Below are 288,358 nucleotides of genomic sequence, written 5' to 3' on the forward strand. Positions count from 1 at the left end.
TTCATGTATCACCTCTGTGGTATAACTGAAAATGTGAAACGTCAGGGGGATGTGTTTGGAGAATATTGTTGTATGTGGGGGAGTATGGTGTGAAGTCTCAGAAGTGTTTCAGGAAATCAGCTGAAAAACATCTGAGGAGGCTCCTCAGGGAGACAACTCACAGAAAAGCAGAGTTACTTCTTCGGATATAAATCTGTTTAAGCATGCTGTTGCTAACAGGTACAATGCAGCTGTAGTGTGCATATAACATAATCAGTAAACAGCCTTTCACAGAGAACTACATAATGATCCATTTTTTTAGCCAATTTTTCCGATACACTCTCTGCCTTATTTCTGCACCAGATTCACAAAGCAGATTGCGCCTAATACATGCAGATACAACAAGTCCCTTCATGTCCAGCATGAAGGGACTTGAGTTGCACCTGGGTTTACACAGTGAACATGATGGTCCTCTCCTCGGCTACAAACACAACAGATGCAAAAAATTTCAGAGATGGAGAAAAATATTGAACATTCTCCAGAAAACTCCAGGTCCTTACCTGACAAGGCCCCACTAATAATGAACTGTTTGCTAAACAGAAGTGTGTGCTTTCTACAGTAATAAAGTTTATACTCTAATAAAAGCAAGAACAGGATATAAAAAGTATTTAAAACATTTGCTTTACATGAAACAATCCTTTCAAAAATATTCACACACCACTCAAGGACTGGATAAATTCTACCTTCTGTGAAATCCTCCCTGTCATCCAGAGAACAGCAGTATTTTCACGCCACTTTCAGCAGGGATTTTTTTTTTCCCTTTCATACAATCTAAAAGACACAAGCGCCACTGGCCTTTAAGAATTGAATGCAATTTTCTCTGGCTGTAGTCTACATAAATCTGGACAAATTTCCCCTTAATTTGCATTCATAATGTCTCGTTTAAGGAGCAGATCTTGATTTAATTGTAGTTGAAAATCTGAAGGAGCATCAAGCATTTTGCATAAAATATTTAGCATGCAAATATCTTGGTGAATTTGCTCCTCCTGGCTATTGTGACATTATATATTGAGATTGTATTCAAATTTCCATTACAATAAAAGATATAGTAAAGAAGTATTTAACAAAAAAACATAGATACTTATTCTGTTAGAAACATGCCAGCACAGACTGAGACAGTTAATAAGGAATCTTCCCACATACGCAACCAATGTAGTGTTGCGGCATCTAAACTGATTCAATTACTTTTGCTTTGAACTGATTATTGCAGTTCGGGATTTATTGCTTTATTTTTTTGGAAATAGTCGAGCTGAAAATGTTTGTATGTTGTGCATAGTTAAAATATTAGTGAAGACAACATAACCACATCTCAAGGTCCACTCTTCCCTCTTAATTATAGAAAAAAATAAAGAATAATGACAATGACATTTTTAAAAGCTTAAACTATTGTGAAGTAAGGACTCCATCCATCCCTTCATCCATCTGCTATACCTGTGGAGTTGCAGCCTCTCTCCAGCAGTCAATGGGGATGTACAGGACCGACCAACGGCAGACAAATGACTGATATCACATTGGCTGATAGCTATTATATTGATTGCTTTCTATCTAATTGATTATTTGGATGACACTGAAAATTTTGCCTCCAGCTACAGTCACACTGAATCAACCTTGCTTTTATCACCCTCTCCGACTGCTTGCAACATTCTCAATCATCATTTCCGTTGAGCATAAATTAGTACTTCAGGAAGATTGCTGCAAATCACTGTTCTTCGTAGGGGAGCTGGACTTGAATTAACGAGACGTCTCTGAAATGTCAAGGGAGTTAGGGGGAAATCTCCAATGCATATTGGGGGTAATTTGTCTTGGTCCCACGCGTCCTACATGGTGACACCAGGATCTTGAGCATCCTTACAAGCCTCAAGCGCGTAGCAAGAGGCTCTCTCGTTCATCACCAGCCGGCCTGACAGCTTGACACACTGTGCCCTGGTGATTTCCATGACTGTTAGCCCCTGGCCCCGCTTGTATGTCCAGCGGAGCTTTCCAGAGGACATGCATGTTTCTTTGCTTTGCATTTGTCAAGCTGCGATGTATCAATGACATTTTTATGTCAGGTAACATTTCATGTTGACAACCCCTCGACTCTGCGGTCTTTATTAGCAAAGTTCCTCTAAAGCCTGAACTGTGACCATGCTTTCATTAAAAAAATTGCACTTGTATATTTATGCTAAAATGCAGAAATTAAAAATTAAGCTCACCCCATGACTTAGCTAGAAGTTCACCCATGAAGTAAATAGAATCACTTTCAAGAACCTGAAGTAGTTGTTCTCTGTATGACTTTATGAGTCTCTCTCACTATTGTGAAGGAATTCAGGGCAACTCGTTGTCATATGATTACATAATTTCTTCTTTCTTTAAAGCTGCAGCATTTCAAACAGGTTGATAGCTGGACTTTCATCATTGCAACACTTTGATTCATCACTTCTTCAACCATTATGTTGTAAACCTGCTGCAGTGTGGCTCATTATACTGCTGATGAACCTACTTTGGCCAAGCTTCCACTATTGAACAGATGGGTTCACATTTCTGTCCAGAATACTTAGATTGAAAGAGGAGTTTATGACTGATGCAATAACTGGAAGGTGTCATGGTCCTGTTGCTGCAAAACTAGCCAACAGCATCACCCTTCCATCACTGTGCTTCACAGCTGCTGTGAGGTATTTTGTGGTATAGCCTCAGTTATAACAGGTATATCCTTTGTACTTTTTTTTTTTACATGATATTATTACAAGGAACAGTTTTATTTCCCCTAGAACTGTGGCTGTGCACATTATTTGATATCAGAAGGAATTTAAGTGTTTAACCAGCCTGTGTCCCACTTACAATTATTATTCTGTACTCACTGTGTTATTAGTCTCTCAGCTCCTCGTGAAACAGAAGATCCATCAGCTGTTCTGTGTTCAGGCACACTATTTGTTCAATTGTTGTAGAAACCAGCATCCAGGAACACAGTTTCAGTTCATGTCAAGAAATGATCCCAAAACAGTTGTTTCCATGTTGAAAAAGGCGGAAAAGTCTCTTTTCAGGGTGCTGGGTTGTGTGACAGGAAAGTTACCCAAATATCTCGCTGCCCGAAGACCCAAATTCTTTCAGTTTGACCAGCAGGATTTCAGAAAGAACCAGCAAAATAACAAGGATGTTGTGTGTCATCCACTGCCTTTTCTGTTTTTTTTTCCCTTCTTACCTCTCTACAGCCTGGTGTCAAGAGACAGTGCGGCAATGCAATGCCAGATATATGTCATATAAAAAGAACATTGCTATGCAAGTACCCATTCTGTTTTTTTTCTCTCTATGCTACATAGTTTCAGTATGACATACTGTTTCTGAGGCATTGTGTGAAATATGTAGCAAATATGTGGCTAAAGTCATGTGATATTTGCATAAACTCCTAGCAGATCATACTGAGTGGCATCTATATCTTTCAATATCTTTAGTCACTATTTAGTTCTATTTTGCTTCTATTTTTGATTTGTTTTGCTTCTCAGTGTACAGGGCTATATATATATATATATATATATATATATATATATATATATATATTCACATCGATATAAGGATGTTCTTATGTCTTTCACTGTCAGATACCGATATCAAACAGGTTGGTTTATATCCTGGTTCCTGCCTACAGGTTTTGTAGTCCTTACTTTGATATGTCATTTCCTAACTTGCTTTTTTGTATTTTTGAACATTTAATTTCATTGAATTTTAATTTGTATGTTATCTTTCCTGTGTCGAGAATGCCCTTTGAGTGTTAAAGAAAAGACAAGATGATTTCATGAAATACAATGATTATGTCATGGTTGTCGGAGACTCATAAGCAGCGACTGTCACAGACACAATACAAAGTTCAACAGATTTATTTGGAAAGTGTGGCAGAGGGTGATGGTTCGGCTGAGACTCTGGGTACAACACTGGTGAGGCTTTCCATGGGAAGATCCGGTAGTCCGGTAAGGAGGAGGTAAGTGTGTCTCAAAGCAGCGGTTGGCGGCAGTAGTGTAGTTGGAAATGTTCTTCCTTGCAGCTGAACGTTGGAGGGTGGACAAGATGAAACATGACCAGACAACAAGTTTTCATCTGTGGGAGAAGACAAAATATGGTATGAGCAGAAGAATATTAAATTAAGCACAAGGTTGGGTCATCAAGGTCTGATAAAGTTAATTTTAAAACTTCTCCAATTTTCCATCCTACGATTCCTGGGGTTCTAGTTCTACTTAATGAGATGCTAAAGAAGGTTCCTGAGGTAAACACACATCACGGAGCATGTTGTCACGCACCGCCCCTCCCCTACATGCTGCTGCACCCTGAAGCTGAGCGGGCTGAATGAAGACTCTTACACTATTTCTACTGTTAATTTTAACAGCAAATAAAAATAACTTTACCGCAGTAATTTTATCAATGATAAATTTACTACAAAACCATGCTGTTTTCACTAAAGGTTATCATGTCATTGGAATCTTACACCAGTCATGCAAAACTAAAATGTATTACTTTGAATGTCTTATGGGTTTTATAATAAAGGCTAAAACTAGTACTGTAAAATAAATGCATCGTTTGTTGGTTTTGTGTCTATTTTATCTTTCGCTACATTCCTTCTGGTGGGAATATGTGCTGGTATTGAAAAAAATTACAACAGTAAACTGTTAATCAATTAAATCCCTAATAATTTTTTTCTTTCCTAATTTGTGAAAACAATACACCAATAAAACACATTTTAGATCAAAGATTGAATGTGGTTCACTGTTTGATGAGGTAGTTACTGGACATTAAAGTGTTAAAAACTTATTAGACGGTTGTTTTTTTTAATTAGAATAAATGAATATGATTCAGTCTGTCCGTCAGAGGAAATAATAATGTTTCTGTCAAATTGTTCTATCAAGGCTAGGCAGAAAAAGACTTAGTGAAAGTTGGATTCTTTTTTGCAGGCAATTTATAAACTGAATGTTTAAACTTTTGAACTGCTTCAGACCAGATTATAAACTCAGCCCGAGTTCAACCTCCCTCTGGTATTTTGCTAAATTCAAGTAAATCCAGCTTTACAATACCTCAAGTTCAGACTCTCAGCACAGCATTGCTAGTTAAGACATACAAGTAAAAAAAAACAACTTTATTTTTTAAGTACAGCCCTCTGGTCAAGCTAAGGAACCAGTGCTGATTTAAAGGGAAAGGATTATGGATTTGTTTTAAAAATCCCACTATGCCTAAAATTTCAGCTTTATAGCTTTCAGCTTGCTGAATTGGTATATAATTGTCGGCAAGAAACTGAGGATGCTGAGTAAGCACACAACAAACGTCCTACTCAAAGTGTTCCAGGTCCTTTCACATCTCTAAGTGCCTGGTTTCTCCCCCTGCTCCCACTTTACTCATCTCACTTATTCCATCTCACTGGAATATGTTTTTTTTAAATATACATTTTACTCTGCTCAACAATAGACTTAAATGAGTCTGGGCAGTTATGGATGCAATTATTATTATTATATCATTATAGGGTGTGACTGAAATATTCAACCCCACATTGTGCAACCAGTATGCATCCAAAGAATGTTGAGCCAGAGTGACAACAACTTAACAAAGGCAGGCTGACTTTTATGTTCTGACACTTTCATTGACATTGAGTTATCAGGGTTTAAAATAAATATTTTCCTAATATCACATTTAGCAACACAGTTGCTTAAAGATGCAAAATATTCTGGTAGCTTTCAAACACTGAAAGGGGTGGAAGTTCTGCAATAATCAGAGATGGTGATTTGAAAAGACTTGTGAGTTATTTTGATATAACAGTTTAACCACCAGGAATCCCTAATAGCTAATAATAACTAGCAATCAATCTTTTACATCACTGGGGATGAATTTGTGTTCACATCTCTTGGCAGAATTATTAGAATTGAGCAGCACCACAGGGCTTATACTCATGAATGACCTGCTTACAAACATGCTGCAGCATCTCAATCATACTAGGGGATTCCAAAACCAAAGCCAATCAGAGGTGGATTTACCCGTGTACATCGGACTGGGGACCTGCTGCTTAATCACAGTGAGTTTGAGCTGAAAGGCATGAACTGATGGTCAGACATTCTTATCTAGGATTCACCACAATACATGTTTCCATCATTTACAGCAAGTCAATCAGGTTTTGGGGCACCAAAGCAGCGGTGAGCTTCACGCCCACAGTTTAAAAACTCTGCTACTGTGTGTGTGCTTCTTAAATGCAGAACAGGGCAGCAGCAAGCTGATCATGGTACTCTGTGCCTTGTGCCCAGGTTGAAAATATTGGAACTCTGAAACAGCACTCTGAAAAGCCATCTGGGTGGCTTCAATAAGAGACAATGTTATACATGTCCACAAAGAGCAAGGGGGAAAAAAAGCTAGAGATGTCTATTTATAGAGATATCAAGAATCTTTTATTGTCACCATGTGTTACCATGGTGACATTTCATTTGAGGCAGATACCAGCCTAGGATGTACACAGATAATGTGACACAGACACAACAGACTAAGTATTTACAGGAGTATTTTTATTTATTTTTTTACATTAAAGCATGAAAGTTTATATCAGAGTCAAATAAGTCTGATGTCAATCCCTCATACATTTGAAGTAATGAGGCAATTTTTGTGCAGTGGTCTTAAGGGTTCATTTACAGAAATGTGCAATTTGATATTCCTTGAAAATAAGAGTGTGCAAAGAGGCATTTGCACTTGTGTGATTGTAACATATGAAACTCATAAACATAAGAGTTTATTAGTTCTGGATTTGATTCTTCTGAAATGTTTACCTTATGGAAGTGGGTCAAACAGTGCATTGCCTGGGTGGGCTCAGTGGATGCGTCAGGCCCTTCTCTGGATTTGTGCTGCACAGACTAAGTCCAAATCCTGTAGACAGCATCCCACAATCCCCTGTGCTGTCCTCACCACCAGTGCTAAACCCGTCCTCTCCTGCTCTGTGCAGCTCCCACCACACTGTTATGCTGAGACAGAAAAGCTCTATAAAAGTTTTATTTAGCAGGTTAGTGGAAAGTCCAGTCCATTTCAGTTTCCTGAGTAAGAAGAGCCATTGTTGAGCCTACTCCACCAGGTAGGAGGTGATCTCAGTCCAGGAGAGGTCAGAGGAGATATGAATGCCCAGGAACCTAATGCTGTGTCCACACGCTCCACCACCTCCCCCTGTATGGAGAGAGGGGCGTGTTCAGTCCTCCTGGACCTCCTGTAGTCCACTATGACCTCCTTGGTCTTACTGGTGTTCAGGATGAGGTTGCTCCTGGAGCACCACTGTGTCAGATTCTAGACCTCCTCTCTGTAGTGGGTCTCACTATTACTGGAGATGAGACCCACCACAGCGGTGTCGTCCATAACGTTTCACCACCAGTGTTTGTGGGGTGAATAGCAGAACAGTTCTGGTTGAAAAGTGTGAAGAGAGCAGGGCTGAGGACCACCCTCCACCCCCCCCACCCCCCCTCCGCCGGTGGCATTCCAGTATTGAGGATCAGTCGGACATATATGTGTTTCCCAAACCTCACCTCCTGGGGTCTGTTGGTGAGGAAGTCAAGAATCCAGGAGTAGAACAGTGGAGATAATCCCAGGTTGTGGAGCTTCAGAGCCAGCATGTCTGAGAGCATGATGTTGAAGGCTGAGCTAAAGTCCATAAATAGCATCCTAACATAGGTCCTGCAGCCCTGTTGATCCTTTTTTAGGGAGGAGGTCACTTGGTGCAGCTGCAGGGTGAGGGGCTGATGTTGCACCTCTGGCTAAGGAAAATATTCAGGCTCCATGCTGCTTAGTGAGTCAAAGAAGCTGTTAAAGGTATCGGGGAAAGCTGGGTTGTTGCTGAGCTGCTGGTCACTGTGCTTGTAGTCCGTGATAGTCCTGATGCCTCTCCACATTCCCAGTTATTTCAATTCACATCTGGTCGTGCTGTAGGCCGGTCTGTTTCCAGATCTGAAGACTGCATCCTGGGCCTTCAGCAGGGACCAGACTTTGCTGTCTACCAATGGTTTCTGGTTAGGAAACACTCTGATTGTCTTTGTGGGTAGGACAGCATCAGTGCAGAAGAGAGCATAGGACTGCACAGACGATGTATAATTCTCCAGATCAGCGGCATCTTTAAATACGTCCCAGACTGTGTGTTCAAAGCAGGCCTGTAAAGCTGAGCAGGCCTCCTCGGTCCAAACCTGAATGGTTTTGATCACAGGTCTGGTTCTGCAGATCAGTGGTTTGTAGGCAGGGTTTAGGTCCACAGAGATGTGATCTGATAATCCAAAGTGAGGAGCTATCTGTACAGACAAGTTTCATGGGCATTTCCAGTTTACCTCCACAATTAAGCTAAATCTGCTAGTCATTTCCGGTTGAGTAAGATCAGCGTTTATTTATATTGGATGGCGAAGGCTGTAAAACGGGTGTATTCTTATTTAGTTCTCATAAAAGGTGGTTTATCAATTCCTCACCCTGTTACGATATTGAACCGGAAGGATAATATGACAAAAATGGCCTAATGTTACAACAAGCAAAAGCATTTTTGTTCTTTGCTAAGGTAAATTCACTCACATCACAAAAAATACCTTTTATCATTCATAGCACTAGTTCTCCCGCTCATTCTAGTTCACACAGAAATATATGCTCACACGATCAGACAGAGAAGTGGTCATACATGCCCATGGTGTGCAAGTCCACTAGCACCGCAGGCCCCGTAGCCTTTATTACATGACTCGGAGACGTGAGCCAACAAGGCCATGGCTTACCTGTAAAATGAGTGGTGAGGAGGTGGATGTGGTGCATTTTTCTCCTTCTGTAATAACCTGCTGTTGCAGGGAAGCCTCGGGAGTGGCACATGCGTAATAGCTGGCACCCCTATTTTCTGAGAGTTTTGTGTAGGGTTAGGGGTAGCTAATGCAGGTGGAGATGACGTGACATTTAGGACTTTATTGAACACGATACAGAGTTGCTGTCTTCAGTCACAACGCAGACCAAAAACTATCCAGTGACCGCGCAAACCAGAAGTTGTTAGCAGAAACCAACAAAAATGGTGGCCCCCGTAGTTCTGGCTGTGAAACTTGTCTTTAGAGAAGTTTATTCATATAGCACCAATCATACACAAGGTAAACTGAAGAGCTTTCGAAGACAGAGAGAAATTATAATGATGAGATGATAATAACAAAGAACTTTAAAAATTATTTAAATTAGATGTTAATATTAAAAGTATTGCACATTAAAGACATATTATGAAATAAACAAAAAGCTGCAATTTTAAATGACATTTTATAGGGATAAATAATGAGTTCAAAAAGCAACACGGAGGTGATGTGTGTTATGATGCCTTTATCAAAATATTTGTAACTTTAGTGCAGCCTGCTCAGCTCTATTCCCTCATGTTTTTGGCTTTCACTATGTAAGAAGAAATTCCACAGTCCGTAGAATATTTTCAACAAAAGTCTTGGGCATCGTTAAGATTTTGGCAATGTGACTGTGGGCTTTGTGTTGTTTTTAGTCAGCAGGGCATCCTATGGAGGCCATTTTGCACAGTCTCTTTCTTATTGATTAACCATGAACTCTGACCTTAACCAAAGCAAGTGAGTCCTGCAGGGCATTGGATGTTGTTTTAGGTCTTGTGACCTCTTGGATGAGTTGTTAGTGCACTCTTGGATTAGGAAGGTTCATAAAATGTTTTCTCTATTTGTAATGGCTCACAGTGTGGTTTAGTGGTCTTTAGAGATGGCTTTGTAGCCTGAAAGATTGACTCTTAGGTCGTTTTCAAACCTGATAGTCCGATAGACCAAATAGCAAATTTTGTTCTCACGTTATTCTTAGTCAAACGAAACAAACCTTTTGACCAACCTGTTTAACCCCTCACCTGTGGTGCCACGATTCAAAAGTGCGCTCAGCTTGAGCACAGAATGAGGCAGAAGACTACAAAGATTTAAAATTTTACTCAAGGCGCACGAGCAGGGATGCATACACTTTAATTGAACTGATGTCACACTCACACAGATTTTGTGCAAGGTATTTACGATATATGAGTTTCTTCATTAGTATTATTGCTCAGTTACAAATGTTTTAACCCAGATTGCCCTGCACTGTAGTCCACTTCCTGCTTTTGGAGTGGCCTCCGGTCCGCTTGGCATTCCCATATGTATTCAAACTGCTCCAGAGTTCACGTAACTGAGCTGAGACCTAGGTTTTGAGGCGGACCTGAGTCCGTTTTTTTGGTCCGCATGATAGTTCAATTGCACAGACCTCACACCTCCCCAAAACGGGTGTTGATTTTTTGATGTATTATCCTAATTCATGTTGTCAGACAAGTTCTATTAATTAAATGATTTCTTGATTCTACAGCTGAGGCTGTAATCAGACAGAGGTGCGCTTAGTGATACTGGAGTCCCCTTTCTTAAAGACATACTTAATCATAGTTAATATTTCACAATTAAACCGGGGGGTTTGTATAACATTTCCTTCTTTAGAATGAAAACTGCTTTTTATGTTAACATTGTACATATTTCTTAAGATGTGAAACATTTAAGTGTTACAAAAATGCAGAAACAGAAGAAATCTGTGAGGGGCAACCTACATTTTCAGTACGCTGTACATTAGATTCAATATTGAGCTGTCTAGAAGGAGAAAAAGAAGGTTACCAAAGAGAATTTCCATGGATACAGGGACAGATGATGTGCCTATGTTGGGCTGTCAAAGACAGCGTTATTTGGGAAAGGGTGAGACAGAGGCAGATAATCAGCTGTGGTGAGCCATAAGCTGAGTTTTCAAATGAAGGCTTGTTTTTTTTTGCCTTCTTTGTCAGTTTGTGTATGGAAATAATTCAGTGACTAAAGCGGATAGTTAAAATGAATGTGTCATGCTTCGCTCTTGTAAAGTTTTTATTACGCACTGTTTCATCTGCTCAAATGGATGAACTGATGTGAATAAATTTATGTTGTGTTAAACCACATCCTACTACAAACTACATCCACCGTCTGGTCTACAGAAACATAATTTCTAACAGTGTCAACAATGAATTCATAATCAAACATGTAATAAGGCGATGTGTTCCCCAGTTGGGGCAACAATAAACATAATTTAGGCAAGCTAATATTCTCCTTCGTGCCAGTAGAGGAAAGAGAGCGTCTGACTCCAGGCAGCAGCAACTCCTCAAAGGAAGTCATTTTCATTGCCCAGCTTTTTTTCCAGTGTCAACAGCCTGAGGGCTTGTTTTCTGCACTTCCCAAATCCACTTCATTTCATCGCTTGATTGAAGTGATACAAGTACAGCAAAGCAGACACTCCAATCATTGGCAATGTATTTCTAACATGGTGTTTTGGTGACAATACACTTTTACCCATAACATTAATTTACAGAAAAGCTGTGAGCATCCCATCAAGGAGAAACGGTTGTCTAAAAATACTTTAAACAGAGAAGCTTTGAACACAGATGGCAGACTGTACTGGTGAGTCATTCAGGAACAATGTCTCTTGGATCTCTGCCTTTCTCACAAATAACTTCCACAGATATAGCCGAGGTGACACTTGGGTACATAGAGTGTGTACTTAGCTTAGCCACTCTGTGTACTCATTGTGTTGCCTTTCTGTCTCCAGCCTCCTCTGTTTTCTTCTCTTCTTTATTGTTTGTCTGTTTCTTGGACACAGACAGCCTCGTTATGTTGCTCAAAATCCACCAAGGTGTTATCTCTTCAGTCTAAAGATGACCAAGGGAGGATGTGCGTGTATGTGTGTGTGTTTGTGCGTGCATGTGTGTGTGTATGTGTGTTTGTGCGTGTCCAGCTTGACCTGCTTTTCACCGCTACATTTTACAGCATCACTCACTGTCAACATCTTGTCATTCCTGGTCATGGTAAAGCAACCACTGTGTTGCTTGTAAAAGCTACTTGCTTAACTAAAACCTCCCAGGACAATTCAATTAGAAAAATCCGGTGGTTGCCAAAATGTCCACACCCTTAGATTTCCTACGTTGTCACACTGAAATTGATGCACCTCAATATGTAACTGTAGCAAATACACGGTTGTTGTGTGTACAATCATCCTTATTGCATTTTTTCTTACTGAAGTTCCTCTGTTTAACTTTTTAATATTGCATTTTCATCTGAATATCATTAGTCACTCAGATGCTAATGTCTATTTGCATACATTTTAGGTATGCAAATAGAAATTATTTCTTGTACAATCATGAATATTTCTGCTCACATCAATGTGTATATCGGGAGCTGTATTTCCTATTTAAGATGAATATTGCATGTTTTATCGGAATATTCCGTATTATCAATAATTGTGCAATACTTATTCTTTACTCAGGTCCTCTGTTGCTTTAGATCTTAACTTTAGTTTTTTGGGGTTTTTTCTGATATATTGAGTAGCTATGTATTATGCCCACAATTCCCCATTGTGGGACAATAAGGCTATTTTTTTGTCTTATTTCTATTGAATTTTAAGTAAAAAAGTACACTAAAGTAGAACATAATTTTTGAATGTAAGGGAAGGGATTAACATTCAAAATTTTCATAAAATCACTTTTCTCTGCAATTACCACCGCAAATATTTTGGGCAGTCTCTGCACGAGGTTTGCACACTCCTCCTCTGAAAACAGCTCAACCTCAATCTGAATGAATGGACTATCCTTGTTGGAAAAAAACACTTAAAAATTCTGTTTTCACTTGGGACCAGCCATGTAGGGGACAGGTGGAAGAAGGTGCTCTGTGCTCATATTCAAGACTATAGCACTGAGAGATGTCATTATAGAAAAATCATGGCATTCGAGAATTTCTAAGATCTTTCTTAGAATTTTACCTTGGGAAGATAAAAACTATTCATGAAGCACCTACTGTGCCTAAATGCACTAGTTAGCCCAGTTTATAAGCAAGATAAATTACAAAAACAGCATAAAGTACAGAAGAAAGATGGAAAGTCCTGCAGTAATAGCATGTGTAGACCAGGCCATGGTGTACAATTCTGAAAATATGTTTTTCCTGTCTTTCTTTTTTGCTGAGTTGCTTGTGATTGCTTTTTCCATCCAGGCATGACAGCTGCCCACTGAGTCATACTCTTGGTGTTGACAGGGGGAATTTGGGGAAAAGAAGGCTTTCTGTAATGGAAAACTTTCTGAACACAAGGCAGAATAATAGTAAGGATTGTCTCAGGAAGGCTTCCCGGCAGACTCAAACACATGGAGCCAAATGGATAAAACGGTGCTTAGATTCATGAGTAAGACTGTGTGTGCTTACAAAGGCAGATATTTGCATTTGTTTTGTTTTTGTTTTTCTGGCAAATTTTAAAAAGACTGTGTGTGCATGATTTTCTTTTATTAATCTCTTTCGCTGTGAAAGAGCGCACACATGGATCCAGAGGCATATTTAGCTATGAACGGTGGTACAAAATCCAATACTTAGTCATTTACATAAGCATGCACTGTCTGGCCCAGAAGTTATAGGATATGGCCATGAAACCTGCAGCAAAGAAAGGAGGTAAAACACCGCTGAAGTTTTTTTTTGCAGATATTATTGTATCTTTTTTCAAAGATGAACTTGCTCACAAAATTTCTTCCACTCAGAATGGAGAAATGTACTTTATTAGGAGTACCAACACAGCAATGTTTTTTCTGCTTGACATTATTTTAACCACCAAACCTGAATTTTGAGGCCAAATAAGAAACAGCATTATTAATTTGAGGAATTTTAATGACCACAAACAACATGTATCCTTTAAAATTCCAAGCAGTAAATCAATAAATGTCCACCTAAGTTTTTCAAAAACACCTTCTCAGCCTTTTGGCTTAAATTCTGTTCATGAAATATTTGCTGACATGGTGTTACAAGTTATGTTGTTGTTGATCTGTATTACTTGCTATTATATTACTTTGGGAGGTACAGTGTTTTTAATTAAATAAGGATTATAATTAGGATGGAAAAGGGAAGCTATGTGCAACAACAGTAACTCAATAAAGACTCCTTTTTTTGACTACAGGCACGTCAGACTAAAAATTTTTGTGATACTGTTGTTAACTATATAGTTTATAAAAGGAGGCAATGATGAAAAATGTCAGTTGTTGGAACATGTTATTAATAAAAAATGTTTTAAGCGTTATAAAATGTGAAAGGTATTCTGGGTAATCCTGAGTGCAAGAGCTTTACACTATTATGAGAGACAACAATTCAAGTTACATTTGTGACTCATTTTGTTTAAGTTTTGTTTGGAGGGGTATCTGTATCTGTGTTTTTGATTTTTTAAAAAGCTTCCACATCATTGCTTTATTAGAGTTTTTCGAGAGACAACCCTGAGCGAGCTGTTTTCTTACAGCATTTAAATATCTAAAGATAAAAATAGCCATAGCAGTATGTTTAGAAGTCAAGATTCACATCCTAAGGAAGTATCCCTAATCCTGCACAAATTCGAACCGTGAGTGAGGAGAACAGTTTACTTTGGACTGTTTTTTTCCAGAAGAGAAACTCGACATGCACAAGACCAAACATACACCATAAGCTTGTGCCCAATCCTCTGGGGGAAACGAGGCTTCATCGAGGGCCTTTTCTTCATTTTCTTTGACATAAATGACTACGTCATGGGTAAATGATATTTTCTTATGCGAATGGTCAACACTTATATGCATGCCATACTGTTTTGTTTAAATCCCTGTCATGCACACGATGGAGGAGCTGCTGCTTAGCAAAGGCTCTGCACCTTATTGTGCCACTGGCAGAGAAAACTCATCCCGGGTGATCCCCATTTCGCTGCTTATTCCTACAAAAAAAAGCCTGGACTTACTTGATCACACAATCAATTGTCAATTAGTCAATTGCTATCATCAAATACGTCTTTTGATCCATAATATATTGTGTAAAACGCAATTTTCTTAACCAGACAAAAATTAATTCAGGTATAGCTTCTGTAATTTATTTAAAGAGTTTATGTCAAACCTTTTCTTCACACAACTTTTTGTAGCTTTGGTTTTAAGGCAACATCTCGGTTCAAGGACAACAGTTGTATTGTCTTTCTGCAGTGAAACCAATGAAATACAGAAGTGTTCTGTATTTGTCTGAACAATTCACAATGTTTTTCCAGATGGGTCCAATGGATTTACTTGAAAAAGAAGACATAGATGGGTCAGGATCAGTCAATATTTGATTCAGTAGATGATGTCTAGGATTCAAGACTGAGGTAGTGAATGATCAGCTTGTATGTCTGCCCTTGAACGAAAGTTGAAGAAAGTTAGAGTTAGTGTGCAGTCATGAACCTGTCATCTTAAGTCCAGCATATAATTTATTCTGCCTCAGTCATAAATAAGTAAAGAGCGTCAAGAATAACTTAGTCATCTGGGACCATGTTACAAAAAAAGAAGAAAAAAATAACTTTGCAAGCATTCTGTATACATACGGTACCTACAGATGAGACCCTCTTAGTAAATTAGTAGCATTTATAAAATGTAGATTTAACCATACTCAGGTTCCAGAAATAAAGCCTTTCTCCTTCATCCACTGACATTTACACAGCTGTATTATACATCCCTGAATGTTCTTCATGTTTTCTTTCAGTCAAACCTGTGTGTGTAAGTAAACATGCCCGTATGGCAGACGAGATCAGATCTTCCATCCACTCACTGTCTTTTACTTATCTGACATCAGTTAGCAGTGGTGAGGGGCGAAAAAGGAAACTCTCTGAACTCTCTCCCTGACAACCCTCTCCAGGTTTTTCCTGGGGTATCTAAAGGTGTTCTTAGGCCAGAAGGGATATTTAACCCCTCCAGTGAGTTCCAGGTCTGCTTGCAGGATTCCCACTAGTGGGACGTGTCTGGAAAATATCCAAAGGATCCCATTCAAAGGCCTGAGCAACTCCATCTGACTATTTTCAAAGTGGTGCTCTGCTCTGAGCTCTACTCTTTCCCTGAATAACCCTTTCTCAGAGTGCATCCCTGTGATTCTGGGGACTATGTTGTCCATTAGAGCCTCAGATGTCAAACTGGCCTGAGAAGAAGGGTCAGACTAAATGTGATTTGATGATCTTAATGATGAAGACCGCAATGACTGGTTACCTTCACTGGGATTTAGAGAGCAGGGCGCCCTCCTGGAACAAAGCCTGGGAAGGCACATCTCTGGGGAGCATGTGGAGGTCAAGCTTTTGCTGCTTGGTTGAGCTCAGAGTGAAAAAGCTTCAGGAAAGCCCCCTCCATTAGGGCCCACCACATGCAGGAAAACAAAAACGGTCAGATGGGTTATCTTAGGATTTGAGTGACAGACCAGTTCAGGGACCTGGGTATAATTTTTCCTAGTGTCATGATCTCGCTCTACGATGAGGATACAGTAGGATCTAAATATGCAAAACTGCAAATGTGCAAAACTGCAAAACTGTTCTGCATTGGAACATTACAAAGACTAGCTGTAAAGAAGATCAACATGACTACTTGGACTTTTGGCTGGCCACTACCTACAGTCATGGGATTTTCCCCTCAGTTTCTTAAAAAATATATTTTAAAAAAATGAAAAATTGTCTAGTTTCACAAGGAGTTTTTTGTTGTTTCTTTCATGTTGATCTTTTATTTATGAGAATAATCCCTTTGGAAAAGCACTGAGCCAGTTCAGTCTGAATGAAACAACTGACTAAGAAAGCTGAAAAGCAGGGAGTAGAGTCCTTCCACTGACTCAGGCCTCTGAGGTGTAAATCCCTAGTGGAGCACTATAGGTAGTGTAAGTTTTGAGGATGCTGTCGCGTGCGTGTGTATGTGTGTGTGTGTGAGTGTGTTTTTGTTGCTCCCAGCTCCAAAGTGTGCAAGAAACAATTGTTTTCCAGCGTACTTCTGTTACTGCAGTCCTTTTTTTTTTTCTTTTTGCAAAAGACTAACTGTTTGCAGCAATATCTTTTCAAGGCTTGGGTTTAACCTTTATTTTGACCGTTAAATTAAGCCTATAACAGCACACCTTGGGGACCAAAAGTATAATGATTGCTGTTAATGTAGATTTCAATTCACACAGTTTTACTAGACATTCATGTTGCTCCTAAAAGAGGTTAAATAGTTTTCCTTAATATTTCTGTGCAAAAAACATCAAACTCTTCATTCTTCTGACGGTTCAGTGTTTTAGATATAGTACTCATGTGGCCAGATTTCTGTCTCAGACACATACAGTGCCTTGTAAAATGCTGATAACACATAAACCTTTTTGAATAAAGCCTAAGAGGTCCTATTTGCAGTTTAACTCAACGCATGTTGGGGAGACAGCAAACCTGGGGATTTCCTTAGACAGGAAACATTTCAACCAATTTGAATAATAAACCGAACTCAACTCCATTGTGCCTAAATCAAATTGAATTGAATATAATTAAAAGAAGGCTCTTTGATCTGATAAAATCTAACTTTATGTTTTTTTACCTACATGCAATAAACAATGCGTAACAGACAACTGCAAACGACCCTGAACACACCACCCCTACAAAGATAATGGTGGCAGCATCATGCTGTGGAGATGCTTCTCCTCTGGAGGGTCAGAGAAGCTTTGCAGGATTGATAGTACCATTGGTTTAAGATTAAGACTCTTTATTGTCATTGGAGTTGTACAACGTACCCAAGCACAATGAAAGTGAGGCCCTTTGGTGCAGGTTTCTGGTTGGAATACACCCAGAGAAGTTTGTCAGCAGGGATGTTTTCAATTCAGCTGTTGATGTAGGAGAGCACAGGTCCTGTTTTTCAAATACACTCCAAGCTGTGCTCTCAAAACATTGCTGCAGCTGTTGTAGTGTAGCTTACAGTCTTTGTGGTTGGGGGAAGCACTCCTCCTGGGGGGGATGTAAACAGTGTTGGATCTAGGCACAAGGAAACATTTGTGACTCCATGTCCCAGCAGGCTTTGCAGCTGCCTTCCTATCCTGTGTACACACTCCAGCCGACTTAGGTTCTCTCACAAGGCGTGTACTTCAAAATGGGCTCTTCTTCCCTCTCAAACGTCCCTGGGAGTTGCTCCTGAGAGCATATTCTAAATGGATTTTGAGAAACTTTCTGGCTAGACCTCCTTCCACTCACCTCATTCATTCGGAGAAAAAAGCTCTGTGCAGCTTTAAAATCCATTTGTGTGAAGCCAACTGATTTACAACTTGATTCCCGATCGGAAACCAGACCCGAAGTGGACCCTGGTGTTAGAAAGTCCAAAGGCAGTTTTCTGAGGAGACAAAAGCATCCTCATTTTTTTGTTTTTATTATTTCCAGTCGACTAACTGAGGTCTTCATAGTTTTTGCTTCCTGAAGTGAAGTAAAACTGTGCCTCCCTGAGACCCAACAAACGTGTTATGTCTCCATATCCAACCTCAGAAACCTTTTTCCTAGCTGGCAGAAGACAGCAACAAGTAAATTTTGTTTTATGTTGTTATTTTTCTTTCTAGCTTGGGCAGGATAAAATAAGTTTTAGGAGTTGGATGCTCCTATACTATCACTGTGTATTTGAAGTATTGAACTGTTGCCTCAGACTATGTGCTGAGATTTCATGCAAGGATTGTGTATATGGTTTTGTTTCAGTATTTCCATTCATCCATCCATTTTCTGACTCGCTTAATCCCTCATGGGGTCGCAGGGGTGTTTCAGTATTTGTGTATTTGAAATAGTCCCAAAACAGTCCAGCGCCTTTGGGGTTACAAATCCTTTGTCGTCCTTAACCCCCGGCATGTGAGCATGGTGTCCTATTTTATTGAGTTTGGTTCTGGGAAGCTAGTTAGCAGCTGGAGGCTAGACCTTGCGTGTCTCCCCAAGAATGGGGCTTAGGTTTCTCCCTCCCTACGGTGAGGGACACGCTAGGCCGGATTAATCTTATGGGCAACGGAGCAGTTGCCCAGGGGCCCACTGTCTCTAAAATATCTGGTTATCTCCTGCTTCATGTTAAACTGTCTGTCGAGGCTGTTGCACTGCACAGAGAGACGCTGAGAGATGCTGCCAGTGAATGTGAACGTATGTTGAGAGACCCTCTCCTCATTGGTCAGTCTGTCCACATAAGGCGGCTCAAAGGTGACGGTGTTATGTCAGATCAGCATACAACGTCAGACCAACATACCCATAGTCAATACGCATGCGCTACCTTTAGTAGAAATTAGACGAAGTTTACTAGATTACTTTATTTATGCGTGATATGATAAACAAACAGTTGTGGTTACTCGACACCCTGACGTAGCAGCTACCCTGTCAGACTGTCATACAACGGTTAAGCTTATGCTGATCTGAAAAGAGATGCATCTGTGCAACTAAAGTTTATTGTCATATGGTTTAAAATAAATACCCAAATGCCAATGAAACTTATCTGGTTTATTAGAAATAACTCACAGTACAAAACCAACTCTACTGTATAACTATATAAAATTAATTTAGCTGACACTTTTTACATTTAAATATCTCAGAAAAGTGGGGTCTGCGATCTGACGGCTTCTCCAAGTGTTCGCAACTTTGTGCAGTCTTACGCATGCGCAATGGGTAAGCTGGTCTGACAAGGTATGCTGATCTGACAGAACAACGGCAATCAATGTGCACTGAGCGTGTCGTGTGACGGCAAGCGCCACAATACAGTTCAATAATTCAGACACGGGGAAACTGATGGTGCGCTCCTTTTGCCTCGGAGGTCGGAACTCACGAGCCGCAGATTACGTCATCTCCGCCTTTTTGCGTTCCAGTTTCCCTTGTCAGTTAGTAGGAAAAAACATGGACACTTGCAATGTTGTTAAAATAATAACAATATCGCTGTTCTAGGCGGTATTCTGTGCAAATAAAAAGAGCTGAATCATACCTTCTGATTAACACTGAAAGGCAGCACCTGTACGACTGGATAAATGTTACATAAATAATAGAGAGATGCTACAAACAGACAAAGTATGAGATTTTACTTAATGATTGCAAGTAGCAGTCATCGTGAATGCCGATGTCGGGTACCATCCTGTTGCACCGACTTTCCGACTGATAATACCAACTTTAGGGGCCGTTCTAGTTACACTTTACGACTCAGTAGTCGTGAATCCCGACTATAAAGGATAAATGGAACGCACCATGAGTAGGGGCATGAAGTGGAAATGAAAAAAAGAGGACGTCAGAAATGCAGAAAATTTAAAGTATGTAGAGAAAATAGGAAGAAAATAATTTCTTCACTCCCCTCAAAGTTGCTAACTGTTTTCAGCTTCTGTGGTTTTAAAGTGGTTGTTTATTTATTTTTGTGAAAATGGAGGACATATCCTCTCAATACAGTAGGTCAAATTTACCAGGTTACACTGATCCCGCTGTGTTTTGTGTTCATAGCATCATATGTGAGGGAGTGTCCTTGACAAGAGGACATGTAATGTATTTGTAGTTCTATGAGCATTTAGACATTTGTAGATGGAAATACACTTGATGACAGAATTTGAAGCATTGAGTATGTTTACCGTTCTGTTTTATGAACATTTGTTCTGGGAAGCTAGCTAGCAGCTAGCACCGAAGCTATACTTGCATTCCTATAATAATAATAATAGTAATTGAACTTTATTGATCTCACAATGGAGGAATTCACTACTGCATCTTAACCCATTCCCTTGGGGAGTAGTGGGCTGCCACTGTGCGGCGCCTGGGGAGCAATTGGGGGTTAAGGGTCTTGCTCAGGGACCCAGAATGGCAGCTTGTGGGAGTTGAACTCAGAACCTCTGGGATCAAAACTCTGTGCTCTAACCACTAGGTCTTTATACTCCTCCTATGAACACAGCCCAGCTCTCCCTCTTCCCCTACCTCGCCCCCTTAACAGTGATCAAAAACATTAATTACCCTACGAATGTTCTATTTCTGCTTCCACTCTCCAAGTTGATCCAAAGATTTGCTTATCTCACATAACTTCCTGGTGCTGGTTGAAAATTAATCACATGCAGGAATCAAAGTGAAGCTTTATGATTGCCTGTTCAATTATCTAGAAAGTGCTGGTCCAAATTTATAATTTTCACTTGCTTACTTGTTCACATTTTTGCCGTTTTGCATTTTACCTTCATTTATTAGTAACTAGATGTGTGATTCTATTTAGTTAAGTAGTTTGCGACTCAAATAGTTTGAATTTATCCGGGTGATTTGGTTCATAAACTCACATAGATGAAGAGATACTTGTTTATGTTTATTTTTATATAAAAGAGATTCTCTGTTCGAAGATTTGCGCTCAAATGATCCCTTTTGAGTTAACAGTTGATAAGACATTGTATTGTTATTCGGTAAATAATTATTAACTGCAGAATGCGATTATAACTCACAATTATTAACAGTTACTAGGCCCAAACAACGGCACAATTCCACCACGAGTTACAACATCCATATGCTTCTGGTAATTTTGGTTATTGATAGTTAATTATTATGCCAGTCATTAATTGATGATTAAGTGCTAGTAACCCAGTGATCACAAACCGCTAGTGTACTTAAATATGTATGATTTTTGGTTGGGTTTCCAATTGATTAATTATGACTTTTAATTAGAATTTCTATATTCATAATTAAAACCATAATTGCACAACATCAGGAATCAACAGTATGGATTAGTAATTTGGCCAACCCAGATGTGGTAGTGGTCTTTTCAATTTAGGGAATACTGATTTCACTTCAATATGGTTAAAGTGTCCTGCTCTGATATGTGCTGCATCAGGATGAGAACTGCTTCGTTTAGCTCCTCCAGAGCTGTATTGGCATTACCACTGCGTGGTATGTACACAGCTGTTACCATCAGAACGATAAACTCACGATATGGTGTTTCCGTACAACCACACACCAAAACAGCCTGCACAGACAGATTAAACAAAACACAGAGAGTGGTGAGGCGTGAGCTGCTGCGTCTAAGTGCACAGCCTTCTCAGAAGAATTATAATGGAAACAAAAACAGGGCTGCAGAGTCTACTAAAGGCTTGAGATTGAGTCAGAGGTTAACAATGAAGCAGGACAACTACCCACAATGTTTAGCCAGAGCTATAAAGAAAAAATTACATCAACGCATCAAATAATATCCTAACACATACGGAATTCACAAACTGACTTTTAGTTTCGGACATCTCAAGAAGTAAATACCATGAACAATCCCTACGTTCCTTGTTAATTATGGTCAAATGAGAGCAGGGATGCAGATAAATCCCAAATATTTTCATCTGAAATGTGAAAATAATGATTTCAACCCTGCGTTGGGAAAAGGCACTGCCTTTTTGATTCCTCATTTCATTTACCTGTTATTATAAGTCTTTCATAATGCATGTGACTTGTCCAGTTTAAAGAGCACCCCCTTTGATAGCTTTAATTAAATGGGGAATACTAAAGTGCATCTTGAGTGACTAATCCTGCTCCCCTGATGTTCGGGTTATCACCTTCAGTCTAGTGGATGTCGGAAGCTCCTCAATGCCTTAAAAAAATTTTAATAGATAAGAGCCGTGTTTTTACACCTTTGAGACACAAAAACATCAAAATGTTTACGTAATAGGTCAGTGCAACAGTTTCCAATGATGTCTGGCTTTTGCTGATCAGTCTATTTTTAGTCAGGCTGATGGAAATGTGATGCATTTAATTCAGAGTGCTGCCTAACCAAAGCCCGGGGTCTTTATACTCCTCCTAATTCATTTGATGAGTCTTGGGCACTCATGCTGTCAGGCTCTTATCCAGTAGCAATTTTAATTTAATGGAAGTAGTTTTAACAGTGTTCACATTAAAGGGACATCTGAGTGTTTTTATTCCTATAAGGTGCCAAATTATTGCTAAAAAGTTTATGGCTTATTATTTTGTGTTTAAGCCCAAAAAGGATTATCTTAAAACTGAAGTTTAGACAATATTGTGAGGACTAAAAAAACTAATGTAAGAAAACAAAAAGTAAGCATCAGAAATTCTGTCCAAAAGTCACAATTGAGAGTTGAGGACAGAAACATGAACTTTTTTATAACTACAGATTAAAGTGCACCTGAGGGGCCAGATAAACATCCTATCTTATCAGAGCGCTTATATTTGGCAAACTACCAACAGACAATTTGACCCACGGAGCGTGGAGAGTTGTGTCCTTGTTGCTGCATTAGCAACCAGAGCCTTCCCATAAACGGGATTTATGAGCCTTCATCAAAGCTTTGGAAGCCAAGATGTTACTATTTTACTGTTGGATTTATAGATCTTCTTTGCAATTGATTTGTTGAGTGAGGCTTACACTGCAACACCAGATAGTTGTATGGGTGAGATGAATATCAGTAACTATACGAGTAGGGTCAGGACAGCACCCTGCTGGAGCCTGTGAAATATCAAGTAGGATATTATATTTAGTTCCTAACCGCATTTTCACCAAATTGGTTGTGAAAGATTAAATAGATGACAAAAGTATAAAACAGCATGCTAAGAAAATCTATAAGCTTTTGTATGCCATGCTTGTAAGTTTCAAAATGTAAAAAAAGGAAAGGAAAAGAAAAAAAACTATAGGCTCGTTTGCTGTATTCATACTCACGCTGGCTGTTCAGCAGCCAGTCATAAGTTCAGAAATCCTTGAAAAGTCCAAATGTGGCTTTCAAGTAATTTTTTGTCAGGCATTCACCCTGCCATGGCCACTGATGGTGAAGGAGAAAAGCCTTTTTGTCTTTGAAGATAACAGGGTTGTTGAGCTGCATAAGCCTCTCACAGTGCTCCAACGCTGCAGAGGCTGGATACAGTAAGACAGTCATTAAAATTTCCTAAGAGGTCCTGAGGGAGTTGGGGTGAGGTGTGTGTGTGTGTGAGGGGGGTGGGGGGGGGAGCCAAGCGTTGGATTCAAAAAACATCACCTGGGCTGAGCTAGTGCTCCAGATCAATTGGATTTCAGATCATCTGCTTAAAATGTTCCCAAGAGCTATGCTTTGCTGGTGTGGCTTTCTGGGATGTCTAAACCAACCAGTACACACTGCAAATATTCATTATTATTTTAAAGTATAAAAAAAATACAGCCAATGCAATTTTTACAAAATTGACTAGAATAGCCCAGGGAAAAGGCGTACGACACAAAACAGATGCGGGGAGGTAATAAAGACAGAGTGTACGTATCTCAGAGTAAAGCGGTGTTTGCTGTGCTTGCCATGAGGGTACAGATCCCAGGGGAAAAGGTGCGCACAGAGAGGGGAGACGGACAGGCACAGAGCATTTCAGAATCGGAATCAGCTTTAATTGGCCACTACTATGCACACAATCAAGGAATTTGACTTCAATTACAAACCTCACAGAGTACAGAGATAACATATAAATTTATGATTTTTTTAATCTTTTGTTTTTTTTATAATCTGTAAAGAAAGAGTAAGATGGAGGTTGTGAGTACTGAGTGCGAAAATACTTATGTTGTTTGAGAGCAGTGTAGCTTGTGGGGGTTTCATTGTATTCCATCAGATTAGCAGCCTAGGGGGAAAAACTGTCTCTGTGACGGCTGGTGTTAACAAATAGTGCACTGTAATGCCGACATGAAGGTAAAAGTCTAAACAGTTTGAGTGCAGGATGTGTGAGGTCTGCAGATATTAGCTTAGATGTTAGCTGCCCTTTTTCTGACCCAAGACCTATACAAGTCCTGGATGGTGGGAAAGCCAGCCCTGATGATCTTCTCTGCAGAACTAAGTGTTCATTGTATTCTGGACCAGTTTTGTGGATGAGCAAAACCACAGAGAAGGATGAACACAGCGCTTAAATATTCTAGTCATTCTGTTCAGAATTATTTCATTTTACAGTTCCTGAGGACTGAGGATTAATCATTAGCAATAATAGTAGCCACACTACCATTCAAAAGTTTGGACTCACCTTCTCAGTCAATGATTTGTCTTTTTATTACTACCAGCTGTAAAACCATTTGAGGTGACTAACCTCATGAAGCTCATCAAGAGAAGGCCAAGATATGCAAGATGTTTTGGCTTATTTCACAATGTTGTGTTTGAAACATAAATCTTTATACTTTGGAGTTATAGTTTTGATGCCTTCATTATGTATCTGCAATGTAGAAAGTCATAAAAATAATGGCTTCTTGGCTTACAGGAATGGCACTAGGTTTGGTCTTCTGCTGCTGAAGGATTGCATCAAGGTTCAACATTTTGTGTATTCAGTGATGGGATTTTGCTGTCATATTGAGCCCATTTGTCCACTTTGTTCTGACATCAGCTACTCAATATTGTCCATTTCTTGGACGATTCTAAGTGTGTGAAAATCCCAGTGGATCAGCTGAAATATACCTGTTTTACAGAAACAACCAAGCCATGTTCAAAATCAGGTAAGGCTTGTTCCCCGCCCCATTCTGATCCTTGGTTTGAACCTCAAAGAGCGGTCTTCTCCATGTCTAAAGGCCTAAATGCAATGAGTTGTTTCCCTGTGATTGGCTGATTTGCTATTTGTGTTTAGAAATAACTGAAACAGATGTACTTAATGAAGTGGTCTTTCAATGTATATTACCATTTGGATTATGTAGAACTGCGGGGATCATTTCAGTCTGAAAGCAAGCTGTCATAGCCCCACTGATTTTATTTCTTCTCAATTTAAAAAAACAACTACATCAGACCAAAAAAAAAAAACCCTGAGAAATTACAATTTGAAGTTTATTAAGCAGTTGGGATCAAGGAACCAAAAGAAGAGCCTGCCAAACCTCTAAAACCATCCAAATTATAATTAAAACCTTGAAAGTTGGATGGACCATTACCTTCAAGAAAAAAAGTTAATTAAAAAAAATCTTAAATCTTTAATGAAATGTATTTTTAAAAATTCAACAGCAGTGCTCAGGAAAATAATTAAAGGTGAAAAGACAGCTCTTCCAAATGTGATAACAACTTAAAGGATAATATGCAATGGAATAATGAAGTTACTGAAATATTAGAATATTGTCAATTATATTGTCAGTTATCAGTTTTTTCCCTAAATAGATTGTTTTTCCTCCCTGTAGGCAAAGCCATATTGCTAAATGACAATGGCAGGACAAATTACGATGGAGCGGTTCACAGAGCATGATAGATAGTTTTAGCACATGTACTGTCCACAGCAGAGACAGACCCCAACACCACGGAGAATCTCTGGACTGGAGAGACATGTTGTGACGCTGTATTTTAAATGATACCACTATTAATGCATCCCACAACCAAAGCCAGAAGTGTTTCTTTTAAACTCTTACAGTCCAAAAAACTTTACCACTGAGTCAGATCTGACTTGAAGATGCATTCATTCCCCCACAGGGTGCAGCAAACAATTAAAACAGTAAATATTTTTTTTTCTTTGCATTTTTTGTCCACATCAATCATTTTTGAAGGGCACAGGATCTGATTTCTCGAATGTAGACGCCAGCTGTGATAATGATTGCAAAGGTGAATACCTCTCTGTTGGTGGAGAGTCAGAAAATGGATGAGATATTAAAGATAGATGAGCGATAATTGTGCTGCAGAGCTTGACAAGACTCCCTTAGAATCCCCACAGTGCTCTTCCCCCAACACCCACTGTGGTTTGAGCAGCACGCTCCAGCATGGCTCGATTTTACTGAGAAAATATAGTTCATGAATTTATTTGTTGTGTTTTACATTTCATAGATATGTTTGTTAGGAACAAAATGTATACACATTATTGACCTCCCTATAATCTACCAGATAAAGTTATAATAAAGTTATAATAAGGATAATTTTTAATGTTTAAGTACATCTGAGCTAACTCCAAGATGTTCCTAAAGGTCAGCTGTTATCATATTTAGAACCAGAAAACTTTGCAGTATAAATAAATCACAATCAGCACTTCTTTGTTGTTTTTTTAAGCATATGCGTAAGTAATTTCAAAACTTATTCTGAAGGACAGCCATTGGAGCCACGCCCTTCTGAAAAGGAAAGGCTTTACCAAATGTGGATGACGAAGCACCATCTGAAACTGGAGCATTTTGTAGTCAATGGGAAATGTTTTTTTTCTCTAGATGTTGACCTTTCTAATTGAAATGTGTGGAATAGCAAAGTGGCCTTTTATTGGTAACACAAAAGAAGGTGGAGAGAGCACTTTTACTTACCCGTGACATCTTCTATGGGGTTAGATTAGATTTCTTAAATTGAAAATTGACTTCTTCTCCTCTTCTGTTCGAAACTCTTTTTTTGGCAAGATTAAGAAACAACTGGAGTCTCACTTTCATGGGAAGAAACAATGCTTTGCTGAGGAGGGAGGACATAACACGTTCATGCCACGCCTGTAATAGACAGCTTTGGGGGAGTCATTAGCCAGACCATTGAGATAACTGCAGGTGTTGTTTGTGAGCATAAAGCTTTCCCAGTTAACTTTAACCATTGTTTTTACTTTTAATGTCCTCTGTCAATACAAAACACCTGCTGCTGCTCATTTATTTTACCATCAATATGTGTGACTAATATTTTCCTTTTCTCTGAACCAAATGATAAGAGTAGTGTATGGGATTATGAGTATTTTGACTTCTCTTCCATCCAGTACCTGTAGTATTAGCTAGATGTGTGGTAAATAGCCAAGAAGCATCTTAAAACTGTGGTGCAGAGAAACCCTCAAAATTTAAATGCAATCTTATGTGCAGAAAAGTGAGACTTTCAACCACTTTCATAAACTCTATTCAACACTGGACAGTCCACAAGTACAAATTAATTAAATTCAATTCAATTCAATTTTATTTATATAGCGCCAATTCATGAAACATGTCATCTCAAGGCATTTTACAAAGTCAAATTCAATCAGATTATACAGATTGGTCAAAAATGTCCTATATAAGGAAACCAGTTGATTGCATCAAAGTCCCGACAAGCAGCATTCACTCCTGGAGAAGCGTAGAGCTACAGGGAGAGTCGTCTGCATTGTCCATGGCTTTGCAGCAATCCCTCATACTGAGCAAGCATGAAGCGACAGTGGAAAGAAAAACTCCCCATTAACAAGAAGGAAAAACCTCCAGCAGAACCAGAACCAGGCTCAGTATGAACGGTCATCTGCCTCGACTGACTGGGGGTTACAGAAGACAGAGCAGAGACACAACAAGAGAGACAAAAAAGCACAGAAGCACACATTGATCCAGTAATCAGTTCTACATTAGATGGTAATAGCGGGTGAGCCGTCTTCTCTGGATGATGTCACAGCTAACAGAACACCAGAGCAGGTGTACCTACTATGAAGAAAAAGAAGAGAAAGAACAAAAAGTTAAAAGCTGAAATGACAACAGTCATTTCAATGCAATGCAAAACTAGAGAACAGTAGAAATCAGTAGAGTGAGAAAAATAGACCCTGATGTCCTCCAGTAGCCTAAGCCTATAGCAGCATAACTATAGAGGTAGCTCAGGGTAACATCAGCCACTCTGACTATAAGCTTTGTCAAAAAGGAAAGTTTTAAGCTTAGTCCTAAAAGTAGACAGGGTGTCTGCCTCATGGACTAAAACTGGGAGTTGGTTCCACAGGAGAGGAGCCTGATAGCTAAAGGATCTGCCTCCCATTCTACTTTTAGAGACTCTAGGAAACACCAGCAGACCTGCAGTCTGAGAGCAAAGTGCTCTGTTAGGAACATACGGGGTAATCAGAGCTCTGATATATGATGGAGCTTGATTATTAAGGGCTTTAAACGTGAGAAGAAGAATTTTAAATTCTATTCTTGATTTAACAGGAAGCCAATGAAGTGAAGCTAAAATTGGAGAAATGTGATCCCTCTTGTTGATTTTCATCAAAACTCTTGCTGCAGCATTTTGGATCAGCTGAAGACTTTGAACTGCATTTTGTGGACCTCACCAGTGCAGTGCAGATTTTAAGACAAAACAGACTGAATGCTTAAGGGTACCGTTGTTGGTCAGAACTAGAGCAGAAATTGCATCCAACTGAGTACTTCCAGAATTTTTCTTTTTCTTTTGTTTGTTGCAATTTTTATTTGGTTAAATTTTATTTATTTATTTATTTTGTTTCCAAAGGTGGGGTGCTGGTTTGTTAGATCTCCGTGTGATGTTACTGCCACTCGTAAAAAACTTCTTCTGACTCCCTTCTGCTCATTGGAAAATTATCATATAAATAATGCCGTATGAGCTCCAATGTAAGATTGAGACTTGCAGGAGATTATGCATTGATACATAATTTTGTTACTCTTTATCAGGTATCAGCTGCATTCTCTGCACTATTTTTGCTGTATTTCCTCTCACATTTCTCTCATTTGTTTTTGATGGGTTTTTTTTTTTTTTTTTTTTTTTACTTTGGTCATGGAAATGACAATAATTACTGTTTGCTATAAACTCAAATGAAACTGAAAAAGTGCAAAATCATGACAAAGGTTATTTGAATAAATGCTATGCTTTTTCTGATTGTTTTTTCTACTTAACTAAAATGGCAGAAACGTGTTTATTAATAGATTGTAGGATTTCACATTCATTTTAAAGTCTCCCGTTTCACTGTAATTCATCAATCAATCAATTAACCTTTATTTGCTTTGTACACGCAAGGCGACCAAAGTGTTGTACAGGTCCCCAACTTGAAAGAAAACAATACATAAAAAATGATCAAAAGACACAAGCCCCAACAATAAAAAGCAACATGAAAGAAAAGCTAAAAACAATAAAACATTAAGTAAAAGGAAACAAAAGATTAATAGAAGACGGTCACAAGATGAGTCCTGGGAACATCTATATGACCTCAGATTTCACTTGGGAATGTGTTTGTGTAAAAAGGTCTGATAGCTAAGGAGGTTCCAAACCATTTAAACACTTAAAAGCCAAAATTAAAATATAAAAATTGATCATAAAACAGATGGGGGTAATGTGCTCACATAATTTATCACCATACACACCAAATGATAATGGATGAACTAAGTTTAGTTGGACTCAGGGACTGACGGTTGACCAAGACAAAGGTTTTTCAATGTTCAGTGTAAGTGAAAGGCAAATTTGTTTTCTGCATTTAATCTATCCCCTAGGAGCCAGTGGGCTGCCACTCTGCGGCGCCCGGGGAGCATTCTGAGCAGCAGTCGGTGGATGCCGAACAAGAAATCTTGCAGTGTCTAACCACTAGTCTACCACTCCCAAAAAAGTTCAGCATGAATTTGAACCCAGGTGTCATGAATGGAAGACAAGCTATCAACATTTGCAGCTATCAAATAACAAAGATGTTTATCCAACATGAGGTTAAGAGGCTCGTGCTCTACCAACTGAGCTGGCCAGGCTTGGAACCAGATTTGTCTCCTGAGCATGGGAATGGTCAGCAGGCCAGAGAGGGTTTTGTGGTTGGTGAGAACTGTGAGGGAATGGAAGAGAGATGAAAAAGCTGCATCAATACGTATAACAGGGACACCCCTCAGAAGAGTAACTGCCTGGGTGGTGAGAGCATTCTGCTGGGATTAAACTGTGGTGGGGACAGGATAAAAGTTGGCAGAAAACATGATAATCCACTTGGTTTTTAAGAAAATAAAATTAAATCCAAACAGGATGAGTGGCTGAGGGGAAAAGCAAAAAAAAAAAAAAAAAAAAAAAAAACTCTGGAAACAAGGCTTCTTTAAGCATAAACAAGACAAGGCTGGAACCCAAGGCTAGAAACAATCTGGCAGGGAGCAGAGGAAACACGGCTGATGTAAAGGAGAGCCAGCAGGTGTGGGCAGTGAGCTTATCAGCTAAAAGAGCTGCAGTGCTGCAACAGGCAGCCTGCAGGACGTGGTATAAAAAAAAGCACAAACACAGAAAATCATGATTGAACTGTGACAGATATATTACTTTTATACTACTTACTAAACCTTTTCTAACAGAGTGCCTTTAATCATTTTTGACAAAAGATATCATCCATGCTAAAAACGATCCGAGTGAATGAATGTCTAACAGTCGTTGGTGCTTCACATGTGATCCATGATACGCAGAAGTCTGTCTTCAACTTTATGCACTTTTAACCTAACCCTTCATTACCATTTCTTCTTATTTATAAGGTGTTTTGTTTATTCTGTAGCTTGATTGTGAGCCAAGTGCTTGGAACTGCTCCACTATAATCAGTGCAGACCTTGAAAAGTTGGGGGACACTACTTTGATTATTCTCCCTGAAAAACAAGCGTAGTGCAGTTCGGTTTATTCTGGTGTTAAATGATGCTGAATGATTAATTCCCCTTGTTTAGACAGCGTGTACGATAGATTAGCATATAATCTATGTACATCCATTACTGTAGAGTTGGAAACGGGACAAGCTCTTCATAAAATAAACAAGTGACAAGACCTCTAAAATGGCAGAATAATTAACATCCAACACAGTCTATAGCAGCAGTTAGCATCATAACAAAATGTCCTTGAATAGATTCTGCTCCAGGACATAACTTTCTAAGCAGATTTGTTTTCCTCTGCTAAGATACATTTGTTGTTTTAAACCCAGTTGTATTAAATGTCCTGCTTGTTTCACAGCCATTGCGTTCCGCTTATCTGAGATCGGGTCAGAGGGTTAAAGGGCACTATAGGGAAACCAAGATATCTATCTTTGCAAAAAGATAGATATCTTGGCAAAATTTGTAAAATCTGTGCCTGTATTCACATTTTTGGAATCCTAAGAGGCTCTAGGTCTGTCCCAGGGTCTTCTCCGACTTGATGCACCTGGATAAACCTCCAAAGGGAGGTGTGCAGGAAGCATCCTGATTGGATGCCTGAACCACCTCAACTGACTCCTGCGTAGTCCTGCCAAGAAGCAGGACTACACGCCCCCCACAGATAATTTATTTTGCACCACATCTCTGGCTGAGTCCACCCTGAGCAACCCTGCAGATGAGGCTCTAAATTGTTTATTCATCTCCCCCTTAAGGCTTCAAAGTTTGCAGTGAATTATAATAGTGCATATATACAAAGGATGAAGCTACAAAATTATGTTTTTAATTAATACAAATAATCACAGGTGGGATTTAAAAGTGTAATATCATTAAATAAAATGTACATGGCAGAACTGAACTGAGTAAAGTGCTCTGTTGCATTACTGGCTTTTACCTTATCAAGTCCGACAACCCCAAAGCGCTTTACACTACAGACATTCATTCACACACACATTCACACCCTGACAGCGGTCAGGCATGTTAGTAGCCACAGCTGCCCTGGGGCAGACTGACAGACTGACACTGGCGTACATCGGCACTACCGGCCCTCTGACCACCGCCAGCAAAGAATTCGGGTGAAGTGCCTTGCCCAAGGACACACCGACTCAGACGGTCGGGATCGAAACCGGCAACCCACCAGTTACGGTACAAACTCCTGCACCACTGTCGCCTCAAAATGTTTCTCCAAATAAAATAGGACACCCTACGACGGAATGAAAGTTTTCCTAATGTAATAGGGCTTATGGATATTTAGTATCAGTAGTTATCAGTGCTTAAAATGTGAACAGAGGTAAACAACAACAACAAAAAGAAATAAATAGCCTTTCAGTTTTATTGGTAAAATGTAAATGTAGTAAATTAGCTTTTGTTTTATTGCATCTTGTGTATTTTTTTTCACCTTTTGTTTGAGAAGCACTTTCAATGTCTTTTTTTTAGCATGAAAGGTGCTATATAAATAAAGATTTACTAACTAATTTCCAAAAAATTGTTTTCTGGTGAAAAATAAATCAGGCACTCCCACCCTTATCCCCATTTAAATTGTCATGTGGTGTGAATTTAAAGCAGGAGCAAATGGTAGGCAGGGGTTTTGAACCCACAGCGGGTCAGGGAATAAGGGTGGCATAACGAAAGAATCCAGTAAGCAACAATGAAAACCAGGGAGCTGAAAACAGAAGAGGTGTGACTAGTGACTGGGAAGCCAGGTGAGTCTAATCAGGGCAATGATGAACAGCAGAGTGAGAGTATTGAGTAAGGAACTGAGGATAGAGATTAATAAACACAGATAACACAAAGGAAGCCAAAAGAAAACTTCAAAGGATCTGAATATTAAATAATGCACAGAGGAAAGAACACAAGAAACAAGAAACTAAACACAAAGAAATAAACGTATGCTGAGACTCCAACAACAAACAGAAATTACCTAAATATGGCAAGACTTATTGACAACAATAAATCCAGAAATGATCAGAAAAGCAAAACAAACTCCAACTAAAGCCCCCAAAACTTGTGGATGATGGCAAAAATAGATAAAAACACACACTGACATATGTGCATACATGATAAGAACATTGTTACTCGGTAGTGTAAAGGAGGTTTGCCCTTTTTAAACCTCTGGATTTAGTTGGACCAGGCCTAGCCATCCAAGCAACTTCATCCTTCATCAGAAATAATTATTAGTATTCACACAGTAGCAGTGTCACTGGTACGGCTTCAAGCAGCGTAATAATGTATAGGACTTAATGTGTTTGTGTGGAAGTTGAGCCGTGGTCTGGTTGGAAAAGAAACTCAGAATGAGCTGCAGTTCTGTTTTCCTCTGCCTTCTAGTTGAGTTTTATGTATTTTTATTCAGCAGGACACAACTTTCCCTAGAAGCCTCTGTGGAAAAACCAGGAGTTTATTAATGAGAAAAGTTCTTAATGATCCAGATTTTGTTTCAGCTGCAACATTATTATCAGTAACTTCCTTCATTTGAGGTTATTTTGTTGCAAAGTTATGATGAATGTACATTTTTCTTTGTAGGTAACCAATGTTGTCAAACCTCCAATCTTTTTAGACATCAGTTGCTAATCAAAGTGAAGTCTGATATTCATATGGATTGTATAAAAAGACTCATAAGCTTGTTATCCCACTGTGTGGTACTCACTTTTAGTTTCTTAGGGAGTGTTTGTCTGGTACATTCGGTACATTGCACAGTATTTTACATCATTCTGTAATTTGACTGCTATCTTTCTTTTTTGACTTGAACATTTAAATTTTTCCCAGACGTTAAGGGCTAGTTACACTCATTTTTAGCTTCTCAGGAAGTGTTGTTTGGTACATTCAACTTGAATATTTTATTTTTATTTTAATATTGTCCATTAACACCAACACTGTATTTTCCCCCCTTCTGACAAGTCTTTCTCTTCGATCGTACAGCTTAACTGTAAATGTAGCTTTTTTTCCTATTGTGTTTTAGCATTTTTAAGGGTCTGTTCTGTGAATGTCATTCCTAATTTTTCCATGGATGTCTTTGATATGTGTCTGTCTCACCAAAAAACTTCATTATGGTTACATATTAACAATAAAGACTCTTAATTCCTGTTTCTTGATTAAAACAGACTAAACATTTCCCGCCTCAGGTCAGCTACAAAGATCTATTTCTTTTTTGGTAAATGCCAGAATAACAGGAGATTTTATTTTTTTACTTTCTTCAGAAACTTTCTTCAGCATTTGTTATGATTGCCTTTGAAACTGCGTGGCTTGGATTTGATGTTTCTGGTACCTTTCCACAATTTTTTTTTTTTTTTTTTTTTTACAATACTTTGCAGGAATTCCTCCAGACAGAGCTGGTGTACTGGTTGCTGGTATAACTGAGTCAGGTTTGTATGACACCTTTCTCAATTTTCTTTTTATCTCTGTCCACATGTTTTCTGTAGGACTGTGATGGCCAATTTAATAAATTGACTTTTCTGTCCTTGAGGCACCTTGTAACTAACGAGCTGTATGATTAGGGTTGACGTCCATTTAGAAAAAAAAACAAAACATTTGTGTTTAAGCTTTAACTACTTGCCTGGTATTTTGAGATGTTTCTTCAATACTTACACATGATGTTCTTTCTTCATGAAGCCATCTCTTCCAAAGTGCACCAGTAAAACACCCACCCAACATGATGCTGCCACCCACATACTTCACAGTTGTGATGGTGTTTTCAGGTTTGCACGTTTGCCACTTTTTCCTCCAAATGTATCAATGTTCATTATGGCCAAACCGTTCCTACAGTGTGCTAACCCGTGTTAGCACACTGGGGCTAACACGGGTTCCCAAACTTTTCAGCCTGTGACTCCCAAAATAACAGTGCCAGAGACTGGTGACCCCCTTTTAATAGGAGGGATTTTTTTTTTCTTTTTATGAGAAAAAGTCATAGAACTTCAAGAACAAGGTAGTATTTTTGTAAGAACTTCCTCCATTTGAGCATCTTGTAATGTAGGGTGACCAGACGTCCCCGATTTCCGGGGACAGTCCCCGTTTTGCTTGACCTGTTCCCGGCAAAAGCTGTCCCCGAAAATGTCTCCGATTTCAGTGTATCATGATGGAGTAAAAAAGTGTAGCGCAACGAGAGCCATTTAACCGGTCTTGTCGCTGTCCCCGACGCAGTAGAAGAGCTGGGCCAAACGCGCCTTCCCCGCACCGTACGGGATTTTCGTAGATGTGATGTATCAGAGAAGCGACTGTCTGGATTCAGACAACAATGGCGGCACGCAGCGAGGAAGCAAGCGGTAACATTGATGCTGCTGTTTCATCAGTGTTGTCCAGTCCACCGAATATTAATTATTTAAAAGAACACCAGAGAACGGCTTTGGAGGCTTTTATTAGTGGAAACAATGTTTTCGCCCTTTTCCAGACCGGGTTTGACAAGAGCGTCACTGGTTGGTTTCGATGTGAGTTGTTGAAGTAGCGTGTCAGTGAAGCTAACAGATTTAAGAAGTATACATCCAATTATATGCAAGGATTTTTGATGAGGCCCCTCCTTCCGAAATACATCTCCAATGGAGCGATCCCAGATGTATGTGTGGAGCTCTGCGGAACAAAATCCATCTGGCGAGAGTCAGGTCTGTGGGCAGTGGCCCTTTTGTCAGATGCATGTCAGTGCATTCTCATAGCTTGTTTAAATGCTCCCGATTTTTCCCAGCTTTGTTATTTGGGATTTTTTATTATTATTTCTTGCTTTCCTTGGTTGGACCTTGTGTTTTTTAAGTAACAATAAAGTTTGTTCAATGGATTTCCGGCACCCTTTTTTACATCCTCTTCTAGCTGATGAAATCCATAAGACATAATGTAGAATAGTAGCTATCGTTTTTATGGGACCCACTCAGGCTCTTTCCTGCAGATATTTAACTATTTTTACAACAGCTGCCACTCAACTACATCACATCATCTCTATCTCTTAAGAAGCTTCTTAAGCAAAAGCAGGGAATTTGACCTATGTGTAACCTCAAAATGCAATCTTAGTCATGCTCGTCATACAGATGGACGTGTTTCAGGGCTTCAATTTGTCAGTTTTAATGTGTTCACAGTTTTTTGCCTCGAGCTTCATCTCTAATGCCCTGAATGGTACCCCTTTAGAGCTTCCTTTACTCTCTTTGTCTCATTTTTTTTTCTAGGAAATTGCTGACTCGTTCTGTGACCTTCAACATCCCACTTTTACATGTGAAAGAGGAAATAAAACCACCTTTGCCTTCCCCAGAATGCCATTATTTTTCCTGTTAGAACACGATGTCTGAAGTTACAAACGAATCTAAAGCACATATATTATTTCAAAAAGAAAGCCCTGCAGCTTGTGTTAACTTTTGTGAAACTAGATTAACTTAACATATGCTAATGATGCTTTTTTTTTCCACCATCCTTTCCTTATCACAAAATCTAGCCAGGTCACCGTAGACCCTTTGATTTCAGCCAAGCTATTAACGTAAGCTGGCAAACTGCTGAGGCAATAATTAGGGGATCAATAGATTGTCCTATTTCCCACCCGAAGTGCAAAAAGGGATTAAACTATGAGTCACAGTCACAATTTAATATTTAAGGATGGCTTTTTATGCATAGGTTTTTACGTAAATGATGCCCTTCTTGCACCCCTCTTCCCCTGTCAAATAATAATTAACCGCTAAGGACAATGAACAGAAAAGCCTGTTTTCAGATATGCACATTTAGAGGCTGGCCTCTTCGCTCATCCTTCCTCATAAAGTAACTCAAGATCAGTCAGATTTGGAAGGAAAACACCTGAGCACATCAGTTTTCAGGTTTGGCACATATTAACTAATATATTTAGGTCAAGCATTTGGTAGGGTGATTCTGATACCAAAATGTGTTTTGATCTAAACCCTTTTATAGTGACTGTGGTTGTATCTTTAGGGATGTTCTGCTGCTGGCAGCTGGACGATCCCACTGCCACAAATATTTCCAGCCACAGGTTTTCTTTCAGTAATGCCCCGTTTTTAGCTCCATCCACCATCTCAACAACTTTGACCATTTCACAGTAGACCTGCTGTGTTGGGGGTAATGTGCATTGTTGGTCTTCTGTCACACTATTTGTTTTACACGTCAGCCAAAAGCTTCAGTGCTGGTTTCATCAGACCAGAGCCCCTTGTTCCACAGATTTGTTATATATCCCACATAGCTTGTGGGAAACTACGCATGGGAGTTGTTGTGGCTTTCTTTTAATAAGTTGTCTACCCACTCTTTCATCAATGTCAGATTTTTGGAATGGACAACTGATACTTGTCCTGTCAGAGATTCTTCCTCCTGAGCTGTGGACCTCTGTGGCTCCTCCAAACTTACCATTGTCCTTTTGGCTTCTTCAAGGATTAATGTCTCCAGCCCAGGCCTGTCAATTTAAGTGGACCGCCATTCTCTTTCAATTTAAAAGATCGTTAGAGTTGTGCGCAATGACATGTCCAAAGCTTGGGATATTTTTTTTTTCAACTTAATTCTGTTTTAAGTCAGAATCAACAGCTCCATAAAAGGGCGACATCATATGTGAATATTTAGGGGCAATTCAGAATAACAATTTACCCTATAGTCATGTCTTTGAACTGTGGGAGGAAGCTGGAGTAGCCGAGGAGAACCCACACATGCACAGGGAGAATATGGAGAAAGACCTCTGGCCAGGATTCAAACCCAGAACCTTCTTGCTGCAGAGCTACAGTGCTACCAACTGGGCCAATGTGCAGCCCCTCTTGGAATGTGCTATTTACGTAAAAAGAGACATCTTTAGATGGGGGGGAAAACCTGATGATTTGGCATATTTACATGGTAAGCTGAGCTCATGGAGCCTAGACCAGACCGACTAAAATAGATTAATATGACTGTCCTCCACAGGGCAGAGCAGTCCAGATCATGTTCTGGGGATGCTCTTCTTTATACACAACTCCTCTCAGCCTAAACTGAGTTAAAGATGTGTTTCAAGTGATCCTCAATTCAGTCTTTTTACTTCATCCATGCCAATTTTGACGACCAAAGTCTGAATGACCTTGGTTGTCTTTAAGTTGTACAGGTAAACTGCTCTTTCATTTGTAACACTGACATTTATTCTACTGTTCAAGGTACTAAATGTTTAAGGGAAATCTACTTCTTTCTCTTTTTTCACATATTTTTTTGTGTGCCATGAATTCCACTTACATGAAACTAACATACATATAATGTGTTGTTTCTCATTCTTGTTTAAGGACTGCAAAGCATCAGTCAGGGTTACATACCTTGTTGCCCCTGGAAACAGTGTTTGCTCCTGAACGTTGTGGATATTACCTTGAAGCTCTTTGTTAAATTGGAGGAGAGGCTGAGGTAAAACTGTCTGAACTGTGTATCAAATTTACTCACAAGATTTAGCAGAAAACATTTGTATGCATAAACATGTGCGTATAAGTATACAAATGTTTAGGTCAGAGTACTCAAAAAGTATTTGTCCCTTAAAGATTTCTTCATTTTTTTTGGGGGGGGGGGGGGTTGTCACACTTAGGGTCTGTTCACTAGATCAAGCAAGTTTTAATATTGGACAAAGATAACCTGAGTAAATACTAAATGCAGTTTTCAAATGATTATTTAAGGGAGAAAACCTATGCAAACTAACCTGGTCTCGTGTGAAAACATGAATACATCCCAGCTTAAATCACGTACTGTTTTGTGTTTTTTCACTCTCACAAGCCGCAGCTAGACCGGATAAATGCCAGAGCTGTAGAATTGAGAAACCTCTTAAATAAAACTTCTGCCAGAATAAAGTAGGTAGGCTAAAAGATCTCAAAAGCATTATTTCAGCCTCCAATCAAAGATAATCAAGAACAGATGACAGACAAACATGTTATCAGTTAAATAATATATTAGATCAAATGTTCTTGTAAACATTTGATGGAATGGGGCTCTGAAAAATAAGTTGCTATCATGATCACATGGTCTGTGAGGAGGTGAGCAAAGGGGAAGATCGCTGAATACCTGTTTGAGGCATTTGCTGTTTCTTGAGGCATTTGCTGTTTCTTGAGAACATTGGAGAGTTCTGCTGAATCTGCATCCTTATCTTTTGGTAGTGCAAAGTGGAGAAGCAGCTGACTGTAGATAGGAGAGCAAACAACGAGCACTTCAGGATTTGATTCTGGAATCAGATCAGTTTAGAATAGGGTGATGTTGTTTTAATCATGGGTAGCACAAAACCAGCGGACTATGTGAGGTGGCAAAGACTAAAAATGAAAGCGATTCCCAGAGACATCTCTGTGGGAACGCTCTGGTGAGTTATCCATGGGACAGATTTGCCGTCTAAGGTCGGAAATTCCGATCGAAAATGATAATGGCTGAGTCTGCATGTGGCATTGCTGAAACAGGGATAAACTAATGAGATTGTTTCACTGCCAGGATTGGTTAAAGCACTGATCTTGAGTGAATTGGGATTGCAAAAGATGGAGGCTGGTAGTAAGCAGGGAGCGTTGTCCCATTTGAGAAGCTTAAAAGGAGCCACATAGGGCGGGAGGATAAAAAAAACTCAGGAGTCATAAAGTAGAAGAATGGCTTCACTTCAAAGTGATGTTACTGATCCTCAGACATACCTTTTTTTTTTTTTTTGCTCCACCTGGCCATAACATTGGGAGGTGGTTGCACTGAGATCAGAATAGAGGAGACCTCCCGGAAAGACTGCAGCTGTTCAGGTGGTGCGTTCTCTAGATTTCTGTTTGATTTTAGTTTGATTGTTAAAGTAAGTTGCCTGTAAGATTTTGGTTTGAATTTTAAACTGAAATTAAATCAGGTAATTTTAGGTTCATCCCAACTATTACCACTATTAATTTGCAACCTTTGCATGCTGCTGAGAATCAGGGATTTTGTGCTATGGAGCAATCTTTAGATATCACATCCCACCTCAAAGATACTACACAGATCCACAAGAAGAACAGTGAGGCCAAAACAAAGTGGCGGGATCTTTTGCAGGTACAGTTGCTCTAACGATGCATGGAAAGCCACCCCCATAGACCATATCATATAACATGGTGTGTGCTCCAAACGAGAGCACTATCTAGAATATGGTTACTCTTAAAACAACAACAAATTGACATCTTTCTACTTCTCCAATGTTTGTATCTGTTTGCTCTGAGTTTAATTATGTAGTGTTCCTTTTGCAATTAAGCGTTTTTTGTTTTTTTTTTGTTATATATGTGTGAGCTGAGGGACCCTAATGGACCCTAGCAGCTCTCATCATTCTTTAAATGAATTCCTGTGTTACTTCATTAATGTAAAAGCTCTTCTTGCAAACACATGCCATCCCGTATAGATTATATCAGTCAAGAGATTTACCATACAGTCCAAACTGCAGCATGTGCACAATGAAATGTGATGGTTCTGGAGTATGACCCAGTAGTCTTTATTGGCTTTGCAACAAAATATGCCGTCTTCAGCTTGTATATCATGTTAAGACCTGAAAGCCACTCGAAATGTGTCGAACATCTCATCTGCATGGCCCTGACCAATGGCTAATTAATAGAGAGGGTTCTAGAAGTGTCAGAGTAATCATGATTGGCATGAGCTATTACCAACCTTAAACTATGAAATGAAGAGCTGTCAGCTTTAATTTGTTACTTTCGGTCCTGAGGGCACCACCTAATTACTGTTTTGGTCACCTGTTTCATTTAGACTTCTTTAAAATGGAGGCCTAGAGAAATGTTCGCATTTGTATCATGTTAGAGTAAATATCCAATATAAAGAGGATAACAAAATGGTTGTTATTACTGGACAGATTAGGACTTATTCAGGCAATCATATGAAATGAGTATCCGTTTGAAAAAATGCTAAACAAATTCCTAAAAAGGATTTCTGGATATTTATTTTATTTTATTATTGCAGTTTAAAATGTGCAAGTTTCAATAAACCACCTTCCATTTTCTCTGCTTTGACAGTGAAGAGATGGGTAAAGAAGCAGCTAACTTAGGTTTTTTTATCCCGTATTACCAGGGACATACAAATCTCTACATAAATGATGAAACGCCACAGCAAATCAAAAACACAAATATTTTCTGGCTTCCTGAGTACCATGCCACATCTCCTTTCTGTTAAAAAGTTTGTTTCATTAAACTTCCATCCAAAGAAATCCAACATAAACAAGTAGGGGTGGTTTTTTTTTATTTCATTTAATCAATTAATTTATTTATTTTGCTCTGTATTAATAAATTCTAACTGATGGGTTGTATTTTTGTCCCTGAAGTATGACCTATGTCCATGAACTTGTGCTTTATGAACATTACAGGCACATAAAGCTGGTAAATACCACCACAACTCTGTTTTGGCTTCCTTACACAGCTTTGATTTATAAAATATAAGCTAGTATTGACAAATGTGATGGATTTGCTCAATGAACTGCCCCTAAAGATTCAGGCCTCACTCACTTGAGGGTTCTTATCTGTGTGCAGATCTCATGTACAAGTTTAGATAAAAGGTCATTGGTGGTTTTCAACATGACATCAGCTATCACATACAAAGCGGCAACAGAAACAACAATGTTCAATCACACCAATCTTTAAAACAATGTGAGGTGGACTGCAGTGCTAGTGGCTACTTATTAACCTCTAAACTCTGAAGGTGGATTTGGGAATGACAGCAAATGCAAATAACCAATTCAACAATATATATGTGGATGTGTCCGCATGAAGTGGTGTTCCAAGTTCAGGTTGAATCTGGTTTGGTTAACAGCGAATGGAAAAAAGCAAAGAGGGAAACCCCCTATTTATGTGACAATAAATATTATTATAAACTGCATTTATTCTTTTTCTCTCTCTCTGGCCGCTCCGGCTTATAACAGATTAAAAAGAAAATGCAAATATCGAGTCCTGCTGTATTAGCACTGTAAATATTCATCAGTATGGTGCCCTTCATAAATCTTAGTATTGACAGAGGAGGTACTCGTAAAAGTTTTAAGATCCTTCTCTATGCTGTAGATGTGGATGGTGTTTAACCATCTTATGGCGGGCAGATGTCTGGTAAAGCCGTATACTCAAAACACAGTGGTCTTTCAAACTTTGCTATATTCAGTTATTTGACAACCACTATGCTGTAATAAATTAGAAAGTTTAGGATACAGAGGTTTGGCTTGGTTTGTCATGGTGGGTTGTTCTGACTGTTCATACAGAAAATATAAAAAGTGATTCATTGAATTCATTTGTCTGTAGGAAAGTCAGATAACAGAAGAAAAAAATGACCACACTGGACCTTCTAGAGGAACTAAAATGTCTAAAAAGATTTCTTTTGTTGAATCTGTGGAAAGATCATTAACGGTTCGGCTGGCCCTCCTGTCAGACCCCTGCATGGAAGCTGTGCTTGGCTTCTTGGCTTTAGATTCTCTTGAAGCTAAAAACTTTAAGCAGATAAATAGCCAGAGGTTCTGGCTTGTTAACGAAATTTAAAAATACATATCAAGCTGACACATACACAGCCAAAATGTGCATTAACTCTAAATATGCAGAACGGTATTATTACCTGTCATTCTGCAGGTAACATGAAAAAGATCCAACAGACAGACACTGGGTGGCAGATTCAAAGAAAAGACATTCAAGAAAAAGGGAAACATGTCCAAGGAGACAAAATAAATCCCAAAGGGCAAGGTAGATTTCCGTTAACAGGAAGCCTTGGCAGCCTTTTATGCTGTGGAGCTAATTCGAGTAACAAGGGACAGGTGTGCTGAGGGGAGCTGGGTCAGCTCACTGGCAAAGGGCAGATCCTTAATGAAGGTTCATACTAAAGAAAAGAGAGAAGATTGTGAAGAAGGAGATGCAACAGGTTCTTTTGTTGAAGACTGAGCCATTTAGCAAGCAGGGAAAGGAAAGCTGAATACAAAGTGTAAAGTTTTATCACACTAAAAGAGAAAATTAATAAAAAACAGCTAAGATCCAAGACTGAAATACAAGTTTTAAAAGGTTTGATCTGCGTTTGGTGTAGAGTCAGTGTCCTCAAGTCAGCAGTCTAGGGTACGATTCTCGACCTTGATGACTTTTCTTCATGTCTTCACCTCTTCTTTCTGGGCCCATTAACTGTCTGATTACTGCCCGAGAAGTAACGAAACCCACAAAATGATTTTAAAACAACCAAAGATTGATCTGCTACATTGCAAGTAAGTAAAAACCTGCAGGTATTATTATTATTATTATTATTATTATTATTATATGTTTTATGGAACTAGTGACATTTATTGTCGCTTCTTGCTTGCTCAGTATGAGGGATTGTTGCAAAGCCATGTACAATGCAGACGACTCTCCCTGTGGCTCTATGCTTCTCCAGAAGTGAATGCTGCTTGTCGGGACTTTGATGCAATCAACTGGTTCCCTTATATAGGAAATTTTTGACCAATCTGAATAATATGATTGAATTTGAATTTGTAAAGTGCCTCGAGATGACATGTTTCATGAATTGGCGCTATATAAATAAAATTGAATTGAATTGAATTTATTTGATGGTTAACTGACAGGAAATGGAGTTGAGAGAGAGGGAGAAGGTATGTGTCAAAGGTCCATGGAGCAGGATTCGAACGTTGAGGACTGTGGCTTCCCAAAAATGCCCAAAAGAGTTCCCACTCTTAAGAGCTTCCAGTCTTGGGGATGTCGCAGGCCAATCAGAAGAAAACATGGTCTAGCATGATGAGTAGGACGCTCACATTAACCACTGAGTTACAAACCCTCAACTAACGTTTAAAAAAGAGATGTTTCTCATACAAATATCCTCAAAAATTCTTGAGCCACAAAAAACAGCAGTTTAATTTACCTTTAAACATGAAAATGATTGTCTTTGACTGTTGTAGTTAAACTGTGAACATCATTAGTTCAAGTCTGTCGTCCAACTGTTTTTAATATTTGCTTTAGTTTCCATTTTCCTATGTTTTATTTTGTTTCATTTTTTCTACATTTTATTCCAACTGCTTTTATTTTCCTATATTTTATTCATGTAAAGCACTTTGCATTGTCTTTGTACTGAACTGTGCTGTAGAAATAAATTTGCCTTGCCTTTTCTGTGAAAGCTATCCTTGTAATCAGATGTGGGTGGTAACTAGTTACATTTACTCAGTTGCATTTACATGAGTAACTTTTTGATCAACATGTACTTTTAGGAGTAGTTTTACTGCACTTTACTTTTACTTGAATCATAATATAATATGCACCTGAGAGACAACACCCTCAAGTATATGTTAATATGTGAGACTTTTTATTTGTACACAAACTTTGTTATTTTAATGTTATTTTCTATCTGCTGAGCTCATTGAGGTTTTTGGAGGTTGAATGAATGTACGGTAGACATTGGATGTTGTCACTGGAAGTACTTTGCACTGTTCTAACTATACTGTATCTATATTAACTGCTGCAAGCATTGCTTTCAAGTTTAATGTTGAAAAAGATTATCCTGAAAATTGTTTCTTCTGCCTGAATTTGTTATTTTGCAATCAGGTTATACTTTGTACATTTTTTTCATTTTTGTCTTTAAAATACCAGAATTTGCACATACCCTTATATTTTTGTTTGTACGGTTATATCATTTTTAAATATTGAATCATCAGCTGTTATCATCAGTTTTACTTGAGTAAAAATATGTTGAAGTAGTGCTACTCTTACGTGAGTGCAATTTTTGGCTACTCTACCCAACAGTTCTTGTAATAATAGTCAAGTAAAAGTAATTTCAAATGATTCATGGAGCAGATTCCCATTATAAATTAAAGAAAACACATTTATCAGTGTGACACAATCATCATGAATCGTTAAAGCTACAACAAGGAGATTTCTCAGCTGGAAACTCTGTACCTTCTCATTCTGGTTAAAGGCTTAGTAAACTCTCCCAAGGTTTCCAGACTGTTACTCTGTGCAGATACAAAATATTCTGTCTCAAACTTAAATACTGAAGATGACATGCCTCTGCATGACCTGACAAGAAAATAGAAATTGGTCAAACATCACATCTTGAGGGCCACACATGCTACAGACTTTAGATCTATTCAAAACAACTTCTCATCCCACACAGATGGTGTCCTTGGATCCTCTCCATGCAATAATGTTCTTATGACCCTGAGCTGTTATGCAGTTATGATCAAAAGATTGAATGGGAGTGCAGCTTGCAGCCAGAAAGATAGTGATTATATTCTACTCCACTCTCTTCTCCATCTGGTGTTTTTAAAATCTGGTGGAAAAAAGAACACAATTTTCTTACTGGCTGTTTAATGCGACTTGGTCACACTTTTCCAAAAACTGCATTGGTGAGTAGGCTAAAGAGGTTTTCTGCTTGCCTGAAGTTGCTGCCTTTAGCTCAGACTGGGGAGTCACCAGAAACTCACAGACGCAGCAAGTTCTGCCTTATCAAGCCAAGATAACACGATCACTGGATCCAATTCCATTTTAAGGTCTTGTGCCCCACTGGATTTTCTTAACGTGGAAAAATATTTGCCCAAAATTCCGGCAAAGTTTTTTTCTTGTTTGCCATCACTCCTCCAACATGCTTCTGGAGCTTTACCTTTACTTCAGTATGGTTCTGGAGGGATTCAATTCAGTTTCAGTTCAGTGGGAACGTTTTAAAACAAAATTAGAGGAAAGACAAAGGATGTGATAGCTGGGAAGAAACATTTTTTAGGTGGGACATTTGCCTCTTCCTCTAAGAGTGAGAGTTCAGGAGATAACAGGGAGGTCAAACAGATTAAAACAAAGTCATCCTGTTTCATTTTGAGCTTTCAACCTTTGTTTAAAACAAAACAAGGTGGAGCTTAAAATGTCAGCAGCCCTTTGGAAATTTCAGAGTGAAGGCAAAGATCTCCATTCTTTAGTAAATAAATACAAATAATGTTATTTGGAGTTAGTAATGCTAAACATGCTAACTGCTAATGTAAGATGCTAAAAACATGCTAATGTGTCAAGACTGTGATTCCTTTTCTCTGAAGCATACAGTGGGACATCAATGCTGCTCCTAATATAAATAATAAATCAACTTTGTTGGCACAAAGGTTAGAAAAAAATAGGAAAATAAGAACCCTGTCAATTCTGAAATGGAATATGCTAAATTTGGTATTGGCAGATCAAAGCTTTACAAAATTAGGGATCAGAAATTGGCCTCTAAATTCTGATCGGGCTTTTCTAGTCATACTGGCCACACAAGTGCTTTACAGAAGAGCCACATTCACACAATCACTAGCGCGCATATATTCATACTTGTTAGCCTACCCCTGAGCTGTTATGCAGTTATGATCAAAAGATTGAATGGGAGTGCAGCTTGCAGCCAGAAAGATAGTGATTATATTCTACTCCACTCTCCTCTCCATCTGGTGTTTTTAAAATCTGGTGGAAAAAAGAACAAGTTTTTCTTACTGGCGGTTTAATGCGACTTGGTCACACTTTTCCAAAAACTGCATTGGTGAGTAGGCCAAAGAGGTTTTCTGCTTGCCTGAGGTTGCTGCCTATAGCTCAGACTGATGAGTCACCAGAAACTCACAGACACAGAAAGTTCTGCCTTATCATCCAATTTAATTTTGAGGTCTTGTGCCCCACTGGATTTTCTTGACATGGAAAAATATTTGCCCAGAATTCCAGCAAAGTTTTTTTCTTGTTTGCCATCACTCCTCCAACATGTTTCTGGAGCTTTACCTTTACTTCAGTTTGGTTCTGGAGGGATTCAAAGTGGGAGACCATGCAGTGACCTGGCCTCTTCTGTAGGAACACATTTGAGTGAAAACAGTACCTGTATCAGTATCTTGATGTATTCCTTGTCAGCTGTGCAGAGAGTGGAAACAAAAGTGGAAGAGCTTAATTCCTCGAGCTCCATAGTTGGTCTCGGGGGAGAAATGACGCAACAATCAATTTCGGACCAATGAAAATGGTCCTCTTATTAGTTTAATCTTTGGAGATTTAATGATGATGAAGCTAACACACAAAAAGTTTCTCACTTTAAGTTTGTCCTTCCGTTTCTTTTTAGGCCCCCTATTTCACATAAGGTCAACTTAAAATTAGACCAGGAGTGCTTTCTTTTCACTTCAGTTAGAAAGCAGACACCTTAATGCAGTTAAATCTTTGCATAACCTGTTTAATAATGTCCACACTGTTCAATTCCAGTCCGAAACACATCTCTTTAAACAGTTAGTTTTCATGCTTAAAAGTAGAGTTGGCGGTGTTTCTGTCACGTCTTCCGCTCCTCAGGAGGGATCGCCTGAAATAAATCTCCCAAATCCACTCTGGTCTTATTTCTTTTCACTAAGGCCTGCCTCTTCTACTTTTAAATTTTTACGCAGTTTGCTTCTTATGACTCTCAGCCATGTTCAAAGTTTACAGTGAGAGCAGCAGAGCTACAATAAACGGCTAAGACCAAAGCTAACCGCTAAGCTAACTGGATAGATAAACATGCGCAGCTCGAGGAAACTAACATGGAATAAGCACACACACACAGGCGTTACATGAACGTCTCAGAATGATTGACGTGTGGGACAACCAATAGATAAGATGATATCCTTGGAACTTGAGGGACAGAGGAGTGTGAGGGCAGGACGAGACAGGAAGGCATCTGATTGGTTCTTCCCATTCAGACTGAACGGAAAGATACTTATTAAAATTGTTATTTTTTTACAGACCTACAAATCTCACAGAGATCTAATCTTCTAATCTCCTTTTTCTGAATACATAATGTATTGACCACTGTCAGGATGTAAGGTCCATTTAACCCAGTATAATAAAAAGTGTTTCTGAACAGGATCACCAACTATAGCTTTAATATTTAGCTTTTTTGTTGTTGTTGTTGTTGTTGTTGTTGTTTTGTTAGATCATTAGAAAATAGATCCTTGTGTGGAAAAAAATAAGATTCTATATTAGATATAAATGATTGCAGATGAAATGTTTTGGATAAACATACACAATCACTTGAGTTCTTTTGATTAAATTAGGCAATAAGATTAAGGAAAGTATTTCATCTTTCACAATGATTTTTCAATAGCCAATGAGAACGATTTTAATTTAAACGAGACACAGTAGTATGACGTAAAGTCTCAATCAAAAACAAAAGGCAAGCTGGAAAACCTTTGGTCCTGCCCTACCATTCATGAAGGTGTTTCATTGACGTGCACTGCCTGCCTAGACATTGTTGCAGATCCGGTATACCATTTCACAGAAACAATATCCCTTAATGACAATGGCATTTTTCATCAAGACGCTGCGCCGTGTCCCAAAACAAAAATGGTTCATGAACGTATGTAATATGGACATGTGTTACATTTAAAGGGCTAAAATTGTAGAATAAGAAAGGGTAGCTCTCAGTCAAATAATTTGAATTGTAATATGATGCCATTTTATTGCTAAAAAGGAGCCAAAAAACTAATTATCATAAATCACCATAATAACATGTAAACAGGTAGCCAACACAGCTCTTCAGTAATCTTTCCGTCCTCACTCACAAACACAGGTGCAGTCTCAGACAATGACTCTGCAGTCCAAACTAATGAATGAAGCTAATCCTTCCAGTCTGTTTATACATCTATGAAATGGTCACTGTCTCTCTCCGATCTGATAAATGGCTGAACCGTGTTGCTTCTGGTAAAAGCTTTGAAGCTTAGCTCACATTCCAACCTTGTTCATGTAGGGTTGGGATATGTTTATTCCCTTAGAGTCTGTCCCACAGCTACAGTCACTTTTAATATAAACCTCCACACCTGAGGAGAGGAATTCATTGCAAACATAATCAATGTCTTACCTCATGTGTGCTTCGCTATAAATCACCTCTTAAAACCTGTGTTTTCTATATGTCAAAGTGTTATTTTATGTGAGTGCGTTCATGTTTATTATTTACAACTTCATATAGGAACCGTATTCCTTTGTGGCAGGTAACAGCCTATTGCAGTCACAAATCAGTAAAGCATTACAGATTGCCTCTTGTCGACTTCCACAGGCTTTGTCTGAAATGCAGCCACTGTGTAATGACTGTAATTGAGATGTATGTTGGCCAGTATTATTTCGACCACTAACGACCCCCGGCCCATGTTGTAAAGGGAGGAAGGAAGGTCACCTGTCTGTGTGTGCCCTTGGTAGAACCAGAAGACTTATTGCTGATGTTACCCAACACCTTACAGACATAAAAGTGTTTACATGGAAACCACCAGAGCTGTGCACAAACACGACTGGAATCAAGGCCACCCAGCTATTTCTTCCACTCATCTGTAAAAGCAGGCAATGATTTTTGCAATATTAAAGCTCTCGGTTTGAGCCGCGCTAATTTGGTTATGCGTACTTCTTTGTCTCTGAAGTGAAAGAGTAAAGGGTGGAAGTGGTAGTACAAATTGGCTTCTTTTTTGTTTTGTTTTTGTAAAAAGCATTATCTGTTGGTAAAACTGTTTTGTATCAAAATGCATCCTGTCAATCTGTTTCCGCGGGTTATTTGTCAGGGCGTCAGTAAGTCAGGTCTGTAATGGTTTTATTGATTGTTTATCCTTCATATCCATCACAAAGGCATCCGTCTTCTGTTGCTGTGTAATGACGCTGCTTAAACACACCTCTCATCTTTAAAATTAACGTTGCACACAGAAGTATTCAGGTGATTGAAGTTTTATCTAAGCATGAGTCAAATAAAAATTTTCTTAGAATAATAACCTTCAGTGAAAATACCATGTTTTCACTGTTTCCTGGTATTTATACTGATATATGATCTTGTATTTATCATGATCTGTGTTTAATTAAAACAGAGTACCACAATTATAACAATCTGACATTGGCTGGTTCTTTTGTCGAACTGTCTGCTATTTAACATGTGTGCCACTTGTAATTTAGGCTTTAGTTTAAAGGTACATAGCCATGTTATATGATTATTAAAAAAATACCAAAAACCGTTTGATCATGATAAAATAAGGTTATATACACCAACCATCTATCCTGATAGTGTTTTGATAGCCCTTTTTGAGCCTAAATATAATACTGCAACGGGCGCGATGAGCAGATATAAACCGATGTGGCGCCATCTACAGGTAATACTGCAGAACTATCAGAAAGCCAGATGGCGACTACTAAGTCTCTAATAAATAATGCCGGACCTAGTCTGACCCCTCTGCAATCCCTTGTGGTAAAGCGGCAGCTCGGCGTGATCAATGGCCAACCGTTATTATTAAATAAACCCACCTACGGCAACTCTAAGAGCCTTATATCAGAACATCACGGAAAAAGAAAATTCTCGTTCTTAAACGGAAACAGGGAGACAGCATCAAGGTAAGAACCAATCAATCGATCAATCTATTTATAATGTTGTTTGTACTTAAGACCGTAGAGGCTAAAAAGAGCATTGCTATTAATATTTTCACAGTGTTAGCTTTAGCGTCTGCTTCAGTGAACACCAACGTTGATAATGTATTCCCAGCGCCATTCCAGTCTTCCCTCTTCGAATCATATTTTTTTTGTGTTTTTTTTTTTTTTTTTTTTTACACTGGATCTTAGGCTTTTCTTCATTGTTTCCACACTTCACTGGGAGATGCTAATAGCCGTTAGCTGCCTCCATTTTATCCCCTGCAGCACATGCACAGTGTCGTAGTTCCATTGTTATTATAAATAAACACGAAGGGCTTTATTTACAAACAATTGAGCAAAAACAAAACACAAAACACCAAAATAACAACTAATACGCCAACAGGACATAATAATCTTTCCCTCACTTTTAGACATTTAATCAGACCAAATTAACCTTTTTAAGGACGGCTAAATGCCAGAATAATTCACACATCACATCATGGTGCTGACATCGCCGTGCTTCGCAGTTATGGGAATTGTGTTCTATCTTCTGCCAGCTTCCCTGGTCTTTCTTTCAGATGTAAAAAGATGATCACTATGAGCAAACATTCTAATTTCTGTTTCACAGACCACAGCACATGCCCCTAGAATAAAACGTCTCTGGTAATGAGTATGTTTTCAAACTGTAATCTGGCTTTTTATGTCACTATTGGAGTGATGTTCTTTCTGCCCATGTAAGTACAGCCACAGAACACTCTGGTCACTTTAACCCTATGTTGCATCTCATGAAGAGCCTTTTGAACAGGAGGAACAGTATGACAGAGACATTTTGAAATTTTTAATTTACAGTTTTGAAAACCCTGATGTTGACACCAGAAATTATTCCATGCCTGCTTTGTTCAAAAGTAAAGCCAGACTCCATCTCCTTGATGTTGTTTGGTTTTCTAATCCAGTTATTAATATTAATGCTTATGCGCACAGTTTGTCCTTTAGTGGATGGTGTGGTTGGTCAACCCGTCTGCAAAGCCCCAGGTGATAGAATAGACTGCTTATGTCCTGTGACTTCTAGAAATGAGCAGATCAGTTGCTATTAGCAGAGCCCTCTCTACAACGGACCGCATGGCCTCACAATGCTTAGCAGATTGGTTGACCTGAGGTTGTGCTTCAGGCATGACAATGTCTCACACCACTTTACTGATGATACCCAGAGGTTTTGTGGACATCTGTCCGGTGACAGCAGTAAATAAATCATGTTTTATTGATGAAAGCCTAAAACGCTGTGTCTCTGTGTAAAAGTCCCTGATTTATTCCTCACTTCTTTAAATGTATCCTCTAAGCAGCCAGACTCTGATGTTTTAAAGGGATCTGATCAGAGGTTATTCAGGCCCTTTGTTGATGTCAGCTTTTCCTGGAGATTATTATTGTTGTTGTTTTGATCTTATTTTCAATTCTATCTGATCAATTTAACTGTGTGTCTTTTCTTTGTTAAGCTGCTTAATTAAAGTGCCTCACAAAAGCAATCCCACCGCTTAAACTGTTTCCCATTTTTACCTTATACAGCTGCCACTTAGACAGTCCAGCCACAGGCTTCGCTCTCAGGATTTTCTCTCCTTCAACGTTCCATCGGCCCGATCTGAACTTGGGAAAAAAGCCTTTTCTTGCTCTACTTGAAGCCCTCTACAGCAGGATCTGAAACTATCCACATTGATTCCTCTTGATCTATTTATATTTATCTTAAGAAAAATCGAGAAATCTTCTTGTAAAACTTGCTCCTTGTTTTTATGTCGGAATTTATTAAAGCTTATTTAATTGGATTCAACTGTTTTCATTATTTATATTTTTACTGTGTTTGTAACCTTTTTGTTGTTTTTGTTTTTTTTCAAAATAGGTCTCTCATAAATGAGATCTTAGATCTCATCTCAATGGGACAACATGTATAGATAAATATTAAATCAAAACCAAATGACTAACATCTATGAACATAAATTCATTTTATGGTCTTTTATGTGACAGATAAAAAGCAGTGCCCAGTTCTGACACAGAAGGAAAATGATGAATTGTTTTCCAATCTTTTACACATAGATATCTGTAAATGATGGGTATGTCTGTCAGACTGGCACATTTAGATACTGGCTCTACTTTGTCATTTAATTCAAATTGGATGGAGAGAATTTGTGATCAATTTATAAGACATAGTTGCGATTGCTTTTAGGTCTTTACTTTAACTGGGCCATACTGACGCAATGCATCAACCTAAAAGATTCCAGCGTAGCTCTGGTTTAGGGCTGTTGTCCTGCTAAGTTGTGAACCTACGTCCAAGTCTTTTCCGGCCTCTAACAAATTTCCATCAAGAATTACCCTGTACCGTTTTTTATGATGGGAAATGTGGTCTGGCTAGCATGCTTTGCTAATATTTTTATTTAATTTGCATGCAGACCAAATGGTTTGTCCCAAACTGACTAAAACTTCTTGTAGATTTGTTTCTGACACTTTTTCATAAAGCCATGATTTGTGGAGTCCACAGCTTTTAGTTGTCTTGGCGATAGATTGTCACAACTGAGCTGTGGATATCTGCAGCTCTTCCTGAGCAACCATAGGACTAATGGCTATTTCTCTGATTAATGCTGTCCTTACCTGGCCTGTCAGTCTAGTTTGACGTCCGTGTCTTGGTGAGGTTGCAGTTGAGCCAAACTTGTTCATTTTTTGGATGATGTAGTGAACAGTGAGAGATTTTCAGAGTCTGGGATTTTTTCATGTGCATTATTTTCCTTCTTCTTGATAATTATGCTTCGGTGTGTCATGCTATTATGCTATCACTACAATATAATAAAGTTTGTAACTGTAATGTGACAAAATGTGAACTGTTTTAAGGGGTAACTGTGTTTGCTAGGAGTTGTAATTCTAACCAATGAACAAGTCAGACAAAGAATAAAAAGCTCCTAAACTCAAGGGATGAGACAAGAAATTATAAATTTAGCTCCAGAAAGGTGATTCCAATAGAGTTGAATATCATTGATAATCAACTGGAGACTGTGTCAGGCCTGTATTATTTAAAATTTTCACATTATCTGCTATCGGTAGTTTTTCATAAAAGTCTGGAGACTGACTAAACAAGAACACTTTTGAGCAACATTGCAAGAAGGTCTGGCTCCCTGGAAGCAAAGTATAATAGAAATTAGTGGTCAAACCTTTTCACTACATTGTACTATTTGCTCCAGCTAAATCTAAGTTCTTTGTTGCCATCTAGTGATACATTGCCACTGTTACATGATCATCACGCACACATTCTTTAAAACAGAGATTTCTCATTTGAAAATAAAATACAACAGAAGTAATCAAACTCAAAAGGTTCAGTGATGTACAAAGTTTTATTCTTGAAGAGGATGAAGGTGCCGTTACATCATGTGTTGAAGTTGGTCTGGTTTATTAAAATAAAAACATGCCTGCCGCTTCTTGTGTCTTTTTTCTTTTCTTTTTCTACAATATGGGTTTTGTAGGAACAGTCTCCACTAGATTATTTTTCTTTTCATGAGTTCTGCGGTTGACAAGTAATGTTTAAATGTTGGAAGTTGGTTAGTAACAAATAGGAACTGCTCATGCCAAAAATCCGTAAATGCTGTATGTTCAAACTGAATCAAATTGTCAAATATTTCACCTGTGTTTTTAATCCACAGAATCTCATATGACCACTGACTGGAGATCGACTCACCTCTTTTATGAAATATTGAAAAGGAAATAATTGATTCATGGACTTATAAAATGGATTCTGGTGTGAAAATAAGGCTATGTGTGTTCAAAGAGGTTTTCAGTTGCCCTATTAGCTTCCTTATTGCATTTCCTCTTCTGTTGCAGAGCTGACGTAGCGTCAGATAATCTACATGAAAGATCAAAGCAGTGCAGGATAAACATCATCATGTCTGAGTAAGAAACTGACGCCTCCAAGGTCACTCAATCCAACTTCAACAATGCATTTGGTGTGAAACCCATAAAAATATACAAGCTGCATCAAATTGCTTTTCTTTTTTCTTCTTTTTTTTGCTTATATTTAACATTGCACAGAAATTGTGTGCAAGTCTGCCTAAAAAAGTTGTGTTGGTAAAATTTTGCAAGCCCAGGTGGCATTTGCATGATTGGAAGTCAAGCAAAGCCTTTCAGGAGCATTAAGAATACTCGCTTGAAACCCCTCATGCATGCATATTGTGTTTTACTTCATGTTTTATGCACCACTTTGTCTGTCTCTACAGAACAGTAAAGCAAAGTACTTGAGCTGACCGTTTGTTGCTATTTTGGCTTATAGCCTGCCTAACACAGTCCTAAAATCAACCATTTAACATGCCATGCAAGAGGTTCTCAGTAGTTACCTTTTTTTTACCGAAATATTTGTATTACTGTAAGGGGAAGTTAATTTTTTTTTTTTTGCATTGCTTTTCTTGTTTTTATTTTTATTGTATGTGTGTGTGGGGGGGGGGGGGGGGTCTGTAAACTGAATTATTGACATTGTAAGCAAGCAAATTTGTTTTTACTTTGCAAGAATCTACTCAATTACCATAGCAAAAGGTTGGGCGTCGAAATACCTCAAGTCATTCAAAGATATAGAGGTTTACAAGACATTATGCTAACCAGATTTTCACAACTTTGCATTACACAAACTGTATTTTTTATGCAAAAATGTTTTTGACATAAAACGTGGTGTTAAACTCTGTGGCGATCTAAATCATGGTAAATACTAGCAGAATGCAGAAGGTTGATATTTCACTCCAAACCATTCTTGACTAAAACGTTTGACAAACTTAAGCGCCGTCTCCACTTCTCCACATAGGCTTTTGAACTGATGAAAAAAGAAAAGAAAATTAGCGTTTTTGTTGTCTGGGATTCCTATCAAAAAGACTGTAGTTCCTTAGCTGTGCCAGTAGGGGGCTATAATAGCAACTTTAATAACACCCACGTTCAAAAGAGACTTTGCTTTGACACTGTGTCATTTCCTCTCCGTCTTACACCTTTGTTGAGTTACATTTGCAGTTATTGGGAAGCACAGACGGTGTTAGTGGGGAGGTAGTGTGAGGGCTTCTGGGTCTTTGCAGACTTCAGAATAACCTCTAGCTATCTAGTCCACTAAGCCAGACCACTGATGGTGTTTTGAAAAATCTCAACTTTTTTCATCAGGAATATTTTTTTGTGGATGAGAACTGCCAGCACAGCAGAAATTTTTCTTTTCACTAAACATCCATGTCAGTATTGACAGGGCCTCCAGATTTTTCCCAATCTCTCAAGATCTATAAAGTATACAAAGCAATTGTCAATAATAAATGCTTGTGAAATGTTTCATTATAAACATAAAATATGAGGAGAAATGAGGTTATTGGACTACCGCTAGTAATATAACCTCTGCCATAACGCACAACCTCTTATTTGAGTCCACTCAGAATTGACTAAAACATCATCATTGCGGACAGCAGGTTAGTGGGATTGGAGCTCTGAAGATCTCGTCTTGGCACTGATCTGTCACCACCAGCCTGGGCAGAGCAGTCCTCCGACCTACTTCACTCCCGGCCAGCCCCTCTCCCCACAGGAGGCCTCTCCGGTGAAGGACAGCGGTGAGGGAGCATACAGGTCAGAGTCTGTATCTGACTCCCCTTCAGCTATAAAAGGTCGGACCCTGGCGCAGACTGAATGTCCGCCTCCAGCTTCAACCGCTGCTCCGCCTCCTCCTGGGCCTGTGAAGAAAGAAGGCCCGAAGAAGTCCTCTTTGGCCTGAGAGATGCTGAAGCCACTGAAGGAGCGCTCCAGCTCCTCGTGGTCAACAGATGGGATGGAGAGGGAGGTGTCGCTCTCCACAGCGGTGGCGTCATGCTGACACCTGTGCCTCCTTTGGCGCCTTCTGCTCCGCGAGCTGCTCTCCCTGCCGCTCCCGCACGGGCCGGAGGACGACCTGTCATGCATCGGAGCAGGGGGAGGAGGAAGGCGGAAGACGGTGGGCGACTGGTCGCCGCCACCTCCAACTGGTGAAGGGGTGTTGGCCAAGCTGCTGCCCCAGGCGGGCTGGCTGAGGGGGTGCTGCAGCTGGTGCTGCCAAGAAGTAGAAGGGCGGCTGTTGCTGCCAGATGGAGTGCCTTCTGACCTCGCCACGGACTGACCAAGTAGAGGATCTTTCTTTTCCAGAGACCCATTAGAGCGTGAGACATCTGATGCTGCTGCTGAACATGTCTTGGCTTTCTTCACTTCTTCTTCTTCCTTCTCTTCCTTGGTCTCCTCTGGGCTGTGATAAGGCGGCGCGGGACACGTGTCTTTGGAGTTGAAAAAGGCCTCAGTTTCTGAATGGCTGATGCCCATTCGCTGCACGTACACATTGACGAGGAAATCAAGTTTCCTGTCCATGCAGCCCACCTGCAGGAAGAAAAGAAAAAAAAAAACACGATACAAAGTTTAAACTCAGAACTGGAATTATTGAATCAGCAGAAAAAGAGAACCTATAGATATGCATATAATACTTCACAAACATAAATCCATTTGAACATTTTGACATCTTGTTGTGTTGGTGTTAGTAGACCAACACTGAGGAGCGCATGGCAGGAAACACAGTAGTGGAACAGAAATTAAATGCATTAGTATCCAGTTCCCCTTAGTAGAACCCCCATCTACTGCAGTGACAGCTCCAGGTCTTTGGGGGCTTTGTCTCTACCAGCTTTGCACAATAGACAATAAGATGTAAAACTGTACAATTAAACGGCTAATTAAAATTATTTATTGTGATAATGTTTTTGCCCATGCATCTTTGCAAAAAGAAAAAAAGCTCATGCTCAGTCAGATTGAATACAGAGGGACTGTGAGCCTCAATTTTCAAGCCATGTGACAAAATTCTTTATTGCACACGTAGATATGGACTTTGACTGGGCCATTAGCGAGAGTAGTTGTTCTGCTGGAAGGTCAGCCTCTCCAGGCCAGTCTCAAGTGTTTTGCAGACTCGACAGGTTTCCTTCAACGACTGACTGTTATTTATTTGCATCCAGCTTGTAATCAACTCTGCCAAGCTTCTCTGTCCACGCAGAGGAAAAGCATCCTCACTGCATGTTGCCGCCACCACAGTGTTACATGCTGTGTTCAGGGTGACGTGCAACTCTTGATTTAAACCCCATATAACTTTTTGCAAATAGGCGAAACTAATTTTGCTCTCTGACCAGAGCACCTGATTCCACACAGTTGCTGCCAAATATACTTCTTATGGCTTTCTTGCAAAAATAACGTTCTTCTTTCCATTCCTCAGTCGAGCCGAGAGTTGTATCTCTGAAACTCCTCCAGAGTTACAAGGGGCCTCTGGGTTGCTTCTATGATCAATGGTATCCTTGGCCAGCATGGTGGTCTATTAATTAAGATATGCTCATGGATGACCATGTCTTAATAGGTGTACCCTATAACATTCTCCTTCCCTCTCTGGATGTACAGTTCCAGTAAAGATAAAGTTTGTCATCAAATGACAGGATGTGAGAAGGTTTTCGAGGGTATGAATGCTTTTACAAGGCACTGTTTATATGCCGTTTGAACTGGTGGACAGTTTCGCTGGAACATTCCTACCTGTTTCTCCACTTTGACTAGTCGCCCCATCATGCTCTGATCCTCAGCTGCATCCCCGTCGACTTTGGGACCTTTACCAACTATCTGATCAACTCTAGGATAAAAAAAAAAACAAGAATAAGTCATAGACGGCAAAAAAATGTTTCTGTGTTAGCCAGAAAACTTCAGAAGATTATTATTAAAAATGTTAGAGATGCAAATATGTGGATGGGTCTGAGATGAAACATGAGAAAATAACTTTGTCTTCAAGCTCCACAAAAATGATGCCGTTTTAAAAAGTAGTGGCTCACAGTGAAATGTGTGGATCCATGCATTATGAAACTAGCACCAAAGCCTGCTATAAGACATATTTAGTCTGCGGCCAAAATGCATCACTTGGCATGCCTTTGCTATGCTGATCATGCTTCATTTCCATTGCATCCTATGGGGGAATTTCCTCATCTGTCTCTCCACTGGGAGAACAAGCATCTAGCACTTAAAACCCCTGTTGAGTGAGGCCATAGGATGTGGCTCACTGCCATAGGCAAGCACTTTTTTTTTACTTAATTGTTTATTTTTTCTCCTCTTCTTGGTGACTGATGATACAAATATTATATTTTAACAAAGAAAACACCCTAAAAATTGTATCTTAAAATCACTTAATTAATATGTTCTCTAAGGTTTTTCAGGAGACAAATCAAGAGGCCTAAGCTCAAAAGGGGTCTATCAGTCAAAATGACAAAGGCAGCATGTAACTGCTTCAATATTTGAACTATGGTACACAGAGAATAAATGCTGATAAAATGCTCTAAAGGTGCAGTCTATTAACCTAACCTAGGACCTTCAGTGGACTTCTTATGGCGAGGTGTTGTTGGGGGAGGGGGCCCCACAATCATATCTATCCTGGCAAGGCACACAGAGACGATATGAGTGCAATGCAAAATGAAGCAAAGTGAGAATCACATCAGCTTTGGAGAACACGTTTCAATATATTCCACACACACAGGGACACATGATGAGTCTGACTTGCTGCATGGATGAAAAGTGTATGCATTTTACTGATGGAATATATTTTCCTGTGCATGTTAGACCTTCGGGGCATCAGGATTTAAAGAGGCTGATAAAACTAATACAAAAAAACAAAAAACAAAGACACGACAATGTTATACTGAATACATTTGTGAAGGAGTGAATTGTACTGTGATACTTGACAAAAGCTGCCGGTATAATACAGATCTGAATACAGCACATGTAGCTGGACGGATGAGACAGGCAAATCAATGGTGTGTGTGTGTGTGTGTGTGTCACAGCATGTGTGTATCCACATATTTCAACTCTATCATAGTGCATAAAGTAAACGCATAAAGTGGCTAAGACAGTAAAGGTGCACTTGCCTGGATTGCAGGTTCTTAATGCGACACAGCATGTCCAGGTGACCCGCCGAGTACTGCTCGATCACGTCCATGACATCATAAGGCCGCAGACTCTCTTTGAACCTCCTCTTTGACACCAGAAACTTCATGACGCTGCGAGGGGTGACACCTCGTTTTCACATACCATGTGACACAGTGAACCTTTCAGACACTTCACAGCAGTTATTTTGGATCTGCGGAGCAGGTCTGCTGTAACACCTCCCACTAACAACTAACAGTCTGACAGTGACACAGCTTGCAAAAGATCTGGACCCTGCATTTCAGCCTTTCCTCCAGCGACAATTCAGTGCTAGCATATTGTGAAAAGCTAGCATAATATATGGTTTTGAAACAGCTTTCTGAAGCTGTAATGGCCTTATCCTATAAGATAAGATGACTTTGATAAATACCACCCCTGCAATGTCTTATGGCATAGCTACACGGTTTGATCCCCATCTAAGCCATGATGGCAAGAATTTTCCGGGACTTGGGTAAAAATGCTGTGTCATCACGCTGCTAATACAAGGCGGCCTTTTTACCCCATCATTTTAACCACTGCAACAAAAATGACGCAAGTATAACTCAAATACTTCAGAAATGGCCCAACAATAACTTAAAGGAGCAGTAAGTAATACTGGCACCTGGTGCCTCAAATAGGCAAAACAGCTTGCTAGTCACAACAATCTAATTTGCCGTTTCTAAACGGTGTGTTGCTGTTGTGAATTTTTGCTTACACAGGACAGGTCTATAATGTTGTATTCTGTTTTATTTCTGGTCTGCTTCCCTTACAGGCTTCCATGTTTGCAGGCTGTTGCTCTTTTGCCAAGATACAATACCAAATGCTGTGCTTTCTTTTGGGAACCCAGGCTGAGGAACCAGGAAGTAAAGATGAACTACACATTGCACAGAAAGAGTTCCTCACCATACCACTAATTTTGAAAGGAGAAAAACTTGTCTAAGACATTATTGATGGAGAGAACCGATTGTTTATAGGGAATGCTAGTTCCATCCTGGTTGACAAATGAGAATGATTTAGTTAATTTTGCGGTAAATGTCTTAATTATTGCTACTTTAATATCATGTTATGCTATGCAGATGCTTGACCTACTTTCTGATTAATTCAGCTAATAATTAATGTGACCACAAAGATGCTATAGGGGGACTCACACACCAATAAACTTTCATCTAGTGACATCATGGTGAACGTAAGGTAACCCATCCTGATCCGGCAAGTATAATTTCTACTTCCTTCATCTCAATATACACACAGTATTCAAAATACAGGTGGATCTACAGAGGACCCGGGCTTGACTCCCGGTTGTGTCAGGAAGAAACTTCGGCGTAAAAAATGTGGCAAGTATGTGTGCAAGTTGTAATGATTATATGTGGCGACCCTTGCATTACAGAGCAGCCGAATGGAGCCACATTCAAAATATGGCTGGATCAAAAGTGACACACACACTTTGAAAGTGATTAAACTTAATGTTCCAGAGGAGTGAAAGGAGGCATCTTTTTTACACATCAAACAGAGCAGGAAGCCTGCAGCCCCAAATCCTCTCCCTAGATGCTTTCCCTTAATACCCTGAAACATGTGGCCATAACACCACACTTATTGTCCTCTTAAGAAGAGTTAAGATGACCTAGACAACTCACAGGATTGACAAATTAGCCAGTGACTCGTGGAACCTATTAGTGAAATATTTTTATCAACAATGTATAGGCCTGGGAATCCCAAACTAGCATCAGAATAGATGAGAGGTGCAAAACCCCAAAAACAGAAGTCCAGATGCCTTGGATTAAAGCAATGAGGATTGTCTCATCACGACATTTTTAACCAATAAAACGGCTGGTAACACAGTGGCAAAGCAGGTTATTTAAAAACCCTTACAGATAGTCTGTTCAGAACATCTGGGTCTTATTTCTTTAATATTAATCAAAGGATGATGCATTCTGCTGTGATAGTAGAAAACCTCAGCATAAATTTTTCTTGTAAACACAGTTATCAAAATGAACAATATGTATGATATATAAATGGGCAAGTGGCATGTGGTAGACATGTACAGTGTTGTGAAAAAGCTAAATTTCCTCCCTTACAGGTTTCCTCTCTCCCATTTTTGTCCCACTTAAATGTTTCAGATCAAACATATTTCAATATGAGACCAACATAACTCGACTAAAGATAAAAAGCAGTTTTCAAATTATCATTTATTTATCAGGGTGAAAAATGAGCAATCTAAGCCAACTAATCTGAGGTGAAAACGTAATTGCCCTTAAACTTAATAATTGGTTGTACCAAACTTAAAGGCAGAAACGGTCATCAAGAATTTGCAACAGTAACGAGGCTTTTACACTGCCGTGGAGAGGTTTTGGCCTTTACTGAGGGCAGTGAAGCATGCAGTGCTGTACACGTTGTTCTAGGTTCTTTTGTGACCGACACAATGAGTCATCGATGTGCCACTTCTGGGACGGTTCTCCACTGTTCTGTGTTGGTGGATCATGGCTTACACTGTGGTTGGGTGGAGTCCAAAAGCATCAGAAATGACTTTGTAAAAACTACAAGACTTAGACTTTGTTTGTTATCCCTTCTTGAATGTTTTTAGAGCAGACATATTGGTTTGCTCTATATGAGAAAAATCATATAGGTGCAGTTAGTGAAATTGAACCAGAAATGTAACGAATCAAAAGACGTTCATGATTTAACTAGGGGGTAACTTGGCTAGAGCAGCGTGTGACAGTAGAGCAAACAATACATTAATCTAATAGCCCTCTGGGTTCTGATTCTTGACATGAGACCTTTGCTTGCATGTCGCTCCATTTCCTGTCTGATTACTGTCAATAAAGGCCACAAAACCTTAATAAAACCAAGGGTGCAATTATGCGTACCGATACTGCCAGGTGGGTTTAAACATCAAATCATCATTTAAAAACTTTTTTTTTTACATTAATTCAGGTTATCTTTGTCTTATGTTGAAATTTGTTTGATGATCTGAAACATTTAGTTTCGACAACAAGGCAAAAGCAGAATAAATCTATAAAGGGTCAAATAAACTTTTACAGCACTGTCACAAATTTAAACACAAACTGGGGACATTGTGTTAAAGCTGTAAGAGTCTGAGTACAGCAACTAAAGTCTAGCCTATTTTATGTTAAAAAAATGGAACTTGCTTAAACAACAATAAAGCTAGTAAATAAGGCCAGACCTACACATGATCACAGCAATAAGTCCTGAGTACAAGAGTCTAAAAGTCTAAACGGGGTTGTTTTCTAAATTATGTTTGTGTTTACAATTTATAAATAGCTTTTTTTGTGCCTTAATAAACTGCGGGGACATCAGACTAGCTTTTAGATGTGCAGATGTGAACTGGGAGGAACCTCACATGGGCCTGTTTTGTTATCATTACCAAAAAATCCTCAGTGAAGTGCATCCTTACCAAATAGCCCTAATTGTAACCTTCAATCCTGGAGGTAATTCCTGGGTGAAAAACTCACAGTGGCAGCTCTTATCATCACCAATCTCCTCTCCGGGGAGACTTGCCTCTGGAAAGCAAAGACAAACAGACTCATAGGGAACAGTCTTGCCCTTTTTCACACAAGGAAGACAAACAACGGAAGCAAAGCGTGGCTCTTGCGTTTATTCTTACAGGTTACATATTGGTTATAAGGCAGTTAGCCTGTTGTAAATGCAATGAGCGAGCTTTGAGGAAACAGAATAAAGGACTTGTGTGGAGCAGAATTGAAGGATAGTGCTGATGTGATTAAGAAAGCTACTGAGACCTTTAATGACAAGTAGGCCTACTCTCGTCCCGCCACCAATTATTGATTAGCATTGTCAGCCTCAGATTCTGCATGTTTAGCTTAGCTTGAGCTAAGCTTAACGTGCTTAAAGGTGTCATAAAGGTGTCAAGACCGGATTAAAGAAACAGTAAGTTGAAACTTTTGTGGTGAAAGTGAGGTCTTTTCATGCAAAAATAAAGCAGGGCTTTTGACTATGACATATCTGGGTCAGTTTGTTGCTGTCTTAATGCTTGACTTGAACCCGCTATTCACTTAGCCTCTTTTTACCGGGGGGGGAACAAGCTGTATTATTATTTGGGTATATTTCAACAAATCTTTTGAGGAGAGACATTAAAATCATACCATGCTCTCAGCTATCATCATGCTTTACAGCCTCCAGTCAAAACAAGGAGAACATAAACATAATAGAAAATAATAGAGGGGTTCATGTCAAGTCAACAGATTTTAGCATGCAGTTTTCTCAGACCGCGTAAAGCCAACTTTTTTTTGTTGATAATTTCCCTGTAGAAGCCAAATAATAAAAAAATACTCCCAATATCTTACTTATTAAACCTTCAATTGCTGCAAAGAGAAAAAGAGGAGAGACATGAAGGGAAAAAGATTTGTTATGGATTCTATAGCTGGATGACAATGGTAGACAAATCCGTTGTAAACATGGAAGCATGTGGAATCCACTCAGTAGTTTCTGATTTGTGTTTAGATTCCCCTTTCCATCCTATGGTGATCAACTGGTTGCTACAGCTTTGCATAACATTGTACAGTAATACAAAAAAAATTACAGATCAAATCAGAGGTAAAGACATGTCATGGTGACTTGTCTAACCTGGAGAACTCTTCAGTCCAAAGTCTTCGTCCTGCATTTCAATCAGCACTTTAACATGTCATGAGGTGGAAGAAGAAAACAAACAGCTGATGAGAGTTGGTTCAAACTGTTTAACAGAAAACGTAAAGAGATGATGAAGAAAAGATCTATATTTGTTGACAGCGATACAGTGCCCTGGAGGATGCATGGATATATATATATGAAAATAACCTTTGTCTATGGCAGTAAATCCTGCACAAGCCTTTGAAAAGGTATAGACCATCATGCTTAATATATAACTAACTAATATAACTGATAGGTTATGGTTAAATGAAAGAAGTACACATTTTTATTCTATTTGTGGGTTTTAGAACAAAAGGAGAAAAGGATTTGCTTTTAGAACAAGAAAGTTCAGCAGATTTCTACACAGCTTTAGCTGTTAAAAGTTGATATGGCAGAATGCCCAAGGGTAGGAATGCCATTTGGCCGGAATGAGTACTTAATGAAAAAAGTGTATAGGTACATTAAACTAGAGCTGTCAGGTGTGTCCTGAAGTATTTCTCTGTTGTTTTTTGCAAGTCCATTTAATTGTGGAGTGGGTGTACTGTGTAACACACACTATAGGTGGCGATTAGGGGTATACAAAAATCATGGATCCCAAGTATAAAGGCAAGGTTTAGTATTTCTTCTATATGCTTAAATTAAGAGAAATAAATTTTATTAAATTGTATTTATTTCAGTCAGCAGTAAACAAATGAAATTTTTCAATTTCTGAAATTTATTTGGTTGTGTTAAGTTCTAGAACTTAAAACAATAGAAAGTTAAGATTGTGTAGGATTTCTTTCAATGAATACAGCCGGCTAGTATAAGCAGGCATAGCTAACGCCTGGATAGATTTTATAGGAACCACTTGAAAAGGGTTCATGTTAATGTTTAGAAATTTGGAACTACTTAGGAGTTGTTTTGATATTTAGGCTGCCTTCTGTCCCACCTGAATGCAATATGTGCAGTTGTTGGGAAAATCACCTCTCATCAGCAGCAGATATTCCTCTGACTTGTATGACTTGTAGATGTACGAAGTTTGGCTGATAGAATGCTACAGGTAGCCATTTGGACATCAGCTGCTGTTTCTCCAGGATCAGTGAAGTTTCCATCCTGCTTGACATCGCTTCAGGCGACGTACTCAGTTCAGAGCCCATTTTTTTTTCACCAGCGTCACTGTAGCTGAATAAGGAATCTTAAAAGGGGACATATCATGCAAAATCCACTCTTAAATGCATTTTGTTGTGTACTTGGAGTCCTCGGGAATGCGGAAAATTTTAATTTAGTCTGTCCCGGTGCTGCATTGACATCTATATATTCTTTTTGGGTCATATTATTCAAGCCATTCCTTTTTCAATGTTTTCTATTAGGTTTTTTAAACAATTACGCCACAGTATTTGCTGTGGAGCTGCTAACCAAAGCCATGGACTTCCTGCAATCCAATTTCACAAATCCACCGTTTTAATTTTTTTCTCATCTCGATTTAGTGATCCAAGCTAAAGAATGTCAGTCTACAAGTGAGTCAAAAAGTTTGGTTGTTTATTACACTGTCCCAAAGTTGCTCCTTTAGATTTAAAGAGACCACATCAAAAGACGTTGATCTCATATGCAACTTAGAACGGGGGTAAAAAGGGGGAATGTGAGGGTAAATTATCCAGGAATTCAGACCAAGGTGTTCTAGTTCCACATAATATAGACCATGACTGAAGGATTTCAATGTAAAAAGTAAGAACTGAAAAGCATGATATGACCACTTTAATGTTCCTAAATAGAGCTTAGTGATAGCTGGGAGTCCTTTCTGTTTTGTTTTGGTGTCACCGTTTAAAGTTGGGCAACAGAAGATCTTTCATTTAATAATAATCTTTCACATTAAACTGGTATTGTTGTATGCCATTAGTTATACAAGGAAATGACAAAAAAAAACTAGTTTGGTTGATTTGATAGGAAAAGAAATGCATTTCATTGAATGGAACATTCAATATTTATTGAAAATGAAAACAATGATGTAGTTTGCATCCTGACAAAACATTTTTTTCATTAGAGTCATTAACTTTATAGTCAGAAAATACTTTAAGTTTTATATAATATCTGACCAAAGTTATCAGGCGCCGCTGTGGAGGCGCAAAAGTGGCACATATGGTCGTGAGCCCAGGTTACATACTTCTGGTCTAGCTGAGACTGACAATTGGAGCTCAAAACAAACAGCCAGTCCCCTGTAACAGCTCTCTGTTTCCTTTAGTTTGTTCACAACATTTTCTTTGTTTGAAGACCAGCACAAGAAACAACCCAACAATATTCTCATTCGTCTCTGTTACCTCACTTTCTTGAAAAGGATTAGCAGTGAAGAGTTTTATGTAATTTGGTGATGAATTGCTGTGATGGCAGCAATTAAGTTTTGTTGCCGTTTTTTTATTTGACATCCAAACTTAAGATGTTCTAGAAGAAGTTTTGCCTGCTTGTATGCTTGACTGGAACTGGATTCTTATGAGACTGAAGTGGATGCAATTGGATTTATATTCATTAAGGAAAATTAGGAAAAAGCACAATGGGCTTTTCTTAAATTATTGTATATGATGTTATAAACATTGACCAATGCACTTGCGTCTAATTTATTCAGAGACCTCTCATTTGTAATTTCTTTGACTTGGTTTGCCATTTTGCTGTGCAGACACTTTGACTCCGCTGCTCTTTGGCCAGACATTGCAGCTTGCCAATGGATTTTGTTCTTTCTCTCTCTTTGTGTGCTAAGTAACACAATATTTGTAAAAGTATTAAGAAACTGCTTCCAATAACTAAATTCAGCTGTTCCATCACTTTCAAGGGCATGTGTATAAAATAAAGCACCCAGTCATAGATTTGTTAAAGAATGGAGCCTCCAGGAGCTCTGTGGATTAAATTGTGGGTACCGTAACAGGATTAAGCATCCAGACCTTACGTCACCTAGTGCAATGCAAAGTGCAGTGATGTAAAGCAACTCTCGCTCCACTATAAAACAAGGAAAACATGTTTTGTGATCTGACAAATCACACTTCTCTTTCTAGTCATCGAAATGGTGACTCTGGGTGTACCAGTTGTCAGATAAACAGGACTTTCCTGACCGCATTATATCAAGTGAAACGCTTGTGGCACAGGGGATTATAGTGTGGGGCTGTTTTTCCGTAGTGGGTTCAGTCGCTTAGTTCCATTAAAGGAAACTAAAAGGATATACTGTAGATGAGTGCGTGTGGTGTGAAGAACTTGACTGGCCTGCACGTGTTCCTGAGCTCGGCTACCCCTTCAAAATCAGTGCATAACCGTACAATTGCCCTCCTGGGAGAATGGTGAAATATTCCTATAAACCCTCAACTAAACCTTGTGTAACAGCGTCTTCTAAAGAGCTGAAGCTGTTTTAGGTACAACGGGTGGACAATCACCATATTAAAGGTCGTCTGAGTTTTAGGAATGATATGCCAATAATGTACAGGTGTGTGTCAAGGCAAGTTTCTTACTGATTTTGCATTAGAGTGTAACTTTCAAAGACAGCTGATTCAGTGTTGTCAAAATGTTCAAACAGAAATTAGTTTTTTGTTTTTTTTTGTCTTTTTAACTCACTAAAATGTAGCTAATTTCTGTCACATTTAACAATCTTTTTTTTTTTTGTTTCTTTTCTTTTAGTAAACCCCTGCTGTTGTAAACTGAGAGGCTTTAGACCAGACCCTGGCAACTTTATGCACAAGATGGTGCACAAGAACGTATTTTCCCTCCAGTGCATAATCTAGTTGTCTGCAGCGTGTGCACCAAGTTGTCAGGGCGACACACCTAAGTCGGTGCGTATATTTGTTCATAAAAAAGTTCCTCTTTAATCTAAACTTAATTATAACTTGAAGGCTTGTCCCATGTTTAGCTCACACACTAGGTTCTGCTGGCACCTTACAGGAGTGAACTCTGGCCACAGAGTGCTGAATCTTCTCATGCTAGAACAACTTACAAAAGGAGAGGCCAGGAGAACAATTTCAAAATACTCTTTTGCGTTTAATGTTCTTTTTTTGAGCTGAGCTTTATTTAAGTCCTTCAGGAAGATGATCCTGCAGATAACTGCTCTGCATGTTCTTGACTATTCTTGCAAATTGTTCCGAAAAAGTATGTCTCCTCACAGATTTCCCTTGTATTCGACTTTTTGTCACTCCTAAAGCAGCACCGTGTAACGTTTAGGTACTGGGGGGGCTAGACCTGTAACTGCCAGGTTTAGCGCCCCTGAAGTCTCCCCCCGTGTTTTGGAATATGATAGCAGACCACTTTGGACCAGCAGATTGAGAAGTCATGGAGTTACTTGTAAAGACAAGGCCACATTCACCATCTAGATTACGTCCGATATCAGAGAACCAAAATATCTCTAATCAGGTAAGTCTCATATCTGTTTTGTTTTGTTGTTATGCTGCTGTGACCTAGAGCGAAGCTCTTGGTCACATGACCCATTCAGCGATGGATCTGACCCTCTCAAGTTACTGATGACTTTTTGAAAATAGCAACCCGCATGTAGCATCAATATGCGCCAAGTGCCGCATATTGACCTGAACAATCATTTGATATATCTCAATTTAAGCTAATACTTGGGTCAAAACTTACATGGTGCTGCTTTAAATGTTTTTGGTCATCAAGGTAATGTTAATGTCAGACAAAGATAACCAGAGTAAATAGAAAAAGTCCATTTCAAATCATGATTTCAATTATTAAGAGTAAAAAGCTATTCAAACCAATCTGATGGTATTTGCAAATATAATAGTCCTTTTGCTAAATCATGAATTAACTGTGATGAACTACAATTTTGGCAAAATGGTCCTGCCAGACCTTCAAAGTAAAGAAATCACAAAAGATTTGTAAATCGTCATGTAACGACCTAAAGAACTTTAGGAACACGCTAGAGACAAAGGCATTGACATTTAATAGTCTAGAAGGGTTTTTAAAGCAATTTCTAAGGTCTTAAGATTGTGAACCACTGTGAGAGTCATTATCGAAAAAGGGAGAACACACTGAACAGTACTGAATCCTCCCAGGAGGGGCCGACCAACCAAAATTAGTCCAAGAGCACGCTGACGGCTCATCTAAGAGGTCACAAAACAATCTAGAACAACATCTAAAGCACTGCAGTCCTCACTTACTTATTCATTTAAGGCCAGTGTTATCTAACAATAAAATTATTTAACATTAAAAAAGAGACTGGGCAAAAATGGCCACCATGTGAGAGGTCTAAGGTGACAACCAATGCAGATCAAAAAGGGGGGAAAAAAGCCTGTCTCACATGTACACGTGTACAACAAACAAAGAAAAAAACGTCTTGAAGACTTTTGGGGAAATATTCTGTGAAACAATGAGACAAAAATGTAACTTTACATCCAGTGTTAAAGCTAACAAAGCATTTGAGAAAAGGAACATAGTGCTGGTAAGTCAAATATGGTGGTAGTGTGATGGTCTAGGGCTGCTTTGCTGCTCCTGGATGACGTGTTATTATTAACGGAACCATGAAGTCTACCCTCTTATCCAGCAGAACAATGATCCAAACTACACCAGCAACTCCACCTCTGAATGGCAAAAAAGAAGATTTGGGAGCAGTCTATTCAAAGCTCTTACCTAAACAGAATGGCTATACAGTGATGTGACCTTAAACAAGCTATTCATATTCAGGAATACTTCAATATGGCTGAATTCAAACATTTCTAACATCCACACTGGACCAAAATTCCTCCACACCCATGTGAAAGACTCATTGTGAGTGATCAGAAAATGACACAACCTGTAATTAGGTTTAGTGGCGTTTACTTTTTCACACAGCAATCTAGTTATAATAGCTTTTTCCCTTAATAAATAACATTTTTACCTTTTGTATTTACTCATGTTTACTGTGTTTTTTATACAAAAGTCTATTAGATGATCTGCCAGATTGAAGTGTGACAGAAAAGCAAACACTAAAAGAAATCTGTAAGCAGGTAAACACTTTGTCACAGAACTGTTTAGTATTCATTGAAGCCATATTACCATTTTAACCAAACAGATGACAGATTTTGTGAATACACAGTTTATTGCTTCATAATAAGATGGGATAGGTCACTCCTATCATATATAGAGTTAAAATGTTGCTTTTTGTTTACTAATCTAGAATCACTGAAAAATAATGCATACTAACTTCATCTCACCAGCACTGTGATGTAATTCTGTTAGATGGCGTGTTTTACGACGCTTTCTTACCATCTGAGTTTTGCCGTGAGGTGCTGCCCCGGACTCTGCTCCAACTCTTGGTGATCTTGCTGGGGCTCGCTTCGGCCCCGTCTTCTGCCCCCGGAGACAGGGCTTTACCCTTAATCACAGGGGCTTTGGAAGGACTGGGAAACACCTTGTCTTTCAGACTGGCTTTCCGGCTATGCGGAGCAAGTAACAAGAGGACAGCTTTAATGAACGTGACCGATTCGTTGTGCTACATCATGTTGAAATGAAATCACCATCGAAAATGTATTTATCATGTCTTTTCTTGCAAAACCTTGGAGAATTTAGCACTTGTGTCAAATTTTCTTACCTCGGAAGGAACACAAAAAGGCCAGTGTCCTACAGCAGAAGGAGCCATGTCCACATACGAGCATAGTGGAGCATTCAGTGGGTCAGGCAAGCAGCAGGAAGCTACAAGCGGGCATGCATGTGAAGCAAAGTGGCACTGTGCGCCTCAAAAGGAAGAGCTGTGGTCTCGCTCTATGTAAAACATAAAAAAAGTGAACACAAATCATGCAAAAAATAAAAAGAAATCACCCTGGTGCTGTATGCTCTGTCAGATACTGTGGAACTGTTAGATACTCAGCAGTATGCAGCTTGCCTGCTGAACAGAATGGCTGATCTGGCAAAACAAGGCGGCAAGCAAATTAACTGCATAAAGACATCACTAAACAAAAACCATAAATCAACAGTGGCAGGGACCTAAACGGGTGTGTATATCTGCATCTTCTGAAAAGGGGGGAAAAAAACATGTAAAAGGTTGAGGGAGAGTAGCTTTTCTTCTTATGTACAGATCGCTGACAGAACTTCAACATACTTTATAAAAATCATCTAGTCCAATCTTGACCTAAAATATGTGTACTTGTCTTAGACCCTTTGTGGTTTAGTTTTTGTTTTAAAAAAAAGAAGGAAACAAGGTGGGGAATGAAAGAAACACAAGAACTTGCAGTGCAGTTTGTCAGTATCTGTGCAGCAACTATACCTAAGAGTTCTTGGGCAGCACCCACAAAGTCTGTCTTTGTGTGCATTTTCTCTACTGGAGTGGTGGGCAGTAGAGGAGACACAAAAGATACAATAGCAGTGGAAACAGTCACAAAAACAGGAGTGTGTGCCATAATATGATGCTAGTAACACTTTATTGTAACAGCTCTGCAAACTTTATACTTGTTGGTCATATTGATTTGATATTCTACCCTTTTGCCCAATGTCTGCTTGAATAATTTTTTTTTACATTCAGGTATAGAACATTTTTATCATCTAACAAAGTGGTTGGCTATGATAAAGTGTTACAACATCGTCAGTTATTTCACATGTTTTCTTTATTAAAACAGTGAGGTAAAACTCAAGCACAGCTTTTAAAGTGTTCCAAAGAAATTCTGTAGAGGCGACGCTGGAAGCAAGGGGTCAAAGAACAGCTTCTTTGCAAATATTTCGGGTGGCCAGGTGTCCCTCTTTAGGTGAGACTGTAGAACAGTTAAATACCTTGTCACAGAATTTCAGAAATGTTCAACATCTCCCCCCTTTCAAAAAGTAAACACTGCAGGGTAATCATTCAGGAAAAAAAAAATATTATTTAGAATGTGTTAGATTGAAAGGGTCTATAAATACATTTGCACACCACACAGTGCTGATTTTCTAATTATTTTCAAATCTCTTCTGTGTTTTAAACACTGAGTGAAGATTTCACAAAGCAAAAACAGTATTCTGAATCATTCGTAACCAGTGCCGAATAATTCTCTCAAGGTTTGTCAAGCCCTCAAATCCTGTGTGTAAAAAATCATATATCAGCCCTTTGGCTAAATGGTTTAGCTTGGATAGGAAGCTAAAAAGCAAATGCTGTCTGGGTCCGAAGAGGTCCAATTGGTAAGGACTCTTTGGACATAGAGGAAGTGTGACAGCGTTCGCCATGATAAGTGCTGTCTGAATCGTGGAGTGAGTAAGGAAGGAGGTAGGAAAAGGAGCCTGGATGCTTCCTATCGTGGTTACAAGGAAGCTTGTGGTGTCCCTTGTTGGCACTAAGGACCCAAAAGGAATCCCACAGTCCTTTATTTGAAATGATGTATAAACACAGCCCACTTCGCAAAATTGACAAAAATGTCCAGAGAGAAGAGAGCATTATGGGTGGAGTGAAGCGATGCTCGGTCAATCGCTAACACTAGTACTATTTACAGTGACATTATTGCTTCATGTGTAGTGTGTGTGACACATGCATGTGCTTCATATGTTTTGCTTTGTATAATGGAGAGCTTCAGTCATTCGCTACATTTCACCAACTTGAGTTTTTGTAGTCCTTTTTTGGAAGGCCGTAGGCTCGGATTTGACTCGCATCAATAACGTGCGTTTCTGTCTCGTAATGACGTCAAAGTTAAAGGCTGTCTGGATTGGCACAGCAGTCCAAAGCTCTTTTCCTACCCACTTTAGAGCTCTTACTACTGAACCCATTAGAGGTCAAGGAACCGGAGTTAGGAACAGGTAAAACATAGTTTTTGTAATTTCAGAAATACCCTGTATCAGAGACATTGTGACTCTCAAGCCAAGAATTTCTGCCGAGTGTAACACTACCCAGTTCTGATTTGGTGGGTCCAAGTGTGTTGGATTTTCCAAGCTAATCAGAGATTATAGATCTATACCAAACAGTGAAATGCCTCTAGTAAATAAAAAAAGGAATCTATTTAAGATAACAACTACACTGTTGTTAACAAGCTGTTTGTGGCCATATTTTCTTACAGTGCAAATACTGCACAGCACAAAGCGGCTTTCAATTCCCATTGACTTGATATGATTATTTACTTCATATTTTTGGCCAAACTTTTTTTTTTTCTCCAAGCATCATTGTTTTCCCCTAAAGGAAAGCCACTCTGGGTGCAGAGCCATGTTGGCTATAGACAAACCTGCCCCAGGCAACAGTGTTTTCTTTTCAAATTTTCTTCTACACCTGAGACCCGGTGGGCTTCGGCTGACCAGGTAGCGTATTACAAGCTTGCTAAGCTTTTTTGAACGATACCTTGTCATTAAAAAAAATCATAAAATACAAAGAGAAGAGGGTTGACATGATGATGACCCGTACTGTGTTCATGCTATAATAAAACAGCAGGAAAGACTGTCTCTCCACATTATTCCTGAAACTGAACACACAATGATCAGGTGCAAGTTAACCAATCATGATCTTTGCCAGTTAACTGTGCCCAACAGTAAAGATAGTCAAAATCATAAAAATCAATACAGGATCAGCACATGTTGGGTGATTTAACATAGGGGAAGCTACAATCAAAGCATTTTTGAAGAATTTTCTTACGATACAGATTAAAAAATAGATTAAGTACTAGATAAGGTACTATGTGCTGTCACTTATCTTTATAAGTGGCAGCACATATAAAGCAGTAGCACACACTGTGATGCTATTAGGATAATAGTTCTGTCGGGTAAAATAATGCATCAAACTTTTAGCCTTGCTTACTCATCCCATACAATCACAGTCTCACGGATAGTTAGGTGGGATCTGGTCACCCTAGGAATATCTCGTAAAGCTGGGAGAGAAGCCAGAGTGAGCTGATCTTTGAGCGAGAGAGGAAATGGAGCAAGACCATTCTTGAAGGAGGCACTTATCGTTCAGCCACGATCATGTCCGACACAGCATACACACAAACCCACGCAGATGAACTTTGCACACACTCCCCCAAGAAGAGTGCCTTAGCAGCTTCTAATGGCAAAATTGAAGTGAAGCCAAAGGAAGGTGAGAGGGGAGAATGAAAAGGAATCATTTCACAGACCTGGGCGAGGTTTCAGCCTGAGAGTCTTTCCTGTAAGGAGAAAAGGCACAAACTTCTAGATGCAGTTGGTTTGTAAATGATTAATCAACATCACTCCATGCTGTAAGGGTAGAGAGTCTGCAGAACTGCAAGTGAAAAAAAAAACTAATGAAGAGTGCAAAATGATCTGCATTTACAGCACAACATGTGGATATGTAGGAAAATGAATGTCTTCTTATGCCTCCTATAAAGAACATACCAGCAGGGGGCAGCGGTAACTGCATGAGTTTTTCCAATGGGGATCCATACACTTAAATGTTCTATATACACTGCTCAAATAATTAAAGGCACTCTTTGAAAACACATTACATTCTAATTAGAAAGATGTCATGCTGGGTATCCATACTGATATGGAATGGGTAATGTGTTAGGAACTAAAGGATGGCACATCATTAAATGGAAATTATCAACTCACAGAGGGCTAAATCCAAGGTCACAGAGAAAGTTTAACTCAAACAATGATGCAATTTGCTGAAATGTCATTGCTGTAACTTAAAATGGTGCTGCGTAGTTTGCATGGCTCCCATATTCTTGTATCTATGTCTGACAACATTATGGCACGCTCCTTATGAGATGAAGGAAGGTCATGGTGTTATAACTATACCATAATTCTCCTCCCAGATCCTGACCAAGGCATCACTGAGCTCCTGGACAGTCTGAGGAGCAGCCTGGTGATATCGCTTAGACCTAAATATGACGTCCCAGAGAGGTTCTGTTGGATTTTGGTCAGGGGAGCATGGAGGCCAGTCAACGGTATCAATTCCTTCATCCTCCAGGAACTGCCTGTATACTCTTGCCACATGAGGCCGGGTATTATCAAGCACCAGGAGGAGGCAGGGACCACTGCACCAGTGAAGGGTCTAACAACGGGTCTGCGGATTTCATTCCGATACCTAATGGCAGTCAGGGTGCCATGGTTTAGTCTGTACAGGTCTGTGTGTCCCTCCATAGATGTGCCTTCCTGAGAGCAACACTAAACCGATCATGCTGAACAATGTTGCAGGCAATATAACGTTCAGCACAGCTTCTCCAGACCCGTCCTCGTCTTATCACATGAGCCCAGAGTGGACCTGCTCTCATCTGTGAAAAAGAACGGGGCGTCAGTGCTGAACCTGCCAATTCTGGTGTTCTCTGACAAATGCTAGTCGAGCCCCACTGTGCCAGGTAGTGAGCAGAGAGCCTACTAGAGGAGGTCGGGGCCTCAGGCCAACCTCGTGAAGTCCATTTCTAATAGATTGGTCAGAGACATTCATACCAGCTAATGGAGGTCACTTTGTAGGGCTCTGGCAGTACTCATCTCGTTCCTTCTTGCACAATGTGGCAGATACCGGTCCTGCTGATGGGTTAAGGATGTCCGACGGTCCTGTCCAGCTCCCCTAGAGTAACTGTCTCCAGGAATCTCCTTCATACTCTTGAGTATGTCCTGGGAGACACAACGAGCCTTCTGGCCATGGCAGGTTTTGTTGTGCCATCCTGGTGGAGATGGGCTGCCTGTGCAACCTCTGTAGGGTCCAGGTATCAGCTCATGCTACCAGTAGTGACACTGACCCTGGAGCAAAGCAGGCAGAAAATGTAGGGGGAAAATGCCTATGGTATCCACCTGCAGAGCTATTCCTGTTTTAGGAATGGTGTGGCAGGTGGTTTTCTTTTAGCTGTTCACCTGTTGTGAGTTTCATTTACTCCAAAGAAGCACTGATCAACAACCCCCTCTATTACTGAACTGACCAGATTAATATTTAAGAAGTATAACAGATTTGATATCACACTCTGATTTAAAAGTGATCCTTTAATCTTTTTGAGCAGTATATACATACATTTAATAAAGTTGTGCTGAAGACCCAAAAGTATTTCTATTTTAGTAACTCAGTGCACTAAGTGAAACACATTATATGGAATAATTATACAGAGTAATGCTTTCATGTCTGATAATGACATTGGGATTCAATTATTGCATCAGATTATTAAAAAACTAATACAGGAATGTTGGCTTGCTTGGAAGTATTTTCAATACCTGCCTGGTTATTATTTTCTAAACGTACTTTCAATCTGACAGCCAAGCTTCATCGGAACTCATATCCTACTTTATTGAATGTGGCAGTATAATCTTCAGGTTAAAGATCATGGTGGACTGCAGCTGCTAGTTTTGGTTTGAAAGTATAACAATGATTTGTTTGAGAGCACCTATTGTATTAAGGTATAATCATAACAATAGAGAAGTTTGAGAAATTCTGAAGATCCATCAAGGGAAATGATAGATTTACCCAGGCTGGGAATGTCTTTTGGGGCCATTTCTAGATAAGAGAATCCAAGATCATAATTTCTAAAAAAGCGGCACGTATAATCTATTTGAATGTGTCACTACTTTGCCAAAATCTGGATTAAAGTCCAAATTGGGACTTTCACTTGAAACACAATTAGTAATTCTGTTCACTAGGCACCCAGGAACCACCAAGGTTCAGTCCCGCCATGCTTTTGATACTATTCAGACTGAAGTGAGTTTTACTTCACTACTGGGTGACAGGGGGCTTACCGAATAAAAAGCTCCTGCTCCAAAATCAACACATTAAGGCTCAACCGAAGTTTGTCCACATAGTCAAAAGAGTCCACATAGTCAAGCAACCTCCCTTTTAGAGAAAAGTTTTATAGTCAGAGGAGACAGCATTTGAGCTATTTGGCCCCAAGGTGTATGCTCAGCTCTAGGATCGCTGTTCCAACTATCAAGCATAGTGGTGGTAACGTCATGCTGTGGGTCTGCTTCAAAACAGCACAAATGGATGGAGTAAAATGGGGTAGTACCTCCAAACTCTTTATTGAAGTTGTTGTATAATCATCCCACCATTAAAAGGGACATATGACTGCGTAATGGCCCCAAAATTAAATGATATTCAAACCCATAACACGTTTATACAATTCTGACATGAACACTGTTAATGACAATATTCATTCAACATTGAATTGTGTATCTAATAGTTTACTCTTGTGTCAGCATATGATCAGTCTCTGTCATATCAAGACCTTCAAGAGATAAAAGGGACATTGTTTGAAAGAAGGCATCTAAACTCTGACTTTTATTTAAGCTCTTCATTCGGCCACAGCGAACAAAATGCTCTGAATAACTAAACCATGCTTTTGTGACAAAAAAGATTCACTCGCAGACTTCCAGAACTGTTTTCATTTTGCTCATCGCAATTATTGTTATTATCTGCAGTTTAATCATCCTAAGTCTTGGGATGAACACTAAAAATTCATCCGTCAATGTTCAACAAGTTTCCTTAGTGCCAGCAGCGGCTCCTGCATTGTTGGTACCTTAGGCGAAGCAAACCTCCCAGACCTGATTGCCATTTGTTTGATTTTTACTAATAACATTAAAGCGTCACAGTTTAAACTGTGATTTGAAGCATCTGTGATCAGTGTAGACTAGTCCAGGGTTAACTGGTCCACATATTGCGATTTTCATCCTTGTCTCAATGTTTAAATAAAAAAAAAAAAAAAAACCTTGAAATGTGCTTGTTTTGTGTTTTCACAAATAGAATAAATGTTTCCTAAATTTCAAACAAGGTTTCAAATAATCTTTGCTCAACATGGATTCATCCAGTTCAGGTCTTATCAGTCTATGTATATATTACTTTTTAAACTAGACATTGTAAAATATGGTCCAGGTTTATTGATAAAGTGAAAGTGTCCTATAACTTAGCTCTGAATAGCAATTTACTTAATATCAATCAGTTTTAGTGCCTTTAGCCTCCAGCGGTATGCAGACATATTTTTATAAGGCGCTTATACAGTAAGGGAGTCCTATTTCCTATTGATTGGACATTTAAGCAAGCAACTAATTTATTTATTTTTATACTTGTGCCACCCTCTGATAGAATGGGCACACTAGGTGGTGAGCTACATCTACCATAACAAAAACTTCCATTGATCTATGTTACTGGTCAATTAGAGGATGCAGAGGAAGGTTATTGTTAAGTGATAAGAGGTGATTTTGGTCATTATTGTTGTCACCAACTTTTACACATTTCTTGCAATGATCATAAAGAAACAAAAAGATACTACTGGTGAAATAAGTATTGATTGTAACAACATTTTCTCAATAAATGTATTTCTAATCAGCCAGTATGCACACCACAGAACAGTGATAACCCTGTCAAAGAAATCAGAATTATTTACACCATAAATTAAGTTATTTGAAATAAAGAGGAATAGCAGCAGGCATCAGTTTTGGAATACACAAACACAATGTGGTGCAATAAGGCATACAATGCCAATCATTTTTTAGAAAACAATGCCAGTTAGTATTGGCTGTTTTGTTCCCAACTGATGGCAAATAAAAAAGGCTGCCAGCATGCCTCTTTTTCAAGAGGCATGCTGCTATGGGTTGAAGTTAAAAGCTGTTTTGCAAACCTGATATTTCCAAAACATACATAGCCATCAACCAGCCACACGGACCAGCCAGCAGGTGTTCCGTGCAACACTTAACTAATTTAAATGAAGAGTGAAAAGAATGAGCAGAAGAGATGTCTGAGAGCAGAGAACCACTTGTACAAAGCTTCAGAAACACCTGGAATCAACAAGTACAGTTTTTCTATTAAGTAATGCACTCAACTAAAATGGCAGCTGTGCAGACAAAACACACTGCGCAAAACTCCACTCCTGAAGAAGACCCTGTTGAAGCTGAATAGGTTTGCAACCAGATATGTGAACACACTAACTGAATAGTGGGAGAATATAGCCCTGTCAGTTGAGACCAAAGTACAATGCCAAAAGTATTGATGAATGGAGGAATGTGCTGTGCTGTGTCTTTCTTCATACGATAATAAAGATGAACTGAGGGTGGATTTTTAACCAAGATAATGATTCCAAACTACCAAGAAAAATTCCAAACTGGTTTCAGAGAAAAACACATAAAGCTGCAAGAATGACCCACTTAATGACCTAACTTAAATCCATGGGAATAGCAGAGGATGGGAGTGTGTAGAAAAAGCCTCCCAGAGCATTCAAGATTCAAGAGAGTTTGTATGAAGAATTCACACCTGAGAAAAGGCTACAACAGATGCATTTGTTTTCAGTTCATTACTTATTTGCCGTGCCATTTGTTACACATATCTCAAATTAAGGACCTATTTGTTTCCATATGTGGATTACTTAAGTTATTACCAGTACTTCATATCAGTAGACCCTTGATAAATATATTTATTAGGAAAAATGTTCAACAGCTATTTTCCCAACTATAACTTACTGTTTGGACCAAACAGCATTATTTAATAGTAGTTCTTACGACTGATCTCCATTCAACTTTTACAGTAGTTTGAGCCAGATAATATAATTTCTTTGGTTGAATATGGATGCCGATATTAGTACACCCAACATCTATGACCGCCTAACATCATCTCCTCATGGTCCACAGTGTTGCTGATTTGATCATATTCCTACCTGAATGTTTTTCCCTTCAGATTCCTCAGCAGGTCCAGTTGATTCAGAGGCGGGATGATTCTGGGAAAGATAAATCTATATGATTCTTTCTGACAGGTGGGTTATGCCACTTAAAAAGAGTAAAGCGAGCCTTTTGGTCCGTTCAAGCTTATTACATCAAATTTGGCACTTAACCATTACCTTTTAACCTCAAATTACAACTGGAGTGAAAAAGAACACAAGCAATTTCCAACAAGCCAGAAATGAAGCCTAGAATGTCATAAATCTGCTGTGTGAAAGTTAAGCTAAAATGCTTATTTGCTGAGTCACAGGGCTGGACATCAAAGTAATTTCTCAAAGTGGCTGGAAGGAGAATTGTCTTTTGAAATGTCTTTCAAACTGATTTTACTGCCAAGGCGAAGTGAAAGGTCACTCCACTGAGAGATTGTTCAAAATCGACAGCTGCATCTGATCTGACAAAAGATTTTGGATAATGAAAGGATACGTTGTGGGTCTGTATTCCACTTAGCTTACAGTTATAACAATGGTAGCAGAATGTGATACAGTAAACTAGATGTTTCTTTTCCCCAGAAAATGCTGATTAAACAAGCTGCATTTGTAAGCCATCACTTACCTATACATTGGAACAGCTACAGTCTGCTCATAAAAATCCCAAGTGCACAGCAGATCTGTGCGGGACAGGTTAGTGGCATAAAACCTCCAGGCGGCCTGTTGGGAAAGTTTTTTTTTTTAGGCTTTAATCAAGAAATTTATATGCATACATAGTGATGCATCATTAATTTTTTATCTGACAAATACCTGGATTAGGCCCGCTGCAGGGTTGCGTCTCTTCTCAAAATGTTTCTGCCTGTGCTGCTCCTGAACTTTGAGGGCGAATCCCGAACCAAGAATGCCCTAATCAAAAATACATAAAATAAGGTCAATCAGTTACATCCCTCAAAACTGTCAGAGCTCCACTGCCTAGTCTGCCTCAGTGAAGTTTAATCTAAATAAATTGGTTCTATGGAGCCCCCATTACTTTATTAAAGATCATTAGTAAAAGGAAAAACAGGGTACAGGAATACCGCAGATGGAAACATATCATACAGCACTGTTCAGTGCATCATCTCAAAATGGAGCGTTGCACAACACAACAAAGAAGAAGGGCCAGTCAAGTCAAGTTTATTTATAAAGCCCATTTCATATGACAATCAATGAGCTAAGAAGAACAAAATAAAAACAATGCACATAATAAAACAGCAAAGAAAACTAATTAAAGAGCCAATATATGGAGAAAGAGACAACATGGAAAGGAAAAAACATATAATCAACAATAGAAATAAATAAATAAAGTAGCAAAATAGATAGATAGTTCCACAGGAAAGGACCATAATGACTAAAGAAGCCAAAAGCTGATTGAGAACTGATTCTGGGTATGATCAGAAGATGCTTACCGGGAGATCTTAAAGGCATATCTGGAATGATTCTAATCAACGAGCATCTCAAAAATATAAAAAGGTCCAGACCAGTCAAGGCTTTAAAGACATTCAAATAAAAAAAATACTTTATTAATCTTAAAGGGAAATGAAAGCAATTATCTGGTTAACTGGTAACCACTGAAGAGATTTAAAGACAGGATCTATATGCTTAAGATGTTGGTTTTCGTTAAGAGCCTAGCTGCAGCATTTTGGATCAGCTGAAGTTTGTTGTGGGGGTGTTTGGATGTCCCTGCAAGAAGTGCATTACAGTTATCTAATCTACTTGAAATAAAGGCATCAATCAGTCAGGTTGTGACAGGAGGGATCGGACTTTGGATATAATCCTGAGGTTAAAGAATGCAGACTGTGATATATTATGGATGCGGTTTTGAAACCTGACATTGCAATATAAGGTCACATCTAGGCTCCTAGCCTGCCCATGTGGTTTAATCAACAAAGAGTTCAAAGGAGGATGTGTGACGTTTCTCATATTATCAGGGTCCACCAGAGGGATCTTCCTCAATTAACTTTAGAAAGTTCCTGGACAACCAGTATTTGATATTAGTGAGGCGTTCAAGAAGCTTGTTATTACCAAGGCTCATATTATCAGCAGAAACAAATGTGTCCAGATGTGCATCAACGGCATAGAAATGATAGCAGATATCATAACGTCTGCAGATTCAACCAAGAGGAATCATATATAAACTGAACAGAAGAGAACCAAGAATGGATCCTTGTGAAACACCGTAATCAGCGTTTACACTATGAGATTCAAAGTTACACATTAAAACAGAAAATGTTTTACCAATGAGATATGAAGACAACAAATCAAGAACATGATTACTTAGACCTATGTGACATTAAGGAGGACGGTATGGTTAACCCTGTCAAATTCAGGAGAATCAAAGCAGAGATTTTATGCTGGTCAAGACTAATTTTGACATCAACCATGACCTGGGCTTTTTCTGTACTATGACTGGATCTAAACCCAGACTGTGATGTGCCAAATAAGTGCCAAATGTGCCAAATAAGCTATTTTGGATTTAATACAGTCATACTGAATAAATTAGAACATTACTGAAAAGTTAATTCATTTTAGTAACTCAGTTCGAGTCCCCTTTTTTGCAGGTTGCATAGTCCAATGATAAGTAGGGTCTTCAGCCAACCCCTTTCAGCTTGGCAAACAAAATGTGTAAACTGTGGTGATGGCAGCATAATGCTGTGGGAAAGATTTTCCTCTGCAGAGACAGGAAAGTTGGATGGAGCTGATAGGAAGATGGATGCAGCTAAATGCAGCAGAGAAGACCTATGAAAGGCTGCAAAAGACTTGAGACTAGGGCAGAAGGTTCAACTACCATATTTTGGCAAGAAACTGTATTTCTGAAATTGAACTGGTAAACTACTTAAAGCAAAATGGGTCACTGAATTGTGTCTTTGGAATAAGCTGCTATCAACACTGTGTCTAAAAGCCCCTTTTTAAATGTGGTATTTGCTAAGTTGTCTGTTATGTGATTCACATCTTTAGCCCTTAAGTTTAGGAGCTTTCTTATGTCGCCACATGCTTGATCAGAGGGAGGAAAGTAAATCGTAAAAAGATTTTTAAAGAGGACAGAGAGTAGTAACATCACATTAACAGGCACTCAACAATCATCTCAATCGGTGCTTTAAATGCACTCTTTAGCAAACAGAACTGGGGTTAAAGCATTCCCAAGAAACCAACATACTTACAGCAGGAAGTGCAAAGAAAGCCACACCTATCATGCTGAACGCAGCTCCCAGCAAACGTCCATTCCAGGTTTTGGGAACTTTATCACCATAACCAATGGTGGTGAGAGTGATCTGAGGAAAAAAGGGCAAATCAAAAACAACCATGCCAATATCAAGAGGTTTCTTTTTCAGCAGTAAAAGTTTAAACAATGACAGACGTTAAAAAGGCAGAAAAATATCACAACAGCACCGTTTTTTTCCAAAGCCTTACCAATCCCCACCAAAGAGCATCAGCATAGGTGTCAAACTCTTGGTTCACCTCCTTTTCCACAGAATAGACCAGGAAAGAAGCCAGGATGAGGCACAGAAAACCAATATACCAGGCTGTGATGAGCTCCTGCAGGGGGAAGCAATAGAGTAAGCATCAGGGAATTTAAAGTAATAAAGTGGCATCAAGGTCGACTCGACTCTATTGACTGGTAAAAATCCCAACCCATAATAATATTGGACACGTTGATGTGAGTCCAATGCACTGAGTGGTGTTTCATAAGTGTCTTTATTTCCCTCGACTTTACACATGCTGCAGACTTTCTGGCTCAACTCATCACATTCCGTACAGACCAAATGTCGCTGCACACAGCAGCAACATTTGCACAGTATATTAGTGCAGGCAAATGATCCTCTGTCAAAGCACATTAAAAGGAGAGGTTTCCTCTCAGCGGCAGAACATTGTGTCTCATAACGGACACAAATAAATGTGGTGGTTTTACCATAGACACTGGCGGTTCAAACTGCACCAAAGATGGCAATGACCGTGTTTTTGTCACTTAATTAAATCAGGGAATGGCAGCTAGTTCATAGCGCATCAATTTGTTGGGCTTGAGTAAGGCTTTTCTGTTAGAATATACCTTCAGTGCAGAGTTAATGGTTAACCGAGTATTCATAGTGATTCAAGCATGGAGACGGAATGCTGCAATCCATCAAGCTCAAGGAGGAAGACTGCATCCTGGTTGGTGTGATGAATGCAACACAAACTGAGCCAAAATAATACAAGTTGGGAATGACAATGAGTGCAGTTATTAATTCTGGCCGAGGTTTGCCAAAGATCACACAACAGTTGGCTTGTGCCCTCATAGACAATACCAACACGTAATAAAAAGTAATTATATTTACCAATCATTAAACTTTAATCTTTGCAAAATTAGCTCTGTAGTCTCAACAGGATGTTTTGTTTTTGCTCAATTTGTTAGTAAACAAAGCTAAAAAAAAAAAAAAATCAAACATCAGACACATTTTAGAAGACAACTGATGTGATAATTACTTTGTTTTTATTTTGTTCTTCTTAGCTCATTGATTGTCGTATGAAATGGGCTTTATAAATAAACTTGACTGGCCCTTGTTCTTTGTTGTGTTGTGCAACGCTCCATTTGCAGGATATAATGCAAAAAAGCTTGCCTATTTCTATTCTAGCACATCTTGTGTTTCATCAATTTCATTCTTTGAAATGTCACAGGGGTCTGATAACTTCTGTGTATAATTTTGTATTGAATTCTGTCAATTTTAGCAACACAAGCAAATAAAAATTTATTTATCTCCATTTTATGGGGTCAAAAACTGGAGAAAAAAAAAGTTAAGAACTAAAGGGGACTTCAATGCAAAGCCAAATCTGTTATCTTGGAATAATGACAGAATTAAACTGTTATGTTAAAATTATTGGGATAGTTAACCCACGGTAATTCACTGTCTCAACAAAACAAGGCGTTCTCACAACATGTTGAGTTAATTAAACCAGTGTCATTCTAAAATAAGACCCACATCCTAACATAATTGGATTTTTAAACTACTATAGGAAAAAAAACTACATTATGTTGTGGTCAAAGCGAGCTGCAGTATCTCCACATAATTAGATACCTGAACCTTTATACCCCCCAATGTCCACCATCTTGAGATAACGTGTTCATGCAACAAACTTCTTAAGATAGTAAGAAACATCTGGACAAAAGAATACAACTTATCTTCAAAAACCCAAAACTTAATTTCAGGCACAAACCGCTTTCCACTTATGTGCAAAATGCATAAAAACAAATCAAGATGCCTTCAGTAAAAGGGAAACGTCTAGATCACCTTGCTGTGGGCGTAAACGACAGATCCGAGCAGCTTCCAGGTGCCTCCGCGGCGGTCCATTCGAAGCATACGCAGAATCTGTAGGAATCTCAGACTCCTGATGGCCGAGGTGGCAAAAACATTCCCCTGAGATCCAGCCGCCAGAACAGACACTGAAGCAATCAGCACCATTATGTCTGCAGAGGCAAGCAGGGGGTCACATTTAAACACAGCGTTGGCTAAGTTTCATATCATAACTATCAGTTATTGATAAAAGGGATATTAATAGCAAGAGTTCTAGCATGTAATCATGAGCAAAATGGAAATACACATCAGTATATCTGTTTTATGTTCACCTGCTAGTACAAAGTAACAGAATTGACAACCCACAAACCAAAATGATGCAAACTTGTTTCCTCACCTATGACACAGAAAGGCTTTCTGGCAAATTTTAGCCTCCCTCTCCATCCTCTGTACCGACAGCAACATCCAGCAGCCCATATCCTTACGATGTACTCTACTCCGAACACCACGATGGTCACAATTTCCTGCAGAAAAAAGGAAAAGCAGCGCGTAACAGGAAGAGCCCGACGTGAATTTGTTTGTAATAGACAAAAGGGTTTCAAAAAGAGATGGGCGGGCTTCTCAAATGGACTGTTGAAGAGTTTGAGGAAGATGTTAGGGTAGTTATTAAATAATTTTCATCTAAAGATTGGGAAGAGTCTGAAATCGTTTAACTAAACAACTGTTTTAAAATAGTTTTAGAGGATCATTTCCAAGACTCAGACTAATGCAAAAAATACTTGTACAGCCGTTTTAATGCGTTTTTATTTTTGTTTTGTTTGTTTTTTTTTTGGTCAGAGTTTAAATCAAGTGTTGATACAGGCCTAATTTAGCTTGCTGGGTGAGTGTCTATGGGATCAGATAACATGTGTTATCATCCTATAATAGAGAATGAACTGAGTGGGGGAGCAGATTTTTATGCTATTTGCAGCACTCAGACTTTGAAAAGTTCTCCTGTCAAGGGGTTAAAACACACATAATGATACATACCAAGATGTACAAGGCGTTTTCTGAGCTGTCTTTATATTCTTTGATGGTGGCAAAGACTGAGAGGATAAGGCAGGAGAAGACCAAGAAGAAGCTGCAACAGATAAGACAGCGGGTTAAAAGAGGAGTTTTAGTCAAGTGAGCCACAGTTACATTCAGTTTCCAAAGGTTCCTAGAGGTTTTATGGTTAATTCCCATGTTAGTTAGTTAAGCCACAGAAACCTGAGCTTGGTTCTAAGCAGGTAGCTTTTCTTCAAAACTCATCAATGTATCATACAAAAGAAAACATTCACTCCTTTTTATTTCTTCCAGCAGATATAACACACATTTCTATCGTGAAACACTAACATTAAAACATTTACTTTACTATTTTCATGTAGTAAAAAGTAGATTTAATTCTATAAAGTAAACCCAGGGAGAGGTTGTGTTGAACGTGTTTACACAGTTGTAATAAAAACCCAATGAGTCAAAGCTTTTTGAGTTTCTGAAATGTAGCGTTGCTTCCAAAAGTTGAGCTTGGGTCCTTACTGAAGGCCTTGATACCACTGTCCAGGGTCCTGAAGTGATGCCTGTTAAGGAAACCATATCTGAAGTGTCTTTACCACATTCTCTTAAACGGCCAAAAAACAAACAAATAAAGGAAATAATGAACAGGTTTCCTTTCTCCATAAAGGTCTCTTACCAAAATGTTGCACCATACATTTGGTGAGTTTGACAGTGGTCACAGGTTACCACAGTCTAAGCAAATGGCATTTTGTTCTCTCACTCATTTCTTAGCAATTAACTTGAAAGATCAAATCAAATGCACAATGTCACCTGACAGTATGTTTATGACATGGTTTTAATATTGTGTCTATTTAATTTATTTGTTTACAATGTTAGAACAGTCCAAATAGCAAAAATGTGGGTAGGCATATTCTGTCACTGTTAGTTTGACGGTAAAGACTTTGGAAACCTCTAAGCGTTTGATGTCTCAGGCAATAATGCTATTTCTTATTTAAGCTCATGTCAGGAAAACAAAACGTTAAGAATGAATTAGGTATTATGTCATTCTTTGTAATATTCAAGGTAAAAAAAAAAAAGTTCCTTTAATCATAGTTTTTTTTATATACTTAAGATCCAGATTTTTTTGTAGTTTTTGAGGTGGTCTTGATCAAAATGTATTCAGGCTTTATGAAGTTTTACTTACAACTTTGCCTCCTTAATTCTTTTATTGGTTACATTCCTTCATCCGGACCATGCCAGCATATTAACGTATGTGTAAGTTTAAGCAATAAAAAAGCTGGACAAATAAAAATGCATCCGTATTGGATGAACAGGGCCTGAAAGTCATGTATCAAAGAAAGTGGGGAAATGATTGACCAAGAAAGGACCTTAAAGGTGCATCCTCTTTTATACAATTATCTACTGCGTGCAAAGCTTCTGTAAAATAGTATTTATTGTCTGTCAAACTGTGTTATTATTGCTAAGAAAGGTTTGTGTTATTGTTGGTATTCTTGAGATTCAGCTAAATTATTATACACAGAAAGTTTGCTCTTGTAAGTAAAAAAGAACAACACATTTTTTCTGTTGTTGGATTCCTTGAATTTGCTGCTGCGTACTCTCTGAATCCCTTAAGTTGTCCACGGTTTCTGACTTTTTGTATTGCACTCTCAGTTTCCAGTATGCAGACTTGTTGCTTTGACTTTTGCTACTGATACCTAAACACAAACACTGCTTTGGTAGAGCCATATCACTGCTCTGAGAGTGCAGTCTTGCACTTTGTGATACTGTAAATAAACAAGATACTCATCATTTGAGTATCTGTGATATCACCAGGGAGAGATTTCACAAAGTCAGCATAATTATCAACATTCAGCTCTTAAAATACATAAGTTGCAACAGTTGCAGGAAGGAATTGTGAAATGCAACAAAGGAGCAGGCTGGCTGCAGGTCTGATTGAAAATCATTCCTGCCTCGACCTTGCCAAGCTCATCAGTACCTACTAATGAGGAAGCTAAAAAAGAAAAAAGGAGAGGCACTGAACCTGCCTCCAAAAGCAGTCCAGCAATCAGCTCCTCCAGACGCCACATTATCCATCACTTTACCATCAGCTGAGCACAGCTCGAAAGGATTTGAGTCACTCCATCAGTAATTGGGAGATGTAGTCAAATTACAGTCCTAAAAAAAAAATTGTCCGAAATGGACAACTAAGATCTTTTTGCTGCAACAATTGCAGAAAGCATTTCAAATCGTCGTACTTTTATGTTGATAAATAAAACAGCCTGCAGTCACTCTACCTAGCACTAGAATCTGTGAAAAAGTTTGCTTAGTTTTTGCCTGTCTCACATTTAACGTCTCGTAAAGTCATCCATTCCTGTTTATACATTTTGTGTTTTTGCACATATTATTTAGTTAACTTAGATTTGCACCTCTTCATATTTAAGTCTTGGTATTAGGACAGGGAGCTAGGCACTAGCTCCCTTGTACCATAGGAGGTGGTAGAGCACCGCCACTATCACGAAAAAGTAAATTACAAAATGAAAAGTAATTATCACATCAGTTGTCTTCTAAAATGTGTCTGATGTTTGATTTTTTTATTTGATTTTATTTTGCAAAAATTTTTTTTTAGCTTTATTTACTAACAAATTGAGCAAAAACAAAGCATAAAACACCACAATAACAACTAACACAACAGCAGGACATGATAATCTTATGGGAAAAAAAAGCATAGTGAGCTACTGACGATCAAATAAAAAAGTCAAATAACGTGGCTTTGCACCTTTAAAAATCCAACAGCATACCTATACCAGATTTATCTCTAAAGCACTTAAAATACATCATAGCAGCTGACCAAAGTGCTGTACAAATATAAAAACAAAAAACTACAATAAAACAGCAAAACACATATGCAAAGGAAATCAAAAACACAACAAATATAAGGAAAGGGTGCGATGTTAAGACAGCTATTAACTCACTCTGGGTTGAAAGTCAATGAGAAATAATGTGTTTTTAAACAAGTTTTAAAAACAGAAAGAGAAACAGCAGGAAAGTGATCGACGCTAATTTAGATTTATGTAGAGTTTGTTGTTGTGTCGTTAGCTCCAAACTCTAGTTGGCCCACCCCAAAAAGAAGTATAACCAGCTGCCACTGGATGTAAGATACACTTTTTGGAAATGTGTCATCAAACTCTAAGTAATCTCATTATAAAGGATTCTGCATCAGCATAGATATATCCTACTTATGATCCAACCTCAACTAAGGCCTTTCTGCGTGGAGCTTCTCTGTTCTCCACAAGAATCTGTGGGATTTCTCTGAGTACTCTGGTCTCCTCATACAGAAACACATACATGTTTGGTTAGTAAACTTTCTAAATTGCCATTAGGGGTGAGGCACACTGAACAGGATGAAGGTGGTATAGATAATGGATAAATGAAAGTAAAACTCAATCCCATTAAATGCATTAACGGACAGGTTCACTTAAGAAACACTAGCTATCCTATACTCCGTTATAATGCAACGTCAATAATTACCTAATTATGTGCTAGTCCTCCATGTTTGCTACGTATCAATCCTTAGGATCCTCCTCCTAAACAAAAAGGAACTAAAATATAAAACACCCTTTTTTTATGCAGTAAAAAGATGCTGCAACATATGAACATCCACTTGTTGCCCCAGAGGTTCAGAAAGGCTTGCATTTCCTTCTGTGCTGCACATAGAGAAACATTGATTTGTCCCGCTCAGCACTACGCTACCTGCAGAAACATACTCATCGCGCTAAATTTAGAGTGCAATAAACCAAGCAGGAATAAACCGAGCAGGCTTTTCCTAACCAAAGAGAGGCCACAGAAAGCATCCACCAGCAGCATGTGGTCAAATTCTGTAAATGTTAAAGGTGACTTACTGAAGTATTAATGTTGCATAAATGATACAGCAGCTGCACTGCACACAGCTTTTAAGAAACGACACAACACCAACCATTATTCAGCAACAATAACTCCTTTTATCTGTTAATAAATTATTAAATTAAATTAAATAAATGAATTTGTCTTTCATCGAAGAGGTAGTACTATTGTATCATCAGTCCAAGGTAAATAAGTTATTTGGTGTATTATAATACTGGAAAGATATTAAGTAAAGTCTCTTTAGTTTAAAGAATCTTGCAAAACTATTCATGCAACCATTTCCACACTGTGCTAAATTATTGTCATAAACGTCAGTGTATTCTTTGGGATTTAACCAACACAAAGTAATGCATGGATATCAAAGGGCAGAAAAATTAACAATGGTTTCAAACAGACATTTCAGACATGACATTCTGAAAAGTCTGACAAAAGTATGAAACCACCTTTTAACGCAACCTTTGCAATACGTTCAGTGTTGTCAGACTGGATGTGGGACCGTCTGTTCATAGATATTTCTAAGCCTCGCCACAGATTCTCAACTGACCCCGGGTGCAGGCTTTGACTGGGCTAACTGTGAATCTCTGAAGCTCCTCCATAGTTACATTGGACCTTTTGACTGCAGCTCTGATTGACGCTCTGCTTGCCCAGCCGTCAGTCTGTTTAGGAGGTGGCAATTTCAGTCCTCAGAGGCCAATGTGCAGTTTCTTTCTTTGCCTCCTGGATGGACAGCCGTGTCTTCATGAGTTGTTTGTTCTCTAATGTTCTTCAACAAATCTCTGAAGCCTCCAAAGAACAGATTTACATATACAAAGATTAAATTATACAATGGTAGCCTCAGTTTAAAGATCACATGGCTTATGTTATTTCAGGCTATCCTGGTAAAAGGAATGGATTACATATACTACCCACTATTTTGAGATTTTCATGTGCAAACATATTCGAAACCATAAATAATTTTGTTTCCACCTTGCAATTTCTTTGTGCTACTATGAACTGATTTTTAATTTAAGTAAAGCACATTTAAGTTTGTGGTTGTAATGTGAGAAAATGCGTAAAAGTGTGGCATTGTAGATGTACGTTCTAATTTACGTTATGCTTTGTGCTAGAACCGGACCCAGCGGCAGACTGGAGGGGATAATTTACTAAAGAAAATAAGAGGAACGGGAAGAGCTGGAGATCACTGGTGAGGATCAAAAGTATAAAACAGTGTGAGAAATGGAAGATTGACAACAGAAAGACAAGAAACCAGGAGGACCAGTAACCAGGAGGCTCTGGCTAGGAGGGAAGGAAACTGACTGGCCTATAATGGAGGGAAAGGTGGTCAGTGACACCAAAACCAGGTTAGTCTGAAAAACAAAACGCTGAGTGAGGACCTGACCTAAGTAATGCTGGAGCATGTAGTTCAGAGGTTGCCGGTTCAAAACCCCGCTCCATCCATCTCAGTCAATGTGACCTTGGGCAAGACGCTTCACCTGCTTCGCCTGCTGTCGGTCTGCTCCAGGACAGCTGAGGCTACAATGTCGCTCCCCACCGTCAGCATGTGAATTTGGGTTGATAAAGAACTATGCAAGTACAGGTCATCTACCATTTTACAGAGGAGCTGAGGGAAAACGGCTAAGGAACAATGAAATTAACACGCATGGATCTGGAGAAAATAAACAGAGAAAATCTGAAAGACTAATAGGGACCACATCCCAGATGAGAATCTGAAGGCATGATATTACTTACACAACGGAACAGAAGTTCAGGAATCTAAAAGCTAAAAGAGAAACTCCAAATCAAGCAATCTGGCAAAACAGCCAAAACACAATGGAATCAAACTACAAACCCATAGTCCCTGTTCTGTTTTATGAAAGAGTTTTGAATGATTTCTGCCCCTCCCTTATGCACTCAGTCGAGCTCAACAAGTCCTTCCTGTAACGCTGTTAAAAAAAGCACTTTTTCAACAGAGTATATCTAAGCAGTTTATGTTTAAATGTTGCTTTGTCACTGCTGCAGTTAAAACACGGACAGTTGGCCACGATGGGAACAAACAGACGATTCAGCAAATCCATGCAGCTTTCAGTCTACTTCTAATCTCAGAGCAGCAATTATCTAAAGTATGTTAACCTTTAGATTACTGTGTGTAGCTAGAAGTCCCAACCAACTACATAAAGACGTGGAGGTTACAAACTTCCCCTTTTGAATGGAAAACTGGAGGAAACTTTCATTCATTACACAAGTGCTATATTGTGTTATTAGATTATGTAGCCATAGTTGTTTTGTTAGAACTGAGAAGTCTCCCCATTCTTGCACAGCAGTTTCTGGGTCTCTGCATTGTAGGACACATTTAATCCCCAACCACCATGTAGCTCTGAGGTGTAAACCTCCTAACAGAGGACTCCTCTCCCCATTAAACGGGACACAAAGTCAAATCCTTGGAGTTTGGCAGCCAACATCTGTCTGATGTATTGCCCTTGCCTTATTTCTTCCCCAGTTCTTCTTCAGCTCGCCGGCTCAGCATAATAGTGTATAACTGGATCACGTCCTCAATCTGTCTCCCAGATTCACTTTGAGCTAAATTACTTTGTGGCCACTGATTGATTACAAACTTCAGCCTCGGTTCGCCCCACCCTCTTTATGGTCTTTCTTCATCATATTCTTCCCGTTGAGCTTTAATGAACAACTGATATAATCTGGTTTGGTTAAAGCTTCTCCCTTCTGACTCCCACACATGGATCAGGAGGGACATCAGAGCTCTGCATCAGAGCAGGAATACACTGTTGAATCTGGGAGGTTGGAGATAAAAACGATAAGGCTTTGTTTGTCCATCCTACAGTCTTCGTCTGAAAGTCAACGTGTTTCTGAGTCTTTTTCAGGGCAGAACAGAGTAAAGCTCAACATTTAGATTCAAAGGAAGGTTTCTGACAGTGGATCCCTGTTTGTCTTCCCTTAAACAGATCCCAAACCAGGAAATGTCACGGATAAACCAGAAGACATTTCCTAAGGAGAATATATGCGGAGCTGGAATCCACAGTTTATGTTGCAAACACTAGCATGACTTTATGAGAGTTAATTGCAATTCAAATGCATCAGCTTTAACAGCTATGACCGCTGAGAGCCTTTAGACCACAGCGAAGGAATCTTTTTCTCATGGTGGCTATTCTTTTGTTTTGTTTTTTTGTTTTTTTACACACTCCCCGGAGCTTACTTGAGAAATAAACTCAGAAGTTAACAGTAAATAAGTCGCAACAAAGCAAGCAGGCGTGGGCAGAAAACATACAGAGAGCTGAATAAGTGGGGGAACAAAATGAACCAGCCAAGATAGGAATTGGAGAATTTGCGGAAAAATGCGTAAAAACACATCGGCAGATTTATTTCTGACAACACAGATGATCTCTATACCCAGTGGGGTGTTTGACAGCTTTGGCGTCAGCTGCAACACAGAGAAGCTGAACGTGTTCCAAGGAGATAAAAGAGCTGAAAGAGATTATGGTATTTCCCACTTTTGACCGACGACTTAATGAATTCTCTGAACCAGTGTGAAAACATGTTCTATACAACTGGGCTTCTGACCTATTAGAAAAAAATGTTTATCTAAATTAATTCACCAACAAAAAAGAAAACAACCACATATAGTCACTGACAAAAACTGCTGAACACCAAATTAAACACTCGGATCCTGATCACACCTGATCTTCAAAGATTCCAAATAAGGAGCAGTGAATTGTGTGGGGAAAACAAAAACTGTGTCAGTGATAAGCGGCCGTGCTGCGCCTGATCTTCAACGATTGTGTCCGCATCGGATAAGACCTGCAACACTGATTTGGTCCGCCCCATTTAAGCTGCTGGCAGTTTGGGAGCTGCTGTTACACAAAGATGAAGATCAGATGCTTCACATTATGTCTCCAGACAACAAGGAGGCGCAAATCCATTTTTAATGAATGGAGAATGTCTGCTTTTAAACTTTTTCTTCGAGACAATATTAATTATTGTTAAAAATAATTAAGAAAAGAAGGTTGTTTTGTCAGCAGAAGTTCTGCAAAAATTAAATAAATAAAGAAAAGAAAATGTTTATGTTATCTCTGAGATTAATAAGAAAATATTACAGCTTGACTGCTGGATAAGCCGGTGGAGAAAATGGATGGATGGAAAAACATTCTAACAATTATGATCGTTATGTATAAGTGCTCTTTAAGTGTCTCAGAGTGCTACAAATGAAAGTTAAAAAGATAAAAAGTAACAAAAGTTAATTTTAAAAGATTATATATCAATCATAAAACCTGTAAAAGCTGACTCTGTCAGCTCCTCCTCAACCCCCCTCTGTGTCCGGCGAGGAGCCGTACGGTCAGACTCACAGCGAAATTCACCTCTAAACAGCTGGATTGACCTCCACCAACTGCTCAACAGCTGCTTGAGCAAAAATATTACAAACCAAGGAAGCCCCAAAATAAATTTATACAAAAAAACTGCTTTGATCGCTGGAGATCCCTGCAAACCTGGGAAGGTGGGAATTGTGGATAAATTGCAAACCCGCTGTTCCAGCATGACCGCACGTCCCTGAATAACAGGGGCAGTTCCCCTATTGGTCATTCTCTCCCAGTTCAAAATGCGCCCAGATTTGTCCGCAGCTTCACCGCTTTATGAATGAGAACAAGGCCTGAAGTTGCACAGCAGCTGTAATGGGAGCTTTTTGTTCCCCTTAGTTTAATTGCATGAAGATTATTACCAACTTACCCTGTAACAAATGATTGTGTAATATATGTTCCTGAAGGCACAGATGCAAAAAAGTTTGCACTCGCTGTTCTGCTTATTTTATACTTGCAAAATGTTTTGCTCCTGGTATGAAGCGTTATAAACTCTGACTAGTTTGCACATGTTTTAATGTGTCCAAACTTTTTAAAGACCAGCCCATAGGTGTTCAGCAAGGGTTCAAACCCTTGCTCCACAGGAATGGTCGAATTTAGATGTAATTTGGTTCATATGAAGAATAGCAATGGATTATAAAAGATTTAGTTTACATGAAGTTGCAATAAATATCTGCCGAAATAAATCCCACATGATAACAATGCGAATAGCAGACCGTGAGCAATCTCATAACTCTCGAAACAATAACGATTTAAAAGGGTTTTTCCAAATACAACACTGGTCCAGACCCACGTTTCTAGATTGTTTTCCAACATTATTTAAACCAGTCTGTAGATTTGATGTTTTAATCCGTTTATGTTCAACTTGTCAAATGAGACAACACCAAGGTCGGTTTCTGGGTTGGCATTGTGGTAAAGAGCTGTTTCAATGCATTTTTTTTAGTATCTGATCTAACATGCATCAGTTTTGTTCAGAATATATGATGCTTAGAGTTCTTAAACCATTCTTTAAAACACAGTTTGTGAACTTGTTCGCAAAAATAAATATAAGTTGCATTTTAAAAAGTGTTGTTTAAATGCTATGTTTAGCACTGGAACCAGACGGTAATAATTTCAGGAAGGTATTTTCCCACATCTAGAAAAGCTAAATTTCGTAATTTTCCCAGACTCTGTAGGAACCCTTTAAAAATCTTACTTTCTAACTTGCTGCGCCAGCCAGTTGTGCTGCAGCATGTACATAAACTGAAAAGATTTAACCTTGCCTGCAAGATGAATACTCGCGGTATTTGTGCGTTTACAAACACACGCAAAACGTAGAGCACTACACATTATCAATCTGGCTTGCCAGGTTAGAAAACATTAGTAGAGGCCTGGTTTCAGCAGCACCCTTATACATGTTATCCTGCTCTCTAACAGTGCTCCAAACACTGTTACACTCTAAACAGCATCTATGCTTGTGGGAAAAAACATGGTGTTTTCTGCTGGTTGTTATGAAATTACATTTTAGCCCTGGAAGCCCTTAAACTCCCACACTAATGGGGAAAAAGAGCCTGACTCTCAAAGAAGAAGACAAAACTGAACAAAAATAACGCCTCATGTTCTACATAATCCGCTGTTATAGACTTTACAAATGAGAAGCCACATCAAAAAACAAACAGCTGCTATCAAATCCTTTGGATAACAGCTCCACTGCATGGTGCCATTTTGTTTGCCAAAACCTTTTTTTTTCTTTTAGATCGTGGATGAGGAACAGAACGAAGGAGGCGGGGGAAAGATGTGACTCACGTCACCACATGATCGCTTTATTAATCATCGGAGCGGAAGCTAAGAGTAGGAAGATTAAATGAAGTGTGACTGCAATGCATAATTCATCGAACGCACAAAGTTGAGGTTTACTGTGCAGAATTCCTTTGCAATAGAAATTAGATTGAGTGCTTTTTGTGTGTGCTTGGCTTTTGACATGCTTTGCGATAGCACTTTTGCATGCATTCTTTTACATTTAACGATTAGATCCCATTAGAAACATATCCATGCAAAAAGAAAAAAAAAACACCACTGGCCGATGAAGATCTTCCAGAGAGCAAAATGACAGTTTAAAGAGCGGGTTTCTGCTGCTATAGTAGCAGTATTCAGTTAATATTTCAGAAGTCCCCGTAGTGTGCACGCGCGTGCGTGTGTGTTTTCACATTACAGCAAAGCCCTGCTTCTGGGTCTCCAGGCATCCCAGGGGAGTCCGATTGCTGTTCACAGTGAATTCCTCGATGCAGTGGCCATTTTCTCTGCTTGTTACCAATCATGTGTTCAGTATCACTGAATTGGAAGGAGTCAGGCAAAAACCGAAGGGCACTTTGAAAGAACTCCAACCACATATTCCTTTGAAGAATATATAGGATTTCGATGTGTGGCCCGACAGAACTGCTAATTTATCATGTTTGGAAGCTGTACTACAATACAGAAGGTTAGAAGTAGCTGTTTTTACATCACAAACTAATTTGAATGTATTCTAAAGGAATACTAGTTGACAGGGGAGCAAAAAGTAGTGCACAACTATGAAGTGGAAGTAAATGATCCGAGGTATAAAACAATTGCTTAGAAAACAAAGAAAAATTGTGGCTTGAATTTTTAAACTTATAACTGTGATACCCTTAAATAAAATCAAGTGCAAGCGACTGACTCACGTAATTAGTAAATAAACTCCACCAGTGTGATGCTTTCTTAATAATATAAATTCAGCTGGACTATGAAATCCTCAAAAGATTGTTAGAGAGACAACACACAGCCTCATGAAGACAAATTATCATGCAAATGGGTTTTGTAGACATTTCTGGAGAAGTTTAACGCAATGTGAGCTTACAAAACAATATCCCTAGCAGATTTCACAGAGCACTGTTCAACCCATCACCAGAAAACAAACAATGTTTTTTTTTATTTTCTTTGTTTCTCTTTCCTTTTTTCCCCAGACCAAAAAAATAGAAGGAAAAGAGCCAGGCTTTGGCTAAACTGTAAACCTACCAAGACACGGCCATAAAACAATAATTCAATTTTGGGACATCTCACAAAGCGCTGTTGAATCCACCAGCTGAAAATGGAAAGATATAGGCACTACTGCAAAGCTGTCAAAGCTCAGCCATCCAGAATAACTGAAGGGCAACAAAAGCGTTAATCAGAGATGCTGCCAAGAGGCTCATGGTAACTCTGTAGGAGCTGCAGAGATCCACAGCTCAGGTGGGAGAATCTTTCAACAGGACAAATAGTTGTTGAGCACTCCAGAAACCTGGAAGAGCGGCCTATAGAACAATCATAGTTGCAAGGAACAGAAGTTCTGTTGGCAGTTTGTTACATGCCATGTAGAGAACAGGCTACTTGTGCAGATGAAGATGCTCTGAATAGATAAGATACCTGAACTTTTTTCCCTACATGCAAAATATGTTAATCGATCAACTTCTTAAACTGACAATGTGTGTATGTGTGTGTAATCCAACAATAACACACAAACATACCTAAGAACAATCTAGGGAGACTCATTAACTTAACATGTATACTTTTGGACCATAGAAGGAACCCGGGGTACCCAGATGGAACCCAAGAATGTATCAGGAAAACATTCATTCAGTCCCAGCGACATCTTGCAGCAAGGCAACCGTGGTAACAACTGGACCCATGTGCAGGAGTGCTTTAAAATGTGTTAGGGTTAGGGATTCTGAGGTACCATGACAAATAAGTTCAAATCTCACTCAGCACACCATGACTACTTTGTTTCATTTGGTATTTAGAGATCTAGGAATGACACATCAAAGATCTAACGTGGGGTTCCTCATGGCTCTATTCTCAAGGCTTTCATTTTGCTCAGACTAATATTACAACATCACTTACTCTGTATGCTGGGGACACAACCTCCTATTTGTTTTTTTAATCACCTGACCACATTCACTTCCATCCATTGAGTTAATGTATCCAAAATGAGTTGATAAGCCAGGACTTCCTTCAGCTTGGTGCAGAAATGAGAGAACTCATTTATCTTTGGTCAAACAAACACAAATTAAACGCTCAGATCTCAACCTGGCTTAGTGATGAAAAACTAAAATGTCAAAAACCTAGGTGTGCAGTCTGATCTAAACCTTAACCTTAAACCTTAACAGCCACATACAGTCTATTACTATGTATGCTAACTACAATCTTAAAAGCATTGCTACAATTTATGGTTACCTGTCAAAACAGGACGCAGAAAAAAACAGATGTACAGTATGTTTTTACCTTCTGTAGGTTAGATTATTGTAATGGGTCAATAAAAACCTATCAGCATTGCCAGTCCTTAAAATCCCTGGCCTATCTGCTGTCCCAACCTAAACATGGAAAACGGACAGCATCATATCATCCCTTGACCCACTGCTCTAGAACGCTGTATGTAAAAGCACACATTTCATCATTTTGTCTTTGGTTTATAACATGGACCTGAACACGTCAAGTAAGAACAGTTTAGACTCCTCAGACCACCAGGGACCTGGTAACTAAATGTCCCCAGCACCAGAGCTAAACAAAGGGAGAAGGATTTAGTTTATTTGGTCCTCAGCCCTGGAACCAACTTCCTGAAAGCCTAAGATTTGCAGAATCATGTAGTTTCTACAAGTCAAGGCTGACCAGTTTATTTATTTGTTTTAACAGTGTTTTACAACTTCTTTCTTAATCTGTTAAGCCAAACATATATCTTTTTTTTAATCATTTTTACTGTATCCCTTTGCTTCTGTTAGGCACTTTGAAGCCACCAAGACTGAATGGTGGTAACAATTAGCCTTTTGTCCTCATCATGCTCAAAATACACCACAAACCAGAAACGAAGAACCCAGAAAACATCCTCCTGACACACAAAATGAACAAAGACTGAGGTCTGAGAGACATGGAGCGCAGACGTTCGTGCATGCGGCTGTAAAAAGCAGAAAGCTTCCGTTTGATTGCACTGACAGGCTGCTGTATTATATATGTGGAGTCATCGCTGAGCAGAGCCAGACTGCAATGTTAGGCCAATTAGTGGAAGCAGCAGGCTGCCCAGCGCTGTCCACGGAGCGCGGTGCTGAAACCTGCCGCATCACACGGTTAGAACGACGTCCACACGCCAACACGTGCTCGGCAAGCATGTCGTCTGCTATGTGACTTCCACCGGAGGTTTCAAAACGCCACTGGATGAGTGCTGACAGGGGGGGGGACTGCAGGTGATCAGACCACAGCAGCCGGCGGGCTTTAACCCTTTGTTACGCCGCTTGAATACTCTCCAAACACGCAAGCTGGAGAACTCCTCAGAAGCTCCCCCGCCCCGAATCGGCCAGAAAGGCCACGACGAACGACCCAAAACGCCAAGTAAGGCTGGGGAATAAATTCACTTACACATAAGCGTGGTAGACGAACGCCCATCCCCGCGGTCTCTCCAGCGCGTTGTAGAGGAAATGCTGTAGTTTCCGATAGCTGGCATTTTTCTTCGACGGTCTGGGTCTCCCGCAGGAGATGCTGGACCTGGGTCTGCTGAGGATGCTGCTCCGCTTGGTGCTCTCTGAGCCCGCAATGAGGAGCGCCCCGTCCCTCGTGGATTCCGGAGCGCCGGGGTCCAAGCCGACGAAGCCGACTTTGTGCTTCTTCTCTCCGGCTTCAGCTGGGTAGACCCCGCCGTTGAGAGATTTCTGCACCATCCTAAAGTCGGGACGACTCTGAGGAGGAGTTGCCGGTGTCCTTGCCGCGGGGATGCATCACCGGCGCTGAGGGGTGTGTGCTGCTGCTGCTGCTGCTGCTGCTGCTGGATGCAGTCCGTGTCGGTCCCAGTAGAAACCCCTACCGCTACAACGAGGAGAGAATGCGATGTGTACCCTGTCTCCTTCCCTTCTGGTATTCTGACGGGCACATCAGGAGGGATGCGCATGAATTGTACTTCAATTACTCTGATCCTCAGCGAACTAGAAGTGAAATGGATGTAATTACTGAAATATGCATTAGGGTGTAAACCCAAGGTGCAAATCCAGCTTTCTATTTTGGTTGGTAACCATGCAGAATGTTGTCAAAATCAAAACAAGTTGCTGACTTGAAAAAAGAAAACGGATCATTGATATAACTCGGTGAAAAGTGGCTTCTTTAGTGTTACAAACACACCCAGATATAAACCTTCATTCTCTCCACTCAACTTCAGCCCAGGAGGGAAGCTACGGTGAAAGCTTTTATTGGATGATGCACGTCTATGCAATATTCATAGGTGCAGTTTTCTACACTACGATAAATGGATACCAAAGGCTGTGTCAAGATAAATTATGATGGGACTTCACTAGAAACAATATGGAAACAAACGCTCTTGCAAATGCCTAAAATGTATGAGCTTCAATCAGAAATACAGCAGTCCACCAACATATTCCTGCTATGCTTTTCACATTTTGTCACCACAAATTTTCTTTTATCCATCTTTTATCTATTTGGATTTTGTGAAACTGACCAGTTCAATGTATAACACATTGTGAAGTGAAATAAAAATGTTAAATCTTATTACCAAAAGTCTGAATCCCCCCCCCCCCTCCCCATATTATTAATTAACCCCCTTTAATCTTTTGTCTTGATTTAACCCCCTTTAATCTGATACTCTAAAATAAAACCAATTGCAATGACCTGCTTTCATAAGTCGTCCAGTTGTTACATAGCTCACTGGTGCGTAATCTAAGATCTCATTTACAAGAGAGACCCGTTCTGTGAAGAAATTAGAGTCAGCCCAAAACGGTGCAATCTGATATATGGGTTTCACTATTTTAATAAACTAAGAATCTGAGAATTGAGGTTTGCTGCACGTGTTTTGGGGTTTGTTCTTTCACTATAAAACATGAAGATGCTTTGATCTAAAGCGTTACAATGTAGCTCTGGCTGTATGTTTACGTCTGTTATGATGTTGTGAGCAATCCCATCCCGGCTCAGGTCAGTTCCAGTCTCCCTTTCAGGATTGACCACTATTTACTGCCATCCATCTTTCCGTCAAATCTGACCAAACAACTTCCCTACCACTGCTGAATTAAAGCATCTCCACAGAATCAGAATCAGCTTTATTTGGCCATGACTGTGAACACAATCAAGGAGTAGGACTTTGGTTCCAGCGCTGACATTGCACAGATATTAAGTATAAACATGTGCCTGGTACGGCCACCTCCATTTTCATGTTTATGGCTTTCTTCGGCCACTCTTATATCCATCTTATATAGACCAGATTATAAATAATTTGTAAACAATACATTTCTTCTTCACAGACTCTCCCACAGCAAGGTTTGAATCTCTGCAGCTCCTCCAGAGGTACCCTGGGCTCTTAGCAGCTTGGAGATAAGGTAAATGACACTTTACCTAAAGAAACAGCGTTAAAAAACACATCTCAGGTTTTAGGACACTGATGAACAATATGATATAACTGATTTTAAAAACATTGTAAAACGCCAAGAGTGAGTTTACTTTTCTTATTAGACAATGGCATCAGCAAGGAGTGAAAGAAGAAACCGTGTCAGATGCCCAGCAGCACTTACTCACTATCTGATGATATAGTAAGTGCAGGGAATTACGTGTAATGATCTTCAGTCCATTCCCTTTAGAGCTACAGTAATGTGTATTAGTTTAAAGACAACACATTAAAAGGATGGGACAAACTAGTGAAGAAAAAAAACAGAGCAAAAACACACGCACAAAAAAAAAAAAACACAGTGATGACGAGAACATTTTATTTACTAACTTGTTAAGATGTCATTTACAATAATTTTAGAAAGATTCAACAAAAAGAATATCTTTGTACAGTTATTTTCAAGCAACAAAACAGCAGATAAAGTATATATACAAAAGAAAACATTTGAATTAGACAACGTGTTTGTCCAGTTGCACCAACATGCTGCGTTCATTACCTGATCTGGACTGGTAACGCGCACAAAGTTCCAGTTTATGATGCGACAACAGAAATTTACATTTACCTTGCTCCAGTACAGAGTCGGGATTATACAGCTGATACAATTACCTCCATTGTCTGCTGTGTAAACTGATGGATGAGTCGAGCTACGGGTGAAAGGCGAGATCAAAGCAACATGCCAATAAGGAATCGGGCCGCTTTCAAGTAAACAGAAATCTGCGTAATGAATGCAGCATGTAATAAGAGGTTATGGATGTGCGAGCAGAGCATTTTTAACAGTCAAAAAAACAAGCTGCAGTTGAGGTTATGCTGGAATCAGACAGGCAGTGTCTCTTCAAATGCACCGTCACCAATACAAAATATGTTTTCATGTACTACATTATTTCCATAAAAAATAATCCAATATAATTTATAGCATTATTCTGCCGTTGTAACAGATGCACGGTCTTCTGCTCTGACAATGTTACATGTCTATTTACAAGAAAATAAAATCTCCAGTAAGCTAATGTTACTGTGTTTCAATCCTCAAAACCATCCCTTTGTTTACATTAACCGAAAACGGATCACAGTTCTTTGTGCTAACACTGAATGGACCAATCACTGTGCTTCTTTCAGAACACCTACAGTAAACGGGAAACCATAAAAGCCAATTTAAAAGTCAGATTTCAGAAAACACAAGGCAAACTTTCAACAAGTGAATTTAGATTAATAAATTAATATTTTAAGAGATTCAGTAAAGTAGCCTTTTGACTTGGTTTCTTTGTTTTACCTCTTTGTCTGATTTGCAATAGCAAGCTTTAGTAACTACATCCCTTACATGCCCTGATTATTAATCAAACAAATACTGACAAGATCAAATTCCACACAATTAAATAAAAGGAAACACACAAGCAGGTACATCTAAAAAAAAAATGGCATGCCATTGGTCCTTTAAATACTGATCAATATGTAGGCTGGAATGATTTTAGACTCTTTAATACCTGATAGAGAGTAAGTAAGCGATAAAAACGCTCCTTCTGGACATAATAAATAGCTATCCTTCATTTTGTGCAGTAATACAGTACTTACACTAAACCTACAGTAATTGCACAGTCACCACATGCAACGGGCTAAGATAAGCAAATCCAGCCACCCCCAACCCCCCCACCCCACCCCACCCCCCTTTAATCAAGCCCTTCGGTCCCTACTTCCATGTCTCTGTCTTTTTGACTTTCTGCATCTACCAGCATAGTAAAATGTTCTTCTTCACTTGTGGTCCGAACTCTGAGCCCTGGGGAACACCGGAGCATACAGACAGAGCGAGGCAGCTCTCTAGAGTTTGCAGTCCAAGGCAAAGTGGGTAAGATCGTTATACAAGACGTTGGTCAAATGCAGGTAGTTTGGTTAATGCAGTTAACACGAGCTCCTTTATGAGCATAATCACTGAGAACATTGCCGTCTTACCATCTGTTAATTAGGGTGAGCTTTATGTCAGGAGACAGCCAACATAATAATACTTTCTGGGAGCATTTCAAAATGTACATGACCAGTCCTGGGTCTCTGGCTGTAAAAGTCTTATATGTAGACTTATATCTCTATAGTTGGTCCTTAGTCCCTTGATTTGTTTGCTTGAACAGTCTTTCTTAGCTTGTACTGAGTACACTGGTGTTACACACACACACTGGGATGGCCCTTGTTTTTACTGGCAGTGTCAGACTGAGAGGAAGAGATGAGAATAAAAGCCATCCTCTCTGAATATCCTCCACTTCTGCATCCACCCTCCCTGTGATATGATTCCCTGAAGCATTCTCAGAGTTCTCCATCTGATGGTGGCAAACACAACTTGAAGAGCCTGTAAAAAGAGAAAGAAGCTTTCAGATTTATGTTTATGACCAGATATGGGCTGATGTGTTGATTTCACTAAGGACAAGCTGTGTGGCATCAGTGTCGTACCTTGGAGCCGATGGCGGCATCTGGTCCATTACTTTGAGATTTTTAGCAGAGAGTTCCACCCTCGCCCCCTGGTAAAACGAAAGAAATACAGCATGATTTCCACAAGAAACAACCTAAATAGTTGAGTCGAACCCAAAACTTTCAGAATGTGAGATGACTAGTCTACCTACTAGGCCAAACTGCACCTTAGATTTCAGGAAAGTATATTTGCCAAGTTCCAGAACATTAACCAGGAAGTTCAATAAAGGTTCTAGTAAAGACAAGTTCTGCAAAGTAACCACTGAGCATCAGCAAAGTACCTTGTTAGTTTGGGAAAGGAACCCATATGCCTATTCTAAGTTCCAGAAGAAAGTTTTATAAAAGTTTGAGATAAACTCTGGAACTCACTTTTAAGTACTGGGAAAGTACCTTGTAATTGTGAAGAAAAAGAAACCTCTATTGTCCAGCAAAGTATCTAGTGAGTTTGGGAAAATACTGTTTAGGTTCTGGAAAGTGATCTCTAAATTTCAGTAAAGTATGAGCTGTAAAATGTAGGGCTATCTGGGGAGGAAATCAAACTAAACATTTTCTAAAGCTTGCATAACTTAACCCCTAACATTATTTGTACATGGTATTACAGAAGGTGCATAACAACTGCCCAATCCCTTGTGTTTGAGTTCTACCTGTTTCCTCATTATGTCCATGGTCTGCATGATGCAGCGCGGCAGGAGGCCATGGTTCCTGGCCAGGATCATCGCCTGCTCCAGGGTCACGTTCAGCGTACATCTGAAAGCAACATGAGGTCAGATTTTAACCCTCTGTCGTCCCTCTGCAGGATACGTTGAAGCTAAAATGGATTCAGACGGTGTAGTGCGGCTGGTGTTTGGGAATTCACTGGTGCATGTCACTGACTGTGTGCTGTTGTAATCTGGACTAAATGTGACAGCACAGAGCTGGTCCAGTAGAAATGGTAGTGGTGCGGTGGCAGACTGACCTCTGCATGCCTGTGCCACACATAGTGATGTGGCAGGCTCCCAGGCGGTTGCACAGTTCGGATGACACACACAGCACGCTGACGCCTGACTGGTGGCCCTGGGCACTCGGACGCACGTTGACATACGACTGCATTAGTCGACAGAGGTCGTCCAGTGTGTTGAGGGGTCTCAGCAGCTGTGAAAGGACACAACGAGGGGTTGAAGAGGGTCAAACAAGGATTCAATAACCAGGAAGTCATTAAAACTACTACTGAATGTTGGAGTTACTTTCTTTGAAGACGCTTACTACTGAGATACAGTACTGTGCAGAAGTTTTAAGTCAAGCAAAACTTCTTTTGGGACTCATTTTCTTGTAATCACTTAAAGTGGTCTTGTTCAATAAACATATCGTCTTTGGACTTTGGCTCTTTTTTGGTCATTTAATGTCGAGATTTTTTCGGTCGGCCAAATTCATAATAATTTTTTAATTATCTACTTATTTTAAGCCACTAACAGTCATAGAAGACATGCTCTGTCAATTTCTGAGTTTTAACACTAATGATCTGGTCTTTACCAGGTCCCACGAATATTTTAATCATTTCATCAAGAGGATTTTAAATAGGAGGAAATGTATTTAACACATTTTTTTAAACCTTTTGATACCTTCGTCCTGGCAATTAGTCCATACCTACACATCACCTGGTTCAAAGAGAAATAAAACCTAAATTTACGAAGAAAAACTAAGTTCGATCAAAAACGCAAGATGTAAAAAAAGTCAATTCTCCAAAATTCCAAGAACAAGTTCTTTCAAATACGAATGAATTTCCGGCTACCTGAGAACAATTTTTCCTCTGCACTCAGATGTGCAGGATGGCCGTGCCTAGAACACAAATAACCCAGCTGTGCGCCACTTAGGACCCTGGCTTTGTTTCGCTAGGAGGCTTCAGGTGCTGCTGCCACATCTACAACCTTTCTCCCCTTGAGGGTTTTCTGAGCTTTTCCTACAGCTGACACGATGACAGCAAAGCTTCTCTCTGTAGGTCAGGGGTGGAGGATAGCACGTCCAATTGCACATTTTTGTGACATTCTGAAGTAGAGGCAGACACAAAAACCTGGGGACCAATTTCATACTAAGTGTAACCAAGAGACAAGACAGTGGCCCTGGTAGTGCTGGGGCTGTGAAATAAATGACACGAGCACCTTTAAATCATTAATATTTCACCAAACAATGCTTCTAACAATGTTTTGACATGGGAATAATGCCTCTGTTAGGTTTAATGACCATTATTGTGCGTATTGTACACATTTTAAGAAGAGTTTAAACACTTTTTTTTTTACTTTTCACATTTGCCTTAGGACACAAATTGCTTGTTTTACTGAATTAAACTGTTAATGCGAGGGTTATCTGTATGTATACCCTAGAGTTGAAATAAGGTGTACTTTTGTTCTTTACAATTTTACAATAATCAATCTATGTAGAGCAGAAAAATTAACTAAACAGTATTTGAATGTTTTAAACGTAACCAAAAAGTAGCCAAGGTCCAGATACAAACTTTCCAAGATCTTCGGAAAGTTTAATAAAATATTGATCATGATTCCTTTCTAAGATTACATTATTACCTTTCTTAAAAGAAAAAAACACCACTCTTGCTCCTTCACTTATTAGTTTCATAAGACAAAAAATATATAACTAAAAAAAACAGTGTAACACAAAAACAAACTCTCATAGTTAAAATATTTCCATACAGACTGCTATGCAAAGCAGAGTCACTGACTTGTAAGATGGAGCACCAATACAAATGGGGATTGTTAACAAAATCATCAAATTTAACACAAAACGGTTCATTTCTGAGGTCTATTTTTTTTAAAAACAAGAACTTGTAAATGCAAATGGTCTAGATTAAGTTGACACTATGTTCTACAGATTTTATTTCAGCTACAGTCGGTGAGGGACACTAGAGGTCAGGTTGAAATTAAAACGGTGCAGAATGTTGATGTGTTGAGGTTAGTCGGAGTTAATTAGGAGGTCTTGACAAGCTAGTGGGGATTTCCACAGGGACAGGAAAACAAACCAGTTCCTCTTACTTTGGAAATGCTTGGCTGCAGGTCTCTAACTTCAAGGCCCAGTATCTGTGCTTGCATTTATATTCAGTCAAAACATCATATAAAAAATGGACTTGTATTGCAAGAGCAAAGCTGTGTGATAGCAGATTTTATCGAAAAGAGTGAAGGCAGTAAATGTGACATCCATGAGTGCATATTTACCTGGTCTATTTTCATTGCTGTGGAGTTGGAGTCTGTAGGCAGGTTAGACTTCTCCAAATAGAAAGCCCTGTGCACACAAAAGCATTTGTGTTTACACTCTTTAGGCTTTATGTAGATGAAAAACTCATGTGGTCTGACAGCTGAGTCAGGTAGCATTTGTAGCACAATGCCGTTGCAGATTGATCTGCTACAGTACATATGCGTCATATATTCCTGATGCTGCCTTTATGAGTCATGTTCTGGGAAGTAATGTTCATTTAATATATCAGAGATGAGGACAGTAAGCATGTTTTAAAGAAAACATATGCTGCATTAAAAAAACACAACCCCACACTCATTAGCACCCCCCAGTAAGATGAGTAAAAGGCTTAAAATATATTCATCTTTTATAGCACTATTCTGATTTTATACAAAAATCTTATTTGGGTACAGTTCAGTAGGGATAAAGTCTTACGTTAAGACAAAATTGCCCATATAATCACAGAACCTCCACCTTGTTGTACAGTGAGAATGAGGTCCTTTTCCACACCCACCTGGAATGTCTGTCCTCCTGAAAGCTCAATCTTAGACCCATCTGGCATCTCCAGTTAAAGTTGATTTGCAGTGCCTTGCTAAAATGTTCACACTTTCACGGAAGTAGTCATATCACTGGTAGATAATGATCCAAAATTATTCTGATTCCACCAGGAAATTTGTATTTTCTCTCTGTATTTGTGCATTAACCATAAACGGTTCGGGCCAATCACGTTCCAGTATTGTGGTTTAAGGCGGGAAAGCAAGAGCAGCTAAGCCCACAGCCGAACCAACACAAACATGGCAGCACAGGAGGGTGCAATCGTAGCTGCTGCTATCACATCTGTTTTTAAGAATCCACAATTTCTTCTTTGATAGAAGACCAGCAAGCAGTGCCTAGACTAGCTTACCTTTTTGTGGTTTCTCATGATGTGTCCTGCTTAAGATTTCATTTGATACCGTGATTGGCTAACACCAACCTTTGGTAGGCGGGCACTAGGTGTCACTTCACCCAATCAGCTCCGAGAGTTCTGCTGAAATTCCCTCCAAACCCCACAAGGATTCAAATGGAGCAGCCCTGAATTTATAATGTGCAGAACTAGAGTGCTAAATGTTATCCATCTGGCTGGCCAAGTTAGGAAAATTGTTTCAAATTAAAAACTGGTTAGGCAGCTCTTAAATAAAACAATATACAAGAAATTTCAATTTTGAAGAAACTGAAATTAAATTCCTCAAATCTGCTTCCTTACATTTTAAAAAGTAAAAGGCATGACGAGAATTGTTGTCTGCTCAATAATCAGAGATAAAATCTTTATTGGCAATAACCAAAGCCTTCTTATATTTGCTGACCAGTATTTTGCACGTCTCCACTGGTATTTTGTTGATCTATCTTTGGTGATGAGCTCCAAGTCTTTGAGTTTGGAAGGCGTCCTTACCACCATCCTAATCTTTAGCTCACTTCACAGATACCCAATCGGATTCAGGCTTTGGGCAAGGCCATTCCAAAAGGTTGACATCACTTCCAGTCAGAAGAAACATTTACGTAAAATTAAAAGATTACTTCAAACATGCCTGTACCAATTCTCACTTATCCGGGTAATCGCAAAAGCAAACAGGCTTAAATCGGGGGCAACCGTACTTTCGTTCAGCTCTTTCTGAAAACGTTTCAACACTTATGCTGGAGTCTTTGTCAGTTCTGGTGTCTCTCGCTTACTTTACAGCTGAATCTGCCAGGGGCATGAATAATTTTGGGCTCAACTGTAGTTCACATGGCAGGTGTTAAGGGGGCACTTTCCAAAACAAGTGAGATAGGGCCGTCTTTAGCCATTTTTCATAACTGGTGAGCACTCGAGTTATTTCCTAAGATGAGAACTTATCGTCTGTGTTTTCACGAGTTGGTCCAACTTAATAGGGTGTACAGAGCTGCCACGTCAAACCAACTTTAAACGGCCATCTAAGATTAGATGGTTTTATTTCCTAAGAATCTGTCAACCTTAGAAAGTTAATTTTTACAAATGAAAAGAATATAACGGCAGGTTAACATGACTATTAAAGATCTTGCCTCGAAGTATTCAAGGCTTTCCAAAAATATTTTAAAAAGAAATCAGCTCAGTTTTATATGTGCTTCTGCAACAAAAGAATGTGAATGCCTTCCCCCAGAGTGAGATACACCCCGAGTGCTGGGGATCCCACTGAGACGCTGTGATGCAGTGTAGAGCAGCATACCTGAGTCTGCGGTAATAGGCCTTGACCTTCTCCAGCGATACAGCATTGATGCGCTGTTGGAACTCCTCCATGTCCACGTAGTCCTGCGGGGATACTCCTTCTGGGCGCTCCAGGGCTGGAAAACAAAGCGCAAGGCATTTTGCTTCAAGCAGAAGATGATTAGATTAACGCAGAATGCTATAAAAAAATTAATTCAGACAACACCATTTCAGGTCATAATAAACGTCAAATAAAGGGAGCAAATAAGCCTGCGTGTTCCAACTTTAGAAGTGTTACAATTAAAAACAGAAACTTAAGCATCTGCAGTAAACACAACATGCTCCATGCGTCCCCCAGCCTGCAGTCAGGTCTGTTTTCCAGCAGGTGGCGGTGTGTGCCCACCGTGGTGTTGAGCTCAAAATCCCGTGACTGTGTTGCACTTTGAAGTGCATGAAACAATCAGAGCTGATTCATTGGATTAGTGTTTCAGATAGCACTTATGTATGGAAAATGAATGGCTATCTGGCAGACTGGCGAGATGCATAATGCCTCCTGAATGACACTGATGGAGATCTAAAAGGAGTGAAGGAGAGTGCATGGGTGGAAACGTCCAATAAAGAGCTTCAATCCACCCAATAAAAGGACCTAAAGCTATCAGCAAATGTACATGTGTGAGAGGCAGAGGCATTAAGTGTTTTTAAATGATATGTTCTATGTGTAATGTATATGACTGATTTCAATTTCAGATGGGTTAGTGATGCATGGTTCATCTCAGCAAAGTAAGATGATGTTAAAATTTAAGTAAAAACAAAAATGTCTTCCAACAGGGCTGAAAGTGAATAAACACAGACTATTTTGTTTGTAAAAAGATTTCCACTAAATAAATCCTTTGTTGCACAAAAAAGATTTTTTTTTCCTTTCCAGTCTTTGCTAATTTGGGTATATCTAGGGGGTGTAGGTCAGACCACACAAAAAAAAAAAAGAAACAAAAGGAAAATAAATGCATGTAAAGATACTCTATGCCACAGGTTTTGTGTGGGATTTATTTAGCAAAGGTGTGTTCACCAACAGTGACCTTTGCTGGGTTTTCACCACCTTACTACCCTGGTGGCAAGATGACACATGCTGACTAATGGTGTGTTCACACTGAATGGCAATTCAGCAACATTTTCACCCCTGTTGCATGCTGGCGCACACCTGACATTATCGCAGGCAACAGCAATCGCACAGCGGGCGAAAAGCCAGAAATACAGCAGTACAATGGCGCTTTCACTTCCCTGCCACTCCACTCTCCTCACTCAGTCTTCTCCAGGCTTGCTCCTTCCTGGACTTGTCTCGGTAGTAACAATTGGTTGAGTCATACAACTCAGGCCGACCGCTGACTGCCAAGCGTCGCAACAAGTCACAAAAGTTCAGATTTCTCAACTTCAACCAATGTCTCTTCGCATCCATCGCAGGTGTCGTATCGCTCTTGCTTCGCTTTAAATCGCCAAAAATCGCGCCTTTTGCGTTACTAGAACAACGTCTGTTGCCTCGTCAAGACTGCGACTAACTTAAAAAGGTCAAGTAAAAATTGAAGAAACGGCTTCAGTTACATTTATTTTAAACTGGATTGCTGATATTTTCTCCTAGATTGAGTCAATCAAAATAAAAGGCTGGATTGTTTAACACTTTTTCAGACTATGCCAGTGTGATATATAAGAAATATAATACAATTATTTTAAAGCTTTTCCACTGATGAAAACAAATGTGTCTGCCTCTTTGCGATAGCAAATAGAACAGAAATCATCCTGAGCATTTGACGCTGATATGACTCCAAATCTGCAGTTTCCCTTTAAACAGTCCCATCCAGCCCATTGTTACCTCTGGAAAACAGGACTGTGTGGAGCTTGAGGCTGCCTCCGTTTTGTAGCCGACTGGGAAGCTCGCTAAAGTGACAACTGTCCAGGTACATGGTGACCCTCAGGGCCTGCCTGCTGCCCTCCACCTGGTAGCACACGGGAGTATCTGCAACACAGAGACAGCAAGAGCAAGGTTAACAAGGCAATGCAATAAACTCAAAGTATAACTCAAGACAAAAAAATCCTTTAGAAATCTGAAGGAGGCTTGTGTTGAATCTAACATTTTAACGTGAATGACTCCTGACGTCTCTTCTGGGAATAGAAAGATGGCCTTTACCTTTTACCTTTAGGCCAGGACTCCTAGAAACCCCAGCAGGTTATATTTTTTGCAATTGGTTGCTTCAGGCAGATCGCAGAAACCTCGTGTTGTGTGGGGCTAACATGTCAGTACAAATAGCTCTCAGCTAGCTGTTGAAGCTATTAAGAAATCAATACAGTTCAGCGTGCTTTGATGCCACAAAGCCTCTACCTGCAGTGCAGCATTCTGGGCTCGTGTGCAACATCAGCAAAGAAGCTTGTGCAAAAACACATCTTTACGTCAAAGTATGCAGTATGATGGATAACTGGATGCCAACGATTACTAGAGTTTAAGCCCAGCAGTCTTATGTTGGCGTGTTTACCATTTTCCACAATTGTCCAGAATGTTCGCCCTGCAGCTAAACATAAATCAAGAGGACGGGTTTTTGCTTAATCCGCAACTGTGCCTGTTAAATGGGAAGTGCCTGAAGGGCTTTTCCTTTGAGCTGCAATCTTTGCTGACCAAACTGGGGCTGGTTAAAAGAGGACTGATGCAAGATGAAGACATCTTTTGTGTCTGACGGCCGTAGGATTTCCGGTAACCCGGGCACCTTCAGTAAATGCCGACACCGGGGTTGTTAAAACGCACAAACGAACAACCAAACACAGTTTTTCATCTTCACACAGACGGCTCTGTAAACGTTGCTCACAATGGCGACGTTAAACAACCAGGGAGCATCCTCAGTTCCGACAGCTGCCCTGAACGATCGAAGTACAAAAATAAATGTTTTGACCCAGAACTGTTTACCAACACACGATCTGATTCGAATGCAGCAAAATGAAAAGTCCTCTAACTTGGTACATTTAGCATCGGGATGCAAGAACTGGACCTGTTTATGAGCATTGAAATTTACTTTTTCAGTATAAAAGTCTGAATATTTTAAATGCACGGTTATGGTGCATGTGAATCTAATTTTTAGCTTTGATCCATTGGAAAAGCTGGACTTTATGTAAAGCTGGTCAAACTTTACAGCTGCTCATTACATACAGTTTGCTTTAAAAAGCCAGAGTCGGTCCTTGTTAATAGTCTCTTACTTGCGACCAGACACTCATCTTCCAGTGGCCTGAAGAACACCGTGACTTTGTCCAAGTCCAGCAGGGCTGCCTTGGTGTCTTCCAGCATGGTGCGCTCCGCTTTCTGCCAAAGAGGAGAAAGAAAGCTCTGAGGAGAACCAGGAAGAGAGCTCAAGCCCAACTGCTCCAGATCATCCAAACCAAGACGTAAACAGAAGGCATTGCAAAGGTAGTAGACGTTTTGGTTTGATAAAATAATCTGAGACCAGCCATCATTTAAATTCCACTGCACAACAGCACATTACTCTGTTTGTCTATCACATACAATCACTGAAATATACATTAAGTTCCTTGTTGTAACGTAAAGAAAATGGGGAAAGGTTCTTTCTTCAAAATCAAAACACAACACATGGACTCACCAGGTGCGGAGCAAGTGTGGACTGGAAGTGCAGCAAAACCCCAATGACTGATATTTGCTCTAGCCACTTGCGGCTGGTCTCCTTGCTGTCTTCCTGGTACTCGCCGGCATTGTTGTACCGCAGCCGCATGGCCGTCAGCAGCTGCTCAGCCAGCGTGCACAGGGCGCTGGTCGCCGCCTGGCAGAAGATCACGTCCCGTCGGAGCTGAAGAGACGTGTCTGTTGTTGATGGTGGAGGTAGGGAGAGCAAAAGACGAGTTGGAGGAAATGTAAGCAACGGCATGCAAATTAGGGTGTTCAAGTGAAGATGTGCACCGTAGGAAACAATGAGCTGGAATCTGTGAATCTGCTGGGATGAATGATCCTCTTTGCAAACCTCATGTGCAACTTTCCTGTAATTGTAGGAGCAGAGCCCCTCTATTCTACCAATTTCATTCTAAATTATAGCTAGACCATATCCAAGTTTCATTATCTGCTGCTGCCTAATTCTAAACATGAACCGCTGCCGACTGCACTGACCTGTGCATTTGAGCAGAGCCAGAAGAAGCTGGTTCTTCCCATCTGTAGGTGAGAAAGAAAAGCAAGACAAAATGGCTGATAGGCTCTTAGTAGGAAAACGAGTGCACAGCAGGTAGATGCATCTTCTGCTCACCATCCACAAATCTCTGCAGGCTCTCCACCAGGCTTTTTATGGAGTGGGGCAAGTTCCAGGGGTCCTCCTGGATGTTCTTGTGGATGACATAACGACTACGGGCAGTCCAGTCTTCTGTCTGACGAAACTCTGTTAGAATGAAGAAATAAGTAAATCAAAAATGGGTGTGAGTTTCTCTGCCGGCTGTCAGACAAAGAAAGCCCCCTGCTACCTTGCAGAAGAAGACAGACGGTAGCATTTAGGTACCTGGCTGGCTGTGGTCCGAGTAAAAGTGCTTGGTCTCCTCACAGGCCTTAGTCATAACAGATCCTTTGAGGAGGCAGTTGATCGATTCAACCTGTAATAAGACAAAACTGGTTAGGAACACCTGTGTGAAAACTGTTTTTCATCCTTTATACTTTCCTTATTCTACCTGTTTTTTCTCAATCATCCTGGCACATATGCCAAAACACCATACCTCAAACTCGCATTTTCTGGGTTGTCCTTTTTCTAAAGTGTAGATATAAAAGTTCAATATAACTTTTTTAGTGGATGGATTAGAGAGTTGGAGTAGAATTAGGAACGCAGCATTCCTACAGATTTTCCATTACGATACTTTTCAAGAATCACATTTCTACATTTTTAAACCATTCCAATCACTGAATTCACAAGTGCGGCACAGGAACATTTCGTGTTTTTTAGATCAGGTGTATTTAAAAATCTATAACACATAAACTTGTAAAATCTGGACACTACATCCAGAACAGTTTGTGATCTGTGAAATCATTATCTTGTTAAAAGGTAAGAAGTAGTTTTCAATGTTTTGAAGCACCGCTTCAGAATAATTTTGTCCTCTGACAGGATGTAGTGAGCAAAAAGGGGTAAACATTTAATTTTTTCAGTAAGCATGCGTTCGTACTTGCAGCTGAGTGAGAGAGATTAGTAAAGCGAGGACTTTGATGTAAAGTGAAGACCTTTTTTTTGGTCCTCACTTTTTGTCTGGGGTCAGGTTTAGGACTAAGGTGTCAAATATGTTTAGGGTTGCATTGTCTGCATGTGGGGGAACAGAAAAACAAAAAAAACAGGGTTCAAAGGAGAGATGAGAACAAAAAGCAGGAAGGTCGACAGAGGACGGCTAGCTGACATAACTCAGTCCAGATGTTAACAGAGTAATATAGCAACAATCAGTCTTAAACAATAAATGATGAAACGTGTGTTTCTTATTTCCCATCGTTCTGTTTCATCTGTCTTTGAGGCTTTTCAGTATAACATCAGGGCATTGTATAGGGGTTCTGGAAGACAACAGCTATAGAGGACTGAAACCGAGAAAAAAAAGTTGTTGACTTCTTTATTGATTCTGTATGTCATATTTTAAATGTTTTTTTTTTTTTGCATTTCCCCTTTGTTAGTTTTCCTAAACTTATTTATGCATTTTTTTAAATTTTAGTATTTATCACATCATTGTGTATATATATATATATATATATATATATATATATATATATATATATATATATATATATATATATATATATATATATATATATATGATTTCTTTATTTCATGTCAGGCATTTTCCCTTTTTCACGTTATGAAGTGAATGCATTTCCTTTTGGCACTTCTCTGCTTTCATTGAAAGTACCATCCGCATCACAGCTGCAATATCAAAATTAGGAAGTCCGTCATTAGTGGAATGGGAGAAGAACACAAAATAAAGACAGAAGCAGTGGGAGCCATCCCTCCAGCACTGTTAACACAGTTAGCACCATTAGTGCCATTTGCACATTCAGCCATGGTAAGCAGCTGCTGAATATTCACGCCGCTCTGAGGCCTCACTGCTCAGATTAACCAGTCCAACATGCATGTTGGTTCAAGAAAGCACAAAGGAAAGACAAACACTTCATAACTTTGCATCCTCTAAGTGTGTTTAGCTTAGCTTTTGATTGTTGGTCTATGCATGTCATAAAACTGGCCCATAATCGCTTTATAACATTTTGGAGTGATAGAGGCTTTTTACTTTTAAAATCTGGAACATTCTGGCTGTTTAAATCCTTCTAAATAATATAGTAGTATATTGGTGAAACCTGAAGAACAATACTGTATTAGTAAACAGGTTGTTTTGTCTCCAAAAGCCCAAATTCAAAGATGCTGTGACTTTTTTATTTAGATTGTTATGAAGTTCCATCTTTGTTTTATTGTTGGGCGAGTCTCCTGCCAGCATTATCATTCGTATTTAGCACAAGCAGCTAGCTTAACTTGCAGTAGGAATAACTGCCTATGAGCAAAAAGCCATTTTGTCTGAACTTTTTTTAAAACTCCATTAAACACAACGACTCACCTGGTTGAAAAGGTGCTCAAGGCAGCCATGCAGCTTGTCCTGTTTGTCAAAAGGAATCCTCATGTCACAAGGCAGTTCGTCCCCTTTAGGCCCAAAAGAAGTGCATAAAAAATGTTTTTAGTTGTTTTTTTTTTTTTTTTTTTACCAAAAAAGGGAAGAGATAAAGTAATGAAACACTTTTTATACGGAATATGAATGCTTTCATTAGAGAAAGCATTCATTTAGAAAGAAGGATACATGACTGGATATGATCACTTCCTAATAATATCTTCAGTGTACATCCCTTTCTTTTTTTATTAACATGAAAAAACAAATAACTATGATGAATTTCCACAAAATATGGACTTTCTTTGGTACCAACAAGCATTCATTTGGCATTTCTGGTTATCTCATTCTTCCACTGTGTGTCAAAATGGATAGTTGTCCAAGTCGAAATCATAAAAAATAAAAAAAGAATATGTGTGAATGAATAACTTTCATCTTCAAATAGAAGAAAAATACTGTGGAAAATCACAGGGGAGGAACACCAACAGTGACGGTTTCTGTTACCTGATCCCATCTCATCACTCCCCAGGTAAGAACTGTTGCTTCGTACGCTGGTGTAGGACAGCACCGAATCTCTGTTGCTGTTGCATTCGCTGCAAATATGCAAAAACAAATATGCAAAAAAGTATGTGTTATAAAGCAGACGCTTCATTCAGCTCGTAAATCACACAGAGAATTTAAAAGGCAGTGTCTCGTCCCGCGGATTGCATTTGACTTTTTTGATTTACAGTGTATGAGACTGAACATAGTTAAATGATAAACTGTTTACATTCACACAGAGAGAAGCATCCAGTAAACTGGATCCATAAAACGATTCCTGTTGAAGAATGCATTCCTTTGCTACCGCTCCTGGTGTCACCCTCAAAGTGCTTTGCTCCCTCAAGTTCTGCCTTTCTAAGACAATTGTGTAAAAGAACTTATCCTGCCGTTTATAGTCATACATCACACGATTCGACATGATGTCTGGGAGCGTCTGTAGGATTTACGTGGCTCAAATTATACACAGACTTAAGCGAGCGCTCCTGAAATCCCCCCAGAGAAGCTCGGAATGACTCACGGCCTGTATTACCATGACAAACGGCCGACTGGCGTTTACGAGCACCAAAAATGACAACTGCGGCTTTGTCTTCCTTCTCTAGCATCAGGCTTGGTTGGATGAAAAAGTGGGGAATGTCAGGGCTGGAATTCACCTGCCTCGTTATGCTGTGGTTTCCAGTGCGTGTTTGAGAGTGTGTATTTTTCGCTGGTTGGGCGGTGGGACCGCAGAGGCAATAAAACGCAGGAGAGAGAGTTAATATAACTTGGTTGATTCCCCCATCTGGATATGTGGATATACTAGGAGTACATGGAGCAGCATACACACACACACACACACACTCCCTGCCTGTGTCTGTCTGACACACACAAAAAGAGCTTGTACTAAGAACTGCAGCCAAAAGTGTGAACGCCGCTGAGATAATTATGCTGTTTGTAGTAACGGGGTTTCCTGGGACATAAAATCAACCATACTCAGCATTGCTCACAATTTAGTTAAATTGCACGTAGACTCATAAAGTTACAGTTCCAAAAACGTTGGGAGTGCAACGCATTTATACCTCTGCAGCAGCTTTCTTTGGCATTGCTCAAATACCGCATACTTTGCAGCACTATATATGGTTTTCTCCCAGGACAAAAAAGGCACCTAAAGCAGCGAGTAATCACGGCTGCCGATACAATTTTCAAGCCCAGAAAACACATTTCAGCAAATTTTAGCTGAAGCGGGACTTACAGTAAATTCAATTTGAATTACTTCCTGTTCGAGGAAACTGAGAGGAGGATCAGCGCTGTCTGGCATTTAGAGCATGTGAGGAGAATCGATCACCTCAGACAGGCTCTGACACAGAGGTTGAAATGTAATCTGTCACGACTGGATCCAGAGACACAAGAAAGGAGGGTTCAGATTCAACACGTCTTTGTCCTGCTCTCCTGGATCAGGGTTTCTGCAGGTTTCAGCAAGACTTTATTAAACCTTTCTAATAACCTAATGATTGTAATTCAAAATCCAAATACCACATGAATAAAAACAGAATATCATTACTTTATTATTTATAACTTATATTTCACTTTAACAACCTAAACTATTTAAACACAACTGTCAAATCATGAGAATGTGTTCCAGCTCTGAAATGAGACTAATGAGTTTTTAACTTCGATTTCATGACTTAAACAGTCCTCCATGGGAGACTTTGAGCTAACCCTAAAGCATCATTCGGTGTGTGTCAAATGCCACTAATAGCACACAGAGGAAGCACCCTGCTAAAGTGCGCCCAGACTACACAGATCCCAGGACTTCAGATAGGTTTTGCTCTTCAAGGAAATCGGTGAAGGTTACCAGCTAAACCTTGTTAAATATACAGTTTCTCTTGATAAAATAGCCGGTAGTAGATATCGGGACAGAAACGTTTTAATATTAATTCCACCAAACAAACCACAATACGTCAATTTCAGGAGGACTATATCATGCTTTATCATAGCACAATTATTTACAGAAACCAAAATGTTGAGTATCGTCCAGAATCTGACAATTTTCATCTTGATCTGCCCTGATATTTGACTGAATGGTATTTCCCAGTATTTTCTTTGACATTTCAAATCCTGTCTGCAGGTAATTCAGGCTGGGAGAGAGTGAGAGAGGAGACTTTAATCTACTTCCTTAGCATGTCAGCTAACTATGCAGAGGCATGCTAACCCTAAACCCTGCTGAATACTTTGTTTGATTCAGGATAGCTGCAGAAAACCAGCCCTGAAGGACTAACTAACACCACAGGTCTGCATTCTGGGACTATTGTTTTTTTATGCTAGCTGTGCTAACAGTGCTATTCTAAAATGTTTTAAAATAATTGTAAACCTGTTTGACAGGGATCACTCTCTCACACACACATCATGACATCATCTCTGCTGCTAATTGAAGATCGCTCATGGCAAGCGGGATAGAAAAAATGCTTTTTAGTTCTGTTCTTATGGGTCTGAAAGAGTAAATGAACTGACCTAAAATTGTAATCTTAAAGTTTTCAAAAACTGAAGAATGAAAATCGGACAAATAATTTTTGTTTGGTCATAAATCTCAGCGAAGTATTATTATTCCAGCAATTAGAACTGTTTTTGTAGAGTTTGTTGTAGAAAACAGAATTAATGAATAAATGCTATCAGTACCACAGGGAATTAAACAAAACTACATAGAAAAAGCAATGTATGAACAAATATAACCAATACATAAAAATCCTAACCTTGTTTACCAAATCTCAGTTTCTGGCCCTGAAAGGAAGATTAAAATCTTTTTATGTTTTTTAAGGCCCTGCAGAAACATTTTCATAAATATCTGCAAAACTGTTTGACTAAATTACTGCAACCTGAAAAAGGCACACGGTCCTACGATTAAAAGTAATAATTTTGGTGACGGACGGCATCATTAAAACTCAGTCTCTATTTTTGGCACTTAAATATTGATGTGGTCTGTCAACTCCCCCAATCACCTCTTTGAAATAAAAGAGCACATTTTATACGCATTTCAGATAATTGACTCACTTTTACTAAACCTTAATTTACCGCCACCAAATAGACCCTTTCTGTCTCCACTGGTCTCTAAAGCGTTTAGTAAACACCTAGTGAGTGGGCGCTCCTGGATATTACACTCAACCAGAGCAGCTTACATTTTCCTTTACATTTTATTACGATGAGGTCGCTGCATTTCACGTGGCAGGGCCTGGCTTTAATGACAGAGCTGGCGCGGAGGCCGCGCCCTAAACATTTGGCTGTATTACACAGGGGCCACCACACCAACAACCAATAACTGCATCTTAGTGGGTGGTGGAAGGTGGGGCGGAGCGCAGCTTGGCCCAGTGAACTATGCACGCACAGAAAGCTCTGAATTAACTCACAACAAGCAAAATGACATAACCAGGCCTGGTTTTGAAGTCATTTTTAGCTCTCAGTCAGAATGCCAACATCTGGGACTAATTGTAGTCTGCAAGGGGGGAAACGAGGAACATTAAAACTCAGTAAAAAGGGAGTTTGAACGCCGCTTGTGTTTTATGGATGCAGTAGTTGAAAAACATGGGTGTTAAAAACAATCTAAAGGCATTTTTTCCATTAACCACTTATCGTTTTAATGATTGACGGCGAACATGTGGAAAAGTTTGTTTTTTTCATTTGATGGGTTGTACGTGGTAATATAGCACTTGAAGCTTACCTGTAGGAGTCCCTGTAGCTCATCGTGTCGTGCCCAGAGTCCTCCTGGTCTTCTTCGTTCACTTTAAAGCAAACCTTTTTAATGCCGCCTTGCTCCGCTTTGTCCTGGTCACAGCCGTCTTCGCAGGGGGCCAGAGAAGGTGGCGGTCCAGCCTCGTCAGCGGGAGGCTCGCCACTCTCCCCTTCCAGTTGCGTAGGTTCAGTGATTGATGACAGCAGGCTAGAGAACGACGGGAAACGTTTTGTAAACAGTCCATACAGCTCGAAAGGTTTAATCTTTGTTAAAAAGTTACTCTTAGCACCAAATCAAAATGTAATGTGCCAATATAAATATAGTCAAATAAACACTCCAAAGTTAAACATACACTTCTATTCATTTGTGCTTTCACACCCCTTCCTCAGCGTAAACACACAATATGTGTCTCTTTTTCTCTTGACGTTATCCTGGTCTCAGTCCCTGTTCCTGTTCTGGGCCTGGCCCATAAATATTTTGGGCCTGAAGAATGTCTCTTTTGTAAACCCACAGCTTTAAACAAGCCAAAGAGCAGAGAGACAAAGGGAAGCTGACAAACGGCCTTGGGTGGGCGTGGTCTGGGATAACGGCACATGGCTTTAATGCAGACAGATCACAAACTTTCACCCCAGAGGCGACGATGACGCAAAGTTTACACAGACACACGGATCAGAGGAATGACAATATCTGATAAGAGCACCAGGATGTTCGAGCGCAGAATATTATAGAAAGAAATACAGCCAAGATATGTTAAACTTTTGCTACAACAAAAAATTAAGTGCGGCATTTTAGTAATGCCTTTGAACTATTGTTTTTTCAGGGTGAAATAATGATACAGCAAACAACTTAGATGATTTTGTTTAAAACAAGGAATTGTTAAATTTTAACTTCATTATGGATTTTCTCTAATCCACACATGTTGCGTGTTGTTATAACACATAATTAAGTTCCTGGCATAATTCTCTCCAGACATAAAGAGAAATAGTAGAGCTCACTTTAACTGATCGGCTTTCTGCCACAGCCCCAGCATTTTAGCTCGCAAATTTTCAATATGGTTGAAATTGGGGTTATTCCAGAAGCTTAATCTTAGCCTGTTTCATCTATGTATTATGTGTTTGTGATTATTGTAGTGTTAAAACCCCCAGTTGTCTAGCCACCAAGGTCCCCCGGTCTAGCAGTTGACTGAGATAAGCTGGAGGAAGTGCCCCATCTTCATTATTGCACTCAATATGTGCAATGTAAAACATAAACACAAGCTCAAAGCTAGATAAACGTCCGTGAGCAAGCTTCACCAGAGCCTCACTACGATGCTGCTGCCACCACCATGCTTAACAGCTGGTACAGTGCTCCTAAGTTTGAGAGCCTCGTCTTGACTTCTCTAAACCTCTTTCCATTGCAGCCAAGAAGAAACTATTTGTCCTGTCTGACCACAACACCTTTCTACAAAAAAAAAAAAAAAATGTGGCTAGTCCATTTGTGCAGCTGAAAATCTCAGCTGTGCTTAAAGGTGCTGTTTATGAGCAGCACTCCTTTCATGGTCTGCATCCTCTCGGTCTGTGTTGATGTTAAACTCCCCTAACTGTGGACAGTGACCCTGGAGATCCAGCAGCTTCCAGTTAATGACAAGCCTGCGCCTTGGTGGGGTTTTGGCTGTTTTAGCCATTTCTAAACAGCTTAACCAATTTCCTTTTATCTGAGGACGACACTTCGGGTTAGATGGTTGGAACTTGTATACCTCTGGACTGTGATCCCAAAACTGGTTTTGGAAAGTTTACATTACACTTTTTGAATGGCTTTCCCACATCTCCAACTTCAACCATGCTGAAATTTTATGGATGAAGTTTAACAGTCAGGTGTGTTCCAGGGAATCAACTAATATGATATATATATAGTTCTTCCAGATCTACCAAGAAGTGTGTTCTTAACATCTGGAACAAAATATGCATACAACAAAGCAAAGAAGGGATAAAACAACTAAACAAGGGGATAAAAAGGATAAGAAAAGAAGGAAATAGTGGAAAGAAGGAGACAATGAAGGCAGAAAAATTAGAAATCAACAGATACACAAAGTGTACAAGGAAGGCAGGAAGGAGGTAGGAAATGAAGGAAACTAGAAAAAAGCATAGAAGAAAAAAAAAACTTTTTAGACAATGTGAGAAAGAATAAAGTCTGCAAATATTTTTCTAAAATCTCATTCTTTTTCCATACTTTTCCCAGACTCCAACCCTAGTGGATATGAACAACTGGCCAACACAGTAGTGATACAATTTTTAGGTGCAACAGGCAAAACAATCACTTCAAAAGGCAGATCAAGGAGAGCTGTAATACTTACACATCTATTTGAGCAACATACTGCTTCATCTCCCTCAATGCAACATCCAAGCGGCTGTACAAGTAAATGTAGGCGTCCTGCGTCTCTGTGTCTTCCTGTTTGAGCAGGAAACTCAGCCCACCTTCTCCGTGGATGCCCTGCTGACCGTCCGTCAGACTCTCGCCTCCGTCCAGGGTCTCCTCCCTCCTGCCATCTGCCTCATCCCCTTCCAGGCCGGAGCAGCTCCAGGAAGGAGCGCCCATGCTGGTCACACAATGTTGGGTGTGTGACATGGGGCTCAGTTGTGCTATGGGACAGGTGAGGAGAAGAGAGGATCTGTATGAACACCAGCATGTGGACAGCGGGGATGGAGTGAAAAACAGCTTCCATCTCTGGCAATTATATCGAAGCCAGATGTTGGAATGACATTGTATGAAGTGACACTGCTGTCTGGTCTCCATTTCCTCTAAATGGAAAACAACTTACAAAGCACAACTGTTGTGCGGGAAAAATAACAGGATGCAAAAGTGTTTACTTGTGCTAAATGCCACACTCAGCAGTGAGTTGACACATGCTAGAGCTGCAGACAGAATAAAGTCGTATAACAAACCAAGAGCGTAAACTAACGATAAATATGTCCTCAAGCTTGAAGATTATAAACAATTGTTTAAAACTTGAAGGATGCTACATAAAGGATGTTTTTTTTTCTTATTTTCAAGGCTAATTTTAAAGACAAATAATAGACTTGACTTAGAGTGCTTTGCAAAATTATTGTTGGTCTTAGCGTTAGGTTTTAAAATCTTCTCACTGTGCAGATAGAAACCTCAACGTATTTATGGTGATTTTATGACTGACACAAAGAAATGCATAATTTATATTTAAAAATCCTCTGTTTACCAAATCTGAAAAGTATGAGTAGATACTTTATTTTACTACCTTTTGCTATAACTACAGCATTAAGTCAACACTTTCAGTCACAGACATTTTTATCCATTCTTCTAGCCAAAATAGCTAGAGCTCTGTCCGACTATGAAAAACATCTCTGAACATTCATTTTTAAGTCTTGCCACATACTCTCTATTGGAGAGAGTCTACACTTTCAAACAAATGAATGTCTTTTGACCAGAACCAAAAGAAAGAATGTCCATTGCAGCCCTGCCTGTACCGTCAGGACCATTGACCTGCTGGAGGGTAAACCTCCGCCCAAGTCCCAAGTGTTTTGCACCCTCTAATAAGTTTTCCTCCAGAATGGCCCTGTGTTTTTCTCCATCAATCTCCGTATCCCCTATGACCAGATTCTCTGTCCCTACCTAAAAAAAGTATCCACCACAGCATAATACTACCACCACAACATGGCGTGCTTCTTCCAGATGTTCGCTGTGACCCTAATAGGGCTTTTGACAAACTGCAAACGGGACTTCTTATGGATCAATGGCTTTCATCTTGACATTCTTCCATAAAGAGCCGATTTTGTGGAGTCAAAACTAAAATTTGTCCTGTTGATAGATTCTCCCACCTGAGCTCCTCTAGAGTCACCTGGGCCTCTTGCCTGCTTGTCCAGTCAAAACGCTCCTTGCCTAGCTCATCAGTTTAAGCGGATGGTCATGTATGGGTAGCTTTGCATTTATAGCATGCTTTTTCCATCAGCAGATACTGACTGATGAGTGCTCTGTTAAATGTTCAAAGGTTGGAAAAGTGTGTTAGAACTTAAACCTGCTTTAAACTCCTCTACAACTTTCCCCCTGACCTTTCTACTGTGTTCTTGTGTCCAGAGGAAGCAGTTTGTTCACTAACGCTCTCTAACAAAGCTCTGAGGGCTTTTACGGAACAACTGGGTTTATACTGAGATCGTATTGGACCCAGATGGACTCTAGTTATTGATTAAATGTAATTTATGTCAGGGCATCAGGGTAACGGGGGACATATACTAATGTGTATTAACAAAAACGTTTGAAAACCGTCCTTCATTTTCTTTCCATTCTACAGTTATGACATACCTCGGTTTTGGAAGTCTAACAACATACATTAAAGTTTGTGGTTTTGATGTGACAGGCTCAAAGTGTGTGCAAAAGTATCTGCAACTTCAAAACTAAGGACTATCCTTCGGCATCGCTGCAGTCAGAAGCAAATCGTCAGAAAGCAGACCCTCTGAAGGTGACGACAGTGAGGCAGATATCTGTCTCGCAGCTGGTGCTTGAAAAAAGAAACGAAGACAAGCCATCCTCTGAAAAAAAGCTAACGTTGCTGCGCAGTCTGCCGTCTAGACAGCTGTGTTGCATTTCATCTTTGCTGAGAACAGACATAGCTCAGCAGTTAAACCTAAAAACTCCTAATTAATACCAAGTGCCGTTGTGACAAAGCTGGTCTATTGTAGAGAGCTGAAGACAGATGTTTTGCTTCCAAACATACAGGATTTCTAAGATCCTTGTAACTCTTTGGTATGGTTACATTTCAGCCAAGTTTTCCCCTTTCCACTCATTTCTACCATTTCCAGCACTGACATAACTTCAAACTTCCTACACCCACTTCCCTTGCTGACATCATTCATTCATTTCTAACTTACAGGCTTATAGTGGGAGGCTAATGGAGTCCTAATGGCAAACCACTCATCTAACCTGCTGTAAGAAACCCATTGGAGGTCTTATTGTTACAGTAAGAAGCTCCACTTGGTGTTTGCTTCTCAATTAGCCAGACATAAAACCGACACAGACGGTAAGTAGTAAAAAATAATCACTGAACTGAGTGTTATCATCATAGATCTTCAGTGAGGATGTGAAGATGTGACTAATGTGACTTTACGATGGTGACATTTATTTTATTTTTTTTATTGGGATGCGTTTGTGTATTTGCACTACCGTGGTCTGTGTCGATGCCATAAATGGAGTTTTTGCGACCGAAGCGGATGCTGAAGGTCCTGCCGGCAGAGGTGGTGCTTTTAGGGTAGGAGACTTGCATCAGGTTCACATGGCAGTTTGTGGGAACAAAGTCCATGCAGCCCAGTGGGTGGGGACGAACGCCAGCCTGTCTGAAGGAGGGCCACGCCTTGTTCCTTAGCTCCTTAGCAAACTGGGAGAAATGATACGAGAAAACATGACTAGAGAAGCTGGAGGTGTGTCAAACTGGCCATTCAGCAAGCATTAATCTATTCGGTCCTGAGGCACTGTTTAAGTAACCGGAAGAACCTAAAGTCATCTCCGCTCTTAAAAGGTTAGGCAAATGTGCTGGATGGTGATGGTGAAATGCAAATATAAAACATACTGAAATGCATTTGGAGTTTGGCAGATCGTTTGGATTTCTCAGTAAAAACACAACAAGTATTTGTTAGCGGATTTTGTTTATTCCTAAGAAGCTCAGGGACTTTCCAGTTTTCCTTTACGTCTTTACAATCAAACAAAAGTGCGTCTCTGTACCTGCTGGTAGTTGCTGATACGACGTCTGATGCTCTCCAGCTTGGTGTCGCAGATTTGTCTGAACTCGTACTGCGGCATGGTAACAACTCGATCGCTCTGGGAGATGAGCTGGCTGCAGTTACGGACAAAGAGGCTGTCGTCACCAGAAAAAGCCTGCAGGATCTGTAGAGACAAGCAGCACAGGATGAGGATGGATAACCCTAACAAAGAGAAGTTTAGAAAATGTGATGTGGCCAGTCTGATTTGGCATCACCCATCCCCAAACCTGACCGGAGATGTTTGTGACAGAAAACAGCTTTTTCACTACTTATGATTCCAGTCAATAAAATGTTTAGTTTTGCCGCACTAATAATGGACAACCAACTGCAAACTCTTTGTGCTTCATTTACATCTCTGATGATAGGAAGAACTGCAAACATGACAGGCATACAGCATCTGGCGAAAGTATTCATTCCTCCTCGTTGTTTCACATTGTGGTACGTTACGACCAGAACCTTCAATGTATAACAATGTGGTTTTATGTGGCTGTTCAAGACAAGGGAGCACCTAATTGTGAAGTTGTAGAATATAGAGTTTTCAAAATTTCTTTAAGATAAAAAGTGCTGTTTGCAAATTATTGAAAGACGGAGCAAATGCAGAGCAATCCAATAAGAAAATCTGTTAAAGAGGCTGTAAAAGGTGGGATGGACAACAACCCTAAACATGCAGCCAAGGATCCCATAGGATGGTTTAGACCAAAACCTTTTCAGCTCAAGTTGATGGAAAACGTGGCTCTACAAAATATTAAATATCAAAATGCACCTTATACTTTTCCAATTTCCCCCCACTTCACAATTATGCGCTACTTTGTGTTAGTCTATCATAAGGTTGTGGTTATAAAGTGATAAAACATAAAAAAAACACATATTAGTGTTTCTAAATACCAGTCGGTGGACACAGTTGTGCTAAAAGAGTGACAGAGAAAGTGAAACGTAACTGAGGGCAGCACTGTGTTTAGGAGCTGCCCTCGGTCAGTTAACCCCGAAACAAACTTTATACACCTGAAATAATCTGATAATGATACCTTAGCAGTCAGGCCGAAGCAGCCTTTGGGCTCCACCATCTTCTCCAGGACGTGGCTCTTGACACCAGCAGTGCTCACGTATTCGTAGACCACTCCGTGCTCCAAGTGGACGTTATCAACCGTCAGGCTGACCAGAGGCAGATCGTTGGAGAGCGAAAGTCTGCAGAGCCGGTGGTCTGTACATCAATTTTACATCGGTTAACTTTGCACATTCAAAGGGATCGTGTTTATCAAGAACTACACTTGAATATTTAAAGATGATAAACTTATTTGTATATATTACAAATAAGTTAAGTCTAGTTAAGTACAACATCAGCCATGTAGCATAGTCTTAGTCACCTATAAAAGTACACTATAAGAGTGCTGTGTACGTGTTGAGCATGCTTAATCTGCCAATAATACGATTCAAAAGAGACAAACTACCACATAGTGAAGCTACTTATTACTGCAATCAAGATCAAAGACCAAATCTGGGGTCAAAACAAAAGAGTTAACTATTAAAATAACACAAGGCTTTTCAACACAACAGACTTGCGTGCATTATCGAGAGTGCAATCAGTACTTGTAATTAAACTGAGAGGAGAATAACTGTATATTTTAAAATAAACAGTTGTGCAACAAAACAATTATAAAGGCTGCAGGATCATGTTTGACCTGTTCCATAGGCGGTGTTCCCCTCCTCGTGGTTGGAGCCGTTCTCCACCGGGTAAGGCCTGAAAGGGCTCTCCTCCTTCTCACCTGCACTGCTTGGTCTTTGCAGCTCCTCCACATCCTCAAACGTGCGGTACACCCAGTGACACTAGGATGAAAATTAGATTTAAAAAAAAGATTAAAGCAGTCTGGGAGAATCTGTGTCTAGACCTTAAAATCCATCTCCACCATGGAAACTGTGGAAAATTACCAATTTAAGCAACTGCAAAAATAAGGTGATGTACTCAGATGCAATAAGAATAATATGTCAAGGACTGCAATAAAATTAGTAAGTAGTCATCTATGTAGACCAAGTACATGTAACACACAACGTTTGAGGGAGAGAACTATATTATTTTTTTGCGCCCTGGGGAAGCATCTTTAACCTTGCAGGATAGTCTAAACTGACTGAAAGCACTTGAAGTTGACGATCAAGGCAACGATGAATGATCTGATTATTTATCCTGCTGTTGAATGATGCAGCAAACATTCACTACAAGGAGACCATAATCAGGCTGGTCAGCTGATCCTGTTAAGCACAGTGCAGCAGCGCTGAAAGGAGTGAGAAACCCTTTTCCTCCATACGGACGACACCCTCCTCTGTCTGCAGCCTTGTGAAATACTGCCTGGAGACACAAAGTGCTGCAACCGGAATGTCAAAACAAGCAGAGAAGAGCTTGCGTGTTTGACACCGGCCATGCGGCATAGAGTATAAGAAAGAGTTTAATCATGAGTCAGTGCACAGGAATCCAAATCAACCAAAGGAACGGATGGAAGGTCCATGGAAAAAGACAGGTTATTACACTGTCTTTACAATCCAGGCAACAACAAAAAAAAAGAATCCCCACTACCAAAAATGTATATATCTTTTTTACATAAGACCATTAGACAGATTAGGTTAAAAAACAGACTTTCTGCTCTCAGTATAATACTGTGTCCATTAACATACCAGAAATGCCTGTGTCACGAAGGACCGCATTTACTGTGATATCCAAAATAACAAGATGCTTTACCTTACTAACCTACACACTGCTAGAAACACCAAACCCTAACAAGATTTTCTTTTATTGCCTCTAGGAATGATAACATAACCAGGGATGGTAAAAGCTTTCAGGAATCCACAGGTTGAGTCAGAATAAAGCCGCTTGGTGGCAAAAAGATTGACGAGTTTTGGAAATCTTCTCAATGAAATATATTAATCGTGCAAAATAATGCAAAAGTCATGTATAGAACAGTCACTTCTTGTGTGTATAATTCTCACTGCTTGAGGGGACTCCTGATGGGTGTGATGGGCGCTGAAGTGCTCCAGGACCTCCTGGTAATCGGTGCGGTTCACATTGTTGCCGTTGACTTTCAGGACAACCTGGCCAGGCTGAAGACCTGCAGCGGCCGCCTCCCAGCCTGTAGGGGGCCAGAGCAAAATCAGAATGGAAAACGCACGGTGGCAAAGCCAGTTACACTGTGCTTTGTGACAAAATTAAAGGGGTATGAATACATTTCCTACAGAGTATAGATTTATTTCTTCATATTTTAGAGCCCCTTGGAATCAACCCAAATATTGGAACAAAGTCTGTGACGTCGCACTAAGAGGAAAACAGCAAATTAATGTGTTTTGTGGTATTACGTGAAGTGTCATTGTAAAAATGGCTTCGCAGCCTGGAAATCCAATCAACACCTCCATCTTTGTTCCTCTCTGATCTAAAAATACTACCGAAGCCATCACTTCCACCCCAGGCGTCAGCAATTACCCGACTCTGGGGCTACTCGACCAGTGCACCAACAGCAAATTGTAAAACCAGTTTAAAAGGAGAAAAAAAAACTGGACTCCGCAGGATAGATTTATTGGAAAACTGCAGCTCAATCACCAGCAGAGAGCCAGAAGTAATATAGTACAGTAGGAAAGGAGAAGGGGGAGGGGAGCAGAGAGAGGTGAAAGCAGAGAAGTCATAATAAAGGAAAACCAAGGTACCACATTCCTTAGCTGCGCAGCTCAGTGAATCCTCTTTTAGCTCAGTGAATCCTCTTTTCAACATGTTTATCATCCTGCGTCTGTCTGCTTTACACAGATCCATCTCTCGTTTATTACGTCATACAGTAAATCCCTCTTTATTCTACTTTCGGGCAGTCTAAGAAGTGCAAACATCTAGTTAGGAGGCTGTAAGGAAAAAATAGGAGGGTTGAGATGAAAGGTATACGCATTTTTCTGAAGTTTCTCCCAATGCTTTTGGCTCTGATCAGAAAGCACACACGCATGCAGGGGGATCTATATACAAGACGTACAACGGAGGGTGATGTTCTGTGAGGGGTTAAATCACTGGAGGAGGGTCATATGGTCAACAGGTGAACATAAAGCTAAAAGCAGAGAGTAACAGGTGGTTAGAGGTTACAGTAGCCTCACTTATCATTTAGGTTCACTCAGAATTATTTGTCATTTTGCCATCATGAACACATTAAACAAAGTTCCTGCATAGATCTTGATCAAAGGCTTAGCATACAAATCTCCCTCACTAGATACCCGTTTGTTACAAATAAAAGGTTAAATTATAACCTCTGAAATAACTTTCAGTCACCCATACGCACACCCAGAGGATTCGGCCCAAATCATTCTCATGAAGTGACTAATCCAGCCTATAGAGGCAACTGCGGTAAATAGAGGACAAATCATTTTACACGTTGGGCAATTGTATAGGCATATATGGGAAAGAAAATAAATGATATTTAACCTTCAAACTTGAGCAGTGTTCCTTTAAGTGCTACTTGACTATCAAATAAATTCCCAGTACATTAAATTTCTGGTTGTAATGTGAACAAATGATAGAGAGGTTAATTATCTTTCCAAGGCACTGCACAACGGCCACTGATTTGTTAAAGTTTCTGTTTTAGTCCTTTATTTATCAAATTGTTATTTCTTAATAGCTTTATATCACAAAAGGCAGATCTGAACCCTATTTGGCCCAAAGCTGCAGCCTCACCTTTTCTCACAGCGTGGACGTGTGGAGGTTCACATCCAGACAGTCTGAAGGAGAGACTTTCTGGGTTGTCAGGGATCTTCACGATCCTAGAGGACAAAAAGCAAAGTGAGAACAGCTTGGGCCTTGTGTCTGCTGTACCCGTATGCTTGATCGATTTATCATACTCACTCCTTGGCTTTGGTGGCGACCAGCAGCCGCAGAGAGCGTCGTATGCAGAAGGCCTGGTTGATCATGGCTTCCACCTCTGAAAAGGGCCTGAGGAACAGCAGGTCCTCGTTGATGGTGTAGATCTTCCTGCCCGCCTGCAGGCCGGCCATCTGGGAGGACAGACGGACAGACAGGAGACAGAAGGCTCTTATTTATAGGTTGCAGCTTGCCTCTCCGTCTTCCAAAGCGCTTTTCAGAAGGTAAGAGACTATAACCGCATTTAGTTCACAAATTGCCTGCCACTGCCAGACCTCAGCTGTTTTTTTTTTTTCCTCCGTATGATTCAACTTCTTGCCTGACTAGTGTGAATTACCCAGAACGAATGTGTTCAGCATATGGTGCCTCCAAAGAGAAGAGCAGAACCAAAAGAAAGATAACAAACAGACAAAAATCAAAGTGTACACTTGCGGAAATCTTCAGTCTGCTCAGTTTTGTTGTATTTTCCAGCAGGAGCAAGACGGAGCAGGTACAGAACTTGGATAGATGGATAGATTATTGTGTTTCTTTATATAACCAGTGCTTATCAAGATTACTAGATGTGATTGTGCAGCACACCACTAACACCTGGCTACTGCTGGCAGATTTTGCACACATTTCCACACTGAACTCCCTGCTAAGATGGTGCTGCAAAAACAGAATAAAGACGTTCACCCTACATGTTTTTTTTTTTTTTTTTCCCCTCCTGCTACGTGATCACTTGCTTGTGTCTATGACCTGTGGCGGGTCAAGTTAACCTTTGCATTCCAAACCCCGCCGGCAGATCGAATGTAAATGACAATGCAGTAACAGTTGCACAAACATATACTTGCTCCCAAGCCGTCAAGCAGTCATATATCCTCCTCTATGACCTATTCATACGGCACCGCGGCCTGCTGTATGTCATTTAATGCGGTCATCTTTCACATCTTCAGTCACGTTGTCAGAATAATGCAGCCTCTGTCTGTGCGCTGTGTGAGCCCAGTGTCCTGGGCACGGATCCGGTCGGGGGGTCGCCTCGGCCGAGCCAGACACCCCGACTCTGGATTACAGCCCGGCAAGGATGTAGGGATGACGGGGAGGAGCCAGAGGCGCATGAAAGAGGAAAGGATGTATGTGACTACGCAGCAAGGGGTGCCTGTCTACACGTGACTTTCTATAACACCACGGTATAGTGAAAGAGCTTAGTGTGTGTGTGTGTGTGTGTGTGTGTGTGTGTGTGTGTGTGTGTGTGTGTGTGTGTGTGTGTGTGTCTCTCGGCCCCTTTCAGAGCCCCATGGGAATCAGCTGAGCTTCATTCATGGTGCTGGCACACACAGACCGAGTCACAACCAGCAATCCTGTTACTGCGGGGGATGGAGGGGCGAAAAAAAAAAACAGACTTACAAGAAGAGGAAGAAATTAAGAAAAAGAAGCATCGAGGAGCCTTGGAAGAAGGGCTTAATTGTGTCGAATAAGAGAGAGGATAGCTGGAAAGATTATGAAGGAAATTCCTGTGCAATAAAAATAATAAAAAAAAGTTTGTAGGGAGTAAAGGAAGCGATTATATGAAAAAAATCTGAAACCTCAATTATGTGAGATAAACTAGGATGAAGTTATTGGTTCTGGAGCAAGATAATTAAACTAAAAATGTTGGGGAAATGGCTTTATATTGTGCAGTGCGTTGCAAGAGTATTCATCAGAGCGCTTGACGTTTTTCACATCTTGTCCCAGACACGAGCTTCACTGTACTTGGAACCCTCTGTGCCAGACCAACACAGGGGAGGACGTAATTGTTATGTGGAAGGTAAAGAATGTATGTTGTTATACTTTTTTTGTAAACAGAAATCTGAAATCTCTGGCAGGCGTCTGAGCTCAACCCCCTTTACTCTGATACCCCTCAATAAAATGTTTAAGCCTAGTTTTATACCATCTAGAACATTTTGGATGTAAGTCGCAAAGGTTGAGCCGTGGTCCTGTCTGACCGTGTTCCACCGGTTTGCTGTGTCCCCTACATCACGGACGCCCGTCCTGCCTGTTTTAGGTGTCTCGATGCTGCCACACATGTGATTTGAATGAACACCTGATGGCTGCAGAGGAGGCCATGCACCTGGGATAGAGACGCATCTAAAACATGCAGGACATGGGGTCCCTGGGGACCAGGGTTGGGAACCATTGCCCTGACTCTTGGGAAACTGCAAAGGAGGCTTGTTTTCCGCTCTCTCCAAAAATGGCTTACCTTAATCCCACTATTCCACAAAGGCTACATTTGTGCGACTAATGTGTGTCCGGTCGACAGATTCTCCCATCTGGGATGTGGATCTCTGCCAGTGAACCATAATTTTTGCAAACTAAAAGGTGGTACCAGAGTCAAAGAGGTTGGATACACATGCATACCACACTTTTTGGATTCAAGTGTTAAAACATTTTGAAAACTATCTTTCTTTCCCTTATAGCTTAACAAAGATGCATTATTCTACACTGCCGTATGTGGGAGTACCGTGACAACATGTAAACAAAACTTTAGTCCATGAACACTTTTGCAAACAATACTTTTTGACAGAAACAACTGGAGAATAACCTACTGTTTATAAGTAAAACGTTTCAGGAACAGCGAACAAAGTCTGCTTTATAGTCCGATTATTCAACCCAGACTGCTTACCCCTCCCAAAAAAACAAAAAACAAAACACAAACAGCCAACCAATTTAAATAGAAAAGTGACAGCTTTATCCTAATTGTTCTAAATGAGTGAACACGTGTGTGTTAAGTGTTTCAGGTAATGTGAATAAGCTGAGCAATCATCCTGCAGCCAATGAGAGAAAGGTTCCTAAAAAAAAAAGAGAACAGGGGGGAGACTGACAGGAGCCGTCAAAATAGTGGACAGCCATTGCAAACGGGAACTAAAGCCTGTGGCGGGAGGAACGTGTGCCTTCTGTGTGTCTACCTCTGCGTGTGAGCCCCTGGTGACAGATTTCACCACAATCGCTTTGTTCTTCTCCTCGATCTCAAAGCCGTAGTCTTCCTCCTCGGGGTGGATCTAGCACAGAGAAGAAACACATTTACCCTGGTTATTCCATGACAAATAGTTTCACACTCTCGCTAGTTGCCCTTTCCTGAAAGCAACATGTCTGTATAAATCCACACGTTAACACGAATCCCTAAGAGGTTTCCGGTTTTCGCTGCGTGTGTCAGGCGTCTTTTGAACGATGATGCTCGTTGCTCCCCTTGTCGTATCCCCCTGTGGATCAAGGCTCAGCGAAACGTCATCGCCAAAACCCATTAGGAGCTTCCATTAGTTAAGCTGCTGCTGCTGGGGCCATCTTCCTGCTGCACAGCCCTGATAAGATGGTGATCTCCTTTGTTATATCAGAGGAGATGACTGCGGTAAATAAAGAGTTCCTGCACTTCGCTTCAATAATGGGGCGAGAGCAGAGGGGATTAGTTCCGCTAATCAAGTAAAAGCCATTTCCACTTCTTGTGGAAGGCCAGATAGCGCGCCTACTTCCCACTCAGACGAGAAAAGGGATGCTGGTGATGCCTGTTAGCTTCCGTTAGATAAACAAGTCCCTTTCTCTTGCACTGTTTAGAGAAGAAGCAGTCTGCTGGAGCTGCTACAATGACCTCATTTGATTTGGCAAATTAATACATATTATCTATCATATGTATGCGACAAATACAATCATTCTTAGAATAATATAATCATGGCTGATATCAATTATAAGTTTGTAGAAGCAATAATGATGTTATGTGTGATTAAATACATTTTTATTGCTGAAAGCTCTGTTTCTCACCATGCAAAGATGTTAAATCAGATGTGTAGCTATTTCAGTGCCATGAAGAAGGATTTACTCCCTACAACATTTTCTGATTTGTCACTTTGCAACCACACAATTAAATGTGTGTGAAATGGAAGAAAAGGGATCTGAAAAAGTGTAACATATATCTGTGTTCACCCTCCTTAGGCCATACATTATAGAACTAACCATTTTCTATAAGTGCAGCTGCAAATCTATTGGGGTACGTCTCCAACTTCACAGGATAAAAATGTTCGCCCTGCCTTAAATGATAAACAGTGCCTGATACAGTACTTAAATCAACAATTTGCAATTAGATTTTTGACTTGCTGGAAGGTGAACCTCCACCCCGGCCTCAAGTCTTTGGAGCCTCTAACAGGTTTTATCCCAGGGTTGCCCTCCTTACATATTCCAATGAACCCTGACCAGCATCCCTCGTGCCCGCAGCATGACACTGCCACCACTTTATGTACCGAAAGGAGGATGAAGGGTTCAGGCTAAAAATGTAGCTTTTGCTTCCCGTTATGGCTTTTTGTCTGACCACGCTTCCATTATGACCAGATTTTAAGTATATGACTAGTTGGCCTATCAGCAGTCTCTCCCACCTGATTTGTTCACCAACGTTCTCCAACAAAACCTCTGAGGCCTTCACTTGATTTAAGTTTGTTGGTGCAGCTTAAGAAAATCTGAAAGGTTTCAGGGGCGTGAATACTTTAGTGAGGTACTGTGCATGAATTAGCAGCATAGTAAAACTTTAGTGTTAAAATAAAAGTGTAAACCTGCATTATCTACTTTTCACAAGTCTGCTGTTATCTAGCTGGATGAAAATCACTCATTTCTGTAAGCCTCAGATTTGTCGTATCTCAGCGTTAGAAGAACAGAGGTGTCATCCTGGCTAATACAGCTGATGATAATGTGATTACATTCACAACAAAAGTGTTATCAACATACACGCTGATCTGAGCAAATTCGTACGAGGAGGCGAAGGGAATCAGTGCACTGAACACACACACACACACACACACACACACACACACACTTCAGTCTGAAGAGTGAAGCTAAAAGTGTATTTATCTGGAGACAGGAGCTTATCGTCTGTTTTTACCTCAGCGCATAAATCCTCATTGTTTTCAACTAAAACAATATTTTTAGATGTGTGTATGCAGGTGGAGATATAAAGCTGTCTGATGCAGTGAAGTGGAACATCTGTGTGCCAAGTTCATTGTACTTGAGACGTGTCCACAGCATGCATGCATGCATATTATATATATATATATATATATATATATATATATATATATATATATATATATATATATATATATATATATATATATATATATACTAGATGATACATACATCACAGTGTGGAGCTGCTCTTCTCAGCCAATTGTGAGAATTTCTCTGACCATGTGTGAATTTTATATGAGGCTCACCACAAGTGACTTGGCAAGGATGTTTTCTATGAGTTTGAAGTCATTTCGCTGAAGCTGCTTGCTCTTGGTGCCGGTTCCCTCTGTTTCTTCGTCAGCATAGAAACGGAAGAACTGTGAGTCGTCTTTAAACTCGCTCTTCTCCAAAACTATAGGGATGAAAACAAAGATGAGTGCACATTAGGCCAAAGCACCAGGAGATACACAAACTATGTACGTCCCAGTCTTTCCGCTGGCTGAGGGACTGGTGGAATAAACAGAAAGGCCAAAATATTAGCAACTCAAAGCTGGAAATGATGTGTTGTAGAAACAATGGCAACCTTAACACAGGGTATTGGTCAATTAGGTCATAAAGTGATTATGCCTATTTGGAACATCTGGTGTTAACACACATCTGGGTAACAGCCTCTAAAACTCTCAAGAGAACACAAATAAGTATCTGCTGTGTGTGTCAGAGTGGAGTGGGAAATCCTGCCTTACAGAAATGATGCTTTAACACATGGGGCACCTCAGACAGGTGCTTAGAGCCTGAACCTGAACACAGAAGAGACATTCACCCCTTCTGAAAAATATCCCAATGAAATCCTAACATTCTTTTTTATGTCTGAAATTATTTACCCAAAAAACTAAATTCACCTGGTGAACCTAGACTAGTTCAACTGGTTTCCAATAACATGTTTTATTAAATCATGAAGAACACTGCAACACCTACTCACTTACAGCCGATCTGAATATGTTTTATTGGGGCTGTAATATCGATTTTTAAAACTTCCTATTTTTTCTTCTTTTTTTTGTCTAAATGAAGCCCGTCTCGTGAAGAGCTTCCTATTTCATGTAAGCATGGGACTTTGTGTCCAGCAACCATAATATGCAAACGCTGCAGTGGGAGGGACCTAAAAGGACTTCCCAAGAGTTCTGCAGCAAAGCCTTTGAGAAATAAAAAAAACTTCTTCTTGATATATGTAGTGAAATAAAAAATGACCTTGCAGAGCATGTATTGGCCTTTAATGGCCGTTATTGGGAAGTCAGAAGGGAAGTTGTTCTTTAGTTGTCCTATAGTGTTAACAGGCAATGACAGACTGCTCTTTCTGGCTGTTACTAAAGTAAAGAAGAAGCCTTCACCACTTTTAAACAGTCTATGTTGCAGAATTGTGGGTTCCCGGTAGAAAAAGAAGAAATGAGAGTGACGGACAAGACAGGCAGGATTTGTAAAGCACTGACTGCGACTGGCTTAAGGTTAGCTCCTAAAGTTGCCATCTGTAATGAATTAAAGGGATATTTCACAGTTTAAGAAATCTGGATTACATTTGATCATCTTTAGTCCCAAATATGAAACACTTGGACCACTTCACATAGTTTTAAACACATATTTTATGCTCTTTTTTTTTTTATCTGCCTCTGCACTCTTAGTGTAGAGGAAAGATGTTAACGCCTTTCACACCCAGCTAACGGGTGGCGATGATGTGAACAATCTAAAACAATATCTTGATCATTGTTAAAGCGGCGCTGAGCATAAGATGCATGTTTACTTGAAAAGTTAAACGGGTCTTGTGCAGCCAAAGCTGAGCACTTAGGTACCCAGCTGCTCAGAGATTTGGAGAACATCTGCCACCCAAAGATGAACAAAATCCTTCACACCCTCACACCACGCCCTGTCATGCTGGCCTCACTTCAACACAAACGATTTGTGAATGTGAGTTATTTCCTCTGACTCATAAAGACCTTTGATACCTTCACACCACCTACTTAACTGAATGGAGTGCTAGTCCGGAAACTGTTAGAAACCAGTGCAACACAGCATGGTAGGCATAGTGCATATTTGTACAAACTGGTAGATCATGTGGATTTGCAAGTGTGAAAACAACCCTGCTTAAGCTTATTTTTTTATGATGAGCTGTGCTTTATTTTGAAATGCGCAATATTAAATATAAAAGTACTTTTGGCATTCAGGAAAGGACTAATTTGATAAACCTTTTAGCTTTATGTATCAAAGCACAAAAGCTGTTTCAAATGTCGGACAGACACTAATCTCACCTGGTTGGAAATCTGTCCAATAGCAAGTAGTGTTTTGAATTGATTTACATTTCTGTTTAATGATGTGTATCAGATTGTGTTCATAAAAGTTATCATTCACATTTGCAAATGACATTTGCATTCAGGCTCTATTCAACCATGTAACACAATAGTGCTAATAGTGCCAATGTAGTCCTGTATTTGCATGCTGAGTTGTCTGAAAGGACAACATGCTCCAGAACAGAGGGCAAAAAAAAAAGAGTTTTAAAGAAACAGCAAAAAAAAAAAAAAAGCACCAGATGTGCTGACTTAGGTATTGAGAAAGTGAACGAATTGGAAGTAAGAGGTAGCGACAGGTTGGAAGCAGATGGGTCACGGCCTTGAATAAGAGCAGAGAAAAGTCAGAGCAGGTGGGCACCTTCAAACAGATGGCAATGGGAAGTAATGTAAATGAGTGTCTGAGACAAAGTGAGACAAGTTGAATGAAGAGGAAACCTTTCAACAACTTTGTCTTGCTTATAAACTACTTTTAGAGAAGATGTGTAAGTTTCTAATGATCACAAACGTGTAGAGGATGACATCCTGCTTATTACTACAGACAGCTCTGAAGCATTTGAATCAGACATCGGTAAGGAAATAGTCAGACTGGACAACAAAAATCCAAGAAACATAACATTTTCAAGGCTTGTCACAAATTGTCAATTGGATTTAGGTCTGAACTTTGACTAGACCAGGAGGTTGCAACCTGGGGCTTCAGGGCCGCATATGGCTCTTTAGACCTTCCACTGTGGCTCTTAATAACTTTGAATTTTTTAAAGTGTAAAGATGATTTTTATTTTTTTTTTTTAATGCTAGCTTTAGTAATTTTAGGCATAAGAGCAACGTTGCTCTTACCTTATTTTGTTTTGCAGGACCAAAGTCAAAAATTGCTTTTTGGGTTGCAAGCATTGCTGATCCCTGGTCTAGATCATGCCAAGGCCTCAGCATGTTTCGGTCTAAAACTGTCCACTGTAGCTCTGCCTGTGTGCATGGGGTCACTGTGGCGCTCCAGTGTGCCACTCTTCCATAAAAACAAGATTTATGCAGTGCAAAACTAATGTTTGACCTTTTTAAAGATTCATCAACCACAGCTGGGGAATTCTGCAGCTCCTCCAGAGTTACCATGGCTCTTTTAGCTCATTCTCTGATTAATACTGTCCTTGACAAGTTTGTCGGTTTTGGTAGGCTTGTAATTCTTGCCGATATTTCCATTTTTATTTATCAAGTGAACAGGGCTCTATGATATGTTTAAGGTGTTACTTAATGTTTTATAACCTAAACCTGATTTAAAATGTTTTCCAAATTGTTCTCCCTGATCCGTCTGCTCTGTTTCTCCTCCTTCATGATGGGGTTTGTTGTCTAATATTCTCTAACCATCCTCTGAGGCCTTCATTGGTCACCTATATGTATACTGATTTGAGAGTCAATCAACCCAGGATAGTCTGAGGACTTGATTGGATGGGGAATGCTGAAAAGTTTTACACCTTCTGGTTTTAAGGTTGTACTTTTAAAAGCGCACCAAACTACAAAGGTTTTCATGTCACATATATGTCTGTAAATCACACATTTTGTCCTCCTTTTGGTTTGCTGAATCAGTTTGCTTTTCCACTGCGAGCGAACTGCACAAGGGTTCGCTTGAAGGTGAACCGAGACCTACGTTTTCAGGCAGACTAACAGATTGCTTGTTTGAACGGCACCAGCGTTCGGATGAGCCTTGGCGCCTACCCAAACAAAGCGGACCGTCCGAGAAAGCAAACAGATCGGGTGTGAAAGCAGCTTACTGCTTAATTATGTTACTGCTGAAAGGATTTGGTTACACAACATTATACTTCGAGGTATCAGAGTAAAGGGGGCTAAAAACAAATGTGTGCAACACTTTTCACATCTTTATTTGTAAAACATGTGACCTGGATTACACTGTACTACAAAAAATCCCAATAAAATGTATTGAAGTCTGTGGTTTTAACGTGCAAAAAATGTGAAAAGGATCAAGGAGAATGGGTTATTATGTGTTTATGTGTGCAGTGCCTACAAAACCAGGAGGACTGTATATTCATAGTTATAAAAAAGGCTTCCAAACAATTGCAGTCACTGATATGTCTTAAACCTTAGTTCCATGAAAGTTAAGTATGACGAGATAGAAATGGGGTAAATACTTTTTTTGCCAAGATAACATTAACCTTCTACTTAAATTGTGCAGCTTGAGTTAGCAAATCAGGAAGTGCTATCATCATATCTCTTCTTTAGCATTCTGGCTAAATATATTTAGAGCGTCTGACTTTACACTTCTTATACCAGGCCAAGAATAAGGCAGCATTCAATTATAGGTCCCAACCAGTGGTCACGGTTGACGGGACTGCCCCAGACGGCTGTGTAGCAAATCCAAACAGCTCTTGTTGGGGTACACTGCTAATGCTGTTTATGTTCAACATTCTGGGCTGGAACCAAATCCGCTTCAGTAGATTGTGCTCAGTGAGGTTAGAGAAATCAGACAGGATATGCCAAATCACTGCGCCTCTTTCTTCAAACAAATAGATCATATAAAGACGCGGTCAACATGAAGCTCTCGTAGGTTGACAGCAGAACAGACTGAGGGCAAACACGGGACAAGATGACGCAACAAAGGAGGAACGGAATGAAATCATTGGGCAATATGTGAAACACAAACAATTATGAATGAAATTCAAGTGTTTGTGTTAGACAAGGAAGCACAGCTGAGAAGAGATAACATCAAAATGATTCGCTGTATTAAAAAAAAAGTGCCTTAAAGCTGAAAAGAGCATTAGTCGTCGCTGCATGTGTGTTCATGTTTGCCCCTCCTTCATGCATGTCTGCAAGGGAGCGCTGAACTGACCGTGGTGCATGTAGCCGCTGTTGCAAAGCCCAACTCCCAGGGTCACAGCATCCTCTCTGTTAGAGCAGTCTCCCTGGGAAACCAAATCAATGACGCACACAGTCAGTGGGACAGTCACAATGCCTGTTCACACCTTCTCAGACACAACACGCTTTCTGCACAACCTTTGAAAGGTACAGGCATAAATACCTAATCAGGACCTCAACTGTGAGAAGAATATTTGCTTACATTAAACATTTGGCTGCTTTACAGAAAAAACAAAAACAGCTTTTCATTTATGCATTTATACCCAAGAGCAATTGAGACAACAAATACATTTGTTCATTACAAATACAACATGTCACCATTTCTGCTGCAAAGAAATATCAAAGTAGAAAACCCCACCTTTCCAGAAAAAAAAAGTAATTTTTCATCCAAGTATCTTGACTGAATATTCAAATTACTTTTGAACCACAACATAAAAATACACCATTTCCTTTATTTAACCAAATTAAAACCCCATTGAGGTCTAGATCTCATTTCTACCCAGGTTGAACTTGGAAACTGGGTAGAAAGTCTGCAGCACACATCACAAGAGTTACATAAGTAAAATACTATTTAGACAACTGCATTTAAACAAAATCATGAATTAACTGAAATAAAAATACAAAGTGGCATTTGTAAAATAAAACAAACACATTAGGCTAAAGATAAACAGCGATTGCATTGACCGAAGTTTAGAATTGATGCCTCCTCATTGATAAATGCTTACCTGTGAGATTAACCAGTCCACCAGTTTGCTAGCAGGCAAAACAGATTTAAAGGTTTTCAGATGGTGGTCTCTGTCCCTAAAGGGGCAAAAAAAGAAAGAAAATAAGATTTACGCTGATTGTTTAATGCATGTTGGTTAGAAACTCAGATCGCATGTGACACATTGATTTTTATCTTTACTACTGTGAATAATTTTGCTAACCGACGTATAACAGACATCAACCTCAGTCGATGGGTAACTTCCTTTACATTGCTGTACTCCAGATTGCTATGCACAGCTCTATTGGCAGAACAATTGACTCTTTCAGTTGAGGAGACCAACAAGTCATTAAAGCAACTCATGCATTGATGTTTCTGCTTCATCGCTGAGACTGAGCTAGCAACCAAACACCACAACAATATCCTTCTCTGAATAAGAGATGCACAATTTTAGCAAAACATGCAACAAACCACATTTTGAAACTCTTATCTTTCTTTTTTTGCCATCACAATGACGCCATCCTTCTTTGTCAGTCTAATCATCTCAGTCACTAAAATCTATACCAAGAGAATGCATCAAAGCTGGGAAAGCCATATAATATTTGCATGACACTTGAAATATACCACTCTCCAAAATGTTCTTTGCAACTGCATAATCCCCAGCGCAGGTATTGTGCAATATATAATGCAGATGCATTGTAACCTTTGTAACTCAGAAAGTAAATTATCGAGCTTGTTTCAACAGATAAAACTCGAAGACATAGAACAATTGCAAGTAAATCAGCTGTTTACAAAAAGTGGAAATTATTCGACTTGATTGGCTGGTCAGAAACTCAAAAATACAATCCTTTTCAGGCCAAAGAACATACTAGATATAAACAGTGCCAGGTTGCGTTGACAGGTGCACTGAAATTGAAACTACTTGCAGTAGAAGGTGCTAAAAACATTACATCACTGGAAGAATTGATGTAAGAAACTATTTAAAAGGTATTTTCTACTACATTTTAACACATCTGTGTGTTATTCAGGTTCAGACTTTCACCAGATAACAGGAAGGCTCAAGAGCATGCCATGGTTGCTCTGTTTTGTCCTTTAAAGCTTTAAATTTATTCCTGTCAGTAAACACGATAGACTTAAAAAATATTAGCAAGCCATTTTGAAATACCACAGCTTAGCTAGCCGTGCTAACCATGCTAATCGCTAGAACCGGCTGAATTCTGCAATAATGCATTAGCTGGCTCTGTCTCACCTCGATATAAACTGCTAAAATGAAACTTAACATCAAATGAAATATCTGCTAAGTGTAGATTTGGACAAAGGAGCCCCTTTCTTAATGATTTAAAAAATAAAAAAGAAAGAAACATAAGTAATTATCTTTATAACCAAAGACTTCATCCTTAAACAAATTAAATCAGCAGCAGCTTTATCACTCTGGACACTTAATAAAGCAGAGGGATGGTTTATAATTATTAATATTCATTAATCAATACCTCACTTAAACCTTTTAATTAATTGCTGCTATGGTACCAATATAGCCACCGATTAAAAAAAGAAAGACCATGTTACATAATAGCTGGCTGGCAGACAGAGGAATTGCCTTTGTGTGTTAATAGGATTTGTCCTCAGACCAAAAGCTCTTTGTTTGCTCCGATGCCAACCCTGGGCTCTTCAATCAGCGGGTGAGCGATGGAGGGAGCGATAAGAGAGAAGATGGTGGTGGGGTAGGAAGGGCAGGTTAGTGTGGAAAGCTTTTTTTTTTTTAGCTTTCTTTATCAAGTTACAGGAATATTCTACGTGTGTAGAATTATCACTAGTCCTGCCAAGGTGAAGATACCATTTGATTTATACTTAAAAAATGTAATAATTAACAATATGTGATTCTGATCAGAATCACATATTGTTAAAGACTAAAGGAGAGGTGAATTTATGCAGTACATTTAGGTGCTGGTATAAAGCAGAAGAAAGCAAACAAGTGCATATGTCTGAAGAGGGACAGGGCAAAAAGAAGGATATATACAAGCATTTGGTCTAAGGGTGTGTTTTGTACTGAAGTGATTCATTCATCTCTATCCTAAAATAAAAGACTTAATCTTACAATATTTACTCTCTTTAAAAGCTTCCTCATATTAACGATCACATTAATCTGGCATATACATTGGGTTCAACGAAACAACCAACAGGAGGTTACATTAGAGGAGAAATGTGTCCAGCCTGTCATTCCTGGCAGGGAGGCTGTTTTTTTTTTCCAGCCATTACAGGAAAGGATTGAAACATGGTGAATGTGAACCGCGAACCATGAATATGCATATGTGCACCTGGAGGGCAGAAACATTAGCATATGGTGGGGAGAGGAAGGAGAGAGAGAGAGAGAGAGGAGATGGGCAGGTACTTACTTGATGACGGGTGTGTGGAGGCTGTGAAGGCGGCAGTAAAGCCTGACGCCCTACGAGAGAGGAACACAGCGCTGCTGAGTCACAGATCGTACACGCCTTGGATAAACATGTACCATCATGAACAAAAGCAAGATCTGTGGAGCTTGAAAAGACTTACCCTGAGGCTATCATTTTTGGATAGAAATGTAAAAGCCAGAGTCTGCCCCTAAATCTGGGCAAACACATTTATTTCTAATGTTTAAATTCTCTCGTCATAAGGGAGGAGCTTTTTTTTTTTTTTTTTTTTTTTTTAAGAGGATTCCTGGTTGTGTGCAAAAATCCTACTTTACAAAAAGTATTTAGGCGCCTTGAAATTTTCCAAATAGTTTTTCGTATTGCAACCATAAACTTCAATGTATTTATTTAGTTTTTCAAGGTGATGCTTAGCAGTCAAAGGGAACAAAAAGGATAGATGGTTTGCTGTGAGTGCGATGTATAATGCTTTCAGCCTCCTTTACTCTGATAGGCCTAAATAAAATCCAGTGCAAACAACTGCCTTTAGGAGACATCATGTGAAAATGAGAAGAACGCGGTACGACTGCAAACCTGGTCCTCCACCTGATCGTAGCATTAATCAGAGGCTGATAACGCTGGTGGAGCTGCAGAAATCCCCTGCTCAGGCAGAAATAGTCATTGAACGGGAAACTATTGGTTGTATTAGTTGTACAAATCTGTTTTTTTTTCTGAAATAGTAGCACAAACCACTGTTGAAAGAGTCATTGGAGGTCCTAACTGCAGTTTGCCACAAATCATATCATGGACACGGTTTACAGCCAATGAAACTACGACATTCAATTTAGATTACATCAGACAAATAAAAAACCTTTTCATACAGAAATGTGAGTCTAATAAACCATTTATTACCAGCTAAAAGATTTTTTTTTTTTTTTTTTTTTTTACAAAATGTAAGTTTCGATCTGACAAATGAGCCTCATCAGAAGGAAAATTAGGATCATACCCCAATTTACTGATATGTTCCTGTAGAAAAAGACTCTGTTCAGATGAAAATTGACCGTTTTTGCTGTATATGCAAAGCGCTATTACACATGTTAATTTCTTAGAAGATTACATAGACAAACAAAAAAACCTTTTTCATTACAGAAATGTTGAGCCTCATTAACGTTTATTCCCAGCTAAAAAGATTTTTTTGCTTTTTTTTTTTTACAAAATGTAAGTTTCAATCTGACAAATGAGCCTCATCAGAAGGAAAATTAGGATCATACCTAAATCTTTAGTCGTGCCTCACATATTTGGATTCTGCATCCAAGTAGCCAGCACCTTGTATTCTTCTTCTATGCCTTTTATGACTTTTATTTACCAGACTTTCTTTTTTAATCGACGGCATGAATATTTTCAGAGGACTTTTTTTACTGTTTGATTGGTAAACAATTTAAGTGAAATCTTTTAAAGATACTAAAGAAGGACAGTCGGGCAGTTATACGGTAATATTCTAGCACCAAATAGCTATAAGCTAAACATCTTTGCTTGATATTTACCTTTTTTATTAGACCTGCCTTTCTGATATCTGCTCTGCCACGTTTCCTTTTGTTCTTCAGCTTCATTTTAGTTCAACACAAACAGCACGATATGCTGCCAAGGTCAAGTATGAGGACTGAACAGAACCTGCAGCTAAAGAATAATGAACCCTGGATACTGATAATTTACACTTTAAAAGATTGCAAGTATACTCAACAGAAGTAGTGAGTGTTAATTGGAATAGTGAGTGTAAGGAAATAAAGGGTGAAAACGTGCTGCAGGTATTTAAAAATAGCACTACTGTGATGAGTGGTGGTTAGAGCAGAGCACTTGCATCCTGGGAAGACTTCCAGTTAAACTCCTGCCTTTTAGTTTTAGCTTTTGTTCATGAGTCGTAGATGAGAAAGTTCAGCAGCAGACGTAACGCTTACCTTTGACATGATGTCTTCCATCTCACTGCGGGCCTTGTAGGTGCCATCATCATAGCGGAAGCGGTACAACACCTGCTCATTCTTGAACTGGTGTTTGTCTGACACTGAAGGATTGCCAAAAGAAGAAAAAGTCACCACTGGATTGTAGTTAGTGCTCCGCCTGATCAAAGCTTTATAATACACGCTGTGCTCATCAGACTGTTTCAGCCAGAGGCAAATACAGATGTTACTTCAGCATTTGTTTCAGTTATGTATGACTTATGTGTGATGTGTTTGTACTGGGTTGTAAATAAAGGGTGGATATGTTGAATGATGACTTGCAGTGGTTACAGTTTTGTGTATTTTAAATACAAAGCTATTAAAATCTACAGTGTGAGTTTGGCTGAAAGTGAGTTTTGTTTTCACACCAGATAAACTAAGGATGCAATAGAAAGCTCAGTGCTGCATTCAGAATGCGGACTTTTACATGTTCCACTTTAAAACAGTTTACATCTTTAACTTCCTCGGGGTACAGACTAGGACAAAGTTTAGAGGAAAATCTACGGCTGGAAACCTGCATCTGAAGACTTAAATATTTCACAAAGCAAACAGCTGCCAGTTCTCATAAAGCCTCACAATGAACCCATCACGTCCAAAAGGAGTTCCTGTTCATGACGTCTCCACCACAGTGAAATGGCAGAATGATCCACAAGACAAGACTGAGAGCAGAATCAGTCAAACAGAGGCGGGTTGGTTCCACCACAACAAGCTGGCACCGACTCAAACAAGCTGCTGCTTTTTCTCAGTCTAGACTTGAAATGCCCCAATAAAACCAAAGGAATGCGCCGGCAGATCAGCGTTTGGAAAGTGTAAAATATGAGAGTTATTAGGGACGTCAACAGATAGTGGAATTATCCTTTGATCAAAGGAGACGTCAGAAGTGCAAACATTCATGTTCAAACAAGTGTTTAAGTGAGTCGAACGCATAATTGAATGAAGTGTACCGGAAAGATCAATGAGGCTGATTGTCTTTTATTGATATTACAACACAGCACAAATGACTCCTTTTCAATGACTAGCTTATGATGCTTGTACTCCGCCTGTAAGGCATGAACCTCTCCGGTTTGCCTGTAGATTCCTCCAAATAATTACTGGGTGACTCTGTGGTTGTAAGGAACCTTCAGGGAGGATCTCTGGGGATTTTCCCCAGCTTTTAGGAAACGTCAATGTTGGGTTTCAGCAAATTTCCCCCATAGTGCGGGGTGTGTAAAATGGGACAGTGGTTTGGACTTACAACGCGCCCCTTCAGCAAGATCCTGGACAACAGCATTCATACAGTATTTATACAAGTTTGGGAATGAAGACAGAGAGAGGGTGTGTGCGTGTTTGGTTTTATCTCTTAATGCATAATTAACTTAGTGGACCTGCGAGTGTCATCCCGAGGATAAAAATCAGGAACGTCCAAATAAAGACACATTTATAATAAAAATAAGAAGAAATGTGGAGTGTTAGAAAGTAATTGAAAATCCAAGTCAACGAGACAATAAACTGAGGCCAAAACAGTTTTTACAAACATTTGTCAACAAGAACCAAAAATGGCTCATAAAACACTATCTCAAGAAAAACATTTTTAAAATAAAGAGTAGAACAAGAAATAAATATTTGTATTCTTATCTTACCATGGTGAATGATGCCATTCTCCAGCAAGGCTTGTCCCAGGTTTACACCCTCATCAGCGTTACTGATCTCACCGCTTTCAATCAGCCACGACACAAACTCACTGAGGAAAACAAGATGAAGAGGCACAGGTGTCTTTAAACAGACCTTCCTTTCAAATCTAAAGCTAACCATTTCAACAATATAAAAGGAAAATATATTTAAAAAAAAACTTTTGCTTTGGATGGTTTTGGCTCACCAACTGAGCAGATAGAAAGGTAAACTGGCAAATTCGATTTTGTTTTTAAATGACAACATCAATCATTAGGGGAAGAAATCTATCCCAACCAACCTGGATAACATTATCATGCCTGTAACAATCAATATGTTCTACTGATTCAGCATCAGCAGCAACCTGAGACGCTTTTCCTTTAATTATTAAAAAGGTATTATTTCTGCTTGTTGTTCTTCCTTTCGTCTTGGACACCAGCATGCCAGCATGACCAGGCGATGGAAATCAGCCACTTGCCTGTAAGCTCACATATTCACATGCTAATGTTCATAAAATAATAAACTGAACTGAACTAAGTAATTCGATTTTTTTATGTAACTACCCATGAAGACATGTCATACCGTAAAGAATTTTTTTTTCCATGTCTATACAGGACGATCACTAAATTACAGAGAATAAATTTGAATTGTTGTGTTTCGAAGTTAAAAAGAAACGCTTCCAAGGTGCGTGAGCAGTATGAAACGTACCATGGCAGTCAGGCTCTATTAGTACCAGAATAAGTTTATTACCAGATGACCAAAAACAGAAAGGTTTCCAAACAGTAAAGGGGGTCAAATGACTGGGATCTAATTCAATGTCTGTGATCTGGAATACACGCTGGAGATATTTTGTCACATCTTTATTGCCAAGAGTTTCTCTACCATCTGTCTGCTATCAAAAGTTGCTTTTTAATTTATAGTTGGTCGATATTACGCTTCAGAGAAGGTGTATAGCTCTGTGATAATTCTCAGCGTGACAAAACCGATTATGTGTATGTACCATTGCTGGAGTTCACAACGAAGGACTTTGACAGCAAACACATTTTGTCTACTGAAAACGTCCCTACATTAAAACATAAGCCAGTGTGATCGCCTTCAGCATCCTGATGTGTCATTTAAAACGTTAAACCAAGCTGCCTGTGGCATTACGGCTAATATGAGGCCAAACGATCCGGGCTACCTGGGAAGTAGGCTGTTTACTTGTAGGTCTCTGCTGTTTTCGGCTCACCCACAGGCTCCGACCAGTAAAACATATCCTTTTCTGAATCTAAGCTGGGCTGAGTATCCTGTGGGAACTCTGAGCGATGCTGCGTGTTGACACAGTGGGGAAGGTTATTTATACACGGGCCGTTTACTCTTCCAAAAATGGAAGATTTTACACTATTTTAATGGCTTACTGAGACCACAGTTACAGGTGGATCACACTCTGCAAATGATCTCCTCCACAAATATCCCTCATATCTGCTTGGACTTCCGCTGCAACTATCCATATTTAACTACTTTCAGCTCTGCTGTCTTGTCTCCGAGCTCCGTCTCCGCTAAGCAAATGTTTGAGGGGGAAAATGGGTTTCTCCCCTCCTTCGCCTCTCATCCGTCTGAAATCACTGCCCCAGATAATCAATCACAATAAATCCGCGAGAGGCGATTTGTATTTGTGCCTGTGATTATTAATCCTGACAATGTACATGATGAAACAATATTAACCATAAGGTGTGAGTGAGAGGTTGTAATGCGTGGCTCTGCCTTTCAGAACTTGCAAACGTGTTTCATATGCTTTCATGAGTGTGTTTTTGACTTTTTAAAATGGTAATTATTTTAGCCTGAAATATTTGTTTGCATATTTTATCTCTTAATCTCTTTTTATGCTAACTTCTAACTCAGGGGTTGTTAATTGATGTTGACAGGAGGAGCAACCTAACACCAGGGGGGCTTTCTAGTGTGTGTGTGTGTGTGTGTGTGTGTGTGTGTGTGTGTGTGTGTGTGTGTGTGTGTGTGTGTGTGTGTGTGTGTGTGTGTGTGTGTGTGTGTGTTATGTAAGAAGCAGGTTAATTTTGGACCCAGATGTAATGGGAGCAGATTTGATGAGCATGAATGGTGAACAGAGTAAAGGGGATGAGAGGGAGACAGAGAGAGCTGAAAGACGGGGATAATGGGTTTGTAGGACTATCAGCGGATGATAAATCAATCTTGTCTCTACTGAAAATGCAGTAAAGTGTGCAAGTTCAGGAAGCCAAAGTTCCTTATAGGTTTTGTTGAAGTTGTCTTGGTCATTAGTTCTCCCGGCTCTCCTAAAGTGTCTCAAAGTTATTCTATGGATGTTTGCTGCTTTTTTGCACATTTTCTATTCAGTAGTTAGAACTAAACACAACAGCAGATTTTTAATTTACAATATCCACGAAGAGACAAATTGAGGACAAAAGAGTTGTTATGCCTAAAACTAAATTGTTTACAGTGGTATAAGGCCTCATTAATAAAAAGAAAAAAAACAGCTTTGTCAATCATCTTGTTGGTTCTAATATCCAGTGTCTTGGGTTATCAATGGTATTTTTAATAGAGCCAACAAGGGATGGAATAATATTAAGTATGTGTTATAGTCCATGCAAATAAATAAATAAATAATAATAATAATAAAACAATAATAAAATAATAATAATAATAATAATAATAATAATAATAATAATAATAATAATAATAAAAATTTAAAAACAAAACGGTAAATTGGCCCTGGCCTCATTGGTGCTCTAGGTTTGGCTTCAGAAATAACAAGAAAATGATGTCTTTGTGACAGGTTGCAAGTAAATTGCCTGAAAATTAAATTTAAACTGTTTGCCAAGTTTTCTGTTATGTGTCGAGACAACACAAGTGTTTATGCTGGGAATTTATTTCTATATTTTATGTTTCATTGAGTTATAAGCCAAAGTTAAATTCTTTATCAACTCTAAAAACTGAAGCAAAACATTGTCAGCAATGAGGGCAATAAATGTTGCTGAAAAGCATTCAAAATAAACTTAGAAAAAACAAAACTTTATAGGTCAAGACCCCTTTAACAGATTACAAGAAAGCCACCCTGAGGTATGAAGAAACTAGGAGTGTCTTAAGACTTTTGCACATCTGTGTAATAGAGCAAATTAGTAAACGTATCAGCGTTTTCATAGAAGGTATTTGAAACAGTATCTTAGTTGTGCATGTTTGTTGAAAAAGCAGAAAAGTAAAAATAAAAAATGTAATCTCCTTTAAATTGAGTCCAGGGTTCAATCAACTTGTACCAAACATCACTTAAATTTTGCACTATGTAGAAAATAACTAAAGTCTGTTGAGTTTTAAATTACATTCAAAGTAGATAGGATTTAACAACAAGTTATAACAATTATGGGTTTCTGTAACAGAAAATTATACATCATACATGGTATTGCAAAAGAGAAAACATGTTTTTGAGTTTCTGAGCCATTTGTCTGCCTTCCATCAGTGTTTCAAGCTCAAGTTGCTCTGTACAGCCAACCAGGACTGGAAAATTTTGTCTTTTGACTTTTTAAATCGCTATTTGCCAAAACGCACAGGCGTAGAACGAACATTTCTAAATGAAAAAGTGCAGATAACATTTCTCCTCACTGAGAGCAAAAAAATATTAGAAGCCAAAAGCTGAGGGAACAGACGCTAACCCCTAAATGAACCTGAATAGCTCAGACTTGGATGTATCTGCTCTTAGCTTAAGGACGTCACGTGGCGTGAAAAAGCACAGGCAAAAGAAAAGAAAAAGGAAGCGTGACAATAGGATAAAGCATTACTTTAAATCCCAAGCACTACAATGTAAAGGGTTTTAGCATTGGCCATCTTCTGGTGTGGACAGGAGATAATTGATGGGATTAGGTTCCAAAGACAACCGGTGGCTATCAAACCGGCAGTCGGCCTCTGTTAATGAAATAAGGACTCCAGCTACGCTTGCTGCTAATTTCATCACAGACAAATGCAGACGTAATGAAGAGAGCTCTCATCCACAGGAAATGACTGATGGCGAGAAAAGTGGGAGTTGGTCGATTGTTAAGAAAGAGAGCGGGGCATATCAGACTCATGCCATCAGGATGAGGAGGGAAACAGGAACAAATTGTCCACTAAAAAAAAAAAAAAACGTTCACAGGGTCAAAATAAACTCAAATTTAACTCTGTCCCCACCTGCTCTGAGAATGAGAACTCTACAGTGCCGTCCAAATCACATTTTGACACGCCAAATCCTCAGACTTCAGGGTAGTCTATTGAGATATTTTAGTATGAATTTTTATTGTTGTTCAGGATCTCAAACTGTCACATGTTCAAACAGGGTCAGAGAAACCTAAGTAAATCTCTCACCGTCTAACCACTGAATAGCCTCTTGAAAAAAAAAAACTCAGCTAAAGATCCCTTTTCAATAAAAGTCCTGGTGTGTCACTGTTTGCCAGATAATATGGGGATGCAGGGACCAAGTTGGCTCTTTCTATAACCCAGGAGAGGAGACTGTGAGGGGGGCCTCATTACAGAGAAGAGGATGTAGGGATAAAGCATTTCAGGCATTCTGCCAGGGCTCTGGGGGAGACTGGATTCCAGCTCTTTTGAAAGCCTGCTGATCTTACGTAACGTTTTGTAAAGATCCCCATGTGAACAGCATCTCGTTCCAGTCACATTCTTGGAACCTGAAGAAACCAGACACTGAGGAGGCAGGAACACCGAGGAACCAAAGACACTCACTTTCCCATGAAGCACTTGGGCACAATGCTGAGCTTCTTGCGCCGATCCTTAATCAGGTGCCTGTTCTTGGTCATCATCATGTGGTAGAGCTTCTCTCCCTTCTCCGCTATCATCACATAGGCGTCCCGCTCCATCCCCAACTTGAGACCTGAAAAAAAAAAAAAAAAGTGTGAGGACTAAGGCCAATCCAACAGGTTTCGTCACATTTACAATCAGCCGAGTGGGACTCTGCTGGGGGATAGAGTCGGTGTAAAATCTGGGAAAGGAAATGAACGAGCAAACACATTTCCAGCCAAGAATAATTCAGCAGATCCAGATAGTCAAATTGATTTCCATGCTATAGAAATGTATTAAAGCAAAGAGGCAAAACACACATCACTGTGCTGTTGGAGGACACAACCAGGCCTTTGGCTGAGCCATCTGGTTGTGTTCGGCCCTTGACAGAAACAAAGCAGTTGCAACTTGGAAACACCACAAGCTCCAGTCTCTTGAGATGGGTGAAGTTCAGGAGGACATGATGATTTTGATCTGGTTTCAGTCTTGATTAGTTAGCCATTATTCCTGCACTGTGTAGCGGAGCCCGAGAGGGCCCTTTGTAATTCTGGCTGCACCCGTTACACCACTGTAGTGTTTGAGCTGCTTAACTACGGTGGGATTTGATGAACTTCTGAACTAGACTCAGAGACTTTATGATTCAAGCAACTGAACTCCATTTCACTATGAGTCTCTAATCTGCTTAAGTCCTCTGAGCGGCATATCAAGCTTTTAAACCAGAGATCAAAGTACTCCTTTTTACAACTCGTAATAGGCTTGATAAAGTTCATGATATAGTACCTTTCGTTTGAAAAGTTGGTTAAAAAAAACAAAACATTCTTGTCATGTAGTCAATATCTTTGTACACAATGAGACACCCACTGAATCTTTGGGCTGTGAAAACAAAGAGTTGATTTTATGGAAAAGGAAATTATGAATACTTTTATCCCAATTACAGCTATTTCTCAGTTACTCAATAAAACTAATGTTTTTGTGCTAAAGAAACTAGTATTTTAAGAAAAATTCTAATTTTTTTGTGATTGCACAACATGTAAAAAATGTACAGTTGTGACAATGATGATGCACCATATGTAAGAAATTGAAAAAATATGTAAAAAATGTACAGTAGTGACAATGATGATAAAACTGCAATGATGACATCACCATTAAGTTTCCTGACTTTTCTCTTTGACCATTGCATAGCGTTGTAGCACCTCATTCACTAAAAAAACATACATCACGTGTAGTAATAGATGCAAAAGGCAGTTCAAGTCTATTAAACTGGCCAAATATATAATTAATATCCATTCGGAGCATGAAGCTTATTCAACTTTAGCATATCCATACAAAGTTTAAAAATTAGCTCAGAAAGAAAGCCATTTAGGAAAACGTATTTCCTAAGATGAACTTTGCTTTTATTTATACAAGCTTCCACTTAAACAGGTGGCAATAACAGAACAGTCATGGATTTAAAAAAAAAAAAAAACTTACACCGTTTTATCATTTCAAGGTTTTACCCACTGTCTAAAGACTAAATGTGGTACCAATGCTTATCGCTATAAAAGATATTAAGGAGAGTTTGAAAATGTAAGCTAAGAAAGGTTAATAAAATGGTAAAAACCTGCTTTAATGTAGAGTTGCTTCCCAATGACGCTTCTCTATCGCATATTCACACCTCTGCACCTTAATATGTATAATTAATGTTTACAAGAGAAAGCCTGGTTAAGTTACGGTTACAAGAAAATGAATTAATGAGTGCACGACTCAACAGTAATTCAGGTCTTTCACGTTTTCTCTCTTAAAGATTAATACATTTATTTTATATTAAATGGAAGTCCTGAAGGCAAAAAAAATAATTTCTTAGACCAGTATTGAGTTGTGGAGAACACGCTAATATGTTGAACTAAAATCTTTGTTATAAAAAAGACATTTCTTTTTCAATAGGGTCTAATTTCTGCTAATACTTTGTCCAACAACCTGGAGGAAATTATATACAGATATCCAGTCACACAAACGGGGAAAGAGCAGCAACTTGGTGCTACTGAAGAGAAAATATCAAAGATATGTTTACAAATTTTTTGCTGAGACGTTTCAATATAAGCAGAAAGGCAAAGTTTCAACCCAGGCGAAAGTTAGAAAATAATTTTTAACACTGTTACTTATAGCTCTCAGAAAGAAAATGACAATTTGCAAAAACCTGTATTGTCAAGTGAAAGTTTCACACACACCTCTAATAAATGTCGGTGGAAATTAATAAGTTAACTACGTACCTAAAACAATTTGAGAGCTGAAAGTTGAGTGATGGGGGGGAAGGTTTGAACAATTCAAAGGAAGGAGGATGAAACATTAAATGCAATATGTTACGCAGCCTTTTATCGACACCAATTTTCCCTTTGAGTTTTTAGGGATCTCCAGTGCCCCACTGATGGAGGTGGGGTTATATTACATTTGGCAGCAGCTGGAGTAGACTTAAACAATAAGTGTCATTGAACAACAGACGGGGCCTCTCCTGCTGCTCCAGCTGTCAGAGCTCGTCTTAAGGTGCCCCTCATCTTCCTGTGCTGTCTGGCACAACATAAAGACCATAACACTTTAACTGAGCCATGTGTTGTTCCAAAACTTCCATACAAACTCTGATAAGACATAACACCCCCAAGCCGGCTACGCCTGAGCAATGAGAGACTTTGGCGAGCGCCATGAGATGAGCCCCATATGTCAAAAGACAGGAGACTAAGTGCTGCAATGTGTGGATAAAAAAGGTTCCCTGCAATCAGTCTTGATCTAAGAGGCAATAACGCATGCAGGGTAAAAGGTGGATAAACTCAACGCTTGGATTTACTGCAGAAAAACCTCATGTTGTTGATGTCTAGACTGGAGTACAGAGATAGGCAAGTACACTGAGCGTAATGTATATGGTAGAAAGTGTAACAGAGGAGGAGCAAGTGGAGAAACTTGGCTCTGTGACTGATCTGGCATCTGTTAGCCTCAGGTCAATTTCCGCCGGGGTGAAACTTAACACCACAAGCTGCAGAAAACTCCTTCCCTTTATCCTACTATGACCCCCTTTCTGCAGGATCAAAGGCTATTAACATCAAGCTCAGTGGAAAACTTTTATTGCACAAGATAGAAAAAAATAATGTCACCAATGCCAGCTTCAGCCCTAATGGTTCATTCTCAGCTAAACTGGGGGCAGAGCAGAGCAGAACCTTTTGCATTCATTGGTTCTGATGATCCGGTCTGGATTTTAGCATCAATGCTATCGGGTGGTCACAAATGTGGCCAAAGGCTTTCACACTGGCCAATGGACAGGACATAATAAAGACAGATGGCAAGTGCTGAACAGGTGGGAACTTAATTTAAGGTAAAAGATGGAAGTGTAAAGTTAAAAGAAAAAAAACAACCAAAGGAGAAACGAGGATATTGATTTTCATCACTAATCTCAAAACTGTAAAAACAGCTTACATTCAGCGTTAATGAGAGAAATGTATATTATGGTGGATTTTCTTCTTTCTTCTTTTGAAAAACTAATATGTGAACATCTGGGTGGACAGGTTTGGATTTAATTCAAAGTTTCTCTAATCCACACAGGGGGGAAAACTATACAGGTTCAAATGTAGACATACACAACCACCTATATTTAGGGTTATGTTATCCAGTTGTTATCAAAATCCATACAAACTAGACACTTTTTGTAGACATGAAGAAAGCCACTGGTAAAAAAAAAAAGGCAGAGTGATCGTCTTTCAAGGATAGCCCATACGTTTTCAATTGGACTAAAGTTAGGCCTTTGATAAGGCTATACCAGTTCTTGTGTATGTTTGAGATCATTGTTGTGTAGGAACATCCAACTATGTACAAGGATCAGCTGTCTGACCCAAACTGCGACCTCCGAGTCACAGAAATTGGTCATAATGGTCAGAAGCAAGCCAGGAACCACCACAGCTTAAGCTCATCATAAACTGGAAACTGTCTAAACCCCAGTTTCCTTGAAGTAAGACAAGAAGTACTGTTCAAAATTCAAAACCTTGAAAACCTTTTAGGTTCCTTTAAGTTCTGGAAAGAGACTAAACCAAAAATCTGTGAAGTAAAAAGCTGGGTCAAACACCAGAAATACACCAGGACTTTACTCGTGGCTACAAGAAGGCTTTGAACTTTTATGTTGGATTATCATTCTATCCGGGAAAAGAACAGTTCAAATGCATCATTAGCAGGCCTAGTGAATGATGTTGATGCCCATAATGAGTGTAGATGATGCTATTTCAAGCATTTGAGAAGGGTTTAGCGTCTCTGTTTGTAAAGAAGACGTGTCCGCTAAAAAGAAGAACAAAGATTAACCAAACTTCTTGACTCCTGTTTTAGACTTTTTGACTGATAAAACATATTTTTGTAGGAGACAAACAAAACTGAAGAAAGAAAATTTCTATTTTGTAAGCAATGGTAGGCTATTTGTTTAAGGGGGGCCATGGCTGTAGGACTCATGTAGGACTGTGTGAAAGTGTTTTAATTATAAAGATACAGGAAAGATTCAGGAAAAATAATAGCTTTACTATTTGCATTGATAAGTGTCCATTTAAGAGAGAAACAGAGAATCAATAGATGGACGTTGCATGCTTTTAAAAAGGTGAAGATCATGCATATGGAAATTAAAACACAAAAAAAACTTCCAATTCAGAAATAAGAGTATAAATAAAATCAGTTGGTGGAAAAGAGCAGGCGGCACCTCTACAATAAAACTGAATGATATAAATATTTAATCATACCTACAGGGTTCCTTTTAAAACCCCTTTGATGTCAAATTCTCTTTCCTGAGCCAAAGAACAAAAAAAAAAAGAGGAAATAAAAACCGAAGGTACCGTTAAAAACGGCCTTAAAAAAGCATTACTCACTCTCTCTCTGCTCCCGTTCTCTCAAGATGGCATCCAGCCACTTCTGCTTGTCCTCTGCATTTTTGGCCATGCAGACAAACCACTTGTTCTTAGCCGTGTTGTGAATCTTCCAGCCATTAGTTACTGTGTAATTGTTGCTGTGATAGTCCGCTAAAAAGTAAAAGAAGGAATGAATTTAAAACAAGTAGACGTGAACACGAAAAAGACTATGACTCAAGAGTTTTACAATAATTGTTGCGCGCAGGAAACGTACATTTTTTTAACTTTTGTACATTTTCTCATAGTCCAACCACAAACCTCAATGTACTTCATTGTGATCTTATAGATTAGACTAAGAAAATTAGGAGGAGCTACAAAGATCCACAGCTCAGGGGGAAGAATCAGCCAACATGACAACCATTAGTGGTGCCATGCAGAAATGTTGCCTTTATTAAAAAGAAGCAAGAAGAACATAATTGTTGAGAGAAAGCTATAAGAATCTATTTTTGCATCCTGACACGTTAAAACATGTAAATGAAGACGCTCTGGTCAGGGGAGACCAGAAGTGAACCATTGGTCTACAGGCAAAATGATGTTGTCTATGTGCGGCAGAAGACCGGCTCTGCACGTTGCTGAGAACACACCACCCTGGTGTGAAACACGGAGGTGGCAGCATCTTGCTGTGGGGATGCTTGTCTCCATCATGGGGCGACGGTGGCGCAGAGGTTAGGGAGTTCATCCTGCAATTGGTGGGTTCGATCCCCCGCTGTGACTGTCTCTGTCGTTGTGTCCTTGGGCAAGACACTTTACCCGCATTGCCTCTGTCAGTCTGCCCCAGGGCAGCTGTAGCTACTAACATAGCTCACCACCGTCAGGGTGTGAATGTGTGAATGACTGAACTGTAGTGTGAAGCGCTTTGGAGGTCGTCACACTAGTTAAAGCGCTATACAAGTACAAGCCAGTTACCATTCAAAGCAAAGTTGCTCAGAGCTGATGTAAAAAAAATGGATCCTGGCAGAAAACCTGCAAGAGGCTGCAGAAAACGTGAGAGTTAGGCGGATGATCAACTTCCAGCGTCAGTTTTAGAATGAAGCATGTTCATATGTTTGAGCGGCCCAATGAAGGGCCAAAACTAATCGCAAATATGTGTCAAGACCTGCCGATTGAAGTTCTCCCTCCAATGTGACTGAGCCGCAGCTATTTATCAAAGATCGACTGGCAAACATTTCAATTTTAGGTGTGTAACGGGGGTCCAGTCATGCTTTTAAATTAACGTGCAATTAAATTGCCGTGGACACCAAAGCAGATTTTATTTGTCAAAAAAAAAAACATTTTCCTTCCACTTCACCATTAAGTACTACTTGGTGTTGGTCCATAATATAAAATCCCAATCAAATACATTAAAGTCTGTGGTTATAACGTCACAGAAAGTGAATACATTTAAGTGGTTTTAATATTTTTGCAAGGCACTACAGAGGGATTATTTTTTTCTAGGGTGATAGTGAGCTGCAAAGCTAGGACAACAGATCTGTGCAATATCTAAAAAGAATCATATTTATAGGAAAAATAGCACCACATTAAACAATTATCTTTTTATTCTAAAACATGAGACGTAGTGAATGGCAGCTGGCTTTAGGGATTACCGTAGCAAACACCGCCTTCAGCTGTAAGTAAAGGAAATAATGTGACTAATCAAACTACGCTTCTTAAGAGCTTATTGGCATTAAACATAGCTCTGAAGAAGCATAAAGCCTCAGAGATGAACATGAATGACAATTAAAAAGATAAACAGACAGCAATAATAAGCAGTAAAGGACCATTCTTCCACTGACTCATCAGAATCTCGCCTCGTGCCGCTTTCTAATTCCATCATCCATTTAGCTGCAGGTGAGCGGCCTCTGAATAATGAATGGCCCCTGGTAATGGGCTGCATTAGTCTCGTGCTCAAAGGTCGTATAAATAGATTTCATACTTTGGGCCCTGCTGGGAGGACAAGAAACTGTGTCGAGACACACGCAGTAGGACTGTTTGATGTGCAAGAGAGAAAAAAAAAAATGGCTTTCCCTAAAAATCCTGGAAAAGTGCAGAAATCAGTACAGAGATCTGGCCAAGTCTAAATCTTGTTGTCCAAGTTCTTTTTCTCACCTTTCTGTTCTTTTCTCTTCATTTTCTAAGGCAATAGTTGCCCTTATTTAAACGTAGATTGACAGGAAATAGAGTTGAGAGAGAGGAGGAAGGTCCACGGGTCAGGATTCGGACAAAGGGCGGCCACGTTGAGGACCGAGGCCTCCGTATGTGGGTCGCGCCCACTACCCCTGTGCCCCAACCGTGCCTATCATTCATGTTTCACAATTTTCACACTCCGTGATCAGATAATCTGCAAGTAGGACCCCTGGACCCTGCAAGTAAGGCTTGTTTTTCTTTGTGGTTTCCCTTTCAGTAACCAAAATGTGACAGCCAGCAGCCAACATGAAGACAAAAAAAAAAAAAAAAAAAAAAAACAGTCACGTGAACTTGCAGAAATGTACTGCCTGCGACAGAGAAAGAGATAGATTTAAAAAAAAAAAAGAGGAAACATGTGAGAGGAAGATAAAGTGTTTCTACACCAGAGGACAAAACTGCACCAACCCCTGCAAACCACAATAACAAAACAGCTAGAGAAGAGCGCACAACGTCTAGCCCACCGACGAGCTGCAGACCTTTGACATATTATTTCGAACTGAGCCAGAGCACATGAAGTTTATCACCTGGTAATAGGGTTTGCATTTCAGATATGCAACAATTCATCGACCCCCTTCGCTCAGTAGCTGACATCAAAAGGTGCACAAGGCTGCAAGCTACATCCTGTTCAAGAGTAGGTGCAAGTATGGTACTCCACCCAAACTGTCAACAAGTCCCTGATTCAAATCAAACCAGTGGGCTAAAAACTGAATGGTTGCATGAAGCAAGACGGAAAATAAGAAGGGGAGAGCACTGTGTGGAACTGCAGGGTTTTCTTTCTACCTACAAACGTAGAAATTCATTGATTAATGTGTATTCCAGTGGAAATGAGCATAAACTCTAGACAGATGGTTGAACACATCTTTATAACATGCACAGATACGCAAACATTCTCCAAGGCTAATACTCTGCTGAGCAAACACGAACCTGTTCCATCTTCCACATTTTCCACCTCCATCACCTCTGTGTTGATCCGACCTCTGAACACATAGAGAGGCCCGTTGATGGACTTGGTCCTCTTTGTGGACTTCTTCCCAGATACCCTTGGAAAGGGGACAACACCGCGGTTACACTCAGGAGGAATAAACATCTGCCCATGCCAGTGCCGTGCGGTACGAAAACAACTCACTACGCTACCCCATCAAATACAAACATTCATGCAGCTGCAGGGATAGGGAGCTTCATGTGCAAGGAGGTGTGCTTACGTTGATTGCATAGTAAATAGCGAATCTGCATTACCGGGAACTTGGACATCTGCAATGGCTTTTTTTTTTTCCCCCACATCTGGTCAGGTCTGAATACTTTCTTGTTTTCTTTCATTAGCGCACGTGAACTGTTTCTGAATGCCTCACCTGGACTTCCTTTTGCAGTAAACCAAAAGGTTGTCAAAGAGAAAGAAGACGCGCTCCTGGATGTTGCCCGCCGAGATTTTGAGAAGATTTCCGTGGAGGAGCAGCTCCGTGCAGATATCCGTGAGGTTGGTTCCCTGCGGGAATAAAACAAACAAAAGGGCAGTTTTGAAATGGAAAGCTGGATCCACACAATAAACTTCCCTGTCAGCGGCCACGGCTTATTTTTCCCAGCACGCACAACATCGCCGTGTGTATCCAAACCTGGAGAGTTCACGGCCTCGACAGAACAATATGAAAATTGAACTTTGACACGGAGAGCAACTTGTTTTCATTCGGTTGTCAATGATAGGAAAGGCTGAACACAGCTGTCATCGCACAACCCCATCTTTTGGGTTTGCAGATAAAACCAAAATATTAACCGTTCTATTTTAGGACGTGCATTCTTGGTAGTATAAAAAAAATAAATCAGAGTTGAAATCAAATTCTAACGAGCAGGGTGATTGCAGCAGAGGAGCAAAGCTCTACCAAAACGGTCCATTTTGAGCTCAGAGCCTTGCAAAAGTAGTCATAGCCCTTGAACTTTATGATTTTTTATCACATTAGAAAAACAAACTTAATGTTGCTGTCAACTTTGACCAGCTTCCCTGTCCTTGCTGGAGAAAAACAGCTCACAACGTAATGCAACCAGCACCATGTCTCAAAGTAGTGAGGGTGTTAGGGTTGATTTTTTTTTTTTGTCCCCCAACACGGCCTCATGGTGCAGCACACCAGGTTTATGTCCGTCTCATCTGACTAGAGAAGCTTTTTCAAAGTTTGCCATGTTTCCTATTTGGATTCTGGCAAATTATAGATCGCTGGCTGCATCTTTGCTCCCTGTGCCAGACCTGTCAGATTAGGTAGTTGACTATTTGTTGGTAGGTTTGCAGCTGTGCCATACTCACTCTATTTTCACAAGATGGAATAAAGAGGGCTCTATGGCCTTTCCAAAGCTGTTTTATATTTGAACAGCCCTTTAAACCTCTCCACAACTTTATTCCTGACCTCCCTGCTTGGTTCATGGTCTTGATGATGCTGTTGCTGTCACCAATGTTCACTAACAAACCTCATAAATGTCATAAAGGCCTTCATAGAACAGCTGTATTAAGACTCAATTACACATTATTTATCAATTAGGCGACCGCTGTAGGTAACTGGTTGCACTCGATGTTATATAGGGGTATCAGAGTAAAAGGAGCTGAGTGCAAATCCACGGCACACTCTTTAGGTTGATGTGTGTAAAAATATCCACTTCACGAAAACTACAGGTGAATTCTAGGTCGGTCCCTCTGACGGCAAAGTGGGCTAAGTCAGGACTGACTTGCTTAAAAGGTGAATTTTGGGTTAAATGCTTTGTACTTCTGTCTTGCCAAAGGAAATGCAAGAAGTGTTGCCAAAGCCTCTCAGTCAGCAGGAACCTACGTTTCTATCTAAATACGCTGCAGCCTTGCAATTTCACAGAATATGATTGAATCTCAGATAGAAGCCTTTTCTCATAACCTATCGAACAAACCACAACCTGTTAAGACAGTCTGTTGAAGGGAGCCCAGCAGCATGTTACAATTATCACACCCAGATTAGATGACTGGTGAGAGATCGCCGTTAAGCAGATTTCAACATGAAATCATTTGCATAAAGTTTATGAAAGGGTAACTTAGAAAAACATAACCTTGATGAAAGGCCTAAACTGACTCCCTCAATTAGGATTCCTGAGGTTGTTGACTTCTAGCTTGCCGTCTGACCATAGCCTGCTGTCTAATCAGCTGTTTAATAAAGCGGTTGAACGGTAAAAAAAAACAAAAAACATTTACTGTAATTGAAGGGACAATTATTTTTAGAAAGCCATTTTCAGCGTTTTCACATTTTCAGCTTGGGACTGGAAATGGATTTCACACATGAAAACACGAGCAGCCGTTCATTAACATGTTCCCTCCAAAGTTGTGAATAACAAAACTTCTTAAGCAGTCAATGAAAACCAGAGCACACATAAAGGGGCACGCACACGAACCCAAACTGCCAACTAAACGTGTCAGCACAAGGCTACAAATAAATTAAACAATAAAGCTAAAAGAAAAGACACTACTCATTGTTAAATGGTTCATCCCCACCCCCCCTCCAAATCATCTGGAACTAAATGCCTGCATGTGTGGACTCTGGAGCACACCATCATCCCACCACCACACCCAGTTCTGGACTCCTTTCTGACACGGGGTCCCACCAAGGACTGCTGCCAGGATTCAACCCCCTAGCCTTGTCACCCAAGTCCAGCAAGATCTACTCTGAAGCCTCCATTATCATAATTGTATTAGATTGGTATCTAACATAGATTTTGATACAGATTTTAGCTTTCTAAGCATTTATTTAAAGAAAAAATATCTCCCTTATTTTCTTTCATGTTAAGGTCAGCACCAAGCTGGCTGGAGAAGGGGCTCCCATGTCAGAAAATCTATTCAAATTCAGGTCAGCACCACAAAGCTAATGTCAAGACAGCAATGTGGTGGTATGCATGTGTCTTGCTCAGAAGAATCTATGTCTTGCATTCTGCAGACACACCTTTGGTTAGGACTATTGAAATGTATGTGGTCGGGTCTAAAGCTGCAAAATGTGCCTGTGGAGGTTGCATGTGTGTTCATGCACAGTGTACACAAGGGCCAGTAATGCATCTGGGTCTGATTCGGCACTACTGGCGGCCTCCTCCATTAGGACTGGAGGTCATCAGCCTCTGAGAGCGGCTGCAGAGGGGAAAGAAGAGCGAGACTAATGCAGTTAGGTTAGAGACTTGATGTGGGGGGGTAGCAGGGTTGGAATAAAGTGCCTGTCCAAGGTTTTCCTTTGTTGTTGAACAGAAAACAAAGTCTGAACATTTGGAGTTTATTTCAGGCTCTTTGCTGCACAAACCCGACACAAGTTCAAGGCAGCTCGCTGCTTCAGAAGCGTTTAGGGTTCATATACAGCACTAGCTCTTCAAAAAAAAAAAAAAAAATGGACTGAACTTATATAGCGCTTTTCCAGTCATGTTGACCACCCAAAGCGCTGTACACTATAGCCACATTCACCCAGTCGCTCTCACTAACGCACACACATTTATACACCGAGACGCAGCTCGGTAGGCAACTTGGGGTTAAGTGCCTTGCCCAGGGGCACATCGACATGTGGCAGGGGGAAGCTGGAATCGAACTCACAACCCTCAGATTGCCAGACGACTACTCAACCCACCAAGCCACAGTCGCCCAATAAAACTGATATCTCTGAATTAAAAGGCTAGTTTAGCAGAAAGGAGTAGCTATAAATTATATAAATTGAGATGCGCACAGAAACCGGTTGGTGACCAAACTTGACCTATTATCAACTTAACTATTCTTATTCACATAGACACATGTCTGCACCTCCTTTAGGCTGCAGGAGAACGCAATCCTTAAAGCAGATAACAGGAAGGCTGAACTATATAATATCTATACATTATCCTTTAGAGCTTTTGACGTCTGTCTGTCATAGATTGTGAAATTGTTGGAGCCTTTTAAAGTCAGCATCTACATTCTTAAAGAAACAAACATGGAGGATGCTGTTTTAGTGTTGCTGGCTGTGGTAACCAAACTAATCACCAATGAGTTTCTAAAGGCGTTAAAATGTCCACTCTGCCTCTTCTTCGTATATTCAATGAGTAAAACCCTGTTTTACAGCAACTGCTTTATTACAAACTGTGGGATGGTGCCTCTGCCCCTAAATAAATAATTTCTGAATGCTCAGAGCAGGAATCCTGGAAAACATCTTCTCGACTTTGCTCTTGTATCTTCTTCTAGTACAGTTCCCAAAGATAAATCTGAATTGGGTAAAACTGCAAGGACCACTTATGCCAAGCATGGCCTTTAACTTTCAGTTTATGAAAATTAAATAGACGCTTAGTGATTATTTTTTCTGTTTGAGCTTTATTATCAGAGTCAGAGGAAGGGGGGCAGGGGTTCAGTCTGGTGAGCGAAGGGATGATCAAATGAGGCCCTTCCGTGCAAAGGTGGCACATATAAATCTCCTCAGACACGTGAGACTTGGGTTCTGCTTCTTAGGTCTCTTTTGATTGGGCAGCGAGTCTGTTGGAATCTCCCCTCAGCACCCTGTGTAGGTGGATTGTCCCCACTGGTGCCCACTAAGACAAGGGCTCTGTTGTGGTGGGTGAGGGAGGCGTGAAAAATGCACCGGACCCATCACTCGTTTCTTTGGCCCCGTCTGTGGCCCCAGCTCTAAAAGCAGTGGTTTGGCTGCATAACTATACAGCTGTAGAGGAGAGTTGTGGTAGTTTAGGTCTTTCTAAACAAATTTTAGCCTCCGTGGTGGTTTCATTAAAAGGGATCTCTCCTTTCAGTTTCCAGGGACTAATACATGCCTTGCATTTATGACCCGCTAATACTGTAAATCTGCAATTTGGAAGATCCCTTTTCAGATTCCCTTCTAGTCAGCACGTTACATTCTCGTCGTCACAGCTCATCAGGGTGACTATCGCCGCACTTGTTCTCACCTCCCAGCCTTCAATGTGGGACTGCAGCTGTTCGAGAGCCTCCAGTTTCTCCATCTGCCTCTTGGTCTCGTTGATGTTGGAGCAGACGGCCTTCATGCCCTGCAGAGCCTCCTCCACGGCAGGATAATCCGAGTGCTTCTTAGGTGTCCTTTTAAGTAGTTCCTATATTATGGAAAGAGGAAGTTCATAGAATGAAACTGCAGCATTTCCAAACGTGGGCAAGCCAAAAACAACGCTCTTAATGGAGAGGGTGTTTGGGTGCATGACCTTTACCAGCTTGAGGTCTGAAACTACCACCTACACTGTCGATAGATGTGTGCCTGTCTAACAGAGTTTATGAATGAGTCACGGGCAGAACTCAAACATACTCGTTCGGTTTTCAGACCGTCTGGACTGGCCGCAACATAACAAACACAGCTAGTGTTCACACTGTCCCTGTAACATGACTGCGGCGGCAGAGACGGTACCTTCAGCAGCAGAGGGTACTTGCAGATCCTCTGAATGGGACTAAGAAGGTAACCCTCCAGGGGGACGTCTGTGCTCTTCTTTCCTCCAAGCAGCATGCAGTGCTTCACAGCAAAACACAAGCAGAATGCATTACAAACGACGTTTGTGAATTTGCATTGACGCTCTAACATAATCGTACGATGTAAATGGACCAAAGAAGGGAGAGAAGAAGAGTGACAGTGAAGCCAGCTCTATACAAAGGATGTTAACTTCTTGGTTGGTTCCTTCCTGTATCCCTCTGTGCCATGGACGGGGAAGTTAATGGTGGAGGAAAATGTAAGATTATTGGTAAAGAGTCAATCGCCTTGCAAACATCCTCATAAAGACCAGCTGTACTCGATGTCTGTGTGTGTGTGTGTGTGTGTGTGGAGGGAGGAGTGGAGGCTGCAAGTCAATGACTCAATGGGCTCTGCTGGGTTTCCTTACATCTGTAACCTTTTAACCAAATCAGTCTGTATAATTTGATAGAACTGACATTGTAATGTGCCTTGAGATGACATGTTGTGAATTTTAATAAACTGAATTGAAATGTATTGATCCTGAGAATAAAGTTTGACTTCATTTCTATTAGCTACTTTGGTAACTGGTTACACTTTATTTAGGGGTATCAGAGTAAAGGCGAGTGTGAATTAAAAACATATGATCCTCTTCCTTCCACTTGACAATTATGTGCTACTTTGTTTTGGTCGGTCGCATAAGATCCCGACATGCATTGCATTGAGCTTCGTGATTAGAATATGACCAAAAGGGACAACCTTTAAGATGTATGCATACTGTCGTTTAATCACGACAAAGGCGCACAGATTTTTGGAAATTTCCATCTCTTTCCGATGAAATGAGATACAGAACTCTGCAAAAGTTTTAAACCATCCTTATTCTCTGTATACTATCCTTTAGAAAGGCTTTCATAGTCGACTCTCAGAACTTCAGAAAACCTGATATACAGAAAATAGGGATAACGCAAGACTCAAAACACCCTTATCCGAAACAGTTTCAGTGTGTTAAAAGATTCTGTCTTTGCTGCTGGATGCACTTTGAAGTTCTCATCAGTCAGCAAGTTTTAATTAGCTGTAGTTGTCAAATGTAATTAGCTGCCGTTATGATTTAATTGGCCGTAGACGTCATTTTCATCAATCTGTTGTGCAGCCTGTCTTTTAAAAGGTCAATGTCTTTGAGCAGAGACTGGGTTTTAAATATGTTTATAAGGACATTGTCTTATGAGACATGATCTTCACACTTAGAAGGTGAAATGTGATTTTAGAACAATTGTTTTCCTCCTTTAAAAGCCAGAAAAGGGGGACCTCTCTGTCATCCCACCAAAACTATGGAACAAATTGCCTTTACATATCAGGTTGACTTACTCTTTGTTTTTAAATCTTCTTTAAATAAACTTTTTTCTCCCTCTAGCTTTTGGCCTAGTTGGAATGTTGGCTTTAGCAGTTTTCTTGCTAGTTTTAATGCTCTCTATTGTACTTGTTTTATTGAGGGTTTACTTCTTTTCTTTCTGCTAACATTAATTAGCTAGTGTTAGCATGGTTAGCAGAAGCAAGACATGAAGATTGTAGCTCCATGGGCTGCCAAAATATCTGCAGCCCTCCAGAAAACTGGACACTGCAGCATCTGGAACGTCACATATGAGTGAGGCAAATGGAAGTCTGGTCTGGGATTTTACAGCATTTTAATGCAACAGAATTTTAAGGCATATACGCACATGGCATTGATCTTCATTGAGTAATTGGACTAGGACCCAGTTTCAGTAAAATCATTTTCTTAAGCCAGAAACTAAGCTTCGACGATTAAAACAAACACTATTGGTTTGATTGGACAATTGACCCTACTATTGGCCCCACCACTATTGTCACATCAACATTGACAAAAGCTGTACAGATCATTATGTCCATCTTAAAACTCCCGAAAACCTCGACTTTCGTCAAAAATTATTAAACACCTTTTAACAAAACTGCGACTGAGTAACCTCTGAAATGTAGCCACATCCCCAGAATCAACAGAAATTTCTGCTTCCAGAGAAGATGATGAACAGCAGCATGGTTATGGCACTGGTTTCACTTTGGTTTGTATTTAGATGGAACGCAGCCTGTTAGTACATGCATAACATGATGCTTGTGGAATGAGAAGGGAGATTAAAAAGCCACCATGCAGATAAACCAGAGAAGTGCCCTTCAGTAGCAAGAAAGGCTGGAGATCATTTGAGGCATTATGATCACAAGCCAATACCTTTCAAGTCTTAGCAGAGCTGTGCGTGCGTGTGTGCGTATGTGTGTGTGCTGGTGGGGGAAGGGAAAAACTAATTGAAAGAAGAAAAAAAAAAACATTATAGTTTGTTTTACTTGCATAGTATTTTTTCTTTGTACCACTTTTGCTCCTAGCTCATTTTACCCACTTCTTTTTCCTTCTCATCTTCTTTGTATTTGTAATCCACCAGCCTAAAGCCAGAAGTTGCTCCACTCATCCCTCTGACCTAATTTTGTTTCAGCTTTACTTCTATCACAGCTCACAATGGAATTAGTTCGTTATTTTGATGTACAATTTCAGAGACTCACATCAGAGTGAAAACGATTGGCAAGAAATGTCAGAGAAAAATCCAAGTCTGGACAAAAACGACTAATGAAAAAGAGCCACGGATGAAAAATTTTTTGGTGGCTGGTAAAAGTTCAAATGTTTAACTTATTACTAGTTATACTACTCAGATCCCGGACCATTCATCATACAGTTTGTCCTATTTCTTGGATTCAGTTTCATTACTATATGGCAGGATTCTGCAACAAAAAGCACAGGATTATATCCAGTGTTAACACTGTGTAGATCTGATAAGTGTTTTGATACACAGCCAGATGTTGAGTAGTCATTTTATTTTGGAAGCATCTGTATCACAATGAACCCGACCAGTTCACAGCTGCAAATCTGGGCCCAAGAGGAGCTAAAAGCTAACGGATGCAACAACAGTGTTTCCAGTCCCCAGGATGGGGATAATGTCATGGACACAACCCAGACTGTGACAAACAGGGGGGCCTCAGATCTCATCGCCTATCCAGAAAAGGCTGCCAACAGTCCACAGCTGGCTGAGCCGAGGATGATTTCACTACTTGGGACCCCCTGCTCAAGGGCCCCGGCACCATTTTGAGTTCATTGTCGGATACCCAAAGGTTTGGGTGTCAAAACATGGAAGCAGCTGGCAGCGGAAACACTACAAGTGTAACAATACACAAAAGTAACCTTGATGGCAGTTGCATCCTGTCCAGGCAGGAAGAACCTCCTGACCTTGTTATGGTTTCTGGCCTTTATTCAAGTGTTAACATGGAAATGGAGGTGACATGAATGGGGAAAACGGAGCAGAACCATTGAAAGAAGCCAGAATATAAAGCAAATGTAGGTCAAAGAAAAACAGCAGTAAAATATACAGTAATGAAAGAAAAAAAACATTTGAGTATACCAATTTATATACCTATAATGAAATGACCAGAAGAGTTAATAAGTAATTCAGTGATTACAAAAGTATTCACATCCTTTAAATATTGTTTTATATTCTCTGGAGTTGCAACCACAAATCTCAATGTATCCTAATAGTATTCATATGTGATAGACTTCCAAAAAGTAGTGTGAGTAATGATGGTAGGTTTTCTCATTTCTTTTTTTTTTTTACTTTTTTAAGACCTGAAAAGTGTGACATAAACCTATCCTCACCCTAGTTGGGACATACTCTTTAAATTTTAGGATGAACAGTGATCTATGAGATGCTTGGAGGTTGCAGTAATGTTTTACAACCTAGCCCTACTTTAAACATCGACACAACTGTGTTCCTTGGTCTTCATGATGGTATTTGTTAGCTAATGGTGTCAGAGTTCCTAACAGACCAGCTGCACAACGGGAACCTTTACTCATGTGCTTCTCAACTTCATTGCTTGCACTGGACAAAAAAGGAAGAAAAAAAAAACACATATGCAACAAAGGGCCATCAGTCTATCTTAGAATGAAAAAGAGATGAAGTGGTACTGTCTTACCAGTAGAAAGGTCCTTATGTTGGGAATCTTGTTTAGCTCCATTAGAAGCCGCAGAGCCTTCTCGTGGTTGCTGCAGTACTCGCCGTACACTGAGAAACTCTGCCTCTGAAAAAGCAGAAAAAAAAACATTTTAGACCTGCATCCCAGGGACTTTATTTATATATATTTTTTTTTAATAAGAGCAGATTAGTGTGCAGGTTTGCAACTCAAAAGAATCTGCTGTAACACGTCTGCAAGAGCCATTTTAAAACTCTAAATATGAAAAGTGTACATTTATACTCAGCCCCCTCCGTCAGCCATGTTTTTCAACAATTACAGCTGCAAGTCTTTCAAGGGATGTGTCTATCTCTTCTGTCAGATTGGCTGGATAGCATGTCTTGACAGTAATTTTCAAGTTTTCTCCCAAAGTTTCTTACTTACATTTATGCCTGCACTATGACTAGGCCATTCTAACAATTAAAAGTGGTTTGATCTAAAGCCTTTCAGTCTAGCTCTAGCTGTATGTTTAGGGTTTTTGCCTTGTTGGAAAGGTAAAATTACTGAGCTGTAACAGTTTAGAGATTTTAAAACACTGAAGTTCTCATCTTTGTTTTATTGAATCTAACTCCTGGAAGTGTACAACCAAGCATCTGAGTATGTTTCAGGACAAAATGTTGCTGAGAAACTTACACTTACATACTTACACAGTCTTAGTGCAAGTCATGCATTCATGCATGTGTACAAGATGTGGCTTGATAGACGCAACCCAAAATGTACTGTTGTGGTTTTTTTGATTAACTTATTAACAGGGAACTTTCTTTTGAGAAAAACATGGTCAGATTTGACTTAGACTGGAATTGATATTAAATTTATCAAATTCAACATCAGGTAAAGTGGAACTTCAGTTCAGCTTGTGTCCACTGTGGTGCTGCCTTGTTGCTGTTACATATATTTATGCATAGAGGCCAAAATGAATTGTCTAAGCTTGTATAATATCATCTTGACACTATCTGTGCTTTCACAAGATACGTGTGCCAAACCCAGCTGAGGCTCTCAGTGCTGTTTTGGACTGGAATCTCCTGCCAGACATGGACATACCTGTGTCATAAACACTGTTCGCATTTAAGCGTACAAAAGTAATTTGTCTCATGTTGTGAATACGATTGCCTGGAAAATGAGCAGTCTAGTTTGTTTGACTTTCCATCTGCATTAAGCTTTAATGAGATACATTTGACAATGTGAATGAAAAGTCCAGGGAATTTGCATTTCCTGCATATGCAAAAAGTCCACAAACAGAAGCCCTTTACCGTGACAATATACCAATCTTTGCACTGGAGACAGTTTGACTCTGACTTTTGGCCGTCAAGTTGAACCCCTCTGGCCACAGTACTGCAGTTGGAGCTGAAAGTGGCAGCCGAGCATCTGCAGTTTTGGATTTCACTTACAAGGCTGTTTCAGATGACAGTTTCAGTTTCTAGATGTCAAGATTAAGACCCACTCTGCACATGGTTTCACATCCTAGTAGTTACCTATAGTTAAGACTGGATAATGGGCTTTAACAAGCAACAGGCTGTATGTTCAGCTTCAGCTGGAAGACTGTGTTTATGCTGTTTCCTATACGGTGCAGCGTGAATAATACATTTGAAGCTACACCATGTTTTCACAAGCTCAGGTGTTGCATTTCGCCTTGTAACCAAATCTAAATGCCAGCCCGACAAAAGGTTCTGCATCAGTTGCTATTTTGTTGCTTTTTTGCACAGCATGATGCATCACCCAACATAAGAATGAGGAAGTCTTGGGATGCTGTTTATTCATTTCCACTATGACGTACACTAAACAGAAAAGGAGAAGTGGAAGAACGGACGTCTATGAATGTTGGTGCAAAAAGTTTCAAGTTTCAGGGGAGCCTGTATTTCTACACCTTGCATGATCAAGAAAGCGTTGCCAAAGCCTGTGCTGGTACGAAACCAGTAAATTCCTGAATGCAAAGGCACCAAAATAGTAGTTTCAAGCTTTCAAAAGGTAGCTATTAGTGGCAAAAATGTTATCCCCTGTTTAGATTATCCACTGCCCTCACAACACATGTGATCACAAAACCCATAATTGAATATTGCATTAGTTACTTACGTCTGAAGTGAGTATTCCACCTCTCAAGATGTTTGTAATATACACAGTGCCTTGCAAAACTATTCAAATTCCTTTAAGTATGTCACATTTTGGTGACATGTCACAACATGGTGATGGCATGTTTAGGGTGATTTCCAGTGTTTGCACATACAGTGTTTTGCATGCAAGCCAAAAAGTTCTATTTCAGTCTCGTCTGACCACATCTTCCACGTGTTTTCTGTGTCCCCTACATGGCTTGTGGCACAGCAGAGGGGACTGCTCATGGCTTTCTTCTTGCCACTCTTCCGCAAAGCCCAGACTTAAGGAGCACACAATTAATAGCTGTCCTGTCAACGGATTCCTCCACCTGAGCTGCAGATCTCTGCCGATCCTCCAGAGTTACTAAAGGCCTCTTGGCTACTTCTATGATTAATGCTCTCCTCACCTGGCGTGACCTGTGCATTGGGAAACCTAACACTACTCTAAACTTCTACAAAGCTTCCTTCCTGACTTGTCTGCTTTGATCCTTGGTCTTCATGAGGCTGTTTGTTCCCTTATGTTCCCTAATGAATCTCTGAGGCCTTCACAGTTGGATTTATGCAGAGATTAAATTACACACAGGTGGACAGATAAGGTGACTTCTACACATGGTTGGTTGAACTTTTAGATTTTTTTAAATGTTAAAAACATAAAAACAATGTATAATTTTCTGTCCACTTTACAATTATGCAGGACTTTGTTTTGGTCCAACAACCTTCACCATTTCTGCCTTGGGTCAAGCCAGATACTTGTCCAGAGCCACAAAGTTACACTACCCATAGAAAAAGCACAGTGTATCACAATGTATCAGTTAGCTTTATATTCAAAACAATAACTCAGTTTCTTATTAGTTTGTCCAAAGTTATTAGGAGCCGCTATGGAGGCCATTAACAGCCACACATGGCTCCAGTTGCCCTGGTATATCACAAAAATTCTCAGGGAAAAAAATAATTCATAAAAGTTGGTGGTTGTTACGTGAAAAAAATAACATTTTATTGCACGGGACTGTAATTTATTTGCTGAACCAGCAGTAACCATTTCAACGCTTAATCATCATTTACAACTGGGCCTTTGCACTTACAAAAACAGCAGCACCTCAGTTTGTGTAGCCATGAAAAGGTATTTCCTTACCATGGGTTGCCACAACTACACAGTCAATTCAGGCCCCCTTAAAGGAGCTTATTTGTAAGACGGGTCGATAAACTGGATGTTTTATTTCCGCAGTTATTCCTGCACTTCAAGACCTCTGTGAGAGACGTCATTTGTTCCAAGAATAGCTCAAAGGCTGTGGTTGTTCCTTTGATAAACAAATGTGTATTTAAATTCTTAGTCACTGGAATGTTATTCTGGAGTCAGATGGGAGCGCAGGATCACACACAGGGAAACACGTCAAGTCAGAGGATATTAGGGTTTATTTACTTCAGAGAATTTGGAAAATGCATAATGACATGACTACTGCCTTGAGCAAATTTACCATATATAGCTGTCCCAAAAGAGAGCAAATACCGATAAACCCCAAAATCTCTTTAACATGAGTCACCTTTTTCATCATTGCGGTATTCTATAATGCATCAAATATTGTAAGCTTTAAAAGGTGGCTTACTAAGAATTGTGTTTCCATTGCTTCTGGACAAAACTCAAGCGCTAAAAAAAAAAAAAATCCTGCTGTTTTTTTGGTAGTAAGTAAATGTTATGTTGATGTCTGGAAAATTAATCCTTCATTTTACCTCACAATTATTACGTCACAATCGGTGGGCACTGCCCCTCACCTAGCAAATAACAACAATTTAACACAACTTGTTTAATCTTAAATTGAAGTTAGAATTATTATTGGAATAAATCACATAACTTGACACTGGCATTAATGCATGCCAAAAAAATTGCGTATAATTCCCTTACACTTAATTACAGCCAACAAGACACCGACAACTAGCGGTTAGCATGATTCTAATCTGCCCTGAAAATCCTATAGGGACAATAGCGCTAGCAGCGTCTTATTTTTTTCTCAGATTCTTCTGATGTAAAACAACCAAAATGCCACCTGGAAGTATCTTCAACACACTTTATAAAAACAACACAGATGAAAGTGGGAGTGTAAACATTGAGTTGGGGGGAGGGGGGGGGGGTAGTGGCCAACTAAAGCTTAGTTGCATAACAATGACCTAAAAACAGCTCCTTCAGAAAAGCGCTCAAAATAGGTCAAACTGAAGAGGTGAAATCTCGATATCCAAGAATGAGTTTGTGCAGAAAAATGTTATGAATGAATATAGCCCATTTACTAAGTGTTTAAAAAGAAACCATGTCACCTTTAAAGGGACAGTGTGCAACTCATTTGGCTTTTACTTAGCAAAAGTATTCTTTTTATAAATACATATTAAATTAAAAATAAAATTTATTACATTAAAAATAAAAGCGTTCTCATAACTTAAAATTTGTAGTTTATAAATACATGGGGAGGCACCATGTTGCATCGCTATTTCTGATTTCTGAAGCCAAAAGGGGCCATACATGTTAGCGAGACGCGTTTTCCCCATCTGTCTCCTTTATGAAGACGCACTGTCGGTGGAGTAAGAGTATAAACAAGAGAGGACAACATAGCACATTCTATCCATACTCTTAGCCCAGCGAGAGGGAAGAGAAAGTAACCAAGAAAAGAAAAAGTAGTAACCGGGAAATTAAGGAGCCTATATCGCCGTAGCTATTATTACCAGGTAGAATGGAGATAATTCTGAGGGAGCCTGGACTCAGAACTGATACAGAGGACATCAGCTAAGTTGATGTAATATAACCGTGAAGTTTATTTTTGCCGTTATGTTAGAAACAGAGCAGTGTAGTCCAGCAACTACTCCGTCCTTCTGGCAGAGACGGGTCGTTTTATTCACCACTCTGTGCATACATACCACTCAAAAGGTATGTATGCACAATACACGGTGGGGTATGAGCCCATTCACTGTCTGTAGTACAGCAGCAAGACCGGCCGGTTGTCTTTACTCATGTTTATGGTCACTTATTTTAGAAAAAAACAAGGGGTCTTGATAATAGTGCCAATGACCACAGCTGTTAGCTATTAGAAGTAGCTAATACATAGAGGATATGTTCACATTATCACACTTCTTATACTCTGAGGCTTCTGTAGATGCTTTTACCAATAAATTGTTTGTAATTCATGTAGTGCACCACTCTCTAAGTGTATGTAAATACAGTCAAAGAAAAAGTATGATTCCTCCTAAATTGTGTTAAAATGGAAACTGGTCTTTTGTCATATTGACGACTGCCTTGTAAGTAAAATCAAATAAAAAAATGTTTCCTCCTCCTAAGCCACCTCAGCAGCATCTGACTTTAAACAGCAATGATTCTGCCCAGTTTTCTTCCCTCACTGAGGCGCTGTGGAACAATGCGAGAGGTTAATCAAATCCCAGTCACGGTGTTGACCTCTGGTGGAGGTCAAGGGCCACGGTTGGAGGGCAGCAGACGGGGCCGAGCGATTGGCCGAGAGGTGTCGGTGTTGAAGGAGACAAGGGTCATGGAAGTGTAATGGATATGCATGGACAAAGGTGCTGTGGGGAAAGCTCAAACTCTTAATGGAAAATCTCAAAATCTTGATGACGCTGTAAGTTGCAAAGCTACAAAAGTTGAAAATATTTCTTTAGCTGCAACAAGGAGAACATGCTAAAAGCAAAAAGATTTATATATCTCATCTGAAACCAGAAAAAAGACGAAAAAGTGAAAAAAAAAAATCTACTTCTGTCTTCTATGTAAATAATGTGACGGAGACGGATGATAAATACTGCATTTCGGGCTGGATTTCGGGCTTGAAAACCAACCATCATCTTAAAATCCTTTTTCTGGCAACACAAGTATGAAACAGGGACAAAGAAAACTTTAACTATCTGTTAAACTACGCACACTAGCTAATCGTTAGCTGATCATGATGCTAAAATTGGCATGTATTTCACAGCATCCCATCAATAAAAAATACATGGCTATATGAGGAACCTCTATTTTAAAAAGTTATAATAGAGTTTCCTGATAATGGTTTAACTGATAATTCTGGACCGAGCTGAGATTCTGTAAAGCACGGCTTAAGATATGTTAAGGCTTTATTATGCTTTCTGGGATTAGGACCACCCTCAAATTAGACAAACAAATGACAAGCCTGAATCCAATTATTTTACAATTCTTTCTATTCTTTGCAAATTCTTTCTAAACAGCTTATAGTCCATGAAAAATTAAATACATTTGCGAAAACAAAACATGGATTTGTTTGCTTCCCCCCCCCCCCCCCAAGTAGTAATAAAATCTCATTTTATGAACCCAACATAATTTAATAGTAATAATAATAATAATAGTTTTATCTTGTGACAGGGGTGTACCACTAAACATCTTCTTATGATCCTTTAACACTACCTCGCTTCAAACTCCTGAAATATTTATTTAGAATTGATGTGTTTAATAATGGCACAAAGGTAAAGATCCACTCTATTTCAGATAAAGTAAAATAATTTGACCTCCAGCTTTACCTTTCAGTCCCCCCCCCCCCCCCATTTCTATTTCCAATCTGAACGCATGTTGGGCTCCGTTAATCAATTCTGCTCCCTGACACTTGGCCTTGCACCGTGACAGCTAGCGCACGTGTGCAGGTACATCTCAATGAGCTGATTCTGTGACAGAGACTAAATGCCATCCGTGCCACAAGCAGGTAACCGATAGATTGTTTCCGACTGTGAAACGACTTCACAACAAGAGCTGGAGAGTTTCACAAAACGGGCATTTAGGCTTAAGTTTCAAAAGCCAAACCCAACCTGCGATTCAGTTTGCTGCACCTAAGAAACTGAAACTTCCCTGCGTGTATGCCTGTGCTCCTGCAGCCGGGCAGGGAATACTGATACTGCCGTATTTTGTCCCTTAGTGAAAGTGAACTGAAGACAGATTATCAGAGAGGGACAGAAACGGAGGGAGAGAGGGAGGGAGGGAGAGAAAGAAGGAGCTTGAGATTGAGTGCTACCAGCAGAAACATTGTCCCCCTCGCTGAGTGACACACCATGTCTTCCTCCCCGGACACAGACCCTTCTTTGTTTGTTCCCGGGGGCCATGCGAGTTCATACAGAGGGGAGCCGCGAGGGTGGGGTAGCGTGTGTTAAAGTCGCAGAGCAGATAGGGATGGAGCGACAAAAGGAGAAGATGGAAGGGCAAAATGGTGAAGAATCTGGACCACGCCGTGTGAGGAATGTAAAGGTGGTGGTTTGTGGCACAGTGAGATTAAAAGTGTTCATAAAAGGACAAAGAGAAATAAACAGGTATTTTCACAGTAGGCCTTTTCCTTCATACGTGGTTACGGGTAGCCTAAGAAAATACTTTGTGTTTTGGTCTGTGTTTTTTGGAGGTGGTGATCATGTATGCAAGCTGTGTGCTTCTCAGTCCATGTGGCGCTCTTCTCTTATCTGTGCTTTTTCGGGTGCACTTACAAACTGGAGGAACACGTGGCCCAGCGAGTGGTTAGGATGGGGTTCGGGCTGCAGGCTGGCCTCCACGGCAGACAACACCTCTTTGTGCAGCTCCAGGATGTCCTCAATGTTTGAAAACAGGATCTATATGTAAAAAAAAAAAGGATGATGTGAAGGGAGAGGTTTCAAAGGAAGGAAGATGCAAGATGGAAAGGTGGGAAGAAGAGAGGGAAATGGGGTAAAACAAGAAAGAAAATGACCACAGTAAATGTGTCATCTAAGTATTTGTGTAGGAATTTCAATATATATTTTTAAGAGATGCAGCAATCAAGCTTTATCGAGCCAATACCAATGTACTTATTCTTGTTAGTTTCTGTGTGCTACGTGTGAATCTGAACGAATTGTGAGCCGGTGTCTCACCAAAATGTCATTATGGTGACAAAATGACAATAAAGACTCTTGATTCTTGAACCTACCAAATAATATTTAAACAGATTGAAATTTTCTTAAAGAACTATTACATATTGAAAATGTATTGCATGTTAGAAGTCAGAGTTTTGAAGCGGATAAGAAAATTCAGGAATTACAGTATGATCACAGTTTTTTTTCCTGTTCTTCTTTTCTTTTTTGAAACAAAATTTATAAAACGTGTGTGCAGCTGATTGATGCGTTTATTGCTGAAAAATAGTGACTTGTACTAGTTTGGATGTATATATTGAGTAGGGAAAAAATGATCTAATTTATCTGCATTAGACTTGCTGACCAACAATCACAGGCAATCAATGAAAGAAAAAGGTTGATTCGGATTTCTGGCCAATTGATTGATGCATCTCAAGTGTGTTTTTGTTCGTTTTGTGTGTTTTTAGCTGCATAGCAAGTCTTACCTTGACATGTTCAGGGGAAAGACACTGCTGGTCATCTGGAATTTGTTTGAATCTTTGCAAAAACGCCTGCGGAGGAAACACAAACAAGGAATTCAAAACTTGCTTTAATGTTTGGACATTTGCTTCAATGTTAATGAAGCAACTTGAGCGGCCTAGGAGGTGCCTGGTTCACTAAAAGCAAAACGAGCGACTTTGCGGTCAGGAAGTTGATGTATGTCAGCTATTTATTTCAGATGAAGGACGCACATCTTCTTTTTTGAGGAAATGGATACTGTACAAACAGATTCGCTCGAATGCCTTGCAGCAAGACACATGCATCCTCATTCATTAAATGGAAAGTTACGTTTTAAGGAAAATCGTATCACTGTTGTTTCACTGTCCCTTTGGAGCCAAGGGAATCTATTTAGCACCTATTTTACCCTAACAACTAAAGCTAGATCACCCATAGAGAAGCTGTTGCACCTGAGCATTCAGTCTTAAGACGTCAAACCAAATAACCGCTTAATTTTTTTGCAGTGGCTGTACACAGAGATTGGATTAAGCTTTGCCTGTGCAGGCTCATGTGTTGACGCCTGCCAATCAGATCCTTGAAACAGACAAAAAAAAAAAAAAAAAAAAAAGAGAGAATGGTAAAGAGATAGGAAGTGAATCTGCCAACTGTTTCTTTTTTTTTATTTCCTTTTTTCTGTCTCTATCACATAGTTTGACAGACTAAACCTCCCCTCAGACTGAAACAGCTCCACTGGTCTTAAAATAAAGAGGGACAGAGGAAAAAAGATCTCATGACCAACCCATGGACGCCTTTATCCCTGAACCCCCCCTTCATCTGGGAGGCTCCCTGCATTTTAGTGCCTCAAGGCTGAAAATCAATAGCCTGCCATGTATTTAAAGGGTGATGAAGAACCAAGAAGTGATGGTTTCAACGGTGAATCTACAAGGATATATATATATATATATATATATATATATATATATATATATATATATATATATATATATATATATATATATATATATATAGTCAAATTTCCTGTTTACACTGTAATCGTTTCACCCAAAAGAGCAAAGAAACATGGGGAAAGCAACATGTATCAACGCTTCAGTCAGCAGAACAAGGGGGAAAATAGCATATAGATAAAAAATAGAAATCATATTAATCATATTAATAATTATCAAAAGATTCAAAACTATATTTTAAGTGCAGCCCTGGCCATTTTATGCTATTTTTAGATAAAGAACAAATACTGAATTCCAACACAACCCTTTATTTATTTATTAGATATATTTGTTAGGGACAGACACACAATAACATAGACTGAAAACCGGCAGTCTCATGCCTGTATCATGATGCTTACAGCGTGGCTTAGAGACGGAGCGCTGCTGGATCTGCGGTTGGGAGGATGTAATGACTGTGGTAAAAACCTGCATGATAGGCTAGAATGCAAAAGGAAGGAAAACTAATCTTCCATTGAACTTTTTATCGATCCTATTTTTTCTATCGCACCACATGTCTATTGAGGATATATATTGTTATTAACTCATTGTCCGGCCCTACCTAAAGGCACTTTTTGCTTATTGCATATTATCCCTAATCAATACAATCTGTAGACATGAGACCAGTATGAGATTTTCTTGCTATGGTTAGTTGGAGCTACTGCTGTTAAAGTAATAAAAGATATTGATTATTACAGCTGACGTTATCAATAACATTGATTTTGATTCACAGAATTAGGTAAGTAGATTGAATAAACAAACACTGTCCAACTATAGAAGTAGTTTTCAGTTGCTGTTTGAACAGACTATTGTTCCTTATTTATTATTCTGTTCTAGTAACAATTGATGTGACGCCAACTGTAAGGTCGCTCCACCCATGTGGAAGTGTACCCTGCTGCTCTAACCCCTAACAACGAAGACATTGTAATGGCGCTGATAGTGAAGCTCACAGCGTTGACAGAGAGACATTATTGCCTTATCTACTAACATTAGGGCTAAGCAAACAGGGCGAAAAAATGTTCAATTGAGTTGTAAATCTGGTCAGTGAAGTTAGTTCAAGGTAGCCAGGGAGATAAAGCCCAAGTTCAAATACCCAACTTACACCCAACTTAAAATATATATATTAGTAACCTATAACGGTTACTGCAGTAGGTGTTTTCATGCTGCCATCGAGCTATCCATGGCAAGACTTTACAGTGAAGTTCTGTACTAGGAGTGCAAAGTTTACTTTACACTACCTAATTAAACACTGCGCAACATCGGAGTCCTGTTAACTGGTCATCACAAACAAAGACAACGACTGCAAGCAGAAATTGCAACACACATATACGCAAAGTATATAAAACACGGCAGAACCAGGGTCAAGCATTGCCCTTTAAATTAACCACTAAGCATAAAAAGGTAATTTGAGCAAAAATTTTATATTTGCTGGCAGTCATCTTTATTTCAGACGAACATGTGGTAGTTCCCCATCGATCACTGTTGTGTTCAGCTGCACGCCGTACATTTTTTCTAGACTCATTTTAGGTATTGGGAAATGGAAATAAACTGTATTCCACCCTCTAAACATTCGGGACAACCCGTATCTGAATTGCATCTTTCCTCACTGTCAACGTTTACTCCTTATTTCTGATGTCTTTTTAACACAATCCTCCTGACCATTCGTAATGCAAAATCCCATCAACTTAGTGGGAGGTAAAGGGCTTGCAGCTCTGGGACAAACTGTGACCTCTGATAGGTCAGCTGGTGACGAACCCTTGGTATGGACTGACAGGTGGCGTCATTTCAATTGCAGGCTGATATAAGCTGAGTGATTAGTCAGGCTATCTGCTCTGGTACCCAGCCTGCAGCTGGCATGTTGATCAGAGCTGTAGTAGTAATACTGTAGTTTAAAAATACTCGTCCTTTAGTGGATCTTATTCATGCACTAAAATATTTCTAAACAAACAAGTTGCTGTTTCTTATAAGTGAGGGAAGAGTATAAGTGCTGCCAGGTGACACGTTTTCTGTTTTATTTAAAACACATTAAATTATAGGAACACATGTTGGAAAACCTGTGGTTTTACAACTGTAATCTTTTTTTAAATCATGATCCATTTTGATACTATTGACCCATCCATGCTAGGCTGCACAAGTTTAGAGAAACATACAAATACAATACTATTGCTGAAAAGTGCGTTGACTAGATCAGTGATTAACGTACATTTTCCTAACTCATGTCTTTCTTTACCATTGCACCACAGGTCCGCCACTTTCTGTGAGCTTTAGCATCTCAGCCTCTAAACATAGATCAGGTGTGGCTATTTCAGCAGTGAAAGACCATCCGACTGGTCAGATAAATGAATATAATTGAAATATTGCATCCTTCTAAATATTGCAGTCATTTGTGATTGCAGTATTGAACACACTGACATTGTGATGATGATGATTCTGATTTATCATGCAGCTAGTATGTACTATTTGTCCGTGTGTTTTTATTTATTAATAATGTGAAACATTGTTGCTGAATGCGACAGTTGTTGTTTTGCGCTTTATTTACATTTGCCACAGCATCCAAACTGTTTCTGGAAGCACCTTTGTGTGTTACAGCCTTTTCCTCCCTGCATATTAATTCATTTATAAATAAATACAGACCTGACACCTGATACCACAGAGAGGAATATAATGCTTTCTTTTCAATGTTAGGTGTAAACAGCTATCCTTGCACAAATGAGCACATTTGAATGCAATCACAAAGCAATCCTTTACTTTTCCAGACTGCATAGGAACCCTTCAAATTACACAGAGGTGGACCCCATCTGCTGAGCAGTTCAATTCTGAATGCAAATGCTTGACTGGATTTTGTTTAGGGCTATCAGAGTAAAGGGAGCTGAATACCAACACATTCCACACAATTCATGTTTTCTGTTGGAAGTCAAGATGGAAAAATAGTCAGCATTTTACTTCCTCTTCACAATTATGCAGGACTTTGTATCGGTCTATCACATATAACCCCCCCCCCCCCCCCCAAAAAAAAAGACACTGATGTTTGTGGTGGTAAACAAGCGTGAAAAGGTTTAAGCAGTATCGCTTCTTTTTGCAAGATACCCTCTAAAGAGCCTGCTAACTTAACTTCCAGTAAGTCACAATTCATAATGAAAGACCAACTCTTGTAATCACACATTTGCTCTAAAGATAGAATCCTGCAAGCTAGACTTTCAGACATCAACTGTATAATTTCCTCTAAGTCTGAGCAGTCTAAGGACGGTTTGTTTCCAGTTTTCTTTACTAGCTTTTGCATGGGTCTTTCAGATATAAAAAGCAAAGGTCTTTAGCTGTGACCACTAATTAAGAGTGGTATTAAAGGGAAGCGGAGGTTGACATGTTCTTGACTGGGTTTGAGAGGGAGGTGATTGTGCTTGTGGCGTGCACTAATTAAATCTCCCATATGGCAACTTCCATCCACACTGGTGGAGTCGGTGGTGTGAGACACTCCTCTCTGAAAGACGAGAAGAGAAGAGGCAGGAATCAGGCTTTTCCTTGGTCGCCTTCAGTCAAAAGAGAACAGACAGAGAGTGGGGTGGGAGGAGAGGAGCGCAAGAGAGCCACAGGATGAGTAGAAAAAGGGTCAGACCGGATCGCGCAGTGAGGTTCAAGGTGAAGCATCTCTTGAGCCACAGCTACCGTTGAGGCACAATTCAAGCAAATGTGCCATGCAGATGTGGCGATCAGCGGGGAGGATGGTTGGAAAAAGTAACAAAAGCTTCCTTTATGTCCAGGTCTCACCGCGGCATGGCCAGGCTCACCCAGGGATGTGTTGTCTGTCTTCATTGTTCCGTCACAAAAGCACACAGGTTTGTTTGGAGAGAAAACTGGAGGCGTTTATTGCTCACCCCGGCACACTAAACTCAGAGAAGATGAAATTCACTGAGGGTTAAAATAAAAAAAACCAGCAGCGCACATCCAAGTTTACTGAAAAGTAGAAGTTCTGCTGTCTGAACTTCTTGATTTTGAAAATTGCCATGATAAACAACATTAAGCTGGCCTAAAATAAGCTATTTTGGGCATAATTGGAAAAGGCGTTGATGTCTGATGGACACCGCTTCGCCGTACCTAGAAAGCGAAGCATCACGATCTGTCAAACAGCAGTCAGGGCTCATTTTCATACTCATCTATTTTTGGGCATAATAACCGGCAGAGGGTCTAACTTCCTGCCAAGATAACAGCACAGTCGGTTATGTTTGCAGAAAAGAGGCAGGAACCTGATTTGTTTTGACTTGCTCTGCCGCCTAAATCCGCAGCTGGACATATGACAGGTTGTCAAAAATGGCTGACCACCGCGTAAATTTGACGCGATGTTTGTTAAGCCGACGTGATTGGCTTGGCAAATTGGCTCCGTGAGCGAAGAAATAGAGCTAAAACAAAGCCGATTTTTTTTTCTCCCGCTCCCACTAAAAGCAGATGACTTGAATTATGCATCACTTGAATGGAAACAAGGACTCCATGTTGCACACACACAGCGATATAAATCAAAATGCAATTATTAAACACTCATCTTTTCCAAAGCAGCTAAGCCAGTTGTTTTAGGAATAAGGACGATCATGAATAAGAACGACGCACCCACTGGGTGCTCTTTTACAGCTAATGATTTTTTAATCAACATGCTGAGAGGCAGCAGGATGCAGTTAGTGACCCGTGCTTACTTTCATATCTGCATCTCAAGTGACCTTTTCTAGCTCCTTCCTAACATCAGCAGCATGCCGTCATCAGTAAAGAAAGTGTGCCCTATCATTTGCCAGTAGAGAATCAGATAATCCTGAGTGGCTTTTCAATGAGCTCTATCTGTATGGCTCACATAAGTAAATGTGACTTTTCCCGGACTAAAATCTCAATCAGATGCAGGACAGGTGCTGTAATTAATTGAGATTGTAAGGATCAATGTGTGGAGATGTCACTAAATAAGCCAAAACAAACAGGCTGTGGCAAAAGTCAGACCTGATAATCATTAGTGGTAGAAAATTAGCTAAAATAAACTCCTGTTAACTGGGACTGGCCGATTTTCAGACTGATCGACCCTGACGGGGGTCTCAAAAACCCAAATCTCTTTCCAGTCAATGATCGCAGCATAACTAAATGCCAACAGGTCAGGCTCACAACGACACTCTTTGGTGTGAAAATCACTACTGAGTGAAGATCAATAAAAAAAAATAAAAAAAAAGTGTTTTCTGCTGTTCCTACAGGATCCCCCTGCAGAGTGTAAAAATTCAGCAGAGAACAGGAAGGTTCAAAGTTTTACAGCAAAATTGTTTTCTTTTTTCCCTTTTGAGTCTCCAATCACTCTCTATTACGGAGCATTCGGAATTGGGAAATGCTCACTTAATTTAAGGTCTTCATTCTCCAGGAAATACACAGATACTGGTGTTTGCTGTTTAAACTGCTAACCATGCTAATCACTAATATAAGATAGTATAGGACCAGTAGGGATATTGTCTTTATTTTAAAATAATACAATACAATTTTAAGACAAATGCTTTCTCTCACACACAGTGTGACATCGTCTCTGCTGGGAACGTGCAAAGTACATGAACGACATTGGTAGGCAGGCAAAACCAATGTAAATGCCGTTACGTCTTAGAACTAAACAATTGGAATCAGCTAGCCCTGGTACTGGGAGGTCAAAGCTTTACAAAGCCAGACTGGAAACCAGCTACAACATTCTGAGTCTAGATGTTCATAAAAAAAGAGTTGGTTAGCTTATCTTTTCTCCAGCCAATAAAACCCGATAACTCCAACCTTTAAAGACATTATCTAAATTTAATTCACACCACAAATCAGTTCATCTAAATACAACCAAACTACTACTTATTCCAGAGTAGTAATGTGGTTGAAATCTCTCAAAAGGACAAATTGCAGTTCTCCAAAACATTTCTGAGCTCAGAGAGGGAAAATAATTAGAATCCATTTTTATAGCAACAAAGGCTGAAGCTGACAAAGTTCACTTTCATTTAGTGACGTTTTCACCCTATTCCCTTGTGCAGAAAACATTCCACAATGTCTAAACCTGTGAATGAAACTGAGCATTATGATATCCAAAAAGTTTTGTAATTCGACAGTGTGACTGAAATGCTGTACCGTCTACGCAGTCTTTAACAGTGGCAGACTCTTCACTTACACACCTCTGAAAGCCTCAGTCTCAGCCTCAGGTTTTGTTTTTTATAATACCTAATCTTGTTACTACTTGCCTGCTTATTTATACAATTATTTTTCATAATGGGTCTGTTTTTAAGCTTTACACACCAGTTTTTTTATTTGTTATCCTGTCCCAAATCTGACTTTAAACTTAAAAGATCTGTAAAAACATCATTTTAATTAGGTTTAATGTGAAACATTATTGCTGAATGCGACAGTTGTTGCTTTGCGCTTTATTTACATTTGCCACAGCATCCAAACGGTTTTGTAGAGGCACCTTTGTGCGTTACAGCCTTTCCCTGCCTGCAGCTCATGTTGCATGTCTAAGGTGCCTTGTTACCGAAAGCTAAAAATAGCTAAGACATCAATCAGTGCGATAATAATAGTTGGTCAGATGGGACACAAATTCATTTTTTGATACCCTAGGATTCACACTAATGAGTCAGGCAGGCTTAGACGGGGCTCAGCTGCAGCATGGAGCAAAACAAAGATATTGCCCATGATGGTCTCTCTTGCCAGGAAGGGTGACGGGGGTGCTCATGATGCAATCCCACCGGAGACGAGTAACACAGCCATGACGCTCCTTATTAGACCACAAAGCAGCTGCCATGCACAATACAAATTCACAAAATACACCAAGGACTGTCATTGTGGTGTACCCAGGGAAGTACAGCATCCTCTGCAGCGGAAGCAAGCACTTGAAACTTTCAGCGAACACATTGCCCGTTCAGATTTACATGCTCGAAAACCCCTCAGCGATCTTTCCATTAGTATATGACACGAACCATGTGTAAACACAGCCAGTTCACTTCATTCTGCCAATAATGGGCTAAACAGACACTTGCTGTCAGATGCACCGACCATCCACCAGGTTCTTCCTGGTGCTCAGTAACCATTCACCATTACAGTCTTCTTAACAGCACTAATAAAGCCATACACTTAAAAGCCAATTATGACAAAGATATCCATGGTGAGGTCATTAAATGCTCCCAGCAATAAGCAGATATCAGCAGAATGTATACCCTGAGAGAAACACAGCAATAAAAACAGCAGCACTTCCTTCACAGTGCCCTGCTTAGGTATTCACACACCTCAAACCTTTTAAAATGAAAAACTTCCATATGTTTTTCAGAGGTTTTCTTAAAAAAGCTCAGAAATGCATAAGATTTACATTTTTATTAAAAAAAATGAACAAAGACAGGTTCGGGCTTAAATGCCAAACACCAACTGTGTGCAGAAAACTAACACTACATAATCCTAAGCGCACCATCCACAGGGTTAACATGACAGTGGCTGCATGATGCTATGGGGAAGCTTTTCCCTATAGCATGAGCTGAATACAGGAAAGTCCTGGAAGAAAAACCTGTGATAGACATTCCAGCAGGATTATATCTGGAAGCGTACGGCCTGAGCTACAATGTTCACAACAAAAGGAGCTCCATCAGTAAGAATGGCCTGAAGTCCAGACCCAACTCCAATTAAGAACCTGTAGCAACATTTGCCGTTCCCAAATGCTCTACATTTAATCTGACAGCCTGAGCTACTTGAAAAAGAGGAGCGGGGAAAGTTTTCAACCTCTAGACGGTTGAGGGTAAAGACCCCCCAAGAGACTTCCTGTTGTTATAGCACCAAAACATGGTTCAACAGACTGTTGACTGAAGGGTGATGAACACAAATGCATGCCACACTTTTCAGATTTTATTAAACAATACATCCTTATTCCATGGTTGTAAAATAGGGGAAAACTTTAAAAACACATGAATACTTTTGTAAAGTAGTGCATATTTTTCCTGAAACAAAAACATGCAGCTTAAATGATCTTACATCATAGCAAGGGGGCAGTTCCAATCAACACCAAGTTCCCAGAAGCAACCCTGTAGGCTTTGTATAGCACATACAGTTTTTGTGACAATTTTTACTACCCCACACCCCTTCCTCTGGCCTTTAAAAAAAGAAACCTATTGTACCAGGGTGTTTTCACACTTTACTGACAAATAGGTTGTTCCTGAACCCAAGTCGAGCAGTAAGTTAACAGAGAAGAAGACATTCAGCCAACAGGTCAGGTGCAGCTCAGAAAAGGCTGGAATAAAAGTCACCCTCAGGTCCACAGGAAACGGGAACGGCAGTGATGGGCCAGCTCACGGCAGATGAACTCTGCAGCACGAGGACCCGACAAATACCAAAGTGCAGCACATTTGTGTGGTTCACTTTTGCAGAATTGAGGTAATCTGCATCTGCTTCTGCATTTTATGGTCTGCCATTAATGACCTCTTTAAACGCAGCAGACTGAAATGCTTTATCTGCGCTGGCGAGGGATGCGTTTCCAACAGTTGCACAATACACTGACACGCTCGCCATAATGATGTGAAATCTGAGAGTGGATCCACTTGCTGCAAACTCACGTGAGCTGAATGGGCTAAGGTTGGGGAATCTTAGGATTCTGTAATGATTGCACCAATTTATGAGCAAGAATAGCTGAAAACATTTTTTTTTAAGTAAAAAAAAAAGAATTATGCAAGAGAGAAAGTCTGTGCGCTTGCCTCCGTTCGTGTGCCATTCAAACAGGAAGTGGAAACGGTGCAATCACAGAAAGAAAAAAAAAAAAAAAAAGCTGCCAAAAAAATGAACACAAGCTAAATCAAAGACATGAACGTCGGTTCTTTTTTTTTTTTTTTTTTTTTCTTTTTTTCTCTTCAGGTGACAGGCAGCGGTTTGACTTGGCAGTGGAAAAGACAGAAACAGAAGGCAGAACGAAGCACTGCCTCTCAACACAAAAGAACCAGATACCATTTGTGGACAGGATGTGTGGCTTTCTTTCTGAAAAGGAAGTACATGACACACTTGGCTGGCCTCTAACACACCGCCTTTAAAGTCGAGTCTGAACGCGGCGATGCAGTGTTACAACAAAGTGCTGCTTGAGGAATAAACCACACTGTACCACTGCATTTAACTCTGTGGGCGAGTGAGGACAAATTGACCGGCTAGTTGCAAACTTCAATAATCAATTGTGTTGTTTTTTTTAATCAGTGAAGGCACCGTGCCTAGGTGCTACCAGGTCGGCCTGGCCACGGCACCCTTTGGAGTGAAAGCTCCTACTGAGGGAAGACTCAAAGTTAGCTCATGTTTTAAGAAATAAGGTCAGAGGAAGCGTGAGGGTTGTGCGTTCAGCTGCTACAACAGAGGGCTAGACCTCAGGACATTTTGTACAATGGCAGCTTGGGTTGTTTCATACTCTACTTCTTCCTGGTACAAATAGAAGTGGTCTCCCGCAGGACGTCAATCCGTACCCCCCCCCCCCCCATGGGGACATGTTGTCAAACAGGCAAAGAAGACAAACGAGCCAGCGGCAGCTCCGGCAGACACCAGAAAGGCTGAACGGTGTTTTGTTTTTGTTTTTTCTTTTGAGCTTCCAACTCCTGCTACATCCTCATGGAACATGCTGGATTTGGAAATGTTGCCAGCCTTTTAGAAATATCAGAGTGAAGGTACGGTTGTGCATGGAGACGCACAGTTACAAATGCTTACCAAGCTAATCGCTCATCTAAGATGCCGAGGACCTTCTAAACTGTTAACTCCATAGTCATGATGTCTTTGTTTTGTTGCAAGTAAAACTGTTTGTATAATGAATACGCTCAATCACACACCCAGTGTGACATCACCTCTGCCCCTGAAATAATCCATTACTGACGGCTAACAGCGAGAAGGTGAGAAAAACTGATCATTTTAGTTCTTAAAAAGGTAAGTAAAACTGGTCTAAGCAGGTAGCGCCACAACTCTCTGATTCGGTGCATCTTAGGGCTGAACAATTAATCGCATTTTCAATATAATCGCAATTTTAAAAAAAGACAATTTCCAAATCGCAGAGGTCTGCAATTTTTGGTTATGTAACAATTAGTGAATTAGACACATCTATTAGGTGTTGGTGAAATGTTTGAAGTGGGTTTGCCTCCACATGAAGGAAAGACAGTTGCAGCAGTGAGATAATCTAATTTCATTACTTGTTTTAGAGTTTATATAATCATACATAGCATTAAGTTCTGGTCAATCAGTTTAATACATTGACTGGTTACACTCTATGTCCAACAAGGATTGATGTCCAAATCAATTAAAAGCTGTTCTCTTGAATAATATTCTGATTAATAGAAACATTAAAAGTTCTTGTTTTAAATAGTCCTTCTTTACAAATATCATTTTTTAGAGAACATTTTTGTTTCTTGTGGTTAATGCAGAGAAAAGTCAAAATTGTAATTTTGGTTGAAATATATTGTAGGCAGAACGCAATCATTACTGCTCCGAGTTTAGATGCTGTGGGTCTTTTAGCAACTAATCCACATGGCGAGGAAACAAATTTATTTGTTGTTTGTATATATTTTAAAACACATGATAAATTAAACTGGGGGAAAAAAAAACACATTAAATCGCAATATTAAGAAGAAAAAGAAAAAAATCGCAATTAGATTATTTTGCAAAATCGTTCAGCCCTTGTGCATCTCTAGCATTTATACTTCGTTTGACAACGGCACTCAAGTCATATGTGACCTCAGGCTTTATTTCATTAGAGCAACAGTCAAAAGTGTTAATGTGGGTGGGGGGGATTTGCTAAATGCTGAGTTTTATCAATACAAACGGAAGCTAGACAATGAAGTGTGAAGATGCAGATGGGCCATATGTTGGTGTGGGCTTACTGTTCGCTTCACCGGACAGAGGAAAAGGGAAGGCCTGCTGGCTTCCTGTCTGCTTTGTCTGCCTCTTCACTGAGAGTCTACCTGCAGCCAGACCAGAGCCTTTACTTCGGTTTACAAGCCCAGACACAAAGAGATAGATGTCATCCTAAAGGGGTAATTCGTTTCTCAAAAAAAGCTGTCAAAGTCTAAAACTTAACCACTGCATGGATTTCATAATTCAAGAAAACACCACACTGTTTTAATTATGAAAAAAAACCTGAAACCAACAGGGAAATAACTAGAGAGAAGTGAGGGAAAAGTCAGAGTTGTCAAACTGGGTCAAGCTGCAACATGGGAGCATCCCTCTGACATGTATGGAGTTCATGTTGTGGACATTTTATTTTTACAGAACCTGCAGAGGCTTTTCATTAAGGGTCAGGTCTGAGTCATTCATTTGAAGACGAACAACCAGTGAACGTCTGAAACTAACTCCACTGTGGTGCTGATCACACGAGACCCCAGTTGTCTTTGGGGATATTTACCTGTGATGCAATGGGCACTCTGCCACTGAAAGGTGTGCTACACACACACACACACACACAGAGGAAAAGAGGGGGTCACAACTATTCTCACAGTTTTAAACATTACTGAGGCACAGTATAAGTATTTTTTAGAAGAAAACCGTGTCCACAACGCCAAAGGTCACAGAGAGGGCTGGAAGCACAGGTAAGACAGGAATCTGTGGATTTATAGCAACTGACTGTCATTACAATATTCCTCAATAATACTGCCATCACAGGAGTGTCTGAAATCATAACCTCCTAATTTGAGACCCTTCAAAACAATCAGCCAATGATTCTTTTCTCTGTTTTTTTTTTTTTTAAACCAACTCCTCTTTTGCTTGGAAGCCTCAACGCAAAAACATCCATTTATATCTGAAGGACCAATGAATCCCGGGAAACTTACGAGGAGGGTTTCGCTCATAATTGGACATATGATGCCGCATTACCCGCCGCACATTAATGCTTTACGATCCGAACAACAAAGCCGATCGTTTTCTCCTGCCCCATTTATCCGGTTCTGGCAGGTTTCGCTGCGATGAGAGTAAAGACAGCGGCAAGAGGAGCAAACCTTGCCCATGTTTCCACTCCTTTTACCCCAGGCCACATCAGCATTCAGCAACAAAGCTCGGCCATCTCACTCGATTCCCATACCTCACAAGAGACCCTGTATATCAAGAGCAAGCTCTAACACTTGTCAGGGGGGTTTTTCCAGCGGGCCCTGGGAGCCCCTTTTCAATTTGTTGCGGTTCCCACACCTTCTGTAACAACCCTCCGACCGAATCCCGGATCCACGGATCCAGGACCTTTCTATGCAAGTTCTCAGGTCACCAGCCTCAAACCCCTCTACCCTTCCCTCAAGCAAAGAAAACAACAACAAGCTAAGAACAATGACCCATTAAGCATCTCTCTTTTTAAAGGAGGAGGATTGGGGTAACCGGCCACAGAGGGAGAGACGGGGCAGTTCTGGAGAGGCAGTGGGGCCATTTTGGGGCCGACATGGCATGAAATTGAATAAATAAATGAAGAAATCCCCTCTTTGTAGCCAGAGACTGGCGGAGCTAGAGAAAGGCCCGTGGCGTTGCCACAATGAGGGACCCCAGCGCACCATAGCAGACTTCTCTTTCTCCCAGAAGCTGTAATTCACATCGCTCCTCAATCCTCCCAAAAAAAAAAAAAAAAGCACTCCCACCACTCCTCCTTCACCCACCAGCCAGTCTCTAGCTGTCTTCCAAGAGAAACTCTTTTTGGCAGACCCAATCACCAAAACACAAAGTCGCCTTTGAGCCCGGTCCAGTTTTTTTTCTTTTTTTCCCTCCCTTCTTTCTTTTTTTGCTCCTCATCTCACTCACTTCCGCTTTGAAGGACTTTAAACTTCAAGGCTCTTTGAGCAGCTCACATGGGCGGAAGCTAAACACTACGGGGGTACGACACCTCAGAAGGACCGACAGGCAGCGCCGAAGGAGGGCTTTCCTGTCTGAGACCGCCTCCTCGCCATGCCCACATCAGCACCATGTGACGCGCGCATTCTCAATTGTGCCAAATCTTCACTGAAACCTTACTGTCACAATTGTCCAGGGGTTATCTGCGGCGGTTTCACTACAAACCGAGAGGCAATTGAAGTTTCTACAACTGTCGGCTTTGCTTTCCAACTTGGCACTGATGCATGCAAGAGTGGAGAGGCTCTTACAAATATGCTGATGACTTTATTTAAATCTATACTGCCTCAAGTTGCTCATCTTTTTTGTTAGATTTTTTTTTTTTTTTTTTTTTGCAAAATGACCCAATCAGATGTATATTCTGGAAAAATAATCATAATAATAAAGTCATTAGGACTTCTATTTGCCTTCAACCGTAATTGACATATTGTTTCAGTGGGGGAGGTTTGGCGCACGGTCTGCCTTAGTCTCTTTTTAAACGTGGCTTCCTGTTGACAGGTGACATGTGTTGATCTGCAGATAACATCATGGGCCAGATTGCAGAGGCCATCTGGAGGTTTTGGACGCTCGTTTTCTGTTGCAGACGAGACCTAAGAATGACAGACTGAATCGCAGCGTGGGGAATATGGGGCTGTGGGAGCCGTCGGAAACCCCCCCCCCCGTGCCTACAAAACACACCCAGAGGGACAAATAGATGTAGAATTGATCGTGCTTTTAAAAAGGTTAGCGTCAATACGCGGCGGCAGAAAACAAGCCACACCTGGCATTCAGACGGGCCAGACGTAAACAGTCTGCACCTCGGTGGAGATGAGGCTGTGGCAAAGACGCAAATTACTGCCCAAGACTACATGATGATGGTCATTTGGGGAAACATGTAGGAAGATATTACAGATCATACACTGATCAGTTGGGGACAGAAGGCCGCAGGTTAAAACAGTTTTGGTCGGGGGGTGGGGGTGGGGGGGGGGCGAAGGGTTTTTATAGCCCTGAAACAGTGAGGCAGCTGACCCAAATACTATGTGAGCTTCTCATTTTGGCAGCCATTGCTGAAAACAAGACTGCTTTTAGTTTCCACTGAAATGTTTCTGGTATTGTTTTATATTCCGCCTCCTCTGGTGCAGAACACAACGCGCAAGGGACAGAGGAGCTTCAGGACCGTAATGAATCGCATGCAGCTATTTGACAGAAGGCACCAAAGTGCTGCTTAGGGGAAAAAAAGAAATAAACATAGGAATATTCGTTATTTATCCAGTCCTTGTGAGACCAGTAACAAACATTAAATTGTATCACGTGAAAACGTCAAATGTGTTCCTGTTGTTATGGTGCCAAAAGCAAGCTCCAGAAAACAGCAGCTATCAGGAACAACGGCATCATTAATGTTAAAACTTACACTAATCAAACTGTGATTAACTGTTTTTAACTCCACACACCAGTATCTAATGTTTAGAGTTGCTTTAAAGAGATTTCTTTTTTACTGTGTTTTCAGTTCTGAAATTAAAAATGTACATTTTAAAATAATTAAAAAAAACGTTATTCCAGCCTCATAATGACTTAACGAGATAACGCTGCTACTCCTTCAAACGACGTGGTCAAACTAAAAGAAGTGAGGGTGACTGACTGGGCCAGTAACATGAATATGCTTTGACTGTAGCTCTGGCCGCATGTTGAAAGTTTTCACCCCGTTGAAAGGTGAAGCTCAGCCCCAGGTTTAAGTCTTTTTCACCTCCCTCCATCATCCCATGCACTCTGATCAGCTTTCATGTTGCAGCTTGATGAGAACCACTCTCAGACCGTGATGCTGGCTGCACCATGTTTCACAGTGAAAAAAGCAGTGTCCATGTACGTCAAAAGGCACAGCTAGGTCTCGTCTGAGCAGTGCTTCACGTCGTTGCTTTGTCTCCAACGTGACTTGTGGCAAACTGCAAGCAGGACGTCCTGTGGCTTCCTCCCTCACCACCTCTCTACAAAAGGGCAATGTTTGTGGAGGTTCCAGACGAACGCAACAGATCTTTTAGGGGCGTCAGGAGAAAGGAGAATGCTGTCAATTTCTGATTTTTTATTTCTGCTCCGCAGTTATGCCCGGCTTTCTGATAGTCTATCACATAAAATCCTATCGAAAGCCATGGAAATGTGAGGCTGTACGGCTCACTGACCAAGTAGATTTTTCAATTTAGACCAGGCTGATCGTCAAGACTGCTGAAAAACACTTTTCTACACATCTTCACTGTCTGTGTCCCAAACATTGCTTCTGAGAAGGTTTTTTCAGTCTTGATATTATATAATCCAATATGTTATATAGAGAGATAGTGATTTTCCTGCTTCTTGTAGCACCGGCGGTTTCATTATGAGCAAAGGACCGACACTTTCACCAAGGGCAGCTTATCTGAAAGTGAGTTTCTATTGTACCAACTTACAACTGAGGAGTGATGGGGGGGGGTTGACTGTGTTTCCCCTCTTTTTCTGTTTTGACATCATGCCTTTGGACCCAACAGTGGCTCAGACTTGTTAACTTGAATTCTTTAAATTCCTACTGCAGTCTCGTGCCTTAAAGAAATGGCTTACCAACACACATGACTATAAAAAGCACGGCGAGATTAAGCTGGAAACCGGCACAGAAGAAGCAGAGAGTTGGAAGCCCTACTAAAATGAAGACCTCCACAAAGCCCCCCCCCCCGTAGATAGGCACAGTAGCTGGTAACGCTGCTGTTCTAACTCCACAGGTCACCCTTCCTGCGTGGCTCAGTGTTTATTTGACTGCCGCCCAGCTGCAGCGAGCTGAAACCACCAGCGTCGCAGCAAAGATGGGAGTTAAAATCTTAAGCTATTTATACTCTCTGGCCAAGAGAAGTTTGATGTTGGTCTTTCCCACAGAGCGGGGAGGGCAGGAGTGGGGAAACAGTAAGGGGATTTAAAAAAAAAAAAAAAAAAAAAAAAAAGAGGAAATAGGAAAGAGGTAGACACATGCTTCAGCTTTAGGAGGAAGCTCGGAGCTGGGCTTCCTGTGAAGTGCCTTCCTCTGCATGGGCTGGGTGTCTGGTGTTGGGTGTGCAGAACCTGCGCACGCGTCATCCTGTTTGCCTGGCCGCCGCTGTCTAAACAACAGCAACGGGTGCGTGGAGACGACGTCAATAGGCAAACACGGCGAAGACATTTCAGCACATCCGCAGCCGCTGGACAAGAACGGGGATGAGATGCCACGGCGTGACAACCCACATGACAGCTTAACACTTCCGTGATTTTGCTAATTGCATTTAAAAAAAAAAAAAAAAGGTATGTAATAATCTGTGTTTGCAATCAAACAGCTGCTAAAGTCATTTTAACGTGGATGTTTATAGAACGTTATCAATAAAGTTCCTTATAGGTCGAGCAAAATTACAGGACGTTTGCATCATGGTGGTTCTCAAGCAAATACACCTTCTGGCCATTCTGTGACGGGCGGGGCTCACGCAGAATTTTTCATGCTTGAAAATAAAAATAAACATTGATGTCTTTCAGACAGCTGACCTGCAGTGTGCAGGAACAGATTGGGAAGGGGCAGCGCTGTACTACTCTATGCTCTTTGTAGCCAGAGTGGGAAATTAAAAATCTAGCCACTCAGCCAAGCCCTCTCATTAAAAAGCACCTTAAGTTGTAGGAATGGTTTCAGGGTAAAAATTCAAACTGCACCTCTCTATACCTCGATACCAGCAACCGGCCCATGGCTAGCGCTCACGCAATCCTGTTCCATTCACACTGATGTGTGAACTCGACAGTGCCGCGCACTAATCTCTGCTGTGTGTGGCCCCAAAGCAGAGGTCACAGTTGGCAGGATTTCCAGATGTTTCCCATTATCCTGCAGCACCTTCCTGGCCACTCAAATCCTTTTCCGTCTCTCAAACCGCAGCGTTAACACGGAGAGACTGATTTATTGGCCGGACGGTTCCCCGCCGCTGTTTTTACAGGACGAGATTCGACGAAACAGGGGTCACTGTGGTCAAAAAAAAAAAAAAAAGAGAGCGAGAGAGTCATAGCGCCCAGCCATCATATTTTCTTTATGGTTTTAAAGGAAAACCCCTGAAGTCCAGCAGGTATGACGCTAGCGACCGTATTCGTGTCGGGCGGCCTAAATTCTGGTGGATCCTGACAGGGGAAAATCCAGTCGGCTGGACGGCATCAACAAAGCCAAACAGAGAAAATCCCCACAAATCTGTGGCACTAAGAAGTGATCCGTTCAGCCACCAACAGGGCGGGGGGAGGGAGGGGGGGGGTGGGATGTGTCACAGAGAGCAGTTATCAGCAGAAAGTTGGTGATGATGAAAAGAGATCCGCTTGTTTACATTAGACATCCTCCACCCCGCTCAGAAAGTTAGTGGATTTTGAGATGTGCAACACAGTCCCTGTTCACGCCATCCTTCCATGCCTTCCTCTCTCCTCTCTCCTCTCTCCTCTCTCTTCTCTCCATCCCCGCATGCTCCCATTAGAGTGGCGGATGAGCTTGTTGGAGCTGGTAATTGCCAGGGGATGAGAGACGTGCAGAACAGCTGAGAGACCAAAGCTGGATAACCATCCCTTCCGTGCCTCGGCGCTACTCACCAACGTACACTCAGGTTTTAAACAGCTTTGGTTTAACAAAAAAAACAAAAAAAAAAGTTTCCCCCCCTCCTGTGGTTACTAAGGTTTAAAGTTGTGCTAATACGGTGCCAGAGAAACCTCCTGAGTTTCCCGTCCTTACAGACCATAAAGTACAGACACACAGCCCCTTCCATACCCATTGCTGTGCACTGCCAGTCAGTTTGCTGAAAGACAGCATTGGTTGTTTTTTTCTCATACTTTGGGGGGAAAAAAAGTGTGTAGTTGTTGTTTTTTTTTTGTTTGTTTCTTTATTATTATTCATGTTAAACATGGATATTTATGGTATAGAAACTAAAAGAGTCCCACCTTGCAACCTTATTGAGCTAATTATGGCCTAAAGCTGTTGCAAGCTGTTTTAATTAAAAGCAATTAAGTCATTGTTGTTCTAAATTTTTGTTACGATATAATGAGACTGTGAAACCACGGCATTTACTTATGGTTTACTTAAGGTTATGGTACTGCGAGAATCCCGTGCTGGCCTGTTAATAATCTGTCGTTCTAACAAAACAGTAGCGATGTGCAGGAGGTTGAGGTCTACAAGACTGGCAAAGAGCTCAAATACAGAGGAAAACAAAGAGTCTGTGTTTAACTACTGTTTAATCTGCAACAGGGACATGCTCAAAATCCCTCAACAATAAAGAAATAAAAGCTAAATGTCATTAGAGAAAAATCTGCTTGCCGTGTAGTTTTCTAAGGGGTTGCACCTGGGATTTCCAGTAAAAAGGTTCTAAGCTAAAAGGCAATGCCTTTATCAGATTTCTCCAACGTGGAGGCGGGTAGCTAAAAGCCGTCAGTCACACCATCGCAGCCTTGGTTCCACATGATCAGATTTTACAGACTTCACCCACATTCAGCATGAAGGACGGGGCTGTGGCCTCAGCCGCCTTGGAAGCCCGGAGCAAAAAAGCTCACACTTGCAGGCGTCATTTCCACTCCTGCTTCCTTGTGCGATTAAAACAAACAAAACAAAACAAAAAAACGAGGCATTCTCTAACTTGACGATCAAGAAGAATCAGCAAAACACGACTAACGGTCACAGACGACGTGTGCTTCTTTGACCGACTTGTCTTCATCCCCCATCGCTGCTTCAGCCTCCTGAATCCTGGGTGACTCCTGGTCCGTGCTTTATCTTTACTGGAACCATATGCCGCGAGCTCTCACAGCTAGAATCCCCCTTATCAACACCCCAGCGAGCTGAATGGTGACAAAGCCTTGGCTCCTACTGAGGGGAAAGGAGCAGGATTGGCCCGACCATGGACAGAAACATGAAAGCTGGTGGAGCAGGAGGCTGGAGGTGGTGGTGGTGGTGGTGGGGGGGGGGGGGGTCTATGTAAAGGATTGACAGAGGTGCTGGGAGGGAATGATGGCTGTTTTTCTTACAACTTATCCTGTAGTACACACAAGGGAGCGGCGGGAAACCAGTTTGAGGTGACTCTGGCTTTCTGAGGCGGTGCACTGTGGTCACGAGGCGGTGGACGCGGCGAGCAAGTCAGGTAGGCTCCGCGTCGTTTTAAAAAGAAAAATCCTGCGTTGGATTAAGGGGTCCTGAAGTGTGGCAGGAGCAGATGCCCCGCACCATTACGTCACCACCACCACCAGCAGCAGCGGCCTGAAGCACCGATAGGATGGAGCGCAGCAGTTTTTCACGCCAAATTCTGAGCCTAGCATCTGAACGCTAGTCAGAGCAATACTACTAGTAAATAAAGAGTCGTTTAGTCGAAACCTTTGCTGTAGAGTCTCTGTCAAAATAACATGTTATGAATTAGGGCGGGACCATATATATATAAAAAAAAAAGCATATCGATAAAATAGAAATCATCGATATCGATAATTATCAACTAATTCAAAACATATATTTTAAAGTGCAGCCCTGGCCATTTTTATGCTGTTCCTTAGCGACCTATGTTTAGATAAAGAACACACCAAATCCAAACGCAGCCCTTTATTCGAGCAACTTTTTACCCAAATTACAAGTTTTTAAAAAGAAAAAAGAACGCCTGCTCTCTGAACATTATGAAGGGGGCGGAGCTTGGTGCGGGAGCGTTCCAGGGTCTTATTGTGATTGGTTGGGAGGACTTAATGACTGTAGTATTAACCTAAATGATGGGCTAGAATGCATATAGAAGGAGAACTGTTCTATTTAACTTTTTATTGACCCTTCTTTCTATCAAATTGATATATATTGTTATTGAATTATCGTCCAGCCCTATTATGAATTATATTATAAATGATCACAATATTACAGTAATTTAGCAGCAATTTGAATAGCAGTGGCTTTTCGGCTCTGGACTTGTGTTTTCCTTTTTTTGTGTAAGCGCTGTGATACGGTGAACCTGTGGTATTTTTGCTTGAGAATCCCATCCTCGCCGATGCCGCCGGCGGGTAATAAAACATCCTTTCCATGGGGCACTGTCCCCTGGTTACGGATTACTAACTGGATATTTGAAATCGAAACACGACAGTTCACAAGGCGGCACAGAAAAGACTCAACCGGTAGCTCTGCCAGCTTTCAGGTGTCTAGGGGCTAAGAGGTGGGATCTAGGTCACAGCCCCGGCTCTTCGCTGCCCGGTCCGTCTCCCAACTGCTGCGAAGTCATCGCGTCCTGTTTTGTTTCGCCAAGAAAACATGCGACTGATTGCCCAAAGTGCATCCATGCAATAAATTTCATCTCATGGTTAGGCTCCCCCCCCCCCCCCAATCACGCATCTCCTGATTGACGAAACTCTCAAACAAAACTTTAAGGAAGTCCTTAACATGCGACGGCACAGAGGGAAGAGGGAACCGACGCCGAGCTTGACAGACATCTGCCAGCTGTTGAGAACAGCAAAAAGAAAGGAATCACAGGAATCATCAGAATGCTAATAAATAAGTCTCTTATCCCGGTTAAAAACGATAACAACTAGCCTCTGCCTTCCAGGCAGCCCGGTGCCAAAGAAGAGGGACTGAATAGCCTTTTTCTGCTTCAGGCTGAGGCTCTGCATGTGAGCCTGACCTCTGACTTCTTTGTGCAGGGGGGTGGGCTAATAAAAGAGGGGAATTTCCCCTCAGCAATTAGCATTGTATTATAATAACGATGTTTTATGCAGACCACACATACTTAATCTGTTCACAGCTGGAGGCAGGAGCCCCCTACACTGAACTAGTACCTGAGGTGACATGCCAAAGATAAATGAGAGACGACAGCGAGAAGTGATGAACTGAATAGTCACCTGCAGGTGGGAAGCAATCGAATGCTGAAGGCTGAAAAGGAGCATGCAATAAGAAAGAAAAAAAAAAATCACTGGTTCGTTAATTCGGTTAGCAGCTCCTGCACAATGACTAAATGAGAAACTGTTGAAAACGGATTCTTATCTCAGTCCTGGGGAAGGCGTGGAGCTGCAGCTGAATGGCTGTGATTACCTATTTATTTTTGCAAAGCTCCTGTGAATTCGTGGCAGCTTTCAGCACGCCAGCTTTAACACACAATGGAGAGGTGTGGAATGGGTCCCCCTCAGCTTTCTTCACCGCAAAAACGGAACTAAAAGTACGGGAAAATGTTCTTGAAATGAGTGCATTTGTCCTTGATTTGAGCAGGGGAAATAAGAGGTTTCTGCCAATGGAATATGATTTTTGATTCGTCTCAGTCATGTTATTTCAAGTGCAGTATATCTAATTATCTTAGTTTAGGGGTCAAAATACCAATTCCATTAGCGGATCATCTTATTTCCCTGCTCAAATCTAGGACAAACGCACTCATTCCAAGGAAAAATTTTTTTAGTTCCTTCTTTGCAGTCTTGTTCATCTGATGCACCGATCAGTGGGCTAAACATCCAGATCGGACAATTTCCGCTTCAAATCCTAAAAAAAAAAACAGATCTGATATCCCACCAATTCATATCATGCATACGAAACTACAAACTCCCACAATCTAGAGATCCTAAACACACCTTAACCCCTGACCTACTACCACCAGCAACTAACCTTTCATGCACTTGGTAGTTTCTTTAGCATCTAATCAAAAGGTTGGGGTCAAACGCATCTATGCATAAAGTGTGACAACCTTATACTTAAAACTAGTACAACTACAACGTTTTTGTGCTCATGTCCCCTTTTTATGTGACAGTGCTTAGAAAAAAAAAAGCACAAAAGTTGGAATCGGCAGTAAAGGTCCGATCGGTGCATGTGTAGTTAAAGCGCACAGAGCTCAAAGGGGAAACGTGCCAACCTACAAACGCGTTCATGTATCTGACAGACAGTCTGGAGGGAAGGCGCGTTGAGTCGGAGCCAGCCGACGGACGCTGTCAGCGCGGCAGGAGAGCCGACGTGTCCCCCGTCTGACCAAACAAAACGCTCCCTGTTGCTCCGCACCACGGACGGCTCCAGCAATTAAAGCAGCGCGTGGGTAGTAGGTGCTGCTCCCCGCGAGTGGGGAGTGAGCCCCCTCAAAAAAATAAATAAAAATAAATAAAAAGTCAAACTTACCGACTGGAGGAAGAGCAGCGTCCGCACGTAGTCCCGCTCCGTGTTCAGGATCTCGTTCAGGACGCAGAGCCTGAGCCGCTGCTGTCGGTCCGAGTCCTTAGCGACGTGGATCCCGTTCTCCGGGTGCGCTTCGTCCTCTTCCATGGTGGTGAAGGCAGGTCGTGCTCCCCGCAAACAAAAACAAACAACAAGAAGAAGGAGCGAGAGAAGGGGAAAAACACGCGTCTTCTCTTGGAGTTATCCGCGCTCTTTAACAGGGTGGGCGCCCGTTTTAGTCCATCTCGCCGGAGCAAGTTCTCCGAAACCTCCCGTCCGCAGACCCGTGATGCTCCACGCAGCGGCAGCAGCAGCAGCACGCGCTCCGCGAGTAAAGTTCAGGGGCAAAGTAAGCAAAGCGGAGCGAGCAGCGCCGGCTGAGCGCGAGAGGAGGAGGAGGAGGAGAAGGAGGAGGAGGAGGAGGAGGAGGAGGAGGAGAGTCTCTGCTCGCTATGAGCTCACAAACAAGCAAACAGCTGTGTGTCGCACCTTCGCCTCCATCCCCGAGCAGCCGTAGAGGAGCATGATAACAGGAGGCTGATGATAGGCTGTTATCATGCGACATTAAACTACAAATTCACCCACAATTCCCCTGGTTATCTTCCCCCCCACACACACCCAGCAAATTATCAGCTACTTTTACGTTAATGAAAACCGAGACCACGATTGTTTATCTGGAATTTGTGGTTAAAAAGAGAGAAATGTGAGAAAAAAAAAACAACTTGATTTAGAAATGTTTGTTTTTGTCAAAGCAGCCCACAATAAAAACGTCACTTTGGTCACATGTGGACGATAGCGAGATTTGCATCCGCTTACTGAAGATACATTAGTTGTTAATGTGTTGACAAACATGGATTCATTAGAGACTTTATAACCATACCTAATGACTATATTTATATGTAAAATTTATGACGGAACCGATAAAATACACTGCGTGTAAATCGTGAGCCTCGACCAGCCGCCTGTCCCGACAAATTTAAGAGAAAAGCGCCCTCTGGTGGATCTAATCATAGGTGCACCTTTTTTGGGAACTATGGGCCCGATACATTGAAATATGTTGCAAACTCCAAGAAACAACAAAGGTTTTTTTTGGGCCATTTTTCTACTTCACAAGGACCCCAGTGTAGAACTCTTGGGAGGTCATCATAGGTCACCTCCTATTTGCTTATATTATAATCGTTGAAGACCACACGAGTTCAGAAATGTATCCTGCATCAGAACTCAAGGAGTTATTTTTCTTTTAGGCATCATGTAACCTTTGCTATGAACAGTTTAATCTCTGAAACTGATTTGATTTCAGTCCAAGGTTCCAAGCCGACTGAGCAAATATAGTTCTGTGGTTCTTGATAGTTGCCGTTCAGTCATCATGCGCCGGTAACTCTGTTATTGTCCTATCTTTGGATGATCCTGGAACAAAGTTCTGAGGCGGGACTATCTGAATTAATTAGAGGAGGAATTTTCAGAAAACAAAGACTAAGAAAATAAGCTAAATGGACTAAATAACAAAAACTTTGTAAGATTTAAAAGTGATGCCACTGAATAACCTTTCTATTCATTACTTTAAGGCCTTGCTCATCGTTAGCCAAGTGAATAAAATGTTTTAAAAGAATGACATCAGGTTTTTAAACACTGCTATGATTATATAGCTCAAGAAATCCTGAAAATCCTGAGTTACAAAAACAAAGTTTTAAGTACAGTGGTGTAAAATGGTTTGTTGACAACCATGTATTGAAAGTAAGAAGAAAAAACATAGTAAGGAGGAAGCAAACTGACCTGGAGTCACCTCACACCTTAGCTTCCACTGACCTGCCCCGGTTCACGCAGGAGTTATAGAGGAGCTTGATAAAGTAAACATGTTTTAGGTGGTTTTCCCGTAGTCAATAAAGTCACCTTACTTACCCAGGAGAGTCCCAAAACACAAGCATCTAGCCTACATGATGGAACTTTCATCATGTAAGCTAGATGCTTGACCATGAAGCAAAACAAGTTTATATTAGACCAACATGAATCCAGGTTACACAAGGACACTTGACACATTTGTGAAATAGCCTACTTAAGAGAAAACAACTACTCTTTTCCATGTAATAAGATAAATAGCAGCAGTCTCACAAAGAAATGTAAAAAAAAAAAAAAAAAAACTATATATACACTCCAGTCTTCCTCTTTTCTTCATCCTCCATGTCTCTCCATCCATATCTTGCTGTAGAGCTGATCTTACTTTGCACAATCTTTTTTCATTCTTGTAGTCTATTGGTTGTTTTTATGCCTAAATATATGGGTAAACCATAATGGTTTGTACATTTCTTGGTTACCTTGATCAGGTGCACACTTTTATCATGCTTTTTTTCCCCATCTAGTAATTGTAGTTGTTTTTTCTTAAGTTGCAGATTTGCCCTTACTGCTGTCTCTTTATTTTATTTTTTATATATATATTTCTTACCCTTGTGTGTCTCTGCATGCTTTCCATTTCACTTTGCTGCTGGTACACATTGGCATTTCCCCACCGAGGGACAATAAAGGATATTTCTATTCTACTGTTTTTAGTCGCCTTTGAACATTTATCGCAGAAGCAAAATCCCCTTCAGTGCCTCAACAGAAAGTTCCTCCTGTTGGTCCACTGGCTCTGTGTCAATAAGAAAACCCTCAACATTCCCACCGTTTGAGGGAAAATGCAAAGACAATCTGCAATGAGTAACATGTTGTGCTTTTATAGTGGTCTCAGAATATTGGGTGACGTCAAACAAAAGAAACGCAGTCATGTTTCACGCCTACAGAACCTGGGGGGGAAATTGACATTTTCATTAAGCTATCAATAAGCCCCAGATCCCCCTGACAGAATGTGAAAAGCAGACATGTTCGGGCAAAACTGCATGTTTGCTCATCCTACATTAGCAAGAACTTTCCCTTATGGGTAAAATTTACTTTGTGCCAACAAGTTAAGGCAAGCATTAATCACTAATTTTGAACTGTGTGTGCAAAAATCTAACTTTTCCAACTTCTAATTTGGAAGTGTCAAACTGGTGAAAAGGGGAAACCAACAGCTTCTTTCAACCTATATGAAGCGCAGTGGAAATGGACAGTCGAGTTTCTCTTTTGCCTCCATTTGTCATCTGACACATCAGAAAAAGGTCTGTGGTAACGCTGTTTCACAACGTCCATCAGAACGGTTTTACTTGTCAAGCTGAAGTTCAGCGTGTTCTAAAATGTCTGAGAGCTACCATGATTGCACATTTCATTTCTATACGGTCAACGCCGGGCCATGTGACGCAACCATTTTATGTTGCATTGTGCCAACATCTTTTATTAAATTGCTTACCTTAAAACACACTTTTACCGCTTGCTGCAGTTTCAAAAACCTGGCCGTCCTTCCTCTGGCTTCATGTCATATACCCTAGGTTCAGAGTATTTAAATATATCTAAATCAACAACTGGTACGATCCACAAGCATTTATTAGCGCTTCAAAAATATCGACTGCATTTCTAACATTTACCTTGTTTAGATTTTGATAACTAGGATAAACCAGCACCTAACTGGCTGCTTGTTGATATCGGCCGCTCTGCTCGGTTTAGAATAGCCGTCAAAACTCTGGTGGGGGGGATTTCTTTTTAATGGCCAAAAAATTTTTTTTAGCCTAATTTGTCTCTTGCACCTACAGAAAAAAAGTGTCAGAGCCTTCTTTCAGCCAGCTGCCTGGCAATGTGCAGCAACAGGTGGAGAAGGGACATTGCTGGTTACTCTATGTGGCTAAAAGATGGAGAGAACCTTGGTTACTCTGACACTTTCTCTGGCATCTTCATAAAAAGGATCGTTAACAGTAGGAGCACCATGACGGGAAACGGCAACTTTTTAAATCCACCGACCCCCGGTTATTGGCCAATACCCATTTACAACGGGATAACGCAGTTTTATTCCCTTGTTTGGCTCTTGTCTTATCACCCTCTCCAAATGTTGCATCAAATTCTTTCAAAAACGTAAAAAATGACATTTCTTTAGTCAGGTGAGAGAACAGAGTCCAATATTAGGGATGGGAGAAATTAAAAGGTCAATAATAGTTTTAATTGATGCATGTTACATTCAAAACCCCACTGCATTCCTCCCACACGTAACTGCATACATACATTTTTTTTTTTTTTTTCCCTGTCGCCTCCGCCGAGGAACACAACAGACAACATGTGAATGCCTTAGGCTATCATATATTTACAAATCTTCCACTTCTGTACATAGCAAGTCCTTAAATACAGTCCAATAGCAGGAGTAACAGGATGCAACGTGTGACTGATTGTATGCGGTTTTCGTTGAAGCGTATTTAATGAACTCTCCTTCCAGAAAAGGCGTGTGCATACAAGCACTGTCATAAAAAGTGAGTCACAATTAGACATGATAGGTTAAAAACTCCACAAAGCCGCCTCTTCGTTCATATTTCACAAGATAAAACTCTTCCTTCAGCAGGGGTTTTCTCTCAAAATGCAAAAAAGTACAAAAAGACATGTAAGGTAACAAAAAGAAAAGAAAAAAAACAACAACTTTAAAATGTGCTCAGTGCATTAAGACTTTCCAATATATACCAAAGAAACTAAGAGGTGTTTGCCCTGTTCCAACTCTGTGATAAATAAATTCACATTATTACAGGCAGTCAGAGGGCGTCCATCAAATCCAAGCTACAGTGAATAAACACGAGTGAAACTATTCGTTAAGCAAAACTAAAGTCAGACGCACGTTTGTTAAGGCCAAAACTGCTAACCTAACAGAACTGAGAAGTCAAACGTGCATTTTTTTTGTTACGCTTGGAGGATTTTAAAGGAAATGCAGCTTAAATCAGCAAATCTGACCGAGCTGACCGAGCGTTGTGCAGAAACCTTCAGCCTTTTCCTGTTACACGTGGAGGCGGGCTTAAGGTGTGCGCACTGTACTTTATGTTGCTAGCCACAACGGGCGCGTTGGCCGGAGAAAAAAAAAAAAAAAAAAACTGTGGCGCAGATGCCGTTCAGGAGAAACTGTGCAATGGTTCAGTTTGGTTTCAGCAGAGGCTTCACGCCTAAAACCGAGCTGCGGTTAATCTAAGGGCAGCCCTGCAAACATCAAGTGCGCGCCATCGGTAAACTCAAAGCACTAGTGATAAACTAACCTGGTCTTGGTTAACAAATGCTGGAAAGAAACAAACAAAAACAACAAAAAAAAAGACAAAGAAAAAAAAAAAGTGTAAAATATTGAGATTCTCATTGATTTAAAGTGACAGATTTCAATTTTTCAAATGCCACGTGCAGAGCTCTTAGAGCTCCCTGACCTCATGTAGTGTCGACTGACTGGCAGAACAAGCAAACAAATCGTCATGTACACACACACACACGTGCAAACACACACACACACACACATATATATATATAGGGTAGTGGCGGTTGTGTGACAGGAGAGCCATGCACAAAGCACAGGGGTGTCAAAAATGACATCCATAGTAAAACACAAGAAATCCTACAAATCTGAGAGAATCCATCAACAGAGTCTGTGTTCAGCCCGGCCAAATGTGTGTTTGCAGGAGGAAGACTAGAGCTGGCGTTAGTAAGAATCTGGCTGTCGATAGTTTGTGGCAAAATAAGATTATGGGTCAACTTTGCTTAAGTTCTTTTTATATTGCAAAACATGGTAATATTGATTAAACGTTTGTTTCCTTGGCAAACAAAAAAAAAAAAGATGCATTGGGACAAAAAAAAAAAAAAAAAAAAAAAAAAAAACAGATTTGGGCACAATTTAGTGTTACTAAACCTCATGAAATCATCTAGCATCACACATGTGTAGGGAGCAAAGTTTTAACAAGGCCAACAGTGTTACTGATGTATTGCATTAAAGACCAAGCAAACCTTTTTTTTTCTTTTTTTTTTTGCTGCAAAGCACGAACCTAAAGAACAAAGACAGGGGTTGTTAAACGTTCCCTATTCAGATCTCGAGTGAGTGGCCGGGATGCAGAAACGGTGACGTTTCCCCTCACCTTGGCATGGTTTTTGACACTTTGATCCTAGAGTCAAAGGCAGACAGTGTTGATATATGTATTCATATAAATAACAAAATAGTACAGTATAAATATAAAGATTTTGTGTGTGTGTGTGTGTGTGTGTGCACGCAGCTGTGTGTTGTGTACAGGTTCAGTATAAGAGTGTGTGCGGTGTGTGTGTGTGTGTGTGTGTGCGCTTGTGAGCCAGTGTTAGGACAGGACAGGACGGAGGGGGCGGGGTTAGAGGTGAGGCTTTCCCTCGCCGACCTCGTGGAAGAGGGAGGTGTAGAACTCCGGCTCCAGCTGTTTGTTGCGGTAACGCTGCACGATTTCTGTGATTTTCTGTTTTCGCCTCACAGGCGGAGGGTTGTACAAGTCACTTTCCAGGCGCTTCCGTCTACAGACGTTGATCACCGTTTGACGCACAAGGAACCCTACAGGGGAGACCAAACAGAAATAAAACTCATCAAAAGGGTTACGACAAGGTTTCCAGACCAAAATGACAGGTTTGCTCACTCATAAATTTTCACAGTTCATCCGTTTTAGACTTTTGAGCACAAACAATTTACCGCTGCTCGGGTGGGACAAATGCCTGATCCCCTTTACAACAATCCAGGGAGGGGGACACAAAAACGTGGATTGAGACGGACTGGTCAAATGAAACAGAAAGTAAATCTTGTGCTAAATCACACAAGATTAAATCACATGCTAATTCTAACCAGCACTGCACATTGCCCTGAACATACCATGCCAATTATTCCAAAAACAGGTTAAAAAACAAAACAACTGGACTTTGTTCCGGAAAAAAAGTCTGGTTGTTTTGTTTTTTCACATTTTTTGGAATGGTCATGACCTGGATGACTGAGAATCTTCACCAGCACATGCCAATGATGAAGCACGGTGATAGCGGCATCATGGTGAGGGGAGCTGGTCAGACCTTATGTGAAGGCGAATAGAGCTAAAAACAGGGCAGCCCTAAAAGAAAACCCTGTCGAAAGCCGAAAGACCTTCCAGTGGGACAATAACCCCGAATGTACGGAACGGTTTAGATGTCTAAAGTCAAACCGTATTCCTCTGTTAAAATGGTCTAGTCAAAGTCTCGCTCTTAATCAGATTGAAAATCCGTGTCATGAGTTGAAAGCTGATATTCACAGGCAATCACCATCCAACCTGACTGATCTTTGCATTTGTCAAAGAAGAATGAGCAAAACTGTTTGCCTCTGAATGTGGAGTGATGCCAACTATAGGCCCGAAATGCCACTAAAACATTTACAATATCCAACATCACCATTACATTTATGTTACAAAAGTTAAAACCATGCTTCATTTTCCCCTCCTCTTCATAATTATGTCACACTTTTGTCAATAGCATCTAATTCCGATTGAATACCTTGAAGTTTGGCTTTGTACCGTGGCACAATGTGAACATAAACATTGGGTATGAGAAATAAAGCGGTAGGATGTCTTACCCAGAGCCCGGCGGCTGACCACCATGCCGTCCACCAGGGGAATCACCATGCCAAACTTGCCCACGGCTCCGTGCAGCCGAATCCGGAACAGTCCCGTCTTCAAGGGGTGGATGAAGATCAGAGGAACGTCCTTTTCCAACAACCCTGACCTGTGGCGGCGGTAAAGAAGGGAAATGTTAAAATGGGTTAAAAACTAAACGTTTCATTCTACAAGCAAGGGTGGAACAGTTTAACTCGGGGCATAGATGTGGATCACTCCTGTTCAAATCAGTGAACGATGGCAGTGAAGATGCGTCACGATGGACTCTTGTACAATCTAGAAATGAACGGCAAGAATGACTCGTGTGACTATCTGGATATATATGGTACCTCCAGGTATTTCACTACCAATTCAAAAAAAGACCAACATGCAAAACTATTTAAGTATTGCACTACTTAGCAGAAGCTATCAACATACTGCAATCCACCCAGATAATGAATTACAAGCATCTCTACTGAGAATGAAGACTAAACAAAGCATCCTTGAAACAAGAAGAGGACAAAACGCCTGTGAACAGACAAAAACACGGCTGATTGCGCCCTTTCCTCTTATCGCCCATCCACTTTGCCTTCTGTTGCCCCTTTATTTTGCACCAGCATGCCCCAGGTTCATAAAGCAGAGTCGGGCAGACATGTCTGTGTGACGCTGCTCCATCTCTGGACGAAGCGCCCCACGCTGCGCTGTGCGACGCAAAGACTTAGCCTGACGCCGATTTGCTCAAAGGTCTTCACGCGCACCACAGCGCTTCAGCTGCCGACTCATTTCTGAGTCTTTCACCTCCAGGCAACGTCTTTCCAGAACGACGTTCTCGTCTACGGCAAATGTGGCCGTCTCTGCAGTAGCTCAGCACTGAAAAAACAGATCTAAAAATAAGCAAAATCTTCTTAAACAGTGTATTTATCCTTGATTTGAGCAGGTAAATAAGATCATCTGCCAATTGAATGAGTATTTTGACCCCTAAATTAAGATAATTAAACATCCTGCACTTGAAATAACATGATGAAGATGAGTTGTTCCTATTTTAAGTGCAAAAATCTTACTCTACTGGCAGATCATCTTATTTACCTGCTCAAATCAAGGACAGATACATTAATTTTAAGAAGATTTTACTTATTTTTAGTTCCGTTTTTCCAGTGAGTGAGCCAGCCGTTGTCTTTTAAAAACCCTGTTTCTTCTTTTCTGAGCTTTGCATAAACGCTCAAAGCGGCGGAAGCGTTTTGGATTTCTGCACATGCGTGTCACCAGATGACAATAACCAAAACGGTTTAAATGCTCTGCGGCGGCGTGCCTCTTCTGACGTCGTTCTTCAACAACAGAACAAGCCCTGTGAGCGTGAAGCCCGCTCGGGTTATTTGAACCAGAACGAAAAGGCGAGGCCAGACCTGAAGGTAGTTCACTAAAACAACACACAGCATTGTTCACCCACGGAAACAAACAGCTCCGCCGCGCTTCTTTTTAGCTTTTCTTCCTCTGCCAACCCTTTGCACACATCACATGAACACTTCCTGTTGTTTTGCACGGCGAGGTTAGGCCCAGTTCTGCACGGCAGCCTTTCCTTCTTTCCTTCCTTCCTTCTTTCCTCCCTTCCTTCCTTTCTGCACCTGAGCTGAACCGATCCCCGAGCGAGGAGCTGTGCGCGGTGCCGGCAAAGCGCTTTCGGCGGTGACCTCTGCATACCTGCAGGAAGTGCTGTTGCTCATGCTGGCCTCCAAGCCTGTGCTGGTTTCCGCCAACAGATCAGATAAGGGGAAGTTCTCTGCAGACACAGAACCAAAACACGCATCAGCACCTAGCTAAAGCTTGTGTGCAACACCTTCAGACTGTGGAGGGTGAAATCCACCGACTTGAAACTGAAGTAGAAAAAGATGTAAATAAAGATGAGCTGTGTAAACACAAACAGCACGCGCGTACCGATGTCGTCGAAGCGTTCCACCCAGACCACAAACACCTTGGTCTCGGGGCCTAGCTGGGGGTAAGACTTTCCGGTAGACGACCTCTTTGTCTTCACCAAGGGACTCAGCTGCAACAACAACAACACGACTTAGTGAGCGCCAACCAGCAGCACATAGAGGAGCTGCATCCTCGCCAGTGACGCTGTCACAAAGATTGTTTTTAGTGAGGCCGAGCTACCTTCTTAGCAGACTCTAGGCTCTCAGAGTGGTTGGGGAAGAGCTCCAGCGTCAGACTGGACTGCTTTCCGGGTACGAGGTCCATGTTGGTGTCTGCCTCCACCGTGGAGTCGCTGTGAACAGACGACTCCTCTGGAAAACAACAATGCAAGCGGGTTGCATTTAAATACCTCATTTGGCTTCCGGCATAAGAGGGGGAAAAAAGAAAATCATGGTTCCTGATCATTTTGTGCTTTCCCAGACTCAGTTTTATAAAAATGTCCATCCGTTTTTATGACATTATTAACTTTTGAGTCTTCCATTTGGTTGGATTTCATCACCTCCTACAGATCATAGAGCAGCGTGCTTTAACACCCCCCCCCCCCCCCCCCACACGCTTCAACTACATACTTCAACATTCAACTAAAATCTAATCGTGCAGAACTGGGGCTGGGCCATACGGGCCTAAAATAATAATATCTCCATATTTTTAGGCTGAATGCTGGTAAACGATGTTTTTCTTTTCATAAAGTAATTACAAAAAGGCGTCTCTGAATCAAAGTTTTATCTCAAATGTCTCTCGGGCACATTTCTTAACAAAAAGCTGTAGATGAATATGAGAAAGGGTAGAAATGAACCTACCTATACATAAATGTATAACCTACACAACACAGACCATTGATATAAATCATATAGTCTCATTTTATATGCCCTAAAAATCTCTAAAAAAAAATTTTTAACTCTCTTTGCTCAGCCCTACGCAGAATTATCCCAGACTGAATAATGATCGTTTTTACAGTCAGTGGTCACAAATATTTTTAACTTATAAAATATCACAAAATAGGAAGTTCTGTGGTTTGTTCGCCATTTAAACCAAACCCAGTTCAAGAACTGGGCATCCGGCTTAAAACCCTGAACTGAAGAACATTTAGAGACCAAATGGGCCTTTTTTAGTCTTTGAATGGGAGGGGGTTAAAGTGACCAATGGGTTGGACAAAAACTCAAGAATTGATGTGAGAAACTGTAACCTCTAAATATTAACCAATGCACAAACCCCTGGATTTTTCAGGAATTTAAAAGTATATCTGTCAGCCAACAGAATAAAAAACAAAGTTTGGAAACAAACTGCTTCATACCTGTACAAACTTTGAAAGAGTTCAAATCAAATTCCAGACACTTGATGTGAAAGGGGGGGATGTTAATATTTAACCTAGTGGATACAGACCTGAGTTTTCTGTTAGAGAGGGAACGACAAAGGCGATCTCTGTGAGCGCATCGGCGTAGTACAAAACCTTCTTCTCTCCGTTGAACACCGACCCTCCAGTGTCCTCAGGAGTAGCTGCTTCCTCTGATGAGACACGAACATCGACTTGGTACAGTGCACAGTAAAGGTGCACAAAAACGGGTTGCTTTGTTCACGGACGTCTTCATGGAAAATGTCCTCTCAGTGGTTTACCTGCTTGGAGGTCGGTGCCGTCAAAGCAGGAGTTCAGGGACCAGCTGGTGTCCAGGTGGCCCGTCCACCCGGGATGATGCCTCACGTCCACGGGCCAGCCCAGAGACAACAGGAACTCCAGGAAGTGGGCCTGGACTGTGGCTGATGACTCCACATTCCTCAAAATCTGATCACCATGGAGGGGAACCATTAATAAAATTGTGTTAATTTGGGTAGAAATGTTGCTGACTAAGCATAACATTAAGCCCAAACTACAGCGTTAAACCCCCTTTCAAACTAAAGTCTTAGAGCTTTCTATAGATACAATTTAAGACTGCACCTACCACTGCAAAAAGGGAACTAAAAGAAGGTAAAATCCTCTTGAAATTAGTGTATTTTTCATTGATTTGAGCTGGTAAATCAAACTATTTGCCAATGGAATAAGATTTTTGCACTTGAAATCAGATTATGGAGATGAATTGTTCTCATTTTAAGTGCAAGATGTCCAATTATCTTATCTTAGGGGTAGAAATTCTCATACCATTGGCAAATAGTCTTATTTAGCTGCTCAAATCAAGAAAAAAATATACATATTTTAAGAAAATTTTACTTGCTTTTAGTTCCCTTTTTGCAGGGCCCGGTAAAACACACTGCAAAAACAGATCTAAAAATAAGTGAAATGTTCTTAAAGTTAGTGTTTTAATCCTTGATTTGAGCCGGTAAATAATATTATCTGCCAACGGAATGAGTATTTTGAGCACTAAAATAAGACAATAATTAGACATCCTGCACTTAAAATAAGACGATGGAGATGAATTGTTCCTATTTTAAGTGCAAAAATCTTATTCCATTGGCAAATCTTATTTACCTGCTTACATCAAGGACAAATACACTAATTTTAAAGAATATTTTACCTATTTCTAGTTCCGTTTTTGCAGTGCACCGACGACGTCTGAGATCAGGCTCCATTTTCTTACCTCAGAGCTGCTTTTCTGTCCTGCCCTGACGTAGAAAACGAAGACGGTGTCGAACGGCCGGCAGGGCAGCAGATCCAGGTAGCTGACGTCGTCGAAAAACCCCGGCAGGGACGAGTCCAGGCCGATCAGATGAGGAGGTAGGCGGCTGTTGTTTGGTTCCTGACAAATGCACATATGGTTGAGTTTCAGTGCCTCAAATAACATTCTCTGAACTTCATCCGCATCATTCGTCACGTCAGCAGGGGAATGACACGCGCGGTACCAGAAAGAAAGGGAGACGCGTTTGTACGAACTTTCAGTGCTTCCAGAGACAGAAACCCAAAGTGAGAGAGGAAGAGGCGCGCTGTCTGGAACTCCTGGGAGGGAGGGGGGGGTTTGCAGTCCGTGTGCGGGTCGGGGAAAGACTTGGACTTTAAGAGCTCCTCGCCGCGGCGCTCCAGAGTGCTCTCAAAGTCTATCTGCTTGGCCATCAGGTTGCGCAGCTTCTCGTGCTGAATTTCCAGCTGAAAAGGAAGAAGACACGGTTCTGAGAAGACGGGCGGAGCGAGCTGGACGGCAGCGGACTGGACAGATCCATGGTTACACCCCACAACCAGACAGAAATCCCCTCCAGAGGTTAATACGATGAAAATGGCTGAGAATCTCATTCATTTTGGACTTTTAAATCATTGCCAACAGCTCTTTTACAGGGAGAGACAAACGTGTTCAATGCATTTTTTGTGCCTTTTCTCTGATTCACACCAGGTCAGATATAAACATGCAGACTCATAGAAACACGCGCTCCATTAATAAATAACTGGTAACATGGAGCTGAGTGAACCTTGACCACATGCTTTCTAATCAAGCTTCCTGTAGAAATCCCCTCCTCAGTTGGTGGAGCTAATTTAACCTCAGCTTTAAAACATTGTCCATTTGCTCCACAGGGTTGACGTTGGGCCTTTTTAATAATAATAATAATAATAATAATAATAATAATAATAATAATAATAATAATAATAATAATAATAATAATAATAATAATTATTATTATTATTATTATTATTATTATTATTATTATAATCTTTATAGTTTGAAACATACATTCCAATGAAATCTGTTCTCTGCATTTAAACCATCCCCTTGGGGAGCAGTGGGCTGCCACTGTGTTGCGCCTGGGGAGCAATCTGGGGGTTAAGGGTCTTGCTCAGGGACCCAGAGAGGCAGTTTGTGGGAGTTGAACCCAGAACCTCCGGAACACAAGCGCAATGCTCTGCGCCTGCATTATCGATTTCCAAACCAGTTTAATGTGTGTTTGGGAACATGGTCCTGTTGCACTGCAAAAACGGAACTAGAAATAAGTAAAATGTTCTTAAAATTAGCGTATTTGTCCTTGATTTAAGCAGGTAAATAAGATGATTTGCCAATGTAATAAGATTTTTGCACTTAAAACAGGAACAAATCATCCCCATCATCTCATTTAAAGTGCAGGATGTCTAATTATCTTATTTTAGGGGTAAAAATACTCATCCAATTGGCAGATCATCTTATTTACCTGCTCAAATAAAGAATAAATACACTAACTTTAACAACATTTTACTTATTTTTAGATCTGTTTTTGCAGTGTGGAACATCCAGTTGGGTCCATTACTTCCATCATCTATCTGGCTAGTTGAGGTGAAGTGTAAGAATTTGAAGGAAGTCTTTGAATATTTCCCCCACTCTGTGTGAGGCACCAGTCCAGAGCAGGATGGTTTATATGGGGATCTTAGCCTCACCCTGGCTGCTCTGAACTTAACACTCATCATTCTTGCATGAAGCTTAGTTACTGCTAAAAACAGAGGATGGCTGCGGTGCAGCTGCCATTCATCCAGCTGTTAGTGGCGGTGTCTGTTTATCTGAGCCTGTGTGCATCGCTTTGGCACGCGGTGAATGGGCAAATCTTTCAGCAGCACTGTAACAGTTCTATCATTGGTGGTCTGAAAGTATTAGAAGAAAACAGATAGAAAATAGATAATATAATGAATATAAGGGCAATGAAATCTAATAAATCAATCTTTATCCTTGTGAGGCCTTGGCCATTTGCACCGCTAACACTGTCCCCGAAGGAAAAGAATTCAACCCAATGCGGGCTGAAATAAAACCAAATCCCTTCCAGAAAGCCAAAGAAGAACTGGATTAGAAAAGACAGAAAATGAGTTACATCGACCCAGCTATGTTCACCCCTTTTGTGAAAGACACCCAAGGGAATTTTGCTTCTCGCCAACAACTTACGCATTTACTCATCAATGCACTGGTGGCTGCTGGATCCTCCTCCCAGCCCAAACAACTCACCTGAGTTTTCACAGTGACAAACAAAATCAAAACACTTTCAGGACGCGGAGCAATACGACTCATTTTCAGGAGTTATCCGCCTTTACAAAGCAGAACTCTATTCTTTGAAGGCTGGCCAAAGGAAGATAGAGATTTGTTTACCAATCTGGTGGCGGCAGGCAAGAAACCCATTATTTTAAAAAAACAACAACAACAAAAAAAAAAAAACAGGGTAACACTTTACAATAAGGTGAACAAAATGTGTTTAAACTAGAGAACGCCTTAGGAACTAATCAGGAACTAATGGGTAGTCAACCAGCACTTACTGGGGAACACACAGCCCAGCTTATTAGGGTGCTACTGGGTCATTGCCACAAAAACATGTGGGTTCTGAATAAATTGTAATTGTAAAAAAACATTTGCTAACGATTACTGATTTTATTGGATTCTCTTTTTTATAAATCTATTGATGAAAGACATTAGCAATTTTTCTTGTACTGCTGTCATTTTAACTTTGTCCGATGATCACTGAGTAACAAATCGTTGTCTGGCTATTATTCTGTTAACTCCATGCAGTAAAGCATCATATCAAGTACTTACTGATGGACCAATCGTTACTTGACCATTATCAAAATGGTTAACTACCCATAAATTACTAATTTCTCTTTGTTTCACTAATAAATAGCCAGTAGTTCCCTAATAAGCTGAGTTGTGTGTTCCCCAGTGAGTACTGGTTAACTACCAATTAGTTCCTGATTAGTTCCCATGGCGTTTCTCATATACGGTAGTTATTAAAATTTTGTTAACTTATTGTAAAGTGTTAACAAAAATGGCTTCTGAACATGTTATTGGACATCACATTAACTATTTACAGGATGGAGGTCACCCATAACACGAAGCTGTTCACTTCACGCTGGAAGAGATGGATGGGCTTTTTAATGCTACAAAGACCAGACTTTGGCTTTTGATGTTATTCATTTAATTTATGGTTAAACCATCTATGATCCGCCCTCCACAAATCAATGATTCTGATCTCAATTTTTATTCTTTATTTTTATTATAAAAAAAAGACAGTTGAAGCCGATACTCTATACAATCTAAAAAGATGTGTAAGATGTAAATTACCAAATGTCAATAAAAAAAAAAGAAAGTACAAAATGTTACAGACTTTTATCCTGGATTTCAGTCTTAGATCTGTAGAAAGTCTAAACAGCAGGGATAGAGTTAAATAACCACCTACCTCCTTACTGACAATATCATCCAGGTCTGGGATGCTGACATCGGCTTTAACGAGGGGGATCTTATCCACCTCCTCTGGGAAGGGCCTTTGTTTGACATTGTATCTGACGCCCACGTCGTTGTTTGGCGTCGGCCGGCTCTCGGGGACGAACGTCTGCCACGGGAGGAGAAACGAGGCCAGATTTAGAGCGTTGTGACGTCATACAGACCGATACGGACGCCGACGGAGCCGTTTCCGAGACCCTCTATATGTTGTCTAGAAAGTGACCTAACCCTCTGGTTGGCACGAGCTCCTCTTGGTTGATGAAAGAGCTGCATGGTCCAGGCGTGTCTGCCGGCCGTTCCCCGGATCAGGACGGTCACCGACGGACTGGGGTCTGCAGGAACAGAGACGCTTCAGTCAGTCAGCGGAATAACTCTGCTGACAGGTTGATCGTTTGGGACGCGCCTATTGGATTTCTGCCCCCAAAATATCTATGGCTTATAGAAAGCTTTAAACTGCCGATGCAGATTTTATTTCATGCCGATTTCTCTTTACAAACTACAGCATTCAAAATATCTTTTTTTCCTAGCCATCCTGCAATCAGCAGGCGTTAATTATCCATATTAGAAGCAGAGGCCTCGTCACGGCGCGCGTGAGAATGGAGGTGCTGTCAATCAAGGTTTTGCTGATTTAAAATAATTACAAAGTTGATGTTTTTAGCATCCTAGCACAATTATAAGGCACCACAAACATCGGTCTCCTCGTTTCGTCCCTACAGAATGCAGACCCTCACCTTTACTCTGGCATTTCTGAAATCCAGCATGTTTCATGACGGACAGAGGCTCAACACAAAACACTGAGTTTCCGGCACGCTAGAAACCGAACAGGGTGGATCAAGCTAATATTCTGGCCTATCTCTCAGTGCATCTCTGGTATTTAAAAAAATCTGAGAGGCTGCAGCAAAACGTAAAAGTAAAAAACAGACCGAATCATTCTGACGACAACACTGCTACAAAGGCTAGACGTTGCACTGACTCTGCTCGTTGCCAAGAGGCTGCTCCAGCATCGCAAGAATCACGGAGTTGTCCAGGACGAAGTAGCGGAAGTTGCTGGCTCCCGTCGCGCTTAGTCTGGCGTAGCGAATCAGCGTGTCTTCGTTCAGCAGGCTGCAGGTGGACGCGGGTCCGCTGGGAGAAGGGAAGGCTCCCAACACCTGCATGATGCTGGGGAACACCACAGGCACACATAGGGGAAAAACATGGAGGTCAGGTAAAGCAGCACACAACCACCTCATAGGAATGATAAAAATCCTTCTGAAAAACGTCCAAGTTTGCTTTTAATGCTCTCATCAGCTGATCTATGGTCTACGTTCTTTATAAATGAATAAAATCTATAGGTGTCCATTTACCCTAGAAAGAGACGTCACTAATGGATTAACTGATCTCCTTTAATGTGAAAAAGAGTCTCTGTTCTGCAGTTTATCTACACCAATCACCTTTTTCTATTAGTTTATTTCTAGGGCAAGATTGAAGGCAAATTAAGGAGACAATGATAGTTTTGAATCACTTCACAGAGCACTGAAAACACAGGACACAAAGACTGAGAAGGCTCACCAAGACAGAGTGGCCTCGGCGGCATCCTTCACCCTCATCGAAGCTGGATTGTGCTCCTTCTCTGCCTTGTGACGAACTTCCTGCTCATGGCGAGACTTGCTCCCGGAGATTCCCAGCTCCACTATCTCCAAAACCTCCATCAAACAGTCCTGGCAAACAAAACGCGGCTCATTCCAGTCCAGCCAAAGCCCTTAACTATCAAGGTCTGACGAAGCGCCGGAGCTGCTCTCTGAACGCACCTTCTCGTCCAGCATGTCTGGGTGCTCGGTGAGCCACACGCAGAGAAACTGGAAGGCGGCCACGATCATGGAGTGAAGGTCTCTGGACTGGAGAGGAGCCGGCCGGCTACACTGGTACACGATGTAGCTACAGATGGAGCTGACGGCCCGCTTACGGTCCGCGGAGTCGACTCCCACCTTCACCTGATGAAGACACGAAGAGGAATGAAGCCACCTGCTCAATCAGACACACTCTAAATGACTCTCTCATCATTTTAAAGCAATAAAGCCGATGAGGACAACGACAGAGATTTAGCATGTCCTGCACTGTTTAGTAAGAGCTCTTATAAAAACATGACTTTATTCTCAGAATTTCACGACTCAATTCTCATAATATTATGACATTATTCTCAGTGATAAAAACCTCTGACATGTCACCAGGTTGGAGCATACAGAGAGAGGGAGCTTTGGCTATTCCCTTTCCCACAACCTCTACAGACTGACCACGGTCCTGAGTCCTCAGTATTTCTGGTTCTTCTTCAGGTAGTCGATAGGATTTAGGTGTGAGGACAGCAGTGAAGATGGAAGCAGTTTGATTTTGTGCCATTTTCAGATATCAATGCCCCAATATTTCTGAATTCATGAAGCCACTTACGCCAACAGGGTACCCATGGTCCTTTGGAAGGGAAACAAGTCTGGGGGAGGATCTGTGATGCTGTGGGCCTAACATTTGCATTAGTTACCTTCTCACATCCTCCTCCTTTGTTTCTGACCAGACCCATCATTGTGTTTTTGCTTAACTCTTAGTATCCTCTGACCAAAGCACTGAATGAATGTTTAGCGTACTCCATATGTTTTTGATGCTAGGATAAAGAACTTCTTCAATTTGTGAGCCTTCCTAACAACAGGTTGGCAGGTTAAATACTGTCCAATGGTGGCCATTTCATTTATTTTTTTACCATAATGCTAACTGAGCACGGTTGCTGGATACACATCTAACCTATCTGTGTCATGCCATTTTTAACTCAGATCAGAAAAATGTGCATCACTTTCTAAAAGTTCTTAGCTCTGCATACAACATAAGAAAAATCAGTTTTAGGTTTTTACACATCGTTACCAGAGGTGACTTTAGATAAGTGTGGCATGGCAAAACTTTAAAGTTCTCACTGAAAAGGCTGAGAAATGAACAGAAGCAGCTATTCAGCTAGAAGTGAAAACTTCTGCTCATCTGTGGTGCGTACCTTGGCGAGCCCCGCCAGCAGCTCCAGGGCAGCAAGCGAAATGCTCATATCTTGACTCCACTGAGAATTCAGCCTCTGTGTGACCAGGTGGATGCTGCGCACCAGCAGGCCTGCCGCCGTATCTGTAAGAGCTAGACCATATAACACCCCGAAATACCAAACACCGCGAAAAAGGACAATGCAGGGTTAAAGCCACACAGCTGGAGTGTTAGAAAGCACAAACAGTCTGGGTGCTCATTTAGTACCATCATGCACCCGCAACAACTGAAAACTGCACGGCATTCAGTACAGGCGTACACCGGTGAAGGGATGAAACAACGCACAGAGACACAGGACTGAGCAATGCGAGCAAATTTGTCATCAGTCCCTGTTAAATAAAACAGCTAATTTCTAAAACACCGTTTGTAATTACTTCACGTTCATTTATCAGGTCAAATTTACCACTCAGCCCTGTGAGGGAAAAGAATACATCTCCAGAATCCTTTTAATCAGAGCAAATTACTGCAGGCCATCATTTAGTGAAAAAAAGAAACACTCAGAAGTCAGCACCACAGCAAACAAAGGAATCACCTACAAAGACATTTTACCCAGCGCTTCTTAACTCTGCACACCACTTTAACCACGTTGGCTACAAACAACAGACGAGTTAGTTTGCGGCTGCGGGCCAGACGAGCATCGGCTGATGAAACGGGCGTGTTAGTTCGCCCATCGGCGGGGGGGGGCGGCTGGCTGCGTGTCTCACCATAGTCTCGGAGCAGCGCCTGCGCGGGGCGCTCGCAGTCTGGACTGGTGGCCTCCGTGCTGCCGCCGCTGTTGAAGCTGATGCCGCTGTTGGTGCGACTGTGACTCTGACTTCTCAGCGTGGCGTGGCTTCCATCTACGCTGCCCTGAAAACGGGACGACAAGCCGGCGTGACGAATGCTCTAGACCAGGGGTGTCAAACTCATTTTGGTTTAGGGGCCGCATACAGCTTAATGTGATTGCAATGAGTTTACACAAGTAAAATCATTGCACTTCATTAAATAGAACTAATAAAAGTGGACTTGTTCTTGATTTTTATATTAAATGAATTTCACTTTTACACAATATATTATGAATAACCTCAGCTTTTTAAAGAAAAGTATGTGGAATTTCAACAATACTTTTACTCAGTTAAACATTTACTTGTGCATTATGCATAAGAACTGATCACAGTGATTTTACAATGTTGAAAAACATTTATTCACATTTTTTGGTACTTAAAAACACTGTCCTGCATGACAAAATACATCAAACAGATAAAAATTAAGAAATGATTTAAAATCAATTTTCCACATCTGAAGCTCAGTGCTATCATCTGCTGATTAAAACACAGCGCCCCTCGTGGACAATATAGGAACTGCAAATTTTCAATTAAACCAAGTACATGTTTTTTTTCAATAATTCTATCATTCTCTTCCTTTTATCTCCTCTTTCTTTCACCTTTTATTTTTTCTTGTTCTTCCTTTCCTCTCCTACTTTCCCATTGTAGTGTCCATATCATTTGAGATATTTCCAGCATGAATTATAATAAAACTATTCACATTCATAAATCAAGCGGAGCACTGTGGCAAAAGCAGTACTGCTCCACTTGTGAAAGTCAAATCTGATGAGCTCTTTTTGGCATTAAGACAACAATTGTTATTGGCACATTGCCAGACAGGACACTGCAAAAGATTATTTTTTTTGAATAATGATAATGCATTTAGCCACCGGGCCGAACTAAATTGTTCGGCGGGCCGTATGTTTGACACCCCTGCTATAGACCGACTGCACAGGAGAAAACAGCGGTGGGGGATCTGAGCCTTACGGTTTCGGTCTGCGCTCCTATGGCCTCCAACAGCGCCGAGTCTTGAACGATATTTAGCATTGCACCTGGGGGGAGGACGAAAAGAATGAGGAGAACAGAAATACCCGCCGAGGCTGATTGTTTTACGTTAGCCAGGCACAAAGGGCCGGCAGAGGGAGCGGGTACCGAGGATTAGCTGGGTGTTGGTGGGATCCGTCTCGGTCTGCAGAGCTCCGATGAGGACGTTAACGAGACGTAGCCTCAGAGACAAGAAGGACACGGGCTGGTCATGGGGCCAGCCGTCTTCCTCGTTGAACTTGCCCTCCAACAGAACCTGGAGAACAGGAAACCATTAAGACGGAGATTATTTAACACTTTCTGTGAGCTTGAGTCGACGGAAAGATGAAATGAAAACAAGTACTGCATGTTCATCACTAAATCCAACATGCATACGTTTTCTAGATGGAGATTGCTTGTGCTTATATTTAGAGTTGATTTGTTATCTATTTAAATGGCAGGATTAGACCATGAGTTCTAACTACTGTAGATAAAATATTCATTAATTGCAAAGAGGGCTTTCCAGATCGGATCCCAAGCGTTGATCCTGATCGACTTATTTCCAAACGATCAGTATCGCGGTCTGAGGGATCTCAACTCCCACCAGCAGGATTTTGTCAGCAACATCCCTGCTGAGTGCTGCAGCGTCACGCTCTGCATCCAGTTTTTAAAATCAGGCCATTTTCACATCAACGCTGATGAGAGAATTCAGCCAGGGGACTCAGAAACGCTTTAATCAGTCAATAAATGACAACTAGTGCCACTGCCTTGCAGCAAGCTGGGTTAAAATCCTGGCCTGGGCTCTTTCTTAATGAAGTTTGCACATTCTCCCTGTGCGCGCATGTCAAACGAGACAAGAAGGTAGAATCTTAAGGCTCTTTACCTCAGATTTAATGTTGCCAAAGTGGTGCGGCAGAGGCAGCATGGCAAGAAGGATATTAATGGAAGCTCTCCTCAAGTCTGTAGAGTTCACGTACATCTTGTATTTGGACAGCTCCCTAACAAACAAAAAAAAAAGGGATCAGGAAAAAACAACCCATAACAGCACGGTGAATAACTGAAGGGAGGCATAAGCAGCGGATAATTACTGACATCAAATTTGATTTAGACGTAAACAGTCTCACCTGTCTGGCAAAATAGTCTCCAGAGCAGCAATGAAATAGGGCACAACGACATTGATGCCCTTCAGGTCGGTGCAGAAAAGAGACGAGGAGTTGAGAATGATAGAAGCCAAGACGGGTCTGCAGATGAAATCAGAGATCTGGAGACCCTGAATCAGAACCATGTAGAACCTGCAAAGAGACGAGGAACGGTGCAGAGTGAGCTATTCCTCAGGTTACAGGGCACATCATGTTTCTGCCATCTGGACTTAAATGGATTAGTTTTATATCAAAATCTACAACTTATGGAGCTGTATGGACTTTTAAACAAGGGCTGGACTACCTTAAACTAAATACAGATTTAAGATGTTTGTGATCAAGAGATCTGATGCACCGATACGATACCCGGATCGCCTATCAGCTCCGATATCAGCTGGATCGGATATCGGATGAATGATGCCGATCCAGCGTTCCTATCATACACAGCATTAAAGGTACAGCGAGCTGGTCACTTCAATCCTATGTTTGCAACGCCGGTTACGTCATCATGCAGAGCACCCTCAGCAGCTAGCGATGAGGAAACACAGAGCGACTGGAGCCAGCGGCGGGCCGAGCCTAGTCTGCTATCTGGAAACATTTCAAACTTGATACGCCAACATGTCTACCTAAAACATGCAGCACCTGCAATGTTAAGATTGGGATTATAAAATATGTTGAAATATGCTCAGCCCAGGCATCGGATTGGAAATAAGTGGATCGGTGCATCTCTAAAAAGGAGTGAAGCAGACTTTTTGATTCAATAACCGTCACACTGATGGGTAAAAGGTTAAATTAAAGTGCGATGAGGCTACTTTTGTTAAGCATTAATAGATTTTTGTCCTTTAGGTATGAAAGATGGAAAGAAAAAACACTGGAAAACTAAAACTCTTTCCATGAAAATGACTTTTTTTCATGGAAATGGGATGGGGGGGGATGGGGGGGGGGGGTCCTAGCCTCGTGAGACCATCCTGATCTCACGAGCTTTCAAGGTTTCACTCGCAGATCAGTCTGGATACTCTCCGTTAAAGAAAATTTGGAGCCGTTCACCAAACGATCGTCCAATCAGCGTTGGCTTTGAGGCGGGTTGAGGTGTGACGCAACGAGAAGCGCAACAGTTCAGTCTAAAGAACATGGCGGCTTCAGCCGATAAAACTAGCGTTAGCGTGGCTATCGAGCAAGTTTTATCGGAATTACAGAGTATTTCTTTGCTGAGCTAACGAGTCTTTACCTGCAGCAGCAAGAGTAGCTTGGCTTGTGGTTGTGTTTTCGTCGTCGCTCGTAACAGAGCGACGAGGAATCTGATTGGTTTATTTGGCCCGTCTATCACCAACATAGGCCAATCAGCTAACCAGTATTTTCGCCCCTTCCCAAAATTACTTCAACGGAAGGTTTCCAGATGGATATGTGCAGCAAATCTATCTGGCGGCGTCAGGTTAGGGGGGTCCTACCTGGACAGGTAAACAGGAAGAATATCCTCTCCGGTTTTTTTGCTACAAAAGATGCGACAGAGTGTGCCGCACGCCTCGGCCCGTCCTGCCTCGTAGCTCTCGGGGAACTCGTTGATGTCGAAGAGAGGGTTGGGCACCATGGAGTCTGTGGACATCTGGGAGCCCTTCCTTCTGAGCTCCAAACCCATCTGGGTGGCTATCGCTGCAGAGGGCAGGGAGAGAGGGATTGAGAGGACCAGCGGGGGCGGGGGGGGAGACCGGTCATTCTTACGCATGCAGCTACCGGAGACAAGCGAAACTTAAAAACACGTCTATGACAGGTGAATATAAAAAGCCATCTACAGAAATCTAGAACGTCAAAAGCAACAAAAAGCAGATATCTATCAAGAGAAGAGAAGAAGAACAGACTATACTGACTCCAACCAAACACTCGCATCCTTTAAAAAGCATTCAGAAAAGGAAAATCTGACACAAAGAGTTTGCCTTACAAGCCCCCAGCCATGGATGTTACAAAACGGGGAGCGTGGCAGCGCTAAAGTGTCATTCGCTTGCATGACGGCGAAGCAAAGTCCCTGTGTCAGCTTCCGTAATGTTGCAGTTACATGGCCGTCGCCTCAAGTACAGATCATTCGCTTCATGCACCGAGGCATCAAACCATCAAAACAAAGAGAGAAATTAAAACTCAAGTAAACTGAGAACAACAACAACAACAAAATAAAAATCACACAAACCAAAAGATTAATGCAGAAGTTGAGGGGGAGGGTCTGAAACGTAATAATACAGATTAGCATGACTCAAACAGAGAGGAAAACAAACTGAAATGGGGAGGGGGGGGGTGGCATTGTCAAAAAACTGGCGACATTATGGTTGAGACAAATGGTCAGTTGGTGAAATCCATTTCATCACCTTTGCAGGGGGGGGGGGGACCCGCTGAACGAACGCCGGTGGTCTTTTTTTATATATGACAAGGTGTGGGGACATGAAACCATGGTGGTAATGGCAATGATCATGAGAAATTCAAACTGAAAAGCAGGAAGATTGGTCAAGAAACGCAAATCAAGTGAGGAAAAGAAGCTGCCGTTCCTACTTACAAGATTTATAAGAAAGGAGAATTTGGATAAAAGAGGCTGCAAGATAACAGAAATAGTGAAGAGAGACACAAATCAAAGCAGATCCGAGATTTGGGGATCAATTCATATCAGGCAGGAAGTGTATTTTTGACTTTTGACCCACTGAACGTATTCGACAGTAAATCAAGACATGGTAGACACGTGCAGGACATTACACCAAAAAGAAGATATACGGAGAACCAATGATCAGCCAGATTCTTTAGCCAAACTAGGTACTAGGTGCTGCCACTGAATCCTTCAGAGAGGATTTTACAGATATCGGCTCTATCCCAAACGCTCAGAGTCATGATGTGGCTTTGGCCGGGTTTAGACAGCTGTCAGAGGCAAATAGATTAGGATCAAATGGAAATCTCATCCATGGCCGCTTCTAACCAAGCCCTCCACACACAGAAAGGTAAAGTTTTAGAAAGACGGTGAAAAAAAAAAAAAAAGGGTAAAATAAAACATATCCCAACAACTTACAATAAAAACAGAACAGCACCACACATAAAAAACACACACATACTAATGAACAGTGACATAACACCGACTGGTACCATGCATAGACTGAGCCGCCGGCGTCCAGCGGCGCGCCTCTTACCCGTCATGCTGGGGTCTCGGCTCAGGCCGCTGTGGAGCTTGCAGTGCACCAGAGCGGCGTCGAAGAGCCACTGGCCGAACAGGTTGAGGATGCTGTTGACCTTGGGCCGCGCCGGCGCCGGCAGGGGCCGCGCCTCCCAGCTGCTCTGGTTGGGGCTGGAAAGCAGCGTCGGGGAAGAGGACGGCTGCTGCTGCTGCTGCTGGGAAGCTTTGGCTGGTTGACTGCTGCCGCTCTGCAAGGCGAGGAGAGAGGAGAGGAGATATCTAAATAGTCAGAGAACAAACCCCAAACTGACTTTATTTTGCTAATAACCTGGATACACGCATGTCTTGCAGTGCCGTTTATTATTTTGACAACTAACTGCACATTTCTTGAGATCCTGCTGGGTGTAAAACCGTCTGTGTGGCGCCCTCCTCATGCTGAGCGGGGGTACTGCATCTGAGTTTTGAATCAGCATTACTATGGGCCACACGCTCATATCTGGATCCTTAAAGTGAACATGTTATGAGCCGAATCACCGATGAGGCATTTCGAAACAGAGAAAACAACAACAACTAATCCTTGACCTCTCTGCGGATCAGCACAATCAGACGCGGTTTACTGCCACGTCGGGTAGTCGTTGGCGGAGAAATGATAAAACTGCAGCGTTTTAGGAGAACTGTTGCGCCAACATTAGAGCAGCTTTGTAAAAGCCTCTGAACCTCATGTTGCAGCGATAAAAAACGATTCCTAGCTTCAGCGTACACACACACACAAGAAAACACTCTGGTGGACTGTGTGAGATTTCGCTTCATGTCACTTTTACTCCTAAAGGCTCACATTAAAAAAAAAAAAAAAAAAAAAAAAAGTGAGCTTCTCTTTTTTTTTTTTTTTTTTTACTTTAATACTTACAGATAACTAGCATTTCTCAGCGCTATTCGACATTTTTACATTTAAAATGAGACAAGACTTTTTTTTAGGGTTCAACGATTTTGTAAAATGTGGAATTTGAAGAAAAAAAAAAAAAAAAAAAAAAAAAAAGGAGGTCCGAGCGGCTCGTTGAAAGCAGACGCAGCAGTTGCTGTTTTATGCATCTGTTCTGGTTAATCTGTAAGTTTTACCTCCAGCTGCTTTAACGGTTTAGTATCCTGCTGCCGTTCCACTTCAGTTTACTGCTGTGTGTAAAAAAAAGGCACTTCATCTGTTAAGCATAATTAAAGTCACCGAGCATAAAACACAATCTCTTAAAAAAAAAAAAAAAAAAATGAAGGTTGCTCATTATGCTTTACTGTCAATGTACAGCAACTTAGTGTTCCAGGTTGCTCCCGCTCTGTTGTTTCAAACCTTTGAGCTTTTCTAGAAATCTGAATTGGATCTTTGAACAATAAGTTCCAGTAGCCTCATTATAAACCTATCAAGTGTAACTCTGGCTGTAGTTTTAGGGTTTTATCCCGCTCAAAGGTGAACCTTCTCCTCTCTTTCAAGTCTATTTTTTCCCTGTATTTCACCATATTTATAGTTAAACTTAAAATCATTTGTCCAAGTAGCAGATTAAGGTTAGAATTTCATTTCTTATTGGAAACAGATCATTAAAAGGCATCTCCCAAAAGATAAAATAATGTGAAAGAGATATATTTGAAGCAAAAATAAAAAACAAACCAATTGAGCCATTTATCAAATTAGCACGTCAGAAACGATTTCTCTCCTTCTCAATAATTAATGAAAAGCCTCTTTTTAGCATCATAGCACTCAACTGCGTGTTATAGTCGCTGACCAGCGTATTACGTTTCCAGTGCTATTTTAATAAATTGTCTTTGGTGATGCAATACACCTCCTTTAGGTTGGCAGACCTCCATGCCATCACCCTAATCTTAAGCATCCTTCATAAATTCTCCCGCCACCGTGTTTCATGGTCTAATGCAAATCGTTAGTTTTCTGACCCAACTTCTGACCTCTTTATAAATAAAAACCTTCCCCGGAGTACTTGAGCGTACGCTTTTTCAACACGACCACATACTAATTAAAACAAATAAAATGTGCTCTCGCATAAGAGGTCCTCCAACTATAACCCCGACCGCTCGTCGTGCTCATGCGTGACAGCGGAGACTTACGGTCGAGCTCTTGCTGGCGGTTTTCGTGACGACTGCGTGCCGCTGCTTGCGGCTGTGTGGGGGCGTGGTGTTGGCGATGGAGGGGGGCGGCGACATGCTCAATCTGTTCACCGGGGTGGGCGGGGCACTGTCCGCCCGGGGACGGGATATACCTGCCGATAAGAACAGAACATCAGCACGGGAGGAAAATCTGGATTCCTCTCAAATCAGCGTGTCAGAAAAATGAGAAGAAAAGAGGAAAATGATTGGGGGTTAAAAGAAAAAAAAGGGTTAATCAAGGCCCATCTTTATTGGTAGACATGCATTAGAACGGTTAGATGTAAATCACCAAGATTGGAAATGCGCTGCTCTTGATTGACTAAGACTTGCAGGAGTCCCCTGTGGTTGATTTTGTGGTTTAGTCTAAATATCTGTGAGCTACCGTTTGCTTAAAGGTCCAGTGTGCAACATTTAGGCCGATCTCATTGCAAAGATGCAACGTATTCATACCATGCATGCATGAAAATACTTTTCAAAAACAATCTTCAAATCACTTTGTTTTTGTGCTACGGCACATAAAGGTCTGAGCTCCAGAGCAGCTGTACTGCATTATTGCGGCCACTTTAGATTTTCTTTTTTATTTTAATGACGCACATTTGGTTGAAACAACACATCCTGCGCACTGGACCTTTTACACGACCACCACAATAAAAACCAAAAACAAACCACTATTCCATAACGTCTCATTAAATGATGCGACAAGCTGATGCGTGTACCATGAGAGAGCAGCACGGGGCAAAAAGAGAACGCCCTCTCGCGTACATCTTTCTTTGCAACAGAGACACCTACAGCGTAAAGAGAAAAATACATGCTGACACGTTCCTCGTCAAATGTGGTTGATAAGGCATCGTTCAGAACCCCCCCCCCCCCCCCTCTAGCTTTTACTGTGAGGTGAGGGCGGACGTTAATCAGAAAGATGACGATCAAAATGATTCGCTGTTTTGGTCCTTCGCCATCATCATATAATGTCTGCTGCTCTGTTTAACAAAGTGTAGTGTGTGCTTTTCTGTTTATTGCGACTTTAAATGACAGAACTTTGTGTTGTTCTGAGAAAAGTGCAACGGATTTTTTAAAGCAGCTTTAAAGAAAATGGTTGTTTCTGAAAATAAAGTAACTACAGTAACTCCTGGTAAAAAATAAAAAAAAAGAAGCCAGTGTTTTTAAGGTCTTCCTTTAAATAATGCAGGTGGGCTTCTATTTACTATAACTGTCAACAACAACAAATAAATAAATAAATAAAAATCAATATCCCAATATAAATCGATACTAAGAACATGTTTTATTCAAAGTAGGGCTGGGCGATATGGACCAAAATTAATACCCATATTTTTAGGCTGAATCCTGATATACGATATTTACGTCTATATGTTTTTCTTTTCATAAAGTTATAAAAAGGTATCTCTGAATCAAAAATTTATCCCAAATTTCTCACACACAGGTTTTTTCAACAAACAGCTGTAGAAAAATATGAGAAACTACTGAAAAATAACCTACTGGAATACATAAAACTATAACGCTAACATAACAGACCATCTCAATATAAACGATATAGTCTCATCTTATCTCTTTAAAAAAAATCTTGCTGTTTTTTAAAAATCTCGAAATATTGCCCAGCCCTAATTCAAAGATACTTATTGAACCAAAAATCGACAGAGCAAACACAAAAGCGCTGTCCAGAGAAAACTTCCCCAAGACTAAATTAGCAATGCTAACGCTATGACTGCTGTTTGAGAGCAGCATAGAAAAGCCGAGTAAAGCTCCTGTATATGCAACAGTGAAGCAGTAATCCTCCCGTAGGACATAAGCCAATGCTGACAGCTTTAAATATTAGCTTCATGGACACGGACAGCACGATGACGGGGTTCACGATACGCTCCCCAGGTGTCCAGTTAGAACCACGTAGTGAGTTGATGCTGGAAAACGTTAATCAGCCGGCTCATGGTATCGTGGAGCCAGACTGAAGCGAAATACTGGAGCATAAAGAACAAGAAATGGCAGCGTCTATAGCTGATCATTAAAATGTGAGGCAAAGTTGTAGAAAGGCAGAAGTTGTAAAGGGCTGTGCTGCTGCTGAAAACGTTTGCATCGACCAAATCCTTGTCTAAACTGTAAACTGTACACCAGATCCACGTTTGTTTTGATACGCAATTTATTTTCTTATAACAAGGATCCTACATCTGCAGTAACGTTTATTTGCATCAATTGTAAATCTGCAGGCGAATGGACGCATGTTGTGGCACACTAAAAATAAGAAGTGACAATAAAATAAAATAACTGGATGACTGAATCAAAGGCACATGCTTCCAAAAAAGGATTTTAACACACTATTGTGGTTATCTTGTTTACTGTTTCAACAAAGAGGGAAGTGAAGCTTAAATTACATTTCTAAACAAGGGCTCAGTTGCTCCCCACAGTTTAGGTTTTGCCCTAATAAAGTTAAAATTTTTTCATACTGTAATAATTTATTTTTGCTGTTAACCAGAAAGAACCTTTAAAAAATGTTGCTGAAAATAGTATTATTCTCTTAGCAGCGGTGTCGAGGTTGAGTTATTAGTATCATGAGAACCCTACGATCCACTACAACTAGCATCAGCATAACCAGGGCATACTAAACATGCTAATGTTCATTTCTAGTCCAATTTGAAATGTGACACTCTGGTTCTAGTTAAAGTTCAATCTCACAGCAAGAACGAACACTTTGTCACTTTAAACAGCATTGCTCTGATAAAAAAAAAAAAGAAAATAGAAAGTCACCAATGTCTAATAAGTAAACCCCAACTCTAACAGATTGATTCAACCGTTAAAAACTGTTTCTTTAGCATTTTACTCTGACAGATCGACGACTTTAATCAATTTCACATCTGACATGTGAGCCCCGTCTCTGCATCCTCTTACCTAGGAATGCATCCACGAGGAAGCTGATGCCCCTCATGGCCCTGAAGAAGATCTGGGGTAGCTGCTTCAAACATGGATGCAACACTACTTCGTGGGGGATCCCGCTCGAGCTCAGAAACTGCTCTTGAAACTTGGGGGTGGTGCTGACAATGGCGGGGTTGCTCAAGTCCACCGGGTTGCTGGAGACAAAACCAGATATGAAGCAAGCTTCTAGATTAGGCAAACTGTTTACGGAGCTTAGTGAAAGATGACATGAAAAGGGCGAGACAATGACTGAACGAAGAGGAAAGCAGCGGATCACAGGAGAGCTACATCAACTCAGAAAAAACGGTTACATTTTAAACGTTTTAGAGGAACTACAACTGCTGCAGATAACATTTGCTTCCCCTTGGAAAAACAGAAACGGACAAATATGCAGATCCAGCGGCGCTACGCCTTTTCCAGGTGAACGAAATTGTATATGCACCCGATCATGTGGAGGAAGCGATACCACGTCTGAGCCACGCAGTCGTTGTCCATCTCCACGGGAATCAGGTTGGCATCTTCATCGGACACTTTAAACGGCGGGAAGGACGGTCCGTGAGTAAACCGCAACAGCCTGGGTTGCAAAACACAGAAATAATGAAGGAACCGTAGAGATTCATGCTCTTTACTTTCCTTTAGTTGTAAGCACATTAAAGGAGTGAATTCAGTGGTTAGCCTGAGACCTCGCGGAGGCCCTACCTTGAAGTCAGAGCACAGGCTACTCTGCTCCACTGCTCCACCACAGGAGGGTGATGTCTCCAATTGGACAGCATCTCCCTTGCGGTCTTCCAATATGGCGGCGTGGGAAAGCAGCGGGCGCACGCGAGCAGCCACACCTCAAACAGCACCGCCATCAGCTTGTCTGCTAGTTTCTCGGCCACACCGACTGCAGGAAGGAGCAACGTTGGGTTACTGCTAGCGCTCGGGGGGGGGGGTTGATGAGGAACACGTGAACGGGTACACAGTGGAGCGCGGCTCACCGCCAACCGACGGCGGCGCAAGCAGGGTGTCGTTGATGCGCAGCAGGAAGAGCAGCAGCACCTCCCAGGTCTCCCTCACCATGGACGCAGACTCCCGCGCCAGCTTCTGGACCGCAGTCAGAACCTGCTGGCAGAGCCTGATGTGGTTCAGGCTGTGCTGCTCAGGCCTGCGGGCGGAAACGCACGGGTGGCAGGAAATTATTCATGAACCAAACCAAAGCACGGTTAAAAAAGCAGGAAGTCGTACGTTTTATCAGTTATTGTGACGGGATGACGGAAAACATGGGAACATTTAAGCCCACCTGAAACGTTTCTCACAAACCTTGGCACAAACACGTTGTAGAGATGCCGGAGGATGGTCTGGACGTACATGTTGGGCTCCTTCACCACGGGCTGGGGCATGGAGTCCCTGGGCGACACCAGGGCCATCATCCAGTCCGTGTACACGTCCACACACAGCTTGACCGTGTCCCCCTCTAAGGGGAGGGTCAGGCCGTAGCAAAGCACCTCCATGGTCCACTTCACCTGCAACGCAGACGTGAGCCGTTGCTTTGGTTTAGGATTTTGTTTGTCATACCGCAATAAATGTGATTCACTAGCACCGTCTTCCAAAAACAGAACACAAAAGTCACATTTAAAATTTCCTACAGTTTTTAAAATTCTTTAGGAGTAGAGATGGATCAGCTGGGGACCAAAAACCACAGATTTTCAGCTGGATCAGCCCTGACCAGAACCGTTTCCTGTGAACACACTACACTGTGTTTTTGTACCGGCAACAACGCTCTTTGGTGTGGAAGTTATTACAGAGTGAAGAGGACGTAAACGTAAGTGTTATCTGAAATCAGTGTGGTTGTCTAGAGAAAAAAAAAAAATACTCATCTCAGTTTCAAATGTGTTCACAAACCATCATCTCCTGAGTAACAAGACATAAAAACCAAAGCCCTGTCCCAGAAGTGTGTTATGCACTAGCTAAAGGGAGGCAAACAACTCACAGACAAGGATGCAGTGTCTAAATAAAGTGAGTGAAGATAAAAAAAAAAAAAAAAAAAAACACGAGGAGAAACGAGTTGGACCTCGTTTTTTAAAGTAAAACATTTTATGTTAATTTATTAACTGCATCCTTGTATCCTGGTTGCTCTAACTGGATCTAAATATAATGAAGTGCAGCAGACAATTAAAAAACAAATCTAGGAATCTACAAAAAAAAAAAAACTACCGATAATTTTTAACAGCAAAGCTAGAGATGAACAGATCGAGTCTTTACTGTAGTATACGGATTTACGATTTTCTTTGATATCTCATGTTCTAGATCTGATTTTTGGACAAACTCAGAGGTTCTAATTTTTCCTTTAATTCTACAATTCAATGAAACAAATACTGACAGTAAAAAAAAATAAAACATGCTTCAGTTTCCTTCATAGCGATATTAGGCTGGAATTAGAAAAAAAACAAAGGAATTACAAGATTATCCCGATTCCGGCAGAAAACATACCTCCCTAACAATCATCTGACTCTTACTAAGCTCAAGATTATCCACAAAAAAATAATAATAATAATCCTGCCGTTTGATTATATGTTTACACACAGACTGTAGAAAGTGGGAGGTAAGATTTTATTTTTGTATTTGTCAATCAAGGGGCATTTAGTTGATTTCAATCAGACTGATCGAATCGTCGCTAATTATGGAGGTATGACAGAAACATTTTTACTTTTAAGACAACCAATTTTTCTAGTGTGAAAAGTAAGAAATGCTTTGCACAAAAGCAGAGTTTCTCTAATTTAGCTTCAACTTGTAATATTTTATTCATCTCTTCTGGTGACGCTTGAATACATCCCACCTACTACACCATAAAACACACACACACACACTAGAGAGAGAGACAGGGAGTTTAAAGGGAGAAAAGATTTTCAGAAACACAAAGCCAGGCATGACTGCTTGGTGTATTTTGCCATCGCCGCCAACTTTCTCACCTCTTTGTCCGTCTTGAGGATGTTTTCGGTGGCCACGGGGCTCACGGCTGTGCCCAGGGGTCTGACCACCGCATTTGCCACCTCTGTGCCCACGCTGGGAGGGTAGGCGTGCAGGACGCTGAGGTGACCCTGGTCGCTCTGTACCACCAACTGCAGCGAGCGCCACTCCGAGTACATGCTGCTGCTGGTGTCTGGTGCTCCTGGCTCACGCCTCCTGCCTCCCACCTGCAAGACACAGATCAGTCAGACCAACTTTACCAGCGGAAAAAAAAAGAGAAAATAAGCAAATAACAAGAAAGCAGAAAGTTTAAGCATGGGTTTACCACAGCTGAACCGGTTGTTTGAAGGCGTGCTTTCTCCTCAGAGTTGTTTAGATTACTTGGAAAAGAAAACACCCCGTTTCCTGGAGCTAGTTTGAGTTTAGGGTTGCACAAAAACCGAACGCTAGACGCGCGATCAAAGCGTTTCGCACAAGATATTAGGAAAGAGCAGCTTTAAAAGCCAGCCCTTCGGCACGCCCAAGCCGCATGCAAAGCAGAGCTGCCCTATGTAAAAGTCTCTGAGCGCCCATTGAGTCTAAACAGGATCCACCAGGCAGCCGAGGTGTTGATACCACTGCTTTCCATTCTCACGCTCCACTAAAAGCATTTAAAGCGTCTGCAGAACCCAAACCCGTCTGTTCAGCGTTAAAAAAAAAGAAAAAGCGGCAGAGGCCACCAAGCGATCAGTGGCCGAACCCGGGATGGTTCCCAAGCCCAGGGAACACAACCAGGAAACAGGTCCTGAAGTGGGCAGCTGGTTAGCCTTAGCTAGCATCAACACATCTTCACCCTCTTTCAGATGTCAGGAGCTTGGAGCTAACGCCCGATCTGCTCAAACACCACAAAGCCACTCTGGCGAACATGTCAAGAAAGCCATCGCTGGTTAAAAGCCCAGCCGGCGTGGCTGTAAGGGCGACACTTGTGTCAAACTACGCTGTAGTTGCCCGAAGCTAGCCGCGTTAGCCCTCTTCGTTGACATTAGCTTGGGTCTGCGAGCTAACTTTGCAGAGACGGCAGGCGTCTCAAACGTCAGCCAACGAAGTGTGTTTTCCTTTACCTGGACCAGCTGGGCACGTTGTCATAACAGGCTTCAGAGAACTCGCTGGCTGTGCTTTCCGCGGAGCCTGCTCTAAACCACAACAGCCTCCATCTTCGCAATGTCAGCGCTCGGATATTGCAGCTTTGTCGGGGCTAACGGGAAGCGGCAGGATCCGGTGTGCGCTCAGCGCCCCCTAACGGTAGTCACCGGTAACAACATCCCTGGACACCGGGGGGAGGAAATGCTAGCTTTATAAATTCAACAATGTTCACCACAGGAATTTAGTCTCTTAACGCAACGAAAAAGACACACTAAGCTGCATAAGTTAGTATATGGCAGGTCCACACACCACTGGCTTAAAGCTGACTCTTGTTTGTGTTTAGCTACACTCAGCCATGTGCTGGAGGATGAAAACCGTGGAGTATTTAAATATATTCAGAGTTTGATCATTATGTACAGTTAACACAAGTACATAATGAGGCGTTTTAGTGATTGACATATAACTCGTGTTGAAACATATATGGTGTACGTAGTGAAGACTAGAATAAACCCACTTTTAGATCGGCCTCAGTTTGCTGTAGGAGGCCAAATGAGGCCATAAAAGATCCTCAGAGCCATCTGATTGTAAAACCGCTGAAAGGTCCCATAGCACTGCCCTGTCACTTCTTTATTGGCCATTTGCACCGCTTTTGAGGGGACTACATTTTCTTAGCAAATGTATTCTGTCTCAGGCTCTCTGCCAGCTCCCCCATTTCTGTTTACGCTTTCAAAGAGCTGACTGCATCATCGGTAGCCCAGGTAATAGGATTTTTCATTTCTCGGATGACACCAGTGGAAAGTTTGTGCACCAAAGCCGCCCAAAGCAAGTTCCTTCTTCTGCACTTGATGTTCACAATAAACAATATAAACACAAAGACTTCAGTTTTAAGGTCTAGGTCACTTAGATTTTAAACTAGGGTTGTTCAATGAAGTCTAGATTCCATGCAAATGTGGCGAATAGCCCACGAGGGCAGCAGCTGCCAATTGACTAGATAAAAATGAGCAAAAATTGCAAACAAATTAGCAAACAAGAGCCATATAAAGCCTGTTCCATCACAAGACAGATCCATTATTATATTTTCCTAAATGCAACAACTCCTATTCTAAGATTTGAATCAAATTATTCTGATTTTGTTGCACATTATAAAGCGCGTTCTACAGTGACTAGCTCTTACATTTATAAACAATTACATGGTAAATCGTGAAAAATCTTAGTGTCCATTTGAATGATATTTCATACTGTATCATACTCAACTTTGTTGTGTCTGACTGTCATTAAAAGCCTCTAAATGTGTGTTGATTTAGGGACAGAAAACATAAAACCTCACGTGCTGAGCATGGGATTTGTGGGTAGCAACAACAAGCCCTGGATAGACCCTGACAGAAAAACTTTGCTCGATGAGAAAAAAAGAGGGCTTTCAGGTCAGGAAAGAAAGAAAGAAGAACTGAGAGAGGAGCAGAAAGAACTGAGGGAAAAGATCAGAGATGGGGGGAAAAACAGCTACAAGAGGGAAATGGAAGATCAGCTGCAGAAAACAACATCAGTGATGTTTTGAAAGGGCTGAAAACCATTTCAGGTCACAGACAGAATGCCCAGGCTGTAGGTGACTTGAGATGGGCGAATAAGATGAACCAGTGCTTTTCTCAGCAATCTCACATGCCCTCCGCTTCAGATGACCCCACGAGTCAGCCCACATCCCCCATCCCTTCCTTCTCAGCATTCCAGGCGAGGAACGTACCGGGAAAGACCAAAGTGAGGAAGTCTGCAGGGAGTCTGCAGGTCCGGAGGGCACATGAGGTGCTGTGCCGGTCAGCTGTGCGGGATCATGAGACACATCTTCAACATCAGTCTGAAGGTGGGCCAAATACCACAGCTGTGGAAAACCTCCTGTGCTCTGCCAGTGCCTAAGACCACACTCACCAAAGACCTCAACAGGTACAGGCCGTAGCACTATAGCATCACACCTGATGACAACCCTTGGGAGGCTGGTCTTCTTCTACGCTCCCTGGTGAAGTCTTTACTGAATCCTCTGCAGTTTGCCTACTAGCCTGGTATCGGGGCAGATGATGCCATCATCTATCTGCTCGTTCTGGCCCACTTTGAGAATATTGGGAGCCCTGAGGAGCCTGTTCTTAGATTTCTCCAGCGCTTTCAACACCATCCAACCAGGATTCCTGAAGGACAATGTGGAGCGGTCAGGAGTGGACCACCACCTGTCCCAGTGGACGGTGGATTACCTCACTGGTCGGCTGCAGCATGTGAAGACACGGGGCTGTGTCTGTGACGGGTTGGTCTGCAGCACAGGAGCACCGCAGGGAACTGTTCTAGCACCGTTTCTGTTCACCTTCTACACTGCAGACTTCTCCATCAGCTCACCAGGCTGCAACCTTCAGATGTTCTCTGATGACTCTGCAATAGCTTGCCTCATCACAGAGGAGGACCAATCAGAATACAGACAGTGGATCCAGAGCTTTGTAGGCTGGTGCCAGCAGAACCATCTCAGGTTAAATGCAGGGAAAACAAAGGAGGTGGTGGTGGACTTTCACAGACGTAGAACCACCTGACTGATGCAGGTGAACATCCAGGGAACTGATGTGGGGATGGTGGACTCTTCTAAGTACCGGGGTGTTCACTTGAGCAATAAACTGGACTGGAGTCACATCATTGATGCTCTTTACAGGAAGCGTCAGAGCAAACTCTACCTGCTGAGATCTTTTGGACTCCTGGGGCGCTCCTGAAGACCTTCTTTAACTCTGTGGCAGCATCAACCATCGTCTATGGTGTGGTTTGTTGAAGCAGCAGCTTCTCTGTAGCTGAGAAAGTCATTAGGAAGGCCAGCTCTGTTCTGGGCTGTCCCCTGGACCCAGTGCAGGTGGTGGGAGACAAAAGGACTGTATGAACAATAACATCACTGATGGACAATGTCTCCCAGCCCATGCATGGAGATGCTGCAGAGCTGATCTCTTTCAGTGACAGCCTGATGGTCAAAGGAGCGCTTTCACAGGTTCTTCATCCCAGCTGCTGTTAGACTTCATCGTCTCTGCTGCTCACAACAGACTCAAGAAGTGTTTACAACATGCTGATGGTTGCATGGATCCTGGATCTGATCGAGAATAATTTACACTTTTTCTCAGATTCTGATGTCTATTTTCACACCCTTCACCCTCTATGGGAGTGTTTTTACAATCATGCATATTACACAGTTGTTTTTACACCGTTCTGCCATCTTTATTTATTTTAACTTGAACATTTTTACCTGACTGTGCCTTCGTATCTAATTATAATTGTGCAGTACAGCTTAAATTTAGCTTTTTGTTGTATTATTATCATACTATTTAATCCTGTGTGTAAGTCTGGTGTCTTCTGTCTACATGTTTTTGCCACTGTCACACCCATATCTCCCCACAGTGGGACGATAAAGGTATTTTAATTCTATTCTGTTTTCTATTCTACATAAGCTTTCACACTTTTGGCTAAATACTTTTATTGAAGCATTTTTTGCACCTGTCAAAGCCTCCAGTCTTCTTGGGTGTGGCTCTACAAGCTTGGTACACCTGTTTTTGGAAGTATTTTCTATTATTCCATTTAGGTCGGTTTGGCAGCATTAGTAGACAAACCTTAGGTCTTCCCAGAGGTGTTACACTGGATTTAAGTCTTAAACAGCTCCTGTAGCCACTCCTTTGTTATCATTGCTGTGTGCTTTGGGCCATTGTACTGTCGGAAGATGAATTGTCACCTTAGTCTGAGGTCAAGAGAACACTGCAGTGAGTTTTTTTCCAAAAACAACAACAACACTGAATTCTTTAATCTGTTGGTGCACAAAAACGTCCTCTTAGCAAGATGCTGCCACCACAATGTTTCACAGTAAAGCTGGAGTTAACTAGGTTTAACTAGGTTAACTTTTTTCTAGATATGCTTGGAGTTCAGGCAAGACATTGCCTGAATGTCGGATTCAGTCTGAAAGGAGCTTTTTAGCCAAATTGAAGTGGCTGCCATGTAGTTTTAGTGGGTAGTGGTTTCCAGCTGGTCATTCTACAATATGGACTTGATTGGTGGAGTGTGTCAGCAACGTGAAGCCTTGTGGATGGTTCCCCTATTGCTAAAATGCAGCAGTTAGGCGCCACCTTAGAGAACATTGGGTTCTTGGTCACCTCTCTTACTGATTACTCAGTTCAGTTGAGTGACCAGATATAGCGAGGCTCCATTTCTGAGTAAGAGACAGCCCAGTGCATGTGGGGATGTGCTGGATACTTTCTTTTGCATTTATCCGCCGATTCGTGCTTTGACACAATCCCAGCTAAGGGATCTTCAAACCTGATTGCCAGGCTTCTGCTCAGACACACTAACCAACTCCCAGACAATCATGTTCCGCCAGCTGTGTTTAAGTCAAATTGTGGAAACTTCTGAAGAATAATCAGTGGAAATTATGAGGCACCAGAGCTCAGTTTTGAGTGTCAAAGCAATTGATGTCTACACTTATGTACCTATTATATTCAAATGCTTACAATTTGTATACATGTTTGATTTTTAGGACAGAAAATGTCTAAAAGCATACTTTCGCTTTTTTATTTTTTTGTGCAGAATTTTCAAAAACTATGCTGTTCAGATTTAGAAAAAGCCAACAATGTGAGAAAAATAGCCTGCATGGTGGTACAATTGCCTTGTAGCCTGTCTGGCTCAGAATTGCTTTCTTAGTGCCAAGGATTTACTTTTACAAGTGGAGCATTTCTGCTTTTGCTATAGTCCTCCGCTTGATATTCATGCAAAAAAACCTTATTGGACATCATTTCAAATTCAACGAACACAGAAACAGAAAGGTAAAGGAGAAAAAAGGGAAAAAGATGAGGCAAAATGTTAAAAGGTAGGGAAGGTGACAAAAATGGACTACAGGAAAAAGAAGAATTCCCAGCTTGAGGTCCTTCTGAATGGAGTTTGTTTTATTAAGATAGTGGTACTAGTGGCCTTTATTTGACAGCAGGCTGACAGGAAACAGGTTTGACAGAGAAGGGAAAAAAATGGGACAAAGGTCCACCTGCCAGGATGTGAACCCTGGACAGCTGTATGGAAGACTGAGGCCTCCTAACATGAGCCGCGTGCTCTACCCCTTCTCCTTGTGCATATGAGGGTTCTGTCCAGGTACTCCCGCTTCCTCACACAGTCCAAAAAACGTGACTGGTTGACTGCCTTAGGTATGAGGGTGTACATGCTTGGTCGTCTGTTCAGCGTGACCCGACCAGGACGGACACTGCGTGTCGCCCATTGACCCCTGGAGATATATTACCTGTCATCGCTTCTAGAAGACAGGTTTAGAAAACAGAAGCTCTTCTTTACTTATAAAGCCGTCTTGTTGTGTAAAATCTGAGGAGCTTAAAGAACACAGCGTGTTCCAGTCGGTCAATTTTTTTTACATGACTAAAAATGGACCACAGCAATTAAATACACATGTTAAGTAAGTTTATTGAAACCTTGTATGAGGTTTTTAATTGGAAAAAAAAATGGATACAGTGAAAGATCTGCAATAAGCCAGCAGGGGGCAGCAAACACAAGCTGTAAAACAGTAACAGTCACAGAACATCAAACTGTGGATCCCTAAAGAACATCCAAGTCATTAGTTCTTATAAGGTTCTCGATAAATAAATATGAAATATAGACTAATATCTTGACACCAACTCAATGTGACTTTTAGCTTACGCACGTGTGTTTCATATACAGCAACTCTCGGGTTTCGGAGAGCGATCTGTGTTTGAAGCTCAAAGCATTGCTAAATATTCAGTTATCCAGAACTTCCTTTTAATGTAACCCTGCTGCACTCCCCAGAGCCCCTACAAACATTCAATGAAAGTTTTAAAGCACGTGTTGAGAGAGAAGGGATTTAAGGACAGGTTTAAAACATTACTTATATAGCAAATGTGTATCAGATGTTCCCTCAGTGTTAGTGATAAAAAAAAAAAATGCTGATTTGGACACGTGGTGTGCATATGTTGTAAAGCTCTTCTGCAAAACAACTCAGAGAAAACATGAGCATTCGCAGCCTACCCTGCTCTGAATCTGCAAAACAGACCACTGAAATATTCCAGTGAAATACTTGGCTCTTTAGATCCAAGAATTTTAGATCAGCAACAGGCCACATAAAAACCAGACGAGACGGTAAATAACAACAGATAATACTTTTTTTTTTTTTTGGTTTCAGATTTTAGCAGTCAGCGTGTGAGCCAGGTTTGTCCCACATCATTCTGAAGTGTCTGTCACTTCCACATGAGCGCTCCGTGAGCCAAACCACATCTCTTCTGGATAATGTCCACAGAGGGGGGAGAGGCATGCAAAAGAATTATGGATGGAAGTCAGCATTCTTTCTCGTTATCCTCCCTCCTTGTTTGGTAAGGTGCGCGCGCAGTCCAGGGCTGCTATGACTGGAAGCCATAAACCGATGCGTCTAAAGGGAGAAAGAAAAACACATTTAAGGATTTTGTACAGAAAAGCCTGGGCTCTATTTTTGGGGCATGAAGCAGCAATAATTCAAATCATCATCAACTAAAGAAAATGTCTTTAGTTGATGAAAATGTCTTGTATATGCTGATGGACTCAGTTTGCATCGGTGTGTATATATGTATAAACAGTCTCTAAGGCCCACTGCTGTAAAATTAAAACATCGCATTTAGTTATGCCAAGAAGAGACCTGAAAGAAAAGACTATATTTACAAAGTCATTCAGCCGTATTGTTCAGCCTTGCAGTGCCATTGGATGGTAAACATGTGCATAGCTCTGACCATCAGGCCATAAAGTCATACACCTTGCAAACTTTCCTGTGGACCCACATCCAGGAAAGTTTGACTGAAGTGAGTAAAGTCCCTGAAATATTTTTTTGTGTGATTATTAGAGCGTCTATAACATGTAATCACAAAATTATTGTTGAATGCATGCACCACCTTAAACTTTCAGCTTTTTATGTCTTTGTTGTTGTTTTACACCATTGGGTAAGGAGGGTAGTCAAAATGGCGACCCCTTGCACAATACTTGGGGACATAGCACCTCTCAAATGTTCACATATTTCTTACTACTAGAAATATAATGTAATGGTTAATATTGGTTAACTGAGTACTCTAATTGTTTTTTTGTATTTTTTTGTACATACTTAGAACAGATTTAAGTAATTCTGGATGAAAACTTGATTTATTATTGTGGCATTTCAAGCCCAGATAGTGCAAGTCCAGTAGCACTATTTTGAAAATAAATGTGTCTGTTTTATTTGTAAAAAATACATATACGGCTGTTTTTCTGGCCGCTGTTTGCTCAATTAGCTAAAGCCAGACGATGGTTGTTGATATATTAAAGAATTATTTTTGTTCTTTGACAATGTATTTTGGGGAAAAACTGGTTAGTTTTAAACTAAGAGCAACATATATGCTCGTGCCTGTTATGTTGCTCACATAAAACTAAGCACCACATGTGTTATTTTGTTATAACTTGTTTTAACTTGTGGTGGGAACCTATGACAATGTGTTGTGGGAAAGACTGATTCTGTATTCCTTATTTTGCTTATATTTGCGCTATTATCTGAGTTTGCAATATTATTTTGCTTCACACACTGCTGAGATGCTGGGAACGGTTTTGTTTTGGAAACGGGACGAACAGATGGGGGGGAGAAGTGGCCACTCTCGCTCCCATCTGATATTTTGTTTATTTGTATAAAAAAGGAGGGGACCGCCCTCAGTCGTTGAAGTCAGCCATGGGTTGTATGGACGCCCGGCCGCGTGGATTGTGCTCTAACCAGACTGACCAACTTCCCAGTCCTAACCATGGTAAGAGATGGAACAACACGCCTGTTTGAAAGCTTGCCAGGCTTTAAGTGCTTGCTACTTTGCGTGTGCGAAGTGCTTGCTGTTTTGTGTTGCTGTGTTCTGTGGGGAATAATAAATGTGGGCCTTAAATTCTAACAGAAACAGTGTTTGAGTCCTTATTTGTGTTTGCCGATCTCTCCCGATCCTGAAATAAAAATTTGTGTAGGATTTAAACACTCTCGACTGCGTGGATGTGAGTGGTCAAGGGGGTTCTAAGTCGGGTTCATTGTTCTGGACTCTGTTGATCTAAATGATTTGGGTGAAGAGCACAGCTCAGTTGATGAGATGAGGGTTCAGGGGGCAATCTAGCAGCATAAAGCCATATAAGCGGAGCAAACTCCACCCATGGGGCTTTGAATTATAGAAGAGAACGGGGTCCTCTGTGAATTCGATGTGTGCCAAAGCAACATCGATGGAGGACAGGCCAGATCTGAACTCAGAGAATCAGGTGATGTAATGAAGCTTGGCTCCACGCATCCATAACAGTCAGAACTATGAAATCTGCGCTGACAACTATTTCACCTCTGTCCCATTAGTAATTCAGCTCCTTGACCGCGGCTCACGTTGTGTGGGAGCAGCAAAGGCAAGTGCGCCCATCCAGCTGTGTCCTCGAAGATAAGCAGAGCTTAAAGAAAAGGGGGAGAGGACGCTTTGATGTCAGGGCAGAGGCAAACCACAACATCTGCGCTGCGAGACGGTACGACAACAGGGCGATTACCCTCGTGTCATCCTTTGCTGGCTCAGAACCTGTTACCAAGAGTCAACACTGGAACAAAGCCACCAAACCCTATGTGGAGGTTGAGAGGCCTTATTTCAGGGGGGGCCTACAGTAAATAAATGGGTGGAGGGGATTTGTTGTGCTCATTTGTTGCCAAGAACAAATTCCTGTTGAAATCGCACCACTGGTACATTTGCATCCTCAAGCACCCCACCATCGCCATCATCTGTAAAATCTCTGCATCAGAGGCTTCCTCCTAACGTCAAAAGAGAGGCAAACATTTTTTTTGCCCATTTTTCTTCTATTTATTTAAATAGATATATTTCAATAAACGAAAAAAATCTAAATTGAAAATATAAAATGCTATGCAAAGGTATCTATCTATACATCTTTGCCTATGTTGTCACAGTATAACCACGGTCATCAATGTGTCTTATTGGAGGTTTTCATCATTCACCAGCACAATGTACTGTGTAAATTTAAAGTGATAGGAAAATTATATATTGCTTTCAATTAAAAAATTTGATTAATTAAAAAGGGTGTGGCATGCATTTGTATTCTGCCCTCACTGTTCTCACATCACACATGAGTATGCTTTGATCTGAACCAGTCCTTTGTAGCTCAGTGTGAATGTTTGGCTTTTCCTCCAGGACTGCCCCGTATCTAACGTCATCCTTCTCCCCATCCACTCTGACCAGCTTCACTGTCTCCACGGTGTGACGCGACCACCCCGCTTCACTGCGGGAATGGTATGGTCATGGTCATGTGCGGCACAATGCACTGCTCTCTGTTGGTCTACCACATAAACTGCAACTAAAATATATTGAAAGATTTGGTTGTAACGTAACAAAAGGTGAAAATGTTCAATGGGTATGTAGAAAAAGATAAATGATAAAACTAATAAAATCGAAGAATATATTCATGCCACCGCAAAAAGATTTAGGATGCAACATGGCAAAAAAGGCATCAATCGAAACTAATGTAATTTTAGCGCAGAAAGTAATTGTTAGTAACTCAATAAGCCAAAATAACTCGCCTGAATGAAACTGTGCAGTGCAGCACAGTCCGTCCCCCCTCGCCGTCTGGTAAATGGGTGACACACACACTCTGGCGGAAGGGGGGAGGTGCGTGAGCCGGGTGGACAGAGAGTCGGGTGGCAGGTAGAGGGAGGAGCGCTGGGCAGGGACCGAGATTTCCTGCGCCTCCCAGGTGAGCCAGTATCCCCTCAGACCATCCGCGCTGCTCTTCCAGTCGACCTGCACGGAGTCGCTTCCCACTGTGGTGAGCTGGAGGTCGGCCAGGGCTGGAGTCACTGGACAAGGAAAGCTTGGTTAGTTAGGGTTAATATGGCAAGACGATTGGAGAAGTTGAAAAACGTCAGAACTAAATAGGAATGTCTTTGGTAATATGTGTGGGCGACCCGACCAAAACTCAATCCCAGTACCTGTAGAAAAGAGACCGTGTTGGCTGCTGCTACTCCAAGTTTCTCTGTGCCATGTAATGCTGGGATCACACGGCAGAATCATTTTTCCAACATGCCCTGATTATTGGCGTGGCTCTTAAGATTATCTTAAGAGACATCCCTGCAGTGTGTAGTGTATTAAGAGTGATCTGGTGCACTCGGTGGAACATCGGGACCTCTCCAACATCAAACTAGGGATTTTCAACATGTCGGATTGTCTTGACCCAACATCCTAGCGTGTGCGGTGTTCCCCGAGGACAAACGACCACGCAGCTTGTTGAATGTGACGTGTAGCCAATCAGAAAGCGAGGTGAGAGGAACCCGGAAGAAGAAAGAACCCTGTTCGTTGGGATATCAGTCCCTTAATCCTGGAAATGTTCTTCAGGTGATAGAAAGCTGACTTTCAAACTGTCTTTATGTGTCCTTGATAGTTCAGGTCTGAGCCCATCACTACACCCAGATTTCGGGCCTGATCCTCTTTAGGTCCAAAGATAAATAACTTCAGTTTTGTTTCTGTTCAGCTGGAGAAAGCCATTGCCAAGTTCTACACAATGTAGCCAACGGATTTACGATAAGCGCCTTCCATAAAAATAAAAATAAAACGTCTGGCAGAGAGAATGGGTTGAGGACAAGCTCCAAGCCTCAAAGTAAGAGAGTTACATCCCCTCCTTGACGGCCAAGTGACAAGGTCCACCGGCTTTACAGCTTGAAGGTGTGACAATGACAGCCGATCTGTACGACCAACTAGCCAGCCATTCTACAGCGTAAACACATGGCAGTGTGTCACATAATTAGCTGCCATTAACACCCATTGGACCGACCACGATTACAGGACTTCTGCATGTTGGTGTTTTCTTCAATAGTAGCACTCCAAATCGGGCGGTGGGGGGTTATGTTGATTGGGACAACCCTAATCTCTATTTCAGGATTGGGGCAAGTGTGCGAGAACAAACACATCATTTGGGGAGCAAATTCGCTTCAACCCTTACCTTCTTGGGTGCAAACTTTGACCGACATTGCTTTGTCCTTCCCTGAGGCATGCCGGGCAGTAACTGTGACCAGGTAAGTCGTGCCCGGCTGCAGGTTTCTAAGCAGAGTGGAGTTCTGTGTTCGGTCCACTGTGACGGTCTGGAGGCTGCCTCCGGGCAGGGCAGAGTACTCGATGTAGTAACTGGTGACAGTCTGTGGCTGCAGAGGACCCCAGCTCACGCGCACGCTGCTCTGCCCCGAGTCGGAGACTGTTACAACAGCTGGACTCACAACCTCTAGAGAAATAAAAAGAAAAAAAATGACAGAAGAACGTTAGATTTTTTTCACTGAAGAAAAAACAAAAAAGGCGTTCTAAGAGCTTGGCTCAACTGTTTTTATCCGGTAATAGGTGGATGTTTCTGCACACAGTCCATGATAATCTAACCTGGCTTTGTTGTGAAGGTGGTAGAGAGTGTGTTGAATGTCAGTCCTGTGGACTCTGGAAACAGGCTGACAGAGTAGGTGGTGTCTGGCTTTAGGCCAGTCAGTCTGATGCTGTTCGACTCCGCCGGCTGAACCAGTCTCTGGTAAGGATTTCCACCAGTACTCGGGCTGGTCCCGGTTCCACCGCCGCTGCCACCTCCTCCAGTTGAAACCTCACCCAGGTGAATCTTGTAGGAGCCCTCGAGACCAGACAGGACGGCTCTCCAGTGGAGATTGGCAGAGTTGGTGGAGACCTCTCGGACGTGAAGGCGCTCGGCTCGGATTATCTCTGTTTGGGACAGGACAATGAGCTTGGATGCATCAAAAATGTATGGAAAAAAAATAGACGGAATGTCCCAATTTAGCAGCTAGAATGCATTTGGCTAAACCTAATGAGTCTCAATGAGGAGGATGGCAGAACAGGCAGCTAAATATGTATGCCCTGACTTCAGACAGCCTCCCGCAGCCAGATATGTCTTACTAAACTGCATTCTTAACTCCTGCAATAAGACAACTTGAAATAGCCAACCCTGTAACAGTCTGCAATAAAAAAACAACCTAATACCTCAGAGACACTGCTATCTGCGATTACATCTCTGGGTGCTAACTAAGGACTACTGCATTTCTCCTACTTATGCACGGGCTTTATATATGCTGTGCATCATGTCCTCTACATGCAACATAAACTGTTATGAAGTGGCCCTGCAAAATAATATGGCAGTTACCTAATCCGGTCTGAGAAATGGGCAAACTCCCCAGTCTGTATTTATAAATATATGTATATATATATGTGTGTGTGTGTGTGTGTGTGTGCGCATCATGTCTGACATAGCATTGGAGGATGTAGAACAAGACGTTGAATCATTAATCCACTAATAGATCGGCGTGTCACATTTCAGAGAGTCTCACACAGAGTCTCATAGTCTCCTGCCATCCTATCTAGACTACAGGGGAGGGAAATCAGGGAAGGAGCCGTGCCTTATTGGCAAACCCGCTGGAGTTGTTTCCATTCTATATGGAAAGACCTGCTACAGCAATAAGATGGTCTCCAATTTTGTTTAAAGGGTACTCTGGGAAAACATTGTACGAGCAAATTCCTATAGATGTTTTTCTGGGGAATTTTGATCAATATTTTATTGGAGTCTGAGTACACTTAAATGGTGATTTGTTTTACATAACTTCTTGAACATTTTAGCATCCTATACCTTGATAATAACTAGAGAATATATTCCAACAAAAAGTGTCCTCTGCCAGAGGAACTGCCACTGTGCAGTGCCTGGGGAGCATTCTGGCAGTCTCTAGGAGTTGAACCTAGAACCTCCAGGACACAAGCACAACACCTTAACCACTAGGCCACCACTTTCTGTCTGGTCATTTGTCAGCCAGTGAATACAGGAAAATCAGATATTTTCCCCATTCACTAAAGCATCAAAACCAAAAAATTGGACGCAAACATTTCAGCTGACGGCAACTTGATACACCTCTTTTAGTTCGACAAAAAGAAAAAAAAGATATGTAAATATGTTTTAATGCATAAAAATGGAATGATCTTCTAGATATCTCATTTTCTGTTCAATCCAAAAACACTACCCCGGTCAAAAAACACACGGCACAATTTTTCTCAAACACCACAAATAAAATAGGGAAATACTTGATCAGTCCATCACTATTCAAAAACACTTGCCAAATACTACAGTTTAAATTTAAAAGTGGCTGTAAATTTACCTGACTCCACCAGATAGATTTGCTCCGCATATCCATCTGGAAACCTTCCGTTGAAGTAATTTTGGGAAGGGGCGAAAATACTGGTTAGCTGATTGGCCTATGTTGGTGATAGACGGGCCAAATAAACCAATCAGATTCGTCGTCGCTCTGTTACGAGCGACGACAAAAACACAACCACAAGCCAAGCTACTCTTGCTGCTGCAGGTAAAGGCTCGTTAGCTCAGCAAAGAAATACTCTGTAATTCCGATAAAACTTGCTCGATAGCCACGCTAGTTCTAGTTTCATCGACTGAAGCCGCCATGTTCTTTAGACTGAACTGTTGCGCTTCTCGTTGCGTCACACCTCAACCCGCCTCAAAGCCAACGCTGATTGGACGTTCGTTTGGTGAACGGCTCCAAATTTTCTTTAACGGAGGGTAGCCAGACTGATCTGCGAGTGAAACCTTGAAAGCTCGCGAGATCAGGATGGTCTCACGAGGCTAGCTGTAAATGAGAAGTCAGTTGTAAATATTTAGCTTCTGAAGTTTTAAATCCTGTAAAAGTTTTTTACTTTCAACCTAACGCAGGCAGTTTAGCAAATATGTTTTGTCCTTGTTGGAGACTTTCACTTTCACGTTTCACTGACATTCCAGAGGAAAAAAAATGGGTACAGCTAAAAGAATTGCTCAACGATGAAGTGTCGGCATCCTGCATTACTGCTAACGGCCAGCAGGGGGCGACACGTACGTTTGCAAACAGAACATTTGTACAAATGTTGACAACTGAGTGGCTTTATTCATCCTTCATATGAAGGAGGGTGGCGGCTTAGTGGTTAGAGTAGGGCACTTGCGTCCTGGAAAAAGCACAAGTTTGCTGGTTCGAATTCCACAGACTGCCGCTCTGGGTCCCTGAGCAAGAACCTTAGCACCAGAACGCTCCCGGGGCGCCGCACAGTGGACGCCCACTGCTCTAAAAAAGGGATGGGTTAAATGCAGAGGCCAGATTTAATTGAAATGAATGTTGCAGTTGCAATGACAAAGAGGATTATTATACTACACAGCATGTAGCAAAACTCACCAATGATAGCATCGCGCAGGTCCTTCGTGATGATGCTCATGTCATCGATGTGCACGAAGTGCAGGTGGTTTTCCACAGGAGGACTCACAACCTCCCTCAGCACCTTGTAGTTGCTGTGCCCCGTGGAGACCACCAGCACCGCCACGCCCTCCTCCCGCAGCTCAGCCATCGGTCCAATCACATCCCCCGGTTTTATCCCGTCCGTCAACCATACCAGCACTCTCGGGAGACTTTCCTGAGCCCCATCAGGTATTCTGGGTCGCAAAACCCAATCCTTAGCCATTTTGAGAGCCTCCACGGTGTTGGTGTCCCCCCTGAGGGGTCTAATGGTTTTCAAGGCCCCCTGGAGGCCACTTTGGGTACTGTATCTGTCGAAGCCAAACTCCAGGCGGGGATTGGTACCCACCTGCAGCAGTCCTACTCTCACTTGATCCTTTCCCAGGGAGAAGGGAAGCAGGAGCTCCGACAAGAAGGAGAGTATGCGGGCGTGCTCGTAGTATGTCACGCTCCCTGAGGAGTCCACCAAAAAGAGGACGTCACCCTCGCAGCAGTTCAGCACTGTGGAGGGGGGAGAAAAAAACATATATGTATAGTCATAAAACTCCTCTGTGATTCCTTCTCACTTAAGCAATTTTTTCCACAAGTCCCTGCCATAGAACACTCTCCCTTTCACACCCACCTTCTTGGGGAAAAAACCCCACTTTACAGTGATCACAGCTTACATAGATCATTGTCAGCAGCAACACAACAACAGCACATAGCCGGGAGCAAATCTGGCCAATTAACGTGGCGATAAGCAGCAATCAAAACAAACAAAGAAACCCGTTATGATAACTTCAGAGGCGGCGATGGAGAAAAAAAAAAAAGCATTCAAGAACTGAGCAAAAGGGGGCATGCACACAACCCCACCCCTTTTCAATTATTTCTGTGTTTTTTTTTTAAGTAAGTAGCATAAACAGTGGACAAAACAGAAGTTTTTGGATAGATTCGGGAAAGGGAGTGAAGAGAAAACTGGTCTGTGGGGAAATGCGAGGCACCAAATGGAGTGAAGTTCAGGGGGAAAGGGGAGCGCGGGCAGTTCCATACGAGAGACGGGGAGGAATGCTGGATCCTCATGCATGCGGCGTGAAAGAGGGGAGATATATGGCTGGTGATGTGCAGAAAGTTCACTCGTCCATAGGAAAACTGCCAGACCAGTAGATAAGAAAAACAAACTGTGTGAGAGACAGCAATAGGAAGAAATGACATGACTTCACAAGTAAGTTCACTCAGTCACGGATTTGGACACGGCCTTGAAAGCTCTCGCTTTCTTTGGATTCCTGTTGAGTGCTGAAAGCTGAGAAGCAGCACACACCGATAAATCATGCATTTACTCGTACACATGCCAACCTCCATGCCCACACCTTTTTTTTTCTCTCCATACATCCCAGGAATTCTTTACAGCTCTCCTGTTGTTTGGACTTTGGAGTTAGTGGAGTTAGTGGACTGTTCCTTATCTACACCCTCCAGCCCCCCCCCACAGCCACCACCTTTGTGCAGGTGAGGCTTTGTCTACAAACGCTAGTGCTGTCTAGACACTTTACTGTCTGTGGCGGATGCAGGTAAAAGTTAGCACGCAAATATGGGAGTTATTGGGCGTTTAATGCCTGATCAATGTGGTGGTGGGAAAGCCTCACCTGGCTTGTTGTAAAACAGGCACAAAATGCTTGTATGTAGGCGCACAGCTGTTCTAAATGGATATCATCTGAAAACGGTACTGGCGTTCAACGTTAACAGCATTTAACCCGGCGGTAGCATAAATCCAGCTGTTCTGGGAAGGCTTCAGAGGTTTGTTAGAGAACATTGGGGAACACACGGCATCATGAAGCCCGGGGGACAGAGCGGACATGTCGGAGACAAAGCTGTGGAGAAGTTTAAAGCAGGGTTAGATGATTAAAAAAAAAAAAAAAAAACAGCATCCAAAGCTTTGAACGTCTCATAAACATCCCTGTGTGTAAGTCATCGTCGGAAAATGCGAAGCTCGGCCGCAAACCTGCCAAGGCATGGCTGTCCGCCTGAAGCAGAACGCAGGGCAAGGAGTCTGTTAGTCAGAGGAGGAGCTAAGAGCCCCATGGGTTCACCGGGGGAGCTGCAGCGATCCACAACTCAGGTGGAAGAAACTGAAGAAATAAAAGGGAGATAACTGCTATCTGGCCTCTGTGGAAGAGTGGCAGGGGGAGAAAAAAAACAAGCCATTGTTGAAAGGCAACTATAAGAAGTTACATTTGCAGTTTTTTGGGGAATTTGGGAGAGGGCGTTTTGGTCCCGTGAAAACAAAAGTTTTGCATTCGGGCCTCGATTCAAAACGCTACGGGGTGGCAAAAAACTAAGCCTTACCCCACAGGGAAGCATGGTGGTGGCAGCAACATGCTGTGGGGTCGCGTTTCTCAAATTTGTCAGACGTGGTGGGACCATGGAAGGAGCTAAATACAGGGGCGATGCTGGAGGAGGACATGCCAGAGGCTGTCTCACACCAGATGCACTTATGCCATCTAATTACAGCAGGCTTAGTTGTCTCATCTGGTCTCTATTAATGGTAACAGCAAAGTAACGGATCCCCACTCACTAATAGGATAGTTATAAAAATACGGTCTCGTTAGGAAAGCCGCAAGTGTCATAGCCACTAAGTTTAGCCTCTGATATATACAGCATGACAGCATAGCCTTTACCAGCTAATTATATTTGTTTTGATGTTGTTGTGTAAAATTCAAAGCAGACAGTCTGTGGTCACTTAGCACAGCTGGCAAAGAGAGGGGGAAGACGTGCTTAAAAACAGGCGGAAAAACCAAAGCAGAGAGTCTCCGTGTTTCCTAACAGTTAGAAAACCTTGAGGAATGGGATGGAAACAGTTTCTTTCGCTTATTACAGGGATTTCATAAATCCTATGAAAATGAAAGTCTCCTTATTTGTCTCAGAGGACAGCTTTATCCTCCCCCTATCATAAAGCCGATGAGATAACATCAGATTATTATGTGGGGCCCCCCTTTTTGCTCAGAGGAGCACCAGAGGCCATGCGATGCGTGCCTGTGTGGTCCCTGGATGCCCTCTGGTTTGGGAACTCCCTCCTGCCCGAGGCAGTGGGATTTCATCAACTTACAATCTTATACCTGGACTCCTGCCATTTCCCGAGAACACTGGTCTGATATCAACCCCACCCTTATCCACACAGAGAGCAGACAGTGTCTCCATTTACCATAGCAGCACTTGCTTCCTAATGGCAGGAGTTTGGGCATTCCTTTGCCTACAATGTTTCATTAATTAATTCAAACTCACTTTATGGGCAGTAGCTAAAAAAAAAATTAAAAAAAAATGTGATTGATTTTATTTTTTATTACGCAGATAAATAAGAAAGTCAAATATAAATGTGTCACTGAAGACATTATTTATTATTCTTTCGTTCAAGAACAGTAAAGCCCAAATCCAAAAATGAAACTTATAAATATATTAGAAAGAAGAAAATAAAAACAATCCAAACATTTGGGTTCAGAGCGGTTACCTCCTTCAGGTGCGGGGTTCTGCGGAGCCGAGAGGCGCAGGAGCGACCACACCACCGCCGCCTTCATCATCCATGTTAACATGCGGCTGTCCATCACAGTGCCTGTCAATTAGTCCCGCTGGAGCAGAATAGATCACCAATCTTACGGCTTCCAGGCGCAACCATACATTCACCGCAGCCCGGAGGAGCGCACTCCCTGTCAGTAAATCACTGCCAGGCGCATAATTCACATGAGTTACATCCAGCAAGCCTTTTTTTTTTATCTTTCCTCTTCGCTGAGCATGATCAGACACCCTCCGCAGGTTCAATCAAAAAACTGAAGGCAGATTCTCAAAACCCTACGTGTGCGCAAAAAAAGTTTGGACCCAGACGCACCGCTCTCCCTCTCTCTCCCTCTTGCTCAAGACACAACAGCAGAGCCTGACAAGATCCCCGGAAACACATTTCAAAATAAGACTTAGAGTAAAGCGCACTACTGTAAGCTGTTTGCCATTCCTTACAATAAATTAAATGACAATTCAACAGAAGGAAAAGGGGAATATAAACTGGGGGGTTGCCAACTGAGTCCCGGTTCAAATATGGACCAATCCAACTCAGGGTTGATTTCAGGATGTGGGTTTAAATCATTAAATTCCAGAAGAAGCGTGCTTTAAGAGTGTAGGAGGAAATCACAAGTGGCAACTTAGCGACATGGCCGCCATATTTAGTGAGTTTAATGACCAGTATAGCGACAAAATAATTAAGTAACAACAAATGTAGCATTTTTTTTTTTTTTGTTTCTTTATTGTATTGGAGTCTTTTGGAAACTCTTGAAACACATTGTTTTCACTCTTTTCAACATGCGGTGGGTCTCTCAACCATTGCAACGCCCTCACATGTGACCCAGTTCTTCTTGTAGCAGTCCCTCCAAGCTGCGTTTAGAGCCCCACCCTCCACATCCAGACAGTTACTGAACGGCACCAGCAAGAAGAAGGATGTAAATATAACGTTTTATTTGCCTAAAATAAATCACTGCTTTTCTGTCATATCTTTTTTGGTCTATTAAAATTGCTATTGTAGGATTTTAGGGGAGGCAAAGATGGTTTACTGTGACGTCTTGTAGTTTTCTAGGTGGACTATAAGGTTACAAACCAAATCTGACTTATGAAAACAAACAAACAAATTTAAAAAAATACAATTGTTAATAAGTATGAAAAAATACAGCATATAGAAACCCTGGTACTGACAGAAGTCACTTGTCAGTCCCAGGACAGCATTCATCTCCACTACAGCACCAAATAAATTTAGATACAAATGGTCAATTATATAAACCGAGTGATTACGTTATTCTTGCACCTCAAGCAACTTTTACAACAAGAAATAGCTACTTTCCTTACTTAGAAGCTGGAAGCAGTAAGGGGAATGCTCAAAGAGAACCCGCCTATGCTCAGAGACAACACACAATCTCCACACAGATATGAACTGATGCGCTAATGATGCACGGAATTCCAAATTTAAGTTTTTATTTTTGTTTTGTTTTTTACCCATGTGCTTTATAAAACGTTTATTAAACAAAATTTGCATTTGAATAAAAAAAAAACTCCTACTCAGTATTTAGAGCTGTATAAAATATTGCCAGTCTATATGCATGAAAGCTAACCTGTGCTATCGAGGCAACTTAGCAGCAAGGAGACTAAAGGAATCCGCTCGTTTTCTAGTGTGAACTAAAGCCACTAAAACAACCCACTGACATAATCTTCATTTTTAGCATTGTTTTACCATCGAATGATTTTTTTTTTTTTCATCCGGTGGAGCAGATTCAATAAAGTCTGATCAGGTGGTCATAAAGTTTAAAAATGGTGGCGTGGGAAGACTAGAGTAATGCTCCTTCTTCTGGTCTGTTCCTTAACCAGCATTCAAAGTCACAATTACTGAGCCAAAGAGTTAAATCTCAAATAAATAAATAAAAACAACCACACACACACAAAAAAAAGACAAAAACGAGAAGTTTCTGGTCAGGCACTGCACCAAAAGGAAATCAGTAGAGACAAATACGTGTGCCACCACTGAACTGAAACCTCCTTTTATTTTGAAAGTTAGATTGTTTTGCCTTCCTGCCGGTTTCTTGTACCTGACCAAACAGGCTGGGTTGAGCAGCTTCTCCCTCCTCCCCCAGTGGCCCAGTCTCCCCAGTAACTCAGAACAGTAAATAGGTTCACCAGCCAGACGACAACCCTGTCAATCTGAACAGGGGTTATATTTTACTCCTCACCACCTTAGCAGCCATCAAAAATGTGGTGGAGGCACAGAAAAACAATGAAAGAATGCAAAAAAAACCAAAAAAACAAAACTTGTTCTTAAAAGAATCTAGGAAATGAAAGGGAGTTGGGAACTGATGTGTTTTCTAAAGCAATAAGTTCCTAATTAAATGATTTGTTGTGTGATTAGACATTCTTCTCAAATCTGTGCACAGAACTATGCGAGTTGGTCAGGTCCAGGTCACTATTCCTGCACAAAAGTTTCAGCACACAAACTAACACTTTTTCTTGAATATTTCTGCAGCATTTTTCCACCATATGCATGCATTAATCACAGTAAACACATTAACAAAACATTATATAAATGCAAAGGGTCAATATTTACAACAGCGAGCCTCCTTTTTAATACTGTATATCTAGCAATTCTTTCTAACAAGCTGTATAATAACCTCAAACTTAAAATGGAGCATAGACTGTCACCAGATTTCGAAAAAAGACTGTTGAAAGAAGTTGCTCCTGGTTTTCATTTTGAGCTAACTCTGTTCAGGGGAGAATTCTTGGGCACATTCGCGAGAAATCCCAAATTCCTGGATGAGAAGCAAGCCCCGGAAAAGCAGTCCAAGTTGGACTGTATCAGGATTGGCATGACACTGGATAGCTCTCAAATTTTCTCTCAAGGGATTAACATCATTTTATCCATTGAGAGAAAGTTTCAGCTGAAACGGCACACTTTTCTTTGTGGAGAGAAAGGAAAACACACGTGTGGGGTGGGGCGGAGAGAGGGGGGGGGGGTGTTTTTCAACCACCAACATATACAAAACATCACCAGGCATTCAGTCAGGATGATTCAACATGGAAACTATTAATACTGTTTTAGGGTGTGCGCATGGAGGGGGTTGCATGCAGAAAGTTTAGTGGAAAGGGATAGATGGCTGGAAGGGGATCTGAGAATCCACGTGGGACGAGACATAGCCTGGACTCCTTCTCTGATGCGTCTTATCCAAATACTTCCATTATTCCTGCGAGACGCCGACAGTAAACACACCCACTGCAAAAACGCAGAGCCTGTAACAAACAGAAGAGCCCACTCGGTGATTTGGAGGCTTTGTCTAAACTATATCTGATCCTAATCATCTACAGTGGGATACCACGGGAGGCAAGCACAAGCATGTAATTACACTGGTTGGTGGTGACTCACCATTTGTTCAGTTTTTTTTTTTTGTACTGACAAAAGAGGGATTTTGGTCGCCCGTGTAAAACGTATGCAGTCACTGAAAGTCTTAGTTTGGTGCTGCACTGCTCGCACTGAATCCTCCCAAAGCTCCATGCCCCCATTAGGACCCATTCACGCGCTGCTGCTAATACACAACGGGCATGCAGCAGGAATTATTCTCTCGTTTCTTTGTTGTTTCTGCGCTTTAGCTGAGCCAAACCGCTCATACGCTTTGTTCTTTACCCTCTTGGAGCACGTGGCTCCTGTCTGGGACAGTCCTGCATACGGGAGTTATCTTTTGTTTTTGCGCCTCTCTGCCAGCCTGCGGGCCAGCTAGTCACAGAGCGCACAGCCCGACCTGGAACACGTGGCGTCACAGCAGATGGACGGCGTTAAAAAGCCCAACCTGCCTGCACCGCGGGGGTCACGGCGCCTCGCCAAAACATCCGTGCAGTTTTATCACGTTTTCACCTTACGACAGGCTTCGGTGTTTTTTAACAGCGTTTTATGCGGCAGACACATACAAAAGGCTTTAATCATTTTTTTACTATTAAAAATAAAAAAAGGGGCCGCCTCCTTGACTCTGATACCCCTAAATTAAATCTAGTACCACCGATTGCCTTCAGAGATCACCTAACAGGGCCCAAGTATGTGTATTTTAACCTCAGGATCGATCCAGCTGTTCTGTAGAGGCTTCTGAGGTTCTTTAGAGAACGTCCCTGATCGAAACACATCTTGAAGATAAAGGGACACATCACGCAGGTCAGGGTGACAAAAAAATCAAGTCCAAAGATGAGAAACTTAAAGGAGGGTTGGATTATAAAACAATATCCACGTCTTTAACATCTTTTGGAGTGCTCTTTAATTGATCAATTAATTAAAAAAACATAATTAAAAAAGTTTTAAAAAATGGTATTGCCATTCAAATATATTGGCAGGCCGCTAAAGGAGGTCATTATTCTGGGAATCAGCCAAGAGTCCGATGGTAGCTCTGGAAGAGCTGCCGTGATCCACAGCTCAGGTGGGATCTGTCAACAGGTTCAACTATGTGTAGTGCGCTCCAAAAATCTGGACCTTATGGGGGACTGGGTAGAAGAAAGCCACAACAAATCTTTTATGCAGTTTGCCAAAAGTAATGCAGGGCATTCAGCAAACATGTGAACTGACATGAGGTACTCTGAGAGCAAAATGTTCGTTTTTGGTCTACATGCAGAAAGCTATGAGAGGGTGAAAACTGACACTGGATGTTACCCTGAACTAAGCATGCCCAGACTGAAACATGGTGCTGGCAGCATCAGGCTGGAGGGAGGCTTTTTCTCAGCCGGGATGGAGGAGCTGCGTTTGTTTGAGGGATGATTCTTCAATTTAAAGACTGGAGCAGAGGTCAATGGTCTACCAAGGCAAAGATCTGAAATGTACAGTCATAGCTAGACTGGATTATTTTAGGTCAAAGCATATCCATGTGTTAGAATGGCCTAGTTAAAGTCCAGACTAAAATCCATTTGAGAATCGAATAGACTTGAAAACTGATGTTTACAGACACTCTCCAACCTATCTGACTGAGCTGTGGCTGTTTTGCAAAGAAAATGTGCACAAGGTGTTTTAATAAAGTCTAGATAAAAGTTGAACACAAATACACACAATTGTTTGATTGTCTTTTATTAAAAAAAAAACATGTATCCTAAGTCTCTTACTTCACAACTAGTACCTGTCTTGTGTTGGTCTCTCCCATAAAATCAAAACAGTTTGTGGCTGAACGTGGAAAGCTTCAAGGATGTGAACGCCTTCCCAAGGCACACTCTGAGCTCCATGTTCCTCTCTGCCAGGCATTGCATTAGCTGTGCAATGACCGATTGACCGACTGCTTGCTGCAAGTAGCTGAACTGCAGCTCGTCATCATATTATTTGACACAGTGCTGAAATCCACAGACATTTCCAGCTGTTTCCACCAGGCACAGCCTCATGTCAGCAAGATGCCTCCACTGTTACGAAAACTAAGAGGGCTTGTGCAACCGGGCGGTGATCTGCTGCAGCTCGTTTCTGCACACCATGGTGCTCTCGCAAGGATGGAAACTAAAACTCTTAGAACAGCGGGGGTTAAAAAAAAAAAAAAACTTAGCTGGCAAAGTAAACAGAGAGGGAAGAGAGGCGAAAACAATAAGATGTCACTGAGGAAATGGAAGAGCTTACAACATTTTACCCATCATAACATTTAAGATGAGATCACACGGACGGTGAAAATCAAACACACCCTTTGGAAGAGTGAAACTGTGAAACGGTCCTTAAAGCAGCCCGATTTACGGCCTGGTATACAAGCTCTTGTAACTTGGGCCCATAATAGCAGCCCTGTTGTAATTACCGATTTAAACTTTGGCTGCACAATGGCATGCCGCTGTTGGTAGTTGAGTGAATTCCTCAGACCTATATTTGCCAGTGATTCGCTCCTTTCTGCCAGTCTGCGGTATTTAAGGTTGTCCGTATGCGGTGATCTTAGAACGAGCAGCGCAAAGACAGAAAGCGCATTGAAAAAGTACTCATTCACCCCTAAACTTTACTTTTTCCCATTACAACAACAAACTTCAGTTTATTTTACTGGGCTTTTATGGGACAAACTAACACAAATCAGTAGATAATAAGGTGATGAAAGAAAACGATTTTCAAACTCTTTACAATAAAATACCAAAATGTGTGCCATACTGTTTTAATCTGACACCCCTAAATAAAATCCAGTAAAAATATTTCAGTCAAATCATCTCATTAGTAAATTAAGATTATTTGTATGCCACAGGCCCACAGGCCCAGACACCATTAACCAGAGAAGCAGCAGCTGGTTTACGGTCCCTCTGGAGGAGCTGCAGAGTTCCACAGCTCAGGTGGGAGAGGAAGTAACAAAGAGAAATCCAGAATTGAAGAAAATGGCATCAAGTGTCCCAATTGTAGTTTTCCATAAGGCATATAGTCCAGGCCAGGTAAGTATATTAATATAGCATCATTCGTAATCAGCGTAACACAAAATGGTTTGCAGGAAAAACTGAAAAAAGAAAGACAAAAAAAAGATGGTCTGATCAGACGAGATTGATGTTCTGTTTCCTGTCCCATATGCAGAGGCGACCAAACACTACATGATGGTGGCAGCATTATGCTTTGGGGAGGCTTTTCTTCAGCAGGGACAATAGATCTGGTCGGAGTTGACGAAAATCTGGATGAAGCTAAATACAGGACAAGGGGCCTAATCATAGAGCCAGGGGCCCAATGGAAGGGTTTGGAACAAACTAAATTCATGGGCTAAAATGGCCCAGTCACAAAGTCCAGGCATAAATTCAAGAGATGATCTATGATAGAAAATCATAAATGCTCTACATCTGTCCTAACTGAGCTGGAATTATTTATCAAAGTAGAATGAGCATAACTTTTAGTCTATATGTAAACCTGATAGAGACGCACCTCACTGCCACACCAAATGTCTTGACAAATGCACGTCACCCTTCTCAGATTTGTATTTGTAAAAAGATCTGTAAAATCATGGATCCTGTTCCTCTCATTTCAACAAGCACGTTTTATATTGTGTTGGGCCCATGACTGAAGACTGAAGCTTGTAACGTGACGAACTGTGTAGAAGTTCAAGGGGTGTGGATACTTTTGCGAGCCGCTGTGAACCACGAGGAGACACCAGAGGAAAGACTGAATGTAAAGAGAGAGCTCAGGCAGAGGAAGAAGAGCGCTGAAAGCGGGAGACGGATGGGTAACTGAGCCAGGTCCAAGTTATGCTGAACAGGAGCCAAGGGGACCGGCACATTTTACGTACGGTCCTCTCAAGCACATGGAAGCGGATCAAGTGTGCTGCGGAGCTGGGGAGGATTCCTCGCCTTCTTGCACGGTGGGCTCTGACACATCCAGTAAAGCTAAAAATATACCCTGCGAGGGAAATCCCATCCTTAGGATGTGCAGAGGACCATAAATACAGAAAAGTACCCACGGCTTTCCTGAGCAACACGCATCTCCCGTCCTGCGTCATGGGTACTTTCCTGTCTGCTCTTCAACATCCTGTCTGTGGTGGCTCCTCTCCTTTAAGCAGGACTAGGCCTTTCCTAAAGCTCCTAAATCTGTGATTCCCTTTTATTTTTTTAAATGCTACACAAACCTGGTTGCTAATTTTTCTGAGTATCCAAGTCCTAACTGCCTTTGGGAAATCTCTATCTCCGTTTTTCCTGAACAAATATGACAAGTTGCGTGAAACACGATGGAATGGGCCCGGGCTCAAGGCAGCGCTAAACAGTTTAACAGAAAAAAAAAAAACCACAGCCTGTCTCTCAGTTTGGACAGAAGCTCCTGTGTGTGCGCTCCATATCTCGGAGCAGAACCGCGTGCGGCTGGAGCAATCTCTCCGGGTTCGAGCATCTGTTTTGGAATATTCGACAGCCAGAGACCTCTCCGCGCTGGCGCGGCCAACACCCACAGCAAGTTTCCACTGTAAAATGTCACAGGCCGCCTCTGGTTCTGCCAAGTTGGATCAATGGAGGGTTTTCATTGTGTCGCTGACTCTATTCCACTTGAGAGATCGGCTCAAACAATGCAGGTACTGTCCTGGAGATGGGAAAAGAGGGTTTTATTTACGGATGGAGGATAAATGTGGTCAGGACGGGAGATTAGACTAAGGGAGGAGGAGGCCCAACCCTAAAATGCTTGTATGGAGTACGTTATACCGACCGTTTCAGGTAAAACGAGATTAAGTCTAACGAGCTGGAAGAAAATTGTAAGTTAAAAAGCCGAAAAGAGTCTGAATAAAGAGCCTTAAATGGGCCCGAGGGCCGGAAGAGCTTGAGAACTTTTAAAGAGTGGGACCGGGAGCCAAAACTGGGCTTTTGTTGTCTAAAGTTCAGCATACCATTCCTTTCAGAGCCTCAGCAGGCCCCCCGTGTGTGCCCTTCTGCTGTCGTGAAGGACCCTCAGTCCAGCGGCACAAAATACTCCAAAGAGCCTGGGCCGCCCGCTGCTGTAAAGCAAGAAACACTGAAACTCCACTTATTCAGAAACCACATGAGAAAGGTCAGCGGCTGTGACTCATCGTAGTCCTCTGCTCATGCAGCCTGTGGGAAGCAGAAAGCCTGGATGCAGCGGGCCATTCTCACACATATTCAAGCGCGACCCCTGAGGACCGTCAGACCTCCAGCTCCAGCCTCGTCCTCTTCCACCTCTGAGGGTCCGCGTCACACTGCACGCGTTCCACCGCCGCTTTCCCCCCCCCATATTTCTTTGAATGAGTTCACCGAAGTCCTTTGGCCGCAGTGCGCAGCAGCTGGGTATTCGTTTCTCCCCCCCCCCCCCCCCCCCCCCCCCCCCCCCCCCCCCACCCCCTTAAATGATTTCTCGCTTTTGTTTTTTTTTCACTGCTTCTCTTTCTCTTTAGCAATCCCAGCTGCCTTCCACGCTTAGTAACGCGTCTGTACACAACACAAACACGCAAGGCGCTCACACTTGCACCAAGAGACACCGGCAAACATCGGCTCAGAGGAGTATCTGGAGTCCTTTTTTTTTTTTTTGGTATGTCTGGGAGGTTTAGAGGAAGCAGAGACGTGTTAATTACAAGCGCGTCGGCACCAGAATCTGTTAGGGCAGGTTGGGCTCAGGGAGGAGCTGGCAGCCTATCAAATGAGAAAAACCTAAGCTGCTCTCTTGTAGGTGCTTGTTCTGAGGGAGGGCATAGACTAAAAGACAGAAACGCTAAGGCTTTAATGCTCAGGGTATTTTGTTCTGTACTTATACAGCTTCCGTCACACTTAAGTAAAGATGTGTAAAAAGCCTTGAAATAAATACACTGCAGAAGCCTAAAGAAAAATTCTCAGTTTGATTGTTCTAGCACATTTACTGTAAAAATTATTTATTTTAATTTTATTGTTGACTTTTAACTCGATCAGTGCCAAGGAACTTTTAATAAGCAGTCAACACTTCCTATTTCAATGGAATATAAACATAGAAGGACACAGAAACCCATTTCTATTCACTGTTAAAAATGGGAAAGACATGAAACATGGCATTCAGCTAAAGCAACTGTAGTTAAGATGCGCTGTTCACAAATGAGCTCTAAGAGCGACCAATTTTCAGTCCTGCTCAGCTCTGCTACAAGTCTTTGGTGGTGGGAATTTTTTTTAGTGACACACCGAGGGGCCAATCATATGAAAAGGCAGACTCTGGCTCCCTATGCTCCAAAGACAGTGGATGTGCTGGTACGGGCCAGATTCACAGATTCACAGAGCGACAGAGAGGCGAGATTTAAATTAAAGTATGTTAAGAAGAGGTGAGAAAATTAGCATGATGTTAAACATCATGATGTTAAACAACAATGACTGTTTATTCTTTTAAACAAGCATGAATACAATAAGGATTTTCTCAAATAGTCCCCCCCCCCCTCCCCCAGAATTTCCCCATTGTGGGACAATTTATCTAATCCCATCTTAAAAAATGTCTTACATACTACTAATAATTAAAGGGGCCTCGTCGGGTCGTTTGACCATAAAAAGGAAACACAAACAGCCAACTTCAAATAAAACAATATACGGCTGATAGTGTTTACTTTGTCCTTTTTGAGCCTAAAAATTTGGTTTGCACTGGGCGCGATCAGCAAATATAAACGGCATAACCCGTGGCAAACAAGGCCGGATGTAAAACCCATGTTTATCTTGCCACAGAAGAGAAAGGAGTGTTAAATTTTTTTTCTAACCTCTGAATTGCAACATTTGTGTGTGTTAGATTATGCTGACGAAACCAGTGACGGGTTTTTTTCCATAACCTGGGGAGTTTGCTCTTTTGCATGTTGTAGCAACGGGAATTACTACAACTCTCGAGTTCATCCATGCTTGCATAAACCAGCATTGCATTTATACTACATAAGGAATCGGCTAAGAACCAGTTTTAAACTGAATAATTGTGCAGTTTGTGACCAGCAGCCTGACTCACTTTGTTCCTACTTCTGTAGCTAAATAATCTTTAGTTGAATATATAAATAATACCAAAGAGAACACAGTTGGACAGACAGAAAATAGGAACCTTGAAGGGCTAATAGCTGAAAATGATTGGGAAACATTCATCGTGATAAACTGAAGGGTCATGCCTCTTTGTGTTATCTCTTTGATGGACTTCTTCTTTAAAGACATCTATATTCTTTTTCTTCACTCTGAGAATGCAGCTCCAACTTAAATGAATTGCTTCGACTGGTAACAAGTAATTGAATTAAGTTTGCCAAAACTGATTTGTTTCTGATGGTTTGACTCGACAGCTTATCTAAAAAAAATAAAAAAATAAATAAAAAAGTTGGATCAACTGATTTCAATTACTTGTTACCAATTGAAGCAATTCATTCAATCTGAAGCCGCATTCAGGTTTTAGAGTATAGGTAACCTTTGAAGCAGGACATTTCTCCTTTTGTCCTCCATTGGTCCAGTTTTCACATTTTAAAAAGAACCCAACGTCCCAAGACAGGTTCTGAAGAACCCGCAGAGATGTCAGAACAATTTAAACGAGTGTAAGAAGGTCTGGCTTCTCAAACACTCCTCCAGGTGTGGTGACCAACCCACATGTGCAGACAGAAAGATGACAGCCTTGCAGCCCGGCCCATCCTGCCTGTAAACACAGTCGCCTGTCATCTCCATCCGCGGCCCTCCTCCCCGCTTTACCCCCTGCCTTTCACTTACAGGCATGCTCTCTGCAGCAGCTTGAAGCTTCCTCTGTTACCTACCTACCAACTTCCTGCTTCGCCACGTTCAAGGTAAACACACGCCCTCCGAAGGGGTCATCCAGTCCACTCGGGTTTCACTCAGCTCCGCTGCCGGGGCAGAGAGGAGAAGCCTGACATCGTCTGTTAGCGACGTGCTATCAGAGCAGACATCGGCGGAGGTGTGTTTGAACTTGTCTGGCTCGGAGTTTGTCTTGTTGGTTTTTTTCTTTCAATGAGTAATCCGTTGTATGACTTAACACACAGACACACCCACGCATGGCTCTGGCCCAGCAGGGACGCGGGATTCTTAGCCCAGGGGTGATGGATGGGTGACAGGGTAGACGTGGAGGCTGTTGGTGAGGTTGGAGAAGTTTGCCTTGTCAAAGTGGCAAAGACTACTCAGGTGGAGAAAAGGTGTCAATATTGGTAGAACCCTCAAAGGCTGAAAATCTGCTATTTCCTTTATTTAGTCTCTCTTGTTGAAAACTGTAGCGGAGTTCAGCTTGTCGCTTTGCTCAGAAGGAGGTATTCAGTGAAGCTGAACGCAGCGATGCAGAGAATCCAGAGCCTCGCAGACGTAGCGCCGCAGGAACGTTTTCACATCGTGTCACGTAGCAAACGTCAGCGTGTTTTATACGGTAAATGGTACAAGGTTTTCAAATGAAAGAAATCCAATCTCAAGGGCGTATTCGGCCCTCTTTACTCCAATACCCCAAAATAAAATGTGATGCAACCAGTTCAGAGGTCACCTAGCAGCAGGCCCCTATTAAGACAATGTGGTGCCCCTGGGCACTATACTTCAAAGCCCCCCCCCCCTTACCCGTGCTGTCCTCCGGTCAAAAACATCAGACATAGTCAAGGGGATTTCTGTAATCTAATTTACTATTTCCTAACTTATACAACTACATGTAGGCATATGAGCAGTGAGCAATATTCAAATATTTCATTTTAAAATGTTGAAATCAAAAAAATCTTGATTTATTTATCATTTATTATTATTGTGACATTAGTGTTCACAAAACGAATGATGCATGGTCTTTCAACAATTTCAAGTAAATAATATAACAATTTATGAAAAATATATTTTTAAAGCATGTGTCATGTGGTGCCCCCCCATGGTTGGTGCCCCTGGGCACTGGCCCACTGGCCCTTATGGATAATCCGGCCCTGCCTAGCAGGTAAACAGATCTCTCTGTGAGAGACTTTTTGTCTAAATAATATATATTGTGCTAATGTAATCTGACAAAATGCGGAAAGATTTAAGGGGTATTATTTTTTCCAATATAGGAATCTTTTGACTGTTTTTTTTGGGCCGATGCTTGTTCTTCTGAGCAAAAACCAAAGCCCGTCCTTTGGAAAGGTCAGATTTACACGCATGATGAATAGGTACCATCGCCTACAGTCATCATGATGTCAGCCGGGAGGATTGGTGCCCCTTTGACATTTTGTGCCTCCTCCCGATGCTAATATAAACCTGCAACCACATTTACTGTCACACAAAACATTTACATTTTCCAAGAATTTCATCTTAGCCTTAAACTCGGTTCCACACTGAGGCGGTTCCTAAAACTCTCCATTTGACAGATTTAACGTAGTCGAATTTTCCTTCCTCTCTGAAATGACGAAATGCGCCATAATTCTTTGACAGCAGCGTTGCAAAGTCTGGAGCAATCTAAATGATTGGTGAGGCTAATTATGTCATAATGCCTTATTTTGCGTCGTAGCTCATGGTCACATGCAGCGCTGTCTTTCCACTTCTCCGTGTAAAGACTCATGCACCACGGCAGGCTGCTACCGCTGGTTTCTGGCCACTTGCAGGATGATGTTTTTACGACCGCCGGGAGGACGTGCTCTCAGTCTAACTCCCGGACTGAATGCTGCGTGCACTCGGTAGTGACACCCGCTGTACGTGTTTAACCCAGGGTTTTAGCAAACAGCGTTACATCAATGGCTAATCCAGAAATGACAGAGATGCCACCAAAATATAAAAAAAACACCAGTGGCAAACGATTAGCATAACTCTTGTTATTTGCACCCCCGTCTTTGGAATCAAAGTTTGCGTGAATGTGTAAAACTTATGCAGCGATGGATTTTTAAATGCACCCTACAGCACTTTCACATACTATAGGTAGATAATTTAGAGTTTGGCTGTAGAAAAAAGGGCAGCTAGCATTTCTGCAGACCCCACACACCCCGCTCTCAGATTTCTGAGACTTCCACCTTCAGGTCAGCGCTACAGAGAGCCATTAGCTAAACCCAGCTGCTACGGAGACGGTTTGGCCGCTGACAGGCTGCCTCTCTGATGAGCGATTGACAGTCAGAGAACCCAGGGTGCTGCGGTGGCACAGGGTTAGAGCACGTGGCCCGTGTTTGAAAGCCTCAGTCCATGATGTGGCCATCCTGGGTTCAGGTCCCGGCCTGTCTCTCCACCCCCTTTCATGTCGGCTAACTGTCAACTAGTAGAAAGAAAACAGCTAGAGTACCTAGATCAATGTCATGCTTATTTGCCCCAGTCCAACCATTTGTAGTTTGTTGAAAATGTATATATTCATATTTACAAGAACACTATTTCTGTGTCAGGATTCAGTTTTGGCAGCCTCGTGAGACCATCCTGATCTCGCGAGCTTTCAAGGTTTCACTCGCAGATCAGTCTGGCTACTCTCCGTTAAAGAAAATTTGGAGCCGTTCACCAAACGAACGTCCAATCAGCGTTGGCTTTGAGGCGGGTTGAGGTGTGACGCAACGAGAAGCGCGACAGTTCAGTCTAAAGAACATGGCGGCTTCAGCCGATGAAACTAGCGTTAGCGTGGCTATCGAGCAAGTTTTATCGGAATTACAGAGTATTTCTTTGCTGAGCTAACGAGCCTTTACCTGCAGCAGCAAGAGTAGCTTGGCTTGTTGACGAGTACGTCATATGCTTCGTTGATCTGATTGGTTTATTTAGCCCGTCTATCACCAACATAGGCCAATCAGCTAACCAGTATTTTCGCCCCTTCCCAAAATTACTTCAACGGAAGGTTTCCAGATGGATATGGGGAGCAAATCTATCTGGCGGAGTCAGGTTAGAACCTTCCACCTCTCACCCAGATCACCCTGATCACTGCCACCTGCCACTGTTAATTAAGACAATTACCTGTCAATCAGCCTTCATAAACCCTCCTGTCTGCTCTTCCTCGTCACATCGTCTGCCTCTTCACCAGACTCCCTCCTGCCTGCATGTCGTCCCTCGTCACCTGTGCCTCTTCAGGTCCACCTGCTCCAGCTTCTGTCGTCTCAATCCACCTGCCTCAGTCCGCCACCGTTTACCCGGTCACCTTCTCCACCATCCAACCCTTTCAATAAAGGCTCTTAAACGAAGCTCTGTGAGTGGCTGAGTTCGGATTCATCGGAACAATCCCTGACATTCTGTTTACCTTTTTTTTTTTTTTCACATTGTACTTAAAATGTCAAAGTCCCTGTTGCATGAAGCAACTCAGCCATTAACGCCGATTCTGAAACTTCGCTAGTTTCAAATCTCAAACCACAAAGCGACCTGCCCCAGTAATCTGACAGGAGCAGAAACGTAGCGCGCCACGCCACTCTGCGTACAGGGGTGCAGATAAACATGAATTATGAACAGTGCAGTAAGAGTTCACTTCATATCGACCTTTTCCAACACCGTTTTTTCAACAGCAGATGTTTTCTTCTTTTTCTCCCCAATGTGGCTGTCCCTTTTTGTTTCTGACTACATGAGGTGAAACGGATAAGTCTGCCAGAGCAGAACCGAGCGGCTAACTCTTTATAATCCACACTCTCCTACCTGCATGCCGCAGAGTACACGTTCAACTCATTTTTAACGTGTTCTTGTTTTTAAATACAACAAATAAATTCTGACGCACAAAGACGAACGGTACTCCTTTCAGGGAGCTGTTGTTTTGGCCCTCATACGGACGCGTTTGGGAACCTCTTGAAGCTGTCCGCAGACAGCATAAACAGGATGCGTCTCAGAGACGGACACGGCCCGCGCAGGTCCGCAGGCTCCTCAGAGACACATCCAGGATATTGTTTTGACCGAGCTCCAGCATTGTGATGGACCCACTCCTCCCCGCCGAGACCCGGCTGGAAGTCGAACCCAGGCTCGCGCTTTTCCGCTGTTGGCCTTTTTGTCTCCTGGTCGCTGCTCGGAATCCAGCCTGGAAAACACGAAACATGCTGAGCACGTTAGAGACGATGAAGTGTGAAGGGGGAGAGGAAGAGGAGCAGTCCCGCAACGCCAGAAGAGGAAACGTCCACGCAGCAAATGCATGTCATTATAATCATATTATGGTATTTTAGCAAAAGTCATCCTGAGTTGTCTCGCATTTCCTCAGAGCATTTCATAAAATGATGTCTGGGTGCGTCGGCTGGGGCTTTAACTCTGGGGAAGACTGTCAGGTCCCAGTAATGTTTTCTGTCTGTGAAAAAGCGAAGATCATTGCTGAGGCCATCCAGCCTTAGCATGTGTTAACGAAGACTCCTGGTTTCATAGAGGTGGACACGCTAACGGTGATCTTTTAATCAAGTGCATTTAATTAACCGGTCCTGGCTGCTACTTCCTTATTACATCTTATGGAAACTGCATCCACATCTATTGTCCTGTGATTTTCCTTCCACTTCACAATTGTGACCTACTTTGTATCAGTCTATTAAAGGGGTCTGCAAGCTTTACAATCCAGAGAGCCCTTTTTTCCCCTTATTTGCTCATTTAGAGCCGCAAATATTACATGACCTTTTGAGAAAGGACAAGTTATAATTTTTTGATAAACATCTACTGTAGGAAACTTGCTGTCAGTTTTTCGAGGAGGCACCACGTTATTTCTGTATTCAGGAAAAGACTTTCTGTGAAAAGAGGATGTATACATTTTTGTCAAAGGGATGTTTCTAAATGTAGAGAATGACGTAAGAATAAAGGTCATAGTTTTTAATGTAACGACAAGAAAAATGTAACTAAATATAATTAAATCTTCACTTTTAGATTCATTTTGTTGTAAGATTTCACTGCAGTTTTTTTAATGACCCCCCCCCCCCTACACACACACACACACACATAAAAACAGCATTTTTTATTATATCTATACTTAAAAATATCAGTTGATTCTTCATCATTTTCAGTTAAAGTTATTAGGAGTAGTTGAGGAAGGTCTGTGTGTTCCTCCTGTGTTTAAATCGTGAATGTTGAGCATTCTGTACAGTTATGTTTCGGTATCGGTTTTACAAATAAGAAAGTACAACATTTTTTTTAGCACATCACCATTAAATTATTATTATTAGTATCTGGACTTTAAAACGATTGTGTAAACGACTGTGTGAACTTTTTTTTCTCGCAATATTACGATTTTATTGTTGTAATGTTGTTTATTCTTGTACACCCAATATTGTGACTTTATTCTCATAATTTACACATACAAAACAAAAAAAGTCACATTAAGGCAGTCGATTATTAAGGAAATAAACTATTGGCTACGGAGGAGTACTTTTCCATGAGAAAACTAATATAAATTTTAAGATTCATTTCACATGTTTCCAAGAAAAAAAGCTGTACATTCTCTGACGTCAAAAAACTAGGATATAAACTAGGATATTCTCTGACATCTCACCTCATCTGGTGACCCCACACTTTGGGAACCCCTGGTCTAAAGAGCCACTTGCAGCTCCGGAGCCTCGACCTCAAGTCTGTTACTTAAAATCCTTATAAACCACTTTGAGGTTTGTGACTCTAAAGTGGGTAAAATGTAAAAAATTAAATGGTTCTGAATATTTAAGCCTGAAATTGTGCAAAAACACATACTCATTAAAAATCCCTGATTTATTATTCCAGCTAAATATGTAGGCCAATGCTAAATAATTCTCTACCATTTTTCACGTTTAACAGGATGGCCTTGCCTTGACATCAAAATCCCCCGCCCTGCTTTCTTCTGTGACACCCAGACCCTGTTTTTAAATCCCTCTATTATTAAACATACACAAAATAAGCAGTGCTGCATAAATATCCAAAAGGCTGCATGTATTCCACTGACACCAATGTGCTCTTTAAAAAAAGTGTCCTTAACTAAGGTTGCTTGGCAGGCAGCCCCTCTGCCTGATGCATTGCCACCCAGGTCCATCTCATGCAGAGCATTCAGCTGCTGGCAGCCTTTACACCCTCTGAACTAAACACACGCTCACATCCTCACTGCCACGATGACTGAGAACGCAGTCTGAAAGAAGGCGTGTGACGAGAAAACAGAAGCTACACTTACACCTGCTGGCCACAGATGCGCAACACTGAATCAGCGGACTTTTAGTTTTACTAGTTTCCAGCGGTGTTAACCTCTCAGGAGCGTCTGGCTGCTTTACGCTCCTGGAAGCGGTGGGAAAGACCAGCAACTCCCCTCTGCAACACTGTTTTATGACAGAAACTTTATTAATGACTCATTAATAATGACGCTTTAACAGATGACACTGTAAGAAAACCTCTGCACCGTGGTGGGAGTACGTGGAAGTGACGTCACTCCCAAGTTGGCAAGCTGTTGATGCATGTCAGGACAGTGGGAAATATTTTCCCTGCTGACCACAACAACGCTGTTTCCACCAGGCTATTAGTTATGATTTGAATTCTGCTCTTTCGCGATTGAGCTCACAATAGCACCTAACTAGAATGAAGCAAAAGTCAGTAGGTTTTTCTGTCGTCTGCCTGCATGCTGGTCTGGGTGAGTGTCACGGAAGCTGTAATGTCGGAGCTCGGAGTGACGCCATGAACGCACCAAAAGTTCAGTCCTCAGAGTTGTGACAGCAACAATCATGGAGGAGAAACCAAGCGATACCGATACCGACTTCTCACCTGGTACGGCTTCATTCCTTTGCTCTTTACATAAAGAAATAAATAAATAAAGCGGTGCGTGTTGAAATGAGTCAGTAAACTGGTTGTTAGTTCTTAGTTTCACAAAGCACCGTTAGCTTGTTTACCGACGCAAACACGGCGGCCACTAATCAGGATCAGACAGCTGCTTCAGCTAAAGCTCTGTTACTCTGCTTTAAGTCCATTAGCCCCGAGTACCGCTGACCGGAAATCAGATAAAAAAAAGGACAAAGATGTAGCGAAGCTGAATATGTGGGTCGCGTTTCGGCCGCCAGAGTCTGCAGAAAATCAGGTCAGCTCATCAGAGAGATGATGAGAAGGGCAAAGTTAGACTGCAATCTTGCTTTGTGAGGAATAAAAGCCCCCCAGAATAAAATGGGCTGCATTCACAGCTCAGACACTCCAAAGCTTTATTACTTCTGCATTGTAATGATAATTAGACTCAATCAGCACAAAATCTCACAAACCAAACTGCATATGAGTAGGTTTCTGTCTAGAGCTCTGAAAAGTGTGGCATGCATTTATCTTCAGCCCTCTTTCCCCTGATAGCCCGGAATTAAATCCTTTATATGGCACCTAATTAGTAAACAGACCCTACCTGTCTGCAGTTTAATCTCATTATAAATACAGCCGCTGCTACGGGAAGGCCTCAGGGGTTTGCTGCCAAGAGCTGCGTTCATCCAGAGCTCTGGAGGAGCTGCAGTGATCCACAGCTCGGGTAGGGGGGAATCTGTTGACCTGGCAGCTATGGGTCGGCAGCTCTGTAAATCTGGCCTTTATGGGGGAGTGGGGGAAAAAAATTAAAGTCATAAAACGTCCTGTGGAGAAGGGAAGTGAGAGACGGCGCTTTGCAAAAAACCTATTGGCCTACGTGCGGCGCGCTGAGCGTTTCAGGAAACCTCACGCCGCCCAGCTCCACCTGAACACACGGCGGTGGTAGCATCATGCTGTGGGGATCAGGTGGAGACCTGAGTGCAGGTTTTCCATTCTAACTGTGGGGCTGAATATAAATGCACACCATCCTTTTTCTGGCCTTGTCATTTAGCAGTAAAAATGTCCTTTAAAGGAGTCGTCTTTTTCCTACTGCTCTGCTTTGTGTTGGTCTATCACGTCACTTTCCCATAAAGTTTACTTTTGTAGTGTAGTAAATTGTAAAAAAAAAAAAAAAAAGAGTCTAGGGGTGTGAATAATTCTGCCAGACGGTAGTCTTCTCTGATCCTCTTCCTCAGGCTTCGTGCCCAGCGCCGATGAGAGCTCGGCGGGGCACAGCCGCCAGTCTGCCTTTGCTCTCTCCCGTCACGTGTCTGATTCTAGTTATTTCGCTCATCGCCGTCCTGTCGCCGCAGACCCCGGAGGACCAGCAGAGACGATCACCAGCCGACAGCTGACCGAGCAGAGCCGGTTTGCGTTTGCCGCCCTGTGCAGCGTCTCCCTGGGCCAGCTGTTCGCCGGACCTGAAGACAGGTGGGTAGGCCGTCCATAGCCGACCATGACACTATGGGTCCAGTTTACTGGACGTAAAGAGGTGCTTCTTCCCTTATCTATTCCTCAGTGGCTTCAGGGAGCAGTACCTGCGGGACTTGGTGCGGTGCCTGGATCTGGACGAGTCGGTGATGCCCGTCATGGGGGCCTTTCTGTCAGGTCTGGGCTTCGAGGGCACCGATACCTTTCTCTCCATCCTACAGGCCGATCCACTGGTGGCTGCAGGAGCCACACCCATCATACAGGTGTTTGACGCTCAAATACCAGTGAAGCCATTCATAACGTTTATTAACTGTTTTTCTTTTGTAATTTAACTAGTAGCTTACAGCTGATTATTGTGCAGAACACTCGACCTCCTTACTGGTCTGGTCTCTGTGCACACGGTGCTGATAATAACGTGTTGATCAGTCATTCTAGCTGCACCAGAGAAGATCCCATTCTCTTTGGCATCGCCTTAAAACATCTTTAAACTGTAGGAACGGTATGACAAAAAGTTTGCAGATTAGATTAGATCAGATTCAACTTTATTGTCATTACACAGGTACAGGTACAAGGCAACCCTGAGTAATAAAGCTTCGGTGTACCTGGACATTGGAGACTGGCCCGTCCCTGGCTCCTAATGTAGACACGGGGAAGTTTACCAGAGTGTTGGGTTTTTTTTGCCATTTTTTTAATGCTTCTCTTTTCTTACGTATGATCCAAACAGATCTGCGTTAATTTAACAAGATGTTCTCCTTTCTTTCCCATTTTGAAGAGTGGCTAGACACGGGCTGGTGTGTCACAACACATTTATAGCTAAGGGAAAAATGGAGTCATGGATTACTAATTAAAATGCACAGTTATCTGGATCGGCTTAAAAAATTAAGTGCAAATGTAAAAGATAAATAAATAAATAAAACACTTTAGGTACATTTATTTCTAGGAATCATAGCAGGTGCCAATAACCGTGGAGCCGTTTTTACCCCTGTCAATTCAGTAAATATACTTTTTGGCGGGACATTATACCACTAGTACTACAGTTAAAGGTGAACTGTTTTTAAGAGCTTGGGACACATCTTTAGCGCTGGAGCTCATAAGTGTGGAGGGTGGTGTATAACCCTGTGTGTGAGAAACTGGGTGTTTCAAAAACCAGATGTTTCTGAAATAGTGTTTAGAATTGAGGGAAGAGACCAGATAGGTTTGTGATTATTAGCAGAAACACAAGGTTAGATTATCATGGATGTGATAAAACCATTGTGTAAACAGTAGACAGCGATGGACTCCATAAAACCTATTTAGGACTAGAGGCGGAGATCTCCGGGGTGTTAATGATGGAGGAAGGAACAGCAAACAGAAATGGCAGTTGTGTAAATGTCTGCACCCCCCCCCCCCACCACCTCCTCTAAGCGGCTCTGTGTTTCCTTTCCAGGATCTGGTGACTTTGTCTGTCAAACATGGTAAGGATCAAACAACGTCACGCATTTCCACGCAGACGTGCTTCTGAAAGCAGAATCTGAACGCGCCGATCGTTTGTTCTGCCTGCCCAGGTCAGTACGACGCCAGAGCGAGAGTCCTGATCCGTCACGTTAGCTGTCTGCTACGGGTGTCCCCGCGGCAGCTGGAGGAGTTTGAGGAGACGCTCGGAGAGAGGCTGAGGGAAGCGGGAGAGGAGAGCGAGTAAGCCCGGATAGATGACCGCTTTACAGAAGTTCGCAGCGTTGACCTTCATTTTATCCCACAGACAGGATGTACAGGAGTTCCTTTGCCTCATGCAGATCATCTGTCCCCCTCTGTTTTCACCAGAGAGGAGTCCTCTCGGCGACAGAGGAGAGAAAGAGGGCGAAAGCTGAGACGCTACCTCCTCATCGGGTTGGCCACTGTGGGAGGAGGGACTGTGATCGGTGATTATCTGCGTCTCTTAACGAGTCTCTTAACGAGTCTCTTAACGAGGGCGCGTGTGAAGACCAGGGTTGGCGTTTTTGTATTCCGTAACCGCTGCCATCTTTTCTGCCAGGTGTGACAGGTGGCCTGGCCGCTCCTCTGGTGGCAGCCGGAGCTGGCGCTGTGCTGGGGGCCGGGGGGGCCGCCGCTCTGGGCTCAGCCGCTGGCATCGCAATAATGGCCTCTCTGTTCGGGGCCGCCGGAGCTGGACTGACCGGTAGGATCCCTGAATGAGTCGTCAGGATGTGAAACGAGGCCTCGTCTCGTCTCGTTTCAGTCCTGAACGCGCTTTGTGTTTTATTTCTATTGATTTTCCTGCATCCTCTCCGTAGGCTATAAGATGAATAAGTGTGTCGGGGCCATAGAAGAGTTTGAATTTCGACCAATGAGCTCTGGGAAGCATCTTCACCTGACCATCGCAGTGACGGGTTGGCTCTGCAGTGGTAAATACAGTGAGTGCTCCTCCTGTTTCCTCCACTCAGCTTTGATTACCTCTGAGTTTGGGAGTCCGCTCTTTCAGAACTCCATCCTGATGTTTGTCGTTTTAGACAATTATACAAACTTATAGTGTTGTAGATATGTTTTAGAACACCCCCAATATCTTTAGCATTTTTCTTTTAAAAAAAGCCAGACATTTTAGGGAAAACTAGCTACAGCACATGTCATACAGTCATTCAATGCAATTCAAATTCAATTCAAAGATACTTTATTTATCCCAAAGGGAAATTTTATGTTGTTGTAGCTCATTTTGTCAAGGAGTTATTATTGATGGCGTTGGCCATGGGCAGGAAAGATCTCCTGTAGCGGTCTGTTTTACAGCCAAGCTAAAGAAACCTTTGACTGAAGAGACTCTGATTTCCAGTGACAATGTCATTGAGAAGATCTTCAGGATTGTCCATCATTTTTTAGATTTTTGTGCTAAATCCCTCTTTGAATCATCATCATCATCTCCAGAGGTTCCACGGTCGTCCCCAGAACAGAACCAGCCTTCTTTATCGGGTTGTTGAGCCTTTTTTAGGTCCCTGGCTCTGACGCCGCTGCCCCAACAGGAGAGGACGCTCTCATCAACAGGCTTCTAGAAGATATGCAGCATCGTGTTGCAAACCTTGAAGGATCTAAGCTTCCTAAACGAAGTGTGACTCTCAGGACTCATCCGTCTTGGCTGTTTAGGCAAACAGCCTGGTGGGTCTGGTTGCTTTGCGGTGTCAGGGCACATCTGGCTCTACTAAAGGGGGATGATTGAGATATTCTTCCAGCTGTAATTTAATTACAATGTGTTTGGTTCAGGCACCGAAGTGGAACGAATTCCTTGATAATAAAGAGATAAAGATGAGAAAGATGGTGAAAAGAATAATGAGCCCGGAGTAGACAATTACAACATCAATGACGAACAAAAGGACACATCCCTACTAAACTCCCGAGCAGACCTGAGCATCTTCACAATTAATCACAGACCGCAGCCAAAGCGAGAACCTCTGACCCGGCCTGCAGCCAACAGGACCACCCACCACGCCCCATTATTCAAACGTTTGTAATACAATATGTGATCAGAAACCAAGTGAAGCACAAATGTTGAATGTGGTTCATTATTCTCATTACATCCATCCATCCATTTTCTAACTCGCTTGTCTCTCATGGGGTCGCGACGGGTGCTGGTGCCTATCTCCAGTGTTTATTCTCATTACATTGTAAATTTAATAACATGAATCCATTTATCATATTTTAGCTTTTTACACAGAAAAAAAAAGTCCTAGCAATAATGACATCGACCGAACAAAAGAGCCAGCAACAAATGCTTTTACTTTGACAGTTCCCTGATCCATTTTTACCTTGAACTTAAGCGGTCCTCTTTGTTGGCTACGTTGTTTTTTAGCAATTCATAAGAAGAAATTGGCACAAACACAGAGACATTAAATCCACAAAACGCTTTTGAGCTTCGTCAACAACGATTTCTATGTGTAATTAAAAAAAGAAAAGGTTGTTTAGATGCTGCTTTTACACAAAACAGCGCATCTCCCCTCCACTAAAACAGTCACAAGCTTATCGCCCCCTTCACACACAATGGATGCAAAAACACTCGACATTCAAGGGCCACTTAGATGTTCCCCTAAAAATAAAACAAAAAATAAAACTCTAACCGCTGTGTCCAGATTCGTTTCAGGCCCCGTGGTGCAGCTTGGGCGAGTGTGGAGAGCAGTACTGTCTGGTGTGGGAGTCACGTTTCCTCAGGGACCTGGGCTCCGCCATGACCTCCCTGTTGGACGGCCTGGTCAGCATGGTGGCCCAGGAAGCCCTCAAGTACACCGTGCTCTCAGGTGCTTTACATCTCTACTCGCTAAAAATGTATTAGAGAAAAAGCTGTTCTGTCCCTGATTTGGGATTGGAGCTGTTTGTGTCTGCCGTCTCCAGGAATCGTGACGGCGCTGACGTGGCCTGCATCTCTGCTGGCAGCAGCCAGCGTCATCGACAACCCCTGGTGTGTTTGCCTGAACCGCTCAGCTGAGGTGGGCAAACACCTGGCTCAGGTGTTGAGAAGCAGGCGGCAGGTATGCTTGACACCCTTGTCGCATATATCAGTTCATTTTCTGAACACTTGGTGGTTCTTATAGTTGGTGACTTTTCCCTTCATGCTTCTGTGCTTTGTTTTTATGCTTAAACACTGAAAAGGGGACGTTGGAATTAAGCCGTTCACTTTGTTCGCGAGCAAATTGCTATTTTACTCAAGGCAGTTAGTCTTTGTACTATACGCTGCGTTCACAGTTCTTAGGCAGGATGTATTTTCTCATTAATGAACTACAGTGGCATCCAAAATGTTAGTTAACCTCAGACATAAATATTTCATAAATATGCGCGCACAATTATTAATCATTGTCTTCTTTGTAGAGTTGTGGGGGGAGGGGGTGGGGGGGCTGGTGCTTATCCACCACAGACCAAACTTATTCAAATTTACAGGTAAACGTTACAGTGATCAACATACCCACCTTTCTTTGTAACAATCACAAGCCTTCCATTCATGGAGTCATTTTTTTTATTTGGATCTGGTGATGAACCTTTTATGGAGCAGCAACCACAGCCTTCTGAGAGCTGCCCTGTTTTCCGTCCTGGTAGTTAACCAGCGCAGCGGAGAACTTCGATGCACGCCGTAGGATTATTGTCCTGCATAAAATACGTGGTCGTCTTGAAAGAAGCGGACGTTTTCCAGAACCACGTCTTGAAGAAAGCCTTTTCTAAAAGCATGTCAGTAGGTTGAGGATCTGGTTTGGAGTCCGTCTTCAACCCGGAAAGGGTCAACTTGCTCGTCTTTAATCAAACCAGCCTATGCCAGCGCCCCAGCTGCCCCGTGCTGGCGCCTGGAAGTGGAGCTCTCTGTCGGTCACTTTCATCTCATCGGTCGGTGAAACCTTTAAATGATTGTTGGCCCAGCCTCGATGTTTCTTGTTCAGTCTTGCTCCGGTTTCAGTCTTCTGCGCTTTGGTTATATCTCTGAACACCTTGTACTTCTGGGCAGCTAGCTAGGGTCATTCCAGTTCTGAACTATGAAAGGACTGGAGGAGACTTCATATTTGATGCTTCTTACTTCCAGTTCCTTTGGCATTTTGGTCTTACTTTGGCTCAACATAATCCTTGCATTTGTTTAGCATTTGCAGCAAAACCATCCGATATATGTGTGACCACACCACAGTGCCTTACCAGTTTCAGTGCTGCGTCCCTCTGAAAAGCTTTTTGCAATTTATTACGTCCGTTAAATCTTTTTTTTCCGGTGGGAGGGCATTTTGCCCGAGGAACAGAAGCTGCCCAACAATTATGCAGACCTTCTCAAAGGGTGTTGATGTCCTTGGGCCACACCCTCCCTTGTTGAACAGACACACACCACCTGCTATGCTTAAATTCAGTAGGCCCTTAAGTTTATAAAGAATGGATTCAGAAAATATGCATAAAAATGAAGATATGGTAAAAATAAAAGCTCATTTGCATTATAATTTTGCACACAGTGGGATTACTTAGTGAAAAACTCTTTTTCTGCCTGTGTTTAAAGGGGAAGCGACCTGTCAGCCTCATAGGTTTTAGTCTGGGAGCCCGAGTCATCTACTACTGTCTGCAGGAGCTTGCCAAGGATAAAGGTATTGTATCTTTTGATGTGATGGCTTTCAACTGCGTGGCTAAAATACTAATGTTGCAGGTGAAGCAGGGTTAGATGGAGATGGACCAAGAGCGGGGACGTTTCAAATGTTTTAAATCCTCAGGAAGTGAAGGCGTGGTGGAGGACGTGGTCCTTCTGGGAGCCCCTGTAGACGGCTCTGAGAAGTCCTGGGAGAGAATGGTGGGGGTGGTGGCAGGCAAAATAGTGAACGGCTACTGCAGGTAAAGCATCTCTTCTTATCAAACGTTTATAATTTATACAGTTCATTTAAAAGAAGACTGTTGTCGCCCTATGAAAACCTCTGGCAGTGCTTCAGTAAATGACTTTCTGAATTATCCCTCTGTCAGAGGGGACTGGCTCCTGGGGTACCTGTACCGAAGCTCATCCGCACAGCTGTCGGTTGCTGGGCTGCAGCCAATCAACATCCAGGATCGGCGGATAATTAATGTGGATCTTTCGTCGGTGGTGAGTCTTCCTACATTTACAGTAGAATAAAGGTGAAGACGCCTGAGTTTGGCTTGATAAACAAAATCAAAGGGAAATGAAAAGGACCTTGTGGTGTAGTTTTAAGGCACTAGTAACAAAATACGTTCAGATATTTTATCACGGTCATAATGATAGCAAGAGGCTGAGTCTGATCTTGTGCTTTAACTCAAATTACTGTCACCGTCTTATGGTTCTCCATTATTTTAGCTTTGGAAACCGGCTTCAGTCCACATGGAACGTCTTCAAATCATTGATTCAACACAACATCCTGACATTTGACATTTCCCTTCATACCATCCAGCACACACTAAAGATAATTTAGTCAGATCGGTCAGATCTGTGGTCATCTGCTGTATGTTAACATTTCAGACACTGAAGGTTACATAGATGTCAAACACTTTTAGTTGGAAGGATGTTGATGAAGTAGTCTCTTCCTTTAGATGGTGGAGGTTAAACGGTATTTGTGAGCACTGCAGCGTCTGTGGTATCTCCTGACTGTCAAGCAGCAGAGGGAGGGGCCTAGGGAATCTGATGAGTGTCCTGTCCTGAGTTGAGTTTTAACTTGGATATCCTGCACGGCATTAGGATGCAGGGTTTGGAGCAGACTCACAGTCTAGAAGATAGGGGGTTAGCTGTTAGCGCTGCTAGTGGTACGCCCAGAAGGGTTCAGTGGCACTGAAAGAAGAAAGTCCTTTATTACTTGTGGGTGTAAATAATTAATCCTGTGATCAAAGATCATTATCAGGAAATGCAGCAGGTGAGGTTTTTCTTGCAGGTTAGCTCTTAGCGGTTCTTGGTCAACTGGAATCGGCCGTTCCCCTCTATAACAGGGATCCTAATCCTTATTGAAAACTGAAAATAAATTAATAAGCTTACCTTCCCTGGTTCAAGAGAGGCTGCAGCAAATAAACATGCATCCAATTTTTGAACTTCTTTGCCTAGAGTATTTCAACTTCTTATGTAATACAATATGCATAAATCTCTGTATGTATCTTGATTGTTATGGTAGCAGAAAAGCGCTGCTGCATTATGGGTAATTATGCAGCCGAGACTGACGCATCGTAAAGCCCCCCCCCCCCCCTCCCCCCCCTCCTGCGCTGTGATTGGTCCGGTCTGTTTTGGGCTGAAGGGAATGGAGCCTTCATTCCCATAGACATACGCGTCATTGGGCGGGTTCTGCCTATGCTGCGATGCGTCAGAGCGTCCGCCATCTTAAATGTGGCAAATCTGCAGTTACTCAGTCACTTAAACAGTATCAGAGGGACTTTAATCTCTGAATATACTTTGTATTTGTAGTATTTTTGTTTTTGTAATATTACAAGTTTATTTTCGTATCCCTTTAGCTTCATTCTCCTGAATTTATTCTCCTAAAGAATAAAAATATTTAAAATAATCTAACCTGGCCCTATTACTCCAGGAGTGAAATAATTCTGCAAACTGTGACTATTCTGGAAATGTTCCCTCTTAATTCTCATAATATGACGTTTTTCTCATAATATTATCACTTTTGTGTTTGTTTGTTTTTTTTTTACTTTATTGACCTAGGACTTTTTTTTCTCATATTATTAATTTTACCTCTTTAATACTCCCCCAAAAAGTCTGTTCCTAAAGGTTCACATGTGACACGGTTTTATGAAATAATGAAGACCAAAATGTTTAGATTTAACAAATTGATCCTTATATTCATAACACATACACACACAAAAAAAAAAAATATATATATATATATATATATATATATATATATATATATATATATATATATATATATATATATATATATATATATATACGTAGATGCCCTATGACGCGTCTACGTATATGATGTCTGTGTTCATTACCATCAGAGTTTTATGCACTTAGTCTAGGGGCCATGATTTTCTGGTGCCAGTAGGGGTTCTTCTCAGACATGTTGGTGCATCAAAGCCTAATAATTTGTGGTGCTGCTATGGACAAAACATTTAACTGGAACACAAAAGCTTTGTTATTCAGATACAGGACTGTCTTCAAATCTGACTTCAAAACCGTCTGTTGCCTGTGTCCACCACTTTTTATACACACTACATGTCTGGCTAGTTTTAGTAACCTCATACCATTTTCCAGTGTCAAATGGAAATAGGACTGTCTGAGAAATAACATTTAATAAAAACTGTAGATGTTTTTTAGTGTAAATACAAGTTCCAACACTTTTTCATGGCAAAGCTTTGCAACAAGCTTTTCGGCAAAAGACAAATATTTGACTGAAAACTGTCAAATTTTGCCATTTAGCTTCAATCTAGGCTGCTCGGTTTAGGTCTGTGTTGACTCTAAAAGGAAGCAGCTCTAGTATGCTGCTGTAAAGTCTTGTTTATCCGCAATTTATGCAGTGCAGGTCACTCACTCACTAAATCGCTACAGATTTTGTAAGCGCTATCTGTGAGCACAACTGCCTGCGGCTCCTAGAAAACAAGGAATTACACAATGGGTTTGTCATAACCGATTGATTTTTTTTTTTTTTTACTTTAGGAAAGGCAGCTGTGTTATTTTAATAAAGTAAAACATTATTACCTTTACAGGTCTGTGCTAAGCACTTTAGTCACTGTTTTAAGCACTCTTTAAACCATCACAATTCCACACATTTTATTTTGGGCTCAGTATAGCTGTTTGTCATAATTAGGAAAAGTAACAAAAATAAAAAATAATCTCTGATCTTAAAATTTAGACAGGAAGAGTAAAAAGAAACAACAGTTTTGGTACTATAGCAAATGTAGTTTTGTTTTTTAAAAAGACTTTTATGACATACTGAAGGCCAATTTAAAAATTTCATGAGTTTGAACGAGTTTGCTTTTGATTACTCAGGACATTAATCTAAAAATAGAAAGAATTGTTGCTACAGAATTTGCAAAACACTTAAAAAATATTTAAATCTCTAGTCCTGATTTGTTAACAGATTGCACCGTTCCCTGTTTATAAGTGAGCTTCAACAAATATAGTATTAATACCACCTGTCACATGCATTAGATGTGACTTCTTTGAGTTGCCTACAACAATTCCCTCTTTCAAGTAGATTATGCTTTAGCATTGCCTTACTATACATCTCATACTGTGTCATAGATCAATAGCGCACCAGCTTAAAATGTATTTATTATTTTGGCCACAAAACTAAAGTAATCTATACCATATATGTCACTACAATGGGGTTCACACAAGTGTGACTCAAATGCTGCAGCAATGCCCCAATAATTATGCTGCCTTATCTCATCCTATACTATGCATACACTCTGTCTGGAATGATGAAGACTCACTAGCTTTGGCATGATGAATGCTTAGTGTCTCAAACTAGAAACAGTTTGGCCTAGTTTCTCAGTAATTTAGCCTATCTTTGGACTACTTGGGAGACCTCATAGATTGTGAATAGAGCATTGAATCTTTATTCTCAGGTTATTAGCCATTTAAAATTCACTTTATTTTTTGCCACTTTTAGACTTACGTCACAGGTGATTTTAGATAAAGCAACTTACATGCTAGTTTATACCCAACATGACACAAAAAGTACAAGAAATTTAACATCAGAGCTGTTTTCTGATTATTAAACTAATAGTTTTGGCCTCTTATTATTTCTTATCTTATAGAGAATTGAATTTTCATCCCCAAATGGTTAGGAAATGATTAAAAGTATGGACAGACAACAACAAGACAGTGATATTTAATGCCAAAAGTAACTTACTCTTCGTTTATGCAATACAACACTGAATTTTAAGCCATTCATCCCAATACAAACACAGTATACAAAACAGGATAACATCCAAACTGACACATACATTTACATTCATGAACAGGACTGATGTTCCACAAAAAGCCCTTCTTTTCAAACTTTTCCATATCCCAACATACATGGCAAGATAAGAAACAGTGTGGCTGCAGCTTTATTAAGAGTAGTATGGACACACACAGTTTGAACACTAGTCTGCTGGTCTGAACCCAGTATAACACATTTGATTAACTTTATAAGTTATATAAATAACAAATATTTTTACAAAATGACAAATGTTCAAATATACAGTTGAAACTACATATTTACGTACAGTGTATAAAAATACACAGAACCTTCTGACAAAAAATACTGTTTGAGATGTACATGTAGAACCAAGTATAAAAGCTTGGAAACAGCCATCCTGCCGTTTTAGAAAGGAAACAAGTCCCGTGTCCCAGAAATGAGCGTGTTTTGGTGCGAAATGTGCGAGTCAACCACAGAATAAAAGCAAAACGCCTCGTAAAGGTGATGGCTGAAGCCGGAAAGGGAGTCACTATCCACAGTAAAACAAGTCCTGTGCTGACATGAGCTTTAAAGGCCTTCAAAGAAAGAAGTGATTACTCCAAAAGCCAACACGATAACCCAGGTTTTAGACTTTTTCTGTAGTCCGAAGGTAAAATTGAAGTGTTTGACCGTAAGGACTAATGTTGGGTCCTGAAGGAAAAGCAAAGGGTACGAACACCATCCTCACTGTGACGTACGGGGGTGGCAGCATCATAGAAAACAAAACTGATAGATTCACGAGGACAGAACAAAATGTGGAAAAAATAATAAAACATCATCTTGAGATATCAGTCAGAAATATGGGAATGGCTAGGTCTTCCAAATAGACAATGACCCTGAGCATAACCACAAGATCAGAGCAATACGCCAGTTCTATCTGGACCTGAAACAACTGGACCGAAATTCCAGCAAACCGGGGTAAAATAAAACGTATTTTGGCATTTATAAAAGTAGAAATAATTTTGGTATTGCTTGGTTGAAAATTGTGACCAATGCCTGAATCATAAGTAAAACACAAAGGTCTTAATCCTGTCTCTCAGGTGAAAGGCCACTTGGACTACATGCGTCAGATGGACACCATCTTGGTGGCAGTCGGAGTTCCCACCAAAGAAGTGCCGGGAGCCTCGTTCGTCCTTCCGCAGTCCGCGAAAGCCGGCGAGAAGACCACGGACAATCTGGCCCAAAGCAACACGGAGCAGCGAGTGAGCGTACCGCAAAACCCTGCTGGGAAAGAAGAGAGCAGAGACTGGAGAGAGGTGGCAGAGACAGAAGCTATGGGGGATGGCTGGGATATTCCTGACATTACAGATCTGCTGGACTCGCTGAATGAGACAGAATCAACCCATCAGGTCTCAACTCGGAGCAAAGTATCGGCTAATAGCGAGGAGACGGCCACTGATAACGCCACGTCCTCGGATTTCAATCCACAAAACAACAGTTTAGAGGAGGCTGACCTTAATGATGATGATGATGATGATGATGATGATAAGCGCATATCATGGAGCTGGGATGATGCACACTGGACTACAGCGCGCTCACACAAATAAAAACCTTCAAAGAGCATGTTCTAGGACCAGCTGCTTTCTCAACAGCTCTCATGGTCTCAAGTTATTTTTTGCAACACAGAAGCTCCTTTGATAGAAAAAAAAAAAACATGTTATTTTATTTCTGGCACAATGACTTGCCAGGGATGGCACAAGTGTAGGCTCATACATATGGCAGCTTTTAGGGAAAAGAAGAAAAAAAAAAAAACAGCCCTCTGAATTAACCGCCTTGTTTCACTGCTTGATGAACTGATAATTTAATTATAATTTAACAAGTTGAAGAAATGGTTGTTTGTTTTAGGAACTGTAAAGGGGATATATATATATATATTTTAAATCATGTGTGATTTAAAATTGCAGGTAAACTGGACGCTAAATGAGCTGTGAAAACTCATCCTCTCATCTTACTCACTTTCCTCTGCAGCACCAGTCTCTGCGTGGCTCAGGGCAGTTCAGTCAGTTGTTGTCGTTTTCATGGCCTGTTTATCTCTTCCTCCCAGATTGAATGTGACGCCTCATTTCTTACCAAGTGAAGTTAGAGTCTTGCATAAGTATTCACGACTCTAAATTTTTTTTCTTACGTTATAACTAAGCTGTATTGTATGCGATACTCCACAAAAAAAAATACCGCATGTTTGTAAATTGGTACCACTTTACAATAAGGCTCCCCTCATACATGGCAAATAGTTTATAGATATGTTATTAACAAGTCTGTAAACACTTCATAACTCATTCATGAGTCTTTATTATGCAGTCATTTAGGGCGAGCAAGGTAGGCTTAGTCTGAAATGTGTAATATAAGCAGCTCTAGATGAAGTATATAGTTGAACCATTAGGCTCATTAAATGGCAAGAAACCGGTCCATTAAACTGACAGAAAAGTACACATAGTTTTCAAATACCGTTGCAAAACTCAGTAAATTGTGAGGTGCCTTTGTATTTAGTTCCCCTAGGTTAGCACTTGGAAGAAGCACCTTTTTGTTGCAGTTCCAGCCTCTGGTCGTTGTCTCTACCAGGTTTGCGTTGTATCTAAGGAGTGAAATTTGCTCTCACCTGAGTTGTGAATCTTTACAGCTCCCCTTGTAGCAGTAAAGAAGCCTTTTGACTTCTTCACTGCTTAATGCTGTCTTTTCCTCCAATGTCAATTTAGGTTGAAGGCCATGTGTTGGGAGGTCTGCAGTTGTGTTTGTTATTCGCATTTTCAGATTGAATTGAACAGCGGTCTGAGAGTTTGGGATTTTTTTTTTTTTTAAAACAATCTAAGCATTCTTCAGACTTCTCCATCACTCTATCACTGACCAGTCGGCTGTGTTCCTTGTAGTGCCTTCACTAATCTAGACTATATTTACCAGGAGGACCAGGGTGGGCCCAGTGTTTTTGTTCATGGGGGTCACAGAACAAAAGAATCAAACAAACAGGACAATATTTCATCGCTTAGTATATTCAGTGAGCCAAAGAGCCACTTGCGGGCTCTGGAACTGCAGGTTGCAGACGGCTGGAGCTAAAAGTGCAACACCTTAATTTTTAAAGTAAAACTGTAAGCGTAAAAGAATAAAACTGGTCCAGGACCAGTTCTACGGGGGCACTGGCCCCTGCCTTTACAGAACAGCTGCGTTTGTACTGAGACTAAATTATGCAAAGGTGGACCTGATTCACTAATGGAGTTTTGAGAGCAGTTGGTTGCGTAAGATTTTATTTCAGGGTGTCAGCATGAAGGGTGATAAATACATTTGTGGAGCAAACCAGTTGGATTTTTATTCAGTAAAAATGTTGAAAGTTATTTTATCACGTTCACTACTGCTATTGCAACTTTGCGTCGGTGCATCACATAAAATCTCAGTGAAATATGTGGCAGTATGTGCTTGTAACGTTACAAAGGGGTGTGAATACTTTTGCAAGCCGCTGTACGTTGCCTGCTGGCGCTGCTAACTAAAGTCTGTGATTATACAAAAATGTTAAACTCGCTGTTTTGTGTTTCTGCCTCTCCACCGCACAGCTGAAGGAAGTCGTGCTCGTTTGTTAGAAATCAGATTTCTTCGGCTGCGTCTTTGGGGAAAACTCAAATGTGGAGTAAAGAGTGAACCGTTATCAGCACTCACCAGCGAACCATTGTCTCTCTATGACCCTCCAGTCACTGACCGGCTGTGCTTCCTCCGTAGCTCAGTCCAGGTTGTCCACCTGGTTGGGAAGAAGCAGAGGGAGCTCGATCCCGGCGTGCTCAGCGTCCAGCAGGTTGACGGCGTCCGTGGCCGTGGCAGGCGCGTGGGTCGGGTCGGAGGCCAGAGGCGAGGTAGGGTTGCTGGCGATGTTGGGCTCCCCCGAGTTGCGCAGGGAGATGGAGAGCGCTGGCGAGGGTCTTCTGGGCGAGCGTGAGGAACAGCAGGGCAGAAGCTTTGCCAGCGCTCGCTTGAAGTCCCTCATGAACAGGGGATAGATGATGGGGTTTATGGTGCTGTTACAGTAACCCAGCCAGGTGATGGCATCGAAAAGCTCGAGTGGGACACACTCGCACACCGCCTGGATGAGGACAGAGGGATGTTTGGCGTCACGGAATAACAATGTGACTGCAGATTGGAGGTTTAATTGACTTTCTTTGCAACATGCGTTGGACATAGTGAAAACACGTACAAAAAATGGAAAGGAAAACCAAAAACTAAAGAGTGGCCTGATTGACAACACGGATTCATTTAATGGAACATCAGCACACTTCTAAAGGCTTATATGTTTACTTTGTCTATGTTTAAATCATTGTAATATATGAGCTGTTTTGTTAGATCAGCAAATATACGAATACTAAGAAAGTTTCAAAAACATTGCATAAACCAAGACAGAAATTATGGCTCAGGAAAAAAAAAAACATTTTAAAAGACATTTTGAAACGAATAAAGAAGGTAACTTTTTATTCACGCCACACTAAACTGCGATGATGGGTTAGCCGCTGGTCACTCCAGCTGGCTAGATTGATTTTCAGGGTAATATGATTGAACGATGACGTTCAAATTGTAAACTGGATATATTGTCATAATTAGAAATTAAAGCTATAACTATGATTCAAGAGTATAAACAAACCTCAAAACGCTGTTAATTCCTAAAATTCTTCAGAGAAAAAGAGGCTATTAGTACCGGTTAGCTCTACTGCTACAACCACACTGGCAATACTTTAGTTTGACATGGTTTATCATTTATAGCAATTGAGATCAGTGGTTTTGATATTTATTTACAACTGCTATATACAACTGCTATTTTCAGTTAAATGGGGTGTTTTCATTCTAAAATTTCATTTTATTTTGTAGGAAACTTGCAAAATAAAATGAAATTTTAGAATGAAAACACCCCATTTAACTGAAAATAGCACAAGAATTAGGATACTTATTTGGTGCCAGTAAAAGGTTTTAACTGTACATTTCCTACGTTACATCATGTCCATCCTTTACAAAACAACAAATGCTGAACCAAAGTGCTGTGGAAATCCCAATGAACATGTAGTAATACTATGTAAGTGATCAAAAAAGTATAAAGCCAGCTTCTGTATTATACTCAGCCAGGCTAGAAAACATGTTTAAAGAGATGAGTTTTAAAGTTGATCACCGTCCGGAGTAAATCTCAGTTAAAATAGGAGACTGTCTGTGCTATGGGGCAGCAACTTTATCCACCTGGAGCTAGGAACATGTAAAAGTGAGGGTGATTTTGACAAGAACAAAGCACTAGTTTGATTTCATGCACAAAATCTTTAGGAAAAGTTAAAGCTTGCTAGCTGTTGGATGGCAGAAAGAAACTATACGCCAGTGTGGCAACCATCCAAAAAAGTCACATACCCTAATAATAAGCAATCCTGCCCTAACTGAACTGAAACAGAGCTACAAGCTCAAATGGCCAAATAGATCTAAATTGTTAGTGGAAGAAGAATATTGATCAGTGGTAAAATAGTATGAAAACAAGCTTGGGCCTTAGCAGGATCCCTGAGGCACTTCCCATCCAAGAGGGGATTGTGACAACGACGGAGCCATACCGGGTGAAGTCGAGGTAGAGCATTGATCCCAAACATGGAAGCTATTGGTCCTTTACGCAGCCCTCCCCCATCTCTCTCTCCATTTCCTGTCTGAGTATAAAAGCTGATGGGATTTAAATATTTTACCTCCTGTTTGGCAAAAAGGACTAAAGCCATTGGACTATATGGCTCCAGA

At 41.1% G+C, this 288,358-nt stretch overlaps 6 protein-coding genes across 30 annotated transcripts in view; 1 reads left to right on the top strand and 5 right to left on the bottom strand.

Moving 5' to 3' along the window:
- Positions 1-53,554: 53,554 nt before the first annotated feature.
- LOC105925910 (potassium voltage-gated channel subfamily KQT member 2) lies at positions 53,555-99,993 on the bottom strand. 14 transcript variants are annotated; one of them, XM_036126405.1, is made up of 19 exons: positions 99,211-99,971; positions 85,604-85,694; positions 84,972-85,098; positions 84,572-84,747; positions 82,719-82,844; positions 82,469-82,579; positions 80,082-80,177; positions 79,897-79,991; positions 79,284-79,343; positions 73,812-73,841; positions 71,024-71,077; positions 70,027-70,196; positions 63,784-63,831; positions 63,504-63,521; positions 62,597-62,702; positions 59,148-59,279; positions 58,588-58,656; positions 57,775-57,868; positions 53,555-56,589 (listed from the first exon to the last, which is right to left on the bottom strand). In XM_036126405.1, the coding sequence occupies exons 1-19, from the start codon at positions 99,507-99,509 to the stop codon at positions 55,741-55,743; spliced, it is 2,751 nt and encodes a 916-aa protein (XP_035982298.1). In that variant the 5' UTR covers positions 99,510-99,971; the 3' UTR covers positions 53,555-55,740. The 14 variants fall into 14 exon arrangements, 10 of the variants coding, with proteins under 10 accessions (XP_035982298.1, XP_035982338.1, XP_035982418.1 ...); XM_036126445.1 differs by lacking the exon at positions 63,504-63,521; XM_036126525.1 differs by lacking the exon at positions 71,024-71,077 and having other exon boundaries at positions 99,211-99,970.
- A 1,545-nt stretch (positions 99,994-101,538) lies between these two features.
- On the bottom strand, positions 101,539-201,504 carry prex1 (phosphatidylinositol-3,4,5-trisphosphate-dependent Rac exchange factor 1). 3 transcript variants are annotated; one of them, XM_036127003.1, is made up of 41 exons: positions 201,089-201,504; positions 178,192-178,257; positions 177,329-177,451; positions 169,740-169,844; positions 165,681-165,782; positions 165,214-165,375; positions 160,668-160,801; positions 160,243-160,358; positions 157,117-157,266; positions 152,198-152,345; positions 147,451-147,551; positions 145,793-145,896; positions 143,847-143,896; positions 141,476-141,551; positions 140,725-140,797; positions 135,822-135,967; positions 133,536-133,628; positions 130,597-130,745; positions 130,429-130,514; positions 128,718-128,857; positions 127,505-127,565; positions 126,767-126,942; positions 125,704-125,865; positions 125,149-125,359; positions 122,315-122,600; positions 119,971-120,189; positions 116,247-116,335; positions 115,698-115,780; positions 113,627-113,717; positions 113,381-113,509; positions 113,248-113,289; positions 112,730-112,947; positions 112,332-112,434; positions 110,962-111,105; positions 109,120-109,234; positions 106,882-106,948; positions 106,702-106,746; positions 104,637-104,812; positions 104,326-104,428; positions 103,664-103,731; positions 101,539-103,562 (listed from the first exon to the last, which is right to left on the bottom strand). In XM_036127003.1, the coding sequence occupies exons 1-41, from the start codon at positions 201,230-201,232 to the stop codon at positions 103,520-103,522; spliced, it is 4,899 nt and encodes a 1,632-aa protein (XP_035982896.1). In that variant the 5' UTR covers positions 201,233-201,504; the 3' UTR covers positions 101,539-103,519. The 3 variants fall into 3 exon arrangements, with proteins under 3 accessions (XP_035982896.1, XP_035982797.1, XP_035982841.1); XM_036126904.1 differs by having other exon boundaries at positions 127,421-127,565; positions 201,089-201,503; XM_036126948.1 differs by lacking the exon at positions 106,702-106,746 and having other exon boundaries at positions 127,421-127,565; positions 201,089-201,501.
- Positions 201,505-205,162: 3,658 nt separating this feature from the next.
- On the bottom strand, positions 205,163-235,127 carry LOC105925885 (Ral GTPase activating protein non-catalytic subunit beta). Of its 10 annotated transcripts, none has more exons than XM_021316090.2 (33): positions 234,982-235,127; positions 233,884-234,108; positions 232,235-232,437; positions 231,913-232,079; positions 231,632-231,818; positions 231,375-231,506; positions 230,909-231,087; positions 228,730-228,798; positions 227,975-228,126; positions 225,885-226,116; positions 225,266-225,301; positions 224,175-224,376; positions 222,712-222,879; positions 222,471-222,585; positions 221,717-221,864; positions 221,552-221,616; positions 220,466-220,610; positions 219,724-219,845; positions 218,504-218,686; positions 218,265-218,413; positions 217,687-217,874; positions 216,942-217,045; positions 216,670-216,822; positions 215,391-215,450; positions 213,434-213,643; positions 213,141-213,299; positions 212,185-212,350; positions 211,954-212,076; positions 210,751-210,881; positions 210,532-210,640; positions 210,298-210,376; positions 208,581-208,729; positions 205,163-207,545 (listed from the first exon to the last, which is right to left on the bottom strand). In XM_021316090.2, exons 2-33 carry the CDS (start codon positions 234,058-234,060, stop codon positions 207,352-207,354), a joined length of 4,656 nt encoding a protein of 1,551 aa, XP_021171765.2. In that variant the 5' UTR covers positions 234,061-234,108; positions 234,982-235,127; the 3' UTR covers positions 205,163-207,351. The 10 variants fall into 10 exon arrangements, with proteins under 10 accessions (XP_021171765.2, XP_021171762.2, XP_021171767.2 ...); XM_021316087.2 differs by having other exon boundaries at positions 219,724-219,854; XM_021316092.2 differs by lacking the exon at positions 228,730-228,798 and having other exon boundaries at positions 219,724-219,854.
- A 5,308-nt stretch (positions 235,128-240,435) lies between these two features.
- Positions 240,436-253,207, bottom strand: LOC118557442 (von Willebrand factor A domain-containing protein 1-like). The gene is made up of 6 exons (XM_036127480.1): positions 252,790-253,207; positions 249,255-249,812; positions 246,436-246,762; positions 246,011-246,286; positions 244,596-244,871; positions 240,436-241,436 (listed from the first exon to the last, which is right to left on the bottom strand). Exons 1-6 carry the CDS (start codon positions 252,881-252,883, stop codon positions 241,408-241,410), a joined length of 1,560 nt encoding a protein of 519 aa, XP_035983373.1. The 5' UTR covers positions 252,884-253,207; the 3' UTR covers positions 240,436-241,407.
- A 17,541-nt stretch (positions 253,208-270,748) lies between these two features.
- LOC105925899 (transmembrane and coiled-coil domain-containing protein 4) lies at positions 270,749-284,284 on the top strand. The gene is made up of 14 exons (XM_036141284.1): positions 270,749-270,791; positions 272,036-272,270; positions 272,359-272,533; positions 273,697-273,724; positions 273,815-273,944; positions 274,071-274,168; positions 274,282-274,425; positions 274,541-274,660; positions 276,359-276,523; positions 276,618-276,754; positions 278,245-278,329; positions 278,453-278,570; positions 278,697-278,814; positions 283,672-284,284. Exons 1-14 carry the CDS (start codon positions 270,749-270,751, stop codon positions 284,176-284,178), a joined length of 2,103 nt encoding a protein of 700 aa, XP_035997177.1. The 3' UTR covers positions 284,179-284,284.
- A 2,050-nt stretch (positions 284,285-286,334) lies between these two features.
- The window catches only part of LOC118556239 (5-hydroxytryptamine receptor 6-like), a 7,056-nt gene continuing 5,032 nt past the window's right edge, over positions 286,335-288,358 (bottom strand). Inside the window, exon 3 of the mRNA XM_036127546.1 lies at positions 286,335-286,691. Coding sequence (XP_035983439.1) covers positions 286,335-286,691 — 357 coding nt within the window. The remainder of the gene's footprint in view (positions 286,692-288,358) is intronic.

Source organism: Fundulus heteroclitus, chromosome 1 (genome assembly GCF_011125445.2).
Source record: "Fundulus heteroclitus isolate FHET01 chromosome 1, MU-UCD_Fhet_4.1, whole genome shotgun sequence".
In the NCBI taxonomy this organism is placed as follows: domain Eukaryota; kingdom Metazoa; phylum Chordata; class Actinopteri; order Cyprinodontiformes; family Fundulidae; genus Fundulus; species Fundulus heteroclitus.

What these genes read in the sequence shown, in the direction of transcription:
- LOC105925899 (XM_036141284.1), top strand. Translation starts at nt 270,749, where the DNA reads ATGGAGGAGAAACCAAGCGATACCGATACCGACTTCTCACCTG. An exon ending in CGATACCGACTTCTCACCTG is followed by an intron (nt 270,792 to 272,035) that starts GTACGGCTTCAT and finishes CCTCTTCCTCAG; the next exon opens with GCTTCGTGCCCAGCGCCGAT. An exon ending in GCTCTGCAGTGGTAAATACA is followed by an intron (nt 274,661 to 276,358) that starts GTGAGTGCTCCT and finishes CGCTGTGTCCAG; the next exon opens with ATTCGTTTCAGGCCCCGTGG.
- LOC105925910 (XM_036126405.1), bottom strand. Translation starts at nt 99,509, where the DNA reads ATGGTGCAGAAATCTCTCAACGGCGGGGTCTACCCAGCTGAAGCCGGA. An exon ending in CTTTCTTTGCACTTCCTGCT is followed by an intron (nt 80,178 to 82,468) that starts GTAAGTATGTTG and finishes ATTTTTGATTAG; the next exon opens with GGCATTCTTGGTTCGGGATT. An exon ending in GTAGCTGTTCCAATGTATAG is followed by an intron (nt 79,344 to 79,896) that starts GTAAGTGATGGC and finishes TATCTTTCCCAG; the next exon opens with AATCATCCCGCCTCTGAATC.
- LOC118557442 (XM_036127480.1), bottom strand. Translation starts at nt 252,883, where the DNA reads ATGGACAGCCGCATGTTAACATGGATGATGAAGGCGGCGGTGGTGTGG. An exon ending in CACCTTCACAACAAAGCCAG is followed by an intron (nt 246,287 to 246,435) that starts GTTAGATTATCA and finishes TTATTTCTCTAG; the next exon opens with AGGTTGTGAGTCCAGCTGTT. An exon ending in CACTGCACAGTTTCATTCAG is followed by an intron (nt 241,437 to 244,595) that starts GCGAGTTATTTT and finishes TTCTCCCTTTAG; the next exon opens with ACGCATCGGTTTATGGCTTC.
- prex1 (XM_036126904.1), bottom strand. Translation starts at nt 201,232, where the DNA reads ATGGAAGAGGACGAAGCGCACCCGGAGAACGGGATCCACGTCGCTAAG. An exon ending in TTTCCCCTGAACATGTCAAG is followed by an intron (nt 177,452 to 178,191) that starts GTAAGACTTGCT and finishes TTTTACATATAG; the next exon opens with ATCCTGTTTTCAAACATTGA. An exon ending in TCCTTGCCAAGTCACTTGTG is followed by an intron (nt 133,629 to 135,821) that starts GTGAGCCTCATA and finishes TCTCTGTGCTAG; the next exon opens with ATCCACCCCGAGGAGGAAGA.
- LOC105925885 (XM_021316087.2), bottom strand. Translation starts at nt 234,060, where the DNA reads ATGTACTCGGAGTGGCGCTCGCTGCAGTTGGTGGTACAGAGCGACCAG. An exon ending in CCGCCAGCAAGAGCTCGACC is followed by an intron (nt 226,117 to 227,974) that starts GTAAGTCTCCGC and finishes CTCGCCTTGCAG; the next exon opens with AGCGGCAGCAGTCAACCAGC. An exon ending in TGTCTCTGGAAGCACTGAAA is followed by an intron (nt 213,300 to 213,433) that starts GTTCGTACAAAC and finishes TGCATTTGTCAG; the next exon opens with GAACCAAACAACAGCCGCCT.